We start from the raw sequence: 247,377 nt of genomic DNA on the forward strand, positions 1-247,377 counted from the left end.
CCAAAGGTGAGCCTTTTCAGTCAATTATAAAGTTCTTCTCTCTGTACTGAATAACTGTAAGTAGTCAATGTGAAAACTCTATAAAAACTGTATGCACCTGTATGCAAATAACCCTTCTGTCAGTTTGTTTGACTGTGTGTTCTTACAACAGTGTCCACTGTATTCTATATAGCATTTCTGTCTAAGCTTAGAGGTATCCTTTGAATTATTGTTCTATTCTAACTAGCTAAGGCTTTTCTTGGGTAAATAGCAAAGCACTTTGTAAGTCGCTCTGGATAAGAGCTAAATGCTGTAAATGTAAATGTCAGTCACGAATATTGACTTTGCTCTGGCTTCCTATCTTTTCTTTTGTTTGTAGCATCTCGTCAGCAGATTGATTGGCAAGCAAGGGAAGTATTTGAGTTTCCTGAAGCAGCGCTCTGGTGCAGAGATCTACATTATAACCCTGCCTTACACTGAAGAGGTTGAGATCTGCCATATAAAAGGTGAGTGAGCTATGAAAGCCATTAGGTTAAGCTGGACTGATGAGGAGTTTGATTTGTGTGTTAAAGCTTGTTTTTCTTTCTTTTCCCATCCCCTGCTCTCAGGCACTCAGCAGCAGGTAGAAAAAGCGCTGGCCTTAATTGGCAAGAAGTTCCGAAACTTGGACCTGACCAACATAAGTGAGCCCTTGCCACTGCTATCGCTACCCACAATGAACCAGGTAAAACCCTTGGCAGAAAAAGACTTCTCAATTCTTACAGTGACTGACCAACTATACAACTCTCTTCAACTGTGTATTCATTTGCAGATCTAAGCATTCTGTCTGTGAATAGAGATAGTGGAAAAATGCTCCATATTCCACTGTTTATTTATTTAAGCTGTATTGATTGCTTCCAGCAGAGTGGCAGCCAAGCCAGCCTATCACAGAGCTCTGAACTGATTGAGTTGGATTTTGAGGTGCCAAAGGTGAGCTTTCTCAATACTGACTATAACTCTTAAACAGAAGTCAGTAATGAAGTTCTCCTGTCTGTACTGAACTACTGTATTGAAGCCGAGTGAAAGCACTGTATAATACATCTGTATGTAAAAAGTGTCTCATATATGACTTTGCTCTGACGCCCTATCTTTCCTTTTGTTTGTAGCATCTTGTCAGCAGATTAATTGGCAAGCAAGGGAAGTATATGAACTTTCTGAAGCAGAGCTCTGGTGCAGAGGTCTACATTATAACCCTGCCTTCCACTGAAGAGTCTGAGATCTGCCATGTAGAAGGTGAGTGAGCTGTGAAAGCCATTAGGTTCTGCTAAGCTGGATTGATGATAAGTTTGAATTGTGTGTTAAAGCTTGCTTTTCTATCCTTCCCTTCCCCTGCTCTCAGGCACTCAGCAGCAGGTAGATGAAGTGCTGGCCTTGATTGGCAAGAAGTTCAGAAGCTTTGACCTGACCAACCTACATGTACTCATACCACTGCCATCGCTACCCACGTTGGACCAGGTAATACTGATAATACTGATAATAAGTTTACATAATATATGCAAGTGTTTTACAGTGGTCTTTATAGACTTTATAGAGGGGTGGATTCACAGACCTAGACCTCAACCTAGACCTTCTAACAAGGCTCTTTAGTGGTCTAATATATGCCCAGGAAACCCTCTTGATCAACTTTAAATGGTTAAAATGCCCTGAATGAAATTTTAGAACAGTGTTTTCGCCCAAATCTCAGAACTATCCACACTGTTTTATCTGTGTGGCATAGCAGATTCCACATTTGCCTCTAGGTGGGGCAAGAGATCTTTTCCAAAAGATTGCAGCTTTCATCCCAGTGAATGTTTAATACATGTAATAAATGGCACTCCGTTATATTCAAAACTGTGTAAATGTCTTCATAATTGTGTCTGTGCAGAACTCCAGCATTGCCCAAAGAGTCACTCACTCTACTGCTGAGGAGAGGAGGCTGACCGACAGCTCAACCAATTCAGCTCTGTTCCCAGAAGAACTCCCTTATCCCCCGGGAACATTTTGGTAGTTTTGCTGTTTGTGTTGCTGTTTTCTCAACATCAGCTTTTGATTTAGGTTGCTGTTGCACACCCGGGATACTAGTGTTTCTAGTTTGTCTCGAAACAGTGTGTGGAGAGAGTAATAAAGAATGCTCAGTAATATGCACATCCTTGAATAGTCCTTTCATTTGCATAATCCACACCTAACCTTGAGTAATGGTATACACTCACCAGTCTCTAAAAAGAATAGGAGTGTTTCAATGTCCTGATTAAAATCAGTGGTTTTGTCAGATTTAAGAGTATTTTTGTGACCATTGTGGGTTTTTCTTTCATTAACCGAGGGGTACGAACAATTTTGTCCATGTGTGTATAACCACTTTCTTTTGGATATTTTGGGTGGTGAACACTTTACTAGAACCCTAAAGGTCCACCTTATTGATATCTGTAGCTCATCCATTGACAGACCTTCATCAATGGTCAATTTCCGATTCAACCTAGCCATCACATTGATGTGTGTCAAAAATCCCAGCTAGACCATAGTGACTGATGCACCAGGACCACATATTATTTGCTGTGCTGAGAAAAGTCTAGCACCCATATAATATCTGGTCAACAGCAGTCTATCAGTCTTTGTGGTCAGAACCTGGCTAGTGGTAAAAGGAGATGGAGGTAGGTTGACAAATTGAGCAGCAACAGGTTGGCTATAGTCTGTCACTGATCAGCTGTAATATTAGCACCACTGAAATCTGAGGATCTTTCACAAGGGCCAAATTTGTGATGTCTAGACGACTGGGTCAGAGCATCTCAGCAAAACCGGTACCTACCAAAGGTGATCCAAAGAAGGACACTGAGTGAACCAGAGACAGGGTCATGGGCACCTAACGCTGATTGATGCGACCCATTGTAGCCCCACTTCACAACATCCTCAAAAGATCTGCTGGTAACGTCTTGGTGTCAGATACAGGTCTTGTGAAGTCCATGCCTTAATGGGTTCAAGCAGTTTTGGCAGCATGAGGGGAGCCTACACAATATTAGGCAGAGGGTTTTAATGTCATGACTGATTGTTGTATATTCATTAAGTGTCCAGTAAGTGTTTCACACAAAGTACACACTGTGACCCAATACACCTTCCCTTCTCATCCACAGTTAGGGATTCCAAGTTTGTCAAGTCAGGTCAAATTTATTTGTATAGCGCTTTTTACAACTGTTGTCGTCACAAAGCAGCTTTACATAATTAGTAATTAGTAAAAGACAGAAAAGAAAAAGAAATAATATAAGAAGACATTAAGAATGAAGACCCCCAGTGAGCAAGCCAACGGCGACAGTGGCAAGGAAAAACTCCCTCAGAGATGGAGGAAGAAAACTTGGGAGAAACCAAGACTCACAACGGGGACCCGACCCGTCCTCCTCTGATCAGAACTATTTAAACATTATTGATAAAAGTTATCAAACCATCTATACTGTTGAACTGCTCTGATCATAATCTATTAACTATCTATTAATCATGGTGCAGATAGCTAATAGTGGTAATATTAATAGTGGTAGATAGTTAAAAGTCCATTTAGGTTTTAACATGGTCATTAATCAGGTAGCAGTGGAAGGAGGGTGTGCCGCTGGTCTGGTATGGCTGGTGGTGGGTTGGGGGTCTGATGGTCAGATTGATAGGTGGCAGCTGGTCTGGTGCAGGTAGAGTGGATCTCAGCGGGCAATCTTCCAGCAGGTCGGGCTGGGTGGCCTGAAGGAGGCGCGTCAGTAAGGTGAGGAACCTCTGCTGTGCCTCTAAGACACGCGTCTTCATGTTTAAGTTTGGTGTAGCGCAAAACTCCCAAACTTCCTAACCTCTCAGGAACACTCCTGTGGTGCTGTATGCTGTGCTCTCTTCATGTGCGAATGGGCTGTTTAGAAGCTGTGGGACCTGGCTTAGTATGGTCTACATAGTGAAAAACCAGCCATTGGGAATACACACACCCGTGTCCGTGTTTGTGCCCGTGTGCCATGTGTGCTAACTTTATAATGGGTTGGTTCAAACAAGAGGTGCCAAGTTGTTTATCACTTCTAGACGCAAATGTCAGGGAATAAAAGTTAAAGATTCAGATCTATCATTTCATTCATCTTCTGGTCTTAAAAACAAACAGAACTGGCCTTTCCCCTCACACAACACCTGTGTCAGGTCTGCAGGTAAATGTATCCCTGCTAACAATATAGAAAACATAGAAGATAGTCAATGTTGTGTTTTGAGAAGTGGTTTGATGGTCAGTCAGCATCTCACCAGCACAAGACCAGCATAAAACATGAATTGTATTTTGAGCACTGGTTTGCTGGTTAACCGGGTTAACCATTTGTTGTGTTTCGAGCACTGGTTTGTTGTTCAACCAGCATAAGACCAGTATAAATCATTTGTTGTGGATTAAGCACTGGTTTGCTGGTCAACCGGGTTAACCATATATTGTGTTTTGAGCACCGGTTTGCTCGTCAACCAGCACAATACCAGTATAAACCATTTGTTGTGTTTTGAGCACCGGTTTGCTGCTCAGCCAGCACAATACCAGTGTAAACTATTTGTTGTGGCTTAAGCACTGGTTTGCTGGTCAACCAGCACAATACCAGTGTAAACCATTTGTAGTGGCTTAAGCACTGGTTTGCTGGTCAACCGGGGTAAACCATTTGTTGTGTTTTGAGCACCGGTTTGCTGGTCAACCAGCACATTACCAGTATAAACCATTTGTTGTGTTTTGAGCACTGGTTTGCTGGTCAACCAGCACAATACCAGTGTAAACTATTTGTTGTGGCTTAAGCACTGGTTTGCTGGTCAACCAGAACAATACCAGTGTAAACCATTTGTTGTGGCTTAAGCACTGGTTTGCTGGTCAACCGGGGTAAACCATTTGTTGTGTTTTGAGCCCTGGTTTGTTGTTCAACCAGCATAAGACCAGTATAAATCATTTGTTGTGGCTTAAGCACTGCTTTGCTGGTCATCCAGGGTTAACCATTTATAATGTTATGAGCACTGGTTTGCTTGTCAACCAGCACAATACCAGCGTAAACCATTTGTTGTGGCTTAAGCACTGGTTTGCTGGTCAACCGGGCTAAACCATTCAAACCAAGACCAGTATAAATCATTTGTTGTGGTTTGAACACTGGTCTAATTTAAAGCTCATAAAACATTGGCTTGTCCTCACATGTTGGTTATGCTGAAGAATGCTTAGATAGTCCGCCTTCATTATTCCATCCACAGCAAGTTGCAACCACCATCATACTCATTTTGACCCTCTTGGGGTCGATTGCCTTTGCCTGACCTAAGACTGGCGTCTGACAGTACATCAATGTTAACTGCAGTTTAGCAGTCCAACAGGTATCCTGGTGCTTGTTTTGACAATGTAATTAATGTCTGTTTAGGCTTAATGCTTTAAATGGCTAAATATAGCGACAGTTAAGAACAGTAGCCCCATTTAGCTGATCAAGTTTATTTTTATTAACCTGGTTAAGCATAGCAGCACCTTAAGTTTCACATGAATGTCTCACAGCTTAAAAATAAAAATAATAATAACCCAATATAAAACAAACGAACGAGACACTGGATATTCCCAATACGTATTTAAAAACCAAGACCAAAAGGTGTGTATTATTTCTTGCCTATATGCTGAGGTAAAGGTAAGCTCATACATAGTGACAGGAGGTTAAGATACTAGTAGAAATGGTAGAAACTGTGTGCATTCCTCTTTGTTCTGAAAACGTTGGACGTTGTCGGACTGCTTCTGACTTTTGCCACTACGTCTCAGTGCGGGGCGCAAGCTGTACCTCCGACGAGATGTGCATGAGGATGCAGAACTGTGTGACGACTGGGGAAGACTACGACGAGGCCTCTTCCCTGCAGGGGTGGACAGATCCTCCAGCATTCGCATGTCTTAAGAAGACATGAAGGATCAAAGACCCCCATTGAGCAGCCAACGGCGACAGTGGCAAGGAAAAACTCCCTCAGAGCTGGAAGAAGAAACCTTGAGAGGAACCAAGACTCACAAGGGGGACCCGACCCATCCTCCTCTGATCAGAACTATTTAAACATTATTGATAAAAGTTACCAAACCATCTATACTGTTGAACTGCTCTGATCATAATCATACTATATTAATCATGGTGTAGATAGTTAATAGTGGTGATATTAATAATGGTAGATAGTTAAAAGTCCATTTAGGTTTTAACATGGTCATTAGACAGGTAGCAGACCAGAAATAATAGAAGCATCAGCCAGGTCTAACATTAAGTCAGATAGTTTATTTCTAGTGTCTTTTGGACCTAAAAGAAGAACCTTGTTTTTGTTACTGTTAGGAAGAAGGACATTATGTGACATCCAGAGTTTAATATCCTTTACACAGTCCTCCAATTTCTGTATTCTAAATTTATCGTCAGGTTTGGCTGATATATAGAGCTGTGTGTCATCTGCATAGCAATGGAAATAATATTATGTCTGCTTATAACTATGCTTTACAAACTGATAGCATTCAGTTAGATTTGATAGGTCTGTCCCTGTGATTCCAGCCATGTTCTCTAATCTTTCTAGTAATATAGTATGATCTATTGTATCAAAGGCTGCACTAAGGTCTAGTAGGGATAATAACGATACTTAGCCTTGTGATTGGGTCTGAATCCAGATTGGAATTTCTTATACATGTCATTTTTACTCAGGTATCAATCAGGTAAGAGTCTTTAAGGCCACAGCTTTTTCTAAAATTTTGGATATAAATGTTAAGTTGGAGATGGGTCTGTAATTAGACAGTACATTAGAATCAAGATTTGGTTTCTTGATTAAAGGTTTCTTGACTGCTAATTTAAGGGTTTGGATACATGCCCTAAGCTAAGGGATGAATTTACTGTACAGCTGTCCTTGGGGTTATTTCGTCAGTTCTTCATGGATGCTGTCCATGCAGAAACACACCAGGAGATTAGCCTTGAATGAGCTCCTCTACTTCTTGAGGAGCACCTTTGCTGCATAGTAACTTTATGTCTGATCTCTGTGTCAAATAGAGGCGGTGTATAGCCTTATAAAGCTCAGACAGGCCTAATGAGTGCACTCGACCACATATGGTGTTCATTCAGATGCCTTAGGAAAAAAACTCGCATTCATTTTTCCTCCTCATAAGATCAATTTTGTTGCTGTCCATGCAATAACACACCAGTTCAGGAGATTGGTCTTGAATGAGCTCATCAATACTTCTTGAGGAGCACTGCAGGAACTTTGGACTTTTTTTTTATTAATTGAAAGGGGGTGATTCAGGTGGGTAGGAGTTTTAGGTGGGGTAGCAAGTTTATAGTTCAGTTAGAGTTGCAGTCATGGATATCTATATAAATACTGTCAGCTCATTTCCTTGGTTCAGGTAGTTTCTCATCATTCTTTATTCTATTCGAGACAAATGGAGTATCGTAATAACCTCCACCCCACTGTTCTCCAGTCTCATGATGCTTCATCACACTGTATTTCTTGATTTGTCCAGGTCTGTGTAAATAAGATTTCACTGTACTTTTGTATAACACTGGGGAGAGTGTAGGAAACAAAGGGGACATAATATCCCCCCCCCCCTCCCCTCCCGCCCCTTTCTAAAATCTACTCCTCGTTCTCTGTTGGTAGGACTGGTTTGAAGTGTTTTACCTAGCTAGTTTATTAATCATTTTTGATTCATGTGAGTGTAAGCAATCCTGCCCAGAGCGTAGACATGTTCAGGTCAGTTTTTGCTAGACTCATGAAAAAGGTTTGATTCTTGGTTGTACAGATCTATTAAAAAAAGAGAATAAAGTTATTAAAACTTGCTCGTATCTGTTTTGTGTTTCACATATTATTGATGAAATGAAGAGTAAAGCTTTCCACTGCTCATAAGTCAGACTAACAGATAAATATATATCCATTTATTTATTTATTTTTATAATTAGTTGAAATTACCCATATGCCCACTCATCAGGTGGTCTTGGTCCTCTTACACAGCTGAATGAATTTTCGTCTGGTCATGTTAGTATATCTTAATATTATTAACTTAAAAAAAAATAGGTTTTGTTCAGGGATGTATAGCATTGTGTGTCAATAGTAAGCTAGCATACCTGCATGTCCAGAAGATATGCTGCAAATTATCTGATGGCTTTACGTCTGGTTTCAGCTGTTTTTAGGATTGGACACCCTTCAAGGGTTCTTTACTAAAGGCTGTGGCTCTACATGGAACAAGATAACTCAAAGGACCAAGAACAACTAGAACGTTGCCTGGTTAAAGGGTATTATATCTTTTAATGGTTCCATATAGCACCAACAAGTGATCATCTTGTTGGTGGTGGAAGAGGATCAAGAACCGAGCCTTGTGGAACGCCAGTGGAGAGACTACAAGGAGCAGATGTGTCCCCCTGCCATGTTACCTGGTATGAGCATCCCTGCAGGTACGATGCAAACCATCGCCATGCAGAGCCGGTAATTCCAAGGCCGGAAAGGATAGACAGGAGGATCTTGTGGTCCACTGTGTCAAAAGCTGTTGGAGGACAGTTTGGCAGCTTTAGCTGCATGGAGCTTCTCTGTAACTGCAATGAGAGCAGTTTCAGTAGAGTGTGCTGCTTTGAAGCCAGACTGGTTAGGGTCCTGTAGATTGTTTAGAGTGAGAAAGAGAGACAGTTGATTGTAGACGGTTAGTTCAAGAAGCTTTAAGAGGAAGGAGAGAAGAGAAATGTAGTTGCTGTAGTTGCTGATGTCCAAGCTGTCCAGAGTTGGTTCCTTTAGTATAAGAACAACTCTGGCAGAGAATAGAATAAAGTTATTAAAACTTGCTCATATCTGTATTGTGTTTCACATATTATTGATTAAATGAAGAGTAGAACTTTCCAATGCTCATAAGTCAGATAAACATATATCATTTTATTTATTTATTTTTATTTATAACTAGTTGAACTTACCCATTACAAGCTGGAGGTTTTGCTATGGACCTCACACTCCCCTCCCCAACTGTGCCAGTCCTCCTGATGGTCAGTCCATCGCTGGTGGCGTCGCTGGCACAAGGACAAGAGCTGTGCCAATACAGCAACAGAGAAACTAGTAACTTCAAGCTCTATGAACTTACAACACTGAGGTGAGGCAGCCAGCCATTGCTGAAAATATGAATGTATGTATAAGAGAAGGTAGCCTGGGGAAAACAAAACCACCCTGACCATGAGTTAGTGGGAGGACATGCCCAATATCCATATAGTTGGTGCCAGGAGCCAATGAGAAACAAAATACAACCTCAGTAAAACACATATTTCTCATTGACTTCTGGCACCATCTATTTGCAGTTATTGACACTCTCTCCTGGGTGTCTTGTCATTTTTCTGTGTTGCTGAGTGTGACTCCACCAGCTGTGTGCCAGTGTTCACTCTAAAATTATAATGTTTCTCTGTAGAAATGTAAAATTATACTGTTTCTCTATAAAAAAGAAATGTAAATGTATCGTTTTTCCGACTAATATCGAATTAGGACATCTGATCAGTTTTTGTTTGGCATTTCAGGGCACCATAATGTTTTGGAATGAGCTAAATCAACTGTGTGGAATATCATAAAGAAACTCTGGCAATTGAAAAGAGACTGGTAAGCTGATGGCAGAGAAATCTTCATAATCTTAAGAAAAATCCTCAGTTGTCTGGAGGGAGGTGTGTATTTGCAGAACACTTCATAAACAGAAATACAGAGGCTACAATGCAAGATGCAAACCACCAAACAGAATGGCCAGATTACATTTTGCAAAAATATACTTAAATAAACCTGTAAAATTCTGGGGCTATATATATAATATTAGAAATCTGGAATCAGGCTTTGTTCCTCTTCATACTAGCTTACACGATGTTATATATATATATATATATATATATATATATATATATATATATATATGTTGGAGTGACAGGAGATAGGCCTGTATGTGTTAAATCACAAGGACTGACACAGACTGAATGTGCTGAAAGAATAATAATACTCCATTATTTGTTTGTCTCCTCTGACAGTGCAGCATTGTTAAAAGTAAAATAAACACTTGAAATATATCAGTCTTTGTGTAATGAATAAATATAATATACAAGTTTCACTTTTTGAATGGAATTACTGAAATAAATCAACTTTTTCATTAATTTCTCATTTTATGACCATTACCTCTATATGTATATATATTTATATATATATATAGAAATCTGGAATCAGGCTTTTTTTCTCTTCATACTAGCTCACAAGATGTCAAGTACTTTCTTCAAAATAAGTTATTAACTTTTGAAGAGTAATTTCTTTTTACTTCTTGCTGTGTTTATGTACTTGAAGCCGTTTTCTAGAAGGCAAAAAAGTGTAGTGACAATGAAAAGAATAAACATAAGAGTAAGTGAAGTGAAGAGTGTGCTGATCAATTGGAAATACAGTTATATGGCGTCTCCTCTGACAGTGCAGCATTGTACACAACTTTAATTAATTCCACGTCTTCTACCTTTAATGGTCTTTCTCTTATGAAGGGACTCAGATTCAAGCTTGAATGGGAATTGGTTGGGTTGGCCTAGATTGTGTAAAGACATGGCATTACTGAAGTAGACTACATTACAGTAGACTGTATGTATGTCTTCCAGTCTAAACTGCATACAGTTTCATAAAGGCCGTGATGTCAGTGGTGCTCATTGTTAGGTCATCAAAATTGGAATTCTCACGAGTTCTTCAGTAGTTGGTGAACCAGTCGAGAGTCAGGCAGCACTGAAAGAGTGAAGGGATTATTTGGACGACGTTTCACCAAAGATGTAGGAAATATCAGTTATGCAGGTAATTTTTTATGCTTTTATGCGGAACTGTAAAATGTGCTGTTTTGCTGGTATGTGGGATTTGTTTGTTTATTGTTTTTCTACTCTGAAATGACTAGCTAAACATAAACGAGTTGCCAGGGGCGTTGCCAGGGATTTTGGGTCCCACAACTCTAACAACTCTGCCAAAATATGCTATTACTATATATTTTTTAGGGCCACTGTCAGTCAGAGACCCTTAAAATCATCTAATGTTTACACCTACAAGAACATGACTGAGAAGGCAGAGATTTTAGGTGTTCTAGGTGACATTAGCTAGATTCAGAAACTGAACTTGCTGTAGGTTTCACTGACAAAACTAATGTTGGCACATTGCCCACTGAGTAGAAAAGTCTGTAGCTGTAGCATTAGCTCATTAGCTCCTCTGATGAGGTACTTGTGAACTCTTGGAGATTCCTAAATATTACATTAGTCAGAAATCCCATCTCTAATGGAAACATGCAGATTCTGATGCAGTTTGAATCCTTGGCCACTGTTCATGTACTAAATCGGCTCTAAATGTTTCTGTGAATGTCTGATAGTTTCTTTTTCTTGCTAAAGTATTTTCAAATGGAAACTGCTGAATTTCTACTTTATACATTTCCACTTTTTGAACTGCTCTCAACAGTAGTAGCTAGGGATAACAGAAGATGGCGCTGAGGTACATAGTTCCTGGTGTGCTAGCGCTTGTGGGCTGCTGGTGGTGGTACACCTCTCGCAAAAAAGTACAAATCACCAGTGAGGACAATGAAGAGACACACGACATGTTGTCTTTACCAAGTGAGGGCAGCGTTACACATGGCAGTAAGGAAATAGCGCCTACTGTATCCTCGGGTGTGGAGCTAGCCAAAGCAGAGTGCCCAGAGCCTGAGACAGAGGTAGCTGGCGACACATTGGCTGTCCCTTTTGCTGAGAATGTCCAAGTGGACCTGGTGGAAGACAGCCCTTCCTCCACCAAAGATGAGTGTGCTCAGTCTGTGCTTAGGCACTCTGTTGGCCCAGAGAGCCCTATGGAATCTGCTTCAGTTCCCCTCTCTGCCAGCACACCCCTCTCAGATGCTTCTGTAGGACCCCAGCACCATGTGAATGGGGACTTTAGCCAGCCTGCTGAGACCAGTGACATTAATGAGGAACTTCAGCACTTGGCCGCCAGTCTCATCACTGAGGTCATTTCAGCGGCCCTAAAGGAGGTCATGGAAGTAAGGAGCTACGAAATCTCTGAGGCAGCTAGCAGCTGTGCACCTGACAAAGAGCCCACGACAGTAGAACCAGTTTGCCAGAATGAGTCAAGCCACCTTTCTACAGGAGATGAGCAGGACTTGGCTATGCAGCCTCAGGATAAAAACACTGAGGAACAGGAAACTGACACGAAGGAAGACGCATTGACTGTGTCCTCAGGTGTGGACCTGCCTAAAGCAGAGTGCCCAGAGCCTGAGGCAGAGGTAACTGACGACATATTGGCTGTGCCTTTTGCTGAAAATGTCCAAGTGGTCTTGGTGAAAGACAGCCCTTCCTCCACCAGAGATGAATTGTCCACCACTGCACCCAAAGCTGTGGTTGAATGTGCCCAGACTGCACTTGGGCACTCTTTTGGCCCAGAGAGCCCTATGGTATCTGCTTCATTTCCCCTCTCTGCCAGCATACTTGTCTCAGAAGCTTCTGTAGGACCCCAGCACCATGTGAACGGGGACTTTAGCCAGCCTGCTGAGACCAGTGACATTAATGAGGAACTTCAGCACTTGGCCGCCAGTCTCATCACTGAGGTCATTTCAGCGGCCCTACAGGAGGTCATGGAAGTAAGCAGCTACGAAATCTCTGAGGCAGCTAGCAGCTGTGCACCTGACAAAGAGCCAATGACAGTAGAACCACTTTGCCAGAATGAGTCAAGCCACCTCTCTACAGGAGATGAGCAGGACTTGGCTATGCAGCCTCAGGATAAAAACACTGAGGAACAGGAAACTGACACGAAGGAAGACGCACCGACTGTGTCCTCAGGTGTGGACCTGCCTAAAGCAGAGTGCCCAGAGCCTGAGGCAGAGGTAACTGACGACATATTGGCTGTGCCTTTTGCTGAAAATGTCCAAGTGGTCTTGGAGAAAGACAGCCCTTCCTCCACCAGAGATGACTTGTCCTCCACTGCACCCAAAGCTGTGGTTGAATGTGGTCAGTCTGCACTTGGGCACTCTTTTGGCCCAGAGAGCCCTATGGTATCTGCTTCAGTTCCCCTCTCTGCCAGCATACTTGTCTCAGAAGCTTCTGTAGGACCCCAGCACCATGTGAACGGGGACTTTAGCCAGCCTGCTGAGACCAGGGACATTAATGAGGAACTTCAGCACTTGGCCGCCAGTCTCATCACTGAGGTCATTTCAGCGGCCCTACAAGAGGTCATGGCAGTGAGCAGCTGTGCACCTTCTTTTAACGACAAGGAGCCCACGAAGGATGAGGACCTCCACACATCTCATGTGGGATCTTCTTCTCAAAGTCACACAGATGACATACAGGAGCAGGCAGCACAGATCGTGAAGGAGGTCATCAATAGCTGCCTTACTTCTTTCGTATGGGAGAAGGCCGAGGATAAGCAGGAGTGTTTGGTGTCCTCTCAGGGACAGTTGGCATCGACCCCGGTACTTCCCAAGCTTCAGGCTGAAGAGATCATAACTGCAATGGAGGACTCTGGATGTAGCACGTCCCAGTCAGAGGACGGCATCAGCGACATGGACCTTCTTCTTGGCCCAGGTTTATTCTCAGCTGTGCCTGAGAGTATAGAGGAACCTATTCAGAATTCAGGGTTCTCAACAGAACCAGTTTGCCCACCAGTCACAGTGATAGCACATGGACAGCAAGGCACTCCCTCTTGCACCGGTGCAACTACCGATTTCCAACAGGACATCCCTGGGACTACCGGGAGGAGCTCCCCAGTCCCATCCTCAACCCTATCAAATTTGGTAGAGAAATGTTCTCATAACAGACCAGACGCAGCTGCTGTAAGCACCGAGTCAAGCCACCTCTCTACAGGAGATGAGCAGGACTTGGCTATGCAGCCTCAGGATGAAAACACTGACGAACAAGAACCTGACACAAAGGAAGACGCACCGACTGTGTCCTCAGGTGTGGATCCGCCTAAAGCAGAGTGCCCAGAGCCTGAGGGAGAGGTAGCTGATGACATATTGGCTGTGCCTTTTGCTGAAAATGTCCAAGTGGACTTGGTGAAAGACAGCCCTTCCTCCACCAGAGATGAATTGTCCACCACTGCACCCAAAGCTGTGGGTGAATGTGTTCAGTCTGCACCTGGGCACTCTTTTGGCCCAGAGAGCCCTATGGTATCTGCTTCATTTCCCCTCCCAGCCAGCACACCCCTCTCAGATGCTTCTGTAGGTTCCCAGCACCATGTGAACGGGGACTTTAGCCGGCCTGCTGAGACCAGTGACAACACTGAGAATCTTCAGCATATGGCCGCCAGTCTCATCACTGAGGTAAATTCAGTGGGCCAACAAGAGGTCATGGCAGTGAGCAGCTGTGCACCTTCTTTTAATGATGAGCCTACGAAGGATGAGGACCTCTACACATCTCATGTGGGATCCTCTTCTCAAAGTCACACAGATGACATACAGGAGCAGGCAGCACAGATCGTGAAGAAGGTCATCAATGGCTGCCTCACTCCTTCCATATGGGAGAAGGCCGAAGATAAGCAGGAGTGTTTGGTGTCCTCTCAGGGACAGTTGGCATTGACCCCGGTACTTCCCAAGCTTCAGGCTACGGAGGCCATACCTGCAACTAAGGACTCTGGATGTAGCACGTCCCAGTCAGAGGACGGCATCAGCGACAAGGACCTTCTCCTCGACACAGGTTTAATCTCAGCTGTGTCTGAGAATAAAGAGGAACCTATTCAGAATTCAGGGTTCTCGACAGCAAAACCAGTTTGCCCACCAGTCACAGTGATGGCACATGGACAGTTGGGCACTCCCTCTTCCAGCAGTGCAACTGCAGACTCCGAAGAGAGCAGCCCTATAATGATCAAGCAAAATCCCCAAGCCCCAACTTCAACCCTATCAAATGCAGTTGAGAAAGCAGCTGCTGTAAGCACTGAGTCAAGCCATTTGCCTACAGGAGATGAGCAGGACTCAGCAATGCAACCTCAGAATCAAACAACTGATAAACAGGAAACTGACACTAGCACGTGCCAGCCGGAGAATGGCACCAGCAGCAAGGACCTTCTCCTCAGCACAGCTGTGCCTGAGAGCAAAGATGACCTTAATGAGATGTCAGGGATCTCCAGAGGTTCTGAAAAAAAGGAAGATGGACTGCAGGAGAGTTCCGATTTTTCGCCAGTGCTGACTAGAGACCATGTGGCTGCTGTGTGTGAGGCAGCACTGCTCAACGGGCCAGGCCTCCAGAATGGAACCACTAAGGCAGAGGAAGGTCAGTCAGAAGGTGAGTACCATGATTTTGTAGAAAATTACATTCATTGTTTCATGAGGTGTCTGAGCATTTAGAAATGTGCTTATATTTCACTGTGATAATAGTAATTAGGGATGTTCTAATTAATTACACCTATAGGACACCAGAGGGTGCTTTAATAGAGCGGTAAAACAAAGAATTTGAACTGGATCGGCTTAAAACACCTTATCCCTAATCAATTACAGTATGCATGGATTGGCCTTGATCCACTGAATTGTGTCAAGACATCCCTAATAGTAAGATTTGGCCTGAATCCACAGTATGAATGTAAAACGTGTCATATTTAAGGTCACTAAATGCATATGAACTGTTCAGATGCAAATAGCATGGGATCAACTGACAGCTGCTTCACCTTGCGGACGGGAGGCCAGCAGAGTGGCAGCCAAGCCCGCCCATCCCAGAGTTCTGAGCTGATTGAGTGGGAGATTGAGGTGCCAAAGGTGAGCCTTTTCAGTCAATTATAAAGTTCTTCTCTCTGTACTGAATAACTGTAAGTAGTCACTGTGAAAACTCTACAAAAACTGTATGCACCTGTATGCAAATAACCCTTCTGTCAGTTTGTTTGACTGTGTGTTCTTACAACAGTGTCCACTGTATTCTATATAGCATTTCTGTCTAAGCTTAGAGGTATCCTTTGAATTATTGTTCTATTCTAACTAGCTAAGGCTTTTCTTTTCTTTTGTTTGTAGCATCTCGTCAGCAGATTGATTGGCAAGCAAGGGAAGTATTTGAGTTTCCTGAAGCAGCGCTCTGGTGCAGAGATCTACATTATAACCCTGCCTTACACTGAAGAGGTTGAGATCTGCCATATAAAAGGTGAGTGAGCTATGAAAGCCATTAGGTTAAGCTGGACTGATGAGGAGTTTGATTTGTATGTTAAAGCTTGTTTTTCTTTCTTTTCCCATCCCCTGCTCTCAGGCACTCAGCAGCAGGTAGATAAAGGGCTGGCCTTAATTGGCAAGAAGTTCCGAAACTTGGACCTGACCAACATAAGTGAGCCCTTGCCACTGCTATCGCTACCCACAATGAACCAGGTAAAACCCTCGGCAGAAAAAGACCCTCGGCCAGTCTTCTCAATTCTTACAGTGACTGACCAACTATACAACTCTCTTCAACTGTGTATTCATTTGCAGATCTAAGCATTCTGTCTGTGAATAGAGATAGTGGAAAAATGCTCCATATTCCACTGTTTATTTATTTAAGCTGTATTGATTGCTTCCAGCAGAGTGGCAGCCAAGCCAGCCTATCACAGAGCTCTGAACTGATTAAAGTGGATTTTGAAGTGCCAAAGGTGAGCTTTCTCAGTACTGACTCTAACTCTTAAACAGAAATCAGTAATGAAGTTCTCCTGTCTGTACTGAACTACTGTATTAAAGCCGAGTGAAAGCACTGTATAATACATCTGTATGTAAAAAGTGTCTCATATATGACTTTGCTCTGATGCCCTATCTTTCCTTTTGTTTGTAGCATCTTGTCAGCAGATTAATTGGGAAGCAAGGGAAGTATATGAACTATCTGAAGCATAGCTCTGGTGCAGAGGTCTACATTATAACCCTGCCTTCCACTGAAGAGTCTGAGATCTGCCATGTAGAAGGTGAGTGAGCTGTGAAAGCCATTAGGTTCTGCTAAGCTGGATTGATGATAAGTTTGAATTGTGTGTTAAAGCTTGCTTTTCTATCCTTCCCTTCCCCTGCTCTCAGGCACTCAGCAGCAGGTAGATGAAGTGCTGGCCTTGATTGGCAAGAAGTTCAGAAGCTTTGACCTGACCAACCTACATGTACTCATACCACTGCCATCGCTACCCACGTTGGACCAGGTAATACTGATAATACTGATAATAAGTTTACATAATATATGCAAGTGTTTTACAGTGGTCTTTATAGACTTTATAGAGGGGTGGATTCACAGACCTAGACCTCAACCTAGACCTTCTAACAAGGCTCTTTAGTGGTCTAATATATGCCCAGGAAACCCTCTTGATCAACTTTAAATGGTTAAAATGCCCTGAATGAAATTTTAGAGCAGTGTTTTCACCCAAATCTCAGAACTGTGCACACTATTTTAGCTGTGTATGCATACGCAGATGCAGTCTTTCTGTGTATCTGTGTGGCATTGCAGATTCCACATTTGCCTCTAGGTGGGGCAAGAGATCTTTTCCAAAAGATTGCAGCTTTCATCCCAGTGAATGTTTAATACATGTAATAAATGGCACTCAGGGGTTATATTCAAAACTGTATAAATGTCTTCATAATTGTGTCTGTGCAGAACTCCAGCATTGCCCAAAGAGTCACTCACTCTACTGCTGAGGAGAGGAGGCTGACCGACAGCTCAACCAATTCAGCTCTGTTCCCAGAAGAACTCCCTTATCCCCCGGGAACATTTTGGTAGTTTTGCTGTTTGTGTTGCTGTTTTCTCCACATCAGCTTTTGATTTAGGTTGCTTTTGCACACCCGGGATACTAGTGTTTCTAGTTTGTCTCGAAACAGTGTGTTGAGAGAGTAATAAAGAATGCTCAGTAATATGCACATCCTTGAATAGTCCTTTCATTTACATAATCCACACCTAACCTTGAGTAATGGTATACGCTCACTAGTCTCTGAAAAGAATAGGAGAGTTTCAATGTCCTGATTAAAATCAGTGGTTTTGACAGATTTAAGTATTTTTGTGACCAATGTGGGTTTTTCTTTCATTAACCGAGGGTTGCCAACAATTTTGTCCATGTGTGTATAACCACATTCTTTTGGATATTTTGGGTGGTGAACACCATACTAGAACCCTGAATGTCCACCTTATTGATATCTGTAGCTCATCCATTGACAGACCTTCATCAATGGTCAATTTCCGATTCTCAACCTAGCCATCACATTGATGTGTGTCAAAAATCCCAGCTAGACCATAGTGACTGATGCACCAGGACCACATATTATTTGCTGTGCTGAGAAAAGTCTAGCACCCATATAATATCTGGTCAACAGCAGTCTATCAGACTTTGTGGTCAGAACCTGGCTAGTGGTAAAAGGAGATGGAGGTAGGTTGACAAATTGAGCAGCAACAGGTTGGCTATAGTTTGTCACTGATCAGCTGTAATATTAGCACCACTGAAATCTAAGGATCTTTCACAAGGGCCAAATTTGTGATGTCTAGACGACTGGGTCAGAGCATCTCAGCAAAACCGGTACCTACCAAAGGTGATCCAAAGAAGGACACTGAGTGAACCAGAGACAGGGTCATGGGCACCTAACGCTGATTGATTCGACCCATTGTAGCCCCACTTCACAACATCCTCAAAAGATCTGCTGGTAACGTCTTGGTGTCAGATACAGGTCTTGTGAAGTCCATGCCTTAATGGGTTCAAGCAGTTTTGGCAGCATGAGGGGAGCCTACACAATATTAGGCAGAGGGTTTTAATGTCATGACTGATTGTTGTATATTCATTAAGTGTCCAGTAAGTGTTTCACACAAAGTACACACTGTGACCCAATACACCTTCCCTTCTCATCCACAGTTAGGGATTCCAAGTTTGTCAAGTCAAGTCAAATTTATTTGTATAGCGCTTTTTACAACTGTTGTTGTCACAAAGCAGCTTTACATAATTAGTAATTACTAAAAGACAGAAAAGAAAAAGAAATAATATAAGAAGACATGAAGAATGAAGACCCCCAGTGAGCAAGCCAACGGCGACAGTGGCAAGGAAAAACTCCCTCAGAGCTGAAGGAAGAAAACTTGGGAGAAACCAAGACTCACAAGGGGGACCCGACCCATGGTCAGTCAGCATCTCACCAGCACAAGACCAGTATAAAACATGAATTGTATTTTGAGCACTGGTTTGCTGGTTAAACGGGTTAACCATTTGTTGTGTTTTGAGCACCGGTTTGCTGGTCAACCAGCACAATACCAGTATAAACCATTTGTTGTGTTTTGAGCACTGGTTTGCTGGTCAACCAGCACAATACCAGTGTAAACCATTTGTTGTGGCTTAAGCACTGGTTTGCTGGTCAACCGGGGTAAACCATTTGTTGTGTTTTGAGCCCTGGTTTGTTGTTCAACCAGCATAAGACCAGTATAAATCATTTGTTGTGGCTTAAGCACTGGTTTGCTGGTCAACCGGGGTTAACCATTTATTATGTTTTGAGCACCGGTTTGCTTGTCAACCAGCACAATACCAGCGTAAACCATTTGTTGTGGCTTAAGCACTGGTTTGCTGGTCAACCGGGCTAAACCATTAAAACCAAGACCAGTAAAAATCATTTGTTGTGGTTTGAACACTGGTCTAATTTAAAGCTCATTGGCTTGTCCTCACATGTTGGTTATGCTGAAGAATGCTTAGATAGTCCGCCTTCATTATTCCATCCACAGCAAGTTGCTACCACCATCATACTCATTTTGACCCTCTTGTGGTCGATTGCCTTTGCCTGACCTAAGACTGGCTTCTGACAGTACATCAATGTTAACTGCAGTTTAGCAGTCCAACAGGTATCCTGGTGCTTGTTTTGACAATGTAATTAATGTCTGTTTAGGCTTAACGCTTTAAATGGCTAAATATAGCGACAGTTAAGAACAGTAGCCCCATTTAGCTAATCAAGTTTGTTTTTATTAACCTGGTTAAGCATAGCAGCACCTTAAGTTTCACATGAATGTCTCACAGCTTAAAAATAAAAATAATAATAACCCAATATAAAACAAACGAACGAGACACTGGATATTCCCAATACGTATTTGAAAACCAAGACCAATAGGTGTGTATTATTTCTTGCTTATATGCTGAGGTAAAGGTAAGCTCATACATAGTGACAGGAGGTTAAGATACTAGTAGAAATGGTAGAAACTATGTGCATTCCTCTTTGTTCTGAAAAACAAAGCACATAAAAATACACAGACCACTAAAGTGCTCAAAGTAACTTCGTTCTTCAAAAAACGTTCTTTGGAATATGTACATGTCAGTTGCTAGAAGCAATATCTTCTCAGAAGATATGCATTCTTCGGTTGAATTTTTCTCACAATCCTTCCACCAAGGTGAATGGAAGACAGCAGGAATTCAACGTAAAGTGTACGAGCCCCAAGTTAGTACAAGGCCCATACTGTGTACTTGATTGGACTGAGTCATTACAAGATTAAAAAATACAAAGCCATTATAGATAAGGTGACAAGTGACAAAAAGAATGTTGGAGCATGTAACAGACCCCCCCACCCCATTACTTCACATAACAGAGGAACACAATGGGTGTGTCACAAAATGCCAGATGGAAAGTAGTACACTTTTGCATCATAACAGCTTTACTCTTAAAATTAAACCACGTTTAATATTTTGACCTGGTGGCTTTAGAGCCCGTTTTTTCCCCCCCAGTAGCTTATGTGAAGTGTATAAATCTGAGTTTGACTGTGACCGCCCAACGCAAATTTTACGAGTGTGTGAGAGCACTTGGAATGTTAGCAATCGCACACAGTGGCATTTCCACGCTCCTGGAGCAGACCTTGGACGTTGTCGGACTGCTTCTGACTTTTGCCACTGCGTCTCAGCGCGGGGCGCTCGCTGTACCTCCAACGAGATGTGCATGAGGATGCAGAACTGTGTGACGAATGGGGAAGACTACGACGAGGCCTCTTCCCTGCAGGGGTGGACAGATCCTCCAGCATTCGCATGTCTTAAGAAGACATGAAGGATCAAAGACCCCCAGTGAGCAGCCAACGTCGACAGTGGCAAGGAAAAACTCCCTCAGAGCTGGAAGAAGAAACCTTGAGAGGAACCAAGACTCACAAGGGGGACCCGACCCATCCTCCTCTGATCAGAACTATTTAAACATTATTGATAAAAGTTACCAAACTATCTATACTGTTGAACTGCTCTGATCATAATCATACTATATTAATCATGGTGTAGATAGTTAATAGTGGTGATATTAATAATGGTAGAGAGTTAAGAGTCCATTTAGGTTTTAACATGGTCATTAATCAGGTAGCAGTGGAAGGAGGGTGTGCCGCTGGTCTGGTATGGCTGGTGGTGGGATGGGGGTCTGATGGTCAGATTGATAGGTGGCAGCTGGTCTGGCGCAGGTAGAGTGGATCTCAGCGGGCAATCTTCCAGCAGGTCGGGCTGGGTGGCCTGAAGGAGACGCGTCAGTAAAGTGAGGAACCTTTGCTGTGCCTCTAAGACACAGCGCGTCTTCATGTTTAAGTGCGGTGTGGCGCGAAACTCCCAAACTTCCTAACCTCTCAGTAACACTCCTGTGGTGCTGTATGCTGTGCTCTCTTCATGTGCGAATGGGCTGTTTAGAAGCTGTGGGACCTGGCTTAGTATGGTCTACATAGTGAAAAACCAGCCATTGGGAATACACACACCCGTGTCCGTGTTTGTGCCCGTGTGCCATGTGTGCTAACTTTATAATGGTTTGGTTCAAACAAGAGGTGCCAAGTTGTTTATCACTTCTAGACGCAATAAATAAAATAAAATAAATAAAAATAAATAAAAGTCAGGGAATAAAAGTTAAAGATTCAGATCTATCATTTCATTCATCTTCTGGTCTTAAAAACAAACAGAACTGGCCTTCCCCCTCACACAACGCCTGTGTCAGGTCTGCAGGTAAATGTATCCCTGCTAACAATATAGAAAACATAAAAGATAGTCAATGTTGTGTTTTGAGCAGTGGTTTCATGGTCAGTCAGCATCTCACCAGCACAAGACCAGTATAAAACATGAATTGTATTTTGTGCACTGGTTTGCTGGTTAACCGGGTTAACCATTTGTTGTGTTTTGAGCACCGGTTTGCTGGTCAACCAGCACAATACCAGTATAAACCATTTGTTGTGGCTTAAGCACTGGTTTGCTGGTCAACCGGGGTAAACCATTTGTTGTGTTTTGAGCCCTGGTTTGTTGTTCAACCAGCATAAGACCAGTATAAATCATTTGTTGTGGCTTAAGCACTGGTTTGCTGGTCAACCGGGGTTAACCATTTATTATGTTTTGAGCACCGGTTTGCTTGTCAACCAGCACAATACCAGCGTAAACCATTTGTTGTGGCTTAAGCACTGGTTTGCTGGTCAACCGGGCTAAACCATTCAAACCAAGACCAGTATAAATCATTTGTTGTGGTTTGAACACTGGTCTAATTTAAAGCTCATAAAACATTGGCTTGTCCTCACATGTTGGTTATGCTGAAGAATGCTTAGATAGTCCGCCTTCATTATTCCATCCACAGCTACCACCATCATACTCATTTTGACCCTCTTGTGGTCGATTGCCTTTGCCTGACCTAAGACTGGCTTCTGACAGTACATCAATGTTAACTGCAGTTTAGCAGTCCAACAGGTATCCTGGTGCTTGTTTTGACAATGTAATTAATGTCTGTTTAGGCTTAACGCTTTAAATGGCTAAATATAGCGACAGTTAAGAACAGTAGCCCCATTTAGCTGATCAAGTTTGTTTTTATTAACCTGGTTAAGCATAGCAGCACCTTAAGTTTCACATGAATGTCTCACAGCTTAAAAATAAAAATAATAATAACCCAATATAAAAAAAACGATTGAGACACTGGATATTCCCAATACGTATTTAAAAACCAAGACCAAAAGGTGTGTATTATTTCTTGCTTATATGCTGAGGTAAAGGTAAGCTCATACATAGTGACAGGAGGTTAAGATACTAGTAGAAATGGTAGAAACTGTGTGCATTCCTCTTTGTTCTGAAAAACAAAGCATATAAAAATACATAGACCACTGAATTGCTCAAAGTAACTTCGTTCTTCAAAAAACGTTCTTTGGAATATGTACATGTCAGTTGCTAGGAGCAATATCTTCTCAGAAGATATGCATTCTTCGGTTGAATTTTTCTCACGATCCTTCCACCAAGGTGAATGGAAGACAGCAGGAATTCAACGTAAAGTGTACGAGCCCCAAGTTAGTACAAGGCCCATACTGTGTACTTGATTGGACTGAGTCATTACAAGATTAAAAAATACAAAGCCATTATAGATAAGGTGACAAGTGACAAAAAGAATGTTGGAGCATGTAACAGACCCCCCCACCCCATTACTTCACATAACAGAGGAACACAATGGGTGTGTCACAAAATGCCAGATGGAAAGTAGTACACTTTTGCATCATAACAGCTTTACTCTTAAAATTAAACCACGTTTAATATTTTGACCTGGTGGCTTTAGAGCCCGTTTTTTCCCCCCCAGTAGCTTATGTGAAGTGTATAAATCTGAGTTTGACTGTGACCGCCCAACGCAAATTTTACGAGTGTGTGAGAGCACTTGGAATGTTAGCAATCGCACACAGTGGCTTTTCCACGCTCCTGGAGCAGACCTTGGACGTTGTCGGACTGTTTCTGACTTTTGCCACTGCGTCTCAGCGCGGGGCGCTCGCTGTACCTCCGACGAGATGTGCATGAGGATGCAGAACTGTGTGACGAATGGGGAAGACTACGACGAGGCCTCTTCCCTGCAGGGGTGGACAGATCCTCCAGCATTCGCATGTCTTAAGAAGACATGAAGGATCAAAGACCCCCAGTGAGCAGCCAACGGCGACAGTGGCAAGGAAAAACTCCCTCAGAGCTGGAAGAAGAAACCTTGAGAGGAACCAAGACTCACAAGGGGGACCCGACCCATCCTCCTCTGATCAGAACTATTTAAACATTATTGATAAAAGTTACCAAACCATCTATACTGTTGAACTGCTCTGATCATAATCATACTATATTAATCATGGTGTAGATAGTTAATAGTGGTGATATTAATAATGGTAGATAGTTAAGAGTCCATTTAGGTTTTAACATGGTCATTAGACAGGTAGCAGACCAGAAATAATAGAAGCATCAGCCAAGTCTAACATTAAGTCAGATAGTTTATTTCTAGTGTCTTTTGGATCTAAAAGAAGAACCTTGTTTTTGTTACTGTTAGGAAGAAGGACATTATGTGACATCCAGAGTTTAATATCCTTTACACAGTCCTCCAATTTCTGTAATCTTAATTTATCGTCAGGTTTGGCTGATATATAGAGCTGTGTGTCATCTGCATAGCAATGGAAATAATATCATGTCTGCTTATAACTATGCTTTACAAACTGATAGCATTCAGTTAGATTTGATAGGTCTGTCCCTGTGATTCCAGCCATGTTCTCTAATCTTTCTAGTAATATAGTATGATCTATTGTATCAAAGGCTGCACTAAGGTCTAGTAGGGATAATAACGATACTTAGCCTTGTGATTGGGTCTGAATCCAGATTGGAATTTCTTATACATGTCATTTTTACTCAGGTATCAATCAGTCTTTAAGGCCACAGCTTTTTCTAAAATTTTGGATATAAATGTTAAGTTGGAGATGGGTCTGTAATTAGACAATACATTAGAATCAAGATTTGGTTTCTTGATTAAAGGTTTCTTGACTGCTAATTTAAGGGTTTGGGTACATGCCCTAAGCTAAGGGATGAATTTACTGTACAGCTGTCCTTGGGGTTATTTCGTCAGTTCTTCATGGATGCTGTCCATGCAGAAACACACCAGGAGATTAGCCTTGAATGAGCTCCTCTACTTCTTGAGGAGCACCTTTGCTGCATAGTAACTTTATGCCTGTCTGATCTCTGTGTCAAATAGAGGAGGTGTATAGCCTTATAAAGCTCAGACAGGCCTAATGAGTGCACTCGACCACATATGGTGTTCATTCAGATGCCTTAGGAAAAAAACTCGCATTCATTTTTCCTCCTCATAAGATCAATTTTGTTGCTGTCCATGCAATAACACACCAGTTCAGGAGATTGGTCTTGAATGAGCTCATCAATACTTCTTGAGGAGCACTGCAGGAACTTTGGACTTTTTTTATTAATTGAAAGGGGGTGGTTCAGGTGGGTAGGAGTTTTAGGTGGGGTAGCAAGTTTATAGTTCAGTTAGAGTTGCACCCATGGATATCTATATAAATACTGTCAGCTCATTTCCTTGGTTCAGGTAGTTTCTCATCATTCTTTATTCTATTCGAGACAAATGGAGTATCGTAATAACCTCCACCCCACTGTTCTCCAGTCTCATGATGCTTCATCACACTGTATTTCTTGATTTGTCCAGGTCTGTGTAAATAAGATTTCATTGTACTTTTGTATAACACTGGGGAGAGTGTAGGAAACAAAGGGGACATAATATCCCCCCCCCCACTCCCCTCCCGCCCCTTTCTAAAATCTACTCCTCGTTCTCTGTCGGTAGGACTGGTTTGAAGTGTTTTACCTAGCTAGTTTATTAATCATTTTTGATTCATGTGAGTGTAAGCAATCCTGCCCAGAGCATAGACATGTTCAGGTCAGTTTTTGCTAGACTCATGAAAAAGGTTTGATTCTTGGTTGTACAGATCTATTAAAAAAAGAGAATAAAGTTATTAAAACTTGCTCGTATCTGTTTTGTGTTTCACATATTATTGATGAAATGAAGAGTAAAGCTTTCCACTGCTCATAAGTCAGACTAACAGATAAATATATATCCATTTATTTATTTATTTTTATAATTAGTTGAAATTACCCATATGCCCACTCATCAGGTGGTCTTGGTCCTCTTACACAGCTGAATGAATTTTCGTCTGGTCATGTTAGTATATCTTAATATTATTAACTTAAAAAAAAATAGGTTTTGTTCAGGGATGTATAGCATTGTGGGTCAATAGTAAGCTAGCATACCTGCATGTCCAGAAGATATGCTGCAAATTATCTGATGGCTTTACGTCTGGTTTCATGTGTTTTTAGGATTGGACACCCTTCAAGGGTTCTTTACTAAAGGCTGTGGCTCTACATGGAACAAGATAACTCAAAGGACCAAGAACAACTAGAACTTTGCCTGGTTAAAGGGTATTATATCTTTTAATGGTTCCATATAGCACCAACAAGTGATCATCTTGTTGGTGGTGGAAGAGGATCAAGAACCGAGCCTTGTGGAACGCCAGTGGAGAGACCACAAGGAGCAGATGTGTCCCCCTGCCATGTTACCTGGTATGAGCATCCCTGCAGGTACGATGCAAACCATCGCCATGCAGAGCCGGTAATTCCAAGGCCGGAAAGGATAGACAGGAAGATCTTGTGGTCCACTGTGTCAAAAGCTGTTGGAGGACAGTTTGGAAACTTTAGCTGCATGGAGCTTCTCTGTAACTGCAATGAGAGCAGTTTCAGTAGAGTGTGCTGCTTTGAAGCCAGACTGGTTAGGGTCCTGTAGATTGTTTAGAGTGAGAAAGAGAGACAGTTGATTGTAGACGGTTAGTTCAAGAAGCTTTAAGAGGAAGGAGAGAAGAGAAATGTAGTTGCTGTAGTTGCTGATGTCCAAGCTGTCCAGAGTTGGTTCCTTTAGTATAAGAACAACTCTGGCAGAGAATAGAATAAAGTTATTAAAACTTGCTCATATCTGTATTGTGTTTCACATATTATTGATTAAATGAAGAGTAGAACTTTCCAATGCTCATAAGTCAGATAAACATATATCATTTTATTTATTTATTTTTATTTATAACTAGTTGAACTTACCCATTACAAGCTGGAGGTTTTGCTATGGACCTCACACTCCCCTCCCCAACTGTGCCAGTCCTCCTGATGGTCAGTCCATCGCTGGTGGCGTCGCTGGCACAAGGACAAGAGCTGTGCCAATACAGCAACAGAGAAACTAGTAACTTCAAGCTCTATGAACTTACAACACTGAGGTGAGGCAGCCAGCCATTGCTGAAAATATGAATGTATGTATAAGAGAAGGTAGCCTGGGGAAAACAAAACCACCCTGACCATGAGTTAGTGGGAGGACATGCCCAATATCCATATAGTTGGTGCCAGGAGCCAATGAGAAACAAAATACAACCTCAGTAAAACACATATTTCTCATTGACTTCTGGCACCATCTATTTGCAGTTATTGACACTCTCTCCTGGGTGTCTTGTCATTTTTCTGTGTTGCTGAGTGTGACTCCACCAGCTGTGTGCCAGTGTTCACTCTAAAATTATAATGTTTCTCTGTAGAAATGTAAAATTATACTGTTTCTCTGTAAAAAAAAAATGTAAATGTATAGTTTTTCCGACTAATATCGAATTAGGACATCTGATCAGTTTTTGTTTGGCATTTCAGGGCACCATAATGTTTTGGAATGAGCTAAATCAACTGTGTGGAATATCATAAAGAAACTCTGGCAATTGAAAAGAGACTGGTAAGCTGATGGCAGAGAAATCTTTATAATCTTAAGAAAAATCCTCAGTTGTCTGGAGGGAGGTGTGTATTTGCAGAACACTTCATAAACAGAAATACAGAGGCTACAATGCAAGATGCAAACCACCAAACAGAATGGCCAGATTACATTTTTCAAAAATATACTTAAATAAACCTGTAGAATTCTGGGGCTATATATATAATATTAGAAATCTGGAATCAGGCTTTGTTCCTCTTCATACTAGCTTACACGATGTTATATATATATATGTTGGAGTGACAGGAGATAGGCCTGTATGTGTTAAATCACAAGGACTGACACAGACTGAATGTGCTGAAAGAATAATAATATTTCATTATTTGTTTGTCTCCTCTGACAGTGCAGCATTGTTAAAAGTAAAATAAACACTTGAAATATATCAGTCTTTGTGTAATGAATAAATATAATATACAAGTTTCACTTTTTGAATGGAATTACTGAAATAAATCAACTTTTTCATTAATTTCTCATTTTATGACCATTACCTCTATATGTATATATATTTATATATATATATATAGAAATCTGGAATCAGGCTTTTTTTCTCTTCATACTAGCTCACAAGATCTCAAGTACTTTCTTCAAAATAAGTTATTAACTTTTGAAGAGTAATTTCTTTTTACTTCTTGCTGTGTTTATGTACTTGAAGCCGTTTTCTAGAAGGCAAAAAAGTGTAGTGACAATCTGAAAAGAATAAACATAAGAGTAAGTGAAGTGAAGAGTGTGCTGATCAATTGGAAATACAGTTATATGGCGTCTCCTCTGACAGTGCAGCATTGTACACAACTTTAATTAATTCCACGTCTTCTACCTTTAATGGTCTTTCTCTTATGAAGGGACTCAGATTCAAGCTTGAATGGGAATTGGTTGGGTTGGTCTAGATTGTGTAAAGACATGGCATTACTGAAGTAGACTACATTACAGTAGACTGTATGTATGTCTTCCAGTCTAAACTGCATACAGTTTCATAAAGGCCGTGATGTCAGTGGTGCTCATTGTTAGGTCATCAAAATTGGAATTCTCACGAGTTCTTCAGTAGTTGGTGAACCAGTCGAGAGTCAGGCAGCACTGAAAGAGTGAAGGGATTATTTGGACGACGTTTCACCAAAGATGTAGGAAATATCAGTTATGCAGGTAATTTTTTATGCTTTTATGCGGAACTGTAAAATGTGCTGTTTTGCTGGTATGTGGGATTTGTTTGTTTATTGTTTTTCTACTCTGAAATGACTAGCTAAACATAAACGAGTTGCCAGGGGCGTTGCCAGGGATTTTGGGTCCCACAACTCTAACAACTCTGCCAAAATATGCTATTACTATATATTTTTTAGGGCCACTGTCAGTCAGAGACCCTTAAAATCATCTAATGTTTACACCTACAAGAACATGACTGAGAAGGCAGAGATTTTAGGTGTTCTAGGTGACATTAGCTAGATTCAGAAACTGAACTTGCTGTAGGTTTCACTGACAAAACTAATGTTGGCACATTGCCCACTGAGTAGAAAAGTCTGTAGCTGTAGCATTAGCTCATTAGCTCCTCTGATGAGGTACTTGTGAACTCTTGGAGATTCCTAAATATTACATTAGTCAGAAATCCCATCTCTAATGGAAACATGCAGATTCTGATGCAGTTTGAATCCTTGGCCACTGTTCATGTACTAAATCGGCTCTAAATGTTTCTGTGAATGTCTGATAGTTTCTTTTTCTTGCTAAAGTATTTTCAAATGGAAACTGCTGAATTTCTACTTTATACATTTCCACTTTTTGAACTGCTCTCAACAGTAGTAGCTAGGGATAACAGAAGATGGCGCTGAGGTACATAGTTCCTGGTGTGCTAGCGCTTGTGGGCTGCTGGTGGTGGTACACCTCTCGCAAAAAAGTACAAATCACCAGTGAGGACAATGAAGAGACACACGACATGTTGTCTTTACCAAGTGAGGGCAGCGTTACACATGGCAGTAAGGAAATAGCGCCTACTGTATCCTCGGGTGTGGAGCTAGCCAAAGCAGAGTGCCCAGAGCCTGAGACAGAGGTAGCTGGCGACACATTGGCTGTCCCTTTTGCTGAGAATGTCCAAGTGGACCTGGTGGAAGACAGCCCTTCCTCCACCAAAGATGAGTGTGCTCAGTCTGTGCTTAGGCACTCTGTTGGCCCAGAGAGCCCTATGGAATCTGCTTCAGTTCCCCTCTCTGCCAGCACACCCCTCTCAGATGCTTCTGTAGGACCCCAGCACCATGTGAATGGGGACTTTAGCCAGCCTGCTGAGACCAGTGACATTAATGAGGAACTTCAGCACTTGGCCGCCAGTCTCATCACTGAGGTCATTTCAGCGGCCCTAAAGGAGGTCATGGAAGTAAGGAGCTACGAAATCTCTGAGGCAGCTAGCAGCTGTGCACCTGACAAAGAGCCCACGACAGTAGAACCAGTTTGCCAGAATGAGTCAAGCCACCTTTCTACAGGAGATGAGCAGGACTTGGCTATGCAGCCTCAGGATAAAAACACTGAGGAACAGGAAACTGACACGAAGGAAGACGCATTGACTGTGTCCTCAGGTGTGGACCTGCCTAAAGCAGAGTGCCCAGAGCCTGAGGCAGAGGTAACTGACGACATATTGGCTGTGCCTTTTGCTGAAAATGTCCAAGTGGTCTTGGTGAAAGACAGCCCTTCCTCCACCAGAGATGAATTGTCCACCACTGCACCCAAAGCTGTGGTTGAATGTGCCCAGACTGCACTTGGGCACTCTTTTGGCCCAGAGAGCCCTATGGTATCTGCTTCATTTCCCCTCTCTGCCAGCATACTTGTCTCAGAAGCTTCTGTAGGACCCCAGCACCATGTGAACGGGGACTTTAGCCAGCCTGCTGAGACCAGTGACATTAATGAGGAACTTCAGCACTTGGCCGCCAGTCTCATCACTGAGGTCATTTCAGCGGCCCTACAGGAGGTCATGGAAGTAAGCAGCTACGAAATCTCTGAGGCAGCTAGCAGCTGTGCACCTGACAAAGAGCCAATGACAGTAGAACCACTTTGCCAGAATGAGTCAAGCCACCTTTCTACAGGAGATGAGCAGGACTTGGCTATGCAGCCTCAGGATAAAAACACTGAGGAACAGGAAACTGACACGAAGGAAGACGCACCGACTGTGTCCTCAGGTGTGGACCTGCCTAAAGCAGAGTGCCCAGAGCCTGAGGCAGAGGTAACTGACGACATATTGGCTGTGCCTTTTGCTGAAAATGTCCAAGTGGTCTTGGAGAAAGACAGCCCTTCCTCCACCAGAGATGACTTGTCCTCCACTGCACCCAAAGCTGTGGTTGAATGTGGTCAGTCTGCACTTGGGCACTCTTTTGGCCCAGAGAGCCCTATGGTATCTGCTTCAGTTCCCCTCTCTGCCAGCATACTTGTCTCAGAAGCTTCTGTAGGACCCCAGCACCATGTGAACGGGGACTTTAGCCAGCCTGCTGAGACCAGGGACATTAATGAGGAACTTCAGCACTTGGCCGCCAGTCTCATCACTGAGGTCATTTCAGCGGCCCTACAAGAGGTCATGGCAGTGAGCAGCTGTGCACCTTCTTTTAACGACAAGGAGCCCACGAAGGATGAGGACCTCCACACATCTCATGTGGGATCTTCTTCTCAAAGTCACACAGATGACATACAGGAGCAGGCAGCACAGATCGTGAAGGAGGTCATCAATAGCTGCCTTACTTCTTTCGTATGGGAGAAGGCCGAGGATAAGCAGGAGTGTTTGGTGTCCTCTCAGGGACAGTTGGCATCGACCCCGGTACTTCCCAAGCTTCAGGCTGAAGAGATCATAACTGCAATGGAGGACTCTGGATGTAGCACGTCCCAGTCAGAGGACGGCATCAGCGACATGGACCTTCTTCTTGGCCCAGGTTTATTCTCAGCTGTGCCTGAGAGTATAGAGGAACCTATTCAGAATTCAGGGTTCTCAACAGAACCAGTTTGCCCACCAGTCACAGTGATAGCACATGGACAGCAAGGCACTCCCTCTTGCACCGGTGCAACTACCGATTTCCAACAGGACATCCCTGGGACTACCGGGAGGAGCTCCCCAGTCCCATCCTCAACCCTATCAAATTTGGTAGAGAAATGTTCTCATAACAGACCAGACGCAGCTGCTGTAAGCACCGAGTCAAGCCACCTCTCTACAGGAGATGAGCAGGACTTGGCTATGCAGCCTCAGGATGAAAACACTGACGAACAAGAACCTGACACAAAGGAAGACGCACCGACTGTGTCCTCAGGTGTGGATCCGCCTAAAGCAGAGTGCCCAGAGCCTGAGGGAGAGGTAGCTGATGACATATTGGCTGTGCCTTTTGCTGAAAATGTCCAAGTGGACTTGGTGAAAGACAGCCCTTCCTCCACCAGAGATGACTTGTCCACCACTGCACCCAAAGCTGTGGGTGAATGTGTTCAGTCTGCACCTGGGCACTCTTTTGGCCCAGAGAGCCCTATGGTATCTGCTTCATTTCCCCTCCCAGCCAGCACACCCCTCTCAGATGCTTCTGTAGGTTCCCAGCACCATGTGAACGGGGACTTTAGCCGGCCTGCTGAGACCAGTGACAACACTGAGAATCTTCAGCATATGGCCGCCAGTCTCATCACTGAGGTAAATTCAGTGGGCCAACAAGAGGTCATGGCAGTGAGCAGCTGTGCACCTTCTTTTAATGATGAGCCTACGAAGGATGAGGACCTCTACACATCTCATGTGGGATCCTCTTCTCAAAGTCACACAGATGACATACAGGAGCAGGCAGCACAGATCGTGAAGAAGGTCATCAATGGCTGCCTCACTCCTTCCATATGGGAGAAGGCCGAAGATAAGCAGGAGTGTTTGGTGTCCTCTCAGGGACAGTTGGCATTGACCCCGGTACTTCCCAAGCTTCAGGCTACGGAGGCCATACCTGCAACTAAGGACTCTGGATGTAGCACGTCCCAGTCAGAGGACGGCATCAGCGACAAGGACCTTCTCCTCGACACAGGTTTAATCTCAGCTGTGTCTGAGAATAAAGAGGAACCTATTCAGAATTCAGGGTTCTCGACAGCAAAACCAGTTTGCCCACCAGTCACAGTGATGGCACATGGACAGTTGGGCACTCCCTCTTCCAGCAGTGCAACTGCAGACTCCGAAGAGAGCAGCCCTATAATGATCAAGCAAAATCCCCAAGCCCCAACTTCAACCCTATCAAATGCAGTTGAGAAAGCAGCTGCTGTAAGCACTGAGTCAAGCCACCTGCCTACAGGAGATGAGCAGGACTCAGCAATGCAACCTCAGAATCAAACAACTGATAAACAGGAAACTGACACTAGCACGTGCCAGCCGGAGAATGGCACCAGCAGCAAGGACCTTCTCCTCAGCACAGCTGTGCCTGAGAGCAAAGATGACCTTAATGAGATGTCAGGGATCTCCAGAGGTTCTGAAAAAAAGGAAGATGGACTGCAGGAGAGTTCCGATTTTTCGCCAGTGCTGACTAGAGACCATGTGGCTGCTGTGTGTGAGGCAGCACTGCTCAACGGGCCAGGCCTCCAGAATGGAACCACTAAGGCAGAGGAAGGTCAGTCAGAAGGTGAGTACCATGATTTTGTAGAAAATTACATTCATTGTTTCATGAGGTGTCTGAGCATTTAGAAATGTGCTTATATTTCACTGTGATAATAGTAATTAGGGATGTTCTAATTAATTACACCTATAGGACACCAGAGGGTGCTTTAATAGAGCGGTAAAACAAAGAATTTGAACTGGATCGGCTTAAAACACCTTATCCCTAATCAATTACAGTATGCATGGATTGGCCTTGATCCACTGAATTGTGTCAAGACATCCCTAATAGTAAGATTTGGCCTGAATCAACAGTATGAATGTAAAACGTGTCATATTTAAGGTCACTAAATGCATATGAACTGTTCAGATGTAAATAGCATGGGATCAACTGACAGCTGCTTCACCTTGCGGACGGGAGGCCAGCAGAGTGGCAGCCAAGCCCGCCCATCCCAGAGTTCTGAGCTGATTGAGTGGGAGATTGAGGTGCCAAAGGTGAGCCTTTTCAGTCAATTATAAAGTTCTTCTCTCTAAGCTTAGAGGTATTCTAACTAGCTAAGGCTTTTCTTGGGTAAATAGCAAAGCACTTTGTAAGTCGCTCTGGATAAGAGCTAAATGCTGTAAATGTAAATGTCAGTCACGAATATTGACTTTGCTCTGGCTTCCTATCTTTTCTTTTGTTTGTAGCATCTCGTCAGCAGATTGATTGGCAAGCAAGGGAAGTATTTGAGTTTCCTGAAGCAGCGCTCTGGTGCAGAGATCTACATTATAACCCTGCCTTACACTGAAGAGGTTGAGATCTGCCATATAAAAGGTGAGTGAGCTATGAAAGCCATTAGGTTAAGCTGGACTGATGAGGAGTTTGATTTGTGTGTTAAAGCTTGTTTTTCTTTCTTTTCCCATCCCCTGCTCTCAGGCACTCAGCAGCAGGTAGATAAAGCGCTGGCCTTAATTGGCAAGAAGTTCCGAAACTTGGACCTGACCAACATAAGTGAGCCCTTGCCACTGCTATCGCTACCCACAATGAACCAGGTAAAACCCTCGGCAGAAAAAGACTTCTCAATTCTTACAGTGACTGACCAACTATACAACTCTCTTCAACTGTGTATTCATTTGCAGATCTAAGCATTCTGTCTGTGAATAGAGATAGTGGAAAAATGCTCCATATTCCACTGTTTATTTATTTAAGCTGTATTGATTGCTTCCAGCAGAGTGGCAGCCAAGCAAGCCTATCACAGAGCTCTGAACTGATTGAGTTGGATTTTGAGGTGCCAAAGGTGAGCTTTCTCAGTACTGACTCTAACTCTTAAACAGAAATCAGTAATGAAGTTCTCCTGTCTGTACTGAACTACTGTATTAAAGCCGAGTGAAAGCACTGTATAATACATCTGTATGTAAAAAGTGTCTCATATATGACTTTGCTCTGACGCCCTATCTTTCCTTTTGTTTGTAGCATCTTGTCAGCAGATTAATTGGCAAGCAAGGGAAGTATATGAACTATCTGAAGCAGAGCTCTGGTGCAGAGGTCTACATTATAACCCTGCCTTCCACTGAAGAGTCTGAGATCTGCCATGTAGAAGGTGAGTGAGCTGTGAAAGCCATTAAGTTCTTCTAAGCTGGATTGATGATAAGTTTGAATTGTGTGTTAAAGCTTGCTTTTCTATCCTTCCCTTCCCCTGCTCTCAGGCACTCAGCAGCAAGTAGATGAAGTGCTGGCCTTGATTGGCAAGAAGTTCAGAAGCTTTGACCTGACCAACCTACATGTACTCATACCACTGACATCGCTACCCACGTTGGACCAGGTAATACTGATAATACGGATAATAAGTTTACATAATATATGCAAGTGTTTTACAGTGGTCTTTATAGACTTTATAGAGGGTTGGATTCACAGACCTAGACCTCAACCTAGACCTTCTAACAAGGCTCTTTAGTGGTCTAATATATGCCCAGGAAACCCTCTTGATCAACTTTAAATGGTTAAAATGCCCTGAATGAAATTTTAGAACAGTGTTTTCGCCCAAATCTCAGAACTATCCACACTGTTTTATCTGTGTGGCATAGCAGATTCCACATTTGCCTCTAGGTGGGGCAAGAGATCTTTTCCAAAAGATTGCAGCTTTCATCCCAGTGAATGTTTAATACATGTAATAAATGGCACTCAGGGGTTATATTCAAAACTGTGTAAATGTCTTCATAATTGTGTCTGTGCAGAACTCCAGCATTGCCCAAAGAGTCACTCACTCTACTGCTGAGGAGAGGAGGCTGACCGACAGCTCAACCAATTCAGCTCTGTTCCCAGAAGAACTCCCTTATCCCCCGGGAACATTTTGGTAGTTTTGCTGTTTGTGTTGCTGTTTTCTCCACATCAGCTTTTGATTTAGGTTGCTGTTGCACACCCGGGATACTAGTGTTTCTAGTTTGTCTCGAAACAGTGTGTGGAGAGAGTAATAAAGAATGCTCAGTAATATGCACATCCTTGAATAGTCCTTTCATTTGCATAATCCACACCTAACCTTGAGTAATGGTATACACTCACCAGTCTCTAAAAAGAATAGGAGTGTTTCAATGTCCTGATTAAAATCAGTGGTTTTGTCAGATTTACAGGGTACGAACAATTTTGTCCATGTGTGTATAACCACTTTCTTTTGGATATTTTGGGTGGTAAACACCATACTAGAACCCTGAATGTCCATCTTATTGATATCTGTAGCTCATCCATTGACAGACCTTCATCAATGGTCAATTTCCGATTCTCAACCTAGCCATCACATTGATGTGTGTCAAAAATCCCAGCTAGACCATAGTGACTGATGCACCAGGACCACATATTATTTGCTGTGCTGAGAAAAGTCTAGCACCCATATAATATCTGGTCAACAGCAGTCTATCAATCTTTGTGGTCAGAACCTGGCTAGTGGTAAAAGGAGATGGAGGTAGGTTGACAAATTGAGCAGCAACAGGTTGGCTATAGTTTGTCACTGATCAGCTGTAATATTAGCACCACTGAAAACTGAGGATCTTTCACAAGGGCCAAATTTGTGATGTCTAGACGACTGGGTCAGAGCATCTCAGCAAAACCGGTACCTACCAAAGGTGATCCAAAGAAGGACACTGAGTGAACCAGAGACAGGGTCATGGGCACCTAACGCTGATTGATGCGACCCATTGTGGCCCCACTTCACAACATCCTCAAAAGATCTGCTGGTAACGTCTTGGTGTCAGATACAGGTCTTGTGAAGTCCATGCCTTAATGGGTTCAAGCAGTTTTGGCAGCATTTCTCATCCACAGTTAGGGATTCCAAGTTTGTCAAGTCAGGTCAAATTTATTTGTATAGCGCTTTTTACAACTGTTGTCGTCACAAAGCAGCTTTACATAATTAGTAATTAGTAAAAGACAGAAAAGAAAAAGAAATAATATAAGAAGACATTAAGAATGAAGACCCCCAGTGAGCAAGCCAACGGCGACAGTGGCAAGGAAAAACTCCCTCAGAGATGGAGGAAGAAAACTTGGGAGAAACCAAGACTCACAAGGGGGACCCGACCCGTCCTCCTCTGATCAGAACTATTTAAACATTATTGATAAAAGTTACCAAACCATCTATACTGTTGAACTGCTCTGATCATGATCTATAAACTATCTATTATTCATGGTGTAGATAGTTAATAGTGGTAATATTAATAGTGGTAGATAGTTAAAAGTCCATTTAGGTTTTAACATGGTCATTAATCAGGTAGCAGTGGAAGGAGGGTGTGCCGCTGGTCTGGTTTGGCTGGTGGTGGGTTGGGGGTCTGATGGTCAGATTGATAGGTGGCAGCTGGTCTGGTGCAGGTAGAGTGGATCTTAGCGGGCAATCTTCCAGCAGGTCGGGCTGGGTGGCCTGAAGGAGGCGTGTCAGTAAGGTGAGGAACCTCTGCTGTGCCTCTAAGACACGCGTCTTCATGTTCAAGTTTGGTGTGGCGCAAAACTCCCAAACTTCCTAACCTCTCAGGAACACTCCTGTGGTGCTGTATGCTGTGCTCTCTTCATGTGCGAATGGGCTGTTTAGAAGCTGTGGGACCTGGCTTAGTATGGTCTACATAGTGAAAAACCAGCCATTGGGAATACACACACCCGTGTCCGTGTTTGTGTCCGTGTGCCATGTGTGCTAACTTTATAATGGTTTGGTTCAAACAAGAGGTGCCAAGTTGTTTATCACTTCTAGACGCAAATGTCAGGGAATAAAAGTTAAAGATTCAGATCTATCATTTCATTCATCTTCTGGTCTTAAAAACAAACAGAACTGGCCTTTCCCCTCACACAACACCTGTGTCAGGTCTGCAGGTAAATGTATCCCTGCTAACAATATAGAAAACATAGAAGATAGTCAATGTTGTGTTTTGAGCAGTGGTTTGATGGTCAGTCAGCATCTCACCAGCACAAGACCAGTATAAAACATGAATTGTATTTTGAGCACTGGTTTGCTGGTTAACCGGGTTAACCATTTGTTGTGTTTTGAGCACCGGTTTGCTGGTCAACCAGCACAATACCAGTGTAAACTATTTGTTGTGTTTTGAGCACCGGTTTGCTGGTCAACCAGCACAATACCAGCGTAAACCATTTGTTGTGTTTTGAGCACAGGTTTGCTGGTCAACCAGCACAATACCAGTGTAAACTATTGGTTGTGGCTTAAGCACTGGTTTGCTGGTCAACCAGCACAATACCAGTGTAAACCATTTGTTGTGGCTTAAGCACTGGTTTGCTGGTCAACCAGCACAATACCAGTGTAAACCATTTGTTGTGGCTTAAGCACTGGTTTGCTGGTCAACCGGGGTAAACCATTTGTTGTGTTTTGAGCCCTGGTTTGTTGTTCAACCAGCATAAGACCAGTATAAATCATTTGTTGTGGCTTAAGCACTGGTTTGCTGGTCAACCGGGCTAAACCATTCAAACCAAGACCAGTATAAATTATTTGTTGTGGTTTGAACACTGGTCTAATTTAAAGCTCATAAAACATTGGCTTGTCCTCACATGTTGGTTATGCTGAAGAATTTTTAGATAGTCCGCCTTCATTATTCCATCCACAGCAAGTTGCTACCACCATCATACTCATTTTGACCCTCTTGGGGTCGATTGCCTTTGCCTGACCTAAGACTGGCTTCTGACAGTACATCAATGTTAACTGCAGTTTAGCAGTCCAACAGGTATCCTGGTGCTTGTTTTGACAATGTAATTAATGTCTGTTTAGGCTTAACGCTTTAAATGGCTAAATATAGCGACAGTTAAGAACAGTAGCCGCATTTAGCTGATCAAGTTTGTTTTTATTAACCTGGTTAAGCATAGCAGCACCTTAAGTTTCACATGAATGTCTCACAGTTAGAAAACAACTTAAAAATAATAATAACCCAATATAAAACAAACGAACGAGACACTGGATATTCCCAATACGTATTTAAAAACCAAGACCAAAAGGTGTGTATTATTTCTTGCTTATATGCTGAGGTAAAGGTAAGCTCATACATAGTGACAGGAGGTTAAGATACTAGTAGAAATGGTAGAAACTGTGTGCATTCCTCTTTGTTCTGAAAAACAAAGCACATAAAAATACATAGACCACTGAATTGCTCAAAGTAATTTCGTTCTTCAAAAAACGTTCTTTGGAATATGTACATGTCAGTTGCTAGGAGCAATATCTTCTCAGAAGATATGCATTCTTCGGTTGAATTTTTCTCACGATCCTTCCACCAAGGTGAATGGAAGACAGCAGGAATTCAACGTAAAGTGTACGAGCCCCAAGTTAGTACAAGGCCCATACTGTGTACCTGATTGGACTGAGTCATTACAAGATTAAAAAATACAAAGCCATTATAGATAAGGTGACAAGTGACAAAAAGAATGTTGGAGCATGTAACAGCCCCCCCCACCCCATTACTTCACATAACAGAGGAACACAATGGGTGTGTCACAAAATGCCAGATGGAAAGTAGTACACTTTTGCATCATAACAGCTTTACTCTTAAAATTAAACCACGTTTAATATTTTGACCTGGTGGCTTTAGAGCCCATTTTTTCCCCCCCAGTAGCTTATGTGAAGTGTATAAATCTGAGTTTGACTGTGACCGCCCAACGCAAATTTTACGAGTGTGTGAGAGCACTTGGAATGTTAGCAATCGCACACAGTGGCATTTCCACGCTCCTGGAGCAGACCTTGGACGTTGTCGGACGGCTTCTGACTTTTGCCACTGCGTCTCAGCGCGGGGCGCTCGCTGTACCTCCGACGAGATGTGCATGAGGATGCAGAACTGTGTGACGACTGGGGAAGACTACGACGAGGCCTCTTCCCTGCAGGGGTGGACAGATCCTCCAGCATTCGCATGTCTTAAGAAGACATGAAGGATCAAAGACCCCCAGTGAGCAGCCAACGGCGACAGTGGCAAGGAAAAACTCCCTCAGAGCTGGAAGAAGAAACCTTGAGAGGAACCAAGACTCACAAGGGGGACCCGACCCATCCTCCTCTGATCAGAACTATTTAAACATTATTGATAAAAGTTACCAAACCATCTATACTGTTGAACTGCTCTGATCATAATCATACTATATTAATCATGGTGTAGATAGTTAATAGTGGTGATATTAATAATGGTAGATAGTTAAGAGTCCATTTAGGTTTTAACATGGTCATTAGACAGGTAGCAGACCAGAAATAATAGAAGCATCAGCCAAGTCTAACATTAAGTCAGATCTTTTGGACCTAAAAGAAGAACCTTGTTTTTGTTACTGTTAGGAAGAAGGACATTATGTGACATCCAGAGTTTAATATCCTTTACACAGTCCTCCAATTTCTGTAATCTTAATTTATCGTCAGGTTTGGCTGATATATAGAGCTGTGTGTCATCTGCATAGCAATGGAAATAATATCATGTCTGCTTATAACTATGCTTTACAAACTGATAGCATTCAGTTAGATTTGATAGGTCTGTCCCTGTGATTCCAGCCATGTTCTCTAATCTTTCTAGTAATATAGTATGATCTATTGTATCAAAGGCTGCACTAAGGTCTAGTAGGGATAATAACGATACTTAGCCTTGTGATTGGGTCTGAATCCAGATTGGAATTTCTTATACATGTCATTTTTACTCAGGTATCAATCAGGTAAGAGTCTTTAAGGCCACAGCTTTTTCTAAAATTTTGGATATAAATGTTAAGTTGGAGATGGGTCTGTAATTAGACAATACATTAGGATCAAGATTTGGTTTCTTGATTAAAGGTTTCTTGACTGCTAATTTAAGGGTTTGGGTACATGCCCTAAGCTAAGGGATGAATTTACTGTACAGCTGTCCTTGGGGTTATTTCGTCAGTTCTTCATGGATGCTGTCCATGCAGAAACACACCAGGAGATTAGCCTTGAATGAGCTCCTCTACTTCTTGAGGAGCACCTTTGCTGCATAGTAACGTTATGCCTGTCTGATCTCTGTGTCAAATAGAGGAGGTGTATAGCCTTATAAAGCTAATACAGGCCTAATGAGTGCACTCGACCACATATGGTGTTCATTCAGATGCCTTAGGAAAAAAACTCGCAAGATAAGATCAATTTTGTTGCTGTCCATGCAATAACACACCAGTTCAGGAGATTGGTCTTGAATGAGCTCATCAATACTTCTTTAGGGGCACTGCAGAACCTTTGGACTTTTTTTTATTAATTGAAAGGGGGTGGTTCAGGTGGGTAGGAGTTTTAGGTGGGGTAGCAAGTTTATAGTTCAGTTAGAGTTGCAGTCATGGATATCTATATAAATACTGTCAGCTCATTTCCTTGGTTCAGGTAGTTTCTCATCATTCTTTATTCTATTCGAGACAAATGTAGTATCGTAATAACCTCCACCCCACTGTTCTCCAGTCTCATGATGCTTCATCACACTGTATTTCTTGATTTGTCCAGGTCTGTGTAAATAAGATTTCACTGTACTTTTGTATAACACTGGGGAGAGTGTAGGAAACAAAGGGGACATAATTTAGAGTGAGAAAGAGAGACAGTTGATTGTAGACGGTTAGTTCAAGAAGCTTTAAGAGGAAGGAGAGAAGAGAAATGTAGTTGCTGTAGTTGCTGATGTCCAAGCTGTCCAGAGTTGGTTCCTTTAGTATAAGAACAACTCTGGCAGAGAATAGAATAAAGTTATTTAAACTTGCTCATATCTGTATTGTGTTTCACATATTATTGATTAAATGAAGAGTAGAACTTTCCAATGCTCATAAGTCAGATAAACATATATCATTTTATTTATTTAATTTTATTTATAACTAGTTGAACTTACCCATTACAAGCTGGAGGTTTTGCTATGGACCTCACACTCCCCTCCCCAACTGTGCCAGTCCTCCTGATGGTCAGTCCATCGCTGGTGGCGTCGCTGGCACAAGGACAAGAGCTGTGCCAATACAGCAACAGAGAAACTAGTAACTTCAAGCTCTAAGAACTTACAACACTGAGGTGAGGCAGCCAGCCATTGCTGAAAATATGAATGTATGTATAAGAGAAGGTAGCCTGACCATGAGTTAGTGGAAGGACATGCCCAATATCCATATAGTTGGTGCCAGGAGCCAATGAGAAACAAAATACAACCTCAGTAAAACACATCTTTCTCATTGACTTCTGGCACCATCTATTTGCAGTTATTGACACTCTCTCCTGGGTGTCTTGTCATTTTTCTGTGTTGCTGAGTGTGACTCCACCAGCTGTGTGCCAGTGTTCACTCTAAAATTATAATGTTTCTCTGTAGAAATGTAAAATTATACTGTTTCTCTGTAAAAAAAAAATGTAAATGTATAGTTTTTCCGACTAATATCGAATTAGGACATCTGATCAGTTTTTGTTTGGCATTTCAGGGCACCATAATGTTTTGGAATGAGCTAAATCAACTGTGTGGAATATCATAAAGAAACTCTGGCAATTGAAAAGAGACTGGTAAGCTGATGGCAGAGAAATCTTCATAATCTTAAGAAAAATCCTCAGTTGTCTGGAGGGAGGTGTGTATTTGCAGAACACTTCATAAACAGAAATACAGAGGCTACAATGCAAGATGCAAACCACCAAACAGAATGGCCAGATTATATTTTGCAAAAATATACTTAAATAAACCTGTAGAATTCTGGGGCTATATATATAATATTAGAAATCTGGAATCAGGCTTTGTTCCTCTTCATACTAGCTTACACGATGTTATATATATATATATATATGTTGGAGAGATAGGAGGCCTGTATGTGTTAAATCACAAGGACTGACACAGACTGAATGTGCTGAAAGAATAATAATACTCCATTATTTGTTTGTCTCCTCTGACAGTGCAGCATTGTTAAAAGTAAAATAAACACTTGAAATATATCAGTCTTTGTGTAATGAATAAATATAATATACAAGTTTCACTTTTTGAATGGAATTACTGAAATAAATCAACTTTTTCATTAATTTCTCATTTTATGACCATTACCTCTATATGTATATATATTTATATATATATATATATATATAGAAATCTGGAATCAGGCTTTTTTTCTCTTCATACTAGCTCACAAGATCTCAAGTACTTTCTTCAAAATAAGTTATTAACTTTTGAAGAGTAATTTCTTTTTACTTCTTGCTGTGTTTATGTACTTGAAGCCGTTTTCTAGAAGGCAAAAAAGTGTAGTGACAATGAAAAGAATAAACATAAGAGTAAGTGAAGTGAAGAGTGTGCTGATCAATTGGAAATACAGTTATATGGCGTCTCTTCTGACAGTGCAGCATTGTACACAACTTTAATTAATTCCACGTCTTCTACCTTTAATGGTCTTTCTCTTATAAAGGGACTCAGATTCAAGCTTGAATGGGAATTGGTTGGGTTGGCCTAGATTGTGTAAAGACATGGCATTACTGAAGTAGACTACATTACAGTAGACTGTATGTATGTCTTCCAGTCTAAACTGCATACAGTTTCATAAAGGCCGTGATGTCAGTGGTGCTCATTGTTAGGTCATCAAAATTGGAATTCTCACGAGTTCTTCAGTAGTTGGTGAACCAGTCGAGAGTCAGGCAGCACTGAAAGAGTGAAGGGATTATTTGGACGACGTTTCACCAAAGATGTAGGAAATATCAGTTATGCAGGTAATTTTTTATGCTTTTATGCGGAACTGTAAAATGTGCTGTTTTGCTAGTATGTGGGATTTGTTTGTTTATTGTTTTTCTACTCTGAAATGACTAGCTAAACATAAACGAGTTGCCAGGGGCGCTGCCAGGGATTTTGGGTCCCACAACTCTAACAACTCTGCCAAAATATGCTATTACTATATATTTTTTAGGGCCACTGTCAGTCAGAGACCCTTAAAATCATCTAATGTTTACACCTACAAGAACATGACTGAGAAGGCAGAGATTTTAGGTGTTCTAGGTGACATTAGCTAGGTTCAGAAACTGAACTTGCTGTAGGTTTCACTGACAAAACTAATGTTGGCACATTGCCCACTAAGTAGTAAAGACTGTAGCTGTAGCATTAGCTCATTAGCTCCTCTGATGAGGTACTTGTGAACTCTTGGGGATTCCTAAATATTACATTAGTCAGAAATCCCATCTCTAATGGAAACATGCAGATTCTGATGCGGTTTGAATCCTTGGCCACTGTTCATGTACTAAATCGGCTCTAAATGTTTCTGTGAATGTCTGATAGTTTCTTTTTCTTGCTAAAGTATTTTCAAATGGAAACTGCTGAATTTCTACTTTATACATTTCCACTTGAACTGCTCTCAACAGTAGTAGCTAGGGATAACAGAAGATGGCGCTGAGGTACATAGTTCCTGGTGTGCTAGCGCTTGTGGGCTGCTGGTGGTGGTACACCTCTCGCAAAAAAGTACAAATCACCAGTGAGGACAATGAAGAGACACAGGACATGTTGTCTTTACCAACTGAGGGCAGCGTTACACATGGCAGTAAGGAAATAGCGCCTACTGTATCCTCGGGTGTGGAGCTAGCCAAAGCAGAGTGCCCAGAGCCTGAGACAGAGGTAGCTGGCGACACATTGGCTGTCCCTTTTGCTGAGAATGTCCAAGTGGACCTGGTGGAAGACAGCCCTTCCTCCACCAAAGATGAATGTGCTCAGTCTGTGCTTAGGCACTCTGTTGGCCCAGAGAGCCCTATGGAATCTGCTTCAGTTCCCCTCTCTGCCAGCACACCCCTCTCAGATGCTTCTGTAGGACCCCAGCACCATGTGAACGGGGACTTTAGCCGGCCTGCTGAGACCAGTGACATTAATGAGGAACTTCAGCACTTGGCCGCCAGTCTCATCACTGAGGTCATTTCAGCGGCCCTACAGGAGGTCATGGAAGTAAGCAGCTACGAAATCTCTGAGGCAGCTAGCAGCTGTGCACCTGACAAAGAGCCCACGACAGTAGAACCAGTTTGCCAGAATGAGTCAAGCCACCTTTCTACAGGAGATGAGCAGGACTTGGCTATGCAGCCTCAGGATAAAAACACTGAGGAACAGGAAACTGACACGAAGAAAGACGCACCGACTGTGTCCTCAGGTGTGGACCTGCCTAAAGCAGAGTGCCCAGAGCCTGAGGCAGAGGTAACTGACGACATATTGGCTGTGCCTTTTGCTGAAAATGTCCAAGTGGTCTTGGTGAAAGACAGCCCTTCCTCCACCAGAGATGACTTGTCCTCCACTGCACCCAAAGCTGTGGTTGAATGTGCTCAGTCTGCACTTGGGCACTCTTTTGGCGAAGAGAGCCCTATGGTATCTGCTTCATTTCCCCTCTCTGCCAGCATACTTGTCTCAGAAGCTTCTGTAGGACCCCAGCACCATGTGAACGGGGACTTTAGCCAGCCTGCTGAGACCAGGGACATTAATGAGGAACTTCAGCACTTGGCCGCCAGTCTCATCACTGAGGTCATTTCAGTGGCCCTACAAGAGGTCATGGCAGTGAGCAGCTGTGCACCTTCTTTTAACGACAAGGAGCCCACGAAGGATGAGGACCTCCACACATCTCATGTGGGATCTTCTTCTCAAAGTCACACAGATGACATACAGGAGCAGGCAGCACAGATCGTGAAGGAGGTCATCAATAGCTGCCTTACTTCTTTCGTATGGGAGAAGGCCGAGGATAAGCAGGAGTGTTTGGTGTCCTCTCAGGGACAGTTGGCATCGACCCCGGTACTTTCCAAGCTTCAGGCTGAAGAGATCATAACTGCAACGGAGGACTCTGGATGTAGCACGTCCCAGTCAGAGGACGGCATCAGCGACATGGACCTTCTTCTTGGCCCAGGTTTATTCTCAGCTGTGCCTGAGAGTATAGAGGAACCTATTCAGAATTCAGTGTTCTCAACAGAACCAGTTTGCCCACCAGTCACAGTGATAGCACATGGACAGCAAGACACTCCCTCTTGCACCGGTGCAACTACCGATTTCCAACAGGACATCCCTGGGACTACCGGGAGGAGCCCCCCAGTCCCATCCTCAACCCTATCAAATTTGGTAGAGAAATGTTCTCATAACAGACCAGACGCAGCTGCTGTAAGCACCGAGTCAAGCCACCTCTCTACAGGAGATGAGCAGGACTTGGCTATGCAGCCTCAGGATGAAAACACTGACGAACAAGAACCTGACACAAAGGAAGACGCACCGACTGTGTCCTCAGGTGTGGATCTGCCTAAAGCAGAGTGCCCAGAGCCTGAGGGAGAGGTAACTGATGACATATTGGCTGTGCCTTTTGCTGAAAATGTCCAAGTGGACTTGGTGAAAGACAGCCCTTCCTCCACCAGAGATGACTTGTCCACCACTGCACCCAAAGCTGTGGGTGAATGTGTTCAGTCTGCACCTGGGCACTCTTTTGGCCCAGAGAGCCCTATGGTATCTGCTTCATTTCCCCTCCCAGCCAGCACACCCCTCTCAGATGCTTCTGTAGGTTCCCAGCACCATGTGAACGGGGACTTTAGCCGGCCTGCTGAGACCAGTGACAACACTGAGAATCTTCAGCATATGGCCGCCAGTCTCATCACTGAGGTAAATTCAGTGGGCCAACAAGAGGTCATGGCAGTGAGCAGCTGTGCACCTTCTTTTAATGATGAGCCTACGAAGGATGAGGACCTCCGCACATCTCATGTGGGATCCTCTTCTCAAAGTCACACAGATGACATACAGGAGCAGGCAGCACAGATCATGAAGGAGGTCATCAATGGCTGCCTCACTCCTTCCATATGGGAGAAGGCCGAAGATAAGCAGGAGTGTTTGGTGTCCTCTCAGGGACAGTTGGCATTGACCCCGGTACTTCCCAAGCTTCAGGCTACGGAGGCCATACCTGCAACTAAGGACTCTGGATGTAGCACGTCCCAGTCAGAGGACGGCATCAGCGACAAGGACCTTCTCCTCGACACAGGTTTATTCTCAGCTGTGTCTGAGAATAAAGAGGAACCTATTCAGAATTCAGGGTTCTCGACAGCAAAACCAGTTTGCCCACCAGTCACAGTGATGGCACATGGACAGTTGGGCACCCCCTCTTCCAGCAGTGCAACTGCAGACTCCGAAGAGAGCAGCCCTATAATGATCAAGCAAAATCCCCAAGCCCCAACTTCAACCCTATCAAATGCAGTTGAGAAAGCAGCTGCTGTAAGCACTGAGTCAAGCCACCTGCCTACAGGAGATGAGCAGGACTCAGCAACGCAACCTCAGTATCAAACAACTGATAAACAGGAAACTGACACTAGCACGTGCCAGCCGGAGAATGGCACCAGCAGCAAGGACCTTCTCCTCAGCACAGCTGTGCCTGAGAGCAAAGATGACCTTAATGAGATGTCAGGGATCTCCAGAGGTTCTGAAAAAAAGGAAGATGGACTGCAGGAGAGTTCCGATTTTTCGCCAGTGCTGACTAGAGACCATGTGGCTGCTGTGTGTGAGGCAGCACTGCTCAACGGGCCAGGCCTCCAGAATGGAACCACTAAGGCAGAGGAAGGTCAGTCAGAAGGTGAGTACCATGATTTTGTAGAAAATTACATTCATTGTTTCATGAGGTGTCTGAGCATTTAGAAATGTGCTTATATTTCACTGTGATAATAGAAATTAGGGATGTTCTAATTAATTACACCTATAGGACACCAGAGGGTGCTTTAATAGAGCGGTAAAACAAAGAATTTGAACTGGATCGGCTTAAAACACCTTATCCCTAATCAATTACAGTATGCATGGATTGGCCTTGATCCACTGAATTGTGTCAAGACATCCCTAATAGTAAGATTTGGCCTGAATCCACAGTATGAATGTAAAACGTGTCATATTTAAGGTCACTAAATGCATATGAACTGTTCAGATGCAAATAGCATGGGATCAACTGACAGCTGCTTCACCTTGCGGACGGGAGGCCAGCAGAGTGGCAGCCAAGCCCGCCCATCCCAGAGTTCTGAGCTGATTGAGTGGGAGATTGAGGTGCCAAAGGTGAGCCTTTTCAGTCAATTATAAAGTTCTTCTCTCTGTACTGAATAACTGTAAGTAGTCACTGTGAAAACTCTACAAAAACTGTATGCACCTGTATGCAAATAACCCTTCTGTCAGTTTGTTTGACTGTGTGTTCTTACAACAGTGTCCACTGTATTCTATATAGCATTTCTGTCTAAGCTTAGAGGTATCCTTTGAATTATTGTTCTATTCTAACTAGCTAAGGCTTTTCTTGGGTAAATAGCAAAGCACTTTGTAAGTCGCTCTGGATAAGAGCTAAATGCTGTAAATGTAAATGTCAGTTACGAATATTGACTTTGCTTCTGGCTTTGCATCTTTTCTTTTGTTTGTAGCATCTCGTCAGCAGATTGATTGGCAAGCAAGGGAAGTATTTGAGTTTCCTGAAGCAGCGCTCTGGTGCAGAGATCTACATTATAACCCTGCCTTACACTGAAGAGGTTGAGATCTGCCATATAAAAGGTGAGTGAGCTATGAAAGCCATTAGGTTAAGCTGGACTGATGAGGAGTTTGATTTGTATGTTAAAGCTTGTATTTCTTTCTTTTCCCATCCCCTGCTCTCAGGCACTCAGCAGCAGGTAGATAAAGCGCTGGCCTTAATTGGCAAGAAGTTCCGAAACTTGGACCTGACCAACATAAGTGAGCCCTTGCCACTGCTATCGCTACCCACAATGAACCAGGTAAAACCCTCGGCAGAAAAAGACCCTCGGCCAGTCTTCTCAATTCTTACAGTGACTGACCAACTATACAACTCTCTTCAACTGTGTATTCATTTGCAGATCTAAGCATTCTGTCTGTGAATAGAGATAGTGGAAAAATGCTCCATATTCCAGTGTTTATTTATTTAAGCTGTATTGATTGCTTCCAGCAGAGTGGCAGCCAAGCCAGCCTATCACAGAGCTCTGAACTGATTAAAGTGGATTTTGAGGTGCCAAAGGTGAGCTTTCTCAGTACTGACTCTAACTCTTAAACAGAAATCAGTAATGAAGTTCTCCTGTCTGTACTGAACTACTGTATTAAAGCCGAGTGAAAGCACTGTATAATACATCTGTAAGTAAAAAGTGTCTCATATATGACTTTGCTCTGACGCCCTATCTTTCCTTTTGTTTGTAGCATCTTGTCAGCAGATTAATTGGGAAGCAAGGGAAGTATATGAACTATCTGAAGCAGAGCTCTGGTGCAGAGGTCTACATTATAACCCTGCCTTCCACTGAAGAGTTTGAGATCTGCCATGTAGAAGGTGAGTGAGCTGTGAAAGCCATTAGGTTCTGCTAAGCTGGATTGATGATAAGTTTGAATTGTGTGTTACAGCTTGCTTTTCTATCCTTCCCTTCCCCTGCTCTCAGGCACTCAGCAGCAGGTAGATGAAGTGCTGGCCTTGATTGGCAAGAAGTTCAGAAGCTTTGACCTGACCAACGTACATGTACTCATACCACTGCCATCGCTACCCACGTTGGACCAGGTAATACTGATAATACTGATAATAAGTTTACATAATATATGCAAGTGTTTTACAGTGGTCTTTATAGACTTTATAGAGGGTTGGATTCACAGACCTAGACCTCAACCTAGACCTTCTAACAAGGCTCTTTAGTGATCTAATATATGCCCAGGAAACCCTCTTGATCAACTTTAAATGGTTAAAATGCCCTGAATGAAATTTTAGAGCAGTGTTTTCGCCCAAATCTCAGAACTGTGCACACTATTTTAGCTGTGTATGCATAAGCAGATGCAGTCTTTCTGTGTATCTGTGTGGCATAGCAGATTCCACATTTGCCTCTAGGTGGGGCAAGAGATCTTTTCCAAAAGATTGCAGCTTTCATCCCAGTGAATGTTTAATACATGTAATAAATGGCACTCAGGGGTTATATTCAAAACTGTATAAATGTCTTCATAATTGTGTCTGTGCAGAACTCCAGCATTGCCCAAAGAGTCACTCACTCTACTGCTGAGGAGAGGAGGCTGACCGACAGCTCAACCAATTCAGCTCTGTTCCCAGAAGAACCCCCTTATCCCCCGGGAACAGTTTGGTAGTTTTGCTGTTTGTGTTGCTGTTTTCTCCACATCAGCTTTTGATTTAGGTTGCTTTTGCACACCCGGGATACTAGTGTTTCTAGTTTGTCTCGAAACAGTGTGTTGAGAGAGTAATAAAGAATGCTCAGTAATATGCACATCCTTGAATAGTCCTTTCATTTGCATAATCCACACCTAACCTTGAGTAATGGTATACGCTCACTAGTCTCTGAAAAGAATAGGAGAGTTTCAATGTCCTGATTAAAATCAGTGGTTTTGACAGATTTAAGAGTATTTTTGTGACCATTGTGGGTTTTTCTTTTATTAACCGAGGGGTGCCAACAATTTTGTCCATGTGTGTATAACCACATTCTTTTGGATATTTTGGGTGGTGAACACCATACTAGAACCCTGAAGGTCCACCTTATTGATATCTGTAGCTCATCCATTGACAGACCTTCATCAATGGTCAATTTCCGATTCTCAACCTAGCCATCACAGTGTCAAAAATCCCAGCTAGACCATAGTGACTGATGCACCAGGACCACATATTATTTGCTGTGCTGAGAAAAGTCTAACACCCATATAATATCTGGTCAACAGCAGTCTATCAATCTTTGTGGTCAGAACCTGGCTAGTGGTAAAAGGAGATGGAGGTAGGTTGACAAATTGAGCAGCAACAGGTTGGCTACAGTCTGTCACTGATCAGCTGTAATATTAGCACCACTGAAATCTGAGCATCTTTCACAAGGGCCAAATTTGTGATGGCTAGACGACTGGGTCAGAGCATCTCAGCAAAACCGGTACCTACCAAAGGTGATCCAAAGAAGGACACTGAGTGAACCAGAGACAGGGTCATGGGCACCTAACGCTGATTGATGCGACCCATTGCAGCCCCACTTCACAACATCCTCAAAAGATCTGCTGGTAACGTCTTGGTGTCAGATACAGGTCTTGTGAAGTCCATGCCTTAATGGGTTCAAGCAGTTTTGGCAGCATGAGGGGAGCCTACACAATATTAGGCAGAGGGTTTTAATGTCATGACTGATTGTTGTATATTCATTAAGTGTCCAGTAAGTGTTTCACACAAAGTACACACTGTGACCCAATACACCTTCCCTTCTCATCCACAGTTAGGGATTCCAAGTTTGTCAAGTCAAGTCAAATTTATTTGTATAGCGCTTTTTACAACTGTTGTTGTCACAAAGCAGCTTTACATAATTAGTAATTACTAAAAGACAGAAAAGAAAAAGAAATAATATAAGAAGACATGAAGAATGAAGACCCCCAGTGAGCAAGCCAACGGCGACAGTGGCAAGGAAAAACTCCCTCAGAGCTGAAGGAAGAAAACTTGGTGGGGAACCTCTGCTGTGCCTCTAAGACACGCGTCTTCATGTTCAAGTTTGGTGTGGCGCATAACTCCCAAACTTCCTAACCTCTCAGTAACACTTTTGTGGTGCTGTATGCTGTGCTCTCTTCATGTGCGAATGGGCTGTTTAGAAGCTGTGGGACCTGGCTTAGTATGGTCTACATAGTGAAAAACCAGCCATTGGGAATACACACACCCGTGCCCGTGTTTGTGCCCGTGTGCCATGTGTGCTAACTTTATAATGGGTTGGTTCAAACAAGAGGTGCCAAGTTGTTTATCACTTCTAGACGCAAATGTCAGGGAATAAAAGTTAAAGATTCAGATCTATCATTTCATTCATCTTCTGGTCTTAAAAACCAACAGAACTGGCCTTTCCCCTCACACAACACCTGTGTCAGGTCTGCAGGTAAATGTATCCCTGCTAACAATATAGAAAACATAGAAGATAGTCAATGTTGTGTTTTGAGCAGTGGTTTGATGGTCAGTCAGCATCTCACCAGCACAAGACCAGTATAAAACATGAATTGTATTTTGAGCACTGGTTTGCTGGTTAACCAGGGGAAACCATTTGTTGTGTTTCGAGCACTGGTTTGTTGTTCAACCAGCATAAGACCAGTATAAATCATTTGTTGTGGCTTAAGCACTGGTTTGCTGGTCAACCGGGTTAACCATTTATTATGTTTTGAGCACCGGTTTGCTGGTCAACCAGCACAATACCAGTATAAACCATTTGTTGTGTTTTGAGCACAGGTTTGCTGGTCAACCAGCACAATACCAGTGTAAACTATTTGTTGTGGCTTAAGCACTGGTTTGCTGGTCAACCGGGGTAAACCATTTGTTGTGTTTTGAGCACAGGTTTGCTGGTCAACCAGCACAATACCAGTGTAAACTATTTGTTGTGGCTTAAGCACTGGTTTGCTGGTCAACCAGCACAATACCAGTGTAAACCATTTGTTGTGGCTTAAGCACTGGTTTGCTGGTCAACCGGGGTAAACCATTTGTTGTGGTTTGAGCCCTGGTTTGTTGTTCAACCAGCATAAGACCAGTATAAATCATTTGTTGTGGCTTAAGCACTGGTTTGCTGGTCAACCGGGGTTAACTATTTATTATGTTTTGAGCACCGGTTTGCTTGTCAACCAGCACAATACCAGCGTAAACCATTTGTTGTGGCTTAAGCACTGGTTTGCTGGTCAACCGGGCTAAACCATTCAAACCAAGACCAGTATAAATCATTTGTTGTGGTTTGAACACTGGTCTAATTTAAAGCTCATTGGCTTGTCCTCACATGTTGGTTATGCTGAAGAATGCTTAGATAGTCCGCCTTCATTATTCCATCCACAGCAAGTTGCTACCACCATCATACTCATTTTGACCCTCTTGTGGTCGATTGCCTTTGCCTGACCTAAGACTGGCTTCTGACAGTACATCAATGTTAACTGCAGTTTAGCAGTCCAACAGGTATCCTGGTGCTTGTTTTGACAATGTAATTAATGTCTGTTTAGGCTTAACGCTTTAAATGGCTAAATATAGCGACAGTTAAGAACAGTAGCCCCATTTAGCTGATCAAGTTTGTTTTTATTAACCTGGTTAAGCATAGCAGCACCTTAAGTTTCACATGAATGTCTCACAGTTAGAAAACAACTTAAAAATAATAATAACCCAATATAAAACAAACGAACGAGACACTGGATATTCCCAATACGTATTTAAAAACCAAGACCAAAAGGTGTGTATTATTTCTTGCTTATATGCTGAGGTAAAGGTAAGCTCATACATAGTGACAGGAGGTTAAGATACTAGTAGAAATGGTAGAAACTGTGTGCATTCCTCTTTGTTCTGAAAAACAAAGCATATAAAAATACATAGACCACTGAATTGCTCAAAGTAACTTCGTTCTTCAAAAAACGTTCTTTGGAATATGTACATGTCAGTTGCTAGGAGCAATATCTTCTCAGAAGATATGCATTCTTCGGTTGAATTTTTCTCACGATCCTTCCACCAAGGTGAATGGAAGACAGCAGGAATTCAACGTAAAGTGTACGAGCCCCAAGTTAGTACAAGGCCCATACTGTGTACTTGATTGGACTGAGTCATTACAAGATTAAAAAATACAAAGCCATTATAGATAAGGTGACAAGTGACAAAAAGAATGTTGGAGCATGTAACAGACCCCCCCACCCCATTACTTCACATAACAGAGGAACACAATGGGTGTGTCACAAAATGCCAGATGGAAAGTAGTACACTTTTGCATCATAACAGCTTTACTCTTAAAATTAAACCACGTTTAATATTTTGACCTGGTGGCTTTAGAGCCCGTTTTTTCCCCCCCAGTAGCTTATGTGAAGTGTATAAATCTGAGTTTGACTGTGACCGCCCAACGCAAATTTTACGAGTGTGTGAGAGCACTTGGAATGTTAGCAAACGCACACAGTGGCATTTCCACGCTCCTGGAGCAGACCTTGGACGTTATCGGACTGCTTCTGACTTTTGCCACTGCGTCTCAGCGCGGGGCGCTCGCTGTACCTCCGACGAGATGTGCATGAGGATGCAGAACTGTGTGACGACTGGGGAAGACTACGACGAGGCCTCTTCCCTGCAGGGGTGGACAGATCCTCCAGCATTCGCTTGCCTGTGGACACGGCGTTATTATGATTGCCATCACTCAAGCTCTTATCAGTGAGAGAGTTAGAGTTTGTAACAGGAGATTCCAACGATTCACAACTGCTCGTCCCACCATCACCATTTTGCTGACCAAAGGTTGATTCTGGTTCACAGGCAGGAGATGACGCATTTGCCTCATTGACCTTCAACAAGATAGTCAAGCATGGTGTGGTCATCATTTAAGCTGACAGAACATGCATTTTAAACAGAACACACTGAAAGCATTACTGCCTCAGTGCTTTGCATTTATGTGACAGGACCGTGTATTACCATGTAATGCTAGAGACACTTACCTGGTTGGGTGGAGAGTTGGAGGAGGATCCAGTAGCAGAGCAACACTTGGCTCCCTCTAGGTTATACACAACCTCGTATGGGGACAAGGGCTCAGAAAATGTCCCTACTGGCTCCAAGCAAATGACTATAGCGCTAGTGTTGTCAGCACGAAGCATGCGTTGACTCCATCGCTGAAGGGCATGGTTCACCAGTTCGTGTGCACTACAGACATCTTCTTTTGTCTTCTGGCAGTTAGCCTGTTGAATACACAAGATGTCTTAGAGATAACTCCTTAAGGCTGATTTATGCTCCTGTGTTGAGTCAATGCTGAGTCTACAGCCTAGCCTGTGCAAGTGGGCTGTGCCGTTGTGAGCATTTATACTTGTGCATCGATGCATCTCCATTCCTCTGCAGCCAAAACATCAGTCTGACAAGGGGGTAGGGGGGGTCTTAATGCCATGCTGTTGACTCTCTTGGCATATTACAAACAACGGTGACTGATTAGAAACTGACTGGACTATGTTTTACTAATATTTTGGCAACGAAATAGAGAGAAGACATCAATAGATGATCCAGGTTTGCCCAACTGAATTTAAAAGTGGTGACCAAGACAGAAATATGATTCTCCCAATAGGGTCATGATGCCTAGTTACATTTCTGGGGAGGTGAGGGTCATTAAACGGAATAGGCCATGGTGTAGTTTCAACACAGGAGCATAAAATGGCCTTTAGTCAACAAGTGCATTTAAACAGAGTGGTAACATACTATGCCCATAAAACACCTCCTAAGAACCATTCTCACCTTGGCTTTATCAGTTTCCTGACACATGGATACTGCCTCCTGTGGTGAAACCATGTTCCATAGGCCATCGCTACCCAGAATGATGTAACGGTGCTTCTTTAGATCCAACTTGATGACTGCAGTATCAGGCTCTGGTGAAACTACAAACTCTCCACTGTAGAAGTCATAGCTCCATAAATCACCTGGAAGAATATGAAATTAATAAAGCCTGACAACTGCACAGTGTTTGTTTGCTTAATAGTATATCCACATCAGATGTGCACATGTTTTTACATTCTATGATCAGATGGAATTCCATTCTCCTTGAAATCAAACTCAACACTTGGCCAAAGCTCTATGTTTCTACTATGCTGGAAGTTAGCATTTTTACTCCGTGTGGCTCACCTAGAGCTCGTGCTACAGCAAGGAAAGGAATCTGGTCGATGACTGTGCTCCTTCTGACAGGTCCATTGTGTGTAAGTCGTGGTCTCTTCCACACCACTCGATTAACTCCAGACTTCTTTATTACACTAGAAAATTAAAGAGAATTGTCAACAAAAAAAAATACATTAGTAACAATGCCACATTTGCATATTAACGAGATTTCTGGGGGAGGAAAAAAAGCCCACCTTGTATCATAATTCTAATTTTAGGTTGTGGTCACACTGATCCTAAAGCTGACTTGCTAACATGAACTGTTCCCTCCAAAACTACACATCAATCATATAAAAATGCAAATATGATTTAGATGGATTTCTGTGCACAATCATCAGAGATGCATGTGCAACCAGGTGCCAGGAAGTGACAGAAAGCAGAACTCTTCACACTGGAGAACAAAAATGATAAGGATTTGTTGTGTGCAGCAACCTGCACCAACCAGAGAGAAGGTGGAAGAAAAATGTTAATATAGGTAAATTTTCTGAGGGGATCACATACCTTTTGTTTGTAAAAAGGAAACCCATCTATATAGAAGGGCACACTCTGGTCACTAAACTAACATAAATAAAGTAACTGCGTGTCAGGTGTGTGTTTTGTTACCCACCTGCCACCAAGTCCCTCGATCCTTTTCCTCTCTTTGGGCAGTTCAGGCTTATGATCCTGTGTGATTTCCTCTGCTCGTATACTATCCTCATCAGGGTCATCCTGTACCCCTAAAACCACAGCTGAATCCCCAACGTGAGCCACATAAATGCGGTCACGTCGAATTACAACAACACTTGCGGTTGTTCCGGACGTACTTGGAAGGCCAGTGGCTGTCCTTGGCCATTCGGCTGCAGGAAACAAGAGACAAACTGATTTCAGCATCACTGGTGATTAAACAGCTGCATTAGAACTGGTATTTAGACTGTCATGGGACTTACCCCAAAATACTGCTGATAAGTTCTGAAAGCAGGTTAGCTTAAGGGTCTAACAGTTTCAACACAGTATCAAAATTCATGACGACACTCTATGCTACAGTTCTAAAGATACTGAACTGATGTAATCCCGGATCAATAATGCACTAATCCTACAGCTCCCTGTGCGGTTTCAGTCTGAGGGGGGCTTGCCTTCACTCTTTAGACAGAACTGCTGAATTCTTATCTCTAGTGAATCAATAGTTTAGCTCCAAACTCTGGTAAAGGCCTGCATCTTCTGTCAAGTTAACAAACATCTTCTTAATTCGGTAAATAAGCCGACATGCACTGTTGGAAAACGTGCATGAAGCGAAGCCAGTCTTTATTAGACAATGAAAGATAAAAAGTTTCTGGCTGAAATCCAGAACCTAAAGTCTGGCGAAACACACTATTACACCATTGAGAAAGAATGTGTTCCACACGTTTCTCACCAGACATTAAAAAAAAAAAAAAATAATAATAATAATAATAAATTACATTTTACCTTACTGACTGAACTATCAGCACTTCAGGAGAACACCTGGGCTGGGGTAGGGCATCTGATGTAGCATTTCTAGATATGCTACCTATGCATCAGCTGTTGGAAAGTGTGCTCGCTTGATGACATTACAAAATGCTTGTTTCAGCTCAGCAAAACTACCTAAAATATACTGAAGCAATTTTATTATTATATTTATTTATATTATAACAGATTCCAGCATTTTCCTGTTGTACTGCACATTCTTTGTGCAGCTGTCTGTCCTTTTTTACATTGTTAATAATTGTATTCACTGGTTTAAGGCTGCTTTATCATACCAACTATAATAATGTAAACGTCACTGTAAAGAAATACAAAAAATAAAACAAATACAGCCTACACCAGCCATTACTGTGGGCAGTACTGCACTGGAAAGCCAGTCGTAACTGTTGTTGCAAGTGTAAATAGATGCTCTAGGAGCTTGCATGCACTGACCCATCTCCCTTGTTTTGACTGTGAAGGTGATGGGTTCATGTAAAAGTGTTTACAGACCATTTCTGTTGAGCATGAAGGTGATGAATGATGATGGATGGAAATGTTCATGAATAGTTATGGGACCTATCAGTTTAATAATGGACCAAGGAAATCGGATTTACTCACTGTTCTGTGAAAAATGCTTTGACAGTAGAGACAAGTTTTATATCAGTGTGAAATAGTCTTGGTCTCTTTCTGTCCTTCTTCATGGAAACCACTGCTGACCAAAACTAGGCATCAGGGCCCCTTTTACCTCGTAAAGTTGTGGGGTGGGCTTGTCCCACACACACACACCTTACTCAAATAAGTGGAGTTTTTTCTGTGTTTATAAAAGTGTTTATTTTGTTAGATATCTACAAATGATAGCTAGCTAGCTATAATTAGAGCATTGTGAAATAATCATAATAATAATAATAAAAGATTGAACCCCATACAGCATCGAGGCTACTGAAAACGCACAGGGGGGGGGGGGGTGTATAAGGGGGAGGGGGGGTCCTACAATAACAGTTAGAAGTCCTGAATGTCTGAACTTAGCAAAGAGTTGTTTTCGCCAACATGGGATAACGTTAACTTACGTAATTTCTTCCACATGGCGTGGTGGCAGGCAATGAAGCCTTTCCTTATAGCCGCGCACACCTCCTCGTCGTCGTTTGACCAAAAGCCCCTTTGTTTTTTGATAAGATCCCATAGATGTTCCTGAGCGTAGCTCGCCGCATCCGGGCCGCCATGGCCGTCGAAAACCGCGTAAAAAGCCACGGCCCATGAGCGGCCACTCGAAGCGTCCTGCCGGGCAGAGCTGCTCTCACCCTCACCCTCACCTCCGCAGTCTGGTGTAGCTGGCCGGGTTTCCTCTCCTGTGGTTGTAGCTGGAGTTCGTTCCCCGGGTCCATTTTCAAGTTTGTCAAGATTTCCATTTTCCACCGCTTCCGTCTCGCCATGTTCCGCCGCGTTCAGCTCGTCCTCGCTCGGCTCGTCGTCCTGTTTAATCTGCACGAAATCCTCCATGTATTTCCGCCCTCCCTGGTCCAAATAAACGCTGGCCCGACACGAGAACACGTTCTCCATCGTCGACATGATGCAGTTGGCGGGGGCAGCGTAAGTTTGGAGTTAAAAGCGAAAGGCTTCAGAGCTCCTCTCTCAGTCTTTGTTTATTTTCGACCTTTGTAGGCATGCTCCGAAAGCGGTGACGTCATTCGGCGGGGTGGGCTCAGAAAAGGCAAAAGCGGGCGTGCATGAAAAGCCTCGAGGAGGAGGAGGAGGAGGAGGAGGAGGAGTAGGAGTGTGACGGGCCTTCCGCACCACGCGAGGGGGCTTGAGGAACGATGTGCATGCCTGTTATATTGCAAATTGTATATGTAATTTAAGCATCCTAAAAAATGAGTTTCCAAAATGTTGAAGATCTTCCAAGACATGTTTGGGGTCTTAAATCTTTAAATCTTTAGTTCTTTAAATAACTCTGGGCATGTGCTACTTCACTAGCATTTTGTATTGTAATAACATTTACAATAGCATTTATTTTTGTAATAAAATGTGTTATTTTTCACATTTTTTAATAATTTGCTTATATTTCTTGTTTATACTTATATATAATATAATATAATATAATATATTTTTTATTTATTGTATGTGTAAGCACAGTTGGATTGCTCCTTAATTGTGTTGTACACTGTGCAATGATAATTATCTTATTTTATTTTATCTTAGTTTTTATCCGGCCGTAGAAATCTACTATTACTAACAAATATTAGGAGTCTGTGCCGACATAAACATGTCTTGCCCAATCGACTACATTTAAAGTAACGTGAAATGATGTAAGGAAATTACAGGCTCTCTGACATCCTAATAATTATATAAATTTAACAAGTACATATTTATTACAAACGTACAAACAATGCCTGGATAACTTAGACGTTATGAAGACATGGAATGTTTTATTGCTTTATTGCTATGCGTGCATGTCCATTTGGGCTGGTTGGGCCTCCCCCTTGTTTTTGCTCTCAGTATGTTTGATGTTTTATAGGTAGATAGATAGATAGATCACTTTATTTATCCCACGGGGAAAGACAGTTTTTACAGCAGCAAAATCAAACGAGGGCAGCATAATAAAGGCACTTAAAATAGTAGTAAGTATTACTGTCATTGGCAATAATGTTGCTTAAAGATGTCTGGATTTTAGAATACATTTTAAGTTAATATGGTTAAGCTTCATTTGCTTTACATAATATCTGAATGCAGACCACCAGAGCAGCTGACCCTGCTGAAAAAGAAACCATGTAAAACCTGAACTAACGGTTAACATTAGAGGCCACTTCCATGGAGAAATCCATTAAATGCCAGGAAAACACAAAATGCCATTATAAGCCATTGTGCACAGCTTTACCATTATTAATTCTAGTAATGAAAATAAAATTGATATGTACAATCTTTGGTAAAATAATAAATTATACTAGCACCAGTTATGTTTGATCATTGAATTCAGTGCAGGCCTTTTCCCGTTTAATGTCAACAAGATAAACATTTTTTTTTTACTATTATTACCTTTTAAACATGTGATAAATGCATTTTCATAGAAAAATAAATAATTACCATTTGAAATTCACAAACCTTTTTGTTCTTCTTTATCTTACTAATGTTTAAACACAGTAAAAATAATAATACGAAATAATACGAAAAAAGAAAAATCAATATTTGTTCAAACTAAAATAAAATGTGAAAATTACACAACTCTTGCTTTAATATAATTCTTATTTTTTCCCAAATCAAATGTAATTTGTTTACTATTATTTATAAGCTGCAAAGGCCTTCCGCGGGATGGTCAGGGTGGTCGGCGCTGATAAGCCACCGACGCCAGTCGGCTTTTATTTTGAAATTGGCCGGTATGGAGACTCGGCTGCTTTGGAAGTAGAAGCCGTGGCTGGAGGAAGCAGATGCGGGGGAAGTGTTTGTCCGCCTCTGTGGTCACTGAAGCACATTCCAGCACCAGACACGTTTTTCGGGGCAGTTGGTTTTCTAGAGGTGAAGCAAAGCGATGCAGTTGATCGCTATGTTTTGGTGTTTGTTCCGATTGTATGTGAACCCGATCACTTGCTGCTGGGTTCCTAGTTTTCTGCCGTAGCCGCTCTGCTAGCTCGCCTGCTGGTTGGTGTGGTCCAGCTCTCTCCTCGGTGTCCACTGCTGCTCAGTTGTAGTTTAGCAGACATTGCTGTGTAAGACTACAAAGTGAAATTGATCAGCTCTGTCACTTTAAAAAGCACGGGACGACATAGGCCCCAGTACGAGATCGTATCTGACTGCACTAGAGTGCGGCATATAGCAGCTAACCCAGCTAGCCAGTTAGTAATACGCTTAGGAGGGGTATAAGTAGGCAGTGGATGACGCTCCAGTGCCCGGGACGGGGTTGAATAGCGCGATCATCCCTCGTTATTAGATGATGAGCCGAGGTTATCTCTCTCTAACCTTCCTCCTAGTCACATAGTGAATTAAGGGCCGTGGACGTGTGCGCATTTCTGCCTGCAGGCCTGCAGAGGCTGGTACAGGCAGTCATTCGTTAAATATTTTTATTAGAGTTTTATTAATTTTTGCCTCCCTCTTTATTAACTTGCTTTTCTGACTAGTCCTTATAAAATGTCCATGCAAATAATACAAATTTGCAGTAAAGCCACTTCTGTGTTTTTCTCACGGTCATGTGCATAATGTTCTTGTTTAGGTTGGTTTGAGCTCTCCTCGGTCTGAGAGGTTGTGAGAACCCCACTGGTGTTTGAAGACAGGCTTTCAGCCATGGTGAGTTTCCACCAATACGTTTGTCTATGGTCCGTGATGTCTACATCGTAATGTATCACGCATGTGTTGTGTATCTGTTCTGTTAAAGTTATGGTTAAACATAACATACATTTTTATTAGTATTTTATTCTGCATAGACTTGCCCTGTGCGTTTGCTTGAAGACATAGGGCAGCGTTTCCCAAAAGCATTAAAGAGTTGAGCGAGCATCACACTAGACACCCCCTATACCATTTACCATGATCTTAACAATATGTTGCTTTTGGGAAACTACTCCTAGATCAGCTTGAAGGAATTCCACGTAAATGATTAAATTAGTTTTTAATAAGTTTTATTGTATGTGAAATCTGACCACATGCATTAGAGCAATAATGTCATGTTAAGTGTACGAAATTAGCAGAAGTCCTTATTTATGAGCATGAGTAATCTGAGCTTGTGAGCCTCTTTGCCCTCTTTGTGCCAGTCTGCTGTGGTGGATCTGAAGACGAAGGAGGAGAAGGATGCTGAGCTGGACAGACGGATTGAGGCTCTGCGGAAAAAGAATGAGGCTTTAGTCAGAAGATACCAGGTCAGTGAGTATGCTGAAAGTTGCACGACAAGCTCCTCTTTCACTGTTTATTTTATGTCTCTTCCCTGCCAGCCACGTTCTTTTGCCGCTTAACACACTTGCATGAGGTTCGCTCTTGGATAGCCACTCTAGGAGCTTTTTTTTGTTTTTTTGCTTTTACATTGACATATTGTACATGGGCTTATATGTACCAATGCATATGGCAAATATCCAGGAACAACAAATGAACAAAACTAATTAAATAAATCTACACATAAAGTCAGATAAAAGCCTTTAAATTAATATATATATAATATAATATATATATATATATATATATATATATATATATATATATATTTAGCATAAAATCATATTGATTTAGTTATTATAAATGTTAAATATAATTGCCTTAATCACCATAATCCTGTGTTTTCTATTAGGCAATTGTACTGCACATCCACCCCCCCACCCCCCTTGTTCCTTGTCTCCTATAGTCTGTACACTTGTTAATCTCACTCCACTCAGGAAATTGAAGAGGACAAGAAAAAGGCTGAACAGGAGGGCATTGCTGTGACAACATCCCGCAAACCCCGTCCTCATGAGTCTGATTCAGAACGACGGAAAATTGAGAAAGAGAACTTTACTGTGACTGTTGACCTGTCTAGACCCAGTGGGGTAAGACCAACAATATCATATTTATATTTCTATAATGTATAATATGTTATATATGAACACATTTAAAGCAGTGTTTTCCAAACCTGGTCCTGGAGTTTCCCTGCCTTGCTCCTAACACACCTGATCTAGGTAATCAGTAAATTAACAACATCCTCCTGCATGTAAGTGGATGTGTTGTAGTAGGAAGAGCTCTAGGCAGGGAATACTGCAGGGACAGAGTCAGGAACCTGTGCATTAAAGAATTTGCCCTTATGCGTGCGTAATTTTGAAATGCCAGGCGGCTGATGAAGCGTTTTGCTTGAGTACTTTTTAGCATTCTATTCAAATGCATTATTTGTTGAAGTCTTGATGTCTCAATGTTTTATTTTAATCAAATAATTTATTTACAATATTCTCAATGAATAAAAATGTAAGTAATTAAAAAAAATGAATGTATTTCTTTCTGATTTCATATTAAAGAATCATAAGGCTGCTCCTGCTATAACTGTAAGATTGCCTGTGGTTTTAGAGTGCTTCTAGAACTTGAACCATATTCGCCACTCTGCTTCTTCACAGCTCTTACGTTTTTAATTTCCCACCTGGGGTTTGCTAAGACAGAGTGTAGTGCATTTTAATCAATACCTGTAGAGTTACTCTGGGACACAGATGGCCTGTGCAGTGGTGATTAGACCACCTCTTGTGGTCTATGAAGGTCAAGCGTCTTGCTGAATGGACAGTGACATATGATGGCCCTTCCTAGAAAGTAGCTGAGCTAGTAGACAGGCAAATTTGTCATTTTTTCCATTTACTTAATCCAGCCATATAGGCTCTGTATCATTTTTGGTTTAATTGCCAGAAGTAAGTGAAACTGAGAGACAGAATTGTAATAATTATCCATGTGGAAACATTGTAAATGTAGGTATACACAAGTTATTTTTAGAAGGTTTAGTGCTTGAATACACAATTTAGAGTCAAAGTATTTGATCCTCTTTTGAAACATGAGACATTCTTGGTTGTATTATAACTTATATAAATGTTTTAAAGTCAGTGTAAATGTATACAGCTCAGTTAATAATTCTGCACACTTTGTTTTTCCACCTTTTTTGTAATCATTGTTAACATTTTATCTGGAACCAAGGTGGAATGTGTGTGTCAGTTTTTTTTATTTATTATTATTTCTTTATTTTCTCATTTGTCAACATTCTGAATTACTTTTGGTTGTGTACATTTAATGTATTACCTTTTTTGGTATGTCCTTCACTTCAGTTTTCCTTAATACCGCTCATAATGAATTGTAGTAGAAATAAGTAGACTTACTTGAAGGTTCATGAAAGACGAAGAATAGTAATTGTATTCAGGGCACTATAAAAAGCAGTTTGTCTGCTCAGCCTAAAAAAATACTTAATGTGGCAATGAGCACATTACCTCAGATTCTTTAAATCAAATACTGGTTCATTTAAAGTATTTTAGCTAAATAAACACAGATCAGAACTGAACTACATTTCACAGAAATTCAACAATACGCTACTCATACATTCAAACTTGCTGCCTTTCTGCAAAATTGGCAGTTACTGGGGTCCAAGCACCCCACAAATGATGGGCAATATTACTAAAATGGCCTTTAGTTTTAACAGATGTGACCATGGTTTAAGATTTCTGAGCTCACTGAACTAAATAATTCCATAGCAAATACTCCTGTATCGTGGTCTTCAGGGGCAACAGAAATAATGTTAATATTACTAGTTTTCATGAAATTATGCTGCCAGCGTCACATCATGTCATCTTCACTGAAAGGAGAAAATCATACTTATCTGGGCCTACCTAAATATTTATCATGAGGTATTCCTGTTTACATAGAGGTAACCTTTAGAGGTTCGGATAGGATTACCATCAGGAAGGCTATAGAAGAAGGCGTCCTGTTGAGTTTAGCTGAGGGAAAGTTTTTGTCCGCCCCTGAATGAAACTGCTTTGCTCATTAGAGCAGGCAAGGTTATGTGGAATATTTAACAGTAATTCTTGACCTTCCCTTGCATTTGCAGGAGAAGCGAGTGGTGAATGACCGGAAACCAGCGCCTCATCGTGGGGATCATGGTCCAGAAGAGGGAGAAGGAGGACAGCCTAATGTTGAGAGCCCCCCTCGTAAGACTGGGTCTGGCCGCCTTAACAGAGGCGGCCAGCGCGGTGGAGGTCAGCGCTATGAGAGGAGAGAACCACGGTCAGATAAAGGGGACGTGAGAACTGACAGACCCCCGCGAGAAGGGGAAGGGGTAGAGGGCCGCTCACGGGGAGGACGAAGAGGAGGAAGAGGTGGAGGAGGGCCAGGAGGAGGAGGAGGAGGAGGAGGAGGGCCAGGAGGAGGAGGGCCAGGAGGAGGAGGGCCAGGAGGAGGAGGAGGAGGAGGAGGAGGAGGAGGGCCAGGAGGGCCAGGAGGGCCACAACAGGGCGGCTCTGGATCTGACAGAAAGTCCAAGGTGCGATTTATTTGTTACCAATAGGAGGCCTTTCCTCTCTCTCTTTGATTATTGTAAAGTAAATTTGTGAAAGGCGCTATTTTAATTGAATGACTGAATTTGCCATGCTCAGGAATGGGAGGAGAAGAGGAGGCAGAACATTGAAAAGATGAATGAAGAGATGGAGAAGATTGCTGAATATGAGAGAGGTCAAAGGGTGTGTGGATCAAGTGCTCCAAGTTCTACTACCCTGTACATTTGGGTGAATTATTATTTTTTATTTATTTATTTTCATATATATAAATGTGTTCTTCCAGGCCGATGGAGAAAAGAACCCAATCCGGAACTTTTTGGATGATCCACGGCGTAGCGGGCCCATCCCAGAATCTGATCGCAAGGAGGGAAGCCGCAGACACGTGCGCAACTGGGGTGGACTAGACTTTGATAATGTCAAGACTGGGGCCGAGATGGAGAAAGAATGGACGGTCAGGAATTCCTCCAGTTTTTACACAAACTGATTGACTTTGTTTTCTGCGTCTTCCAACAACAGTTTAATCCCTGCAGGCTCAGTGTTTAGTTTCTAATTTACAACACTTCGCAGACAGACATAATCAAGTTGCTCAGGACAGGCCTACCCAGCTAACATGTACATTGAACCAGTGCGCTTTGTCCTCGGGTTCCACATTGGCCCCACATATGGATGCCCACTAGGTCAGTGATGGGACCAAGATGGGTTAAACATGGGCCCTATCTTGGTTGTACACTGCATATGGAGCCTTGATGGGACCCATGTGAGATTAAGGTGGGCTGTAATGATGAGGCCTGTTTGGGAAGCCCAGCTGGGTCCAAGTGAAATTGGATGTACAAACTCGCTCGCAGCCCATGCCCTCCAGGAACCCACTAGCCTCACATGAACGTGCTGGCTGGGTATTTTCTGCAGCTTCATTTATAAAGCTTCTCAGAACAAAAGTACTGATCCAATATGAGCTCTCATTAGCTGCTAATTAAATTCACTGTTGTGCCAAAGGCATTAACTGATACCATATCAGCATTCTTACTCTTACCTCTTTCAGTTGCTAGATATAAACGGGATGCACAAATGCCATTAAGGCAGCTTATCAGTGAGATTAATACTTGTATTTCTTTCACACTTTCTCCCTGAAATCCTAGAACCGGAGGCCTGGAGGGAAAGGCTCGGTGGATATGACTCTGTCTATGACTGGCCGAGAGCGGGCGGAGTATCTGCGCTGGAAAAAGGAGCGTGAGCAAATAGACGAGGAGAGGCTGGCTCGCCACCGCAATGCTACTGGCCAGTGGAGACGAGAGTGGGACGCCCAGAAAACAGACACGATGTGAGAGTCCTGAACACCAGGCTAATCTTCCCTCCCACACTGTGTGTTCCTTTGAGAGGGAAGGAGAGAGATGGATGTGTTGAGAGAGTGTGCGAGTAGGAGTTTGTCAGAGAGGGTAGATGTCTGAGTGAAGAAGTAATGCATGTTGACAGGGAGAGAATAGGAAGATGACTGACCCTGTGGTGTGTTCACAGGTTCAGCGAGGAACCAGCTGCGGCTGGAGAGGGCACATTAGAGCCAAGCAGCAGGAGAGGCAAGTCTTTCTCACCCCCCTTTCTCTCTCACACACACGGTCACACTTCATGGAAGTGAAAAGTCAGTTTGCTCCCAATTTTAGCCATTCGCTGCAATATTTCCATGCAAATCTGTAAAACACTTTTTATGTTTAACATTTCGCTTCTGTGCAATGTGCCAGAAAGTCATAGGCTGCATCCTAAAGCACACACTATTATATTAGGCATCCGGATAAATGTGCTGCTAATGGTTGTGCATTTTGGTGTAGTATTACATGCTGTGGTATATGTATGGTAGTGTGCGGTATTGGACAAACGCATATCTAAGATAAGCAGCCCAAACTATCGCCATTTCCATTCTGATTGCGTATCTGCATATCAGTATGAACGCAAATCCACGCCTGTCAGACAGCAAATGTGCTGAAGCTTGGAGCAAACTGAGCTAAGCGTTTTTGAAAGAGGTTTCGTAGTGCTGTTTGAAAATGCTGGTGTCACCTAATGGTCAAGTTGTTGTATGCATTGCAAAACTCAAAATTTTCACTATTGTTATTTTTATTGTAACCAGTTTTAAAACAGTGGTGTAATATTGTTTTTGTCTTGAGCCTCTCGCTTTGCATGTATATTATTATTTAGAGGTGCACTTGCAGACGTATTTTGGTGAACTATCAAAAAGGCATTACTGCTTACCCCAGATGCAGTCGATGAGCTAAGACTAGATCTTTTTGAAGAATGTATATGAAAATAAATAAAAGATTTTGGCTTGTACTTACAGAGATGAGGTTGGTGACAGTTCAAATACAGTATTTGTTAGCAATATTAGCTTGGCATCTCCTGTCCTAAACAAAAAAAACATCACATCGGATGCCAAACATGTCTTGGCTGATCGACTGCGTATGAAAAGCGATGAATCATGATATCTTGCCAAACTATTCCTTTAACTTACAAGTTACCTTACAAGTTGTTTTTAACTGGAGCTCGCTAAGCTACAAAAAAGACAATCCAATTTGAAAAACTACACATATTGCTGTAAATATAGTCATAAATATTGAGAAATGACGCCTTAAAATAAAGCATTTTAATCTGCATCAGTCACAGAAACTGCCATGAGGAACATAAGTAGCAGCCCTCTGAAAGTAACTGAGTTTTAATTTTGGGGCTAAACAGCTTCTTTAAAGAAATCCCCATCCCCTCACTGTTGGAGCTGATGTTCTGTGATGTGTTCTTTCAGCAGCTAAGGGGCGTAATGCCCGTGCACAGCAGCGCAGTGGGGCTTCAGGTTAGCCTGCGGCATGGGACGGTCTGCGTGTGGCGTGTGTTTCTTTTCTCCCCACTCCACATTGACCCTGCCAAAGGACAGCCTTCATACTAACAGTGTCCTCACAAATGTGTGCCCTGTGGCCACACTGTCTTAATTAATTTAGTTGTGTTTGTGCTAATTGCAAATTGTTTACTCTCTTAAGTACACCAGACTTCAAAGTGTTTGGGGAATATTTTTGTTTTTGAGGATTTGCATCTTTTGGCATACTGCACCTGTTTGGTAATTGCTTGGCTTTTCTGTGTGCCTCATTACCTTTTAAGTCAAGGCTATTGGCCTCATTTCAGTGGAGGTTTTACCACTTACCCCAGATGCAGTCCATCAGCTAAGATACACTTTTTGGACAAAAGTATTGGGACACCTGGTCATTCATAGTATCTTCTGAAATCAAGAGAGTATATCCTGCTTTTGTTGGAGTAACTGTCTCTACTGTTCAACTTCTCTGCATAGCTAAAGTATGGGACTGCCAGTTTAAGTAGTGTAAAGGTCCACCTTTAGATTAAATGTCTAAATAAGGTTTATCCAGGCCATTTTGGTAAATCATTTTTTGTTTATATAACGTTTTTGTACCATTTTGAAGCAAATTAATTTTGTCATGTCTTTACTGAGATATGATTGGTGATGGTATAAGCTAATTTTTGTTAACAACATAACCTGGTGTCTCCAGTTTTAAACTAAAGAAGCGTGCGTCAGATACGTCTTTGCTGATTGACTACATCTGAGGTCTGCGATAGATCATGTTTTATTTGATTTATTTTTTTTATTATCATTATTGGCCAAACTACTCCTTTAAATCTAGGTGGCATTTGCATGGTTTCCTCATCTTTTCCCCCTTCTCCCCCTCACTGATGTGTGTGGATAGCAATCCATCATGATGATTACAGCCCCATCTGTTACTGTGAGCCTGAGTTCTGTGTTCTCCTCTGCAAGTCTGTTATGTATGTAATTACTACCCAAGGTCTTGCAGTACCCGATCAAATCCCTGCAAGATGACTTATCTCTTCTTTCTTGCAGAGGATGGCAAGAGGCCCCCCAAGGCGCCAACGTTCGGAGACTTTTTGGGGCAAGGCAAGCCCAAAAGAGAAGAAAGAAGCCACGGAGGCCGTGGAAGAGGGAGAGGTCGGGGTCAGGGCAAAAGCTACAGGTTGTACATTCAGTTAAAAATCAATCAGTCACTCCAACCAGCTGCTCTTCGGCCTTCAGTTGATTTACAGGCTTAGTGGTTTCTATGATTAGGGAAACCCGCATCACCATGTGCTGCATCTCCCTGGGCTCGGAAATATAGAATGTATTGTGTGAAATGTAGTGTGCTTCCCCCCCACCCCCGATTGTACTGAATATTTATGATATCGTTCTCTTCTCAAGCATGCATGATAACCGATGGGAAGGAGAGAAGGAGGAGGAAAAAGGCAAAAAGGAGGAGCAGGAGCAGGAGACAGAAAAGAAGGAAGAGGACAAGCCTAAAGCTCCTTTGGGGAAGGTGAGGTGGTTCTACCTCCAATGCTAGAATGCCTGTAAATTTTATCTTTTTAAATGTGACTTGAAGCAGTATGCTGTAGCATGTTTACCTTCAAAATCACTGTGTCCCCAGTCTCCACTGACTTCTAATATGGAGAATGGTGTCTGTCATTTGCACTCCAGGCTAGGCACTATGTAATTTTGGTAAATCTTGCACAAGACCTCTTGCAAGAACTGTGTTACTCTGTGTGTCCTGAGTCATATTTCTGTAAAATTCTGTAAGATTACTGTATCATGATGGTCCGCATGCTTCTTTCACCTGCAGTGCCGGTTCTGTGTCTCTTGAAAGCTTGAGAAGTGCATGTGTATCATGAGGAGGGGCTCAAACCGTTATTTGTATTGGTTTAAAAGGGAATTACACTTTCACCTGTAGGGGAAGCCCAGAAGCAAAAAAAAAAAAGTATTGCACAATGTTGCTTAAAGGCCATTTCACACGAGAAGCGGCAAAGAAAGCTTCCGTGTACCACACAAACAGTTTCCCTTGGTCTTACAAGGGGAAAACAAGCTACAAGTTTATGTATTTCTAAAATACATGGAGTATAGCTTTTTAAATGAGCTGTTAACAGACCTTATTGCTAACTGCATGTTTTGATTTTGTTTGCTAGTCAGCTGTTTAGTTTAAGTGGCAGATAGCTTGCTGTTTTGAAATATATTGGCCTAGATTATACATTTAGAAAGAATACTGCAAATATAATACTGCATTTTGTACTGTTTCTGCCTCGAGTCTGCTGCATGTAGGCTAAATTAAGTAGTGAAGTATTGTTTTCCTTGCGACGTGGTGCATCAGCTGAAACGTTTGCTGCATCGGGTGTGAAATGGGCTTTTGTGATCTTTTATGATATATTATTGATATTTTGTAATTGTTTTATTACTTTGTATTGTGTTTATAGTGTGTGTGTGTGTGTGTGAGAGAATTGTTAATTTTTCTACGTTTTGTAATGGGGTGTCTTGCTATCCCTTTGCTGATGTGACACTGAATTTCCACACTGCACTAATAAAGAATTATCTGATCTTATTCCTGGCACAGAAGCAGCCTGCGGGTGCAGCAGAGAAAACAGCCAGCGGAGGTGCAGCTGAGGAAGATGACGATGAGTGGGAGGATGCCAGTGACGGAGAGGATGGTGATGTGGGGGAGGAGGAGGTGGGAGAGGAAAAGTGTGAAGATAAAGAGAAAGGTGCCCAGAAAGACTCTAGACCCACTGAGAAGACCTCTGGCTCCCCTGCCCACTCCACCCCTAGTCCTAGGGGACAGCGGACACCAAGGCCCAAAGTACGTATTCCCTCCCCTCAGGAGACCCTCACCACCCCGGAGTCCACAAAGCCCCTCAGCCCCTTCACTCCTCTGGATGGCCACCAGCCTGTATCAGACTGGGGAGAGGAGATGGAGATGTTGTCTCCTAAAAGCAGTCTGGGAGAGAGCCCCCTGAGGCCAAGCAGTAATGACAGCAGCCCAGCCCAAAACAAGAGTCGGGAAGAGGAGCGTGTCAGCGATGCCACGAGCCAACCTGCGGAGTCAGACAAACAGGATGACGCACAGCCTGGTAGGAACACATCAATGTCGATATATATGAAGTGTCACTGATCTAGAGACATTTATATCTACAAATCTGAAATCTGCTTTAACATTAAACAAATAATGTAACTGTATTTATCTCAACATTATTGAGACATATCGTTCACATTTTTTTAAAAGGTGCTTGTATTTTTAAATGTTTAAAAAAACAAAATTATAAAGAGAGACGAGAGTTTTTTTTCTTGTGAGATCAATGTAAGCCACAAGCTACAAGACTGTATTACTTTAGTGGTTAAAAAATAGGGCCCATCTGAATCATTTATTTTTCATTAAAGCTTTTTTGTATAAGTGTTATTCAGTGTATAGAGAAAGAAAACCAAGAACAACAGCAGCATTGTTTGCTGCCAGGGCTGCACTTTACTAGGTGTGTGTCAAATTTACTGGTATCAAGCAGTAAATTTGTTTTCTTTTAGTGGTAGAGTCAGCTGCTCCTGTGGTTCAGGAAGAACCAGTCACATCTGAGCCTGCTGCACAAGCTGCTGACTCTACCTCCAGCAGCAACGCCGGGGAAGAGCCCAGTGTGCTACCTGCCCAGGACTCAGCCACACAGAAGGGTAAACACATAGTTGTTCTAGGCTGTGTACACTGTCCTGAGTTCTGTATTCATGAACAGTATTCATTTTTTTAGGGTGTGTTGTTGTTTTTTTTTTTGTTTGTTTGTTTTTTTTTTTTGTTTTTTTTTAGATTGATTGATGTATGAGATGCATATAATACCAGGGATGCTGTTGTCTGTCCAGTTCCCTTTAGTGGTAATTATAGGAGAGGAAAGCAGAAAACAGATCAAATCAAAATACCTGATGATTCAAGTCAGCTTTGTAAGACATTATTTTAGCAAAGCACTGAGTAGCAGTACTCAAAGGAAGCATAGGTTCATTATCTTAGTAATACAAACATTTATAAATATTACCATAAACAATGATATAATATAATATATTAATATTGAATTGTATGAACATATACTTATTTATTCTTAAGGGGAATTAGGGGAATTTCAGTGATCACATTTTCTGCATGTTTTAGAAATTCTTGTTGTTTTGTTACAGCGGAGGTGATATGAACCAGGGGATGTGATGTCCACAGTGATTTTTATTTACTACTAATCTGAAATCACCAGTGATCCTACATACACTATATGTCTAAAAAATTGTGGACACCTAGTGTAATGGATGCATTCAGCTACTTTAAGTTGCACCTATTGCTGACCTATATGTGCAAAATTCACAAACGCAGCTTGTCTAGTCCCCGTAGAGAAGTACTGACAATAGAATTGCACACACTGGAGCAAATACAGATGAACTTAGCACCATGGCACCATGCCTAATGTCAGGCATGGCCTAGCTGAGTTGGGGTGGTGATAATTCAACATCCTGTCCTCAATAACAATCTTGTCGCTGAGTGCTATCAGATCCTCACAGCAATGCTCCAAAATAGAGAACCTTCCCTGGACAGTAGAGAGGGTTACTCCAACAAAAGCAGGATAAACTTTTTTTTTTACATAAATATCCTTGTTTTCAGGAGAAGCAGTGAATCAGCATGTGTCCCAATACTTTTGTCCATATACTCTATATACTGAGTTTTGCTTAACAGTGTTCCTATCTGCATTGCATTAATTTAGATTTTATTTCTTTTCTCTTAATTCAGAGGAGAGTACAGCCCCGACTATAGAGCTGGAACAGAAGCAGTCTGACAGTGAGGCTGCCGTAGATGCTGTAGAGGAGTCCCTGGATCAGCCATGCTCAGGTGCTGTTCTTATTACCGACTTTGAAACTGTGGCTTTCCGCAAGAACTCCCTTACCGTGGCTGACTTCTGAGCACTAACTGATGTCCTGCCCTCTTTCATCTTCTCGTGTGTTTTTTTTTTTTTTTTTTTTTTTTTTTTTTTTTTTTTTCTCCTCTCCCCTCTCTCTTTCTCTCTTGTGTCCCCACAAACATCCCAAGCTGTCCCCTTTGCTCACCTCTCTGTCTGCCCCTTTGTCTGATCATGAGATGGCATATTGTGCTAGGCTTGTGTCTTTTATGACAAATGGATCTGTCGTCCTTCTGCTGCCGTGGCGGTGACGGTCCCTTCCTGCTCTGGGCCTCGGTCTCCTCTGTGAACTTCTCTTGGCTTCTCATGGACATGACTATAATCTCCCCACTCCCTGTTTCAAGGAACCTTTTTCTGTCCATTGCTTTTGGTGTTCCTCCCAGTTGACATATTTGGACATTAGGGGTGTTGCGATACACATTATTATTGGGAGACAAGACAGTACATATGAATTTGAATCCGGTACAGTTAGATATTCCTAAAAACAACCACCAACAAAAAATTGGACTTTGGCCAAAAAAAAGGCATGAGCAATGTTTTTTTTTTTTATCTCTGAATCAAAAACATTTTATGTCATGGTGCAAAATATGCACTATACATATCGTATCATACATTTTCTATATCGTAACACCCCTATTGCATATTTATGCATGTTACTAACTGCTTGAGTAAATCAGATTTTTTGTTTTGTTTATTTTTAATTACATGTAATCATGTATGCTTAAGCATGAGTGGTATGGTGTTGAATGGATTCAGGATGGGCATTCAGTGCTCCTGTAATTCCCATCCTACTCCACCTCTTTCGATTGCTGCATGGTGTCATTAACGTAGGAGGGGGTAAATTATGCCTAAATAGGCTATTATGCCAGAGCTGCTTGGCCGTTAGGCAGAATGTATGGTAGACAATTGAATTATGCTGCAAGCATCCACCAACCCTTCGTTCTTTAAACAATAGCACTGAATATATTTTCAGACATTTTAATCTTGCAGTCCAGATGTTCCACCGGGACACACACAAATAAACATTTTGTAGAACCAGGGGATAATGTAATTTCAACCCCTGCAATATCAATAAATACATTTCAAGACCATGAGCTTTAATTTAGCTAAATTGAGTTTTTATACCATCTCCATTTCCCCTTCAGCCTGTATCAGGTGAGGTTAAATTTCTAGGGTTGTTTTGTACATGTTCTTAATGTAATACAGTTTTGAATTTGTAGCTGTGTGTAGAAATGATGCATTTTGCGAAATGCTGGAATGCATAATAAATGTTGTGCTGCTTGTCGTCGTGCTTGTATCCGTCTTCCTCTCCCTGTGAACTGATTTTACACTGAGTGTTTGCCCTTATAAATTATGCATGTCATTAAGTGCCCCAAGTCATACCCTATTGGTCTTGTGGTTGTTGATTGTGAGCATGGCATTAGATGAGTGTCTTACCAAATTGATCTGCTTTTCTTCATCAACTTCATATGAGCTCAAATGAAGAATTGCTGTCTGATTTATATTTTATCATGGTCTTTTTAGAGTAATATATTTAAATCAGGACACACTGAAACTATAGCTTTATCTTCTAAAAATCAGCATAGAAGCAAATGGCTTTGTTTCATTGCACTGCCCACTGTAATCAATTCTTATATTTCCCTAAATCTGATTACTGACACACATTAAGACTGTTTAACAGGGGAGGAAATTGCAAAAAAAGCTTAAATTATTGCCAAAAAGCTTTTATGTGGAAACTGTGCTGTGGTCAGTCCTGCCGATGGGTGGTAATGGAAACCTTGAGGAGATTGAATAACTCGTTTATTGTCTTTGATGGGATTGTACATGATGTACCCTCTTAATGTCTAGTCATGGTGTTGTTTGGGGCGGGGGGTGGGTTGGTTCCCTAAATGACCTTTCAGTGAATAGTTCTTAAAAGATGTGTGAAGAATTTATGGCAAAGATTTTAAAGAACATCTTTCAAATAAAATAACACCGCCCGATATCCTGAAGACCACACATTGTGCATATTTCCCTCTCTAAGTGCATTTTCACACCTGCACTTTTTTGTCCAGTTAAAACAAGACTCTGGTTCGTTTTCACCATTGATTTGTTTGGGCAGGTACAGTTCGGGAATCACACTTTAATGTGGACCCCAAAAAAACACCCTGAGAAGATGCAGTCTTGGTCTGGTCCAAGAAGCACTCTGGAGCAGTTCTTTTGACCTCATCTGACCTCGATCCAACCCAACGATCAGGTGTACTCCACAGGTTTGAGCTGAACAGCTCCCATAGTCATGTGCTAACCTGTTATACTGCCTAGATAATTACTATAGCTATTAATGAATGCCATCTCTGCCTTTGCTCCATGTTAAGCTGCACAGAAATATGCATTAGTTCGGAATACAGGGCCTTTTTCCTGTATTGACTTTCTTGCTTCCACCTCAGACAGGTCTGACCATAATGTGAAGAGAATATTCTCACCTGGTTTGGTACACTTGGATTTTTTCCCTGTAAGAAAACAAACCAAACCAGGAAAATGCAGGAAAGTCTTTAACTGATTTGGACCAGAGCAAACAAACTACAGGTGTGAAAATGCCCTTACACACCTGACCCAGCACATGAGAAGCTCCTTAATTAGTAAATGAGTTAAATCAGGTGTCTTAGATGAGAGAAAGCACAAAATTGCACAGTGTGGGCCCCCAGGACTGGGAATGGGATCTTTTAGGTCACTATTAGGAATGTGGGTGGGTGGACTTGTACCGTAATTGTTCATTTCTTTCACCAGGTAAGTCTCTAGAAGCTAGCAGTTGTTTAACAGAGCCTAATTTAATAATCAAATTACCCAGGGTACTAACAGTGGTCACATCCATCAATATTTCTTCAATACTAAAATGGTTGTGCGTCCCCTTGTCTTAAATACAGCAATGTTTTTTTTGTTTTGTTTCAATGTTCTCTTTCAGGTAAGAATTACACCAGTCGCTTAAACTTTAAGCTTTTCAGGGAGGGAGGGGGAGGGGTTGTATGTGCCTGGGTCAACAGACTAATAAAATTACCAGACCTCAACCCCAGTTTTTGGAACAACTAGCGCGGACTAAAATGGACCGGAACCTCAAGAGACTGGTGTAATCCTGACCTGACTATATTGATGCTGTCTGTCATTAAGTATAGGGGATGCATAATCAAGTACTACAGATGGAACAATGTATGTTGGCTTGTATACATACATTCTTAAAAATGATGGTGCTTTAAAAGGGGTTCTATAAGTGATGCAGTAGAAGAACAGCTTTGGTTCCATGGAAAACCATTTTTGTGAGAGAGATGTGTGTGAAGAACCTTTTAACTGTTACAGAGGTGATCATAAAGGTTCTTTACCAGTTCAGAGGTTATTCAGGGAACCTTTACAGATGTTCCCTTATCAAACCTTCTCTTAAACGGTTCAAAGAGCCTTTGGTAGCACCTTGATTTTTAAGAGTAAATCTCATCGGAAGGAATGTCTGAAACAGACAAAAACATTAGAACTAAATAGCCCAAACTAAATTAATGTTGTTGAGAACCTGACATGGCTGTTGGACATTAATTTGTATGATCCTAAACCACAGAGGACTTATTAAGCCATCTGAAGCACCACTATGACTCCCTTGCTTTGCTCTTATGTTTTCTTTCTCCAGGCTAAGGAGTAATTGCAGTAGCTGAAATATTCAATGCTAGTGGTCGGAGAGAGAGAAACGGGGTAAGCAGTGGTGAGGCGATAGAGGCCTAATGGATAAAACAAGGAGGATGGATGGATGAGGGGAGCTCGGCCGATCTCCTTTCCCGACAGCCCACTGTATGGCTTTATGGTTTTGTGTTCTCTCTGTCAGCACTCAGCTTTCAAGAAGCTATGCTACATCTTTCTACCGTTTCAAAGTCTCAGACTGGATTATTTTTTTTTTAAATACATATTGGACTTGGTTTTGACACCATGAATTGACACTTTTTTTTTTTTTGTTTGTTTTTTGTTTTTTTAAGATGATCAGTTGTGTTGGAAATAGAATTAATGGAATACATCTTGACCCAGTCTACCTTAAATACCATTAAAGACACAGGGCAGACGAGTACAGAAGCTGTCATAGTAAGGAAGAGAGAATATAAGACATAGTTTGGAGGAATGGCTCCAGCTGCTTTGACGTTATGCTTCTTTCGTCCTCAAGGGAGTCTGTTCAGTCATGCTAGCATGCTTCAGTTCATGTACAATTCCTATGCAATCAAAGGGGACAAGGGCATTAGGACTGTCAAAGCTACTTGTACAAAAAAATTGCATTTCTTAAATAGGTGGCTTGTTTCAGATTTAATTGCATGGAAAACCAGGTGCTAGATATCCTCGCATTTACCACACATTTACACATGAAGGCCCAGACTGTACATATATATTCTGACCAAAGAATATAGTGTTTCCTAAATGGCTCTAGTAAGTAATGTAGAATGCTCTAGTAAAAATATTTGAGGCAGCAAAGAATGTGTACCTCAATGCTTTCTTTTATTTCAGTGTAATACAATCTCTGTTTTGGTCTGGGATTTTTTTGTTTGTTTTTTTTTCATGAAAAAGTGAAATCAGGGTGTTTTGGTTTAGTAGTGGAGATTTCCACCCTTTAGCGAATTTAGCAGAAGTGCAAGGATTGCAATACGATAAAGTTGAAAAGTGACTTACATTCCAGTGCTTTGTGTGACTGACTGACTACCTTTCTCTTCACTGCTTGCTTTGGGAACCCTCATCTTTTTCCCAATAATTGAGTAATTGAAATCCTGACATTTGTGATTGTAATGTATCTATAGCATCTACCTGCAGAGGTAGAGGTCTCATCTCTATAATTACATCAAGCTTTGCCTCTCATGAAAGGTGGACTTGGCTCTTCAGCATTGCTCATACAGTAGAATGATAATGCAGTGTTTGTAAAGTTTATCCATTGGTGTTCCTGTGAAGCACTTTTACATCTAGATTAGTCATTTAGAAGTGTATGAAAAACAACATTTTTGGATGCGTTTGCCCTTCACTTTTTTATTGTAAAAGATGTAGTGCATCGTTTCTTTACTTTGTTATTTACTTTACACTGTCATATCAAATAAATGTAAATCCTTGCCTTATGTGTATAGACACTTTTTTGGGGGGGAGGGGGGGGGGTACTCAAGATTAACCGGTCATCTATGATGTGTAGAATCATGCATGTAATGGGCTGATGTATCATGTATGTCTTGCTGCTATAGAGCTATGGATTCATGCATGTAATGGGCTGATGGGTAAAGTGGGTGGTTTCTTCGACCAAATGTAAACCAATGAAATGCTTCAGTCATGAATACATTGACACTCTCTAATGCTTTATTTACACATTTCAGATGTTTTGTGTGTCAAGGGTCTTCATCAGTTCGAATGAGTGGTGGGGTCATTGTATATTCACCTTTTATTTATTTACTTTTAGTTAATAGCAAGTCTCCATTTTCAGTAGTAATGACCTCAATAAAATCTGCTAGTAGAGCATTTTCTATCCAAAAAAAAAAAAAAAAAAAAAAAATATATATATATATATATGTGTGTGTGTGTGTGTGTGTGTGTGTATATTAGTGTGTGTGTACATGTGTTATAAATGTTATAAACCCAACTTCTTATATGCTTGTTTTAGCATACTTATTGTGGAAAATAGTTTTTTTTTTTGTGTGTGTGTGTGTGTATTTGCCAAGTGTAGACTTTTTGCCAGTAGTCTAACAAGAAAAGTGAATTTAAAAAGGTGGTAAACAGTGGTAAAAAGGTAACAAAACTTGGTAACAGTTTTTGTTACCTGCATGGTTTGATGGATTTGGGAAATTCTATCTCTCTCTCTCTCTCTCTCTCTCTCTATATATGTATATATATATATATATATATATATATATATATATATATATATATATATATATAAGCAGCTTAGCTCTTGAGCAGCACTGGGTGTGTTTTTGAGTTTGATGACTTGGGTGGTCTGCCAGCATGGCCAAAATGGTTCACCCAACAACCATGTTGGTTCCCAAGTATGACTATGAGCTACCCTATCAAACTCAAAAGATAATATACTATGCTTGTAGAGTGCTAGCTAGCTTATTAGCATAGGGTATGTCTTCGGCTGGGTGACCAGCTTCACCCACCTACACCATCTGACACCAGCTACCTTCTAAAAGCTGCTCTTTCAGCAGGATTGTCCGCAGGAGAAATAGGGGTTGATTCGTCATGGTCTTTAGTGCTAATTCTGACCAATGGCCGAGCGGCGTTAGGCCCCGCCCCAAATCTGCAGTAAATAAATACCATCAGGCGCGTTTCCCCCCCTCGCGAGTTTGAAAGAGACCCTGAAGCATCCGGCGCTGAGTGAGGAGGTTTCAGCCTATCCCGTGTTTGGACGCTGAATCAGATGCTGTGATGTCTTGCACTGCCTGAGGAGATTTCCGCACGTCGTATCACCACCAAGACCCCGTCTGCACTCCCATTAAACTTCCTGAGAGCAGCCGTCCCGTTGAAGAAGGGGCTTTTCTCTGTCGTCCCAGAATGAAAGCGGCGGCTGGAAAGGTCGCGACTGGCCGGATAAACGGGGGTCCGGACAGAAGACCGAGTTACCCGGGGGAGCAGTGGATAAAGCAGGCCAACTCGGCCACCAAGATCTGGGTGAAAGTGGTCATGGGCATCGCTTACTTCCTCTGCGTTTCCATCGCTGCCCTCGTCTTGGCCATCTACTATGCCCACTTCTGGAGACCGGACGGGAACAACGGGACCGCCAGCACGTCAGTGCAGAATGACCCCTGTCCCAAAGGCTAGAGGACAGGACAGCACAGCTGTGGAGACTGAAACACTTAAAATGCAGGGACTCTTCTTTGGTCGATCAGGGGCTTGTGGAGTTCTTTTTGCTTGTGGTTTCACCTCTTTTGGCCTACAGTGCCAGTGGGACCTTGTGGGTAATATATTATTAGTAAAACACAATAAATGTGTAGATTATAATGCTTCAGCCAGCACTTTCTCATTCAGTTCAACTTAGCAATAACAGTAGCCAGTAACCATCTATGCATTTGGTTTCAATTCAGCTTTGATGTAATTAGGTATATTTATATTTGTAGGCTAGCTTACTTATTTAATATTCCCACTATGCATATTTCTGCTAATTATTTTGCACATTTATTAGCCATATGTACATGGTGATTTCAGTGCAATGTAATATGTCCAACAATATTGTGTGTGTGTGTGTGGTGTGTGAGGTGTTACATAGCACTGTGTAGCGGATTCTGTGTAAGTTTATGTAATGTATTTTCTCCATTACAGTCAGTAAATTAAACGGCCTTTGAGTCACTTTAAATGCTTTGATTTCTCATTGGACAAGTATGGTCAGTTATGTCTGTCTTCTATGTGTAAAATGTCACATTAAAAAAAAAACGTTACCTTCATTACATTCAGTTGAGATCAGTAAAACAGAAAAAACTAAATACAGTCATGTCTGAATATTATGGTGGGAATAACCAACCCTGGCTTGGATGACTCTAGCAAGACGTAGCATGGACTGTATTTGGTGGCCGAATGTGTTCATAATACAGGTTACTGGTCCACTGTGGTCGATTGTAAATCACTTGCCAGAGTCGTTCTTCCCCTTTGGTATCAATGGCCTGTTATGCCATTGGGAGGTACTTAATGTGCGAGAAGTCTGTTCTCGGGACATCTTCACTACAGTGTCTGTAGAAGATCAGGGTTTCCGAGATACCTAGTATCTTATTGCCATGCCTTTCTGGACATCAGTCAAAACCCATCATGATAATTTTGCACATTTTTGCTTATTTCTACATGCAGCAAACCCTGTCACATGGCATCTGAGATGTCCCAGAGTGCAGAGTTCATTCCTAACTAGGGGTGGTCATAATATTCTGATAAGTGATGGGTGGTAGCATCTTGGAAACCGCTATCTCTGTGGTATGTTGTATGGCCGCTGTAAAGAAGGTGTAGTGAAAATGGACTCCATGCACATGTGCCAGATATTATGTCAAAACAGCACAAATGCAGATATTGTCTAGTTTTGGTTAAGTTTATAATATATATAAACTATATAAATAACTAATGTGCCCCAATGACGTCCTGTAGGCAGCAGTAGGCCTGTCCTGAAGATGTTGTTTACATGGCTGTAAATGACAGCTGTGAGGGCTGGATGATTGAACTGTATTCAATTTTGGTCCAGGTTGGGAAACGCTTCCACATCTGCTCAGCCTGGCTTTGGGTTAAACTCAATTCCACACTGCTGTTGTCTTGTTACATGGACACTGCCCATAGGTCATCTCCTCCTGTAATAGATGATTGCTGACAGCTTTTCCCCCCTCTTTTGTCACACAACCTCTTATTTTCAGTGTGTCTGTCACTCCTCATTTTAAGGTCTGTGTGGGACCGCCTGGCCCAGAGGAAGGAGGGTGAATCTGCGGAGGCACTGTGCCTCTTCACTCACTTAATAATTAAATTGTGCTGAAAGTTGTCAGGACACATTTGTTCTCTCCCGCTGTCTGTTTCCAGCTGTCGTGTTGTGAGGTCTATCCCCTGTGAAAGTAGGTGCTGAGAATGTACAGCAGTTGTGAGCCATAAACACCATCATATCATATTATTTGCTTATAATAGTGGACAATATGCACTGAAAATGACATTTTAAACACATGTTTGGGTTTTAGAGGAAGACTGTTAAGCATATTGCATTAAACTAATATTAAAGAGTCATTTGAAATCACATTTATGAATCATTTTCTTGTATTTTTTTAAAGTAGCATTATGTGAGTTTTGGCATTTCTTGTTCTTGTGCTCCCCCTACAGGCAGGGAGTGTAATTTATGATTTGCGCCAACCTGAAAGGACATGCTTTGGACATCTGGTTACGCAAATGCTATCCTACCTCCTTCACCGAAATTACATACTGCAGTTTGCAGCATACAGAGTCATTATCTTATTACAAGTCAGTAAAGCATCCCAGTGATTTTGAGGTAGAAATTCTACATAATGCTGCTTTAAGTGATGCTATTTGAGTCAGGAGTGGGGAACTAAGTGTCCAGTAAAGTTTGCCGTTTTCCCTGCTCTGACATTCCTACTATACCTTGCAATTAGCTGCTTGTTCGGTCAGGTGGGTTTGAGCACAAATATCACCAAACTGTGTAGGAATCCAGCCCTTCAGTTCTGTCATTCCCCATCCCTGATTTAGGTACCATGGAAAGGTGCATTAAGTCATACTGGGCTGCAAAATTATGGGACAATACAGGACACACTATAATTAGGTAGCATGAGACATTAGGTATACAAGGCACAACACCACAATGGGGGTCATGCGCACAGAATCACTGAGTATTCATTTTCTTTTAATAAATGCTAACAAGTGAGAAAATCATTACAGAGCAATGTTGACTTTGTAGAGAAGCAGTAATTGATTCCAATTCTGGATGGCTGATGTCTAGCACCTCTTCCCTGCTTAAACACACCTGAGTCATCTGCTAATTTTGCCAGGTTTAGGAGATGTTTGCGCAGGGAAATCATCAAACAGTGCTGGACACTGCCAGTCCAAGGCTGAAATTGATGACCCCGGCTCTGCTCTGCAGAGTGAACACTGCTCTACAGTGCTGGACCAGCCCAGAATTGAAGACTTCTGTTCTAGAGATTTTTTATGGCCTAAATTTACTAAAGCTTTCAGGATGATAATAGATGGGTTTCCTGTTTACAAGCATTACGGGGTGTGTGTGTGTGGGTGCAGCCAAGGAGCAAAAGCACTTTGGAAACATAGCCGGTCACCAGACTGTAACATTAGCCAACTACTGTAATCGAGGTAGATTTCACACTTTTTAGAAATTCATGCTGTTTCAGAGTTTGTTTCATTTGTCATCTTCTACAATCCCTTTTTGGCAAAGGGATGTGATCCCCTTGGAGTATTAAACATTTATCATCCATCTTCTCTGCGATTAGTGCTGTTTACTGCACAATCATTCCTTGTCATTTTTGCTCTATAGCGTGGAGTGCTGTTTTTCACACAGGGAGCAGGGAAGTTTAAGGGCCTTGCTCAATGGCCCAACAGTGGCAGCTTGCCAAACCCGGGTATCCAACCCACAGCCTTGTTGCACAGTTGTTGGTCTTCAGGTAAAATCTGATGCACAAGTAATATGAACATACCAGAGACTTTCAGAAATTTGTCACTATGTAAAGTGGGCCAAATCCGATCTTTTGGCTGCTCACAATATCTTGCTATCTTGGATTGACGTAAAAATAGCATGAAATCCGATCTGGCTGTTCAGACTGAGTTGCATTGCTGCGTATTGGATATGTATCAGATTTCAGGTTCAGTGTGGATTTGTGCCGCTTATACCTGATGTATAAACATAATGTAGCTACAACAGCCAACAAATAAAGATGCTAGTGAGACAACATCATTTTTGATCACTAATTTTTGCTTTATTAATATACAGTGTTTAATACACAGAGACCTGGGTCATTTTCTCTAACAGAGGTTCATCTTTTGTTCAGGTGACCTTCATTATAAAACAGTAGAACACAATTAAAAATAGCTCAGTGCAAAAAACATACTACACATACAAGAAGTATCCATCGGGTCCCATTTGTAATCAGTTTTGTGTGCAGTAAAATAAACTGCTTATGTACAGGATGGTCACACATCCAGTAGTGTGGTAATTACTCACTTTTCACTCTTAGCAAAAAGGGTTTTTTGACTTGTAACAGTAGTGGAGACATGTTTATACTATACAGAAACAGACACAAGGGACATTGCCTAGTTAGACTTTCATTCCAGCAACTCACTGGAGTTAGTATGCTCCTCTCTCACCAGCATCTTCTGTTCTGGATCTAACTGTCCCATGTGGAGAAATCTCAGCTCCGGATATGCACGACTCCGGAGTGCCTTGAACACATTACAGCCAGATCTGGTGAGAGCACTGTTCTGCTCAGACTGAGAGAAGACATTAACAGCATTACGTATGCTAGAAAGATACTTATCTCTAGGCAGTTTGCTCCATTTAATGGGGCTGTGAAGGAGCTTTTCTGTACAGCTGCACTTTTCAAAATCCTTCTTAGGAAATCCCTCTGTGGACTCCATCCACTGGGTGCTCTTTTCCAGGGAACAGTGGTTTTGCAGTACAGTATCTGTGAGGATGTTTTGTAATTTCCTTACTAATATGTCCTGGGAGATCTTGCTTGAAGAAGAATCCATGACCTCACCTTCTGAGGTTAGAAGATTGATCTGGGACTCTCGCAGCGAGCTGGTGGAGCTCAGGGCCATTTTGGAGGCCATTCGTTTTGAGAAGCTGCCAGAAGGTTTGCTGATGCCGCTTTCTGCGGACAGGCTCTTTAATGGGCATGCTGAGCTTTTCTTCATCCAGGCTGGAAGAAAGCCACTTTTGGAGTTTACCTTTGAACTCATTTGATGCAGTTTAGAAAATTGCTCTGTTGTGCAAGATGATGCTTCCTCCTCAGGGTTGCAGAGGACTGGGTTTTCAACGATCTCATCAAAGAGTGGTGCTAGGGGATGCAGTGGTGGAACAGTGTCGCTTGGGTTGCTGGGTTTTTTGTAATCATGCTGACTAAGGAATTTCTCCTCTTCCTTGCCAAGCGCATAGGGGTTACAAATGACCTGTTCAACGATGAGCGGATCGCTTACTGTTCTCTGACATTGTGGATGACTCAAGCTACTAACAAAAGTCTCAATCACCTGCTGTCCACCAACTACTCTTGCTTGCATGTCCACTTTCCCAGTTCCACCTTGCCCCTTTGACTCCTTTAACAGAAACCTGGCCACATCATCATGGTGACCTTCAAGAGCATACTCTAGTGGAGATCTTCTCTCATTGTCTAGAGTGTCTACGCGAGCTCCATGGAGCACTAGGAGGCGGACAGCATCCAGAAAGCCGTGTTCACTGGCCAGGCTCAAGGCAGTCCGACCCGCCCCGTCCTGTCTCTGCACATCTGCCCCACGACCCAGCAGCAGCTGCATGAAGCAGGCGCGCTCATTGACGCATGGTAACACTGAAGCGCACATCAGAAGAGTCCGGCCAGCTGCTACCTTGCTGTCTAGCGATGCGTTCGCTGCTGCCTCCCCCAGGGCCACCAGGACGAAATGTGCCAGCTGGACTTTTCCCTCTTTCATAGCCTGCAGAAAGATGGTAGCACCAGTATGCTGGGCAAGGTGGTATTCCTGCCCTTCTGTATGCATCAACATCATCATCATCTGAGCATGCAGCACAAATAACCAAAAGCAAGCAGAAAAGGAAACAACGATCCTCCGAAGTGCACTGATGAGAGTCAGGTGAAGTCTGTCTGGGCTGGGACACTGTCCTCGTGCCTAATAACGAATTGATTTATGGCACAGGCCCTGAGGCACATTGCTTTCCATCTCCCTGTCTGACTTCCTCTCTCCATCAGCAGCTCAATAATGTCCACTGTCCTCTTGTCTGCTCTCATTGTTCGTCCTTTCCACTTGTCCCACATTCCATGTGCTCCACATTCCCTCCTTTACTCCATACAGAACGGGCCTGTCCTTCTTTAGCACTGCTTCACTGAAGTTATCTGTTCTGGCACGTACTGGTGACGTACTACTACCTGACAGAAATTATAGTGGTGTGTCTTACTCATCTCATGTGACGGATAGAGAAGAGTAGCTTGATGTACTGGAGGGTGAAATGCCTAATCTCCTTCGCCACACACTCATCACTCATCCGCAGAGCAATAACATTTACTGAGGGCTCTTATCACATTACAGAATAGAGTTGACCTCTTCGTTTCCTGGACATGCACTTAAATAAATTACTCTGTCAAAAACTAAACAACTTACAAAAGACATAGTTTATGTCAAGACAAATGGATCTACATCCTAAATTAGAACTGTTACCATCTGATTAGTTTATCAAAGATCATTTAAAAAAACAACACCAGTCTCATTTAATGAAATATTTTAACCCAGTAACCCAGTCCAGTGTTATCTTAGATTATCTGCTCTATTTATAATATCTATAATTACATTTAATACAGTGATAAAACCAGCTTACTCCATAATTAAATGAGACAGGTGTGTTGTTTTCAATGATCCTTGTAGTTTGTTCATTACTGATTACACTTGTCAGCTTAGTATATATTCACACACACAATGGTCAGCCATAAAGTTGCGCAGGTCAGCCTATGTGCCACCAAAGCAGCTCTGACCAAAACATTGCCTGATGTTTTGGAGATGCTCTGACCCAGTTATCTAGCCATCACAAGCTGGCTTGGATCCTTGCACTTGTCTATTTCTCCTGCTTCCAACACCTCAATATAAGCATTTGGTATTAATAAAAAACTAATATTAAAATTAAAATTAATGATTTAAATTATTATTTTATATAAATTAATTCAATTTATTAATAAAATGTAATTAAGAAAATGTTTTAATAAAAAGGTTATTATAGCTATATCTGTAAATGTGTTGATTTAACTATTTCTAAACCTCAGTAGTCCTGTATTACTTATCATGCAATGCTTGGTTTGGTTAAATGAACCAGCTGCTGATGAATTTGAACAGATTCAGGTGATCACTGTGACCAGTGAGGAGAAATGTGGAACCAAACCTCTGTACTTCGAACTAACTCAAATAATATCATTTTTTTTTACTGTATATCTGTTTATTTGTATGCATTCTACTGTTATGAAGTGTTTAATATGCAAAATGACAGCTCGTCTCTCTTATCCAGGTTCCTACTTACGCCACAGCTAGCTAGCTATCCACTACATAATGTTTCTGCAACTCCCTTCAGTGAACGGTAGGTGGCGGCGCCGGACCTAAACCACACTGTCGTAGGCAGAGAAGAAGAGCCGTGTTGTCATGGCGGTGTTTTAAACTGTTGCAGCTTTCTTCTTCAACTGAAGCCGATTTGTAGCGAAATAGTCGCCGCTGTATAAAGATTTGGATAGTAGGAGAGGGCTGTACGATACCTCTTTTATTTATTTTCCTTTCACCTCGCCTGGCTGAGATGTAGGCGTTAGCCAGCTGACTGATTAGCCGACTGATTAGCTTAGCAGAAGAAGACTGTAGGTAGGCTGCCTAGATAACTAGCTAGATACCTAACTCGTCTGAAAGGCACCAGTCTCTCGGACTGATATAACTGTAGCTACATCTAAGAAACTATCTTAAGGAAGAATGTGTGCATGACCACAGATCGTCAGAAGAGCTCTCCAATGTCAGCTGCTGAACTGCAGAGACAGGACAGCAGAGAGTGGGTCACCAAACACAGGGGGACCCGAAGCCCTGGAGCTCAAACTCAGGTGAGGCTGATGTGACCAAGAACACCCACCTGAAGCTCTGTATTATTTATTAATTACTGTATTTATGTTTAACAATATGTATATGTATTTTCTTTGACATATCCACAGCACTTGTGTGGTATATATATATTTTTTCTTTTGTTTTATTGCTCACTCATTCATGTCCAATGGATATTATTTGCTTGAGTGTCTTGAAAGTTTCAAGTTTCAGGTTTATTTGTCATTTGCACAACATGTCAGGACATATCATGCATTGAAATGCTTGTGGTGAGGCTCAGGACAAAACTATATACATACTAAACATATTAAAATAAAGTTATATTAAAATTGTATTAAATAAATAATAAAATAATATAAATATATAATAATAAAATACACACAAAATATACACAAAATGCAGAATATACAAAGACAGGAGGGAAAGTGTACATTACAAATCAAATTTGATTACAACTTCTGTACTATTTATAATTATTTATCAGAAAATATATTCATATATTGACAAATTCAGAGCTGACAGAAGTACAAATCCTTTACGTAAGAAAAAAGTTAAAATACTTTTGCTAAATTATTATTTTTTTTACTTAAGTAAAATAAGTAGCTAAATGTTCAAAGATGTACTTGAAGAAGTAAGCGTGAGTTTATATTTCAATAAAAGTGATCTTATAACTGAATTTTTCAAACTAGTTTTTTTTTTTAATCAGTTAAGTATTTACACAACCATGAATGTGCATTGAATGTAAATCATGTTTTATGCTAGAACTACAGCATCGCCTGTGATTTTTCTTTTTTGATTGGTGTCAACAATTTCAACCTTTCAGTCACTGTTCAAAACTACCAGAACCTTGGCCAGACTAACACTCTTTCACAGGCAGTGGTGTGTGTGGCACTTCTTCAGACGAAACTGGTCCCAAGCATTGGTTATGTTGGTGGTTAATCTGACATGGTAGGCTTTTGAATCTGAATCTTTTGAACAGTGATTCAAATATTTTGAGAAGAGATTTAAATCTTATTAGTGGTTGATTGATTATGTTGTTGGTTAATTTGACAGACCAGTCTTTCAACTCATAAAGTCCCAAACATCCTGATTTTGAACAGTAATTTTAAAGTTATGCATGGCATTCTTAACCAGTTGACGTCAGGGGTCTATGTGGTATATTGTTATTGTTTAGAATGCTGCTGACAGTTATGTAATGTAAGCTCTCTCTCTCTCTCTCTCTTTTCTCTTTTCTCTCTTCTACTCCTTGTCTTATTCCTACAGCTGTTGTTTAATCTGGCCATGCCAACCAGTGTATTCAACAGAGCAACCAGAGTGGGGCCTCCAGCTCCTATTGTGATTGAGAAGCTTGTGCCTCCTAGACAAAGGCAGGATGATGGGGAGAGCTGTAGCAGCTCCTTGCGTCTTTCAGTCCTCTCTGAGGATCGACTGCAGGCTGCAGTGAGACTAGCCAAAAGAGACTTGCGCAGAAAACGGCAACAGGTCATAACAGGTCATTCTCCATCACATGTGTCCAGGGAGACATCTCCAAGTCCACATAACCAGAAAACAGCAGGCAGTCAGCAGGTATTCACGAGTCAAAACATGCAGAGAGCAGTGCTGTCATTACAGAAATGTTCATCTTTTTTATTTATGTTTATCTTTTTTTATTTCTTTATTTATTTTATGATCCAAATGTAGAATGGACCTTCCCTTAAAGAAACACAGAAGACAAGAAGTCAGAAGAGGCAGACAAAGTCCTGCTCACAGGTGCTTGTATATACTCCTCAAAAGCTTTCTGTGACACCAGTGCCTGACCATGGTCAGTCTCCTCCTACCAGGGACCCTGGCCTGAGAGCCAACAGCAGTGAACCACAGCTCAGCAGAGAAATACGCAAGCTGCAAAAAGAGCTGGCCACGTACATCCAACGGATAGAGCAACTGGCGAATAAGGGTATGAGACATCAGAAGCAATTGTTCTATATTCTGTACAGGTGGTATAGTTAAAATAGAGGCTCTGACTGCATGAGTGTGCTTCTCTTCTGCAGAGCAAATAGTGGAGTCTGTAGAGCCAGATGAGAAGCGCAGGATGGAAATCCGACGACAGGAGCAGGCTGCCCGCTCTGCACGGATCATTTATGGGTTGCAGCAGCAGGTCTTTATATGGAATCTTGCCTCTCATTGCCTCAAGTCAAATTAAATGTCTGTTTGGAGATGGGCAATATGTTACCAGCATCATTAGTATGCTGTTATTTTTTCTTCTATGTTACATTAGTATGTCATGAATATTGGTATTTTTAGACAACTGAACAGTTGCATCTATCATTAAAAGACTCAACAACAAATTGTTATGGAGAGACTGTAAACAACTTCTAGTGCATAGTAACCACTGGCATAATAATCATAGTACCAAATAGCTTATTGAGTGTCATAATAAGTCTATACTATTGCCTTATTATATTTCATTTCTTTTTAACAATGCTTTGAGGGTTTTTCTGAAAAACAAACAAACAAACAAACAAAAAATATATAAAATAATAAAATAAAAACTATTAAATAACCCATCGCTATAAACAGCTAGCCTGCAGCCCTGAAGCCTAGTCTAATCTTAGCTTTGGCCTTTAGCTTTTGTTGATGTATTTTTTTTATTTCCTCAGTTGTCTTGCTTGAATATAATTCCTTTGTTTTTGTTTACTTTCCCAGTTATTGTGTTGAATTTGTGTAGGTAAACCCTACACTAGTGTCTGATAAAGTCTTATCATTCTTATTTCGAAAGAGCTGTTTAGTGTAGCAGTACAGTAACACTTTTAATCATTATTTATTGTTGGTGAAATGTCAATCAGCATTATTAAACATAAGATTTTATGTTTATATCGTGCAGCTCTACTTTCTACTCTGTTCCTAAATAATACATTATTTTAACAGTGAAATTATAATAAATATAATGGGAGAGCCCTGAGTCACATTTAATGTACATTTAATCCATTTCATAAAGAAAAGTGTATTGGATTGTAATAGGACTGTAAAGTAATGGCTTTAGCATCAGCATGCACAGTATGCAAAAGCTACATTTGCACTGTACTCATCTGCCCAATATCATTCATTTCACTCCAGTCTTGGATACTGCATTATTAATATTATTTCATATTGGACCATTGACTTCTGGTGACAAAGTATCAACATAAACTATTGTGTTGTATATTGTGAATCTCGTCCACCTTTAATTCAGTTGTTTGTGAATTGTTTGTTTTAGTGCTTGAAGGTAATTTACACGACTGCTTGGTTGGTAAACAACATTACCTAGGCTTTACATGTTAATAATATGAATGCTGTTTCTTTTCATCCATATACAGGTGAAAGAAATTCAGGAGGATATAGACAAGCTGCGCTCTCAGAGTGCGCGACCCACCAAGAAGGTTAGTGTGAGGTCTAGTATTTAAGACATTCTAGGGTAGTTGTACAGTTGTGTGCAAATGTTTTGATACCCCTGACCTAAAATGTAATATTATTATATTATATTATTTAAATAAAAAATATATGTATTTTTATTTTTCCTAGTTAATGACTACATTAACTACATTAACATTTGCGTCATAGACAAAGACGTTATTGAACATTTTGTTGTCTTAAGCATAACGTAAGGCTTTTGTGCTACACCATCCAGCATTCCTTAAGAGATCTAAAAGATAAAATAGATTTTTTTTTAAAAATTCTGTTTATTTGATGGCTATACAATTTAGACTTTGTGTTTACCCAACCTAGAATGTGTTTGGATTCCAATAATCTAATTCATTAGAAATTGGCCAAGAAAATTAGACCTGGCTTGTGTATGCACCCTGCTGTGTGCTTCTGCGGGAAAGTCTGCACCTGTGTAATGGGCAGCATTAAGAAGAGTGGGTTCTTTAACCGTGGAAGTGCAACAGAAGTGGTGTTAGAGAAAATCACATACAAATGTGGATTGCCTGGCTTCATTTGTGTCCTCTCAGTCAAGGGCAGTGGAACGATTAGCTGCGGCACATCGAGGGGCTGTCCGAGCCATGCAAGTGTTCATCAACCAGCTGTCAGACCCTGCGGAGAGCAGGGTTCTCGCCCAGTGCAAAGAGCTGGGCCAGCTCATCCGCCAGCTCTCTCTCTGCTCTGCCAAGGTGGATGTGGGCCAAAGCTCAAATGTGCCAGAAACCACCTTGGACATACTGCAGAAGTTAGAGGTAATTGAAGATCTTAATGTGCTTAATGTGTCTTTTTTTTCCTCCTTCAAAATCTTTTGGGAGTCCTGGGAGCTTTTGTGTAACTCTACAGTTTACAGTTCACAGAGGACTCCACAGACGAGCAAACAAGTCCAGGGTGAACATAAGATTTTTCTTCTCTTACTTTTTCTATTTAGACTCTGGACTCGGCTCTGAGTAAGCAGGCGGGTTCCCTGGAGGGAAAGTCACGAATGCAGAGTGCATCCCCTGCCAGAGAGAGGTCAACAAAAGCCAGAGCTCAGAGCATGTCCCCTCCTCGTGCTCCTCGGGCCTTGACTGCAAAAGCTCCTCAAGGTTTGAGGAAATCTGCGCTTCCAAAGAAGACCTTGGATGGTGAGCTGTGATGTCTTTATACATTTTTTTTGTCCCACAGCCTTTTAACTAATAGTAGAAAAGAGTCCTGTGTCATATGTCAGCCTTCACATAGTTTTTTTTCTTCCTATGAGGATTTCAGTTTTATTTTAGTGGAAGGGACTGATTTATTTATTTTTGGCCTGTACGGCTAGGCAGAAGAATGGTGAGACAGCCCCAGCGAGCAGCACGGTTCTTGGAGCAGGAACGCAGTAAAGTTTTGAAGGCTGGGATCCAGAGCATGGTACACCAGATGGAACAAAGAGAGAAGGTAGGAAGGTCAGAGCTCCATACCCTCAGTCCAGCCACCAGAGCTGTCTACCAAGACAAGAGCAAGGTAAACCTGCAGCTAAACATCTCAAAGGTCTGCTTTTCTGACAACATACCGGTAGAGAGCAGGAGCAAGACTGTTTTAGTCATGAAAACAACTTATTAGAAAATAATAAAACTGTCCTGATTGAGCTTAGGACAATTTAGAAATAAACATTGAATTAAATGAAAAATGGACTTAAAGCAGAAGCTGATCTCTGCAGGGTTATCATGCTCGAGATGTTGGTTTCCAGCAACCCACCGTTTCATCCCGCCTAAGAGAGAGTCAGTTACCGCAGAAAGAAACTTCTGTGCCCTGGATTCCCACATCTCCTCATTCCCCTACTAAACAACGGTCAGTGCCTAAACACATACACTTACATTTGTCTTCATTAATTATTTTGTCTGGAAATGTGCTTTTGAAATTATTTTAATTTAAATATGAGTCTCATTCTCTTACATTCTGAAGAGTTCAAGGGTTCTTTTACTAAAGGGTTCTAATATGCTTTGCCCATTGGTTAGAAGACTCAGAAGATTATGATTTGATGAAGCAGTCTGGGTGTGACTGGCGGACATTAAAGTCACCAATTAAGATAAAAGCTAAAGGGAATCTGTTGAAAAATAAACACACAATCTTTAATTAATAAAAATGAGTAGAAGTAGAAATATTCTCAGATGACTTCAAATGACTCATGCATGCACAGCTTATTCAAAACCCCACCTTTGAGTATGAATCTGTAATGAACAGAATTTTGATAAACCGTGGGGGAAGAAGAAAAAGACATCATGTTATCATAATACATCGTTTGCATGTCTTTTAGAGCATGAGTGTTTTCAAGCATTGGCAATGTACATGTTTGCATAGATAGCTTTGGTGCTGCATGTATTTCTAAGCAATTTTAATTTGTGAGTGAGTTCTCACTGGCTATGTGATGCATAGATTCTCTATCTTACTGCCTATAGTAAACTAATTTATCTGCATGTTTGTCTGTGTTTAGCAGGGCTGTGTCCAGCAGGCCAGAGCCCCGGTGTCTCTTCTCCCCAGGAAAGAGCTCCTCGCAACCCACAGATGTGCAGCCCCAAGGCCAGGGACGAGAAAAGATCAGTACTCAACAGGGGTTAGCACCAGAAAACATACAACAAGCCCACAATGAGGCCCTCAGGTCAGATACACAGATACTTGGCTTTTACAAAGTAAAACAGAGCTATTTTTAATATCTTAAGGGTTGTGCTATCATCACAATGGCTGAGCATAAGCTTTAATATTGAACCCCTTTTTTGTGCGTTTGCAGTTAAATATGTTGGACAAATACACCTGTTAATATCTAGGGCCTCAATTATATATTGTTTGAATATTAATGAATATTAATGAATATTTTAGTACTTAGTAAGAAATTGCTGATTACACAAAGATAAATATTGGCTTTTAACCATTAGAGTTTTACAAGAATGCTGGCAACCCCCATTGCACTGGTTTATTTGAATAATTGCCAAAAGTCGAGCATTTGTCACAGAGAGGTTTGGTAAAATTCTTTAGACTTCTGAAAAGATGAATATGGAATGGTTTCTTTGCACCAACTGAAACAAAGTAATGAAATCTTGAGTCATGTACTACTACTTCTACTACTACTACTACTCAAGTAGCTCTGTTATTACAGTAATGGTATTACTGTATGTACCATTACTTATCATGTCTGTGTAGTGTATATCACTAGACATAATCTACTGGCAATAAAATAGCTTTCATTATTCTGCTATTATCTAAACACTGTTTGGTGATGATTTATAAGTTATTTTGCTGTGGAGACTGATTGATTAATTAATAATGGGGAAAAATACATTTAATTGCATTTAATTTACATTGAATTTAAATTAATTTCCTTTGTGTGTTTGACAATCTCTAGATGAAGGGTGCTGCTGGCTATGTTCTTTTTTTTGATTTGAAATTAGTACTGCAGTAAAGTACTTCTAAAATGTGCACATTAATTTAGTCTTACACCATATGCTTGTGCTAAATTTCTATAATTGTAATATATCTTATAATATAACCCTATATATATTAAGGATTGTTATAGGTTTTTGAAACACTTTTGAACCATTAAGCTACATGAGTACATATGCTCTAGTATGTTTTAAAGGTACAGTACATCAGAATTTAAGAATAATAATAGAATTTCCTTTTTTTATTAAAATAATTAACATTGGTGATTTGTGGAGGTTTTGAATATAGGCTTGGATTCATTTTTGCCCCAGCTCTAAGCCACATACACCTTAAGTGACCAACATGTGGTAGGATTTATCCAGTATAGACTTTAATGCCTTCATCCAGTATAGACTTGAATGCCATCAAATGAAACCTTGCATTGTGTAGTCCGTCCTCATGGGACCCACCCCCCCCCACCCCCCCCACCCCCCCACACACACACACACACCCCAACCCTGTGCTTAAGTACAGCACTTTATATCATTAGCCTGTAATTGTAATTAGGTATTACATAGCAGGCTGTTAATGAAATGACTCCTAATGTGTTGAAGAGTAATTGTGCAGTATGTAATGATGTTGGCCTGAAGCATGAACATGAAGTCTGTGTTCTGTATGTGTGTGTGTGCTTGTGCAAAGCAGGCAAGCCTGGCTGGAAAGGATAACAGAAGAGCGTCTGAGGGAACTGAATCAGCTCAGTAAGGAGGAAACGGAGCGTATTAACAGGCTCAGGTACAGAAGCATGAGCACTTAATGTCAGGTTTGTCATTAGTGAATGGATTGTTTGCATGTTCCTTGTTCCTGGTTAATGCATGTGTGGTTGCTTATGAGACAGGACTGAGGTGGAATCTCCAACGCAGTGGGCTGAGCGAGCGGAGCTGGCAGCTAGAGAAAGACTTCAGCCTCTGCTGGACGATGTGCAGGTAAGTTGCACTGTCTGTAGACATTCCAGTAAGCTCTGTTTTGTAGAGGTGAAATTAAAGTAATATCAGTTTGGTTTCTGATTTAGTTTGAGCATCTTTGGACATGTTAGGGCTGTCAGTTTTTAAAGCTTAATGACAGTGTATGCTGACCGATGCCAGCCCACACAGTCAGTATGCAGTGTGTGTATATACCGATCTACCAAAATGGTATTGTTATCATTAGGGCTGTAATGATGAAATTTGTAATGACAAATTTACCTAATGTATTTTCTTAATACAATAAAAAAAATAGTGTTATGTTAATATTTCTATGTTAGCATTTCTAGTGTGCTAATGCATTCAGCATTATAAAAGTACACTATATGAAACAAAACTTATTTATGATATTCTGATCTGAAGCTCTAGCCACAGGCCAGTGAATTAGACCTATGCTAACACACTAGGCACAACATCACAAAACTATGCAATATGTTATTTAGATGCAGTACAATGCAATCCTGTCAAATACACAAATACATTTGTTTCTTATAACCTTTTAGCTTGATTTATAATATTGTCATGATTTTGTATTAAGGGAAAAAAGATACACCCACCAGCCATAACATTAGTATTGATAAAGTGAAGAACATTGATAATCTTCACTTAATATTAGGCAGGTTAAAGCTGATCGGTATACATTAATTGTTCTGAATATTTTATTGAATTCAATATCAGTAAATTGTTTTAAATTTTTGGGAAAATAATTCTCCTCCTTGTGTGTCATCATAGTCTTGATTCATTTCTGAAATCATGTTTATTTTTACAATCTTAATGGACATCATGTCTTATGTCCTCATGTCTCCCCCACATTTATTTTTAGACCAGGGAGTACTTCATTAGTACTAGTGGGGGTGTGATATGGTGTGGAATGGAATGGGCAAAAACAGTGCACTGCACTAAATCCAGTTAACCAGGACTAATTGTGGTCTTTGTACTGAAGCATACAATTGATCAGTGTTCTGATACCCACATTATATTCAGAAAAGCTTATTGTGACATATTGCAATTTTATAATACTGTAGATCAAGATAATACTGAATAGAACCCTTTCTCAGTCTGTGTTTTCTCAGGGATTGCGATGTTAAAAAATTACCATGAACAGTTAAGGTGCTGAGATAATAAACTTAACTAGGCTAAAACAGCTTTACAAACATCAGGTAAAGCATGGGATCATGAACAGCATTGTGGGAGCTTTTCAGACAAAAAAAACAAAACAGCAGTGACTCAAAATGCCCATGAGATCAGTAAAGTATATGCTGAAAGTCACTGTGTACCTTATAATTACCTTCCTGCCCGTTCGTTGTTTCTTCTGAAATCAATGGTATTATGAAAGAGTTTATCCTGCTTTTGTTAGAGAAACTGTCCAGGGACGACTTTCAACTAGATTGTAGAGCGTAGTGCCAGTCGGTTCATGTTTATCTGCTTTAGAGACTCCTATTCTATTGGTAGTACTTCTCTACAGGGACTAGACAAGGGTCTCTGTCAGCAGTTGTTGCTTAAAGTAGCTGAATGCATTAATTAGAAGGAGTGTCCACAAACATTTGGACATATCATGTGTCTAAGATACCAAAATGAACACATGGATTGTTCATCAATGTCTTACTTCTGCAGTCACTCCTTCTATAAGACAAAATGAATGCTCCTGAGTTTTTGTGTGTTTTTTCATTATTTTTTATTTTTATTATTATTTTTTTTAATTTTTTTTTATTTTGTGGAGCATTTGTGGCTACTTTGTCCCCCCCAAACCCCCCCCACTCTCTCTTTCTCTGACTCTCTCTCTCTCTCTCTGACTCTGTCTAGGAGAAGGGTGAGGTATGGAACAAAAAGAGTTTGTCTCATAAACAGCGACTGTCAAATAAAGCTGCTGATAAGGTATGGACACCCTCCAACTTCACATTCTCTCTTACATGCTGTCACTTACATTTCAGAAGAAGAGGTTTTAAAGAAATGACAATGCAATTGAAGAACAATCTCTTACCTGGTAATTTAAGCTGTTAGTCACTTGTGGTCCCCTAAAGAACCATATAAATGTTTGTGTGTAAAGAACCTTTTAAAAGACCCAAAAACTTGCTCTTGATGCAAATATTCTTTATCAATGTAAAGGTCTCATCTCTATTACAAAAATGGTTCTTTATAAAACCTGAAGTGGTTCTTCTATGGCATCGCTGAAATAACCTTTTGTAGCACTTGTATTTTATTTATTTAATTATTATTATTATTTTTTAAAGCGTATAGGTGAAAACCTCTGTGCTACTGTCATGCCGTGTGTATGTTTGTGTCTGCGTCCTCAGGCTGCAGTGGATGCAAACGTCCTGAGTGAGGCTATTTTGGAGGATCTCCTGGAGGATGCAGCTGCAGCAGTGCGGGCTGTGGAGAGGGAGCGGAGTGATGACAATCAGGCCCAAAGACTGCTACAGGTGCCCACGCTGGAGAGCATGCTGCTACGCATGGAGGAGATGGAGGTCAGCTCGTGTTTTTACCTCCCTCCCTGCCACAATCACACATTCCTGACAGCTCCAGATAGTTATCCTCATAGATACACACATGGACAAAATTGTTGGTACCCCTCGGTTAATGAAAGGAAAACACGCAATGGTCACAGAAATAACTTAAATCTGACTAAAGTAATAATAAATAAGGATTCTATGAAAATGAACAAATGAAAATCCGACATTGATTTTGAACCATGCTTCAACAGAATAATTTTAAAAAGTAAACTCTAAGCAGGCCTGGTCAAAAATGATGGTACCCCTGAAAATAATGTGACCAAAGGGACATGTAAAATAAAGGGACGTGTAAAATAAAAACAATATTTCATGCCAAGTGCTTGATTCTATCAATACCCATGTTCTCGGCTACACAGTTGGTCTATTTGTACGTGGTTCTCCAGAGAACATTTGGTGAAACTGCTTGAGTGAGTACTGCAGCCTGAAAAGGCTTGAACCAAGTGGATCAAACATTCTAAAAAGCAAAAGTTACAAATCAATAATCAAATCAATGTCTCACATGCAATTCCAGACTGTTGAACACACCAGGAGGACTGAAACATGTGAAACAGCAGATGTTTAAATGGCAACAAACTTTATTTTTGGCATGTGCATTTTTCTTAGTATTTGTTTTTTATTGTCATAAAATAATAAATGTTATTAATGTTATGTAAAGGGTGGTGAAAGTACCCTTTAAATGATTTTACCCTTTAAGTGATTTTAAGTCAGTCTCATTTCAATCCCATTTTAGTAGATTGTTTAGCCATATAGGCAATTAAGGTTATTTAGGTTTATTAGTCTCGGCAAATGAGTAAATGTATATGTATTAAAGTTCATTAAAATAGTTGCATGGCTTTAGAGGTGTTTTACTCCCTCCCACCCTCATGCATACATATTGCCATGGTCCTACAATTCAGGCCTACTTGAAGTGCCCTGGCCACAACATCCTAGCTGTGGCTGATGCCCATATTTCTTTTTCTTTTTTATATAAACCAAAATATGGCCACCCTACAAGTAGCGATCGAGTCAACACCGTGGAGTAAAACAAAAATTGGGATAAAATCATGTAGTGATTTATTTTTAAATCACAGGGAGCTGCTTCTATCTGTATATTGCACATAACACAGTGATGCAAGTATCAATAAAGTGTAGCTGAGCTGAGTTACATTATTCCTCTTGTAACCTTTTGTTTGCATCCACCTGTTTGATTCGATCGCACATGTTCAGTTTTAATGGAGCAGTGACCTTTGAGCAATTATAGCAGCCATTTAACTCCCACACACAGCCTGAAGAGCTTGTACTGTTCTCGTCTACTGTTAATTAAAGCGAGCTGCTGAAAGGACGATATTGCAGTAGAGAGAACAGTACTGTGTGTGTGTGTGTGTGTGTGTGTGTGTGTGTGTGTGTGTGTGTGTGTGTGTTGACTGCTGTCCTTTCCTCTGTTTTAGAAAGACCAAGAGGAAGTGAGGCGGCGTTTTGCCATGATCTCTTATTCTGACCTTCTGCTCTTGGAAAAAGACAATAGTAAGTACAGAACATGTGCTTGAAAAGCACACATCTGCAAGTACTGAAAAGCACAAATCTGCATGAAGGAGTACCTTGTCTAATTTTACCTTTGTACAGATTACAGCCTTGATTATGTGAAAAGCAGTCTTTTATAATTATAATAATAATACAATTATATAGCATTGTTCACATGCCCAAGTTTGTTTTACAGTATTACAGTTTTGTGCACAAACAACAGTGCCCTATTTGTAAGGAGGATATCAACAGGACTGGAAATGTGGGAATAAAAATATTGGGGAAAAATAGAAGTTAGTTTTGAAGTTGGTCTTGTTTTGTTTTTTCACTCTGTGGTGGTTGGTGTTGTCCAGAAGGTGGCAGCATTGCTGAAACATCTACTTTTGCCAATGTCGTTGTATTAGAAACCCAGAGGAAGAGTGATGGCTTCAGGCCAGGGTCTCCACAACCCATCAGACTGACCAAACCCTTTCAGAGACCCTCTGCTACTGGGGACATCCTCCTGCAGAGGCCAGTGGAGACTGGGTGAGTGATTTGCAATTCACTTACTACCTTTGTCTGCCCTAATAGCTAATGTGCTTTCTTCTAACACAGTGTCAGTTTAGTTTCTGGCCGCTGATACAAAGGGTTCACGTTCAGAACTGATTTGATGTAACTGATGGCAATGAGAGATAATTTGCTGACCAGCAAAATGATCAAGGCTGTCCCGCAATCTGAGTTTATGACCGAAAGAAATGGCATAATGCATCATTAAACTTTTCGGCTGCCTGCAAACAAGATAACCCTATCTAAAGAATTCTAACAACTACCCAGCATAAAGTATCATAAAGCTATTAAAAAAGAAACGAGCAACATCATTGACAGTAATTAGTCTCCAGTTGACTTGCAGTAAGGAAGCCGTGTCTCGGAGGGAGCAATTTTTTTTTGCCTTGTAATGTTTGTTGGTGGGAATAAAGAACAGCAACGGGAAAGTCAAGTAAGACCCAAAATATCTTATGCTATTTGCCCAGGCTTCCTCCTGTAGCTCTGCCAAGAGAGAGAGAGCTAGTGAGTGAGAGAGGCAGAAAGCCTGAGACTGACTTGTGCCTTTGCCCAGAGCTCTGGCAGCAGCAGCAGCTGCTGCGGCTGCTTCAGTTAATGAGGATGCTGGAGGAATGCAGAGAGCGCGAGAGAGCGAGAGTCAAAGTGAGCAGGCATGTCAGCAAGATTTAGTGGACCAGATTCAACAGTTACATTAGGAGATTAAAGTGCCCCTGCCTGCTGTAGAGCCTCGCTCAAAAGCCCCCAGGCTGATGAAAAGTTTTGTGTAAACACTGAGCTTCTTTTATGTCTGATCTCCAGAGATGCTCATCTTCACAGTTTAAACCAGCCTGCTCTGAGTTACGCAGGGTGCCGTGTGCGTCAGCAGGCTTCTCAAGCACAAGATTGGATTGTGAAAAGCTAAGATACACAGAGAGCAGATTTTCAGATTACAGATGCTCACGGTGCAAACTTCCAGAAAACAGCAGAGCTGTAGAAATCCATGTGCAGGCAAGCACCAGTGTGACTTCTATATAAGAATACATTGATTTTGTTTGCAGCACATAAAAAGCATATCTGTTTTTATCTTTTCCAATTCCCTTAATGCAGTGGTTCCCAAATGTATTTTAACCCTCCAATGCGAAGGCATCTTATGGTCCTGTTAGTGGTCTTTATTTACTACAGGATAACACACAGTACAGCGGGAAAGTCCAAAAAGCTCAGTGCAGATCTGAGAAGGATCATTGTAGACTTACTGGAATATCTCTTGTAGGCAGGAATATCTTAACAAATGCCAAGACCATCAGTTCAAACTATTGCATGTAAGTTAAGTACAAGTTATTGGGAGGTGTAGCCACTTTCGTGTGATTTGTAAGAAGACTCAAAGTGTCACCTTCATTTGAGAGAACATTGGTTTGAATAGTAGAAACAATCCAAGACCATGATAGTTTAAGCTCAACTAAAGTTGCAGCCAATCTCATGGACAAAGCAAAAAAACGTTTTATGGTCAGATGAAACAAAGATGGTGTTGTTTGACCATGCTTCCAGGTACAGTATGTGTACAAGAATAAAAGTGAGACATTAAACCCCAGGAGCACTGAAGCAACTGTGAAGCATGTTGGCGGTAGCATCATGCTCTGGGGTTGGTACATTGCCAAAAGTGGATGGAAAAATGAAGAAGGACTGCCGGTTAGGAAAAGCATTTGACTGCATAACTCTGACTAGTATCTAGATTTCTAAGTTTTCCATTTTATAGTTCTCCAGCAATTAATATTGACTGGTAACCATTTTTGTAACTCTAAAAGAAAATGATACTGCTAAAAAAAGCAAAGTTTATATAATATAATTTAAGATAATTATGATATAATTTAATATAATCAAAACATTATACACAGGCAGTGATATTAGTTCAACTCTGCGTAAAACTCTTTTTAGCTCAGAAAAAAGCCACTTTTTCTGCAAAGCAGGAGGAAAATTAAACACCTGCTTAGAAATCTGTCTAGACAGAAGTGATTTATGCACTAAAATGATTTTTTAAAGCCTTTGTAAGACAGATGTTCTTTTGTGTTTAAAAAAAAAAAAATCAATGCATTCATATTCACGGTTGTGTTTGCCTGCATATTGATCTCTCTAGCAGGTACTCCATTGTTCATTGTGGGCTGGAAATGCTTTTAGCAGTTTAGTTAAACAGGCCCTTACTTACTGATATGGTTCATCATCTGCAAATGGACATATAAAAATAAATAAATAAATACATTTTCTTAGAAGGCTTATTAGTTGCTATGAAGAAACCTTATTTTTCAATGATTCTCTGCCATTTTTGTGTCAATATGTTCTAAAGCTGGAGATTAGCTCTGTGTTGGTGCTTTGTACATAGTTTTCAGTACTGTATATTAATATAACATATGTGAGACACAAGCTGGTCATTGTCAGGTTGTTGGTCTTTCTGAAGAGTGGTGTAAGTCCTCCAGATAGTTACACTTTAAAGACAAAAATATTGGGACACATAGACATTTCATTCATTGTTCCTCTCAAATCAAGGGGATTAAAGAGTTCATTATGTTGGAGTAACTGTCTCTACTGTCCAGGGAAGGCTTTCTACTAGATTTTGAAGCATTGCTGTGAAAAATTGATTGCCGTCAGCGACAGTAGATTATCTCTATGCCCCCAACCCATCCCAAAAGTATTGGCTGGAGCACCACCATTTCAGAAAACACAGTGCCACTGCTCCACAGCTCAGTGCTGGGGGCTTTTTACCCCTCTAGCCCACTTCTGGCCAATAGGTTAATGTTCATCTGTTCCAGAAAGCCCTATTCTATTGGGAGTATGGGAGTACTTGATGCAATTCATTGTGTATTAGATACTGCAGTATGTGATTGCTGCGGTTGTGTGTTGAGCTGTGAGAACATGCAGTAGTCTGCACTTTTCAGTGCCAGTACACTTCCGAAGAGTGGTGGCCTTTTTCCATTGGCCCCGTCACAAAGAGGAAATTGTCTGAGCCGACTGCATCGTCTTCATTCCCTGACACTTTACTGATAAAAGGACAAGGAGAGTGTCCTAATCCTCTTATGGTTATGTTTGATTTACTACATCAGTTGTTCTGTTCGCGAACATCTGCAGTCTGCAGAGCCAGTGTGACAGGCAGCCAACTGAGAAATAAGGCACATTCCTAACATAGAAACAATTTGAAACGGCTCCTTTCCTCGTGTTTATAGGAGAAATGGGCCAGATATACAGCAGACGTAATCTTGTTTATGTACTGTAGGATAACATTTTTCACTTGAAAAGGAAAAATACCCAGGCTGTCAGATCATTAGAACCGCTTTGTTTGGTTAGTGGCTTACAGCAGCAGAGCAGCTATCGACTGTACAGTATTATCCCACTGTGTGAGGATTCCTTATTCCTTTGTACCTTAGCTGTGTTGTAAAACAAGCAGTGGCGTCTGTGGCGTGAACAATTAGGCTGCCTGCAGAGCAATTGCTTGGCCAGGGTGTCTGACTGCAGTTCTGCGCTAAAGAAAGAGCAGCTCTCCTGGCAGGCATTCCTCCAGTTCAAGCACAGAACACAAGAGATTCTTCTGCTAGCCTGAGGTGATGTGGAGGCATGTAAGCAAAGTCACCAGTGTTGAGCTAGGTGCTCATAGCAGTAATCCACTAGAAGCTTATTCGCTGAAATTGGTCATGGGATTACTTTCTGGGAAAAATAATCTCCCTTCTCATTACTTTTCATTACCCTCTAAAAACCCATACATATCTGTAACAACTGGAAAGTGAAATGGAAAACCCAATAATCCTTCTGGTACTTTATTTAGAAGGATAGAGCCAGTCTCTGTAAACATCATTTAAAAGGTACATCACCATCTCTGCGTTTTCTGTGAGCAAGACATAGCCGATTATGTTGATTAAAACTATGAAGGGATTCTATTTGAAAACCTAGGCACTACTTGGAAGATGCAGTTCTAAAACAGTGGCTTTGAAATGTTTTTTGTTTGTTTGTTTTTTGATAAAATATGAAGCTTACATGGCATATTTTGCATAGCATATTTTGTACATGCACCATATGTTCAAATATTTGTGGTCACCTCTTTTAATGAATGCATTCAGCTACCTTACATTCAGACAAATGTGCAAATGTGCACAGACCCTAAATAGGACTCTCTGGAGCAAATAAACATGAACCTGTAGAGCAGTGCAACTGTGTTCTGTGGAATGATGGTGCTCCATCCAGTGCTTTTGGGATTAGTTGGGGAGTTGGGAATGAGGTGCTGTGCTCTTGTGACTAAATGCAAGTAAATCCTCACAGCTATGCTCTTCTAAAATCTCATAGGAAGGATTCCCTGGACAGTAGAAACAGTTACTCCAACAAAAGCAGGATCAACTCTTTTTATAATGCCTTGGTTTGGGGGGGGAAATATGAAAGAGCAGGTGTCCCAGTACTTTTGTCCATATACGTGTTTTTCATGCTCAAAGTTCTTTACATTAAGAGATAATAAAGGTAAAGGTGCACGTATTTGTCACTGTACACTGTACAGCGAAATGTGTCCTCCGCATTTAACCCATCTGTGGTAGTGAACACACACACACACACACTAGTGAACTAGGGGCAGTGAGTACACACACCCAGAGCGGTGGGCAGCCAACTCCAGCGCCCACAGAGCAGAGAGGGTAAAGGGCCTTGCTCAAGGGCCCAACAGTGGCAGCTTGCCGAGCCCGGGAATGGAACCCACAACCTTGTTATCAATAGCCCGGCGCTCTAACGGCTGAGCCACCACTGCCCAATAATACAAAGATGTAAAAATAAAATTATAAAAACAAGAAGGGCCAACATAGAAAATAAAACTGAATAAAACAATAGCTTTAGAAGAGAATATATTAAGCTAAATGTGTGAAAATAAAGTGCAGTTACAGGATGAAAATGCAGTGGATCTAAACGAACAGTGTTTAAAACTGAGCTGAAAACTAAAACAAACATTTTCAGCACATGTTTAAAGTGGGGTTGGTTTAGGGTTGGGCCTTTTTCTAATGCTGTCTGTCAACTGGTTCCATTGAACCATTAGGCCATGCCTGCCCCAGCGCTGTAGGAGTAAATAAGCTTTCTCTGTTTGAGTTCATCTTTCTTGCAAATGGAAAGTTCTTTTGATTTGCCAAGTTCTCATTAAATGTGCTGATCTGATTATTGGGCCATTTCAAATATTTACCCATAGTTGATGTCATCTTTGCGTCATTAACATTCAGGCATTAGGAAGTAACATTGTGGCAGCCCTCATCATTCTTTTGGGTGATCAGCAATGTTTATTTTGGATGTTCAAGAATGTAACCGCTACCATCAAGTCTCAAAAGTAAGAAAATCAAGGTCTCTAAGTGGTGGCTCTAAAGCCCACTTGAGACCCATTGAAAGAAACAGATGGGGACTGGGGACAGAGCAGTACAATGTTATGATTAGCAACACCTTTGTGTTTTGAGATATCGTTATGATGTATGCAATATATAACAAATACAAAGTTTTTGTGCAGACCTAGCTCAGGTTGAACCTAGCTCATGGTCGAACATTTTATTCAGGGCCTTTCTCTCGGTTTCTATCAGATTCCTTTCTTCTTTATTACAAAGTGAATTGCCATCTAAGCCACACATCACTGCAGATTAATGCCAGCTGGATTAAAGACAGTCTGCTAAATTTAGGCTGATAAGGAGGAGAGTAATTGCTTTTGAAGTTAATGAAAGCAATATACCCTCAAGGCCCTTAGCTTTGCGTTTAGTCCCTGAGCTGAGGCGCTAACTGTCAGGTTTGCTTCATGTTGCCACATCGTGACTTTGAGTATCACTGGCAGTAAAAGCTTTTTTGGTTATTTACATACACTCTGTCTAAAGGAGGCATTTAGAGCTAATCAGTATTTATTTGGTCTGCTGTAGCCTCCTCATTTACGACGCCATCCTGAATGGATATTACACATTTGAGTCAATAATGTGCAGCCTCTATGGGCATTTACCAGCTAGTTATTAGATGTGCTTTTTGTGTTGCCATTCATTTTCTTGCCCTTCCTGTTGGTATTTCTCACAGGCAGATGAGAATTTATGTAGCCTTTAATGGCTCCATTAAAGCTGTAGTATGTAAGCCCCATCTTAATTCAGTGTCAGATTTATATTAAACAGATGGCTATTGGGGGCATATGGTATACAGAGATGAAACTCATGGAAAATAAATTATTCAGAGGCTTAGTAATAAAATCTGCTTGTACCGCGTTCTGCAAAGGCCATGGCCTGCCAGGGAATTTATAGTGTGAAATCCTGTAAAATTCATTACAACATTTGAGTTTTAGGGGTGCCACTAGAGGGGGCAGTGGCTGAGGGTTGTGTGTTTGTGTGTGAAAGAGAGGAGGTGTTGATCATGCTGTAGGGATGTGCAGGAAGCAGGGAGAGAGGTGATTACTGGAGTAAATATGGAGGAGCGGATATTGGGCCCAGCTGCTGATTAGTTCTCCCAGCTCATTAGCTGTTGTCTAATCTCCGATTCGCTGTGTTTACAACACACACTGTTAAACCCAGGAACACCCACAGCTTTTAAACAACCCAAACACTAGCACACGCACAGTCAGTCTCAAGGCAGGTTTTCACACATTGTGTCAACACATGGCACCTGCATGCTCACAGTTAACCTGCCACTGGCAAGCAGTGACAGTGCAGCTGCCATTGGCCTTTTTTTTTTCTTTTTTTTTCTTCACCGTCATTCCATTACTGTGGTCATCTGAGCCTGACATGATGACCACAACCGGGTTTCTTTTTTTACCCCCAATTTTTTTTAGTACACTCTTTCAGTGAACTCCTGATCATCACTGCATTCTTTCAGTCTAGTATTGGAGTGGACTTACCAGTTGCATTTTAAAGCCTGCATTATAAACATTGACAAACATTGCAGGCACTACTGATACAGTTGCACTCAAAATTATTTATTTATTAAATTATGTATTATTATTATCTCCATTGCTAATATTTCCTTTATTGCCAGAGGAAGCAAAGCAACCAGAGAGCATCACCCAGCCACCGGCAGGGTGTTCTTTTCAGCGTATGCTTCTTTCTTCCTCCTCCAGACATATCGCTAAACCAAACCTACCTGAAAAGTTCCACTGGAACTTTCCAGGTTTATTTGGATATGCTGGAACTTTCTGGGACTTTGGATCAGTAGTATGTCTGGAGGAGGAAGAATGAAGCATATGCTGAAGAGGCAGGCTCTGTCATGCTCTGGGGCTGCCTTCTCTGCTATGTGTGGTAGGCAAGATGGCTTCAGTCAGTTATCAAGAGATCCTAGGAGAAAATGTCATGCCTTCTGTGAGAAAGCTGAAGCTTGAGCAGCTTGACCTTCCAACAGCATATTAATCCCAAGCGTACCTCATAGTCCACCGAGGTGTGGAAAATTCCAAGAATATTAGTGAATTGGAGGCTGTTGCCCATGAGGAATAAGCCGGTCATAATAGCAAAATGGTGCTCTACTAAATACTAAAGACGCTTGTCATAAAGGGGTTGAATAATTCGGAGACTTCAGTCGTCATTACAAGTAGCATTTTGTGTTGAATTTGGAGAAAGCACTTATTATGTTGTGTTTAGCTATTTCAATTGTTTGATTGGTTTAATTTAAACAGCTACAAGTTGGTACATTTTACTAATAAACCTAGTTGAATCATTCATCATGTTGAATCATCATGAGTGCAACTGTATACCAGTTTAAAAGTGGAGTATTTAAATATCCCAGTGTCGGTTCTTTACGGTTCTTGCTGACACAGGTGCACACACACAGTTTCTATAATCGTCATTGTCAAAAACTTGCTAATGAAACAGGCCAAGAGATTACCAGTGCCTTTAATGTTTTGTTAGATATATTGCAATAAACAATGTAGTCTATGGGACACTGTGCCCAGTGTTTATTTATTGAGCCTAGTGGATTAGGACAGCCATTAATAATTCCAACATAAGAAAGAGACTGGGTGAAAATAACATCCGTGAAGGAGTTGCAAAACTAAAATAATTGCACACCAAGAGGAACGTAATGAACATAACATTCCACTTTAAAAACGTCATACAAACAGACAAACATGGTGGTGGTACTGTAATGGTGTGTAAATTCTTTGCTGCATCAAGGCCTGGGTAACTTGTCATAATTAATGGAACTGTGACTTCTGTTCTGTACTAGAAAGTCTTGTTAGAGATTATCTTACCCTCTGGCCTAAAGCTGAGTAACAAAGCAAAAGGACCCAAAGCGCAAGAGTGTGTGTGTGCCTTTGAAAATGTGAAGTTTGGATTGGCATAGCCTAAAAGTTCTGACTTGAACCCCATTTAGATCCTGAAGCTGATTCAAAGCACTGTGGGTCGAAATTCTTCCACAGTGATATGAAAGACTGATCTTCAGTTATATGAAGTGTTTTGTTACAGATGTTGCCGTTCAAAGTGGCACAGTCAGTTGTTAAATTCATGGGGGCCCTACTTTTCACATAAGGGATATATGAAAGAGGTGTTGCACTTGGCGAGACAAATATGCAAAAATTGAGAATATCAGGAGAAGGGCCCTACTACTTTTTTTGGCACTGTAAGACTCCCCAGCCTTGGGCTGTGTAGCAGTGGAACTGTGTTTCGTTGGCTGATGGAGAAGTATTCATTATTTTTGGGATGAGTTGGACAGTGATACAAAACTAATAATGTACCTGCAAGCAGTACCTGCTTTCACTAATGCTTTTCTGACTGCAAATAAACCCCACAACCATGTACAAACATCTAATGTGAAATCCTCCCAAAAGATGTCTGAAGAAACGGACCAGCAGGTGTCTACACACTTTTAGTCAATAGAGAATCGAGAGTGAATGTCGTTGCTATGCTGAATTAGCGGTGTGGTGACAGCAGTGGGTATAGCAGTCAGGAAAGGGGGTGCAATTGTCTTGAGAGGCAGAGGGTGGACAGCGCATGTCAGAAAATGACTGATCTCCACTGAGTTTGGCTCATACGGAGTGCCAGAGGCTCACACAAAGTGCCAGAGGCTCACTCAGTAGATCAGTGTGAAGCTCACAGTGCTGCTTTGTCTTTGTGCTAGATTTCTAGACTGCTCTTTTGCCCATTTTTCTTTCTTCTGAGCATCTCTCTCGCTCTCTTTCTCTCGCTCTCCCTGCTCTAGAGTCAGTTTCTTACACACTCTTTGCTCTGTTATATGTAGGTTATAATCAACTGACCATCATGGCCAGTTGAAGTTTCTTTTGCCATTTTCACTGTTTTCCCATCATACTTTCACTCCACCAGCAGTCTGTAAAACTTAAAGGATGCTTAGCACATATATATAATATAATAATATATATGTATAATCTCATCTTCATGAGTTCATTCAGTAGGGTGCTTTCTTGTTTGCATCAGTCCCTGTGTCGTGGCATTCCTTAGCTCCAGGGGAAGATGGATTCAAACAAGTATCAGGAAATCCTAAGAGAAATCATCAGGTCTCCTCCGAGAAAGCTGAACCTTGGGCATCATTGGAACTTCCAATAGCAATAACACCAATAACATTGATCCTATGTGTACCACACACTCCACCAAGGTTTGGTTTTAGACGTCTTGCTGGAAGATTCTGGAGTGGCCATCACAGTGGACTTAAAACCCGTTGAAAATCTTTGGTGGGATTTGAAGAAGGTTGTTTCAGCACGCAACTGGAGGCCATTGCCTATGAGGAATAGACTATGATTCCTCAGGAATGCTCCCAGAAGCTGGTATCTGGCTGTGCTTCAAGTTTGTAGCAGGTCATAACACCGAATTCCGTGCTGATATAAATGTTGTTGTTCTATCATCTATAAAATGTGGAAACTACTCCTGATTTATTTGTATAGGGTTATGAATGCAGTTAAATGAATACAATGCAGACATTTGGCACAGAAGCTCAGTGTGACCTAAACATTCTACTCTTTCGATTTGAAATGTTGGTCAGATGTAAACATTTGTCCCCAATTCATTGTATTAACTGGACATCTGAACCTAAGGTCATCCAAACACATCTGAAAGTGTTAAAAGACATTAGTCCTCAGCTTGACATCTCTCACTTTGAAACCTGACAAAAGGGAAAACGGCCTGCTTAAGGGTCCAAAGTAACTACAGCTGCATTGCTATTCAAAGCACTTTTCTTCAACTCCTTATGAAATGGAACTCCTGCCCGTTAAAAGAGCAGAATTAATCTTCTCATTGTGTGAAATTTGCAGCTACTTGAATATTTAGGCGTTCTTTTCAACTGCAGTCAGTGCTGCTTCCCTTAAGTGTCGCAGCATGCCTGAATGGCTTCCGGGGGCTATTAGTTGGGGACCTTAGTTAAGTTGGTGGACAAAAGAGGGCACCTTGCAGCAGCGACTAGGGGGAAATGATTGCACAATGGCACCAATGGTGCTGATAATTTTCCATTAGGGAGTAAAAGGTCTTCCTGTGCAGAATGCAGGATTGAAGGCCTGATTTAGTCAGGGCAAGGTCTCTAGGGGGCAGCCTGCTCTTGACATAATGAGGAGCCCTTGACTGCTGGAACTGCCTCTGCTGCCCCGGCACAGGTTCTAAATCTGACTGTGGAGAGTGCTCTCGCTTCTGTATGACTGATTTAGGCGCAGAGGGAGCTGTAACCCAGCATGTCCCAGCTGAGCCCCAGCATTACTTCTCCAGTGTGACAGTCAGGGCATGTGCTTTCCCACAGTGTTCCATGCTTGTTGCAGCTCTAAAAGAAAATTATGATAACCAGTTGGCATCACCCATAGTTTTGGTTGTATTTGTGTCAGCAAGTTGATGAGCTCATTTACAGCACTTAGTGGTAGTACCACCATAGATATAATACCCTGATTAGGAAGGGATGTGGTGATTTTCCAAAGACTAATAAGTGACTCTTCTAAGCATGAATATAAAGGTGGATGATTGCTCGGACGATATTACGACTGCACGATATGGACATAATGACAGCACTGAAGCTAATGCATGATGTGACTGTTGTTTTTAGGCAGTAGTGTGTGACCTGGTTAGAGACTGGCTTGTGTCATTTAAACATATATACATGCACTTTTGTTGGATGACAAATTTACTGATTCATCAAAATAGCAATGGAAAAATTCAGTCTCTCATTTATTAACTGTGCAGTTTTTATTGCATAGAATTTGATTTATATCGTTATTTCTATAATCATGAGAATATGTGTACATTTAGAGCTGCTCCTTATTATGTGTTTAAAATGTGATTTGTGGGTGGTTATTAAACACCACTTATCAACCACTGCAGGATAATGGACTGGATGAGTGCTGCCTATAGTGCTCATATGGATGAGGTGACTCTGATGACAATACAGGGTGGGGATGAAATGGAATAGAAGTACTGGGAATATAATTTCAGAATACAGTTAATGAATTCTTTTTATTAATTTATTTTTTATTCACTATAAAATAGTTGATGCACCAGAACTGACAATCAGTTCAGGATTTGTGATGATAGATTTTAAGAAACTCTACAAATGTCTTTTTACAGTCACTGAAGTTCAGTTATTTATCTCTGCTAAAGCCTGAGTAGACTGATAATTCACTGTGCTAGTCATCTATTTCTTTTATGTCTATCTCCAGCATGGTATCAGAAAGCTCTATACTGGATGAGGAGCCATCTGAACCTATTCCCAGCCATCCATTTCCAGGCTATGTCAAAAAGAAAGGCGGGATTTCACTGAACGTGCCCTCTAACATGCAGAAGAACATTCAGCAGTACAGAGAGGCCCATGATTCGTACCTGCACCTGGTGTCCCATGAGGTAGTGGGCAGCTTCAATCCCTGGGCTGTTGCTGAAAGGTGAGATCCTAAAATCTTGTGTCTGCAGCACACGTGCCAAACTCAGTTGTTGGAGGGCCACAGCTCTGCGGGTGTTAAAGGTTTTTCTCTTCTCACAACCTGAATTCAACTGACAAAAGTCTAACTAATGAACTGATGGCAGGGTGGGAGTAGGACCAGTTTCATTCAATAGGGGGACAGCTGCAAGCAGCCCCCATCACACAAACGCTTTCCCCATTATCCTGAATGTAGCAGATCAATCAAGACATATCTGGTGTCCAATTCCTATGTTTGGCCCAAATAAAGAAAAAAGTATGATGTACACAAACTTAAAAATGAAGGTTCTTTAAGCAATGCCTTAGAAGAACCACATTTAGTTCTATAAACCGTCATTTTTGTAATAAAGATGTGTGACTGTGAGGAAGGTTTAAATTGGTAAATAATCTTTACATCAAGAAAAATGTCATTAGACCTTTAAAAGGTTATTTATGCTTGTACCTTAATCATCAGCCATAATGTTAACACCACTGATTGGTGAAAAAAACATGGATTATCTTCATCTACACCTGCATCTGTCGAGTGGTAGGTTATATTAGGCGACAAGAACAATCAGTTCTTGACAGTTTGTGTTAAAAGCAGGAAAAATGGTCTTATGTGGTGTTCCTGGTATGCAGTTATCAGTACCTACTAAAAATGGTCCAAGAACGGACAACCTGTGAACCAGCGTCGTGGGCACCAAAGGCTCGTTGATATGATCCATGGAGGTCCCACCTCATAACTTGCTGGAATTAGTGGATCTGCAGCTATGTTGGTGCCAGATACCACAGGACACCTGTGGTATCTAGTGTGGAGTCCATGCCTTAAATGATCAGATATGCTGTGGTGGCACAGGGCAGACCAACTCTGTATTAGGCAGGTGATGCTACTGTTATGGCTGTTTGGTGTTATAAACATGGTTCTTTATAGTTCTTTATAGTTCTTCTATAGTATCCATAGTCTCACTCAAATATTCATTTGAAGCACCTCACTGTTAAGAGTGTAGCTTCAAAACGGTGGTAGTAACTTTAAGTCCTTTGCTTTGTCTGCACTTTTGTTCATTTTTATACATAACGCTATGCCTTGTGGGTCAGAAACTACCTAAGCATGTCTATTTGAAATTACTTGGCCAAACCTGTAGCACTTTAAGGCAAGTGTGTGATGATTTATGCATGCAGTTTGTGCTGTGCTAATAAGTGTCATTAACAGCTTCCATCACTTGTTAACTACATTAGTCTTGTTAACTACATTTCTAAACTGTCTCTGACTGCATAAACTTTTGAATGGCTTGAAGCTCAAGTCACATTTCTGGGGAAAAACAGCTCCTAAGTGGCAGTGGTTGTTTATGCAGCCAAAGCCAGAGCTGCAGCTTACTCATAGCTTCAACTATTATTCCCACAGTGACACAACCAGTAGGAGTTTACACTGTTTACAGCCCGGAGGCTGTAATGCATCTCAAACATTGTGCCATTTTACATGTAAATATTAGCTCCAGTGTTTTCGCCAGTCATGTGTCGTGTGGAGCGTGCTCAGTGTGCATGAAAGTCTCTGTTCCGCGCACACTCCAGCACACCCACCACATCATTTGCATGGTTAACAGAATTTTTAAGTTGGTGCAATGCGCAAGATCATTGTCTTAGGAGCCATCCGAGAACCCTTGAGCTGCGTTTTAAATTTAATGCACTTTCCCCCCCAAAAAAACACTGAGGGCGTTCCCAGAGGAGAGCGGAGGACTTTGTCCTCTCTCCTTATAGACTGTGTGCGTGTGCGGGAAGAGGACAGTAGAAATCATTTGCAAATCAATACAGAGGGAAGAAAAAATTAGTCCTGAAGTCTCTTAGTCTTCAAGTGAAAGAAGCTTTGGTTGAAAGATGTGGAAAGAACTCAATTGAGACTCATTATACTGCGCATATCAAAAGCCCTTTCACAGATTAGAAATTATTTTTAGCAGTTAAATGATAAAGGATTATTCTAAAGGAAGAAAAAAGATGATGTGAAATGTGTGAGTTTGTGCTGGTGCTGAGTCAGAGACCAGGCGCTAGTCAGTCTGCCTGTGTGCGTGTGTGTAATGGAACTCAGAAAGGGCACTGTGGCAGTTCTCTCTTGCCTCATTGCCCCTCATTGCCTCTGTGTGCTTCTCTACAGACAGTGGACTAAGAAAAGAACTGTGAGAAGATGGTTTTATTTTTTGGATTTTTTTTATCTATCTATTTATTTATTTATTTATTTATTTTGTTAAAGGGGTGTCCGGGCATTTCCAGCAAGCATTTTCCTTCTGCTGAACCTGTTCCATGAGTTGCAACAGATTATCAATGTGTTGCAAGAAATTGATAGAAAAAGCCTGAAAGCCTATTGGTTAAAAATCACTTATACTAGAATCCAATGGACAGTTTCCAAGTATTAACATTTCTAATAAAGAAACATTTGATAGTACAGTTTAACGATCAAGACCTTGATCATTTAGTTTTTTAGTTTTACAGTCACTGTCACTTTGTGATGTGTGTGTAAAATGCCATTTTTGATACCAACCCATCTCTTTTAACAGAAAATGGTTCTTTATAGAACCAAAAATAGTTCTTCTATAGCATTGCTCAAAGAACCTTTTGCAGAACCTAGCTTTTGACCTCTTCTCCCACCCGACTGCATTGGTAATATCTTTACCACAAATCTGTCCAAATCTTTTATTGTCATTCCATCTGAGAACAAGTGCACAGTGGAGCAAAATTACGTTTCTCCAGGACTATTGGTGTAACATGGTGTAACAGAAATAATACAGTACAGATACACAAAGTGCAAGGCAGGTATATTTGTACAGCACCTTTCAGACACAGAGCCAATTCACAGACACAAGGTAAGAACGTTCGTGCCTTCTTTTCTTTAGATATATGTTTTTCACTGGACAACCTCTGTTATTTGTGTCCACTTGGGGCAGTGATTGTTTTTGTTTGTTTATGATTTTGAGAAATTGGTTTATGAGACTGTTCATATAAAAAAAGCAAACAGTATAACAAATCAGTCTGATCATCCCATCAGCCATTCACAGCTCACTTGTACCCAAATGTCAAATAACACCCGATAAAGCTAAAATTTAGCCAGACTTAAAATGGGCTAAAATGTTCATATAGTGTATGCCTGGCTGTAGCTTAAACATACTGCAGTGACTTGGTAGCTCCCAACCCTGGCCCTGGAGTGAGTACCCCCTGTTCCCTGCTTCCATCGCACCTGTCCCTGAACTTATTAGCTAATTAACAAGCACTTCCTGGGTTGATGTGGGTATATCATAGCAGGAAACTGCAATAAATATACAGGGTGAGGGTGCACCAGGACCAGGGCTGGGAATGTCTGCTTTAATGAATCATTGTTGGCTGGTAGCCAAAAATACATCATGCTTAAATGGGGTCCAGGAGGGACAAAGCGTCCCAAGACAGTGCAGTCTAATGTAAACAGCAGAAGCGCTCTAGTGTTGATTTTTTTATTTTTTTATTTCTCTTCTCTCTCAGTCTGTCTGAGGAGCTGATGGCGGAGGCATTGGCTGACGTGGCAGCAGAGTTCCAGCATGTTTGTGAGGAGTACGCCGAGGCCGTCTTCACTTCTGAGTTTCTCCAGCCAGTGCAGTCTCCTTCTCTGTCTGTGTCATAGCAGTGTGACCAATCATGGGTGCCATGGGTGCTCTCCATCATGGGTGCTATATATATTTTTTTGGCTTCCTTAGTGCAAACTAAGTTAACCATTGTAAAATATTAGTGTATTTGTGTATGCTTTTATCTGTATGTGGGTTTTTGTGACTGAGATCATGTTCTTTAGAGGAAAAGATCATTGTTTACCTTACTCAGGGGGCTACTCAGGTTTTCATGGGGCACTTGAGCTCTGGAACACACACACATTCTTTTATAGCTTGGAGGCAATGAAAGTCAAACCTGCAAACTACCTTCCATGGACCATCCCTGATGACCCATTCATGCTCACTCCAAATGTTCTGCTCTTATGTTGTTGTTGTTGTTGTTGTTGTTGTTTTTTTGTAGGAACATTTGCATGGTTGGCAAGAATTAAGAGACAAATAGTCAAAATACATTAATTTACAGTGCTTACAGAATTTTGCAATGTGTAATGGTTCATATAAAACGTCTCACTGTTGGGATAGATCAGTTTAAGCTCAATGCTAGAATGGGGATTTTGTTTTGCGACTGTACTGTGAAGCTAATCTAACCTAGCAACAGTTGCTACAAAAGAATACATTTGTGCACAGAGTCTGGACGGGTCAGTTCCTACCACTGTGTGTTCTGTATCTGGTATCTGTATTAATATTTCTTGCTGGACTGATTTGTTTCTTTGTAATGCAAATGTTGAGTTATAATTCATTTGTTGAATTTGAAACCTGGAGAAAGCTGCTAAGCGAAAAAAAGACTTTTTTGTGTGTTTGGGACCCCAGGGACAAATACAGCTAAGACTGTTAGTCTTTAATTAAAATAATTACATTAATACACCAGAAGGTAGATATGTTTTTTTTTTTTGTTTGTTTGTTTGTTTGTTTGTTTTTTCCCCCCTTTTGTTCATTAATTGCACCTAGTTTGGAAGCTTCTTTTGGTTTGGCTTTTGTCACCAATTACATAATTAATGCATTAATTAAGTAAAATATGACCTGATTTCCAAAAGGCATAAAGTTGAACCATTTAAGCAAGATTATTATTATTATTATTATTATTATTATTATTATTATTATTATTTTATTATTATTTTTTTAAAGTTTCCATCAGTTTCTAAATAACAAATTATGTGGAGCAAAAGATTGGACACAACATGGTCAGTCCTTAGTAACACCACTTTTAAGTTTTTGAGTCTGTACGTTTTTTCCCCCTCTCTAAACAAACCTTTGTTTATCGCAACCACAAAGTAGTACAGTTAGAACTTAATCAGAACACAAAAATGTCCAAAATACATCAAGCTTGTTTAGATGTTTCTTTGATAACGGATGCTGATGTTTGTGCTGAGGACACAGGAATGTTTTTTTGTATTTGTGCAGGTGTCGCAGTAACCAGTAGAACAGTGTTCCACCACTCCAGAGTCTGCTTTTGCACTCAAACAGGGGTTTTAACTTATCTTTCTAGCACTTCTATGCACCATTCTCTCAGCAGTCCTGAAACTTGACTTCCACTGTTCTAACTGTAAACCGCCAATTATTAATAAACGCCTTGAGGACGCAGCTACCTGAAAACACTTTGCTATCTTCTTATTACCTTCTTCAGATTTCTAGGCAGCTGCTTGGAGGACTATTTGACTGCTGAACACTGAACAAGCTTTAATATATACTTTACCAGGTAGTTCCTTACAATGATTATGAACAAGCCACAGCTCTAGCAAGCTAATTAAGCTCTGAGACCCTGGTAAAACTCTCTTGGGGTTTCCAAATGTTTCATTGTGCTCCTTTACTCTAAAACGCTACAAAACAAATATAACACACTAGTATTGCTTACTTTATCTCTAATGTTGTGCCTTTGGAGATTAGTTCTTCTACCTTCTACTTACTTATCTATTCTCATTAACAGACATTTTTATTAGGGGTCCCTAAACATGCCACTGTATAACTCTGACCAGACCATTAAATGGTTATTCTAACATGAGTCAGTGACTGCACTCAAGGACTCCGGGTCTGTGTGTGTGTGTTCGTTACTGTTGTCGCAGACCCAAATACACCGGGGAAGGTGGGAAACAAATCACTGTTTCTCATTTCCCCTGGATGCGAGTAGTGGCCACTAGTGGGGTGTGATTGAGGTGCAGTAATTAAGTGGCGAGTGGTGATAATAGCGGTGTGAGGAGGCCAGAGTGCTTAATTAATTCATGTGTTGTGTCCTGAAGGGAGAAGACAAAGAAAGGAGTGGATGAGTTCAGATGTTGGACTGCCCTGCAGGGAATAGGCTTGTGACAGAGACGCACAGTGGCTGAGTAAATCGGCTGGTGCTTACGTCAGGTGTGTCTGCGTATACACACGCTTGCATTTCCTATCTACCAAATATGGCAAAGGGTTATACAAAGGTTGCTCTGCTGGTGCCATATGGGCATCACTGTTATTCTGAAAGACTGCTTCAAAACACTGCTGACCATCTGCATTCAACCAGTTATTACCATATATTTGCAGCATTAACTTTGCCCAGGGTGGAAGATGCATTCTTTGCATTTCACTATACTGAAAGTGTGCTTGTGTGTGTTTGTGTGTTTTATTATGTGCTTAAATATAATGATAATAATATGATCTAAAAACATCACAATTGATTTGAGTGTTTTCTTGTGATCTGTTTTCTTAAAGGGACATTTCACTTTTTTTAATGTACAGTAATTAAATGGTTACAATGCAAGCAAATTTACTCAGTGGTATGATGCGAAATGTGTAGTTCTAGAGCTGTTGTCATACTAAGTCTGAATTGTTTACAGTACTGGTGATTGGAACCAGATGACTGAAGAGTTTAATGCCTCTGAAACCTACATCACAGAAAGCTGTTGAAATATGAAATATTAGCAAATGCATGGCTTGCGTGTTATAAATAGTTTTCTTTTTTCTTTCTTTCTTTATTTATTTATTTATTTATTTATTTCACCATCAGCAACATTACATGTAACTCTGACGACCCATGCTGCTTTGCCATCAGCAGCCAGAGTCTGCAATTGGTGGCATTTTGAAGAAGCGGTGGCTGGCTTCATATTCATTGGAGAAGACGTGTAAAGTCCTTACCCTTTTAGTGTCTGAAGCATTGTAGTGCTAGGAGGGGCTACAAACGGGTAGGTGTATTGGCATCACCTAATCAGGAGGAAAAGGGGCAGAATTGGATATTGTTTTTCATTTTTTGCTTTTAAACTTATGACATCTGATAGGACCATGTGTCGATTTTTAGCTTCATAGACGGGCGATTAAACTGAACTTGAAACTTTGACTATCCATCGTTCCCCAGCTGTGACACAACACAGCCCTCAATGCCAAGGATAAGGTTGCTTCTAAAGGAGGAAAAAAAGTTTAAATTAATTGAATTAGCTTCTTTCCCTTGCAAGACGGCAGTGTAATCAATGTTATCTATCTTGCTGTCTTGCCTGGCCCTGGGGGGTGTTTCTCTGTAGCTGCTCTTACAAGAATCTTAGCGCAGCGCCTGCCACGAGAAGTGTTTTGTCATTGGACTTCCTGACTGCTACAAATAGGCTCAGTCCCTCAAGGAGTGTGGTAATGTAGCGTGGCCAGCTCACTGAGATTGCAGGAGAGCTGGCCCTCAGGTCTTGGCTCCTATCAATATTCATTTAGTGGTACTTGTGTACAGAATGAATTTGGATTGCTAATGGGCCACATGCAGTCTTACATTTGGTGTCCTTGAGCTCTTGCTGATGTTTGAACAATAAAGTATGAAAAGACACTGCAGCGGCATGGCTGTACAGACTGGTACGGTGCGTTTATAATGAATTACATGAAATGAAATGTATTTTAGGCCTGTGTATTATTTTTTTTTGTCTGCCTCAGAATTTTGCAGTACGGCAGCCCTCTTAGCACTGTGGTATGAAGGTGTTCTAATGAAAGCTTTTTTTTTTTTAAGTAATAATTGTTCCTTAGAAAGTCTTAGAAATTATTATGTACAGTGATTTATGAAAAATCCAATTTCTTTTGTCAGAGAAAGACTACAGTTACTGCTGTATAAGAGCCCTGAGAATGACTTATTCAGTCTGACGTATATAACACACAGCGCCTATTCCACTTCTTGTTGAAATCAATTACATGCATTGCTATTTCACAGGCACACCACTCAAAGGGTATCGTTGCAGTATGATTTATGACCGGGTCAGTGAACACTGATTACAGTGGAGCCACAATTGCCACCATTTAAATGCAAGTGGTTGCATCCCGATTTTTCAGCTCTGCCTATCCCCTCAGGCTTTGTTAAAGACAGAAAGCAATTAGCAGTAGCTGTTGATTTGAAATGTTAATATTCAGAGTCGGTTATTCACCAATGTTGTTTGCTTGCTGTTGTTTTTTTACATTTTTTGCATTGATATTAAATTATTCAAAATGGCATCATTCAGTTTTACATTTATGGCATTAACGGCACTCTTTTCCAGAGCAACTTGTGCTGCAGTCATGGTCGAGTGGGAACTGGAATGTTTCCAGCGTCCAAGTAGGAAAACTCGAGAACCCAGGTTTTTTTTTTTTTTCAACACCACCTTCTCAGAGTTGCAAATCTGTGATGTCACTTTAACATTGCTGTACCCTTAAAACAAGAACTAATGCTTTGATCTTTTTGCGCAAATGTGCTTGAGTGTGATATTAATAAATCCAGGGGAATTCTTGGATAATTAGGGATAAATCCGTCTGTGCAAGGCATTTAGTTAGGCTGTGTGCTGCCATGTTGTTTTTTCATTATATTTACAGTGAATGCCACAGCCTAGCACAGAATTCATCTACTTTTTTCAATAAATTTTCTAAAACAACTAGGACAGCAACCGGAATCCACCAATCCAGCTCATCACTTTCGTCATTGGACTGTCTGAGAGAAGGAGGAAGAAACTGCTGCTAAATCATTCTTCCACACACAGGAGCTGGAAGCATTAGCATCTGATCCACTCAAGCGTGTCAACATTTTGTCTCCCGCTCCCCTTCACCCATTTCCCTTTCCCTGGAAGATTGTATCACCTTCTTTGAGAAGAAGGTCAACAAGATTCTCCACTCCCTCCATCAGACACCATCCTCCCCCAAACTACATCTCTGACTTGTTTTCCACAAATAATGTCTTACAGCCTCACTCTGGAGTTCTGTCTGATTGAGCCCATCTCATCCACACTGTTCAAGAAGATTGCTTAGGACCTCCTTCCTTTCATCACTTTCCTTCTAAACAGCTCCTTGCGATCAGGTCATGTACAACCCCCGCCAAGATGGAGCCCCATCCTTAAAAAGCTAACCAAAGAGAGCTCAGACATCAGCGACTACAGACCAGTGCATTTCCTTGCTTTCTTGAATGTTCTATCAACAATCAGCTTTCTACACAAACTGCCCTCTATGCAGTTACCCATAGCTTCGTGCTGGAGGATCTTCCAAACTGTCATCAGTCCTGATTTTTCTAGATCTCTCTGCAACATTTGGTACAGTCGACCACAAGGCCCTCCTGTCCATCCTTGGAGCCTTGGAATCTAGCCTTGGAGTCTTGCATTGAATCTGGAGGGGGGGCTCTTTAGGTAATATGTAAAGGGTCCACGTCTGCTACATGCTGACTCTCTGCAGGTGTTCCACAAGGCTCAGTGCATGGCCTTCTTTTGTTTTTACTATACAATCTCTCTCTTGCTGCTGTATACTGTATATTCATGTTATATTACCAATTCTATGCCAATGACACATCAACTTATCCTTTCTTTCCCCTTTTCTGACCTAGGACCTGGGTTTGTACTTGTATCTCATCATATCTTGGATGGCTGCTAATCACCTAAAGCTTAACCGTAGCATGTCTGAGCTGCTATACATTCCTGGAACTACAGGTCCTTTTGGCGATCTTCATATCTTCGATCTTTAGATAGAGAACTCCCTGGTCACTCCAGCAGCAGAAGTATGACTCCTGGGCGGTAGTTGTGGATGACTAGTTAGTATTCTTGATGTTGCAAACCTGGCTCGGCCGTGCAGATTTCTCCTCTGTAATGTCCTGAGGATTTGATTTTGAGCCGTTCTCACTAAGGAGGCTACCCAGGTGCTTGTACAATTCCTTGTCGTCTCAACGATTGACTACTGCAACTCTGCCACCAGGCCCTTGCAAATGATCCAGGATGCAGTGGTACGGCTAGTCTTTAATCTTCCAGAATTAAGCCATGTCACTCTTTTGCTATGTCACTGGCTTCTTGTAGCTGTCTGCATCAGATTTAAGACTCTGACCTACAAGAATGCACAAGTGCCTATCTACCTGATGGCAATGGTCAAATCCTGATCTGTGCCAAGAACCATTTGAGCTTTAAGTACGGCTTGGCTTGACCCACTTTCCTCCGAGATACATGGAAGCCAGTCATCTAGACATTTCTCTGCTCTGCTGCCAAAGTAGAATGAACTTCCCCTTGGTGCAAGAACAGCTGAGACTCTTGCTGCCTTCAAACGCCAACTAAAAACCATCACTTTCAAGAGCACCTAACTGAGCAGTTTGTCTCTGGAAGTTTGTCGCAAGCCTTTTATATGTCTTTATTTCTTTCATTTCTTTGAACAGTTATATTATCAGGAATTATGCATAGCACACTGTATCCAGCTGTTAGGTAAGTCAGTCTGAATAAGAGAATCTGCTTAATGCCATAAATGTAAATATATGTAATAATATGGTGATGCGATTGATAAAACTTAATTAGGTTGATTAATGTAGAGTTTTAGACTTAGTTTATTGTCTCAATACTTTGCACTGCTGAAAGATCCTCTTGTGCTTCTGCCACTGTATATTTTCAGGCATATTTACTACAATTTTATACCCCTCAGCCATAACATTAGTACCACTGACACATAAAGGAAAAAGCAGCAGGTGAACAAGCATAAGGATCTGAGTCACTCTGAGAAGGACCAAATTGTGATGTCTAGTAGACAACTGGATCAGAGCATCTCCAAAACATTAGGCAGGCTTTGTGTGGTGTTCCTGGTATGCAGTGCTCAGTACCTACCAAAAGTGAACCAAAAAGGGGTTTAGAAAAAATCCTACTGACATCCTGTATCCCCTTCTGACCAGCAATCATATTTTGTTCTGTATGCAAGAATGAAAAAAACAAATGAATGCAGCATCAGAAAAGGAAAAATACAATTCTAAACAGTGCTAGGCAATCATGGGACCATCCAACACACTGAATCCTAGGTTTACTATTGTTACTAGTCCTGTTGCAGAAGCCATTATGAATTATTGTGATATCCATATAGTTCAATGTGTTTTGTGGAGTCCCACAGGGCTTTGCTTTAGGGTTTGTAAAACTGATGCTGATTGTAGCAGTGAAGTAGTTATGAGAGTGTAGAACCAGCATATGGGCCTACGCACAGTTGTTTTATGGGGTTAAAGTTTTATGTGGAACAGTTTTATGGAGCTTAAGCCTAACCCTCAGATTCCATAGAGCTGGTCGTTTGGTTGGGTAAAGGTGTTTTCAATCTTGGGCTGTCCGAACATGGGAAGTGAGATCTGCACAGCAGTCCTGTTTTGCATAATGAACTTATTACTGGGTGTGAAGGCTGGATCTGCATGAGGCCCATTTTGTATTTTCTGTAGTCCCACAGGGTTCTGTTTTAGGGTCTGTCAAACCCTTGCAGTAATATACAGTAGTATAGAACCAGTGTATGGGTCTGTGCATTGGATCAATAGGGTTAAAGCCTAACCCTCAGATTCCACAGAGCTGTTCATTAGTTTGGCTAAAGGTGTCTTAATCCAGTCTTCAGTCTTGGGCTGTCCAACTATGAGGCGTGGGATCTTGCACTGCAGTCTTGTTTTGCACTATGAACTGCATCAGACCACACTGTTGACGGTATGATCGCGCGTGGAGGGGGCTGGATCTCCACGAGGCCCAATTTGCATTTTCTGCGCGCGTCACAATGTCAAAAGCAGCGGAGCTCGCGCCAGCCAGTTGCACTGAAGCCGCTGGAGGCAGTCGAACATCAGCGCTAGACATGCCGCTCCAGCGACGCGGCAGCCTCACAGCCAAAGTCTGCTCACACACACACACACACACACACACCCCAAAGCTCACAGAGAGCGCTGCAGTTCACCCAAAGCGTTCGTGTCTTCGTGGATCACCATTACGCGCGGACCGCTGTCTGTAGAGCATGCAGGAGCATGAAGCCCAGCGCGCGAGGTTGAGGTCGTCTGCGTCTCCACCACTGCACTGACACGGACAGGAGGAGGGCGGATAGAGCGCGTGCGTGCTGTCCAAACTCAACTGCCCAAACACGCACCAGGGCGCTTTGCTGGACTGCGTTGAAAGAGGCGAGCAACGGAATGGCTAAAGAGGCGCGAGGTAAAGGTAAGTGGACAATGGCAGCGTCCAGTAAAGCTCATCGGTGTAAACAGCTCGAGAGAGCAGAGTGGGGGTGTCCTCTTTCCAGCCAGGCGCACGCGACTTCTCTTCGCCAATCTGTTGGAATGCATGCTGTTACAAAGTGTGTGTGTGTGTGTGTGTGTGTGTGTGTGTGTGGATGTGTGTGCGGGGGACTAGCACGCCCACCCTCACCGCTGATGTGTTTATTGCAGCGCGCAGCAATGTTAAATGAACGTGTCCTGCTTACAAAGTGATATGAAATGTGCTTTAAACGTCCACACAGGAATGCATGAGTGTGTGTGTGTGTGTGTGTGTGTGTGTGTGTGTGTGTGTTACTTTTCGTTATAGAAGGAAAGTGTCCTGTTAGGTTGAACTGTTTCTAACACCTGTGCGTGTAATTAAACGAGTAAGCACTGTCCAGTCATAACCAGTCAGTCTTAGATTTGCAGTGGTCATCAGGCTTGTGTATTGAGTCTAGCCATAGTGAATGACCCTTCACAAAGCACAATATAGCTCACCCCAATTAAAAGCTCGTTCACATGAGAGATATTCAGTGTTTCATCATTTACATTAACATTTATAGAATTTAGCAGACGCTCTTATCCAGAGTGACATAGGTGGCTTCATATGGTTTAATGAAGCCTTTAAGATGTCCCAGTTTTTATATAATGAAGCATTTTGAAAGCTTTCAGATGGTTCATAAGGTTTTGACTGTGGAAGGTCTACGCTTTTTATTTGTTCAGTTAAAAAACCATCAAAAAAATGAATCACTTCCTTCATTTTCTACTCTAATCAATACTGACTGCTCTAACTAAGTTTGGAGGTGTGTCACGACACATCTTTTCTGAGGTTCCAGACGATTTCCCATTCTGTCGTTCAGATTCAGTCTGATTTTTGATATTTTATGGACTGATTCTGCAGAGAACCAATTAAAAACTGTATGGATTCGTTTGGTCCAAATCTAAACAAAACATACCAACAAAAACTGTTTCTTCCAAAATCAGGGTCATTAAATAAGAGTGATTCCTCCTGCTTTTGTTGGAGTAACTGTCTCTGCAATACGTCTTATGGTTCTCCTGTAATTGTCGGCTTTCCCAGTATTCTAGACGTCTATAGACCAGACGCTAATTTTAGAGGTTGATAAAATGCTAGAGCTTGTGTTCAGTGTTTTTGCTTGGTATCATTTGTGTTCTACTGGGTGGTGTGTGCAGTTATTCTCTGGATGCAGCACCGCTTGGGTGTTGCCTGTCGGACGCATCTGCTGAGATGCTCACACAGCCAGTGTAAATGATCTAACCTGGTCTGCAAAATAAACACTTCATATCTGCATATTTGTAGAAACAAATAAGATGCAATAATGAGAATCAATGAGGAGGGAATGTGTGAGCCCCCCAAGCAGTGGTTTCTACACCCATTTGCACCTACAGCCAGATTTGCAGCGGTTTTCACAAACCATGGCAAATAAAGGACCCCACACAAGAGTGTATTGACACTACTGTGTTAAATTAACTGTGGTAGAGACACAGTTTTGGTATCACTATTTACAATTTGACCTTAAATACTCACAATTATACACCTTACTCTAAAACAGGGCTCCTCAATGTTGGTCCTGGAGATCTGCCAACCTGCAGACTTCACTCCAACACTTACTCCAACACTCTTCATCCAGGAATGGAAGGTCTTCAGAGCCATCTAAATATTAGAGCCAGGTGAGTTAGATCTGAGCTCTCCAGGGTGGTAGATCTCCAGGATCAGGATTGAACATACCTGTTCTAAAAATGTTTGATTTTTTTTTTAGGTTCCTAAATGGTTCTTGGCTAGGATGTACTGTTCTAAACCTTTTATCGTAGAACCTTTACATTATATGGAGGAAAAAACACTTTATTTTTACAAATGTGAAAAGGATCAGTGCATTGAAAGTTGTGTGGAGCTGAATCCTCCAGGGTAGTAGATCTCCAGGACAAGGACTGAGCATAATTGTATCTAAATGGGTCTTGGCTAGGATGTTCTAGACCTTACTCAATAATCTCATTTACAAAAAAGAAAGTTTTGCACAAGGAGTTCTTTAGGAAACCTAAAGTGGTTCTTCTTTGGCATTGCTCCAAAGACATCCTTTTGACCAGGGGGTTTGTTTAGTAGCAATTTTAGGGATCCTTCTATCCTCAGTTGTCTACTTACAGGTGAGTTGCAAAATTATGGCAGCACTACTGTCAAGTAAAATTGAATAGCACGAAGATATGAAGTTAAATGTGCTATGTTTAAGCAGTTCAACGCTACAGTAAAGTACCTGTATCATTGCTTTTACTACAGTGTAACTTGTATGTGGTTGGTCTGGGCAGACACAAAATAGCCAGAACTAGACATCTGAAAACAAGGAGTGTAATACTTTCTCACACCCCTGTGTTATTTCATTATCAGAGCACTCCTCAGTTCTCTCACTCTCCTCACACGGACAGCATGGCAGTATTGATGCTTTTAACAGGGGGATGTGGTATCTCCGAAATTCTAGTACACATAGACAGAGAATAGGGGGGGGAAGGGGCCTTTGTTTTTTAATTTACCAGGTTAGTAATGAGATCCTCAATCACTGATTCAGAGCCCTTGTTTCTGTGCCAATTATGCTTTATTGTTTCTGTCATAATGTGGTCAAGTACGTCATATCACCCACACATCAAAGAACATGGCACGGATTGGAAACCCGAGTGAGCGCTCACAGTTAATGCTTAGAAATGATTAGAAATGATGCTTCCGTCACGTTTTAAACTTGAATTTAGTATTGATGGAGCTTATCTTGTATTGGTGTGTATACAGATTTCTGCGATCCTTATTGCAGTGTAAAAGGTATGCTAATGTTGCACCACCTGTTGGAAACACATTATCCGAGTATAAGAACTATCAGACTGGTAAATGCCTTTACACTGAAAGGGTTAATAGCCTTGGGCTCATGAAAACAACTGTAGCTGCAAGCGCAATAAGGAGTCTGGCTTAAGGCCTTTGATGAGAGCTACGCTCTACGTCTAACAGTGTCTAGACAGCCCTTTTAGGTAGGGAATTTTTGCTACACCCATTACAGATGCAAATGTTCAGCTTGTATAATCTCCATAGAAAAGCATTGCCAAATGAATGGGATGCTCTAGAGTAGATGAGCCTTAGGTCATGAGCCTTAGGTCACCATTCTTAATGTTGTGTGCCAGCATGTAAATGTAACCCCCCCCCCAGCATTAAGCATTGTAGCAGTGAATTTATGTTGTCTGGAGTAGTTGATCACCTTCCAATACCTTAAATACCTACCTTTTGTGACAGAGTGGCTACATTTAATCGGATTCTCACAAAATGTTTAGCCGTACAGGAGAGGGACAGCAAGAACAGGGGGTACTTTAGCTAAAGGGAGGCAATAACATGATATTTCATTGTTGTCATTATAAATTATGTCACAATATTCTTTTCAGAGCATAGTCCCGCAGTGGGGAAATCTTTTAGAAAAACCATGCAAGCCTAGCTTTGCCGGACCGTCATTGGCTGCATAGAATCGGCAATGTCATTTCAACCATGGGGAGTTTGGGACCAAAATATCTGCTCTTCATTTGAAAAAGTGATGTGGCATAAAAGGACATCTATTATGTTTCATGTACCATTTCATGTGACCCTGCCCTCAGAGTCAGCACACCACATATGTACTAGTTTTTAGATGTGAAGGGCCTAGGATCTCATGAACATGGCTTGTGACGAATGCCTTGGTAGCAATGCTGATTCTGCGGTAGCGAGGCTAACTCTACGGGAGCAATGCTAGCACTGCAGTAGTGATGCTGGTTGAGACCAGCAAGCTGTTGCGGTAGCGAGGCTTAGTCTACATGCTATTGCTACAGACTTAGCACAGCACAGATATCTGTTAGCTTTGTGGACGTTTAAGTCCTCAGTCCATCAGTACAATATATATTTATATATGCTGTGAAATTCTTGTCAGAGAGTAAATTCTGAACTCTACTCTGCAGAAAGATAATTGATAATGAGCACAGAATGAGTGCTGTAGTGAATTACTTATACGCGTGCATTGTGCCACTGTCAAAATATGGAATGCAAATAGCATGGCATCAGTTATCACTGATATGCAATTACATAGTGAATGCATGGAAAACGGCATGCCAACAAATTAGCTAGAGTTCCTCTAGTGAACTGAAGGTACCTTTAAGCTTAAAAGTTAAACATACATTAATAGTGTTTCACTCTCTTTAAGAAATAAAGGTGCTACAATCAGTTCTTAGAGCGATGCCATGGAAGTGAAGATACAAAGAGGTTGATGCTAAGGTTCTTCACACTCACATCTCTTTTTTTACAAAAACGGTTCTTGATTGATCATCTATGGAAACCTTTGTGGCACCTTTATCTGAGTAGTTTAGCTTAGTGTAGTTTAAGAAAGCCAGTGGAGTATGTTGCATTAGCACTTTCCAGTGTAAACTGATTGAATGGCCCTCTCTCAAATGATATTTTAGCACCTGCACTTCATCCCTTATCTTCTCGGTCTAGGTCTCAAAAGGAGGAATTATTCATATCTTATCTGGCATCCTGAATGGCCTCAAACTGAACAACGGGCGTGTGGATTTTCAGTTCTCTCCAAAATGTTTGTGCTCTGCCTAATTTGCACAACGCTTTGGATAGAACGCCGAGCTAAAAATAGACTAGTATGAGAGGCAATGACAGACAGCAGGTCTGCGCTCACTGCTACTCTGCAGTCCTCTGAGAGCGCGAGCGAGAGGGAGAGACGAAGGGAGAGCAAGAAAGAGAGCAGGCGAGCGAGCAGTCGCACAGCCTTTCATGACTGCTTGGAGCACTGCAGCTTGGCCCATATCCATGAGAACATAAAATCAGTTTGTATGGGCTCAAACGGCAGTGGAGTTAGACAGGTTCAAGCGCGGGATCCGCTTTGTGTACCTGGAACAGCCACCCAAGACTCAGGCCTTCTGGAACACCGTGAAAGGAAAAGCTTGTCGGAACTGCAAATCCTTTGTGTCCATCCGAGCGTCATGGAAATGAGCACAAGCAAGACCACACATACCTGCAACATGTGTTATCGAACAAGCAACAGCAACTGTGTGGTGCCTCCCCTAGCAGAAGAATCGTCATTATTATTGAGGCTTGTCTTTGCATTCTGCCAGTTGCTGAGCTCCTTTCAGACAGAGAAGAGAAACGAGAGAAGAGCGCTTCGCCTTTGAGAACTAATGGAACAGTGGGATGTATGACCTGAATGCTGCCTGAACTTGGTCTAGGAAAGGACATAGCAGAACTGTATGTAAGGAGAAATGCCACATCTCAAAAAAATAACGAATAAGCAGGCTCTACACAAAAGCTTATATAAAAATGATCAGTGCTCTGCACCAACTGACCTGTCCGTGCTCTGCCCACAAGTGTGCCCGCTCACAGCAACTGTTGCAATTTTGACAGGCTTTATAGAACTGTATTCTGCACAGTACCAACATTTAGAGTGCACCCATACCTTCACATAAATAGTACATAGTGACAGTCTTGTACCATTCCTTTATCCAGCCTTCCTAGTTTTGGTTAGGCCTATCAAAATAGTCCAGCTCTTGTCATTAGGTTGAGTTGGATTTTTACCAGGAATCTGTTTTGTAATTGTATGTAAATTAGTTTTTGATTTTCTAGCAGTACTGGCTTTTTCAAGTAAAAAAATGTAAAGTACATTGAACCTTGAGTTGGATTTGGCTGTGTAAAGCTGCAGTGGGCACAGGCTCACCGAAACTGGACAGTTGTAGGCTGGAAAACCATAGCCTGGTCTAAGGAATCTTGAATTCTGCTGAGACACATAGAAGGTTGGATCAGAGTATGGCGCATACCATGTATTCCTCCTGCCTTTTGTCAACAGTCCAGGCTGGTGGAGTTGGTGTTATGGCATGGGGATTCTTGTCTTGGCACACTTTGGCCCATTTAAGACAAGCCAATCATCACTACATGCTACAACCTGACCATGAGTTCAGTGTTCCTCCATGGCTTTCCCAGTCACCTTTGGGATGTGGTAGAACTGGGGATTCTCAGCAGGAACACACTCCTGAACAATCTGAAGGACTTGCAGGAATTGATGCAGTCAAAAGACTGGTCCACCATGTAGGGGAATCTATGCCATGAAGAATTGAGGCTTTTTTGAGAGCAAAAGGAGACCATGTCCAATATTAGTATAGTATTAAGCCTAGTGAAGTGCTGATAGAGCATTTATTAATTTAACACAAAACATTAACGTTAATCATTTAAGTGCTTAACTGACCCATACAAATAATGTCACATTAAATGACATGGTGAAGAGGGGGTGAAATTATTTAGTCTTCATGTGAGCTGAGATTAAAAGCTGGTAAGTTGGCTCTCATTAATCACTGTCCATCTGCTGTTAGCTCTGCTGACCTGGTCTACCTACTCTAATGAGGGGAGAACATAGTCTAATTACAAAGAATGGAGAATACAGACCAGATAAAGTTTGTCCAAGGGAACTGCACACATTCTTCACTTGGTGGTATTTAATAGATGTGTGAGAAGAGACAAATTTCACTCAAGAGCATGAAGTTGGACCTAATTGTAGAGTTTGCAGCCTAATGTAGATGCAGTACATGCATTAGGAGTTAATGCAAGGGTACTTTGGTAAGCAAAGTAATGTAAGTAAAAACCTTTTACATCAAGGGAAGTACTTTAAAAGGTTCCTCACACACATCTGTTTTGCAGATATGGACCTTTATGTAACCAAAAGTGGTCCTTTGCTGCACCTTTATTTTTAAGAGTGCCCCATCTCCCCTTTGGGGGATCAAAGGGATTCTGATAAGCTCTTTCTGTGAACCCTTAGGTTCAACTTCAGTTGATGCAGACTCAGTGAAAGCAGGACTGGTTGTGAAATTCAGTGCAACTTGGGGCTAGTGTCACTAGGCATGGGCGATAATGTAAATGAAGACAAATGATACTAGTCTTTAGCGGTCTTTTAATTGCAGACGCTGACCACCTGTTCTGCAGAGTCTCAGTGGTAAAATTATGGTTAATTTAAAAAAAATCTGTGATATGTAACTACTATTACCTACCATTATAAATTACTAGGGATACCAGCGTCTGCTAAAAACATAAAGACTCTGTATACAGCCATATGTGTGTATGTGGTATGCAATCCATCCTTGTGAAAGATAAACATCATTAAAAACAACTACTGCTGCCGCTGCTTCGGTACTAACTGGGCAAATGGTGTGGACTTCAGAAAAAGAAGGTTGCATATGAACAGAAGACCAGATGTGGCATTTGAAATGAACATAGCAGGAACTATCTATGAGACTACCATGGTAGTTTCAAATGTTTTTTTTTGTTTTTGTTGTGTACTCAAGATGCTGTTTGTCAGAAATTGCTGAGGTAAATCAATAAGTTTGGTGTTAGATGCATTTCTACATTGGATGCTAATAAGGAATACACAGCTACTGCACAAGATGTTTTCTCCTCAGTGAACAACGTGACAAAATATGATTGCACTGAAGTGACTCAGGTATTGCTGAAGAATCATTAAACTGCAACACTGAGCAGTAAATTCTAATGTCCAAGTTCACAGAGTTACGGGTTAAATGATGCAGCGAAACACAGTTACAATCATGCAGCTCCACTACAGTTACATAGTGCAGGAACAGCACTCCTGTCTGGACAGAGGTGCTGTCCTCCTGTCACTGTCCCATGACATGGAAATGATTTTTTTCCAAATAATCATGGAAAAGCTGTCATTTTTATGGTATAGTTGCTACATAATTTTATTTTTACAACTTGGTGTCCAATCATACCAGTAAAATACTCCTTTCCTTTAGCCACTATATGCTTTATACAGGGGCAGTGGTGGCTCAGCGGTTAGAGCTCCGGGCTATTGATGACAGGGTTGTGGGTTTGATACCCGGACTCGGCAAGCTGCCACTGTTGGGCCCTTGAGCAAGGCCTTTTACCCTCTCTGCTCCCTGGGCACTGGAGTTGGCTGCCCATCACTCTCTGTGTGTGTGTGTAAGCTTACTGCCCCTAGTTTATGTGTGTGTTCACTACCACAGATGGGTCAAATGCGTGCACCATTACCTTTACTTTACCTTTATACATCCCAATCCATTGCATGTGTATTGGCTTCCATTGGCATATTTTTGATGCAGTCTGGTTTCTGTCCTAATCCTGTTTGCACAACTGCTGATTTTATGCTAATCAGTACACAAAACGTTGTAGATTACATTTGAACAGCATGTGCAGTTGTTTATCAGCACTTGTAACAGAGCATGCATTTATTCTACAGATTTCCTTTGTTGACCTTTTTTTTTCTGTGCCCTAAACTAATAGTGCTGAGGGTTTGTGGTGAGCCAATGTCAAACTTGTTGCTAAACACAGAACTGGTTTAATATCCAGTGTGAAGATGCATTTTATGAGCAGTAATTTGTGATCGCATGTTACAGTCATGTGTGAACTGTGTAAGCGGCATGGAATAGCTCTTGCTTGTGGTCACATCATGACCGAATCTTCTTCATGAATGAACTGAACAAATTGTGTGAGAAAAGAAAGCAGACTTCAGCCTGTGACCTCTGCAAGAGCTGTATGTGGGGCATGATTTAAGGAACAGTTCCACTCTGTTGCAGGGATCTGGCCAAAGTGCCTCAAATGACCGTTCCTGAGTAGAAGTGGGCTGCTGTGAATTTGTCGTTATATAAGTGTACATTGTCGTTATACAGTGTTCATGGTTGTGTTGCGTTCATGCGTTTTGAACATTTGCTCCTGAGTCAAGACTCAGACAAAAGTGGTGTGACAGCTCCTGAGGTTTTCTGTCAAGTGCCTGTGCCCCTGTGAAGCAGCTCTGTTTGAATTCCTTCAGCACTTTGACCTTGTTTTCGACCTGGCCTTGGTAGTGCTGGATTTTAATTATATTTTCCCTTGTAAGCTTTATCTCCGGCACATTGTGTGTTGGTGTGAATAGCTTGGCCTAGTTCCTAGGCCTGCCTTCGCAGAAAAAAGTCTGGTGCTCAACTGCAGAGTGCTTAGCAGCAGTGTTTTGGTGTTTCTAATGGAAATGTGGTAGAACTCTTGTATTAATGCAAAGTTATTTATCACATCAGTGTTTTCAGTGTAACAGGGGCATATGTGCTGTTTCACAGCGGAGAGTCCCGCTCCAAGCGGAGAGCTGCCAAACGGAGGTGTTTACCAGCCGCACTGCACATATGCTGTGGGAACACACACTCACCATGGTGACACGTTCTGAGGGGTGTGCAAGTATTCCGTGGAGGGCCTGGCAGTTTAGCAGAATAGCTGATTGAGGGAAGGATCTCTTTTGGAAGCTCGGGACTCCCGGGTGGTTCACTGTTACTGTGCTGTTGCGTTGGGATTTAGCTGGATCAGTGAATTTCAGTGTGTGTACATCCAATTCCTAAATCAGTTTTTCCCACAGACTTAAAAAATACTTTGATCTCAGTGAAGCTTGGGGTGACTTAGAGGACAACAGCTCTAAAATAAACTTAAATTTATAGCACAATTCATATTAATCACTGCATAAATGTGTCATTTATTGCACTGTTACAAAAATACAGTATTCAGTCAGTCACAGACTAATATAATTATTATTTATACGACACAAGCTCAAGATTCAAGCCCTTACTCACCAAACCTGCCTGCTCGTGTGCACTTGTGGCTTCATCTGGATAGTCAGTCAGACACATTTTTTTCTTATTTGCTTTCCTTGATTGTGGCTGATCTGTAGCTTGTGGCTGAGCCGACTAGCTTATGGATCTACATGGGTACCAGGTCAGGAACATCTAGGAAAGGATGTTTCAGTATCAGTTTCCTGTACTGTGAGTACAGGAAAACAGAATGAAATTACTCTTTGTGGTAATCAATTATATACTCCATTGGTCGACCACATGTCCTCTTTTACCCAGTGTTGGGAATGTAAGGGGTTAATGCTTTGGAAACGCATTGCAGTGTGGGTATTGTAGTGCATGGGCAGTAGCCGCCGGGTGTTGCAGCTGAGAGCAGCACGTAAAGTTTCCTCTCTCGCCCCTCCGCTCCTTTTTCTTTTGTTCAACACGGCCACTCAGATTTTATTTGTGTTATGCCCAAGCTGGCTGCAATAAACGCCCAGTACTTTGAGGTAATCCTGTCTTTGACCCGTCTTTGCGGTGGAAGTAAACTAAAGTTTGGGTATTACCCCAGAACGGGTGGAGAAGCTAACGCCGTACTGGCCCAGGAGCTAGCAGGTGAAGCAGCTCTCCTGAGCCTCACGACCACGGTCGAGAGGCAGAAATCAGGGAAAGGTAACACCAGGCATGTCCTCTTATGGGAATCTAAACAATGTGTCCAGTCAGAAAAGTTTGCTTTTATTTTACATCAGTTGAATCACATCTGGTGTATGTATTTTTATAGCTTTAAACACTTATATATGACCTTCTCTTTAAATCCCACCTGCTCTTCACAATAACCGCTCTACACAAACATTTAGTCAGAAGGGGAGAGATAGCAGGTGTCTGACTGCAGCCTGTCATGTCACAGTATAAGGGACAACTGCCAGATTCAAATAATGTAAACAATGGCAACAACAACAACAACAACAAAAGTTTTTTGGGACAGCAGTGACATTCACAAATCAGTCATAAGACCAATTGTCAGAATCAGACAATGTCACACAGTCACACAGGTATAGCCTGTCGCAGAGATTTTTTAATATTTGTATTTTTTTTTATTGTCATGAAAATAAAAACTGAAAGAAGATGATTTTGCCATATGGGTTAATAAGGCTAATTTATTGGTCTTGGTGTTTAAGTCAGTATTTAAGTTAGTAAGTATTTAAGTGCCCCCCACCCTTATACATCCTACCACTGCAGATGTGGTAGACCGATCAGACAGCAGAAACACATGAGTATTACTGTTATGTACTGTTAGCATCAAGGCCAGGTTTATAGGATAGCTCCATCAGATCACCTCAGTTTGCTACCATTGTTCTAAATTGACAGAGAAACAGTTCAAACAACTTTCTGCTGGCTGGTGTTTGATTATGAACTGTTAGAAACACTTGCAAATAAGAGGAAAGTGATAGAGCTGCACATTGTGCAAGCAACAAATCAGGCCATCCAATCAGCAAAACCTGCAGAGAAGAAGAGTAGAGTATGGCCTCTTTGCCCTACCCCTCTTGGGCTACTGCACCTAACATGTCCCCAAATCCTTGTCCAACACACACACACACACACACAGTTTCTGTTCACATTTCCTTCCCTAACTGTCCAAGCTATTAGCAAGCAAGCGTTGGCCTTCCTGAGCTGCCTCCACTCAGGGTGCCGTAATGCTCTTTAACTCAGCACTGCTCTCCACAGGGGGATTTAACATATGGCTGATGTGCAGATGAGAGACGTGGTTCTGCAGCCACCTGCACTTCTTGGATAACCAGCAGCCTGAAACGGAAGGAGAGAAGAAAGCGAGCGAGAGTGGGAGTGAGAAAGGGTGAGAGATGGGGAATAAAACATAGGAAGAAGGAAGGGGGGCAAAGAAGCGAGCGTCAGATAGCGTGAGCAAGACGATTGCTAAAGGAAAGCATCTCCTGTCTGGAGGAGATTATGTTTTTGATTAAGCGGCAACCTGTCAGAGTGCTCCAGAGAAGATGCTGACACTCGTGCTGCATCTCTGGAAGAGAGTATTTCACACCTCAGTCAAGACCTTGAGCAAGACCCCAATACAGTGCTTCAAGTCCAGTTTAGTGTTCATGTGCAGATACTGCGGTTGATGAACATTCAGTTTGACAGCATGCACAGCAATCAAAGTGTATTGTTTGGATTCACATTAATTGCAATGGAAAAGACATAGCAAAGACGTGCAAGTGGAGTGCAGACATTGCCTTCCTTTTAGACTACATTTTGCTTTTCAGTATCCTTCAGTCCTGGTGACATTCCATTCCACTGGACACGCGATGCTTACAAATGAAGACGTCTGTCTATTTTGTATTCACCGAATACTATTAGTTTCCCTCAAGTAGACAAAGATAAAGCAGTTGCATTAAAATGAAGCACACACATAACTCTGCCAAGGCATTCTTCACCAAAACATAAAAGCTCAAAAGTACACATGCCTTTAGCATAAACACATCATTCATGACACTGCTAATTTCATGGTTGAGGGCAGCCCTCCTTCTGGGAAAGCTATAGCTCTATTGCTGTTATATGGCAAATACATCACTTTCTGACTCAATGCCTTAAAGTAAATGAAGGCTATCATATTTTATACATCTTCCACTTAGATGGGACGGGAAAATATTGCTCAGTAACCCCATTGGCGTATTAGTCAGTAACGACTATAAAATATTCAGTAACTATTAATTTAACTACCATATAAAGTATGTTCTTATGAAAATGAGGAATCAAAGACTGCCATCAGATCTTTAATTGATCAACAGGTACTCTATAGATGAAAAATCAGCAATCATCAGCATTCACATGTGCCCTTATTCATAAATTCGTGTTTATGAGCACCTTCCAATGTACCTAAGGACACAATAAAACATTAATAGATCACTACGGCCCGTAGGTCATGAGTTTTGCCTTTAGCAATAGGCCGTGCTCTTTCTGGGTGGGTAGCTCTTTCCCCTCATCACACTAAAAGCGATGTTTGCTGAGATGGGTGTCTATTAGCTGGTCTAGGGGTGCTGGGGACCCGGTGCTTTCCTCCGAGTGTGTCGGCTGGCCAAGGATGTGGCAGCTTCTGTGGCAGTTTGCGAAGCCAGACACTGCCTCTTCTCATGCCTTGGAGGAGACCTTACGCTTCTATTGTTTGAAGCATTGCTAGTACTGGGGGGAGTTTTAAAAAGGGTGGGTTGATTGGAAGTATTAAACTGCTAGAAAAAGGTAAAAAAAAAAAAGAGATTAAAAAGGTTAAATCTGATTAAATTAAAGTAGCAAGTATGTATAGCACAGAGATCAGGGCAAGGCTACAAATGCATCCCTGTGTTATTTTATCAGATATTTAGAGATAAAGAGAAAGGGCAATCTTAAAGAGGATTTTGATGTTTTGAATGAACAGAGGGGAGTATTAGCAAGGAGAAAGTGTGTAACTGAGAGGGTGAAACAGAAAGCAGGTGGGTATTAGAGGACCAGAGAGAGCGTGGAGGTGAATACCTGTGAAGAAGATCAGAAAGCTAAAAAGCTACCAGGCTGTGCAGGGACTTAAAACCCAAAATAAGTATTTTTTGAGAAATATTCCTCAAAGGTTCCTAAGGTCTGCTGCGTGTGAGAATTCGAGCAGCAGTGTTCTGGACATTCTGCAGCTTCTTCAGTCCACAGGTCATAATTTGTGCAACTGATTTGTGCAAGATGATGTGGAATGCTTGCACAACAAGGCCAGAGTCTTAATCACTGGATAGAATAGAAGGATATAAATCTTTATTAGCTCTTGGTATAGCAGTTTTGACAGCCCTCTGTCAACTGTTCATACAGCAGCACTGGCCAGTTTGGAGATGCCAGACAGAGTAGGGCAGTGGCCTATTTAATGAAGGCTGAAGTTGCTATCACTGTCGCCCCTGTGAATGCCACCCTGTGGTGTTGCCAGGTCTGGGGGCAAAAATCTCCAGCCCAACATTTATTTCACACACACCCACCAGAATGTGAAACTAGGCCACGCAATTGTTTCCAAACATAAATGTTCTTCTTTATCTCCAACTTATCCAGTGAGTGACTTATGAGTGTTTATATTTGTGTATATATCAAATTAGTAATTATCTTTTTTCCTGCATGAAATATATGAAATGCCAGCAGTCATTGTTAAAATGTGACACTTATCACAATCAGTGTTGAGAAGATGCAGAAATGATGGTAGCTGTAAGAGTTGGTATAATGTATTTAGAAAGTCAGTGGGAGATTATTTCACACTGTAAACAATGAGCCAAATGTAAAAACAACAACAACAAAAACTTTTGGTGCCAATTGGTTGTGCCCATATTTTGATTTGGTGATTTATTTATCTGAATTCCTGATTACCTTGGGAATTAAACAAACACCTTGAGTTCTGCTCTGCTGTGGGGAGAATGCCTGGATAAAGTTGATACTGCTAAATGTAGCTAGTTACCTGCTGGGACTAATAAACTAATAAAGGATTATCTTATCTTATCTTAAAATTAGCTTTAACAATTGTGTCATATGATCTGTACTACACTTGATAGTGGTAATTTTCCTATATTTATTAGTGTAAAGAAACCATGTAGCTGTGATGTAACCAAGTACAGATATAGCTATTTTTCCAGCTAATTAAATAGATAGCTAACAAGCTAATGCTAGCAAGCTAGACCCAGGTTGGCGGTAGATAACCTGTAAAGGCACAGAGGTTTATTGCTGGTAATATGAGTATATGGCCCGATATAAGTAGCCAACCAGATTAATATCATAGCATTTCTGCCAATGTCAGCCTGGTACCAGCAAGCTAAATATGTAGGCTAATTAGCTAGCTAGCTGGCTACCAAACCTAAATGCTTAGCTTAGTGCTCCACTGTCAAAAACCTCCCAGTATGAAAAGATTATATAAATAATAAATAAAAAGTAAACAAATGACTAAACTACTGTTAACCCAAACTGTGCTATGTTATCAGTTACTTTATCATTTAAAATCAGACTTTTAAGTTTAATAATGATAGTATGTTTTCTCCTTTTTTTTTTAGACGTCTCCTTTTTTTAGACGTCTCCTAACACTAAATGACTGCAGGAACAACTGAAGTGATCGTGTGTGTGTTAAAGCTTAATCTAGTCAAATAGAAAATGAGGCTGTAGTATCTACCATCTTTAATTTGGCCACAAAAGAGTTATTAACATAGTAATCATGTGCAGAATTGTAAATGCCATGGTCTCCATAGCTGTTTTGCGTAGCCTGTTTGTGCAAGAGCTGAAACATGACTGTTTTGTGTGATACTTGATTCTCTGTTCTGAGATGATCCTAAAATATTCCCCATACCATAGACAGCTTTTAGAGGCATGCCTGCAGCACTGAGCGTGGACAACCATTGCAGTTGAACAACCAATTTTCAGCCTTGCGGTGGTTCCCAGCAGAAAATGAGGTTTTAGGTCACTAGGGGCAGTTACCACGGTAACTTAATTAACTGTCACCAGCCAGAAGCTTACTAAAGACTAACGAATTGCATTGCTAACTGATAATGAGCTTAAGATTCAAGTGGTCAGTATAGTTGCCAATAGACCTTTGTCTGGATTCTGTTTATTATTATAGTATTACAGATCTTACACATCATTGTGGATGATGTGTATAACCTCAGGCTTGTACCGCTGCTATGCCATAGACTAATATTGCAGAAACAAACACAGCTCAGCATCAGACAGGGCTGTTCTTCTTTATTGACTTCTCTTTGGTCAGACTGGTTCCTGCTGCTGCTTTGGTGTCCATAGCCTGTGTTTTGCTATATGGTCGTGATTAAGGTTTGTGGAGAGTATATGCTGCCATGGTTGCAGCTGTCAAGCACATTGTGATTTTATTGGAAAACTGTAAAAGGTTGAGGCAAGCAGCCATCTCAGCAGGGGAGCATTAATGGAGGAGATGTTTGACCTGTTGTGGTGCAGAGGGAAAGATGAAAAGCTCATTAAAAGTCGTGTAGTGATGTGGATCAGAGTGACGCGGGAGCATGGGGTGCGATAATGGAAGGTGCGACCTCATTGTTTCAGAAAACCGCATGCTGCTGCGTACTGGTCTGCTTTGGGATTAGAAAGAGAGAGAGGTGAGAGCATAGATCACACACATCGCATCTGGTGTTGTGGCAACTGTTGCAAATGCCAGGAAGACTGGCAGGATATGCAACACCTGGAACTAGGTGGTTTAGCTGTATTACATGGACTGGGCCCAGAATTCAGGATGGAGTTACAGAAACAGTTTGGTGAAAAGTCCCATTTGCATAGTTTTCTGCTCTAATACTCTAATCACATTGCGGTTTAAGGGGAGTGTGTGTTGATTTCAGAATACAGTTTGTTCAATGCTAACCAGTGCCTATAAGCTTTCATTGCTTGTTAAGTACAGTAGCAGTCAAAAAGAACAGCTATTTCTAGCTTCAGCATTGGATGTGTTTTGCTTTGCTTACTTCTATTAAGGCTTCTGTGCCTACTGTTCGGTTAGGAACCACAAAAATAAATCTCGCACAACATGCTGTCATTGGAGGAGTGTCGGCCTGTTAGTGGGGGAAGCTCCCCTCTATGTGGAGATCGACACAAGTGCAGTAGACAGAACCTGACGAAAAATCTATTTTTTGTGCATTATTGAGGCGAATTCTACAAACTATTCATGAGGTTTTTGACAGATTTCATCAGTGATTTAAAACATGTTTTTTAGATGGTAATCTGACCTTCAGTTTCCAGTAGATTGGAGCCTGGTTTTACTGCATGGCTGCGTTGCAAAAGATGTAAAGATGCAAAGATGGCTGCAGAGTAAACAGACTTTCTAATATGGAGTGTAGTTAAGCTTAGTGTCAGCAGAGTGATACAGTTTTAGTGTGAAAAGGCTTTGCTGTTGAGTTTGGTGTTGAGTTATAAAGTCAAATTTTATTAAAGTCAAAGCGTTTTTTAACAGATGAAGGTTTACAAATACACACTAATATTACATTATTACATTTACATTATGATTTAGAATTATAAATAATGGGAATCATAAATATGCAGTGGGGCCAGAGGAGAGTCAGAGGGGGTGGTAAGTTAGGTTGGCAATAACAATGTTTCAGAAAAGGTCTTAGAGAAGGCCTGCTTCTTTAATTCTCCAATTATCAGGGCAGATTTAATGCAGGCAGTTCGTTTTTTCACAGGCTAATTCAAAATATATGTTCGGTATATCTCTGCTGGGCCCATCATAACACAGGAAAGCATGACCACACCTCTGCCTTGTGATTTCTATAAGCCAGGCAAATCTTTCATTTTGGGCCTATTACCTGTTTGCTGTGCAGGAAAAAGAGACAAGACCAAAAATAGCCTTTTCAGTTTAAATGTTTCAGGACTTTCAGAAGTGTTTAGTTTGATTATTTGTTTATTTACATTGAGGATTTATTTAGATTTATTGAAAGGTACATTCACATAATAAACCTGTAGAAGACAAGAAATTATTATTTCTTTGAGGGTCGATGCTGCAAATATCTGTCAGACCTACTATTTTTCTTTTAATCATAAAATAATAATGAAATAATTCAAATCATGACTGATTTCTTGTTTTTTTTTTTTTACTCACTTAAAATTAAATACCTTATTTTAACCATAAATACATGAGTGCTGTCTGTCTCAATATTCCACAATGGCAGCCCAACATTATATAGTCTGCAATCTTAATCATACACAGTGTCTCTTTTCAAAAACAAACTATGAACGAAACGTCGAATCTTCATATTGAACAGTCAAATCCAACTGACAACATTCTGAGTCAGGTACAGCCCTAAATTTGAGTGATTCTTTTAAACCTCTTGTGTACATCATACCTCAAAGTTTCACTGGAAAACTGAAGACTTAAATTTCAGTCTAGTCTGTTGTAATAAGATTGTGCTCTAAGCCAGACTAGCCCATATTTGATGCTAAATGTTTTAAAAGTCAGCAGCTTCTCAACCACACGGCTCACTTCCATACATTCTGTCAAAAAAGACGTAATGCTGTTGAAATGGTTTGAATTGTGGCAAAAAGCAGTATGGTTTTAAATGTGGGTAAGCTATGGGCTATCAGAAACTAATTCCCGCTCTTTATATAGACATCCTCAATGACTCAGATCTATAATTACGACATTATGAATTAAATTATAGGATAGAGAGAAGATGATTGTGATGTGACTTATCGTCATTTTTTAATTAACATTATTGCCGCTATCTGTCTTTAGATTATAAAGCTATTAACATTGATTTGAGTGGGTTAGAACACCAGGGATCTTTGATGCGTTATTGTTCAGAGAGCTCTAACCCTGGTGTGAAGCTCAAGGCTGGGCTGGTACTTGAGGAATGTGCATTGGCTGAAATTAATTTGGTGTCCTATTGACTTTGTGCTTAGTGAGAATTCATATAGTGTTCCGTGTCTACCTCCTAACAATACAGCAGTTTTTGGCTGGGAAGTATGGTTCTACAGAAAAAATACTAATAAAAATACTGTAATGTGTTTTTCACCCTTTTAATTACCAAAAATGTTTATATTAGAGAGCCATTGGCCAAAACGTTATTTAGGGCAGTGGTTCTCAAACTTGTCTTGTCTTGTCTTCGGGGGTTGTTCCAGATGGTTGACACCCTTACCCCCCTTTTTATTCCCTGAAAAAACTTCACAGGAAACATTTTTCAATAAGTAGACGCTAGTCAGATCCATGTCATTAGGGGTGTGTGTATATTAATAGACTGGATAATGTTGTCATCATGCCATATCTAATCAATTAGTCATACAGTGCTGATTAATTGAATGGGCACTTGTGATCTGAAGCCTGATAATTTTTCTCTGTCTTCTCTCATGTAGTGACGTTATGCAAGCGCAGCGCTTCTCACTGGCGCATGCAGAACATCGCCCAAGAATCCGTGGACAGCTCCGATGATGAGTTTTTTGATGCCCGAGGTTAGTGTCACTTTTTTTTCTTTGTAGTAACCTGCTGTCCTGAGTTCACCTCTGCAGTGTCTGTATCTGTCATCTCTCTTCCCCTCTCTCTCTCTCTCTCGTTCTCTCTGTCTCCTCTTCTTTTGTCTTCTATTTTATTAGGTGGCACTCAATAACCCTGACACATCAGAGTCAATCTAGTGCACACGAACACTGCTGTAACTTCACACGGAAATAACTTCTCTGCCTTTCTGGGGGATGAAAGAGCGAATCGAATTGTAGAACTTGTCTTTTATCTTTTCTAAAGGTGTTGTTTTGTTGAGTGCTGTGATAGTTATGATTGAATGTAATTGATATAGGATAGTAGGGGCAAATTCCTGAAGTTCTGGGTTAGTAAAGTATTAAAGTTAGTTAAAGAAATGTTATTTTAGGCTGATCAAAAGGCAATGCACACCAATCAACTATAATATTAGCACAGCCTGCCTAATATTGAGTAGGTCCCCATTGTGCTGCCACAACAGATCTGATCATTTGAGACATGGACTTCACAAGACTTCTGAAGGCATCCTGTAGTATCATTAGCAGCAGATACAGATCACAACTGTAAGTTGTGAGGTAGGGCCTCCATGAATCGCATCAATGAGCCTTAGTTGCCCATTACCCTGTTGACAGTTCACTGGTTGTCCTTTCTTGGAGCATTTCTGGTAGATACTGACCACTGTATACTAGAAAAACCCCACAAGACCTGCCTAATGTTTTGGAGATGTTCTGACCCAGTCGTTTCTTTTTTTCACAATATGGCCCATGTCAACGTGGCTCATATTCTTCATATTTATTCATATGCTTATGCAGAGAACATTATAGAGAATTACAAAAAAACAAGGTGTTCAGTGGTATCTGGCACCAAGACATTAGCGGCAGATCCTGTAAGTCCTATAAGTTGTGAGGAAGGCTTCCATGGATTGCATCAGTAAGCCTTAGGTGCCCATGACAACGGTGCCGGTTCACAGAAGGTTCCTTTCTTGGACCACTTTTGGTAGGTACTGACCACTGCATATCAGGAACACCCACAAGACCTGCCTAAAGTATTGGAGATGTTCTGACCCAGTCATCTAGTAATCACAATTTGATTCTTGTCAGAGTGGCTCAGATTCTTACACTTTTTCATACACTATTCCCTGCTTTTAATAAATCACGTTCTTCATTGGTGCTTGTGTTCTGGCTGATCAGTGTATAATGCAGTTGGTATAGCTTTCATTTAGCTTAATTAGCTTAATTTCTTAGCTTATAAACCAGCAAAACAATTATGCTACAGTTGTATTTATGCTACAGATACTACACATAATTAGTCTCACCAAGACTAAAGTCAGAGTGTTCAGTGGATTGGCTTGCCCAACATAGCCATCAGGAACTGTCTACTTAGACAGGAAGGGACCTTTTGACTAGAGGCCAACCATTGCATTGTCTAGATGGTGCTACTGGGAAAACACAGACTGACTGAACTAAGCAGGATTCTCATTGACAATCACAGCTAGCATCTGGAACATGCAACATGAATAAGCAACTAATGTGCTAATGTAGCATAATTAAAGCAGCTAACCTCATCTGAACAAAACTACAGTGAAATTTGTCATTTATTATTTGAAAAAAAACATGTGTACCTTTTGGAAGTGAGGGTAAAGCAGAAAAGAGCTAAAAGTAGCACTAAAAGGCAATATTGAGAACCAGGCTGTGACAAAATCCCTGCATGACGTACAAACACAGCAAACCGCCTCAGAGCTTTCAGTGACTTGGAAGCGTGAAGTGGTGCGTGAATACAGATATCTGAATATCACAAGCATGATGATACTGGTGCAGATGTTCATAGAGATGAGAATGTCAACAAGATTGTGTGAGTCTTTTATGCATGAAGTTATTGGCAGCATATTCTGTATATAAGTACTGCGTTTCTGAGCTGTAATACATCTCACTAACAGTGCATAGTTTTGTAGTTAATATAGAAGTAAACATCAAATGTAGCTGTAAGCAGCAAACTGTTGGTTCAAGCACAATGAGGCCTTGTGCAGTTTGAGCCAACTATGCCTATAAAGGCCTCAAGCAGAGAGAGAAGATGATGAGTGCAATTAAGTCCGATTTTATCAGAAGGCCTTCATTTGTCGTAATTCTTGAGCAGTGGTCTTTAAAGATGACCTGAGTCCAAATCCTTCCATAACAGGCCTTTTTGGAACACAGGAGATCCAGTCAACGTGAGTTGGAGTTTGTCAAAAGGTGTCTATATGTTATGATTAGCCTCATGATCTTTCAATACATGTTCACTTGGACCCTTGTGGGATACAGCATAAGAAATACTCTACCTACCAATTGTACTGTTTCTGCTTTAACACTGCAGCCTCGGTGTTAAAACCTTTTACTTGCTGCTGTCTGTGAGAGTATGGTCTGAAATACAGGGTTTAACAGATGACTTTGATGGAAGCTGTGCTCAGCGGGTCATAGAAAAGGCCATACTGATTTCTCAGGATTTTAGACAGAAACATTATAATGCAGAATGCTTCAACCCATGTTCATTCGGCTGCACTCACTGATGCAAGTGGCCAGCCTTATAAAATATGCAGGGACTTCCTGAAACGGCCAATTTACTCTGGAAATTCCTTGAAGTCAGATGAAGCATCTGGTCTGAAGGGTTGTTGATTAAAGGAAGACATTCGTATTACAGAAGCATGTGCTATTACGGATGCGTGTGCTGGATGTAATTCATTTGAAAAGTACTGAGGGCTGGTTTCATGATTTGGTGAACTGAATTAGAAGCTTCCATGTAGTACTACAAGCATTGGCACAATTTCAAATTGCAGTATGCAGCATTGATTGTGATATGCTTCATGGTGTATTACAAACATATTTTTGTACATTTGATGTGAACTGGTTAAGGACTGGATGAATTTTACATTGAAAATGTAATGATTTACAATGTTAGCTGTATTGCTGCATTTTTCATCATATGATCATTATAACAATATCAGTATTGCAGAGGCTGGTATTTCAATAATGATACAATTTTTGGTCCTAATATGTTGATGATTTCAAAAAGACATAATTACTGAAGTTTCAACAGCAAATACCTGGTTAAACCTCAGGAACCCCTCAAATGCTAGACCTTGCAAAATTATACAACCCCCTTAAAAGTTACCATCTGGTTACAAATGGCATATATTGTTCCAGACTTAAGTATTGTTTTATAAACCAACATGCTCTTCAAGTAAATTCATCTTTTTCAAATAAAACCAAGAAATGCCTTTTTTCAGTATTTAGTCCTTGGTAGGACCATCTTTTGCTGGAAGAATAGCTATTTTTGAGCTTGAACTATTCAATCAGCATATGATAATTTAGTGTCTCAGACACTTGAGTCAATAGCTCCTTAAAGGTGATAGCCTCTTTGTGGCTTCCCTCACAATTCCTTCTTGTTCTAATGTTGAATTTTCTGCTACGATCTTGTCTAGGCAGCACCGGGGTAGTATGATGCAGCTGTCATAAAATAAGACAGCACAAAATATCAAGGACCACATTGTGATAGCTACTAGACAACTGGGCCAGGGCATCTCCAAAACATTAGGCAGGACTTGGGTTCTTTCTGGTATGCAGTGGACTGTACCTACCAAAAGTGGCCCAAGAAAGGACAACCGGTGAAGATGTTAATGGAAACCCTACCTCACAACTAACAGGACTTCAAGGATCTGCTGCCATCATCTTGTATAGTGACAGATACCACAGGACAGATCTGGTCAGATCTAGTCCAATCTGTTGTGGTTGCACAAGGGGGACCTACTCAACTATTGGCACTATTTGGCATATTAGAGACTGATGTAATGGCTGATTGTTGTATATAAAAATACAGGATGAATTAAAGTCAAGAATCTCTCACAGTGCTGACATCATTTAACCATTTGACATTGACATTTGACTCACCCCCATATATATATATATATATATATATATATATATATATATATATATATATATATATATATATATATATGGCTGAATATGCAGTAGATGTTGCTTGGTCATACAGTAAATGCAGTGTACAGATTTAGACTCTCTTGTGAAGCTCAGTGGGAGTTCCAGAGAAATGCCGTCCACTTGGCTAGTGAATAGAGGTGTAATTAAAATGGGTAATTCTCCATTAGAGGTGAGAACAGCTCTGCAGCCTCTCTTGAGGTTTCCAGGGCAATCAGCAAGTCACATATTTTAGTACATGCATGGACACTCTTTTAATTATGGACTTGATGAAGCAATTTTTTTTCTAAACGTAAGCTGGGACTGTATTAGTGTTTTATTAATGCTCTGTGCTTTATGTTTTGGTGCTCTATTCAGTAATCATCTTAGTATAAATATCCTTTATGGCTCAATGACCCTGAATATAATACATGCCATAATATATTCAGGGTCAATTTTTGTGGAATTCTTCTCTTAGGCTGATTGAATCGACATAAAGTTACAGTGGGCTCAGTCACTACTGACAGGAATGTCTTATAGGCTCAGTAGCACATTTCCACATTCATGCTTAATGGGATGCATTTTTTATTCATCCTTCAAGAGACTCCCTTGCTCTGTCACATAGCACAGCTGCTCAATTAAAGTCCAGATGTTATCTGCAGATAAGAATGATGAATGCATGTCATTCAAATCTTTTCTAGTGAAGATTTTCATTGTTTTTCAGTCGGCCTCTTTGAAGAGCTTTCACATGAGTTGTCAGAAACACACACTAAGGCAGTGTGCTAATGTGTTGTCTTATAACACGTCAGACCTACATGCAAACATGCTTCTAAAATATGACAATGAGCTTCTAACCAATATGAAAATTCTGACCAATGCTTTTAGTGACCAATCCCAGATATTCCTTGAGTGTTTGGGTGAATCAAAGCATTTACATACACAAATATCAATCATTTAGGTGAAAATTGCAGTCTCTCTTTACCATGTTACATCAAGTCTTTAGTGATTTATTTTTGATAAATAGAAATGTATTTTGTTAAAGCAATATGTAACAGTGTGAATGCAGGATGATGTTTTATTCATATCATACATGTAACATGTAGCCCTACGGAGATGCATAAAATGTAGCTCCTCGAAATACAGCCCTCCCCTTGCTAGAATTAGAATAAACTCCATTTGACAAGGAGCACTTTGCTTCAGAGTGGTGCAGCTGTCTAAATGTTGGCCTTGTCTTTTGGAGATCACAAGTTTGATTACCCATATAGACTCCTAGAGAATGCAACTGGCCATCTCCCTCCACCCATCACTCTTTGTGATGCAAGTCAGTGCTGACATCTGTTAACTGAGGACTAAATTGTAGTCTTTAGCCTCTTTGCGCTGGTAGCATTGTGTATAATGGGGAGTCATAGCAGTTGGGAACTGGAAATTGCTTAACTGGGGAGAAAATTACTTATATTGAATATTGATATTGAAACCTTGAGTATTACACAATACGACACTGATCTGATGTTTCTGTAAAAAAAAAAGAGCTGTTTTGAACAGAAGTTCACTTATGATAACAATCTAAGATCACATTTACACCTGGTCACTTCATATAACTAGTATCTGAATTGTATCCTGATCATATTTTAGCCACATGCATTTATGCTTGGTAGTGAATGAAACATGCCAATATGTTATGACTGGATTATGGAATATGTTATGGCTGTACTGGGAGGGGTTTTGGTTGTGGAATACATCTTGGAGAGGCGTATGCGTTTACACTGCTAAACATCTGTGCTATAACACTGCTATAACATTCAGCCCACCTACTTAATTTGATTTGTCTCTGTTTTTGCACAATTTACACTTGCATTTTTATGTGGCTTGGCCTTTTTCAAATATACGCATGAAGTTACCAGGTGTAAACGGCGTCCAAATGTAGGCTATTATGCTGAAACCGCTCACTTGGAAAATTTCCCCCTTTAATATGTGATCCAGCCTTTTAAGCTAATAGTGGTCCAATACCAGTACCCATCCATACTGACATACCATTACTAATTGCAATGTAACTATCACATGTTATCGTCCAACCCTGTTTAAATACATGCTTTGACTGGCTTGGTTTTGTGGAAAGTTCAGGACGAGAACCAGAAACACATTTGAGATTTGTCAGAAGCAGAAGAAGGCAGAGGAAGAGAGAGCAAGAGAGAGCAAGAGACTTAGTCAGACAGTGTGTAGGTATTATTTCTCCGGGCCTATGACAATGAACCTCCAGGACATTTATTTATTTCTCTATGATTAATGCCATCCCCCATGCTATAACGCAACCGGAGGAATAAAGCCGTAAGAAATGTATTACGCTGTCACAAAACATTACCAGGGAAATGCTAAAGACATAAGCTGCACTAGCTACAATAGAGGCACAGAGGACATTGCTCTGTTGGACACAGAAGAAGTAAATTTACCCTGCTCTCCTTTTTGCCTGCTCTCATAACTAAGAAAAATGGAGAGGCTGAAATGTTCAGAAGGCTCTGTTAATGCTGTACTGCTAATAATAAAGGTGTCAGCGAGGGTTATTGGCAGTGATACTATAGGAGAACTTTTTATTGTTTGTTTCTCTGAAGAACATTTTAATGGATGAATTCTTTAAAGCATTGCTGTAAACAAGATGTGAGGGTGAAAAAGGTTTAGAGGGGGTTTAAAGGTACTATAGCACTATATGTATATACACTGATCAGCCATAATATTAACAGCACCTCCTTGCTTCTACACTCATTATACATTATATCATATATCATTAGTTCTATAGTTACAGACTGTAGTCCATCTGATTCTTTGCTTACCTTGTTAGCCTCTTTTCACCCTGTTCTTCAATAGTCAGGACGCTACAGAACCACCACAGATATTATTTGGATGGTGGATCATTCTTAGCACTGTAGTGAAACTGACATTGTGGTGGTGTGTTAGCAGTGTGTGTTGCGCTGGTACGAGTGGATCATATACAGAAGTGCTGCTGGAGTTTTTAAACAGCTCAGCGTCAGTGATGAACTAAGAACAGTTCACCCACCAGAAATGTCCAGCCACCAGCGTCCTGTGGACAATCACAATCCAATATTCTCACAATATTATACATTTGAGTGATGATCAATAATGACTGTGTCAATGTTGTTGCATAATCTAGAAATGAGACTAGAGCTGGGAGACAGGAGGAATGTAGTGCATGACAGTAATGTGCTGGAGTGGGTTGTTGGTTGATGCTGGTCGTGTTTTGCAGTCTTTAGGGTTCACACTGCAATTTCATTAGATATCGTTAGCTATTACATTGTGAAATTGCAGTTTCAATCCATTGTGGCAGTCCTAGCAAGTTTCCTTACTGGGAAACATCATCAGTACAGTGCAAGATTAATTTTCTGTGTTATTTAAAGAGAGGAAAATGGAAAAGAAAACACAATCATTTGCTTATCATTTGTAATATATTCCTTAAGAATGCAGCTCCAGGACTCAGGGTGCATAAGTCTACTGTTTTAAATACCCTGAAGCATAAATAAATATTGGAAAATATTATGATATTGAAGTCAGTTCTGTCCAGCACTGGACTAGTTCTGAATCCTAATCAATAAATGATTTGACCGTTCAGTTCTAGATTTGACCGGTTCTAAACAGGTAGGTGAATGGATGCTGTTTGTGTGTAATTGGCTGACGACATATCTAGAGCGCAGGTAGTATGGCTGCAGCCGCTGCCTGCAGAGCGTGGCCTTTTCACTCAGGCTGTTTATAACAGGTTTTGAACCTTGGGAGACTGATGACGTGCGAAACAGTTTAACCACATTATGTTGTTTTTCTACTGCCTGTCCATGTTTTCTGGACGTGAGCTTTGGTCGGTTCTATGTATGTGTGTGTGTGTGTGTGTGTGTGTGTGTGTGTGTGTGTGTGTGTGTGTGCGTGCGTGTCAGTGTATGTGTGGAGGTTTTCTTTCCACAAGTCATAGATGTCTTACTGTGGATGATGCTGCTGGTGAGTGTGTGTGTGTGTGTGTGTGTGTGTGTGTGTGGAGGGCTTTCAGCAAGTCTTACATGTGTGTCAGTGAAAGAGGTACACTACATGTCCAAATGTTTTTGGACACCCCTTCTAATGAATGCATTCAGCTACTTTAGGTTACACCCATAGCTAAGACAAATGTCTGGATGCATACTCACAGTTTGTCTAGTCCCTGTAGAGATATGCTGTCAATAGAATTGGACTATCAGGAGTATATATATAAGACAAGAAGAACCCTGTTGGCCTCATGCCTAATGCCAGGCGTGGTCTAGAGGGGTATAAAGCCTGCCAGCATTGAGCTCAGGAGCAGTGGAACTTTGTGTGAAACTCTAAATGCAATCTACTTTTCATAGCAATGCTCCAGAATCTAGTAGAAATCTTTCCCTGAACAGTGGAGACAGTTACTGTGACAAAAGAAGGATAAACTCTTTCTTATTACCCTTGGTTTCAGAAGAAACAGTGAAGGAAGAGGTGTCCCAATACTTATGCCCATATAGTGTGCGTGTGTGTTTATGAGGAGGGCTTTTAGCAAGATATATGTCTGTGGATGATGCTGTTATAATATATATATTGCTGGTTTGAATCCGGGGGCCATGCTGCCTGCCATCAGCAGCCAGACCCTGAAGGGGCACAGGTGCTCTCTCTGGACATCTGCTGCTAGCCGATGTATATCGGATATATTCTAATCTTGTCTGATTCCGATTGTGCATTCCTTATGTGTTTGTGTTCTCTGTGGGTGGTCTCTGTTGGCTCCCCTCTGCTGCTCTATGTGTGTGCCCTCTGAGGCTCAGTGTGCAGTAGTCATGATCAAATTGCCACAGAGAGGAAGAAAGAGAGAGAGATGACGAGACTGGTCACAATCACAGCTCACTGCCAACACTGCCTTCACCTCTCTGACATCCTTGACACCTCCACTCAGCCACGCATGGCTTCATTCTCTCTCGCTGTGAGTACGGCTCATACACACACTCTCCACCGCCTCAGCGCTGACACTGCAGAGGAGCTGAATGGAGAATAATGTGAACAGGGCTTCGTGTGGATGTCATTAGACATGCTTTCCAATGTGGAGTTTTGGACACAGGAGTGAGATTCCTGCCAACCTGCAGCTTCCGTGCTTCCAGTATGAGTAGCATTCGGAGGCCTAGCTAGCGAGCATGATAAGTTAGCTAAAGGTTGTGAAAGCCAAAGATGGAGGGTGGGTGGGGGGTTGTTAGTGATATGGGGAAGCCTAGATAGTAAGGCTGCACAATATATCGTATCAGCATCACCAATGTGCACATGTGCAATAGTCACTCTGCAGGGTGTGCAGTGTCACGTAAGGCAAATTAAACCATACAACTACCTTGATTCTGAAAGAAAATTCCCACTTTCTACCAGAGGCAGATTATATCTGCCCAATGCCACTTATTTTACTCCAACCTTGGATAGACAGGGTTCATTATTTATATAATAAGGCATTGGATCATTGAGTATCGCAGAACAGTATAAGTATCGCAGAACAACAAACTATCAGTCAATTTTCATTCAGTAGCTGTCAGTTTTTTTCCTACTAGCTACTCATGGAAATTGGCAATGACAAAATTGGGGCAATAATTACAAAAATTCTAAAACTAGGTGGTTACTATGGTGTTCCAGGTGTTTGCTAGGATGTTTCTAGATGGTTGCTGTGGAATCTCAGGGTGTAGCTAGGTTGTTGTTATGGTGTTCTGGGGGTTTGCTACAATGTTGCTTGGTTGCTGCTTTGGACTCTTCTGTGCTGTACAGTTGGTTGTTCTATAATATAATAAATAAGTCTAATTCATCTGCTTTTAAGCAATTAACCACCAATACCAATATGCATCTGACATTCCGGTCACCCTTGATCTATATTTCCTCTTCAGTCACAGCAATCATACAAACTCTCAATCACACCAAAATAATCAAATCAAATCAAATCGTAGTAAAAAAAAAATTTCTCAAATCAAGCAGTCCTACACGTCACTCTGATGTGGAAAGACCTTGTATAATGCAGTTAGGTAAAAATGAAACATATCAGAAGGTCATACCGTCCCTCATGTCTGAACACCCTGAGAACTTTGAAAACACAGTGTCCCTGTCAATTTCCTGTAGGCAGCTGCTAACATAGTAGACCTGTCTCCTTATATTAATGCACTATATCTCTCACCCAGCATCACAGCAGCAGTCTCTAATCCACTTAGGTTGTGAAGCAAGTGGATTGTTTTCTTTTTCACAGCAGTATAAAAATACTAGAGTAGCCACTGTGTTTAAACACACTGCCTTGGCCTGCACTCACGGGCCAAACTAATACTTAGATAAACCACATTTTAGTCCTTCTTCCCTGACGTCACAGCACCATCAATCTCTAATCCATTTAAGCCTGTGAAGCCAACTGCATGACTGCAGCCGTTTTCACAGCCATGAAAAGAGGACTGCTGTAATAGACTTCTGATAGAATACTGCAGTAGCCCGTGTGTCCTATTCCTTTTGGCTCGCAGCGGGAATGTAAGTACAGATAATCGGTATGAAAGTGGGAATTGTGGGTAATAGGTACTTTATCGAATGCTTGATTAAAAGTAAGTAAATAAAGTATATTTACTTTAATGAAAGTCAGATTCAAATAGTGCTGGGTGATATAATCTCAATTAAAAAAAATGTTTACCTTGATTATGATCAATAAAAGATTAAATATGCTGCTGAAGTTGCTCAGTTTTCCTCCATAATATGTTTTTAAGGGGACAGTACATGAACACACTCATTAAATGGTGTAATAAAAAAGAAATGAAATGAAATGTAATGGAAGTCTACTTTTATAGTCATTTGAAAACAGTATACCACTTTGATTTCTTTGGTTTTATGTATCACTTCATAAAATGAGGTGAATCCAACCTTAGATTAACAACAGGTACATCCCATGAATCAATAGCAAGTAATGGTTTTCTGTATGTCTTTATCAGTCTCTCACATCTTTTTCGGGGACTTTTAGCCCACTCTTCTTTACAACGTTGCCTCGGTTCATTGAGATTTGTGGGCATTTGTTTATGCACAGCTCTCTTAAGGTCCTACCATAGCATTTCAGTTATGTTAAGGTCTGAACTGGGCCATTGCAGCACCTTTATTCCTGCTTGTGTTTGGGATCATTGTCCTGGTGCATGGCCAAATTCCATCCAAACTAAGGGAGTTCATGGTTGATTCTGACCTTGGGGTGAACTTGCTGGAACGTCCACTCTTGAATGTTTTGTGAACACTAATGTGCGATCTTTTTCACTTATGAATGATGGACTTCAAATTGTTTGGAAATGGCCTTATACCTCTTCTCAGATTGATGGGAGCAACAGTTGCATTGCTGATGTCTTTTCTCCTTGGCATTGTGTTAACACACGTCTAATTGCTCCAGACCAGCAAACTGCCTAAACCTTTGCTTTTATAGAGGTGGTCAGTCTTGCTGATGATCAATTAATCAATCATCATTTAATTAGCAGCACCTGGCTTCTACTTACCCTTTTAATTCTTATGGAAGCAATAAGGTTGTACATACCTTTTTCATACACAGCTTTTGCAGTTTGTCCTAGTTTTTGTAAAAGAAAAATGTAATTAATTCATTAAATGTAATTAATTTGACAACTTTCTAAGGATCAGGTGTTTTTATATTTTGTGTTTTATATCCTAATGCATAAAACCATAGAACAGTTTTTACATGACTATAGACTCTGAAAATCTAAATGAAAATGTAAGTACTTTTGTTTATACAATGCAAATGCAAGCAGTGATTGCTCTATGCATTTTCTTGTGGCACTATGTACCGTGGTGTTCCAGGTGGGTGCTAGTTTCTTGATATGCTATGATATTGCAGCTGATATATTTCAGTTGCTATGGTGCTATGGTGTCCCAGGTGGTTGTGAAGAAATGTCTAGATGGAAGCCGTGGTATTCCAGGGTATTGCTAGATATTTGCCAAGGGGTTAATACAATGTTGCAAGGTGGTTGTTGTAGGATTTCTAGTGCTTTGCAATATACAGTCAATAATAATATTTAACAAATGATACTGTTATTAATAGTGTAAATATTAACCCAAATTATTTAGTGATGAAGTGCAGTCACTCAGGTATTTTCAACCCTAGGACTACACTCATGGTTCAAACTAATATACTGTTGAACCACGTACTAATTTACTGATAAACTGGGAACTGGAAATGCTGGAAAGCTTTCAGTGCTCAAACAAAGTCAAGGCTTCTCTGCTCTCACTGCCTTTATTGACACGTTGAAAAATCTCCATGGTGGCTAATCCAAATCTGTTATTGGCGCATGCCTGCTTGAGTAATGAGAAGGATTTGTCGTGGTGTGTCTAACCGCACCATATTTACAGTGGGATATCAGCTTGGGCCTCTGATTTAAAGCAGTCGTAAATTGCTACCGGAGGCAGAGTGCTTTCGCCATTTATTATGTCGCTACAGCCGTTCGTTGTGCTGCCATTACTAATTCATTAGCATGACACTATGCTACATGGCAGCGCTGAAATTCGTCTAAGCACCCCCCAATTGATTATTCAGAGGCTACAGCAGCTCGCTGGCTGTCCGAGTGGTAGGCTCACTCGCTGTCTCAGCCCCTGCTATAAACCTATGTTAATTACTTTAATTAAAATCTACTTAGAAAGGCATTTGCAAGTTCTGTAAGACTGAAGGGCAGTGTGTAATGTTCTGACCCATCGTTTATAACGGCAGTGACTTTGTGGTCCCGTGTGACCTGGCGTGTGGGGCCTTTCTTCTCAGCCTCAGGTGTATTTTGTTTGGTTTGGATCGTGGAGCGTATGATCATGATTACAGTCAGATGACAGCTGCTCCCCTGGCACACAGATTCTCTGTGCAAACAGGCGAACTAATCACACCTCAGAGAAAATCTCTGAATGTGTACCGGGGAAGGAGTGTGAACACTGTGATTAGATTGCATGATTGTCAGTTATAAAAAAAAAAAAGACAGCACATTTGTCAGATTGTGTGTTTTACTAGAACGAGTATAGGATATATTAGATTGGTTGTTAAAGGGCCAGTATCATGGAAAACTGTTTTTCAAAAGCATTTTATTTTATATTATATATAAAAATAAGATAATTATATATAAAAATATAATAAGATATTTGATTTTACTGTAGTATACAGTGCCCTCCATAATTATTGGCACCCCTGGTTAAGATGTGCTCTTTAGCTTCTAATAAATTGAGTTTTTTTCTAAATAATATAGGACCACGATGGAAAAAAGAGTAAAATCCAACCTTTAACTCAAGTGAATTTATTCAGTAGGAAAAAAATCCCACATTAGGAAATAATTGTTTAACATCAAATCATGTGTGCCACAATTATTGGCACCCCTGATGTTAATACTTTGTACAACCCCCTTTTGCCAACAAAACAGCACCTAATCTTCTCTTATAATGTTTCACAAGATGGGAGAATACAGATAGGGGGATCTTTGCCATTCCTCTTTGCACAATCTCTCTAAATCATCCAGCGACCTGGGTCCTCTCCTCTGCACTCTCCTCTTCAGCTCACCCCACAGGTTTTCAATGGGGTTGAGGTCTGGGGACTGAGATGGCCATGGGAGGAGCTTGATTCTGTGTGTGGTGAACCATTTCTGTGTAGATTTGGCCATATGTTTTGGGTCATTATCTTGCTGAAAGACCCAGTGACGACCCATCTTCAGCTTTTGGGCAGAAGCCACCAGATTTTGTTTTAAAATGTCCTGGTATTTCAAAGCATTCATGATGCCATGCACCCTAACAAGGTTCCCAGGGCCTTTGGAAGAGAAACAGGCCCACAGCATCACTGATCCTGCCCCATATTTCACAGTGGGCATGAGGTGCTTTTCTGAATACTCAGCTCTTGTTACGCCAGACCCACTTAGAGCATTTGTTGCCAAAAAGCTCTATCTTGGTTTCATCTGACCAAAGCACACGGTCCCAGTTGAAGTTCCAGTACTGCTTAGCAAGCTCCAAACGTTTGCGTTTATGATTGTGAGTGAGAAAAGTTTTTTTTTCCGTGCATGCCTCCCAAACAGCTTGTTGGCATGCAGATAGCGCCTGATGGTTGTTTTGGAGACTTTGTGACCCCAAGAAGCTACCATTTTCAATTCTGTAACAGTGAGCTTTGGAGACCTTTTTATTTCTCTTATCATCCTCCTCACTGTGCGTGGTGGCAAAATAAACTTGCGTCCTCGTCCAGGCTTGTTTACCACTGTTCCAGTTGTTTTAAACTTCTTAATAATTCCTCTGACAGTAGATATGGACAGGTGTAGGTGAGTGGCTATTTTCTTGTAGCCATTGCCTGACTTGTGGAGGTCAACACACATCTGCCTTACTTGAATGGTATGTTCCTTTGTCTTTCCCATGTTGAAGAGAAATGGCCTCTGTGTCACGTCATATTTATACCCCAGGGAAATAGGAGGTTGTGAATTACTAATTAAATGTTCCTACATACTCTGATCAACTTCGTAAACTACTGTAGAATTGACAGAAATACTTTAATTACATTTATTTCCTAAGAAATGTTAGGGGTGCCAATAATTGTGGAACAGGTGATTTTATGAAAAATAATTATTTCTTAGTCAGGGATTTTTTTTTTCCCCTTAAAATTCACTCGAGTTAAAGGTTGGATTTTACTCTTTTTTTCCATCGTGGTCCTATATTATTTAGAAAAAACCTCAATTTATTAGAAGCTAAAGAACACATCTTAACCAGAAGTGCCAATAATTATGGAGGGCACTGTAGCTTTGTACACATAGTTTCAAACACTTCTCGTCCATACACTCCGTCCGTTTATTTTGCACTCATGCACTTTATTAGTTTATTTCTCTCTCTCTCTCTCTCTCTCTCTCTCTCTCTCTCTCTCTCTCTCTCTGTGTGTGTCTGTGTCTGTCTCTCTCTCTCTCTAGGTCTGTGTGTGTGTATGTGTGTGTCGCGAGTCTGTGCTGTTCGTGCTTACTTGCTGATAGATGATGGAACACACCTGGTATTATTACAGAATGCACCCTTAGCTGTTTAAATAGTCCTTTGCATTTACTGATAGATGTGTGAGAATCGTTGGTTACAGACAGTAAAATGGAAATGATGTGTGTGTTAATGTGTGGTCACAAAGAGCACACACACAGCTTTTTTTAGTCCCTGTGGAGAAGTATTGCCAATAGAATAGGACTCTTAATAAGGAGCAGATAAACATGAACCTATTGGCACCATACTTAATGCCAGACGTAGGCTTCGAGGGGAGCTATGGAGCAGTGGACCTGTGTTCTCTGAAATGATGGTGCTCCATCCAATACTTTTGGGATGAGATGGGGAGTTGGAGATAAGGTATATAAGGTATGGTGGTGATCATCTAACATCCTGACCTCACTAACGCTCTCATCACTGAATACTATCAAATCCTTACAGTGTTGCTCTAAAAATGTAGTAGAAAGCTTTCTTTCCTGGACAGTAGAAGCGGTTACTCCAACACAAGCAGGATAAACTCTTTTTTAATAGTGTATATCTAGATACTATTCGGATACTATATGAAACACATGTTAATGGCAGCTGTAAACAAGCTCCTATATTGTATTGAACAGTCTTGATGGCACGGTAACCACAACATAAATTTTTAAGGGATAAAGAGAGGTTGGAAAATGGTAATTCAGAGTCATTTTGGCTTTTTTGGTGCATAAACCCTTACCAATTATCATAAGTGGACCTCTGAGTAAAATGTAGACGACATGGCTCCTTGAGCGCTATTTAGTGTGCATACAGTACAAGCACATAATGCCTGTCATCTGCAGGAGAAACGCAGTTTCTGCAATTTTCTGGAGATCTCATTTTCTGAGTGATGTGACACTATAATATGTTTTGATGCACTGGGCACACTCCTGAAACGTATGCATAGTGTTGCTACAAAACTCTCCAATTTCAGATTACAGCAGCCTACGCTGTGCTAGAAATAAATGCAATAAATTCTAATATTGTTCTGCCCTACCCACCAGTGATTGCAAGAAGTTTCGTTGCTGTCTGCGAATATTTAAAGCATTGCGTGTGGGTGTTATTTTATCTTGTTCGGCTTTGTTTACTAGTAATTCATTTATACATGCATGTCCGTCCTGATTTTGCCACCGTATACCTTGCAAATCCTGTTAATGCCCAGGATGAGACATCGACAGCTTGTGCAAATGAGGCCCCACTATTGTTATTTTTTTGGGACTGCTATTGCTGATAGCAGTATGACATCATGACTAATGATGTACAGCTCTGTTCCCCGCCATGTTTCCTTATTAGGATTCAGCTCATCTTACATTTGTTTTGGTGATTGTCTTGATCCGTCTCACAGATTTTTTTTGGGGGGTTAGTTTTTACAAGGACACTCTTTAAGAAAGATAGTATTTGAAGAAAGAAGAGGTGTGTTCAGAAGTGTGTGGTGACAGGCTAGGTTTTAAAGCATTAGCTATTCATGTATTCATGGCTGTTCCGATGTATCATCTGTTGCAATCTAAAAGTGCAGCAAAAAAACAGAAAAAACACTAAAATAAAAGAAAGCACCAGCAGCATGCTATAATTTTCCCATCTCGACCCAGCACTTCTTCTGTTCCGCACCAGAGGAAGGACGCTTGACGTTTTTCTCCTGCTATATTTTTTACGCTCTCGTTGTTTAAAAAGGAATGATTGAATAAAAAATGGGTAATCGGGACATTCGCCTCCATGAGCTTATTAATTCCATGCCTTTTCAGGCATTCAACAGAGTGCTGAGGGGTGATAATGCGGATTTGTTGTACATTAATTGCTTTCATTCTGGGTGTTTCTTTGCGTTCCTCTGTTGCTGCTTTGTTTGTGTAGCTCAATACTTTAAATCCAGGGAGAACAGCCTCTACATCTGTAGATTTTCAGTATTTCCTTCTGAGAATTCATTCACCATGCTCTTGTTCCTCAAAGAGGCACTTGAAGAGCACAGGGAGAATTTCCATTATTGTAAAGCACACTATCATCTGCAAATCAAAAGTGTTGAAGGTGATGGTGATTGCTTGAAGGTTCTTCAGTCTGTAATTGAAGTCATGAGGATTCAGGCAACTGCTAATCACTGAGATCCTTTTGCTGTGTTCATTGTTCAGTATTAACTGTCTCTCTTCTCAGAGGAGAATCATGTGCAACCCCCCCTGCCCCTTAAAAGCCAACATTTCCGCATTTCTCAAACTAACCACTGGCAGTTGAAGTGAAGAACTTGGATTATTTGGTTAGAATGGCAACCATCAAGGGGTCTTGAAGTTGACATGTGGAAAGCTAAGCATAATAATCTGAGGTGACATGGACCAAATTGAATGGGGATCTACACTTGGGGGCTGATCATCAGTCGGTAGGTTTCTGGCCTTGTACAGGGAATTGTACTATTAGTACTATCTGTGGTAATCCACTGTATGCAGACTTCCAATTCCCTAATTCTCCTCCTTGTTCTTGCTGTGCTTTTGATTTGGGAAGGTCTGCAGCTAGCTAGCTTGGTAGGGGCACTGAAAAGCTGTCTCACCAGGCTTACCTTTATGTGTGGACAGCACCTGTTCTTTATTTATCCTCCTAGTTGCTTTTCTTTCCTTCAGGCACTAAGAACTCAGACAGCTCCTAGTTTTCCTCCTTTGTATTAAACGCATTTCACACCTCAGAAAAAACTGGATCTCTCTCTCTCTCTCTCTCTCCTCTTTCTTATTCTCCCTCTCTCATTTACTCTGACTTCTTTTCTCACCCATCCCCTCACATCTTGCACTTCCAGTTTTCCTCCCTTTCTCTCTCTCAGACACACTCTCTTCAGCTCTCACTTTTGCTCTCGCTCTCGCTCTTGCTCTCTCTCTCTCACACACCTTGCTGTAGGCCTCATTTTCTTGCTCTTTTACTCTATTTTATCTCATTAACTCTGCTTTTCTACTCTCACTCCCTCCCTATCACGCTCACTCTTTATTCCTTGATCTCTCATCCTTTCTCGCTCTTTCCCCTCTTGCTCTCTCACACTTTCATTCTCTCTCTCTCTCTCATTTTTCAGACACTCTCTTTCTTCAGCTCTTGCTTTCTCCTTTTCCCTCTCTCTCTCTCTCTCTCTCTCTCTCTCTCTCTCTCTCTCTCTCTCTCTCTCTCTCCTCTGGCTCATTCTCACTTTTATTCAGTATTTTTTCTCATACCCTTCTTTCTCTCTCTCGCTCTCGTTTTCCGCTCTCTCATCTTGCTCTAGATTCCCCCTCACTACATCTCCCACACTCTCGCTGTCTCTCACATATCTCTCACACACACACTCTCTCTCATCTTCCTCAAGCTCTTATTGTCTTGCTTTTTTTTTTAACTTTTTTTTCCTCTGGCCCATCTTGCGTCCTCTCTCACCCTTCTCTCCCTCTGTCTCCCCTGATCTCTCTCAAAGCTATACTAATCAGGTCCATTCTCTGCTAGATGACTCAATAGTTCACAGTATTTGAGTTATATCTGAAAAGCCTTCCTCTCTTAGCACACACTCATTGCAGCTCCCTGGAGGTGGCTCTGCCCGTGTTTCTTAGAGCATGTGCGCTTGTCCACCCGTGTCTGTACAAGCTCCAGATAGCGTGGAAGTGACAGGCTGGCGGACAGCATGAGGCAGAGGGTGGCCAAATGAGTGGAGAGTTTGATTGAGACGAGCAGGCCTGACGGAGGCCTGTCACACACACTTTTCCACCCTGGCGTCCAACAGACCAGGCAGTGACCATGCAGGACACTGTTACACACACATACACACTTGGGGGAAAGAAAAAAAAAACGACCCGGCAGTCATATCCATCCAATTCTCCAAGGCCATCTCCCAAGCGTCTGCAGAGCTCCTGACAATTCCAGTCATGCTCATCATTAGCTCATCACTGTGAAAGAGAATTCACTGAACATTAATGGCCTTTAATGCACTGCCTAATTCTGCGCTTGACTCTCGGAGCCGAGGCGAGTGCAGCACAAAAAAGGCTGGAGAGTGCTGTGATGCAGGAATGGATCAGTCAGAATGAACTCAGATGACATTTGCCTGATGATCCTGAAGATGAAGCGACTGGTCCTCTTTTGTCATTCATCCTGCTTTATTGCTGCCTCCCCTCACTGTGTGTTTTGGTGTGTGTGTGTGTTTTTCTTGCAGAGGTTCTGGAGGGAAAGACTGCTATGCTGCTGGGGATGAGTCAGTGGAACTCCAATGACCTGGTGGAGCAGATCGAAACCTTGGGCCAGATTGGTCAGACACAAGGTAAGAGCTAACAGAGATGAAATATTAGCTGGGTTTGTAATCAGAGATCAACAATCAAAAAACAACTTGAGTAGAAGTAGCAAAGAACTGCACTCTCAAGAACTGTACTCTCACACTCCACTGAAGTGGAACGTGGTACAGTGTCCAGCATCTGCCAGTATAGAAACGGAAGTGGCTCTTAGGCTCTTAGGCTCTTAGGCTCTGTTTCGTCACCTTTTCTGTGAACTTTTTGTATAAAATAAAATGCAACCTCTGTCGGAGGTGTGACCAATCACAAAGCAGCACAGATGATGTCATCAGTGTAACATAATGAAATGAAATATAATCTGGTAACCAAGGCTGTACTCTATTTAAGCTTTCTGTACCGTGCCTGAGCATGCTTGACCTCCAAAGCCCAGTTTGTTTGACTAGAGTGATTGCTCTTTGCCCACTTGATGAGATGGGATCGGACATAGTTGGACTTGGACACAGAACTCAAACATAATGTCAATATTAAGACTAATATTTGGGTTAATAACAGGTCTGACTGTCACCTAGTAGATGGTGAATAAAGCTGCAGATCCCCCCTCAACATCATCTACCTTTGTTAACATCTTCTACTGATTAACTGAAAATCTTTGCGTTGCGTAATCAATGAATCTATAAGGCATGTGACTGTGACGTGTGCCACTCAAAGGCCATCAGAAGAGGGGAGACAATCAAGCGCTGATGCGGTACAAGGCAATCTGACCTAGTGTGAGTATGCCCTAAAGGCCGGAGCTCACTGACCAAACAATTTAGGACAAACTCAGACTGTGATCATTTTAGACCCGTCTGGATGATTGGCTTCTGCTGCACACCGAATTTTGTCTCTGAGCGCACGTATCAGAGCGTGCGCTCAGATGCTAAAAACGTTCCTAATCGGAAAACAAAAACTGGAAAATTAAGACAAACCTGGTTTTATCTTCTTTACACGGTTTGCAGCACCACCAGCTTTTGAAAAAGCTTAGCTTCACCTCATCTAAGACGTCAAAACACCAGTCATGAGACTGTATCCCCCCAGGGATCCCCCCAATTCATGAAAATTTGTATTTTTATTTAATGTACTGTATCAGTATAGTTACTTTACCGCTACTCTAACCATACTTGCTTAGTATTTTGTTTAATAAAGGTTATTTGCAAACTTACTTTGCAAAATAAGTGATTAATAAAACAAACAAACAAACAAATAACAAAACATAAAACTCAAACTTAACTGTGACATTAAAGTCCTTAAATTACAGCACACTACACTATATTTATTGGAGGAAACCAGTAGTATAGGTTTCAGTGGGGGTGAGGGCGGTCAGACTGTAGCCTATATTCACAGCCTATTTTGTGACAAAACTGGCCCAAGCACCTTGTTTTATAACATGACTGCTATTACTGCTAAACTTCAGACACACAGAGCTGTCTGTGTGAATGTGTGCTCTCTTTGTGCTGATCCGATTTGTTCTTATAATGGCTCTCGTAAAGTTATGAGTCACAAGCTAAAGTGAGTACAGTGTGTCTGCTGGCTGACCTGCAGCTGGAAGCTATTTTAGTCCACTTTGTGTTGCTTTTGTGTATTAGAAAGATGATTTACATAATGTGTCCATTTTATTCGTTTGTTATCATAATTAATGTTTGACTTCAAAGGGCTCAGTGTGGATGCTAGGATTTGATTGTGCTTGAGAATATTTTTTCTTTTGTGTCTGCTCCTTGTGGCATCTCCTTGTGGACTCTCTGTGTTTCCTTGACAAAAGCATTATTAGAGAACTCTTTTTGATGTAGTGGAATGAGCTGACAGAGACCACATTCCTCTGAGGGAGTGTAAACAGCCTTTGCCCTGCTCTGATTAGTGAATGTAATAATGACTGATACAGGCTGACAAGGCCTTGGAACAAGAGACAACAAAACTGAGTAAAATGCAGAACATTAAAAAGGTTAAAAAGAAGTGCAAAGCCTGAGTGGTCCAGAGCAATTTAGTAAATTGAATTTTGATGGTCATCATACACCCACAGACTGCAGCGTTGTTAGCTTAAAGGTGTTAAATGCTGCTCTGGGATTCATCTCATAAGCAATACTTGATCATTTTTCAGTTCATAATTGTAGCTGAGTGGCTATGAAATTGTTGCCAGACCAGATTATGGATTTTTTTGAAAGGCCTGTTTAGTTAACTTTAAATAACAACAAGATTAGGTTGGGTTTGTTTCCTGAACAGGCATTTAACTTCGTTGGCGAATCTCCAAACTCCAAGTTATGTGTAGCTCTTCCCTGTACAGACTAGTGGGGTAATAATTAAGGCCTGCTGAAATGAGCATTTTATGGCTGAGACGGTCAGTTGATAAAAGATGCCTTCAGACCCTTTAGACTATCTATACATGTTCATATAGTTAACAAACTATCTGTTGATTCTTACCAGTGTTAGAGTTCGGATTAGGACCAGGGATTGGTTTATTCTTAGGGTTAGATTTACATTTTGGATTATGTAGGTTAATGTTAGAGTTAGCTGTAGGTTCAGGATTTGAGGAAATGAAAGTGAATGTAATCTTAAACTAAAAGAAAGCTAAGTATTTACGGAGCAGGTACAGTGTTACCGAAAATATTGGTCACCCTGATCTATAGGCACCAGAGCCACTCAGCCTGTTCAACCTCTCAGCTGTTCAACTGACCTTTTCTTGCTTTTTTGTTGATGTGCTGTGTGTGAGGATGTTTCAGCACTGGGCTGGGTGTGAGGTGCTGCAGTTCAGGCAGCCTTAAGCACAAGTGACAGAGAGTAACCAAGTCATCACAGAGCCATGGGTCAAGCTGCTCCCTCAGGACTGTCTCCTAACACCACAGATTGTAAACACATTCCCAATCCGGAAAAAACCCATGAGAACAGAACAGGGTTGTCACTACTCATTACAGTAGGTACAGTAGAGTACTCTGTCAGTTAATTTGATGGTTAATTGGGCATTGAAAACCTGTCCACAAAATATGGTGCCAGGGAATACATTTATTGAGTATTATAAGTTGTACAAAAATGTACAAAACAGTAGGTATGTGACAGAAAAGGCAGTTTTCTTTTTGCCTCGGAATGAAACATTGATTTTCCATGAAAAAAACATAATTAACTCTGCTTTAATTCACTGGACATTGTCACTGCGACAGCTCACAGGAACCACATAGCATAGCACTGTAACATGAACTGGGTACTGGATAGTGTTTGTGTCTGCTTGGCATGGTGTGTGATTAGCTAGCTGAAGAGATTATTGCCAGTAGCTGGGTTAGCTTTTTGCCTGGCATCCCCTCGTTTCACTGCCTCTACCTGCTTTGCATAGAACTCCCTTGGCTTCTCTGCTCAGGTATTGTCAATTCTTCCCATTGGCCCATCTCTGGTTCAGTGTTTGAGGTTCACTGAATGTCACTTCCATATACCATGGTAAATACAGTTTTTCATCATAGGGCACCTTCATCTAAGCAATAACAAACTATGTATAGGCTTTCAAAGATAGCAATATATATATAGTTCTGTAATATTTATTATATCATTCTAGTGTAGTTATAATAATATGATAACTCTGTTATATAATATAGGATGAAATGATTGCATAACTGCATCATATTGTCTGGAAAAAGCAGTGGGAGAGTTTAAAATATGCTTGATCATGTAAAATTACCAGCTAATCATTGTTGATTTTTTAAGCAAGGTAAATTTTAATTGAGTCATTTTAATTGAGTAATCGTGTCAGCACTGGAAAGGAATTACTGTTTGTGTACAGATGGTCTGATACAGTTCCTGCATGTGTCTGGGCTCATCATGGCTGCAAATGCAAGTCTGGGTAATATAATGATGAAAGGAAGCCTTTTGTCTCACACCACATGCCTTTTATAGGACTTGTTCAAACATGGTATTAACATTCACCTCCAGTGATCTGATTGATCTGAGTTGACAGAGAGTCTCTGCGTGTCTCTGATATGCCTTCAGTGTCTCGTGAACGAATTCCATGACAGGAGGAAAGGTATTCTGCACATTCGCTACATCTCTTGCTGCATTTGTAAAAATGCAGGTGTGAATAAAGGTGTGGATAAAGTACACCGGGAGTCTCCAGCCTTTCATTTCAGTTATTGTAGTTATTACAGTAAGTAGGATATAATATAGATTTTTATTAAGACAAGTACACATTGGCAAACTAAATTGGCAATCTTGGTTGTTGTAAAAACATACACAGTCCTATGGGAAAGAATCCTTTCATCAATCCATCTTCTTATCTGATTCTTTCTGGTCAGGGTTGCGGTGGGTCCGGAGCCTACCCAGAATTTATAGGCGCAAGGCAGGAATACCCCCTGGACAGGCTGCTGGTCCAGCACAACTTCTCTCAAACCAATGATATGACATTGTCAGTATAGGCTAAAACAGAGAGAGAGTGTATGCATCACTACATTGTATGTGTATAGCTTGCATAATTGGTTTACTTAAAGTACAATACATGCAAGGAAGTAGTCATGTTCCTTTGTTCAGAATTAAGGAAAGAGTCTTCTGTCTTGGCATGTTGGTGCAACTGGCATAAAATGTTTCTCTGAAAGATGCGCTTTGTCCTTACCCTCCTAGTTAGAAGCACTGCTAGTGTTAGGGAGCTACGAATGGGTGGGTTAATTGGCAAATTGTGAGAAAAGGGGAAAAACAGAAACTAGAACAGTTTGCCCTCCGGAAACTGTGAAAAAAGTGAACCAAAAAATATATATATAGAAAAGGAGGTCTTTACTGTCACCAAGTGATTCATCATTATACAGTTCATTGTGACTGTGTGTGAAGGAGATGGAAAAGGGTGGTAGATTTATTTGCCACAAGCATTTATTCACATTTTCACAATATTAATATTCAGTATACTGCTTAAAGAATGCCTTTAATATTGATATTTTCATGTGAGGACTGATTCTCACAGAATGTCAACATCAGAAGTATCAGTTTTTTAGTATCGATCCAACCATTCCTACACCCTTTCCATCCGTGTTCTTATTCAGTGCATCCCGGTTTCCACTGTGATTATTTATTCTGAATGCATTTCCTCACTTGCCTGTAGCATCAGAAACGGTTGACAGGCAGGACTGAGCACTAAAGACAGATTAAAGACTGTAGGTGTGCAGAGGTGCCAGATTAATTAGTCTGTCAAAGGTAGGGATCCTTACCTGGTGTGCTAAGGCAGACACTAATTAGGAAACGTTGGTGAAATGGCTCTAAAATGCCACTGGTGGGTGTTCCAATGATAGCAGCAAGAAGAGCTCAGATATGCAAAGCTGTGCTCGAGGGGCTGACGTTCAGTGCTTTGAAGCCTGCTCTTCTACACAATGCTGAAATCCATTGTATCTGCACCTGTTATATGTTCTTATAAGTTCAGGTTCTTTTCTTCCATTCACCTTTATGTAACAACAGCAGCTACAGTCATGTGAAAAAGTAGGACAATCTTTTTAAACATATGAACATTGGATCTTTATCAGGGCAACACTCGAGATTCATAGGTCCAAAACACATTATTCTTGGTTCCTGGTCTTTGTCTAGGTGTTCTCTGGCAAACTTAAAGTCTTGCCCTGATGTTTTGTTTTTTTTACAGCAGGAGCTCACCTCCCATTAAACTTGTCACTAGTCATCTGATGGTAGATGTTATATTTGCTATAACAGCTATGGCAAGAGCAGGATTGTTGGAGATGTCTTCACACATTTTTTGGGTCTTCTCTTGGACTGGACTTGAACTGGCAACTGGATGTGCAGACTGGAGCAACTGATTTCTAAGTGTTCTGTGATATTTTTAAACCTCTTCCCAGACTCATCTACATTTACAACCTTATTTCGCAGGTCTCAGAGAGTCTTTTGGCTCTCACCAAGGTGATGTCACTCACTTTACCAATCAAGCATAAACCAGATGAAATATCTGAGGTTAAATAAGACAGGCTCCTTCAAAATCACCTCTAAAGATATTCAAATCATCTGTACCTCATGTGCTGCATAAATTTGCTTGTGTCCTAATACTTTTGTCCATATACTGTATGTTAAAAAAGACAGGTTTTAGATTTGCAGGGGGTGTCCAACTTTCTCCTACATTATATTGGAGAATTGCTGCATTTTTGTGATTAGCTGGTGCTTCTACACATCTCAGGTAAAATCTATGAAGCCACTTACTCAGAATGAGAACCCGAGCTAACAGGAATGCTTATTTGGTGCCATATTGTTTGTTGTGGGAATTGCACCATATTACTAACAGGCAAAGCAACAGCAGATAGTGGAGGTGTTTCAGCTCTGTCATGGCTCACTCCCCTTCGTCTCTAAATGTGCAGCCTCCAGGGGCTCCACCGCAGACGTTTTATGATGCTGCTCTATGGCACATGTTTGAGGTGCTGTGTTCACTTGTTTACTCACTTTGTTAATTACTTTCCAATTAGCGCCGTCTCCTAATCGTCTTGATTACGCGTGGATTAGCATGGCGAATATGTACGCCCATGCGCTATTTTGATGAGCCATGACTGGATGTGTGTATTGTCAATAGGAGCACAATGGGAGCTTCCGGGTGGAATTGACAGAGCTATGTGTGAGAGAAGGAGCCTGGGTTCAGTTCCTCTGTAGGCCCTTTTCTCCACAGCTTGACTGTACTGATCTGGTGCCCACTGGCAAGAGCTTGTATATTCTGACTGCTGCTGGGCTGGCAACGCTAGTGCTGTAGAAGCTTGAAGAGGACCTAATAGAAGCCAGCCTCTCAATTTCTCTCTTCTTTCCCTATGTGTTGTTTTCTTTCTTTCTATTCTCTTTCTCTCTTTTTTTCTGTTGCTCCATTTTAAACGATTCATTCTCTTTTCTCTCTTTCTTTTATCTTTCCCTCACTGTTTATTTTCTTTTTCTTTGTTTTTTGCTTGATAGCTCTCTCGTCCTCTCCTCTTGTATCTCCATTTTTGCCATTTTAAGCTTTTTAACATAATGGGAATCTGGCAATGACTTTGAATAAAATCTATTTACATTGACTTTCATTGAAATTACAGAGGTCTGTAATTTTTATAATAGGTACACTTCAACTATGAGAGACAAAATGAGAAAAAAAAATCCAATTTTGAAAGAATTTATTTGTAAATTATGGTGGAAAATAAGTATTTGGTCAATAACAAAGGTTCAACTCAGTACTTTGTAACATAACCTTTGTTGGCAATTACACCTGGTCTTCACCAGGTTTGCACACACTGTAGCTGTTATTTTGGCCCATTCCTCCATGCAGATCTCCTCTAGAGCAGTTATGTTTTGGAAAAACAGCCCCATAGCATGATGTTTCCACCCCCATACTCCACAGAAGGTAGGGTGTTCTTGGGATGCTACTCAGCATTCTTCTTTGACGAGTTGAGTTTTTACCAAAAAATTTCTATTTTGGTTATATGACCACATGATATTCTTCCAGTCCTCTTCTGGATCATCCATATGCTCTCTGGCAAACTTCAGACGGGCCTGGACATGTACTGGCTTAAGCAGGGGGACATGCCTGGCACTGCAGGATTGGAGTCCCTCTTGGCGTAGTGTGTTACTGATGGTAGCCTTTATTATTTTGGTCCCAGCTCTCTGCAGGTCATTCATCAGGTCCCTCCGCGTGGGTTCTGGGATTTTTGTTCACCATTCTCAAGATCATTTTGACCCCACGGGATGAGATCTTGTGGGGGGCCCCAGATATATATACAGTATATATGGGGGTGGTTGACAATGTAAATTGAGTGTAGGATCATAGTTTTTACTGGGGATTATTAAGTCTCAGAGTAGTTAAGATTTCGTTGTTTAATATTGTGGACTAAACTGGGAGATATTTTCCTCTGCTCTAAACCTTTAACATTTTACTTTGGGTTTCCAAATGTTAATCACCTTGTCTGTGGCCCTATTAAAAATCCAAATTCTTTGTCGCTCTTGAGCAATCCAGGGCCTGATTAGGGCACAGGCTGGGGATGAATAAATTAGAATGGAAAACTAATTAGTCCAGAAGGCTTTTGTAGAAAGTTAAAGTTCCTTCCTCTGGTTGCTGATACTATCACACATTTTATCCGCTCTGCCCATCTAAGGGCTGCGGCTGGCAGGCTTTCAGGCCTGTTGGGCACACACACACACACACACACACACACACACACACACTCCTCATTTGTATTCTCTTGTACATCAGCTCTTGTCAAGTCACTTTTTACATACGCTGCTCAGAGGCACAATCTCCTTCACTTTCTAATTCCAATTTAATTACATTTTTTGTGCCTGTTTTCCCATTTTACACACACAGCGCCCTGAGAAAACCAAGACAAAGCAAGGTAGCACAGAAAAGATCAGTAAAAGGTGGAGGAAAGCAGCCATAATTAGTAAATGATTGATTTTAGTGGTTGAAAAGGCCTCTCCTTCACTGTATTTAATCTTGTATATTCCAGTGTGAGGATGGCGCTTATGGGATTTTTCACTGCGGACCGGACTAGGATGTAATGGAAATTGCAAAGCCACAGATAAGCTCACTGAACATGAACATGAACTCTTTTATGTGTCAGAACGGCAGAAAAAAATGATAAACAGTGTTTGGTAATATGGGCGTTGGTGCTTAAGGGTCATGGCTTCACTGGAAGAGGTATAAAGTATATTTGCTGAATTTAATGCTGTTGAGTGGAAAACTGGCATGTGCATTCGTGTTTATATATGATGAGAGTGTGAGTGTGTGAGGTGTGCACATACACACACACACACAAGCAGTGACAATGACAGGCCGCAGGCAAACGCACCCCAGGCCTGCAGTCAACAGCCCTGTGGGGAAACTGTCAAGACATGTCTGCTTACAAGACACACACTACCTGGGGCATTGAGCATCTGCAGCAATCACACCATTCCCTCTGTCTCTCCCTCTATCTCTGTCTCTCTCCTTTACCCTCTCTTGCGCTCACATATAGCCGAACCATAATTGTGATACTTGAAACGTGTGCTTTAAGGGTGTACCGATACACTCAGACCACATATAGATCGAACTCCTTATACTGGGTTCTCAAATCAATATTCATATGATATTTTGGACAGGATTTGAATATATAAATTGTGTTGCTGCATAGTTCACTAATGAGACTGAGAGGCAGGAGATTTTTAGCCATTTTTTGTTGACTTTAATTCATAAACAAACATAAAAAGAATAAGTGAATGTGAGAAAAATGATTGTTTATTAGGTCACAAAATTGATTTATTGAACTAGGAACCTGGCCGTTGATTTTTCACTTCTTCTCTACTGCCATGTATTCACCTAGTTGCTAACTAGTTATTATTAGATGACCATTTTTCTTCCAATGTGGTACTGCCCGTTCTTAACTATCATCTACAGTGCTTTCTGTCAAGGGGTGGATATATTAGGCACCAAGCAAACAATCCCTTTGTTAAAAGCAAGAAAAATGGACAAGCATAAGAATCGAAGCCACTTTGGTCAAGCTGTGATGACCAGTCGACTGGGTCAGAACATCTCTAAAACACCAGACAGGTCTTATGGAATGTTCCCGACATGCTGTTATCAGTTTCTACCAAAAGTGGTTCAAGGAAGGACCATCTGTGAACCAGCGATAGGGTGGTCTTGGGCACTTAAGCGGCATTGATGCGATCCATGGAGGCCCGACCTCCCAACTAACAGAACTTAAAGGATCTGCTGCTAACATCTTGGTGCCAGATACCACAGGATGCTTTCCCTGTGCTATCTGGCACCAAGATGTTAGCAGCAGATCCTTTAAGTTCTGTAAGTTAGGAGGTATTGTGGAGTCCATGCCTCGAATGCTCAGATCTGCTGTAGCGGCACAAGGGGGACCTACTCAATATTAGGCAGGTGGTGTTAATGTTATGGCTGATCAGTGCATGTACAGTTGTGATGGTGACACCATACCCACTGACACAGTGATTGTTTCAGATCTAGATATTGATTAACATCGAATGATATACCATAATACACCATTTTTGACTATATCGTTGAGCTCTTCTTTAAAATCTTACCACTGTGGTGAGTTTTTATGATTGTTATTCAGTGCATGTCTCTGTGTCAGTCTGACACTGTGCCCATCTGTGGCTATGGTAGCGGAACCTTCTCACCAGGTTTTGTGTGAGTGTGCGTTTCTGTGTTGGGCTGCTCTGCAGTAGTGTCAGTGGCAGGTGTATGAAGGGGAGGGGGGGTTGGAATCAGTTACCTTTAGCATGCAGGTTAAGTCCCAGCAGAGCTGAGTCATGCTATAGTATGGTCATGCCAGGTGTGAGAGCTGCCGAGCAGATGGTGGAAATTGTGAGGGTAGCCCTTTTATTCCAGAGGTCACACTGTGTGCTGATCTGTGGGCTGCATCGACTCCAGACATTACTGACTTACACTTTTTAAACATGCTGCTATCGGGAGCTGTTTATGTGGCTGAAGCTTTTAGCCTTGATGCCCTGGTTATGGGAGGATTGGCTGGATATATAGCCAAGTCAGAATTCTCATTAGAAATGCACCGATATTGCTAATACTGAAACTTCAAAGGTCCAGGTGATATTTTCTAACAAATTCATTGCACACTAAAGTAGGATTTCATAATAAGTAGGTGGAAACCCTTTTCTGGGAATAAAGTAGTTAATTTGAATTCAAATAGAATCAGTATTTTTACAGAAGGTCAAAGGCACCGGAATCTGTATTGACATGGGAAGTTTTCAGTCCGCAAAATGACTGACTGGCGTATTTGGACAGGACTAAAATGATTGAGAAACTCAGAAAATAATTATAATACCCTACCTCGTCATGTAAAACTAATCCCATCAGAATAGGGCTTTATCCTGCAAAACACAAGGTAATATACACAGTAATGTCTGATGTCTAATCAAACATTTTTCACAGGCTCTGAATGTTTGTGTTTCATTTATAACAGCCAACAATTGCACAAGACCATTGCAGTTGCATAATACTCTCCCACAGGGTGGCAAACAGAACTTCATCAGTAATGCCTATTAGACAATACTTGACTTTCAAAATCTCAGAATTCCTGTACTGGTCACACCACACAGTATTTTTATTGCTTGTGACCTGTTGTGGGTGCATGTAACAGTGTTCACACTACCGGTGTGCAAGCGGTTGCAGACAAGGCTTACAATCTAGATGATCTTTCATCTGGAGAGCATCTGTGACAAAGCATTACTGATGACAAAACCCCACTTACAGAAATGGCAGTTGGTATTGATCCATGTAGTGATTTGTCGAGTCAGAAGGTTTTGTCGCTGATTGAAAATTGAGGTTATGTAGTCTGCATCTGGCCTATCTGTAGGCCAGAGATGTGTGTTTGAGTCAGCAACTTAGACTTGAGGCCAGCAAATGTTCAGACTTGAGGCGTGAGTCAGCAGTCAGTCAACAGTCCCATTTGGACTCACAATTAAAGCAGCATTATGCAAGAATTGTTTTTCCTTGCTCATGGGCTCCCTCTGCCTTCAGGAAGTGTAGGGGTGGTGCTTTGACATGCTTTACATGTGATTATCTGGACAAGCTGAAAGATGCAGAACTGTCACTGAAAGTGAAAGAAGCAGGTGGCCTGACTCGGTAGAGTTATATCATTGGATTGTACAAGAATATGACTGATTATCGCAAGTGTTGTGCTGCCTGCATCACCAAGGTTACATGGTGTAGTAGCAGCATGTCAAGCCTAGAGTAGTAACGATATAGACAGTGTGCTTTCTTTTAGGACAGTCGAGCATTACAGTGATTTCAAAGCTGTTATGTTAAAGTAAAAATGCTGTAAATGAATAAAGTAAATGATGCTTTAAATGACTGATATGTCAAATTGGGCCAAAAAGAATTAAAAAAAGAAATTTAAGTATATTATAGGATTTACTAATAATTCACATAATTGATGAACCTTCATACATATTTTGCTTTAAATGCTTCAAATGTCAGTGAATGCACCGACAAGTTGTCAGATGTATTTTTTTAGCTGTGCTTCCAATAATAGACTGTTCGACCAGTTTAACCATTTTATCAGCAAATGATACACCAACTGGTCAGCATGTTTAAGATGCAAGTCATTAATTCTAGCTTAGTGAATAATCCCCTTGCGACATAATGGAGTGGGGTTTATAGCTTAGTCAAGCTTCCAGTACTCACAACCAATCAGACTTGTTCCACTCAGTTGAACCATGAAATTGTATCAGACCCAGACAATCTAACATGGCTGAAATCAAAGTGCTGGACCTCTAGCCAATATTTGACCACCAGAGGCTTGAGCGGGAATCTTTCTGTGATGTTTAACTGGTTCAAGGCAGTTATTAGCTCTGGTCAGGCCAATTGACTCCCTCGTTTAGATCAGTGAGAGCTGTAATTATGGTGGAGAATCAGGTTTATTTAAATTGATTGTGATGTGTGAGCACTGCACGGATGCACCAGTTCTCTGGCCAGCCAGTGATTATATCTCTCGCTTGATGCTTTGCTTCTCAGAGGTCATAAAGCACTCCCACATTTTTCTCACCTAAATGAAACCCCTGATCTTGTTTCCATCTCCTATTACAAATGCACAAACCAACATTGCTCTCCAATTTCTTACATGTATCTTGTTTGACTCTTGGATCGCCACGTGTGAATTAGAAAGATTGTAATCTTGTAAATATTAATTCAGTCTGATTGACACACACTTAATGAATTCTCTCTCTCTGTCTCTGTGGGCTAGTCCGTATTCTCCATCTGTTATTGTGCCATTTTGGAGGCATTTAACCTAGAATTTAGGAGATACAGGAATTTGTTGCGTTTTGTAGATTTTCTAAGTGAAACTGAGTTCACAAATCATCTACAGGGAACAAACCTGAATGTGTATAGAGCTCAATCCCTATTTTCAGTTTTTATATACCAGAGAAAAATAGAACATGACATATGCATTTAAACATTTCTCCATACACACACACACACACACACACTAGGGAAAAGTGAGCACACATGCCCGGAGCAGTGGGCAGCCCTGGCTGGTTCCCAGGGAGCACTTAGGGGTTAGGTGCCTTGCACAAGGGCACTTCAGGCCCCCACAGCTGCCCCAAACTTACCTTATGTTCACTTAGAAAATGATGTAAAAATAATTTTGCTAAAATAATGTTTTTGCAAAAGGGGTTAAAAACTAGCGTGGTAAACAGTTCAGTTCTCCTTTTCAACATAATCATTTTGCAGTGAAGTTCTCTTCTATAACTGTTATCTTTAGCTGTTAAGGTTCATTTACTCTGAGCTGGCAGAGAAGACAAACAATGTTGATCTTTTTCTGTGGAGAGATTTTTCAAATGCTTTTTAACAATATTTTGACATCACCTACCCTGGCTCCATTAGCTCATCTAACATGCTTCCCCCAGCACACAGCACATCCCTAAAACAGCAACACCTGTGTTAATCAGCATAGGTCATACAATGCTGGTCATACTGGCCACTCCCTGTGCTGTTTTGACCTCCTTCCCTCATTATTTGCTACAACAATGTGGAAAAGTTCTGTTTTGTCGACCGTGCATCTGGTAATTTACTGTCTCGTCACATAACCTCAGCATAACATTTCTGCCTTTAAATTCAGAACGTGGTGATTTATGTAGACAACATGTAACATGTTCTTACAGTTCTGAATGAGCTTCAGGTTGCGATTTAGAACGTTTAACTACAATTAAACTGCATGAATAAATCAATATGTATTGAATAGAACATTGGTACGTGCTTATTCTGTGGCATATACTTAGTATTATCATTTCATATTTAAGACCAGTAGACAGGTGCTTTAAATGTTTAAATGTTTTAATTGCTTTATTGCCTCATGAGAAGTCAGATGATGTTCAGATGATGACAAGTGTGCAGGAGTATCATTTTGGTGTGCAGGAGTCTCATATTTGTATTTTAATGCTAACCTTGGTGTCAGACTCAGAAAACCCTTTGTCTGTAAATTCTGATTTCTTCAATGTCAAGGATTTTTATTCTGACTTGCTATGCTATGAGGAAAGTGTGGGCTAAGTATTGCATCATAAAGAAGACCCCAAATGACCTTCATGGTGCAATTCAGAGCTTTACAAATATTGAAAAAATGCCATGGTTAGACCAGTTTCATGAAAACTATTAAAAAATGTATGCTTTTGAGTTCAAGGACAAAGGTTTAAACAGATGAAAAAACATAAAAACTAGTCTATACATGTTTTTTTCATTTTAAATAACTGTATAATATAATATTTATTTATATGCAGCCTAGGTGATAAAATTAATCATTATTTTAAAAAACTGAATTAAAACTATTATAAATGTTGTAAAATGAATAAATGAAAAACTTTGAAAATGCTTTGAAAATAAATGAATTTCAAAGCATCATTTACATAATCATTTTGAAAACCTGATTTGTCAGTAATCCATCAACATCAAAGTCAGTATTCTGGTGCCATAACAAACCTACTGGCCTTAGACAGGTCCTGAGCTAAACACACCCAGGACACAATGCTAATATTAGCTACTGGTGCCAGGCCTTGGCCTTGCATACAAGAAAACCTTGTGAACCCTGGAGGTAATTTTGACAACACATCTGTGTTCTCCGCCTCACATCCTTATCAGCTAAGCCTCTCTCCACAAATGTCTGCTACTCTTTTGCCCGAGTTGCTCTCTCCAGGATGCAGTCAAGGGCTGGTGGTCTGAGAGGGCTGTGGAGGGGAAAGAGTGCATAAGCAAAGGCCAGCAAAGCTGCCTGTTAACTTGTTACCTATCTAAAGGAAAGAGGCTGCACAACTGAAGGTTTTCATTGAATTTACGGACAAGTGGCATTCGAGAGCAGACCGGGAAGGCAGGCAGGATCAATACTTCATCTTTCCTTTAGCTCTGCACCCACACTGTCTTTTCACTGTCCTTTGCTTATGGCATATGGCTTCTCTACATGTCGTTGCCTTCACACCCTGTCCATGCAGCCGGCCTGTTTGTTTCTTTTTTGTTGTATTTGTTTGGTTTCTACAGATTTTTGTTTCTTCAAATTTTTAAACAAGTCCCTCATTTTTGCCACCACTATTGATCTATATGTACCTTTATTAAGTGTATTATGTATTACCAGTCTCTGGTATATACAATCATAGTGTCTAAGCATAGTGTCTAAGCATAGTGTCTAAGCTTAGAGATATTTTTAGCCTATTCAAACTAGCTGAGGTTATTTTTGAGTAAATAGTGAAGCACTCTTGTAAGTCGCTCTGGATAAGAGCATCTGCGAAATGCCGTAAATGTAAATCTACATACAACCACAGGTCAAACTGCTTTCATCCAGAGCTGATTGACCACAGCCTAAACATGCCTAAATGAACACGAATCTGTTATTGAAAAATCCTTTTATCTTGGTGGAACCAAGTGGACCAAATATTCTGAATGGTTTCAATTAATAATTAAGTCAGTCACAAATGCAGTTGTAGCCTATTGGGCACATTAGGAAGACTGACAAATGTCTACTGAAATATTGGAAGTTCCAATTCCAATATTGTAACAGCTAAAATGGTAACTATTTTTTAATGTAGCTTTTATTGTGTAGCTATTATTGTGTATTTATGACAATTAAACAATGTGATATAAAAGGTGGTAATAGTAAAACACTTGGATTTTAATTGAAATGAGAAAGGACATTCTTTGGTGCTACAGGTTATTATGGCTGTTTATTAGTATTGGTAAATCAGTAAAGGTTTACTCAATTCAGATTTTAAATTTTTATTCTATATATTTATTATATTATATTTATTTATATATAAATGAATGTTGTCACAAAGCAGCTTTAGAGATCTCTTTTAAGCATGCCAGGGGTGACAGTGGTAAAGAAAAACTCCTTCAGATCGAGGAAGAAACATTAATTAACATAGTCCATCCTAAAATTTAGGCCTACTTAAAGCCCCTCAACCACATAATTCCAAACACAGTGGATACCCATGTGTCCTCAGTCCACAGTGTCCTCTTTTTTGTAAACCAAAATGTAGTCTCCCTGGTTATTTTAGGAACAGACCCCTAGTCATCATAAAAAAAATCCTTTACCTGTAGGTAAAAAAAAAAAACATTAATTCATAACTGTTTTGTTTTTTCATAATAAAGAAACACCTTGAAGTTTGTTGAAGAAAGTTTCATATTTGACACTGGTATCAGAAATCCTCACCCTCATCCGACCTGGCTGAACGCATTTGCTTAGTGTTGCTCAACGTTTTTAGGAGTTTATGTGTTAATGCTGTACTGCTCATCCTGCACCACAGCTCTGCATTGAACTCCACGGAATACCAAGCACGGATACGTACAGTTAAGCCCAACACCGCCATGATGATTATAAGCATATATTGAAGGGCAAGTAATACTGGCAGCTGGTAACCAGAGGATTGGAGTGAATTGGGAACTCCAAGCCTGAGCATGAGCTCTCGTTCTCTCTTTCACACACACATACACACACACACACACACTCAAGTTCAGTAGACACAGGCAGCTTAGCAGGCAGCAATCTTAAGTGCCTTCTAGCAGCTGATTGACGCCCGCTCATTCTCTGCGGTGTTAAGCGCTGGAGAAAACAGCTCCGTTCCTCGGGTACTTTGCCCCAGCGCGTGCGGCAGTGAATAGGAGTCTGCAGCTGGGCTTCCACAGAGACCCTCCACATCAGGCAGGCAGGGTCGCTTTGAGTTGGAGCTCAGGCTTTCATTCAGCACAATCACTCCTCAGAGAGCCAGCGATTTGAAAATGAAAGCATATGCTATTTAAAGAGCCGCCGCAGCCTGCGCCTGTCTTTCTGATCTGCGCTCAGTTCGGGGTTGTCATGACACCCTCACCGTGGAACACACAGGCTTAGCTGTGGTCTGCAGTGCTTGACTAAGGGAATGAGGCATGGATGGATTAAAGCCAATCTGGTGTTTGATTGCCTAAGAGATTATGTTCGTTTTTTTAAATGTAATTACATTTGGCGACAGTCACTCATCATAAAGAACTGGATTTCTAACTGATGGAGGGACAAATATGTACAGAAACATAAACGCAGGTCACCCACAGGATTGTGTAGATTGTTCTGTGGGTAAAATCTATATTTTATATTCTAAAGATTGTTACACTTCCAAGAAAAAGAGCACCCTCAAGAAGCATTGCACATTATAATGAGTCTAGAAGTCTCTTTCTTTAACCATCTCCAGAAAACAACTTCAGCCTTCATTGCAAAAGGTAAAAAAAAAATATCCAAAAACCAGTGAGGTCAAGCTAAGAAAGACTAAAATACACTAGGAAAACTAGAATAACACAAAACTACTAGAGCAAGAAAAGGACAAGCAACTACTATAGTGCTGCTGAAAGCAAGGAACATACAAACAAGACTTATATAATGCAATAAACAAATGAAGTCATTGACTCGACAACACACACAACAGCAATGGTCAACAGGTCTACGTGCCATGGCAGAGCCAGGGCAAGAAGAGGGGAAGCCAGGGAATAGGTGGAGACAGGATAAAGGTCTATTTATATTTTAGTATAAATGGAGACAGGATAAAACTAAGCCAAAAAAGGAAGAGGTGGTGTTCTGTGGTGAGGTTTTACACCCCCTACCATCTTAATGTACCCCTAGACAGTGTTTACATTAGTTGTTGTTAATGTTTGTGGTTAGTTTGTTATTCAGACACAGTGTTGGAGATGTTGCATTTTATTGTACTGTACTGCTGTACTTGCTGTGAACATGCACATGGGTAAGGCCAAGCTGAGGTGAAATCAGGATGGGGTGGAGATAGGATAAGACTGAGCCAAGACAAGGTGGAGCTAAGAAATAAAAATATCTTACCTGCTTGGCAGGTAAAGCAAGGCCATCTTAACTCTTTTCGGGCCACTTTTTTGCTCACTCAAACTACTCCAGGAGGTCATGTCAAGTCAAATTTATTTGTATAGCGCTTTTTACAACTGTTGTTGTCACAAAGCAGCTTTACACAATCAGTAATTAGTAAAACACAGAAAAAAAGAAATAAGATAAAAAGACATGAAAAATCGAAGACCCCCAGTGAGCAGCTAACGGCAACAGTGGCAAGGAAAAACTTCCTTAAGAGCTAGAGGAAGAAACCTTGGGAGGAACCAAGACTCACAAGGTGGACCCGACCCATCCTCCTCTGATCAGAACTATTTAAACATTTATTGATAAAAATGACCAAACCATATATTCTGTTGAACTGCTCTGATCATAATTATAATATAATAATCATGGTGTAGTATAACTTAATATAGTCATGGCAGTGATGGTAAGAGTAATGAGAGTAATGATGGCTAATAGTGGTAATATTAATAGTGGCAGAAAGAGGCCATTTAGGTTTTAACATGGTCATTAAGCAGGTAGCAGTGGTAGGCTGGCGTCCATCTGCTTCACCATCCACAAACCTGAGTGATTGCGTGCAAGCCATATTTAGATGACGACAAATTGCAAGCCAGTTGCACATAGATAGAAATCTTGGTTCCACCCACAGTTTCTTGCTTTAGCTCTTAAAGGTAGCTTTTCTATCCACTGTCACCTCTGGCAATATAAATAAACCATGATGTGGATTCCATCACACCTCTTTACATGCAGATTTGGCCACATAAAATATCAGTGTACCATTGACAGAAGGTTGCAGGAGCATCTATTCCAAACCAAGAAATGAGACACCATCTTCACTGTGTGCCTTTTGGCACTCTTGCCTGCTGCCTACACTAATTGCTAAGGCTGCAGTAGCAGCTCTGTGCAGCGGTTGCCTGTGCAGTATGTTCTTTGCAACTCTGAGCCTTTTAGCAGCATGAAAGAATTTTGGTACTTTTCTTTTGGAGGCCTTTTTAATTTTGCACTGGCCTCTCCACCTTTGGGACGGACTGGCTTTTGTAGCTTAATGTACTAAATAACCTAAAACATTCCTTTTAGCCACTCTCACGGACAGACACCCCCTCTTCAATCAGCTTTTACTTTGTGATGGGAATGGAGCCCAGGACTGTCTTTGTCTGTGAAGGGTTTAGATCCAGCAGGGCAGTCAGAAGGTCTGTGAAAGTGGACATGAGTGCCATGCTAACACCCTGATTGGGAGACATCCAGGGGAAGAGCCATGGACACCGAACACTGGATGAGTTGGACAGAGTGAGAATGAGCCGAGAGCAGAGAATGAGCAAGTGAGGAAACTACAAATGAACAAATAGAGGGGGAGATGGTGAAGTGTAATGACTTTGGCTGGAGTCATCCCGTCAGTGCAGGCTGGATGGAGAAAGAGCAAGTACTTTCAGTCACTCGTCCTCCAGCTGCGGCTTTGTTGCGGCGAGATTTATTTACAGCTTGGGTCACTTTATTGTGGATGAAACCGCTGATAGGAGAATTAAGCCTTTGGCAGTAACAGTTTCCTACTTTTGTGCACTTTTGAATCAACTTCTTTTGAAATGTCAGAGGATAATAGCACGAGTTTTAATGCTGCATTCCTATTTGGTTTTCCGTCTTAGAAAAGCAAAATATGAAACTTTTTGGACAGTGGATGCAACTGTCTTTTACCAGTATGTCTGCTGGTTGCTGTGAAGTGTTCTTTCTAATGTCTCTCTCTTTTTTCTTCTCCCCTCCCCACCTCCCTCCCTGACATGTTGTCCAGAGAGCTTGTACCGAATTGGCCGGCCCAGGTGTGTCCCCCAGACCAGCATTGACTGCCCAGAAGATACTGAGGTAAAATAATCTCATGACTATTCAGTAATATAAGGAATTATTGTAAAGTATTGTAGCTGATGTTGCTATAAATCTAACCTGGATACAATTCATTTATCTTCTAGCCTTGTAGTCAGCACACAAAACCTTTATGCAACACTTTAGTTGCTCCATCAGCCAAGCTATATTTGGTGAAGTTTGCTTCTTAAGTTTCTGATCTGTAGCTATAAGGCTAATCCAGCTATCAAACAAGGAAAGAGTTTATAGCTGCCAAAGAATATTCCACATCCATTACAATGGGCAGAAACACATAACAATGCTGAACAAACTGTAGTAGTGGTCTTCTCTAATTGAATACAAATATGTTTGTACTTTTATCCAAAATTTGGTTTAAATGAGTAGTTTTTCATTCTATAAGTAAAGTACACTATATTGACAAAAGTACTAGGACACCTGCTCATTCATTGTTCTTTCTGATGTCAAGGGTATTGAGACAGAGTTGACCTTGCTTTTGTTGGAGTAACTGTCTGTTCTGTCAAGGGTAGGCTTTTTACTATATTTTAGAGCATTGCTGTGAGTATTTAATTGCCAGAGAGTCCTATTCCTTTGTCAGAACTTCTCTACAGAGGAGTTACAGACTAGACAAGCTGTGTGTGCATTTTCCACATCTGTCAGCAATGGGTGCAACTCAAAATAGCTGAATGCATTCATTAGAATACATGTACACAAACATTTGGACATATAGCATATCATCATTCTTTTTACTAATCTAATCTCATCCATTTGTCTCCTCTCTCTCAGACGAAGTGTCAGACTCAGGTTCTGGTGCTAGTGGTGCATGGAGGGAACATTCTGGACCCAGCAGGAGGTGACCCGGGGGCAAAGGCTGTGGACGTGAGCACTCTGGCCTCAGTAATGGAGAAGGTGGCGCAGGCACACTTCCAGGCTGCCACCCAACATGTGCTCATCAAACTGGTGCCCTGCCCTGCTGTATGCGCAGAAGCCTTCTCGCTGGTCTCCAAGTGAGTGACCCAAGCGCTATCTGGATAAACATTTTGTGGGGATATGTTTGTGAAGTAATGTAAGGTTACCATAAACCTTCTATAAGATTTATCACAGAGTCAGAGTAAATTCTGTATTGATGGTGCACCATAAAAAGTGAAAATGTAGGTTTGGATCCAAGTAACTTTCTCTTGAGAATTGCAGGCTACATTTCCATAAAAAGTAGGGCTGGGTGTTACTTCTTTTGTATCTCAGTAAATTACACTCTCAGCAGACACTTTTATCCAGGTCAACTAACAGTTATAGGCAAGTTCTGTCACATTGCTAAAACCAAACAAAATGAAACATTTTGCTGAAGGTTGAATACCGAATACTAAACACAGCAGATGCGTTTTTTTTACAGTTTTTTTCACCATTGCATAAATTACATAGCCTAAATGTATTTTGTCTTGCTTTTCAAAGAAAAACTATTATAAAACCACAATTTAGAAACATCTAAACGTTGTTAACATCCCAGCACATACCAACAAAGCACAATGTGACTTAAAATAATAAAAATGAATTTTCCCCCCAGTAAAAAATAAAATATGTCAATGACCTATAATAAATATGCCCCCCAAATAAAAATACAAGGTGAACATATTAATTAACATGAATAAATGATTTTTATTTGCCCTTTGAGTAGCAAAATAGACCTATAAATGTCTGCTGAAAAAATGTTACATAAATGATCTCTGTACCAATAATTAATAATACCAATAAAACAATTCAGCGGAAATGGCATACGGCCATTCTTGGGTCATTGTCTGACACTTTAAAATGTTTCCACGCAGTTGGCATGGTTGCTGCATTTACAAAGAGTGCTTCACTCCATGATGGTTGTGATTTATTTACAAGATCAAAAACATTTTAGTATAGATTGTGCTGTCAATTCACCTTTTCAGCGAATACCCCAAAAGTGCTTTTTTTGGTCCCCCTTTTTTTTGTTGGTTAAAGCAGGCTCGACGAACCAGATGCTCGTGGATGTAAACACTAGTCTTATGTGAAAAAGGGGTTTGTGATTTGGGGTCCAAATCAAAATCAGTGAGGTAATCTGATACATGTGAGAGGCAGGGACTTAGTTGGAGGTCAAAACCATAGGCAAACAGAATCAAAACAACAAAGCAAAAGGGCTAGGCAAAAAGCGAGAAAGCGGTAGACAGAAAAACAGGTAGAATACACCATAAGGCACAAATACAAGAACGCTCGGTATGCTAACACAAGCAATGGCAAAACTTTGCAAAGAAACAAACTTACAGAAAAGTTTAAATACAAAACAGAGAAATAGACACAGGTGAGGGTAGTTAGTATTTAGATGATGCCAGGCCGAGGGCATGTGACTGTTGCAGAAGCCCGGGAGAAACTTAGGACTATGCAGTTGAGCTGAATAATCTTGGTTGCCGAACGATGAATGCATTCCTATTTCTTAGCACCGTTGTGTGTTTCATTATGAGACGGTGGTATTTTCATAATGATATTTAGCACACTCTTGCTTGGAGGACAACTACCATGATATTCAGGAATATTAAGGTGAACATGCAGTATGATTATTATAATATGCAGAGTGTTGTCTGCTTTCACTTTTACTCCACTGCCATCAATACAAATCATGCTTTAAACCCCCTTTATTGACGGCAACAAACATGCATATGTTGACAAGCTGAAGTGAAAGGTTAACCAGCGTTACTCAGTTCTCGCGAGGTCTTGTGCAGCTCCACCAAAGTGCAATAGTTCAGTAGACTGAGTGAGAAGACAGGGATGCTGTTCTCTATATTTAGGATATGAAGGGATATTTACATAGCATATTAAATCATTTTATTGTATTAAAAAATATTGGACAGGACTCAAATTATAGGAATACTCTGGTAATTACATTACCACCAGCTGGAATTAAACCAGTGCTTAAATGCAGCGATTTCTATCCTCATAGACCTCAACTGTGGATTATTTTGCTTGGATACACCACGTAATAGAGAAAATATATGGCGTACCTGTTTGTTCTCTAAGACCATATAGGACAGCTGTTAAAGAAAATGAGAGACTTTAACAACAATGACCATACAAACATTCACAAGCCAGTAGCAGCTTTAAAGTGCTGCTCTTTTTACATGTACTACTCTTGTTAAATGTTCTTGCATTCAGAGCTGAGCCTATTAATTTTCAGAGGGCAGAAGTAAGCCCAGCACTTTCTTTCAATGTCTTATAAATTATAGCGCACAAGCATTTTGTTGCTACCTCTTTGTTGTTCAGAAATCCCTGGCTCTGGCTGTAAGTGGTTCTTCATTTTCAAGTGAGCTCTTTCTGATGAGGTTTTTAAAGCAATGTGTCTTCGAGCAGTTGATACAGAACTTTCATGTGTCTGAATTCAGCCAAATGAAGCCAAAGCCACTGCTGGTTGAATAAGATGGTTGAATAAACAATAAACATTTGAGGTCCCGGACTACATTTTCCTTTTAAGGAAGACCTATAAACCATCGAGGAGAGATTGGCATTGAGGAGAGATCGACAATGCAGATTGAGGGCCCCCCACTGTTATAGCTTGAATTGCTTCACATCTAGTTAATAATCCTTAGGGTGTAATAAAAGTCACAGAGCAAAAGGGGTTACCTTTTCCAGGCAATTGGCCTTATTTAGTGTAGCAGTTCCATTAAAGCTAATTTTAAGTAGATATTGCATAAATTATACGATTATATGAATTATATGATCATCCCTCAGGTTAGGCTAAATTATTGCAGATTGCTGGTAGAATATTTGGGCTGATACTGTAAGATACAACACTTTTAAAACAATATTGAAATCAAACCTCGACAACATGCGACAACACCTCTGATTCCTGGCTGACCAGTCATCTTCTGAAGCATTGCTCTAGTTTAGCTGCTGGTCTTAAGACTGAGATATCTTAATTGGCCTCATTTAGTGTAGCAGCTCCATTAAAGCTAATTTTAAGAAGACTTTGCATAAATTATTTGGAGCTGAGTGGCAGTTACACATCCTGTGCTAATTAGCATTCATCTGATTTTGTATGATCCCATCGAAGCTCACAGAATACTCCATTTATAACATTTAACACCAGCTGCTGCGTCCTGTTAGTTCTTAGTTGTCATGCTGGAATGCCCTGAACACAATGCCACAGTAGACAGAGATTAAAGAGAATTCATGAGTAATGTATTAATCATGCTGCAGGTCGTGGTGTGACTGTTTGGGGGGAGAGAGAGAGAGAGAGAGAGAGCATGCTGACTCTGTGGGACATGCGGATGTGCTTGGTGAACATAATATAATTACAGTTATCATTCCTGTTGGCTGTTTATTGGTTTAGAAGAGCTAGAATAAGTAAACAGAATGAATAAACACTAGAGGAAACAGCTCAGATCAGCCACATAATGTTAATACTCTCAGAGAGAAATTTCTACGATAATAAATAGAGTTTCTCAGAGCCTCGAAAGCGGATCAGTCTCCAGAGCGTTTAAGCCTTTAGATAATCTTTGAAGTAATTTTAGATTCTTGCTCTTTAAAAAAACACTTTTTTCCTATTCTGTCACCTTAACTGAGTAATAAAAGAAAAAGGCGTTGAAGTGTTGAGACTAGAGCTCGGCCATTCAGCACCATCAGAAGACCCACTTTGATCACCTAGTCGCATATGATCATGGTCTTCTCATGTTGTGTATTTCTACAACAGCTCAGTATTGTCACACTTCATGTGGTTAGCCATAAAATGCAAGGAGCATAAGGGATTAACCTCTTCCAGCAAACTTGGTAAAGCATCATCATACGTTTCTTTTATAGTTCCATGCATTGTCTCTCTGTCCTTGCTAGTTCTGCCATGTCCTTATACTTACTGTACTGGGCTCACTTTAATGTGGTGTGAGTGAGGTCCGCCACGGGTGGTCTACATTACTCTATATTAATCTGCCTGTTTGTTATTTCTGTGCCGCATGCCCGCATGGGCTGCAGAATGTGGCTGTTACAGATTGTTTCCCTGAAGAACCTTAAACAAACCAAAAGTGACAAGAAAAAGACACAATGAGAGATATTACCAACTGTGCCGTGCCATACTCCATACTTCCTGACTATCTAAAGTGTGCACAGCTTATATGTCTTAGAAATATACATGCTACTACAGTCAGCGGGGTCATTTCTGAGCAGCCTTTTGGCAGCCCTAATTGACATCCTGCCCACCCCAATCATAATATTTTGTATGCAAGAATGAAATGAAGCCTTGCCAGCTTTGCAGCTTCATAGCTTACTTAACAACGTCATTGAGTTTTTACATTGAACTGCTTACATTAATACAGTTGCTAAATCTTTTCACACAGTATGCATATATGCACATACTCTGTGTACCTACAGTTGCCCTCATTACACACCCTCATTACAAACACAAAATGTACAAACGTTCAGATGTTTGTACTTTCAGATGCTTTATTCGTACAGTGCTATCATACAATTATGGCAAAAAATGGCAAGTAAGCAATCAGATCTGAGCGGTTCCAAAAAAGGCAAAGGAATCACACACTCTGGTAACTATGTGAACAAAGTAATCACACAATAACAGGACAGTTGTCTGGAAGCCAGATGAAGTCATGGTTTGATATAAACTGGGGTTCAGTATAAGTTCTGTACAATAGGGGAAAAGTAGTAGAAACCCCAAATGTGTATGGGGGTTGTACAACATTTCTTTCAGGATCAATACATTTCTATCCGTCCATCCAGATAAATGTAAACATTCATTTTGTATAGCTGTCAAACAACGTCAGTATGCCATCCTTGTTATATCCACCACTATATCCACCACTTGTTCTCCATTACTGTGAATTTTCTTGCTCAGATGATGTAAAAGTTGCAGGTGGGTCTTCTTGCGCCTGTGCGTTATTTGCACTCGCCTAAGCAACTCGAGCTTAAGGTTTCCATGTAAGAAATGGAATTAGAAAATTTGGTTCTGTACAAGACCTGCATGTATTTGGGACAAAAACACGTTCTATGAAAACAAAAGACTATGTCTGTTAAATGATTACATTGAAGGTCATCTAAGGGGACCAGCCAGTCAGGGACAGGAGGCAGACACCTGCAACATAGACAGCACCAAATAACGATTGGGGTTGGAGCACTATGTAACAAAGGGGTTGAGGCAGGCTGCATGTGCAGAATGGCTTTATTAGGACAAATCCAAAACTCAGCACAAGATAGGCAGGGGTCAGAACATTAGAAGACAGGTGCAACACGGACAGATCCATAAATCAGAAAAACAAAAAAAAACAAAACAAAGGTCCAAACACAGGAAGCCTTGCTGGCAAGACACACAATTATAGCTCAGAAACAACATGAGGAAACCCCCAGACTTTCATAAGTACAGAACAAGTACAGGAGCATATATAGCAATGTAACTCATGCCCAAATAGACTGGAGGTTTGACAGGTAAAGAACCAAGACGTAGCTTGGCTAAAACAGTCCATCCCTTGTTAAAAAAGTGCACCTGGAGTCTTCCTTGTGGTTGAGGAGGACACCCTCACCTGTAAGAGAAAGCTCACATTTATGAAACTATGCATTTTTATAAATTTAAGCTTTTTTATCATGTCAACATTTTTACATTTAAAGGGCATACAGCACTGATCCCTGTAACATAAATGTATGCAATCTCTGCTCATATTTAATTCTACCTGTTTATAAGTGCCTTAACCTCCAATACTTCACTGTGTCTGACTCCTGTTATTGATGGCCATTGGTAGCTGCTTGAACTTTAGACAGAGTGAGATCTGGAGAAGCAGAATAAATAAATGTGTGGGATGTGGCCTCAGTTGCTCGATGTCTATCTCCCTGCATCTCTCCAGCATCTGGAGATAAAATATTGAACAGGGCATCCTATGGGGAGGCAGCAGCCCTGACTTATTGTCACATCCTTCACCAGATGCCAAGTCAACAACACAAACAGACACAAGGCAGATAAACAAACCACATGCGGCTCACAGTTCCATTCCCAAGAAAGTCATTGTCCTGCCGACTAATGAAGCTGTGGACAGGTGGGTCTTTTCCACTCGGTCAATCTACATGCCAATATCAGCCAAAACAACACAGCCAGTGCCCTGGGTCATCCCCTGGTTGGGCTAGTTAGCTGCTGGGAGGCTAATTTAATGTCCCGCTGAACTCAATCAAGCTGCTGGAGAATGCCGGTGGGGAGTGAATAGCCACAGCTCTCTGAACACCTGGCAGACAGTCAGTGTTCAAATAAAAGCAGCGTATTGTGTGCCTCAGAGCCCTCTGCCCACTCTGCAGGTTTTCTGCAGGTTTTCAGGTCCTCATTTTTTTGTATGTGCACTTCATTACTGTCAAATCAAAATGTCATTTAGTTTAAATGTTTTTATTCTGTTAACGATGCTTACTATTAGTTTGGGCATTATTATCTCTCTGAAAGGGAATTTTTCAACCAATGATCACAGTAATTCTGTGTTCAAAATCTTTTAGAAATGCATTTATGATGTTTTAAATGGCATATTTCATAATGCTTGACAGAAGCCTGTGTAAATGTCTACATGCATTACACTTTATTAATGCCCCTGGGAACACATTTTGATATGTTGCTTTTTTGTATAATACTAAAATTGGGATTTACATGAAGTGTTCAGCAAAGGTTAAATAGAAAGCACAAAGCAGAAATACACTCATCAGACCTCTCTAAGAACGATCTGGGCGTGGTCCTAATATATATTGGGCATGGTCCATAATATAAATATAACTTGCGTGATAGACAACCCGCTTATCACTGATGAACACAGTCTTAAAACAGAGTAGTTGCATTTTTTAGCTTTTTACTTTGAGTTACGGTTGAGATTTCTCAGATTTTTAGGGTTTACTGAGGTTTTGATAACGTGTTACCAACCTGTAAATAGATCCCTGTAAAGCTCCCGGCCGGCACCCAGACGCTAAATTCTGTGGTGACAAGGCACCACATGTAAGGGACGACAGGGCATGCAGGGCAGCCGCTCCCCCAGTTGCAGCTTAAGCCCTCGCTCACTAGGTTTAGCTTTAGGTTAGCTTTAGATCTGCAAGTTGCTTAGACTTAAAGAAGGCGTTAGCTTTGTGGTTGATCAGGGGTACGCTGATGCAAACTTGACCCATTCCACGTAGGGAGGACAGTACTGGTTCAATACAGCTGACATTCATTAGGCTTTGGGAAGATGTTCATGAGACATACTTTGTACATTTGCATTGGGGGTCCTGAGAAGCCAGATTAACTTAATTAAAAAGCATACTTACTAATATAGAGCACACTGTAATAACACAATACTAATTTTTAATAATTCTTGGCACTATCTTTTCCAAACAATATAATGTTATTATCAGCATTATCCAGCTTTTGCATGACGATTTGAACAATTTATTTATGAAAAAAATATACACATATTTATAATATATTTAACATTCTACAAATTAATTTTCATTAATTATTTTTATATTCTCAGTTTGAAGTCAAGCTGTGAAGGAGCACAGGGCTAAAACAGTTTGGAACTATTTTAAATATTTATCTGCAACCAAAAGGAACTCATTTTATTGAAAACATTAGTCTATATATGTTATTCCTTCCTTGGTTGATACTTCTGTCCTGTGTGCAAATCATGAGCTCTCTTTTTTTGAAGCATCTTTAGATATACTGTATTGCTCTTGATCGTGTGTTCCTGAGTTTGCCTTCTGTGTAATTTGAGAGCCTTCCGCTGTGTCTGAGGGGACATCCTGTCAGACCCTCACAGCATCTAATGAGCTTCTTCTCCAAATAAAGCGGGCTGAAAGCTGCTTTATGGAGCGTCTGTGAGATTGTGTGTATATCTAAGACAGGTATAATGAGGGGCTGGAGAAGGGGCTCACATACATTCACGCTGTGAAGGAGGGCACACAACAGGAAAAGAAAAGAAGGATGCATTTATTCCAGAAGCATGTATTTATTCCAGGAGGTCGATAGCATCCAATTAACTTTTCAGGCAAATAAGCTTCTACATCGATTTTCCTTCACCGATGCACAGCCAGAGACTGAACCCCTATGTGGGGCCTGGAACAGTAATGGGTAATCTCAGGTTTACAACAATTAGGGTTTTGACTTTGCGAGAAGGCGTGCTGTGCGCTTACTTAAGGGCTATTCTTGGTTCTGAGTGTGGTTTGTGGTAGTGTTGTCAATTTTGACATTGATACTGAGCCCAAGTATAGTATCATAGTGCACTTTTGTGGACAATTATTACAAATAAAAATGATTCATTATTCAGTATATTTAAATGTCCCAAAAAATCTAAAAGTTGTGTTTTTCCCATGATACAGTTTGCATAATAAACACCGTTCACATTCTGCAGCTGTTTCATGCAGACTGATTCCTATATTCCTGATTTATATATTGTGTAATAAAAAGGTAAAGGTGCACGTCTTGTCACTGCGAAATGTGTCCTCCGCATTTAACCCATCTGTGGTAGTGAACACACACACCCGTGAACTAGGGGCAGTGAGTACACACACACACACACCCAGAGCGGTGGGCAGCCAACTCCAGCGCCCGGGGAGCAGAGAGGGTAAAGGGCCTTGCTCAAGGGCCCAACAGTGGCAGCTTGCCAAGCCTGGGAATCAAACCCACAACCCTGTTATTGATAGCCCGGCGCTCTAACCGCTGAGCCACCACTGCCCATAATATTATAATATTTTAATATTTTAATATTGTAGGACAAAGCAAACCCTTAAGTACCTTTTTTATACACAAGATAAATTTTTTTTTTTTCCTATGAACTCCTTGAACCTATAGAAAGGAAAAAACTAAATACTGTGATATGCTGTGAAATAATGCCGTCATAATCTAAAAAAAAAAATACCATGATTAACATTTTGGCAATACCGCCCAGCCCAAGGGAAGGTTAGTATTACCACTGTCCGCAGGGCACTGTCTCCAGGTCACCCTTCTCCTTGTTATCCTGAGCAGGAGCCTTCAGCCTCCTCTCATCTCCCCAGGAAAAATGTTTGCACTGTGAGGCAGGCCATTACAACTAGAATGGCACAATTAAGCAGGAATATGATAGACTGGCTGTTTGCTGCTTCTCGCTGAGCTGGACTCTGTGGTTAGAGGAGCACAGATATTGCCAGATATTGACTACATTTCAAGGTTATGCTTTGTTGTGTGCGGCTGAGTGGGATGAGGATGGAGCCTTATCAGGTTCATCTGTTTTATTGACTCCTGGCAGCCCTAATGGAGGGAGGAGGCCTCGTTAATGGAAAAATAATGCCAAAAATAAAAAATACAAGAAGCAAATAAATAAATAAATAAATAAACAAACAAACACCACCACCACCGTTAGACCTCTATATTTGGCCATTTGACCAGTGTTCTAGGATTTGGGCCTGTTGTTGCTTCTGCTTAGTTTGTCCAAAGGATTTTTTGACCATCTAAAGGTGTGTTATTGATTGAATGTCTTTTCGCTTGAGCCCCCCCACCACCCCATTTGCACACAGCTGGAGTATGGCTATTTTGAGACCCAGCAGCCGTCACCTGTGGAGCAGGCAGGCTGGGAGGACAGGGTGCTGCATTTCTAAAGCCGGGCTTTGAAGGGTTTTTGTCTTTGAAAAGCACAGGGGCCACTGGATCCATATCTACAGGCATGAGTCATGTGAGCATAGTGCTAATGAGGGCAGGGGAATGGGGAAGGGTCAGCCCTGTGGCTGTTTGTGGTCTCATTTAAGTGTGTGTGTGTGTGAGGTGGACAGCAAAAGTCAATTAAGCCCAATAGGGTGGCTTCCTCATTAGTTGATGTGTTCAAACTTTCCTCCGCCAGGGTTCTTTCACTCCACTCCAGTCCAGCAGTCATGTGTGGGCTGCGGAGCTGTAGTCATAGGATAATGATGTCCTTCCAGAAAAAAAAAACACACTGCTGAAAGTCATTAGAGCTGCTATGTGGAAAAACAGCTCATTGTGCTGGTGTCATTATGCTGCCATGTTCCAGCACGTATTTATTCCACTGAGTTGATAGGAGCTCTCATTGTGTGTTCCTTGTCTGACATAATAGAAGTTGTTGTATTTAAGATTTTTTCAGCTTACTTTACACAGTTTTTAACACTGGGGCACTGTCGCAAATGACCCTTCCTGGTTCTCCACTGCTGTTTCCGCAGCCTTTGAGCTTAATTGTATGCTTTCCTTTGTAGTTTGTTGATTCTGCTAGCACTGCTTATTTGCCTCATTCTAAACATCAAGTAAAGGTGCATGTATTTATCACTATACTATGTACAGCAAAATGTGTCCCCCCATCGAACACACACAAGTGAACACACACAAGCCCAGAAAGCAGAGAGGGTGAACAGTGGCCCAACAGTGGCAGCTTGTCAAGCCCGGGTAGCAAACCCACAACCCTGTCATCAGTAGACTGGTTGTCTATTGGTTGGAGGAGAGGTGGTTTCATTAAGACTTTTAAATATACCAATGATTCCTGCACTGCCAAGGCAGTACCTCCATCTGTATTTACACCAGTGTCCTCAGTTTAGTTTTTTCACCTTTTGCTTGGTTCACCTCTTCTTTTGTGAGTTGTTGCTATAATTCTAGCATCTTTGTATCCAATGTAAAGTTACATTACTCCACCGCCCCCATGTAAAAATAATCCTATCCAAATAGAACTTCAGTAAGAGATCATTGTTCAAGTTTACGGTTTACGGGCTTCTATAAGAAGCGAAAGTGCAGGCAGACCCCATCTCACCCTCAGGAAATGTTTTGATAGCAGATTAAAAATCACTGGAAACTTTCACAAAACAGGCATTTGGTGACCATACAAGCACAGCACATATGAATTCAATAGAATAGCAGACTATTAATCTGAGCATTGTTCTTTTAAAGGTTAAAATACGATACAAATACTGGTGCCCAGAGCCACATTGTGGGAAGTGTGATAGTGTCATAATCCGGGCAACAGACACAGCAGTCTATTTTGGGAATGAACTAATAAATCCTGCATTTCTTTCTTTTACTATCAGTTAATCATATGCAACATTTACATAACTGATTATAAACATGGTACAGTGCATTGTTTTGTACAAGCTAATTCTAATTCACTGTTAATCAGTGTTTTGAACTCAAACAGCAGGGGGCTGACCCACCTTCCTTCTTTCTGAGTGGCACCTAGCACCTGTCGACAATGTGAAACCATTAAAATCTTGCAGAATGTTGCAGAGTGTTTGTCCATGGCCATTTACACAATCTTGTCAGAATATAACGACCACCCCTGGTTTGGAAGGAATTCACACTTTATCGTAATGCATTTACCAGTATCCATCAATGAATGTAATTTTATAATAAAAATAATAATAAGAAGAAATGTATTAATGAATGTCACTAAAATAAATATGGCATTAGGAATGAGCTAGTTGTTAGGTAACTAAAAGCTTTGGAAGAGTTTGGAAGAACTTAAGATCATAAGTTTGCTTTTAACAGGTCTATTATTGACTGATATCATGGGTTGACCAGTATGTTGAAAAGATGCCTAATTAAAAAGTTGTTGTCCACATTTGCTGCTCTCCAAAGTTTTGAAGGGCAGGAGTTTTCAAGGTGATAGGAGCAGCTCAGAATATGGAACACACACACACATTTTCGTGAAATGAATAGGTGTCGCTCAGGCTCTCTCTTCACCTTAATGAAATGGAGCTGAATTCATCCCCATTGCCAATTCCCCTGCCAATCTTATCATTTCATCTCGTCAAGCGAAGTAAAACAGTGCCACCGCACCGGCACTACCAGCTGTTTGCGTAAGCCACAAATTAATTATACAACTCAGCAAATAAATAATGAATCCTGGGGGGGCTGAGTGACTGGGAGTTACTCTTTGGAACCGGTGCAGACTGATTGTAATTCGGACAGCTCCTGCTTTCCCGGCCTTGTTATGGTAATGGCCACAGCCTGATCCAGAGCAGCTCATGTAAACACGACAGGAGCAAGTGTCCACAACGGGTCACTTCGCTCAGGTCGTGCCCTCTCCATGGCCAGCTAGCCAGAACTACCTGCTTAGAGCATAGACAGGGGCTCAGGACACCATCTGTGTGGTTGTGAAGAGCAAGAAAACAGAAAGAGAGATACAGAGAGAGTGAGCGGAGCATTAGAGAACCCTTTTCACTCAGATAATCCAGGCAAAAAATTATTATTGATCTCATGAACCGCATTCATCCCACTTTCATTAATGTTTTTACTTCTCGTTGTACGCTTACCCAAAAATGAGGCACCAGCTGTGGCTGCATTATCAAAATTCCTTCTGTGAATTCAGCATTTCAAAAGTGGTCAATACAGAAGTAGACAAAGAGCTGAACTGCTATTGACAAAGACTCTGTTTGATCGTCACAGATATCACCAAGCTGTAAACATGTAGCGAAGTGGATAGGAGTGTTGTTAAAATGCTTACTGTGTTAGCAGGTTGCAGGAGTCCCATCAGAATACACACCTAAACGTGACGTCAAAGTGCAAGGCTTTTCGTTCATGCATGAGGCGCCAAGTTCTCTCATAGCAGAGGCCAGAGAGTTGTGTCTAGATTAAATTATCCAACCGAAAATATATATCCCAGTCTTTACAGAGCATTTTATTGTCATTTTAAGACTAGGGCCACTGATAGGATGATAATATAATATCATAATAATAAAAACACATACACACTCTAAAAGAGCAATCGAGTTTTAAATAATAATAGTTTGGGATGCTTTTTATGGCAATTCGAATTAAAACAATGCATCTTCACCTGTCGACTTCCGCTCTCTATGTGTATGGAGATGTTGTTATTGATGCACTGGTCATTGCACGACTGGCTAAAAGATGGTGCCATTCATTTTTATGTAAACAACCACACAAGGAAACACAGTGTGTGATATGAAGTTATTTGAGATATTTGTAGCAAAAATGTCCAAAAAACTGTTCTTGATTTTCTGACTGCAGATGGCGCAATACCACTTTTTCTCTTCCAAATCTAATATATAATCCTTTATAGGCCGATACAGATGCATTTCACTTATGATGATTATCCAAAATAGGCTATTGAGGATGGATTTTTCAGAGAATCGAATCAGATTTATTTCTGGTACATGGTATCAGATCAGTACCATCTCAGAGTTTGACACAGCAAGTTAAATAATGTCTCAAATAAATGGATCAGCATGAACCAATCAGCCAGAACACTGGCACCACTGAGATATATGTAAAAGTTGGAAAAAATAGGTAACCCTAAGGATCTAAGCCACTTTGACAAGGGTCGAATTGTGATGTCTAGACAACTGAATTGGAGCATCTCCAAAACATCAGGCAGGTCTTGTAGGGTTTTTCTGGTATGCAGTGGTCAGGACCTACCCAAAATGGTCTAAGAAAGGACAACCATTGTATCAGGTAAAGAATCTGCTGCTAACATCTTGGTATCAGATACCACAGGACACCTTCAGAGGTTTTGTGGAGTCCATCCCTCGAATGTTGAGGTGGCACAAGGGGGTCTACTCAATAATGTTATAGCTAATCTGTGTAATTGTTCTTTTTCTTTTTGGCCTTATTGTTCTTTGAAAAAGCATAATTTAAGTTGTCATTTGGGGGAAACAAGACATTAGTCATTAGTCAATTAGTCAAAAGATCATTATAAATTAATAAAAAACATTCATAATGTAGAGAGGTCAGAAATAGGCCAAAATATGAAACACGTCTGACAGAATTGAAACACAGCTTTTCTAACTGGTGGAAACAGGCTTCTGTTTTGCTGGATTTTTCTCTCTGAGGAACAACCATGCTAACATCCAAAACCATAGTGAATTACGACAGTTGCAACTTTTTAAACACCAAAATAGTTCATAGAAACATGCGATCTACCTGTACATCTAACCTGGGTTTTGTTAGACCTGCTAAAGAAGGAACAGGTTTGGTACCATGCTGCGAAGGCTGTAAATAAAAGTGATTGTTTGGTGTAGCACATCACTGTGTGACTGTGAGTGAAGGCTGATTAAGATTGGCCTCAGCTCTCTCATTTTAATCAGACAGATGACTCTCCTCACACATGGCTTACTACAAGTTTTCTCAAAGTAGCATCCAGCATTTCTACCCAGTATGTATCTGTATGAGAACTTCCTTTTTCATTCATTCATCCTAAAAAGAGCAGCCACTTCAGCCGGCATATAACAGAGCAGCACCTGGCATGCTTCAGATCTTAGTCCTGTATGTCCCAGACTACAGCTATTCTAAAAAGAACACCATGTTTCTGTATCAGCATAGAAGTGCATTGTGTTTTTAGCCATATACTGCATGTTGTGGACCTGTTGTGTTTTTTCCACCCCAGTTTTTTGTTGCCCCAGGACAATACCAAGCCAAATATTGTTTGTGAAAAGTGGGATACTTCAGATAATATTATCCATTATAATAGCGGATAAAGAGTTTAAAGGAGGGAGCATGGTTATAAATCTTCACCTTCTATAGCAAATGCATGCATGTCAGAGGAGGCAATCGACAGTCCTCACCTTCCCAGTGTGGGGAGCATTATATGTGATGGGGAGAGTGCTAATGAGTGGGTTGGGTTAACTGGCTATCGAAAATTGGGGAAAGAATGCTTAAATGGTTTCTAACCTGGATAAATTGTTCTTCATATACGAGGAAAACCTCTCGTACATGGTTATTTGCTGATGGGTATATTGAACTCTTTTTGCTTATAATGTAATACAATATTATAATAATAGTGGAACTCTTTCTGGTTCTGTATAGAATCATAGATTCTTTAACCATATACTGCAGATAGGAACCATTTACCTAGGCAAAAAATACATACAAGAACTCTTGAACCCTTCAAGGATATATCCCTTATGAGTTGGGCACACGAACAGGCAGAATTTGGGTCCACAGTGGGTCCACTGAGCGTCCACATATGGTGGGGGTGCTCAAGCCCAATATGTAGTGTTACATTAGGACAGTGCTTTGCAGTACAGGCTGAGCTTCTTGCCTTACAAAGAATGCAAGGCTTAAAAAAAAGAGAAGGAGACAGCTTTCAGTAGAGCCTGATGGGCTTCCTTTCAGCTATGTCTCCTGGAACTTGAGCAGAACTCCTTTTGTGCAGTATTCTGGCTCCGACGCTGCCACTAACTCTGTATCGGACAGCCGCTGTATTTCTAATCTCTGCCGCTGATCGATGGCTTCAGGGTTGGCACAGCTGTTCAAGGAGACAGCACAGAGGCAAGGCAATCCTTCAATTTTCTTCCACCCTCAACTGATACACTCATCGGCTTTCTTACTCATACACGCAGTGTGTCTGACAGAAGGTCGTGGTCTCTCTGAGACGTTGTCACCTTTCTGCATCTTTCTCGTCTCTCTGACCTGAGTCATGCCGGTATTCATAACCATATGTTTCTCTGCTGATGAGAGCGCCTCCCACCCCATCCACCCCACACATACATACATACCTTAGTCTTAAAGAGCCAGCCTAATGTGTGAAACATAGGGGAGTGTCATCAGTGGAGTGGAAAATTAGGAATTTCAGTCAGAGACACTTTCAGCCTATCCCAGGCCCTGCAAAACTGCCTCTTCAATGCTGATCGGGGGAAATAACTGAGAGACTGCAAAAATACTGCCACTGATGAAGTGTTTAGTTTACTTGCTCATATTATCGAGTCAAAATACAAGATGAAACTTGCAAACTGATAATAGCATCTCATGGTGTTTCAATTACTGTTGTTTTTAAACACAAATAAACAAAAGAAAATCCCAACAAACTATTGTAGCACAAGCGTAGAGCTGTCCTATGGTTTGGGTCATTGGTTTGTTAATAGTTTCCAGAGCATATTGAAAGTTCCCACCAACTAGCTGAATGGAGACTAGCATGATGCTTTCTAAACAGCACAACATCATTTTACAGTTCAGTGTGCTTGGACCAGAACGCAAGTTGCCAATTCTATCAGATAACAAATGTGCAATTTGGCCAGCATTGCATTAAGTGATGGGGGAGAGGGAGGTCCATCCTATGCACAGACAAGCCAATTATGCTGTCTTGGACTTCTGGTCACGAATGGCTGTGGTTTCACTGATTGCTATCTTCTGATTATATAAACAGTTGTGTGACTTTCTGTTCTCAGTCTGTCGGATAGTTTTCATTACAATTACAATGTTTTGGTGTTTTTACCATAATAGTGCTTAAATTTGACCAGTTCAGCATAGATTGCTATAATACATACATAATGCAATATTAGTAAGGTGGAATTCATGTTATGACTGATTGGTGTAATGGCTCTCTTTCTTTTTGACCTAGTATTGTGAGTTATTTTTCTTTGAGAAAGCAGGGAGTTTCATGTTTGCCCCCCAACTGTCTAATGTTTTTACCTATCCTAGGATTTAATGGGTTAAGACGTGGACCAGTTTGCTTTGTTGTGATTATGCAGTGTTCCTGTCCTGAACTGGCCTCTTTGTCTCTTTTGTCACAGCCTGAACCCCTACAGTTATGATGAGAGCTGTGTGTCCAGCAGCGTGGACCACCTGCCCCTGGCAGCCCTTCCTCTACTTGCTATTGTTGCACCGCATTACCAAGATGCCGTGGCAACCGTCATTACACGAGCCAACCAGATCTACCACACTTTCCTGCAGTCTCCTGAAGGACAAGGTTTCACTGGACAGGTTGGTCCTTACTACTGACCCAGTGTTTTGTCTGAATTATGTTGTATCCCAAAGTCTAGTCTTATTAAGATCTAACAGCCCTAATTAACACAGTTATTGTCAACCTTATGTAAACTTGTAATAAATGTGACTCATGGGTGTAATTTATTAGATGTGATGTTCACATTTGAGTAAATTGAGTGCATTACCTGCTTCAGTGCTGTTAAACTACCCTAAAGTTATTGAGCCTAGGCCTACCTGGGTTCATTACTGGTGCTGCGATTGGCCCCATGGGGGATGCTAACATGAGCCGCTGTCTTTTGCTTTTCGTCTTATAATAACTCAATAGATTTGTGATTGGTAAACTGGTTGGGAGAGGTCTGAGTCATTAGTGATGAGTCATTTCAAACAGAGGGAGAGAGGTCTCTCTCTTTGCACTCCTCCTGCTCTCTAATCTCACATGATTAATCCAATAATACACTCGTCAATTTACCACGCACAACTGATTTTCAGAGGAAGTGAGCACTGTTTGTTATCCGTGTGCAGCACGTCAGCTCCTGAGGGTACCATGCGGGTACCTCATGAGTAACACATTAACCCTCTGATCCTGGAAAAATCATGCACGTCAGCGATAAGGCTTTGAGATGTTAATTTGGGCCTGGAACGCCAAAATGATTGTCACAGGCTTTCCAGCATTTCTGGTTTTAGGAGATAGCGGAAAGAAGGTGTTGGGCTTTTGAAAACTGCATTTTCAACATCCAAACACAGCTAGAGCTCATTGTCAGACATTCATCCACTCCAAATAAGTAATTAAGAAGCTGCAGCAGCGGCATTTCAGATGTGCTGCTTCCCTGCTCTAATTAAGAGCGTTATTGACAGTCGGATTGAGCGGTGGATTTAGCCACCACCAAGCCCTCCTGCTGTTGAGCTTTGGCTGTCAGCACTGACTACTTTCAGAAGAGTGTCGCTGACTTTTTTGTATATATATGTGTGTGTGTGTGTGTGTGTGTGTGTGTGTGTGTGTGTGTGTGTGTGTGTGTGCCTGTGTTTCTGCATATGCTGTCGGCCAGGTGTGTCTGTTGGGCGACTGTGTAGGCGGCGTGCTGTGTTTTGATGCTCTGTGTTTCAGCAACAGCCCTCAGCATAGCAGCCCCAGCCACAGAAGCCGACACAACAGTACGGAGAGCTTAAAGGTATGTATTTAAAGCCTGAACCACTTACGCTAGCTTGCCCCCGTGCCCTAGCTGCACCTGACTTGGGTTGTTTCCAGACCCATTTCCGAAATCCAGTCCTCTCACTATCTATTGTCTCGGGTTGTTGGTTGTTTTTTTCCCTTCCACTCCCAGTATGGGTTTCCTTTCAGTCCATGCTAGCCTTGTACAAACGCAGCACTCTGTCCTGATATTTCAGACTCCATTAGTCATTGCACTTCAGCGCTCTCCAGATACCTCCTTTGTAACTACCACTGTGTAAAAGCATTTTTTTTTTTTGCATGTTTATATAATGGTGACTCTCTTGACCCAACCGTGTCCCACGCTCCAATCCCACGCAGGATAACCGGGGGCTTTTGGGAGAGGCCAGCACAGGCCTGAGCTCCAGCAAGCGCCTCAGCAAGAGCAACATTGACATCTCGGCCCCCAGTGAAAACCGCACGAGAAGGGCCCCCCTCAGCCGCAAACAGAGTGACTCATGTGATGCTGATTCATCCAACAGCCAGCATCATCCCTTTATCAGCAGGTACACCTCAGTCACACAATACTCATGGACCACCAGGGTGGGGGAACACCTTAAGGCATTCTCAGAATGGCTTTCAAAGTTTTATCACTTAGATTTACAGCACTTATATGTAGAGGGTTACGTCCCTAGAATAAAGTGCCACTTTTTTGCCCAATTTGGAAGACCCATTCCCTGTTCTCCCTACCAAGCCTCCAACATCTGATGTCTTCACGACAAGATATTATAATTAAGGTTTACTGGACAAAACTGTAATAAAAAAGGGAATTTTCTTCCCTTAAGCTTAGATCATACTTTTGAACATCTAAATCCTACATTTATTGTACTCAGCACATTATACAATTAAAATTTGAATCTTATCTTAATCTTAAATTTGATCTTAATCTTAAAAATGATGGACCAAAAATGTTCTCTCTGGATGTCATAACTGAAGCATTGTTTGAAACATATAGTAGACATTACCAGGATGTTTTGCACATAATGTTTATTAGGCCAGTCATTATTAAACCTGTCCTCAGGCAGTCCTGATTTGTGCCATCAGTGGATCTCTTAAGGAGTACAAATTTCCCACGCTCCTACCATAAGGCTCCCCGAACTCCAGCCTAAAGACTTTAGACTTTCTCTCCAAGTAACAGCGTTCCAGGTTGTGGTCCGTACTATCGAATGTCTTTATGAGAATCAAACAGTATTGCAAAACATGATATAGTGATACTTTAATACATCAATATTTTGATCCCTACCGGATAGCACAGCAAAAACACACATCAGCAACCCTGGTTACAAAAAAGAAATTGGATAGAAAAGCAGAATAATTATCAGATAAAGTGAAATACTGAAGATCTATGACTAATGTGATACTGTTAATAATGGTATCTCTTTACTTGGATTGTCCACTAAAGAAGCCTCATAGATGCTCACTTGACATTCAACTGAATGTCTTAAATGCAACTGAACTCTAAGTTGAATGTAAAGGATTGTATACTGAATGTCACCCTACAACTAACCCTAACCTTAACCTTACCTATTTAGGGTTAGATTTAGCATTAGATTTAAGGTTGGGGTTAAGGTTGGGGTTAGGATTTAGGGTTGATTCAAGGGTAAGGTTAAGGTTAGGTTTAGATTTAAGGTTTAGGTTACAGTTAGGGTTAGGATTTAGAGTTGATTCAATGGTAGGGTTTAGATTAGAGTTAGGTTTAAGGTTAGATTTAAGGTTTGATTTGATTCAAGGGTAAAGTTAGGGTTAGGATTAATGATTAGGGTTAGATTTAAGCTTTAGGTTGAGGTTAGGGTAATGATTTAGGATTTATGGTTGATTCAAGTGTAAGGTTATGGTTAGGTTTAGAGTTAGATTTAAGGTTTAGGTTAATGTTAGGATTTAGGGTTAGATTTAGGTTAAGATTAGGTTTAGAGTTTGATTTAATGTTTAGGTTTAGGTTAGGGTTAGGGTTATGATTTAGGGTTGATTCAAGGGTAAAGCTAGGGTTAGAATTAAGGATTAGGGTTAGATTTAAGGTTTAGGTTAGGGTTATGATTTAGGGTTGATTCAAGAGTAAGGTTAAGGTTATGTTTAATATTAGATTTAAGGTTTAGGTTAAGGTTAGGATTTAGGGTTAGATTTAGGTTAAAGTTAGATTTAAAGTTAGATTTAAGGTTTAGGGTTGTGATTTAGGGTTAGGATTTAGGGTTAATTCAAAGATAAGGGTAAAGTTAAGGTTATGTGTTCAATAGGCATTCAACTTAAAGTTCAGTTGCATTTAATAGGCATTCAGTTGAATGTTATTTGAATAACAGGTGAGCATCTATGATGGACATCTATAGTGGATCATCCAAGTAAAATTATACTTTAATAATGTATTTATACCTTTTCCGATAATGTGTAACTTTTCCGATGAATTTCCCACATCAGTGTAACTGCACATGTATGTACCTGGCCCTTGGCCACACTATCAGTGAATGTGTCAGTCTTCTTCACCATGCCATTTATCAATATTTTCTGCATGACGGTGTGGCCTGTCTGCCTCCTGCAGTCTGCTATAAATAGTCTGTGCCAATATGCATGTGCAGGAGCAGAGGGAGGAAATTTCCCCACCTTACGTTTCTCCCTCAGCCCTGGAGCTGAGCTTTTTTCATCATCCTTCAATGTGCTGATAAAATCAAATCAGAATAATGGCTTGTGGTGGTTATACAACCTTCTCCTTTGGTGGCCAGCTTGGGTTAAATATCATGTTAAAATCTCTGATTAACATGCGCTATCTTTTCAGTGTGGTTTGACAGCCTTACCTGTCTGCATGAACTTCAGTTCATTTTTCTTTGTACCAAGTCCACCTACTGGAGCGAGGACTGAGCTCTGTCGTATCTGTCTACAGAACTTTTATGTGCAATATTCCTACTCATACTGTCTGAGGCAGAACTGTAATGGCTAATTTCTGTTTCTTTTACGTCCGAAAATTAAGACATCTGTTTCAAACGACGTATCCGTTAATGCCCGCATACGTCTGTTCGTCCTTTACATTGGCATGGCATGTTAAGAAATGCATTCACTAGAGGGCAGTTCTGCGTCAACCTTATCTGACAGCAACAAAGATGGCTGATGGAGGAGGTTGTATGAATGTACTTAATACATAAAAGTGAATGAGGCAGCGATGTAAACAGTGGAAAAATGGTATAGAGCTTTCTTGCAGAGTTTCTTCTTCCCCTATGTTTTCTAGTGCTGCTGCTCCGTTCTCCGAAATATCTTTATTTAACATTAGGCATAAACATTAGACTGAGCTGTTGTTTCTGTTTCTGTTAGCTAGCCATGCTGACTTCCTCCATGACTTTCCAAAACAAATATACTCCTTAAATTAAAGGCGCCAGAAACTTTCTTTGGGAGGATACCACTGAAGAGCCACCTTAGGTTTCCTAACCTTTGAAATGGATCGCTCCGTGAGATGTATAAGGGTGGAGAACAGTTCTAAAGTTGTAATAACCACCACATAATGTATAAAGACTCTATACCCATTAGACATGTTTGTCCTAGAACCATACATTCTAGCCAAGAACTGTTTGGGAATCTTGTAGTGTTTTAAGCAATATGGAGATAAGATTCGGTTGAGTATGGGTCAACATGTAGAGGCCTTGTCTGATTCAGTAGAGGTTCAGTCATATGTTTAAGATAAAAGTATGAGACATACTCATATGCTGGAACAGATGGAACAATGCTCTTTAGTGGAAAGCGCTCATTGCCGTGGCAACATGGCTTGAGCTAACAGCTGCTCTTTGTCTAAATCCCTGCCTCTTGAGAGGCTTGACACCAGCAGAGAGGCTTCTTTGCTCAGCAGTGTGTACCAGCAGTCAGTAGACTAAACCACTCAGCAAAGCACCCCAAACAGTCTCTGGGTAAAGACGCCACTTTGCAGTCCTTGCTGGAAGACTTTCCCGTAGCCCTGGCCTCTCCTTGGCTTCTCCTTTGCCCCACAGGGGTCTTCTATGTGGACATTTCTGTGTTAAAGTGCTGATTCACTGTTGACATGGCTGATAGTGTTTGTCCTGAGGGAAACACCTCTCTGTGACCGTAGCTCAGATTTCTCATCTCGTCTACATCTCGCTTCCATTCAACCGTCTCCAGGGCCTTGTAGCACCGCTAACCTTTTTGTGCACCCTCTGAGAGCAGTGCCAGTAGGAACCATTAGCAGGCCTTTAGATGACAGGAACTTTTCTGTCTGTGTCACATCGTCTGTGCTTACGTGATGTGACCCTTTACAGGGCTAGTTGACACATGCATTCGCTCACAGGGGGCAAAACACTGGACTGTGCCCTATAGAAGCAGTTGTGCCACTTGATAGTGTCAGGTTATTGGCCTGATAATGCCAAGGCCATGGATTCAGCGATCCCTCGATTTATGGAAGGGCCTTTCTGGGGTCAATACACCTGATCTGCCCTCAAGGTTTTTAGGGGAGGCCTAATGGAAAGTGTAATGGAGCAATCCCTTACAGTGACTGTACCAGGGTTCAAATTATGTGTAATATTCGTGACCTCATACAATACAAATTCTACCAATTCAGCTAATAAGCAAATATGATTTCATAACTACAATTTGAATAGTCTGTAATAGCTATAGATGTATTCAGTTATATCCAGTAGTGTTGGGTGTGGGTGTGGGATAACCTCTTGGTAGGAGAGATATGCCAGCCACCAGAATCCCAAGACTGACTGTTTATTCCTGGTTGTCCCTTAGAATAAGGCGTTTCACAGCGCTCACCACTCATTGCTGTACTGCTTCCAGACTGTGCATAGTTCTTTTGTTGGTTTGTATAATAATTTCTTACTTTTCATTTTTTATATGTTATGACTCAGTCTAGGATGATGTAATAGATATTGAAACTGGGCTCTGTCTCCAGACCCTCTGCCAGACCAAACACCAGGCACTGCATAGAAGTATGCACCAGTATGAATTTATTGTCAATCAATGGAGGACATATGACTTCAGAGGTGAGCATACGCCAAAACAACATACCAAACGACTACAGCAAACACAACTAACTAACCAAAAAAAACTAAATACACAAAACTACCCTAGGCCCCGTCACCAAAACAGGAGTAAAGATAGCTAAATGAAAGATTTCCCCCAAAGATGTGAGGTTTAAAAAAATGCAATGGAGCTGGGGAATGGAAATTGGAAGTGCCAGGTCAGTCTGAGCGTGATGCTCTTTCATGTTGTCAAAGGGGAGGACCCCTAAACACCTCAGGGTCAAGCTTCTTCTGGCTCTTTTATACAGAGCTCCCCTGATGGCCATTCATGGACCTGCACCTACAGAAAAAGACAAAAAAAAAATAAAAAATACACAGCACATGCAGGCACACTAAAGGAATGTTACAAGCGGAAGTCATTAGATATATCATAACATCTTCCTCATGCTAAAGCTTTAGTGTTGGGAGATTTACACTTCACTGGGGACATTTCCGCCATATCTGCAGAGCCCCAGTGTCCAGCTGATATTAACCAGCTAATATATGGTTGTTCCCTAGACTGTATTGCTCAAGTCCAAGATAAGATTGTATGCACTAGCTTCGTATGCAGTAGGCTGATGTCACTCAGTCGAGAGAAGTTTAAGCATGAGATTCTGTTGCTGTTTACACCAAGGACAAGACAGTAGACTTATAGAGTGTTGAAAAGGAGTAAAGAAAGAGAAAGAGTTGGGAAGGAAAGAATGGGCAGATAACTGTGCAACTCAATTGATTCTATCTGTAATCCTTTGGACCAGGGCAGAATTTTTGAGGAGCCTAGAGAAGTAGGTGAAGGGATGAGAGAGCTATTGTTCAAACAAGGGAAAGCTCTATTTGTCACAGAGCAGAGACAGAGAGAGTGAGAATAGCTGGTAAGTCTGAGCCCTGCAGCCTTACCGATTTAAAAGGACTCACCTAAATCTGTCTATACCTTTTGTCTACCATATGCATTGTAGCACATGGCTCTGTTTGTCTCCATTTACTGTTACTACAAAATACCCTGTAATGTCTTCATTTTGAGGTAATAACATAAAGGGGTGAATCCAGACCGGGAAAACTGTGATTACATGAACCTTATAGGGCAATTATTGGTATTTAAGCTTCATCTTTATGCTAAACAGTATAAATGCTGACTCTCAATTATAGACTGCTGCCATCAGCCACAACATTAACACCATTGAGTAGGTTCCCCCTCGTGCCACCACAACAGATCCGACCATTTTGAGGCATGGGCCGTCTGGCACCAAGACGTTACCAGCAGATCCTGTAAGTGATCGAGCCTCCGTGCGCATCAGTGTGACTTGGGCACCCTGCCTGATGTTGTGAAGATGTTCTGATCCCGTTGGCTAGCCGTCACCATTTGGTTCTTGTCAGAATGGCTCAGATTCTTAAGCTTGCCCATTTAACACATCACCTTGAAGAACTCAAGGTATGTGGTAACAAAGCACACCCCTTGACAGATGCCACTATAGATTTTAGACTTTATCTGTTAGTGGTGCTAATGTTATGGCTTATCTGTGTATGTGTTAACCTTAACATATCAATAACTTTACTGACAATCGCAACATTTTTACTTTTCATTGTATTATGTTATTTACTTTTGCAGAGTACTATGTATAGTTGGATCCATATTTGAGATATACACACTAAGTTGGCTCGGATGTTAAGTTCTTCTACAGCACCACAGCACTAGAAAAGGGGGTTTCCTAATAAAATTAAGCCCACCATTCAGATTGTTTGAGCTCTCCATTCCCATAGGTAATTTATTTTTGGCTCTGCCGCTGCCCGTAAGACAACAAGGAAGACATATAAACTCTGCCAGCTGCTTTTATGAAATGTAGACCCTTCGATTAGACTTGGCATTTAATGCAGACAAATAATTCAATTTAGCAACTCGTCTGTTTACTGTAATGCATTCGCTTACTGTAATTTCCTGTCTGATTATGACTTTTTAACATAAGTTTGGTTAAAGGAAGCGCTTATTCCTCACCAGCACTGTGTTTGGAGAGAAGAACTTCAAAGATGCCATTTCCACATATTTGTTTGCTGTGAATGATGAATGGGGATGTTCTCTATTAAGGATGACTAGATGATACAAAGTAGGAATGAAGGATTTGATGGCTACCACAAATAAAGGTTAATGGCTCTGCGATAAATGGGCCTGTCCAGTGTAGGCGAGCTTCATGGACCTTTGGTCATACCTTTGCGTTTGAAGGCTGATGCGTATGTTTGTCCCTGATGTTCAAGTAAGCTGCCTTTCTCAAATACCCATCCTATATTATACACACTGCAGGCTTTAGCTTTACGGAACAATTTGTATGTTTGAGGTGCTAGTTTGTTTACTATCTATCTAACTTCAGTTCTAGTCCTGATCTTCCTTCTGTGAACACAAAACTAGCTAAGCTGTAGCTAGTTAAGCTGTATGTATACAGCTTTACAATTTTGTTTATTTTATGATTATTTTCAAAATGTTAAAATATTTGGAGAGTGTTGTCGAGGCATTGTTTTTCAGCTCTAGATAAAAAAAAAAAATCACAATATTGACCAACTACTGCATTTAAGACTGTGTTTATGAACCTCTTAAAAGTCTTTGATTTTTCAAAAACCTTAAATGGTTAGGTTTGAATTTGACAACTGGACCAACATGCATTTTATATCTGGATAATATCTGGATTTGATTATATCTGGATTACTTTGATTATATTTGAAGTCTGAGACTTGGCTTCACATGTATCGGAGGAGTCACTGCCCTCCTAGTGTGGGGAGAATTGCTAGTCATAAGGGAATTATGAGTGGGTGGGTTAAGTGGCTGTTCCAAATTGGGAGAAAAAAGGGAAAATCCCACAAACAAATTATTCAAAGAAATATGTGAGATACCAAATGAGATCCAGTTTTACTGTGTTTTTACTGCTCACCAACGCAAACATCATTTCCATTTTACTTCCTGTAAACAACCATTTCTCATCATAATTGCTTTGCTCTTGGAGATTATAGAAATTATCTTAACAGTTTAGAAAAACGGTGGTGGTTCTACAATGGGGTGGAAAAATAGATGGCTCTCGTATTCCCATAATGACTCAGAAAATAAGACAGACTATTTGAACCACTGCTCTCATCTACCGGTAAGCATGAGCACACACAAGCACACACATGAGAGAGAAAATGAGGGAGACAGGGCAAGAGGGAGAGAGAAGCCATGATCCACAATAATTATGATGAATATGAATAATTTTATTAACTCATTTTCCAACAGACGTGTTTCTGCCTGCCTGATGAAAACACATTCTGCTTACACTTGTATTAAATGTGGAAGAGATCCATCTCTGACCACCTCTGAATGTGGTTTGTGTTACAATCACAATGCGTCTTGGTGGTGTTTACACCTGGCTTTTCATGCAGACAAGTGAAATCTAAACGTGATCCGATCAAAAAAACACGTTAGTGCCAGATGTAAACAGGCTTAAAATTTCTTCCATGCAGTTCTATGAAATGATTTTTTTTTTACCAGCCGTGTTCCTCACACTTGTCTGTCTGTGTGTTTGTGTGTTTAGTCTGATGCAGGATGATGCCGAGCTGAGGCCAACAAGCAGCAGTCCAATGTTGAATCTGGGCCGTTTTGATTTTGAGGTGTCTGAATGTTTTCTGCTAGGCTGTCCACTTGGACTGGTGTTAGCCATGAGACGGACTGTCCTTCCTTCCGTGCAGGGTGAGAGTCCCACACCAAAGTGCACGCACACACACACACACACTTCGTGAGCGCGAGCACATTCCCCAGCACATTACTCCTGACACATTGTCCTCTGGATGCACTGTTAGTTTCCGCCTGGCAAGCAGTCCAATTATTTTCAAATTTCCTGCCTTGCTCACAGTGCAGCAGAGTCAACTGCAGTGCCGCCACCACAGTAGCACCTCTCTGGCTCGAATCTTCAGTCTCTGTCATCTATAGAAAACAACCTGTTTATTATAAAACCTGTATTCTGTGCATGTATTCTGACTCATCTTCTCTTCTTGGTGCAGTGACTCAGCTGCGGCCTGCTTGTTCTCAGATATTCAACCTATTCTACCCTTCGGACCCCTCGGCCTCAAGATTGGAGCCCCTCCTTCACCAATGCTTCCACCGGCTGCCCCCATTCCCCGTGCCCCGTTATCAGCGCTACCCACTGGGCGATGGCCGCTCCACTCTCATCGGTGAGCATGAAATTTTATAGGAAAATCCACCCTACTGTCTGGTTAATTTTGGTTAAACTATGGATTTATTGAACTGTTCCGTGTTTTATATATATATATATATATATATATATATATATATATATATATATATATATATAAACTGTTGAACTGTTCCGTGTTTTGATCATAGACACAATTCATCCTATTATTTAAACAACAAAATACTTCGTTACTTGTTTATCTTTTATCAAAAAGTAATTTCCTTATTGTAAAACCACTTCAGATAAAGAAGTGGCAAAGAAAAACAAATAATAACCAATATTTCATGTCTCATTCCCTATTGCACCATCCCTATTGATATTATTGTGCAAAAACACACAACTTTTGGTCACTTACTAACAGGGAGTTATGGGATTTTACATTTACATTTATGGCATTTAGCTGACACTCTTATTCAGAGCGACTTACAAGGTTACTCATATTACAGAGGTGAGCCAATGCAGTGTTAGGAGTCTTGCCCAAGGACTCTTATTAGTGTAGCACAGCACAGTCACTCAGACTGTGAATCGAACCCTGGTCTCCCACATGGTGTAATAGCTCACTGGCAGGTAGTGGTGTTATCTGTTGTGCCACACCAACACAGATTGAACACAGCGCTCCAAAAACACAGCACTCCATCTGTACTCAGACACCAGACAAAAGTACCTGGCTAAGAGCTCTTAAATTCACTTACAGCCACACATACACCTGGAAATGTTGCTAGTTAGGTCAGTAGGTAGGTAGGTACGTATGTAGGGTACATTGGCTGACCTGAGAAGTCTCTGTCTCAAACCACACAATCAGAGGGAGCCTCAGGCCTGTGACTACAGTACAACATTACGTCTTGTGTGTTATTGCTTAGTTATTGTATTTTAGTTAAGTATTTTCTACGTACAAGTACGTGTGAAGTTAATTACAGAATATGTGGTGTATAGCAATGAAACCAGGCTGTCATGTCATACTCCAGGATTTTTCTAATTTGATCCTGGAGAGCCAGTGCCCAGCACAGATTGGCCAGTTTACTGCCTAAACACACAGTTGACAGACGAGTTGAGTCATCAAAGTTTGGGTGCCACCAAACTGTGGACCAGAAGTGAAAAACCCTGTTGTACACCAACAGCAGCACAGCAGTCAACAATGCAATCAACAGTTCTGTAGAGAAAAATTACGAGCTCACTTAAACTTTTATTTATCTGCTTTTATTTTAGTTTTTTACTCACTTACTTTTTTCTGAGTCGGCCAATAACTTTAGACTGCACTGCAATCACCTCCAAACATTCAATAGCCAAACATCGTTAGGTCAAGAGAATTCTGCATGAATTAAATTTTTAAATTGTTATAAATTTAGTGTAACATAATAAATAATATGATAAAGTAAGTAATTAAGTATTATGATCTCAACCATGCCACCTCACTTCCCTGCTTTGGACATGTCTTAAAACAGTCACTGATCAGTAATTTCAGCCCATTTCGTCTGTGCTATAACTATTTAAACAATTATTAAACAATTAGCTTAAAGTGGTCAAGTAGCTTACTGGACAGTGTACAGTTTATTTATTTATTACATTATTTGTGTTATACGTATCATTATTATTATAAGCTTTTATTATGGCATCCTAACCCCTTGTTGCTGTGGACGTTACTGTGACACAAATTACCTTCAGAGACTACGGAGTTTTGTGCTGGTAGGGCCTGCCACTAAGGTTTGCACAGCATCCCATCATGTATAAGTGCATAACCCTTCCACAGCCCAGGCCTTTTCCATATAAACAGTTCTAAAGAAAAGAGCCATTTCTCAAAAGCCTTCATTTTGCATGTAATTACAGGTCAGTCTCTCCTTTCTTTTTCTGTGTCCCCTGTTATCCCTCAGGATCACAGCTAACCTGAGTGTCTGCACACCTTGCACTCTCTCTGCATCTCAGTCTAGCCACAGTAATCCCCAGAGCACCAGGCTGCCTTTCTCCATAATGAGACACTGGTTTATTTAGAGAACATTATAGCCTAGTTTTGGGACACATATTTAACCAACTTGTCTGCCACTTCTGCATTGCCCTAGCTTTAGAAACTAGGCTCCCAGCAAGGAACAAATGAAAACTAGGGCAAGTGTTTCTGAGATTTTGGTTTATTGAACACATTATTATTATTATTATTATTATTTTAAAGATAAAGGGAACAACCCATTTAACCAATGCTTAGGCAGGTCAGGAAGAATTCTGTTATATAGCCTATATACAGTATTGGGAACAATGGGAACAAAGCCTTGACAATCTCTGAAATGGCTACTTTACAGAAGAAAAATGATTCTAACCTGTATATTTGGGACAGTTTATTTTGGTCTGTTGGTCTTTTGAATATATATACACAATTGAATATATGGATATGGATATTGAATATATTGACACAATGTAAAGGGCAGCTGGCAGTTTGAAATTATGTAAGATGATTTTGCTGCCTCAGTGACATGCTGAATGCTGTATTGGTATTGGTCTTGCACAACAGTAGATAATTGTAGTTTTGGCAATGATTCCATTGTATTTAATACCAGTAGTTATGTCGCTGTTAGCACAAATGGGGTAAAATAGTGTGTAAGGGTAATTTGGCCAGTTATACCAGTTATACTGCTACTATTATATATTTGAAAAGATGTACATACAATTGAAAGCTTAATTGTTCCACTCTTTAAGCACATTTCATATTTTAATATGATTCTATATTTTAATCTATCTATCTATCTATCTATCTATCTATCTACGTACCTACCTACCTACCTACTAGTGGCAGATAATTATGAGTTTATGTAAATTTGAACATAGCCATTAAGAAAGTTGTGGGCAGCTGGTCTGACACAGGTGGCAGAGGAGCATGGTGGTCAGTCTGGTGGGTGGGCAGCTGGTCTGTTGCTGTTGCAGGGGAGCCTAGCAGTTAGTCTTTGTTTAAGGTCAGACAAGTAAAAGATAAGTGGTCATTAACGTTATAACATTACTGTCCATAACATTATTGTCCAGAAAACTGATCCTTAAATGTTTAGACTACAATGAATTGTAGTCTAAAAATTAAAAACACTGAATGAACAATGTTAACATGACAACCTTTATAGTGATTTTATCAATATCAGCCAACACGTTCTGTATAGTCGTTTATGTGCAGGAAACTCAGTATTATTATAACTACGTGCAGTGCAGTTTAGCCGAAGCACTATTTTTTAATTAGGGGATTTCACTCCACTGACCAAAAATTGTCAGTATCAAAATATTTGTTATATCGAGAAATATGAGCAAACACAACATCAGAAACGCACACAATCTCACACACACACACACATACTATGGCTCACACACACATACACACGTCTACAGGCTGGTTTAATGTAGTAATTAATTACAGCAGCCACAAGGAGTGGCTCTGGTGCGGCCTCCCATGTGTAAGGTAGTTCCATCATTACAGTCATCACAGATCCGCTCTGCAGGCTTTTTAATGTGATTAATGTCTCTAATATCCAGGAATAGCCCGGCTGTTTGCTTGTTTATGGTTTTTCTGGGCACTCGCATTGACTTCATTTGTGGGCTGATTGAAAATCTCAGCCATTCATTCCAAGCACCTGAATTATAGCACGAGGCTGGAAACTATGGATGTCATAGATTGTCACTGTGGAGTTATTTTTCTCATTACTCTCAGGAGCGTGTAGCGGACCCCTATGTTTATATTCTTTTGTTTTTTTATCGTCCCTCTGGCCCTGAGCTCATATTCTCTTTTGCCTACCTGTCAGAAACGTCTCCGCTTCCTTTCTGTGGAGCTCTATCTGCCCTGTCTGGCCTACATATCTTCTCCTCAAACCAATCTTTTCAAGGTCTCCTGGAACTCCTCTAGCTAGACAACGCCTGGCTAGACCATGCCTGTATTGGATATTGTACACGACCCATCCGTTTTTCTGATTACCTCCCAGGGGTACTTCTTCTGAGTGGGTTATTTCATACAGAGAAACGAGCTGCTTTTTGGTCTCTAGGCTCTTTCTCCAGTGTTCAAAGAGCGGCCCGTCTTCCTTTTGGCTGACTGGCTGTCTTCCTGCCAGCATCTGTCTCTGTCTGTCTTTATCTCTCTCGCTCCTGTCCACTCTCGCCTCTCCCCTTTCCCGCTGTCTCTTGCTGTCTCTGATTGTTACACAGACAGTCAGAAGGCCAGAAAGGGGTGTGTTTTGTACAAATGTGTGTGGACTACTGCATCAGTGACTTTGCTTATGTGTATTTGCCTGCATGTTGATCAATTAGTGTTTGTTCGGTGTTCGTGCCAGGTTATAGAGGAATGAATTTACCTGATGAGTGTATCTGTCAACAATGACAAATGTTACCGATCATACCAGTGGTAGCACTTTTATTACTTATTGTCTTTATGACCTCACTAATGAAATGTGATGATGAATGAATTAATGTAATGAATGCACAATTCAGGACTAACATGTGAAAGCAAGTAGCAAGAATTAAAACAAATATACCACATTTTATAATATTGTTTTATATATTTTTATATGTTTTATATATTTTATTTTATAAATAGAAAAAGTTTTTTTGTTGATGCTCTTTTACTTTATGGCCAGCATTTATTTGTTGACAAGCTCCTAATTTAACACACTTCAATCAGCTCATTAAGCATTGAGAAGAAGAATCAGGTGGATCTGATTAGAACTGCAATAAAACTCTGCAGGAGAATGACCAAAAACAAAACAAAAACAGTAGGGTTCCAGCACCTGCAGTGCTTGGACCCCTAATCAGGAATCAATTGCGCTCTACTGCTGCAAACATTTAGTTCAAGCCTTTAGTTTGAGGGTAGTAAACAAACTGCCCATTATCTATTCTGCTTTTATTTTCATGTGTATTCATGTGTATATGCAAAGTCAGTTTTTGAGTTTTACAAAGCAGAAATCAAATTGAATTCATTATGTAATAAAATTGTTTCCTGCAACTAAAACAATAAATAATAATAACCATGTAAACCATGCTTAAACAATAAATATGTCAAATAATATTCAAGTAATTACTTTTTGAAACAAAACTACTGATGACACTGATAAAATATATTAGATAGAATCAGAATCAGACTTTACTGGCCAAGTATGCTTACACATACAAGGAATTTGTTTTTGGTTACAATAGCTCACAATGCACGATAACTGAAATTACAGAAGTAACAAACACACACACACACACACACACACACAGTGACATACACGCACAGACACACCTGTAAACATAACATGTGCAGAGTTGTATATTTAAAGTGCTAAGTGCAGCAGTAAAGAACTGGATTAAATAGATATAAATATGGAGAACAGAGAAGTCACTGGTTGAGACGGTAGTACAGTGTTTTGAGAGCAGTACAGAGAAAGAAGAGTGAGAGAACATCTGGATAGGATGTATGTATGTAATAGACTGTTCATATATATATATATATATATATATATATATATATATATATATATATATATATATATATATATATATATATATATAAATATATATATATATTTCGTTTTAATTCAGGCACAGTGTAGTATATATGCTTGGCTGTTGAATATTATTATTATCTTTTCCATCTAGGTATCAGTACTGACTTTTGTATTTGACAATATCAAAGCTTGAAGGTATCTTTGGTCTCTAATCTATTTAAGAGTGGCTAGGGGATATTCTCTGACTGAGAAGCACCTTTGTAAGTCATTCTGGCTAAGGAGTGTCTGCTAAATGCCATCAATGTAAATGTAAACACATTTTAATAAAAAGATAAATTCTTAAATTGACACTTAACCTGCTTCTGACTGTATATATTCAACAGTCACACAATGTTGCTTCTAGGCAACATGCATTTAAGCATTTTTTTAATGCCTTATCAAAATTATGTCTATGATATTGAATGTTAAAAGCACAATCCAAGCTTTTTGGATGGGTGAAGATGTGTGATCCTCTACACCATGCCAGAAAGAGGTTTAAAAATGCTAGGGACCACTAGGACAAGCTGTAATAGATTTATTCAAATTCTTTGTTTTTATCCCTTTTATTATTATGTGACTTTAATGTAAATATATTATTCTGAAGCAACTCTCTGCAAGTTAAGAGAGTTCATAATAATTAGCTTCAGTAGCTTTTCTGTATTTACTCTTACTAAAGAGCAGAATAAACACCTTAATTGCTCATAGTCTTCATAAGCCTAGTACCCGATGTACAGATGAAAGGCGGCGATCACTCCCTTAGGACATGCCTCATGTCTGTATAAAGAGCCGTGTGCTTTCCTGTGTTCTCTCAGTCCTTGTTAGATATTAGTCCTTGGAGATTCCTGATCACGCACCTGAAGAGTGTTGCTCTGCATTTGTATTCGACTACTGCCTCCAGGCTCTTTAGTGACAGAGGAAATTAGGAGGAGCTGCGATGCCTCCCACGCCTGGCATAAAAGTCTGTAGAAAAGGTCAGGTTCTGAGAGCGGGGAGGTTAATCCGGCAAACCTGTATGCGGTGCGCAAAACAGCCCAGCGACCGCCCGCCATAGGGTTTTGCAGGTTCTGACCACAGTGTGACGTAGGCATTAGAGTGTAGCAGCATTCTGTGCACGCTCTGTTCCTGCTGTTCAGAGATAGCAGTGGGGCTGGAAAAAGCAATACAAATTCAGGGCCTGTGTCTGATGAGCCGCTCTGATACGGCTACTCATGTTTAGAATTTGTGTGCGCAGCCACTGTCTTTCATTTCGCATCTCCTCCATCCATCCTGCTCTCGGAGCCTCGACTCTCTAAATAAAATGGGCAATGTAGCAAATACTTGTCCAGTTCACAGTTCACAGAGAAAATGCAGCAGAACAACAGTTCTGGTGCAGAACACAGAACACAGTGCCAGGTTTAAGAAACTGAGTACAGTATTGCTTTTTATTAAAGTAAATAAATCAAAATAAATCAATAAGAAGATAAATTCCACTGATCTTTCAAAATGTCTATAATTCAGTCTTTGAGATGTGAACAAAGTTATTTAGGGGGGTCTGATGTGTAGAAAAGTTTACCAACAATAGCAGGGGCATTAATGTCTACAGTAAAAATGTTGTACAAGACCAAAATTTAGGTTCTTCTATGGAATTGCGCCAATGAAATCCTTTTAGCTGAGTGTTCAGCTGGTTGTTGTTGTTTACATGCTCATTTTAATTGGTGTAAATATGTTGTTTTATGCAGTTGTCCTTGAAGTGCTAATGATAAGAGTCTTTAACCCCTTAAAACGCCTATGGCCCAGGTGTTATTACCAAAGAATAGCCCCACCAGTTTGCACAGAAGTCCCTGTAGTTACTGAATAAATTCTCAGATAACCAGTAAACGGTGTCTGAATTTTATTCACAATAGCAAATTAGAATCCTACCTACACCTACCTCTACTGTCACTCCCAGTATCCCCATAACAGAAATGCCCCTATTCCATTTATTTCATGGCCTGCTCCCACCAGCTCTTATCATGATCACAAGCTGGCTTGCCACTCACAAGTCCATTGGGCTGGCAAATGAGAGGAGCCAATTGTTGAAAAGACATCAGACCAGAAAGGTGCATCTCTGCCACCTGTAGCGGCTGTGATTAGACACTAGAATAGGTCAGCACACACACACACACACACTTACACAAACACATACAACCGTGTGTAGCGGGCTGTGGCCGAAGCTGTTATGCAGCCTTCTCTAATGGGATGTTTTCCACACAGTCGGCCAGTGTAATAAAAGCACATTGGATTTGGCTCTATCAGAAATAGCAGGCTGTGTGGAAGACGCATAGCTATAAAGGTAGACATTAGCCATGGTTAATGCTCAGGGAATTTACAAGAGTGCTTGACTTACAGTAGGAAACATTTAGCTCTTTTCCACAGACACAAAGAGGTTGAGGCTTCAGACATGTTTGGGATAAGTAGAATAAAGCTTTGGTTTTAGTGTCTTCAGTAAGAGACACTTAAACTATTTTGTCTTGGGTCATGGAGCAAATGCATTCTCCTCCTGACTCAGCTTGAGTGAAGGGTTCCATAACACTACACTCCCTTTATACAAGCGCACACACACAGACACAGAGGTATCTAGAAGAGCAGGTGGATTCCTAGAAAAGAAGGTCAATTGAATAATGTAATTTTGTCTATTTATAGCTGAATAAGTGGTTGACTGTTCACTCCAATTTTCACTTCACTATAAAAGCCCCTCTTTAATGCAGTTAGTCATCACTATGCCCACATTCAAATATACATGCAAATATACAAATACTGCAACAAACAGACAACTGTAGAGTGAACAGTACAATAATTCACTCTGTTCTGTCAATATGTTTGACCCCATTTACACCTTCACTTCATGCGTCTTGAGTATCAGGATTATATCTGGATTAGGCCAAGCCCCATAAAAATGCAAGTGTAAGCACACCCAAGCCACATTTATACCAGATACAAATCCCATCACTCAAACCACTTCAAGAGGTGGTTTGAGACACATTAGAGTCACATGTTGAAGCAGTGTAAATGCATTTGTGTCTCCAAGAGGCATTCGACAACCAAAACCCTGCATTTCACTATACAGTGTAAACACATGTGGTTAAAATCTCATTAGGATACAATCCAGATGCTAGTCACATGAAGTGACCAGGTGTAACCTGGGTCTTATTGGTTGTATTGGTATTGGTAAGCTGACACTAGAAAATGCTGGATCTGTTCTGTTTTATTCACAGAAGTAGTCTGGCAGGGGGGGTAGCTTAGGTGTTAGAGCACTGGGCACTTGATAACAGGGTTGTGGGTTAGACACTTGGCAGAGGCAAGGTGCCGCTGTTGGGCCCTTAAGCAAGGTCCTTAACCCTCCCTGCTTTATGGCTGCCCACCGCTCCGGGCATATGTGCTTACTGTCACTGTGTGTGTTTGATCGCTAGTGTGTGATTGCCATTGTGTGTCCATTGCACAGATTCTTTAACATTCTTTAGCTTTATGAGAGAGGATGAAGGTGTTTCATCCTATAGGTTCTTTCCACTGTGAGAAAGCGGTGGGTATGAATGGATGTGGAACTGATCAAGAATTCCTTATTGAGGAAAAAGAATAACTAAAGAGTTAAAAAGAAAGAAGATCAAACAAAGAAGCTGATGGTGATTACAGAACAATGCACTGACCACCCCTAGACCTCAAAGTCTAGACCTCAGCATCACTGAAGGCATTTGGGATTACTTGGACAGTAAGAAGCAACTTGAACAACTGAAGGAGTGGAAAAATGTCTATATATAAAAAGATATCTGCCGAAAAAATGAAAGCGAGTCTATTGAAGAAGCTGTAATGTGGGTAAAGGGTGGACTCTGAACACTGAACGCATCTTCTGCTTTTTTTTCTTAACACTGAAAAATAAATAACTTGGTGCATAGTGGATGTTTCGACTGGAAATTAAACAAATAAAGAGAGGTAATAAAGAGACTTTTATACTGTAGTTTTTTTTAGGTTGATGTAGTCTTAAAAAAATGTACAAGTCAGTATTCCACTAGAACTACAGTTCATTGTTTCAAATAGTGTAAATTGGCCCTTGCATGCATGTCCATTTTCACTGAAAGAGTTTAACTGATTGAAATAAAGGCCACAGTTTTGTATAAGTGATAATAATGACTGTTTATTTCTTCCTGAAGGTCGGTAGAGTGTTTCAGATGCCCATTTCACATGAAGTGCTTGATAACAAAACAGCTCATTTTAAGGCTGAGTAGTTTTTAAGCCAATTCCTCGGAAAAGAGAAAGTGGTATCCCAACATGCGCTAAGTGCTGTGTGCTGCTGTAATGTGGACAAGCAACAAATAAACAAAAAGGATCTGAAGGGCACTGGTTCATTTTAACCTGATGCATCATCTGTCTTATGTCTTCTTGCAGCTCATGATATCCACAGTCACCCTGATGTGTTCCTGGACGGAGGTACGGCTCCAGGGGCAGCTCCACCGCCCGCCTCCCCAAAGGCGGATGAGGCAGAGAGGGTAGTGAAGCAGGTCGGCGGTGGGGGTCGCAGGGCCAGTCTGACCAGCATGGACAGCCAGTCATCTGGCTGCTGGGAGAGCAAGCTCAGCTGCACCATCGGCAACAGTGAGTGGGCCATAAGAGTAGGCACATGCTCCGATCAGCAAGCTGAACTCACCCACACCAGCTCAGCAGCGCTCTGTTCTGTCTATTAATCGTGTTCTTTCATCTGTGGAGTCAAGCTCATTATGCATCATCATTCTGCTCGAAATGAAGAGTCCTGCAGCTGTCTATACTCTGCCTGAACTGCACGTAAAGCCAGTAATACACATCTGTGGCAGTCTTTATTGCCTTGAAAGCTTAAATGTGCTATCCATTAGGCCTAAGCAGAACAGCTTTAATGACACATTTGTTTGTGTCTGACAAGTGCTGCTTGTGCATAACTGTACTTTGCCAGTGACTCTTTGCTGTAAGGCAAAAGGCTTGTGCTGGAGATTATTATGTGAGTGTTTATAGGTCTATTACAAAAGTGTACGTGTCTGTGTGTGCTTTGCAGTCTCCAGTAGCTGGTGGGGCTCCAAACGGCTGGACTATGCACTGTATTGTCCTGATGTCCTCACTGCATTCCCCACGGTGGCTCTGCCTCACCTGTTCCATGCTTCTTACTGGGAGTCTACTGATGTAGTGGCCTTCTTGCTCAGACAGGTAATGCATAACACTAAAGCTGGGTTCAGAACTGTGCCCTGTTCACTCTCGCCTACATGCCAAAATCCAGAGCACTATGTAGAGCACTATTATAGGAAACAGAATTCAGCAGGTAGTGAACAATTTTGGACACGTCATTGTATGTCTGATCTGGCATCACATAAACATCTGACAGGTGTCGTCCTCAGAGAATCTGCGCTTGAACACAATGAATTATGGGTTTTCCAAATCTATTTAGTGTACATTGTTTGTGTGCTATATATTACGGTGCACTGTGTGTGAGGCCAGAAACATATTAATGTGTGCATTCTTACGCTACTGTGGCGGTTAAATCACTCAGTACTCAAATCCAATCAAAATCAAATCCATCATGACAAGTTGACAGGAAAAGCACGTCCCTCTTGCAATAGTGTAAAAGCAATGCTCACAGTGCAGCTGGCCCTTGCATTGCTTTCTGAAATGCGTCATGAAACATTTTTGAATGTTTGTTTTTTTGACTTCTGTATTTTTTTACCTGTAACAGAGCACCATTTCAGGTTTTATGGGTTAAGGCACAGGACTGAGCATATCATCAGTCAGCATTACACAGACTACAAATTAACACCCGTAAACCTGAACAGCTAAAGGAAATGTGATCTAGGTTGTGACATAAACTGTTTTAGCTTTGGCTGTGCAAAAGGAAATGTGTTATCCTGTTCAGACCTTTCCTCTGAATCAGACACTGAGAGATGAATTCCTACCCTGCTGGGAGAGTGTAGTCACAAGTTGCCCATGCATGTGTGTGCTCTGCGTGATTGACAGGTAATGCGTTGCGACTGTGTGAAGACTCAGGAGGCAGACAGCTCAGACTCCACCTCCTTCTCCCCTTCCAGTCCCAGAGAGAAGTGGCTACGGAGGCGCACACATGTCAAGCTAAGGGTGAGCCCAATATGCAGATATACACAGATGAGCCAGAAAATGAAGACCACTCAAAAGATTTAACAAATTAGCCAATTACAATGGTGCATGTCAAGGGTGAGATGTATGTTAGGCCTAAAGTCACTTCACGCCTGACCATTTCTCTTGCATGCAACATGTCTGCTACGCGAAAAAAAAAAAACTTTTCAGTTCTTGTCTGAGTGACTTTGACAAGGGACAAATATTTATGGACAGATGCCTGGGTCGGACCATCTCCAAAATAGCAAGACTTGTTGGGTGTTCCTGATCAGCTAGGTGGAACCAACTTAAGGGCAACTGTGTCACAAATCTCTGAAATCTAAAGTGATAGTTACGAGAGGAATACCTCACAACCCACAGTGCATCACATCCTGCTTTGTAGTGCCCATGCTAACCTCTGTCCATAACCAAGAGACCCTTCAATGGATATATTAATGTCTGGACTGGAACCTGGAGGAAAGTTACCTGGTCTTGTTTTCTTTTACCTTACATTTTTTTTTACATTATTTTACAAGAAAATGGAGGTTGTATCATGAGAAAATAGTAGCAGCAGCCATTTTTATTCCTGATTTTTATGTGTTGTTTGTCACATTTTTATGTTAAAAACCAAGTCTATTTGAGATTACTTGCAGCTTAAGGCAAGTGTGTGATGATTAAAGCATGTAGGATTTAAGCATGATGCTAATTACTGGGGTATAAGCTTTCAGTACTTTATGTAGCAAGTCTATCTAAGATTATTAACTCATCACTGCTGCAACTTGCTTCTGCTGGGCTTTCTTTGTGGGCAACAAGGCCCTTGAAACTTGATCCTTCATCCAGAATGCAGCAGCATGACTTGCCTTCAGTATTCTTAAGCTTACCCTTGTCACTCCACTGCTGTATTCCCTCTGCTGGCCTCCTGTAGCTGCCTGTTTTAGATTTAAAATCTTGATGGTAACCTACAAAGCCAAAAATGCACCATGAGCTCTTAAACTCCTCAAGACCCAAGGAATACAAGCATCAACTCTTCTCTGTACTGGCATTCAGGTGGTAGAATGAATATCCCCTAACTGTCCCAAAATCTAAGCCCCTACTGTCCTGAAACCCAAAAACTAAGACCCAAAGGTCTTCTTAAAAAACATTTTCTTTTATTTATTTATTTTCCAGAGGTCCCCTTAAGATCTATGCCATGTTTAGGTTTATGTACCAAAACGAGTCAGTTCCAGTTCCCAGTGACCATATGATCTTCTCCAGAAAAACTAATTTTTTTCTGTTTGGTTCTAATGGCTTGTTCAAGATTTCTCTGTCCACTTACTTTTTTACCTTCAGCTCTTCTGAATATAATTATATTTTCCAGTAAATTGGTTTACTTCTTACAATATGTTAAAATAAGCTTCAGTTTCAGCTGTGAGTGAGAAGTGAGGCTTGATTTGATCAAGGTTCCACTTATTAGTTTTCTTTGCCAATGAACATGCTAGGAAAAAGTCATCAGTGAGTTCAAAGGCATCATCATATTGTGGAGACACAGAATTGCATGAACCACTCTGTATAACTTCACTGTAAAAGAGTGGGCAGCAGAGATATGGAGGCAGATACACTATATCACCCATCCAAATAATTGAATTCAGGTGTTCCAATCAATCCCATGGCCACATGAGCGTAAAACCAAGCACCTAGAAATTCAGACTGCTTCTACAAACATTTCTGAAAGAATGGGTCACTCTCAGGAGCTCAGTGAATTCCAGCATGGTGCCGTGATAGGATGCCACCTGTGCAGTGGTAGGTCACATAAAAAGACAGAGCAGGGTCAGCACATGCTGAGGTGCATTGTGCGCAGAGGTCATCAACTTTCGGCAGAGCCAATCACTGCAGACTTCCAAACATCATGTGGCCTTCAGATTAACTCATAAACAGTATGTAGAGAACTCCATGGAATGGGTTTCCATTGCTGAGCAGCTGCATCCAAGCCTTACGTCACCAAGCGCAATGCATAGTGCCAGATGCAGTGGCGTAAAGCAAGCCAGAGCAGTGGAGACGTGTTCACTGGAGTGATGAATCAAGCTTCTCTGTCTGGCAAACTGATGGACGAGTCTGGGTTTGGCAGTTGCCAGAAGAACGGTACTTGGCATTGTGCCAAGTGTAAAGTTTGATGGGGGAAAGTGTAGAGGGAAACGCATTAGTTTTTGTGACATTATAAAAGTGAATTTTTAAACTAGATGTTTTTGCAACTTCATTCCATGTGGACTGCAGAAACTGGGGAGTGAAGTGTTTTAACAGCCTACATCAAACTCTTTTATTCATAAGTGAGGAGAAATCAGTTTTCTGTGAAAGTGGTGCTTGTTTTAGTGTGGGGAGCATCAAACATGCTGTTCTCTATAAAATGTTACTTATTTAATTTCCCTACAAATTGTTTACTCAGCATGTTATAATTAAACTGGACAAATAAAAATTTGTTAAAGTATATAAAGTAAGTATATTAGTAAGTTTATTATAGTAAATAATAAAAGAGGTTTACAATGTTAAACAGTGTACACAAAGGTCAAGTCATGAATCAACCAGAACCTTACTGATAAAGATGGGTTTTAGGATTCATTTTAACAGACAATAATATAAGGACACTTCAATAAGGACGCTTTCAGTGCTTTGCACTAGTGGTGTGTCCAGACCCTACCCGGAATAATTGGATGCAAGACAGGAATACCCTTTGGACAAGGCACACAACCACTTATTCACACACTCGACCGGAGTGCCCAGAGGACACACCGAACTCCTCACAAACCGAAGCAGGGATTGAACTCACAACCTGAGGCCTCTAGAGCTGTACACCGTGCCACCCAGGTTGTCAGTCAGAGAATACAAATAGTAAATGTAAAGTAAATGAGAGTAAACTACACATGTACCAGACCATAAAGAGAATGAAAAAGCAGTGTATTTTATTGTATTAGGGCTGATGTGATCCCATGGTCAAGCATGGGGAAGAATACTTGCTTATACTTATACTTACTTATATATATGATTATCTGTTTAATATAAATCGAGGAAAATCAGGAATATATAAAGGGAAGTAACTATTTATTAATAGTAGCTGGAGAAACAATATACATATCCTAAGACTTCTTGTTATTTAACCTCCATAACTTATCTGTTCAATTAAATCAGTGAAATGGGGAGGGGTATCTGTGTTAAGGGTCTGTATAGATGTAAATGTAAGTATCGGAGTGGCAAGGAAACCGCAAGCCATGATACCTGATAACATCCCCAAGTGGTAGCAAGTACATAATAAAAAGCAAAAGATCAGCAACTGAGCCTTGGGTGACACCATGGTACAGAGAAGATGAGTCCGACTCAAATCCCCCAATGAAGATAAACTGCTGTCTGTTAGTAAGATATGATCTCAGCCAGTAGGGTACAGAACCAGTAAAGCAAAACAGATTTTAAGCCAAGACAAAAACACACTGTGTTAAAAGCAGTGATGTGGTCTAATAAAATAAGTATGATTTAAAAACCCAGAGCAGCATAGCATTGACCACCCTGACAAAACACCTCAAACAGACCATGGGATGCAATGTGTGCCATCAGCTAGACAGCCACCATACACTCTAATACTTTATAAATGAAGGTTGGCGATAGATCTGTACAAAACAAACAAGCCTGAGCTAAGTAACGCATACATCATTTTAGTTAGCAGGGAATAAATAGAAGGCTTTAGAACATGCTTTACATGCTTTACCAGAGATGTAGGCATAGGGTCAAGCTGACAAGCAATAATTCAGAACTTATGGTGACATTGGAGGTCAATAAAGCAGTACAATCAACAGTGGTCTAGCGCCATTAATCTGTAACTCAGGACATTCAGAGAATGATATATGGAGAATCGACAGGTTTAACTATATTGGAATGATAAATGACAGGAGGTCATCCTCCATCACCTGACAGTTTGGTATCCTTATTTATAGTTATCAGTTATTGTTTGATTTAATACAAAATAATCATTTGTTGGATTTTATCAGATAGAGAAAATTATGTACCACAATTGCACTGGCAGTGAACAACACCTTATTATTAATTAAGTTATTATGAAACATTCATTTCGGAGCTTTTCCCATGCAACGCAGTGTTGTTGGAACGTAGTGTCAGTACCAAACACTGATTTATACCAATTTGGTTGTGCCAATTAACTCCCTAGCACACTAGGAGGGTAGAGACTTAACACATGTGTAATACAGTACATGCAAAGCCAGCCCCCACCTTTTCTTATGCAGCATTGCCGGGCAGCCAACACGCTTAGATGAAGGCACCAGGTCCCCAGCTCCACCTCACCAGCTAACAGATGCCTGTTAGATGCCAACATCATGTTTAGAGTGATAAAGGGAGAGAGAGCGCCATCTACCCACCAGGAGAGAACATATCCAGTTGTGCTCTCTCTGACTCCGACCGCTGATGGCAAAGCGGCATGGCTCGGGATTCGATTTCCCGATCCCCAGGCCACAGTGGCAGCGCAGTGACCACTGAGCCACACAGAGCCCAAACACTAAGTTGGCCAGGTAATCCTAAGCATCGGATTAAAAGCCACATAGAGATGCAGAGCCCTGAGTTGATAACCAGACATCTGTCTTCTTAAATATCTAACTGGAAAGTCTCACACCCATCCAAAAACACTTCTCTCTCTCCTATTCTTATAAACCTGTGCTCCATTGGGTTGCAGTGTTTTCTCTAGCATCATGTGACACTGACAGTGGAGGCCTGCTCGTATAATTAAGCTTCATGTTCTCACCTCAGTCTGGCGATGTGTTGAGAAGGTTTGTCTCAATCCCCTTCAAACAACGTGCTTGATAAACTCCCAGTGTAATTAATTGTAACACTCTGAGGCCGATGTGCTGAGTAATGTTCTCATTTACTTCTCAGTGTGAGGCAGGAAAGACTGGCTCAGTGTTAAACTGCCTAGACACACACACACACACACACACACACACATCACTCAAATGATGGCGAGCAGGCAGCAGCATAGCGCTGACATTGTGGAAGAAGGACTAAAAATATCCTCTGTAGTGCCAAGGCATTATGCTCCTCAAACACTCCACAATAACACTGCAAATGGGTGTATTTGTGTGTGTGTGGGTGTGTGTGCGTTTATGTGGGCGGAAATGTGCCGCTCACAAAAATAAGCCTAGCGTCTCACCTTGAGTCTGAGCACAGAATTCAACAGCACAATTACCCAGCACGACGCCACTGAAGCCTGCCTAAGTCAGGTCGTTCTGCTATATCAGCTCGCTCTTTCAGTAAGAAAATAAATAAATAAAGCACCACCATACAGCTCTCGCGCTTTCTGCCCTTTTATTTGGGTAAAATATAGCAGGCTGGAACATTTCATCGCCCTCAACGCGTCTTTTCAGAAGGGGGAGAGTGTTTTGATCAGAAGGACCTTGATGTGAAATTTCAGCCCTTTTCTCTGCAGTCTACTCCGAAGCGCTGATTTTTACTCGAGACACTTGAAAAGGGGGTTTGATCAGAGGGTTTTGCCGAGGCTTCTTTTTATTCAGGCTGCCCTTTCTTTCCCTGAATACTTTATGCTTTATGTACTTTTGGCCCCCTGCTGCATTGCTTAAAGCCTAGCCTGTGTGTGTATGTGTGTGGTTGTGACTGGTCATGTGTATGCATGCTCTCCAGTGCACACACCCAGCACAGGCTGCTGCATATATATTCCACAGCCTTACGTATGTAACATGGTTATGGCCCCTGCTGAGGAATGCAGCTGTAAATGTCTGTGTTACAAGCATCTAACAAGGGTCAGGTTTATTCACAGTTTACAAGCCAGTTTGGTGTTAAAAGTGAATGTCACAATCTGCTAAATGTCCTTCAGTGCCCTTAAAAATATCAAGGGGCCGTCACTATATGCTACACCATATGGAAAAAGTATTGGGACACCTGCTTGTTCATTGTTTCTACTGAAAATTAAGAGCATTAAAAAAGAGTTTATAAAGTCTGCTTTTGCTGGAGTAACTGGGCCTTCTGTGCAGAGAAGAAGGCTTTCCACTAGATCTTGGAGCATTGCGGTGATGATTTGATTGCATTCAGCAACAAAAACATTAGTGAGGTCGAGGTAAGCAAGCCTTTGCTGAGCTAGCTCAGCTACAGATCCACTGAGTATCAGACAGCCCCATGCAAATATGACTCGTTCTGCTGTGTTTGGACTCGTAGTCGGCTATCTTGCTTTGCTTAACACTACAGCACAGACCGTATTCCAGCGAACTGAGGCTTAAAATACACACATTTAGAGGATAAAGCCTCTTATCCGAGAGCACAAAGTCAAGTGAATGGTCTTAGGAGTGTTTTTGACATTTAACAGACTGGTTCATCCAGGTTTGCTTCTACTGCCTTTCTGTCAAGCTCAGCATGTCACTAAACACTCAACTATGGTGGGCTTGTTTTTACCCCACCTGTTTTCAGAGCGTGACATCACTAATCAGTGAGCTCCCACAGTCCCACCCTGTGGCTCTCTTAAAAGTGCATGGGGGAATGAGCTTATTTTAACATGTCAAGATTTTTTAATACTTCAGCATATGGTCATTAACGTTATACCGCCCAACCCTCATTCATGCAGTTGCTCAGTGTTCCTGAAGAAGTAGGGATACACATGGTATACTCAGGAAAGCGTAATGTGGCACAGTTGATCATGGTAATGATAACTCTAACGTATCATATTACTCACTCCATCCTCTCGGGCTGCTATAGTAATATATCTATGCTATGTCAGATGCAATATATACACAAGTGTGTGTATCTGTGTACGTTTGGCTGTGCAAGCCTATCATATGGCGTGTTAGCACAAGCTCTGCTAGGAGTGAATCACTGACCAGCTTCATTAATATGCAAATCCCCTGAAAGCCTGGAAATGTTTAACTGCTTCATTAAAAGACAAATCTGCTCAATCAGGCTCATTAGCTCATGTGGGCTAACGACTGATGGAGCAGCACGCTAGGTTCATAGCTGAAATCCACACAGCACCATCATGTTAACATTAATCCCCCAAGATGATTGGAAGGTTTATGTCGGCTGTGTGACTGAAATTTAAACATCTTTATTGGAGCTCTGTGTGTGTTTTTCACAACAGGCACGCTGAGGTTTCTTTCATTTTTCCATAGCTGTCATATCTGAAGCTTTGTATAATGCGCTGCAGTAACAACACAAATAGATTGGAATATATGGAAAGCAATAGCACATCCTGACACAGTGATTTTCTGCTTCTGTCAGACAGGATGGGAAATCTGCATATATATTTCTATTTCAAAGGCAGTCAGCTATATTTCTAGCCTGAAGGGCTACTGTAACCAGCCGTCCTCAGAATCTGCATGTGTCAGTGCTCTGGCTGCTTTAATTTAGCAGTCTGGCTACCTCAGCAAAGGTGGTGGAATTTATCTCCAGTACACTTGCAGTGGTTCAGGCTAGCTGAAAAGAGATTTATTAGGGGAGGGCAGGATAAGTGTGGACAGCTCTGCAGAGCACTGTAAGAACAAATGATGATACCTTTCTGAAATCATCTTATGTGGAATATATCTACTGTTCCTCTTATTGCTGTATGAGAGTGTGGTAAGACTATTCAAAGATCAACATAAAGTTGTTGGGATATATGAAGTGAGGTAAAATGCAAAGGCCTGTATATTGCTGGTTCAAATCCTGGGTCATGCTGCCTGCCATCAGAAGCTGGAGTCTGAGAGAGCACAAATGTCATTGCTCTCTCCGGATGGCTAAATTACTCTCTCTCTCCACATCACTTCAGCATTATGCTGGCTGGCATGGGCATATTTGAAAGGTGTCTGGTTGTGCATGTGTCGGAGGAGGCATGTGTCAGTCATCACCCTCCAAAATGATGGTGGTGGGGGGGGGGGGGGGGGGTAAGTACTAACAAGTGGGTTGAGTAGTTGGCTAAAATTTGGGAGAACAATTATGTGACAATGAATAAATAAAGAAATAAAAAATCTTCATTTAAGCATCTCCGAACAAATGTTTGAATGTATATATTGTTGCTGTAGTGCAGAAACCTAATATCTCCAAAACGGAATGGAAGTCAATGTAAAAGATTCAAGTCATTCTGGAGCATGGTCTGTTTATCTTAAAATTATGACACAATATAAAGTACACCCCAAATAAAAATTGTATTGCTAAAATGTTGATCTTTGATGTTTCATTTGGAAATTAACTTTCTCACAGATAATTCTTTTAAAACCTCTTAGGAGGAACAGCATTAAACAAAAAATAGAAATGAGATCTCTCTCTTGTCTTGATTTGATCTCTTTCAATTCTCCATATTTTTCTTTTAGTTTTATGTCTTTTGAATGAGAAGGAATGCTTTACTTAGTAAAGCAATGAAAAAGCTGCAGAATAATTCAGAAATGCATGACTAAAGCTCTGTAACCCTAACAAAACACGTTCAGTTCAGTGAACACAAACAACTTCAGGTTTATTAAAAGCTCATTCATGATTCCTCGGTTTATATCCTTTCATCTTGTTGCTGGTCATTCTCTTGCTCTTTTACCTTCAACTGTGTAGTGAACTGGTTCTTCCCATAATATGTTCAAAATCAGAGATCTTTCAGTGAGAGATGCTGATTTATTTGATCATGGAATGAAGGATATTTTGTTGAATTGTTGGTGTATTCAAATAAAACATGAATCAATGTATTTGTTATTCGGGTTAATACAATTGCACAAATAACACAGTCATTAGTAACACAGCATTGAAACTCAAATGGCTTCCAGTCCTGAATGAGAAATGTGGCAAATCTGAGCACAATGTGAGACATTACTGAGATTTGTACTAAAACTCAAGAGGAGATGCTTGTGAGATTACTGAGGGCAGGGTGTCTTTCTCCACATGACTTCTTGTTTTATTCCACTGCACTTCTGTGGCAGATTGGTGTTGAGAAAAGTCAAAAACAGAGCAAAACCTCTGCTTCTGTTTCTCTCCCTGCAGAACGTCACCGCCAACCACAGAGTGCACGACGTTATTGCGACCGAGGATGGGCCACAGACGCTGGTTGGTCGCTTCATGTACGGCCCTCTGGACATGGTCACTCTCACAGGCGAAAAGGTAAGAGAGCACAATGCATGATGTGAGTGTATCCAGAACAGCTGCTTGGCTGGGGTTTTTACATACACCTCAGTAGCTTTGTTTCCATCCAAAAGATTTTTAAAGGGAAAATATTTTAACACTTCAAAAAGTTTGCCGAAGTTACTTAAAGGCAAAGAGTGTTGCTTTAAGAAGAAACATTGAACAAGCAGGTCCCTAGAAAAAATGTTAGATATACTGATATTTTGATTTGAGATGTAAGAAAACATTAATTTTTTAATCAAACCATCACGACTGTATGTTTTGCAGTACTGTATCAATTCTTAAAACACAGTATAACATTTTTATTAATAGTTTACATGCAAAACTGGTTGACCTCAAGATAGTAGTGTTGTATTCTGTTTTCAGACCCCACTATTCTAAGTGCATTAAAGCTTCTACTCAAACTTTTACTCAAATCTTATGCATATGATGGTGTGCTATACTATGACAAATGAAAAATTTATATAACACCTTAATACAGCACAAAATATTAAATTGTGTTGCACCGCCAGGTCCTTGCCAATACACAGCTCTATAATTTTATATACATGTATACATATACATATACAAGTTTTTGACCAATAAGCATTTTTGTTTCTCTCTTTTAGGTGGATGTGTATCTAATGACTCAGCCCCAGTCAGGTCGCTGGGTGCACTTTGACACTGAGGTGACCAACAGCAGTGGAAGAGTGTCGTATACTATACCAGACAGCAAAAAATTGCCTGTGGGGGTTTATCCTATTAAAATGGTCGTCAAGTAAGTCCATACCAAATGTCTGTCTTTCCAAGGACGCCTGCGGATTATTTATGATGTGTCTGTTTCCATGATTTATAGTTAATTACTGTTTTATTCACTCTTGCATTGTATGTCAAATTGCCTTTGCCTTCAAAGGCTGTCCCTTTAGGGCTCAGTGTGAATGGTTGAGTGAATTGTTAATCCTCTCACCTCCGGGCTGGGACACAATTGCTTTCTAGCAGGTGCTAGAATTGATTCCAAGGCTTCCAGTACAGTCTATGTTAAAGACTACCCCCTTTCCTGTATCTCTCCCCTTCTCTTTTTGTCTCGACTCATCTCTCTCTTCTCTGGCCTTAAGGGGAGACCAGACAAGTGCGGAGGCCTTCCTGACTGTGCTGCCGCGGGGCATGGAGTGTGTGGTGTTTAGCATCGATGGCTCTTTTGCTGCTAGTGTCTCCATCATGGGCAGTGACCCTAAAGTTCGCCCTGGAGCAGTGGATGTGGTCAGGTGAGCAATATATGTGTAAGAGAGCGAGAGACATATATGCTCCCCGGACAAAAAATTAGTCACCTTGTGTGTTTAAGGTTGTAGTAACTGTAGGCTCCTGCAGATGGTGTTGCATGAGGATAAAGGGGCTATAAATACCTGCAGGGTGTGAGATGAGATTCATAGATTGGGAAGAGGTGTAACATTGCAGTGGATGTGCTCATTCGATGTGTAATAAATGGGTTGCAAATGCAGATGTTAATTAATGATTAGCAAAAAGGAGACTGGGATTTTTGCCACTGTTGGTAGACCTTTATGACCATATGCTTACATACACCTGCAAATTCAGCTGCTTCTTTCACATTATGGACTTTGGCACGCCCATATGCAATTACTCCTTTTGCCAATCATTAACATCTGCTTTTCGATCCATTTTCCACACATCCAACAAGACATTCACTGCACTGTACCACTTCTTCTCATTTTATAAATCCTCTCACACATCACACAGGTATTTATAGTCTGATGATCCTTGTGTGTGGACGACTAGTCCAGATTGCAGTGCACTTTGTATGAAGAGTGCAAACTGCTGTTGTATTTTGGGTCCAGACACTGGCAGGACCTTGGCTATCTCATCATCTACATCACTGGACGTCCAGACATGCAGAAGCAGAGAGTGGTGTCATGGCTTTCACAGCACAACTTCCCCCAGGGCATGATCTTCTTCTCAGAGGGGCTGGTACATGACCCCCTGCGCCAGAAAACCATCTTCCTCAAGAACCTGATGCAGGAGGTAGGACACACCTGTAGGGTTGCACTGCCCGTTAGCATACACACAATGTATTTTTTTCCATGTCTTCCACCTCTCACTCTTTCTATTCTCCAGCACCTCTCACACCTGTCAGTCTCTTTCTTTGATGTTCTCACCTATCCTCCCACAAACACACATTATACTTGCAGTGAATTCTCTCAACCTGAGGCTGGCTGTGAGAAAGTCACAGTGCCTCTTTTTTGTTGTTAGTGTCACATTAAGATCAACTCAGCCTACGGCTCCATGAAGGACATCTCCGTCTACAGCATGCTGGGTCTCAGCCCAAGTCAGATATATATAGTGGGCAGACCATCTAAGAAGTACCAAAATCAGTGTCAGGTGAGTCAGATTTGCTCCTGTTTTCATTTGGTTGTTTTTTCATATTTTGTTTACTTGTGCAACTCTGAAGCTACGAAGCTTTTTATTTCACTACACCTTCTGTGCAGTTCCTGAGCGAGGGCTATGCGGTGCACCTGTCCTCTCTGCAGTTTGGTCACCGGGCTCGGCCGAAGAAGAGCTCCTCTGTGCGCATGGTGCTGCGGAAGGGCTCGTTTGGCCTCTCAGCGAAGCCAGACTTCCTGTGCAAGCGCACACATTTACGACGTACAATGTCTGTACAGCAACCTGAACCACCCATGACTTCCAACCCCAAACCAGAGCGAGCCCAAAGCCAGCCTGAGTCCGACAAGGACCACGGGGGCGGAGGGGGAGGAGTCCACAGCGTGTGGGTGCGGGGGGCCATGCACCGTGGTGACACCACTCCCTGACCACAGAATAAGAATGAGAGAAAGGGAAGAGAGGAGAGGAAGAAGGGTTTGTAGAGGAACAAAGCCCAGGTAAGTCTCTCCAGTAATGTCCTAGTGCTTGGCCATTTACATCCTTACATCACAATTATGTTAACATTTACATAACATTTATGTAGAATTTACATTAAAGAAATAATCAACATGGGTAAGATTACATTGATTAGATTTATTTGCCAACCCTACTCTTACTCTTAACTATACCATAAATAGATGAAAGAGTTTGACTGGTTTGGAATATAAGAATATATTAATATAAAAATATAAAAATTGAACACTTAGATATAATATATAATATCCTAATGAGGCTTAATAAGAGTCAGTTGCATCAGTAGTCGTAGTTTTACATTTAAATATGATATAACAAGATATAAACTAATCAGGTATGCTCTCTTTAGCTACTGGCATTGTTAAGATTCCAGCTTGCAATGTTCTATCAACAGAGCCAAATCTTTAGATCTTTAGTTTTAGACATGTACACTTTTAATGTGTTGTCAATGTTTTTAGGTACTGATGCCCAGAGAAACTGATTGTGATGTATGTAATGATATCATATATTGTATCCCCTCACCTCTTACACTCTTAAAAATAAAGATGCTTCAAATAGCTCTTTGATCGACGCCATAGAAGAACCCCCTTTTGAACCATGATTGTAGTAGAGGGTGTGTTTATACTTGTCGTTTGGTTCTCTTGGTCCTGACCCAGCAAAAAAACAATACATCGTTAGATTTTAGTCCTGGTTTGCTTTGCATTCATACTGACATATTTGCAATTCAACTAAAATTGGGGAAAATTTTGAGACGTGTAACACAGGCATGACAGAAGGCTCCAAATAGAGATCTGCACAAAGCAGGTATGTCCGCACATCCTACATGATCCGTGCAATAACTAAGGAATCATCTTGTTAAATCATGACTGACAAGTATAAACACACCCAGAGATGTGTGAGTGTGAAGAATATTTACATCTACTGTTTCTTTAGACCTTTACAGGGTTCTTTACACACACATCTCTGTTTCAGTCATGGTCCTTTATGGAACCAAAGGTGGTTACTTCTATGGCCCTGTTAAAAAACCCATTGAGGTACATTTTTTTAAAGAGTGTTCTGTCTTATTCTGCACAGTATACCTCTGCTTTAGTACGGTGCTGCCTGAGTGTGCTGTCTTTGAATCTGTGAATCATTTAAGTGATCATTTACAAATTTACATGCCGCAGAACTATAAACATAAAGCATTGCATCTGCTGCCTTTCCCTGTTCTCCTGGGCGGTGATTTACAGGCGGATCATTAGAGAGTATATGGAAAGAGTCAACATCCTCCTGATTTCCGCAGCTGAGCTGGGCTTTCCTCTCTCCAGCAGAGCCTTATTTATATTCACAACCAAACCCAAGGTGGTGCTATTATTAGGAGCTGCTCTTTTATTGTCTGAGCCCACCGCTCCTCCTACTCTCTCATTTTTCTTGCTGCCGCTGATAGACGAATGCAAATGTCCGGTCCGGAGCTGCTCTGATAGCTCTGATGAGAGTAAATTCAGCAGTTACCTAATGGCAAATTATGTGGGGGTTATGAGGTGGATTGTGTTCCTCTATAAATAGCCATTCGGATGATCTTCTGAATGAAAGCAGGCGGGTGTTTATTTTGAGCATTAAATGCTTTTTTGTCCCCCTGCAGCTCCTTCACCTCCTCTCAACCCTTGGCTGATGTTGCTAGGACAAATCCCGCCTCTGCTGCGAACTCCACTGTACAGAGCTTGCTCTGTTGGATTTGACATGACATCATGTACAACCCCCTCCCCCCCAGATGCGTTCTTGTTTGAGCCACAGGAACAAAAGAGAGGTTCCGCCCTCTTATGATGAAGTTTCAAAACCCAGTTGTGTACATGACAACATGGCATTTCTAAGTTGACCTTTATGTTCTGGTGAGGCCACGATGCGGAGCCGCAGTGATGCGGCTATTTCCTTGCTCAGCTTTGAGTGGATTTGCCCAGCGATCCACATGGCCTTTTCTTCCGAGAGGTGGAACACAAGTGGGCCACGTTCTGAAGTTCGAGCCGAGGGGGCATCAGATAAGATTGTACCTGAAACGTGAGATGTTAAGTGGACAGCTCATGACCTGCTGCTTGGACAGGTCTTGGTGCTGGCTCCTGCAATAACCCTGTGTGAATATCGCAGATAACTCCCTGCTCTATGGGCAGCTGTCTCCGGGTCATCTGCGAAGGCGATGGCTAGCCTAACATATGCTGGACTGAACTGAACCCTGAAGCGCATCACCCCCTAGTCCCCCCACCCACTTGGGTCACCACTCACCTCACATCTCTCCTATAGCTCTCCTCATAGCAGCAGCTACGGGAGTGACTGCAAGATGGGATGTTTAACCATCAGTGGATTCTTTTGTGCCTGACGTTCTTCTACTCGTGTTGCAATTGTAAGTGGCTCACAAATCAAACCGAGTATGTTACTATGGGTGTAGTTACTTGTGGCAATAGCTGAATACACCAATGTTTACCATAGATCAGATGATAACTTTGTAATTGTATTGCAGTGTTTACTGTAGTTGTTCACAAGGTTGTTCGCAACTGTACTGCCACATTATTCAAACGATAATAACGTAATGACTTAATCGGATATTGGTATTGTTTACAAATCAATAAACCTTGTACATACACCTTGTATATTTATGTATAAATCTATAGAAACAGTATCTAAATGGAGATCATTAATACCCATTTTGAGAGATGTTGATTGTCTCCTCATGTAATGTGACTTTTGTAGTAATGGAAACCAATTTTTTCATTGTGAGGAGAAAAGAAGTGCACCACACTTAATACTATAAAGTTGCCTAACCAAAGTATGTTAAAGGTTCTTGTATATTTAGGTGTGGAGTGCCCGTTGTATAGGCTGTGTAGTGTGAAGGTGAGTGAGGGTGCAAGTGGATGTGTTTGTGTGTATGTGTACACACTCGTATGTCCGTTTTTTGTATTTGTTGTACATATTTAAAATAAAGAAAAGTCAAGTTGGGTTTTTTTTGGTCGTCTGGAAAAATAACATCTTAAACCAAGCCTGCAACTTGAGCCGAGACAATGGGACAGTTGTTTCAAAGACACTGTGTTGGTATGATCTTTTGTGTGTGATGAATCAAATTGTGATCATTGTTACTGATATAATATTGAGTCATTATATACAGTATATGAATGTATTTTCAGCCTTATACACGTGTGTAGTCGTACATTTATCCGTCTGACAAAGATATAGACCTGGCTATATATTCCAATAATGTTATAAGAGAATATATTTGTATTTTCCTTAAGTTATTTGTTGAGGAGGAGATATGTTATTTATGACTGGATTATTATATGATGGTATTACACACAACTGTGCTAGCTGCAGCCAATAAATGTTTTTTTGGCACTAAACTCTGGTATACCTTACCTCTTTAAGGTCTGTTAGATTACCACGTGAGGAAATTATGCCTTAATAGAGAATTTACTGATTGTGAACACTGTGTGTTACTGCTCAGTCATTTCCATTATTTTACATTATGGGGCCATAAATGCCACCCTTAAGAACTATTCACCTTATGGGCCTCATTCACTAATATTGTTCTAAGAATTTTCTTACATTTGCTCTCAAGAAAAGTGCAATTTCATGATTAATGACATGTTTTAATGCACATAACTGTTTACAGCTTTGCTCTTATGGTGATATATGGCAGTGGCCTTGTAAATTGAGTGAATCCCAAACAAGAAAACACTGGAGAATGACAAAATCTTTTGCCCCTGGTCTGAAAAACTTGCCCTAAAGGCCTTACTTTAGAGATTCTTTCCTCTTATATCCAAATGCACTGCTCTCTTCACATCTCTCTGCACATCTTACTCTGGGCACAGAAAGCCGCAGATCCACCTTGGGTAAAAAGCTAAGAAGAACCGAAGTATAAGGCCAACTTACTGCACAGATAAAACCTGCCAGATTTGGACTGTGCACACACAGAACTTCACACAGAATGAGAGTGGCCAATCCTAAAATATTAAACTAAAAGAGACCCTGTCGATACCCGATCTACAGCACCTGGACATCTCTGAAAGTATATTCTGAACGATCAAGAAGAGTTTATTACAAAAATGAGTGAAGTTGCCATAAATGAACACACGTGCAGTCCAGATCACGCAGGTTGTATTTACTTAGTGGTTCATTTACTTAGTGCTGATACACATGACTTATAGATTTAATTGTGCTGCATGTATAAGAATATTTGTTTGGGGGGGACATAGTCGGACATAGTACACATTGCCTACTTAAAGGTAATGTCCAACAAAGCTCATGACAAAAAATGTCTCTACGTCCAGTAGACAGACTGAGGCAGTAGCGAACGTATTTGGTGACCGGCAATTCGGAACTCTCTGGAAGTCTAAATGATAAAATACTGTTTCTTCCCCACTGCTTCTATTAGCCATTATGTGAAGTCTCTCTAGAGAAACAGAGCAGATGATGTGCAGAGATGTGGTTTGGTCAAGGTTAATTGTGGTACAGCCTCCAGGAATCCTCTGCAGTCCGGATATTAGAGGCCTTGGCCCTTCCCCTGGCCTCGCTCTGAGGTGAGCACTTCATTGTCTATTCTCTTCCACTCCCACTTAAGCAATCAGGCACAGGAGCTCAATTTTATTCAAATTTTATTCTAATTACGCTGTCAGGTCTGTAATCACACTGCACTAGATGGACTTTTCTTTAATATGGATGAAACGTCAGTGAACAGTTTATGCCGTGCTGCACTAGATGACTGCTTGTATAAATGATGCCTCCATTCGGAATGCACTTCACACAGTTAATGCTGGCTCAGGACCCTGAACCTTAGTTCTGCTTGTCTCTACATTAGAATTCTATAATCCAATCCTCAGAACACGGGTGCGATTGTGTGTGTTTGAGGTGTGAGTGCGCTGACCAAACTGCCTGCCACATTGCAACGATTTTATTTGTTGTTTTTGTACCATTTTGCATTAATGTGTTCAGAGCACGGCTCTGAAATTTCCCACTGGAGAGACTACAATGCAGCTTGGATATTTTTGTGGCCCAGTGCCGGAGTGACTCTACATTGCGTCTGGGACCTTTCCAGGGGTGGCAATGTCTTCTACATCACAGCTTGGTTTCCCTTCCATGCTGGCCAAATAAGGGATTGTACTTCACAGCTCTGAGGCCCTTATTTGGGCTAAGCGGGACTGTGTCTAGGCCAGCTAAGGGAATATAAGCCCTGATCTGGGGATTTTTTTATCCTGCCTACCGGAGAACTGTGTGTCTGTGTTATTATGTCTTATATATAGAATAAAGATGTTTGATATATATATATATTTATATATATATATATATATATATATATATATATATATATATATATATATATATATATATATATATATAAATCAGCCATAACTTTAACACCACCGACAGGAAGTCGGTGAAGTGAAAAACATTGATTATCCTCATCTACAGTGGCATCTTGAAATTTGTTAAAAGCATAAGGATGGGGGCAACTCTGACAAGGGCCAAATTATGATGGCAAGACATCTAGTTAACCATCAAATGAACCACCAACGTAATTAGGAATTGGGTCCAATGGGTGGGACCGGTTTTGTCTTAAAAACAATCACTCAAGAAGATGTCTGTCACTGAGTGTTAAGATTTTTAATTTGCATGTTTTAAATGTCTGTGTTTAAGCTAGAACAGCCAGGAGGACGTCTGTCACAAATTAGCATTATCATAGGTGTTTTTTGTCTTGTTTTTGAAGAGTTTTGACACTTGTGATATGAACTGAAGGCCTGGGTCTAATTGTCACAGTTTGCCATGATTTAAATTATGTTTCAACTCCCAACTTATCATTAAAAAAAAGCTCTGCCAGCTCAGAACCCTCCCTGATACCATGTTTCACCATGTTCCACCATGTTCAAATACTTCACAGTACAAAATGCCTTATGATTTCTGCTTCTAGCCAGTTAGTGATTGTTAATTACCATTCTCAGCTAATTTATGGCTAAATTAAGGCTGACCATACTAGCTATATAGTATCCTATTCATCCTACTGTAATGTGGCTGCTAGGCTGCTCATTGTTTCTTCTCTCTTTAGCCAGCTGTACTGCTAAACACTGTTTAGAGGAAGCTTATCTACCATTTATTCTCTTTTCTTTACCCCAGCATCATTTGAGCCTCTCCCATCCTGGAGGGGTTGGGCTTGAGGCCTGTTTAATCAAAGCATTGACACAATCCCGACCATGACCTTAAACTCTATTAAGTGGATTCTTCCTTCCTATCCAGAGCAACATTTCACCTATCATAAAGCTATGGAAATATGTTCTTTCAAGTCTTCATAATTAAGTCATTCTCAATTTCAGCTCTTTTATAGGTGGCAATCAAAGGCTTGGCAGCATAAAAATGTAATTTCACTGATGACGGTTCTTAAAGTTAGTGCCAGCACTAAGGTGAGGTCACTGCCCTTAAGGGCTTTGTGCAGGCCTTTGGAAGAACACTATGCTAAATATTTTCTGGCTTATTACAGCTCAGTTCAACTTTGAAACGTGTTAGTCTGATTGCACAACTGATAGCACAACTTCGGTCCAGGATTTGCAGATCAGATTCCCAACAAATTCAACCAGTCTTCAGGATATTTGTGAGAGCTTGCAGTTTTGTTTAATGATCACATTATTTGTGCTTTACATGTGTAAGTTGTTTTAGTGCTTTAACAATGTTTGTAAGTGTGACATAATGCTATTGCAGAATCACACAGTGCTACTGGATTTTCTACAAAAATAAGTTTCTTTCTTGAATAATGTAGAAATATGTAATATATAGAGGTAGGATCACTTTTATTTCAATATAAAAGTATTTTTAAATCTCAGTTCTGTGTGTCTGTCAGTATGCTCTCGTTTTTCATACGTTTCATAGTACTTTTCAAATAACTTCTCCCTTGTTTTTAAGAAACACCAGGCTTACAATTAGATCCAATTTTACAATTTTATTGCAAACCTTCCCAAAAACAACCCCTAAGAGCAAAATCAAGCATTTTACAATCACAGAAAAAGGCTGCTAGTTTCTGGTGGGACTGACTGTTGTAGCGGTTAAGGAAGACTCTCCACTCATAAAAACAGAACCCTGTTTCATTTCTAGTCTGTGGTGTCAATGGGCTTGGGATAATCTGAGAGAAGATACAAGATAAGCAGCACTGTAAGGGTCTGGAGAGGGAAAATTCAGGCTTCACTCTCCCTCAGCCACACATATACATACACATCATTTTACATAAGAAGTGTTCTGTCCAAATACATATTCCCCACCACTGCACACATTCATCAGCCACAGGGTCAACCCAGCAGGCCCAGGGGGATTAAATTCCCACTGACGTCTTATAGTAGGGGGACGTTTTGCTCTGCTTTTACCATTACACTGTTTGTAAGTAATTTAAGAGATCTGTTTAATGTTTCAAATGTTTGCCCCCCCCCCCCCATCTCTTTGAAGTTAACATGCTTACTGAAATAATTTAACAAAAAGAAATATTTCATGGAAGCTTTGGCTTACCCTTGCATTGACCTTATAAGTGAGCTTATTGTGAATGTGCTGAGCTATTTATTTGAAAAAGGAACTAAGGTTTAAGAATAGCAAGTATACATAAAGAGACGATATCTGTTCATCTAAAGGGTTGTAGGTGTGTTATGTGTTGGAAATCATACAGAATGCAAAGCCATATGGTTTCTACACCTCATTCCAATATCACATATTTAATTTATTTTTGGTGAACAGGCTGTTCTATTCAGTGACCCCACTCAACAGCGATGAAGTCTGCCTTTGACCCCAAGCATCAATATTTAACTTTGCATAATGGCTTTATTCCCTTGCTAAAGTAATAGATGGAGAGTTGGCCCACCCTTTGCATAGTAATAATATGTTACTTATTCTTTTTAGATTGTAAAAAATTGAGGATCAATGAGTCATGTTTTTCTCCTGGATGGAACTGAGATCTCTTAGACCCCGTTGATCCGATCTGTAACACTTTCAACACTTGCTGTGCTACGCTGTACTAAAATCCAATTTTCTATATGTTTAAAAAAGAAATTTCCACATTATCAGTCAGTTGTTGTGTTTTCTCAGGTTGTGAGAAATGTATGCCTCCTCTGGTGACCTTGAGGCTCTTTACTTCCAGCACTGTAAAGGAGTATAAGAACAACTGAAATGAGTATTCACACTACTAGGTTATAGAACCTCAGAGTTACTGCTGCTATAAATGGTAAATACCTTTGAAATTTGGCTCCATCTGGACAAAACTGCGAGGAGAGCAGTGCACAGGACCACCACACAGCCAGCAATCACAGGGCCAAGAGGGAAAGACATTTGCTTGTCTAAATGAGATAAGAAGTAGAAAGGAGAGGTGATGACTTCAAAGTGCAGTGTTTGTAGTGAGTGCCAGAAAAGCAGCCAGGATATGTTTTTTACTATTTTTAATCATATTCAATTGCTACCCAGTATGTTGGACTCCCCCGATCATACAACGCTACCTGTGCTGGGGGTGGTGAAAGCTAGTATGGGCAACATCTGAATGTACTTGAAGGAGAGTGCTAACTTCTAGCTACACCTGCTACATCAGGAGGGGAAGAGGGAAGGCCATCCAACCCAAAGAAAGCGAGGCCAATTGTGCTCTCTTAGATTCCTGACCACGGAAGGCTGTGGTCCAGAGATTGAACCATACTTATTTTTTTAAATGAAAGATACCTTATATTTATTACAGTTTAAGTTTTTTAGAACTGCAGTGAATTATTCAGAATCTACAATGGAACTAACATCAGGACAACACAGAACCTTCCAGCTGAAGAAACAGCTGAACTGTTTCTGATGTGTACAAAATAACAAAGCTTACATCCCCTTACCCCTTACTGTGACGTGGATTAGTTTGGTCATCTGTCCGAACACGGCAGAGTTTGTGATGCAGGTGTAGGTCCCTTGGTGCTTGTTTCGGTAAGGCTTTGTAATGATAAGCTTGGCCTCTCGGCTGTCCTGGTAAAGCGTGTAGCCCTCCTTCAACAGGTCCACAGCAGCACCGTCGCGTAGCCAGGAGACCACTACCTGGGGGTTGGCCCACACTGAGCAAGAGAGCGAAGCCTCAGTGGTCTCTTCCACTGTTACATTCTCCTCTCCAGAGAGAACAGGTGGGACTGACGAGAGACAATACATAGTCAACTGACTTATAGTTCTTTTGCAGCTAATTACTCATTATATAAGTGTGGATAAATGACTTTTAAACTACACATTTCAGTCCCTCAGACAGTAGTGTAAATTCCTGTTGTCACAACAATGTCATTGATGATTTATGAAATGCACAATTTGATTAAAATTTCTTTAGAGTAGGCTGAATTTACAAATGTAACTGGAGGATGTATTTATCTAGTAGTAAAAACTAAAATATGCTTTTTATTTTTACCTTAACAATAGCCTAAATATTAGCCTAAAACATTATTATAATAAAAATAATAATAATTATTATTATTAGATAATCACTTCTAACATTTCAATATCAGTGCAGTTGGTTTTCCCCCCTTTTCAATATCAGTGCAGTTTTCCACCACTAGTAGTACTTACTAGGACTAAAATTAGTTTAATATAGAATATAGAAGTTCCTGAATAAAAGCCTTAAGATTAAAAACTACACTATTTAGTGTATTTATTTGATAAAAACGTTGTGGATTGTTGTGTTGTGTTATATTTTATCCTCACTCACAGAGTACACTCATTTTCACATCGGCAGATACACTGGTATTCCTCCTCAGCTGGCAGGTGAACTTGACCTGGTGGTCATCACGGGTCAGGTTCTGCACACACAGGTGGCTATGGCTCAGGCGGTTCCCCTCCTGCAGGTTGATCAGAGCGTTGTTTCGGCTCCACTGGAGTTCCTCCTCATTGGCTGAGTCCTGCACCTGGCAGCTCAGAGTGACTGTGCTCCCAAGATGGGCAACAGCCTCCTCCTGCGGGCTCACCAGTACTTTCACACCTGAGAGGTGGTCAGTACAGAAAGAGCAGTGCTAAAGGCACAGATTCCAGTACACTTATTCACTCAAGCTGTTTATGTAACTTTGCTTTGCTCCCCTATAATTCTGAGTTATCATAAATATTATATTATAAATTGGTCACTGGTCTACCATCCATCTTTTAGGACAAAACTTACTGGAGGTGAACCCCTTTATATAAAATATATATAGAGCATTTCCTTCCGCCAAATTATAGTTCCTTAACAAGCAGCTTTTTGCTCTGTCACAGTAACAAACTCCATTCGTTTCTTCCACAGCTTCGTACCAATTAAACTTAGTTTCCCACACAGTATTTTTTTTTGTCCATTTGTTGTTTGTTATTGTTTACTCTTGTCTTAATCCTTTCAGTAAATTCTCATTTTCTTTTGCTCACTGCATTTACTGCATATAAATTATAGCCGGATCTTTAGCAGAGTGATACAAACAAAACCATGCAGTTACAACGCTTCTTAATCAGCTTGTGTGGCCGGAGCTGTATATATACACTCTTGTATGTTATATATGACATAATCACAGTACATTTTAGATTATATATTTTTCTGTAATTCTCATTTCTAGTTTTAAGCCTTTGTGTCTCTATTGTATTTTTATCCTAAATATGTTGGATATTTATTTGTTTATTTTTTTCCCATTTTATAAAATGGTCTAAAAGACAGCAAAAGGTTGTAAATGTTTTCTCAAATATTTCAGAGATTGAGTTATTATAGAGTGTAAATTATATTATATATGTCAATTATGTATGTACAATATCTTTCTCAGGATTTCTGACTTGAGATTCACTCACCATTTTTTAGGATAAGAGGTGTTCTGGATATTCATTTTATTACATCATATGAGTATCATATTCAGAGTACTCTCTGTCCACTCTCTGTTATTTAAAAGCTATATGAAATATAACTTGAAATGACTATATAATATACTAAATATAGTATATTTACCTGCAATCAGACTGGTTGTACAGTAGTACACATTACATTATTAGTTAATACAAAACAGTAAACAGTGTATATTAAGCGTTACACACACACACTATGCAATTATAGTGTATAGTGTATATGCAATTAGATTGTATAAATCTGATGGTGAGGACTATTTCTACAATTTGTTTTCTTTAAAATGTTACGTACCAATGCACCCACCAATTCCACCTTATGGCAGTTTTCCAGGTCTGATAAATCACTATAAGTAATGTTATTCAAAACTGGTCTCAATATATGCAACTGGTCCATAATTTTACTGTAACAATACATACTACTGTTTATCTAGAATCAAATGATTTTCTAATACAAATGCAATTTTGAAAACTGCTCCAGGTCACTGTGCTGTAATTTCAAAGACGACAGCTCTCATTCTACATGTGTTTTCTCATTTTTAAGCCACAGTTTACTATTTAATTCACAAGCACAGAAAAATAAATCTGTGCGAAGTGTGATAAAACAAGAACAAAAATGAGGCTGTAGAGTTAAAATTTAAAATATGCACCCGCCTAATTTAGGCGCTGTGTGTTCGTATTAAGACAGCGCTATTGTTTTCTTACCTGCCGTCAGCTGGCACAGACAGCACAGAAGGATTAGGTGAGAGGCTCTCTTCAGCTGGGATGTTGTCATTGTGAAAATCTAAAAAATTAAACCACAGAGAAATTGAATAGAGCGTGTAAAACCAAATACACAGAGCAGTGCATTACACCTGATTGAGGTAGTAAACAGTAGGTTCTCAAAGAGGGCATCTAAATCCACAGTTGTTACCAACATCAGCTGGGGCAACTGCAGCTGAGGACAGAGTGTGGTACTAATTAAGGGCAGATCTGCTCACTGAAGAAGTGACAAATGTAAGACACTCAAAACAAAACTGGTGGAATGGTTGGAATCTCTCTAAGCTGCAATGAAGCTACACTCTGTCACTTTGTGTTATCCTTTCCTCTTCTCCAGAGCAGTCAGCTCAAATTGTTCAGGGATTTTGTGAGTGCCTCTGTATGGGATGTACTGAAAAGCTCTGTTCCCAAAAAAGAAAAGAGCCTGAATGGCCTTGTTGAAATACCAATAACAGCACACCTCACCAAAGATGAACATGAGCCTGTAATGGTGTCTTATTACCTGCCATGGTTTTGTCCTGGTACATAGCATTAGAGCTTTAAGGAGGTTTAAATGTAAACCAATGCCTTATGCCAAGAGACAATTCACAACCTAAATCAAATGTTTTCAATATCCAGTGAACCACAGTAATCCACCAGTTTCCATGGAGACTCTTCTTAATCTCCAACAAACACTATACATGCTTTTTAATTAACATGACACTACATATTGACTTTGAATCTGCTCTTAAAAATTCAGTTTCAATTAATTATAGTTGTGTAAATAATCTTACCAGCAATTATCTTTAATGGGGGAAAAATCTTCTACAAACCTTCTTTTGTTGACAGCTAAGACAGGCTCCTTGTGGATGATGCCAAACTGTGAGTGAGACGCTCTGTTCATGGCTGATTTCATCTGCCTTTTATGGAATCCTCCTGTGCTGGATACAAAGGTTTATTGCTTTAAATAAGCAAACGTGGTAAACAATAGTTTGGGGCCCAAGGTCAGTCATAAGAGTAAATCTGATGACGTTCTTTATACGGTAACCAGAGCTTTATCTTCCGCAGTTTCCTTCTTTCTTTAAAACCTTAAAAGTATTAAACGTATAAGTTCCTTGAGGAACCTTAAGAGGTTCTTCAATCTGAAGCTGTGGAAAAACCTCTTAAATTGCTTTAAAGACCTTCAAGAAACCATTTTCTTCTAAAAAAAAATCTTTTCTTGAAGGTTCATAAAGCACCTTAAGAGGTTCCTGCACAGTTTCAAATTAAAGAACCTCCAAAAGTTCCTCAAGGCCTGATATATGATATGGTCACTACCTATACCTACCTGTGGAAATAATACTTCATAAACGTATTACAAATAGACTTTATGTAAATAAAAAAAGAGATTCTAGTACTAGTAAGAGATTCTGTAAACACAGGTAGTTTACAGGTACTTCATAACACCTGTATAAGTACATAATATAATACATAATACATTAATAACAGATTATACCAGTACTTCAGGATGACTCAAGATGTTTGATTAAATTAATTATATTGTATTTACATAAAGGTCCAACATTTAGGGGCCAAGTACATTTCCATAAACTGAAACCTCGGCCCCCAAGTAATTATTTACATATATCTATAAGCCAAAACATTATGCCACTTACAATATGCTGTAAATCCTACTTGTGCCACCAAAACAGTTCCAACCCCCCCAGGACACAAACTCTACAAGATCTTTGAGGGTGCCCTGTGGAGCAACCACCAATCTAAAGATTGATTCAGCACATTCCAGAGGCGCTTGATATGATTAAAATCTGGAGAATTAAACTCTTAAACTCTTCCTCAAACCATTCCTACATAATGTGTGCAGAGTGGCAGGATGCTGAAAGAGGTCACTGAAATACAATAGCCATCAAGGGGGGCTCCTGGTCTGCATATTTCCCAGCAGAACACTGGCCAGAGCAAAACAGACCCTTTCACTGGCTTGTCTTCTTCCTACAGTACATCCACAGTACATCCTGGTGCCTTTGATGTATATGGTCTTGGTGTAGATCATCTTGTGATTGTTAAACTGTTTAGTAATGTTCACATCCTAATTTAAGTTAATAATTTACTACACCTCACTATATATTTTTAAACTGACTTTGCAACAGCAAAAATAACATCAAGATCATCATCAGCAGAACATCCAGAGAGAATAGAACTTGTGTATTATCACTGCATACAGATTCCTTTAAGGCAGAGTTCTGCATCTAACACAGCTCTGCTGCCCCCTCTTGAATAAAGTGCAGCCTAATGCCACTGCATTCAAAAAACATGGCACATAAATTTTGTAACAAGTATATATCCATTTGGTAACTAATTTTATGATTTAAAAATGGAAAATAAACAACATTACACTTAGGTCCCAGCCCCTGTAACCTTGTCCAAAATATATGCTCCACATTGTTACACAATGGTAATGTGCTTCTGGACACATGTAATGTGATGCACTATGTGTCCATAAATGTCCAGATATGCCTTCTACTTCCACTAGGATGCACCCATTTGTAAGGCTGCACCCACAGCTTGTATAATCTTCAAACAAAAAAAGTGCCAATAGAACAGGACGTTCTGTAGCAGCCACACATGAATGAGCCCAAGCTAATCAAGCCCAAAAAATATCCCAAGAGGGCTATATAAATCCCCCAGAGTACTCGGCTCTGGAGCAGTAGAACAAAGTTCTCTAGGGTGACAGAGCTCCATCCAATGCTTTTGGGGTGAGTTAGAGTGGCATTTGTGATCCTCACTAATGTTCGTATGGTTGAACACAATCAAATCCTCACAGCAGTGTTCCAAACATTCAGTGTAGAGGTCGCTACTGCAGAACAGGGGAACAAACTCTGCCTTCAAACAGCTACATGCTAATTGCCAACAGAATTGGACTCTCAGGAGCAGATAACCATGAACCCAACGGCACCATGGGTGTTAAGAACTGTGTTCTCTAGAATGATGGGCCAATACTTTTTGGGATGAGTTGGGGATGAGGTGGTGTGGTCCATCATCCAACATTCTGACGCTCCAGTACTGAATGCAATCAAATCTTCACAGCAGCTCTACAAAATCTAGTGAAAGCCTCTGGACAGTAGCGACAGTTACTCCAACAAAAGTAACTATAAAATATTTTTAATACCCTTGAAACCCTTGGTGTCCCAATACTTGTGTAGTACTACTGTATACTAGTGTACATCGCTGCTGTCCAATGAAAAACATTTCTCTCCATTTTTGTTAGTTTTGTTTTCTCTGTTGTTTGAACCCTGTAACGGCTCTATACGCTCTGTAAAGACTAAACTCTTACTTTACATTGACTTCCATTCAAAGTTAAGGACATTTTAGCTCTCCTGGAAAAATCACTATTTTGGAGACACATGTTTTTCATTGGACAATGGCGATATGCTCTTTTCATATTCCACAAAGGTGTCAAAAGTATTCAGATTCATTTCTCCAGTAGAAGTGTAGATACTAGGGTTTAAAATGACTTCTATAGAGCTTTTTACTCAAGGAAAAGTGTAAAAGTACTGGTTTAAAAACTACTTCAAGCAGAAAAGTAAAAGTAACATAAGGAAAGGCAAAAACAAAGGCCAAAAGCTTAGGCTGTGCCCCAGGGGCCTATAGTGCACTACCCCACCTCCCCCAAAAATATTTTTCTAATGACTGTTATATTTATATTATTTTTGACTGATTACAAACTGAAATAAAATAGTAACAAGGCTATTTGATGGAGTAACAAGGCTATTTGTAAAATGTACGGAGTAGGAGGTACAGATAATTGCATGAAAATGTAAGAAGTAGAAGTAAAAAGCCAGCTGAAAAAGAATTACTCCAGTAAAGTATAGATAACCAACATTTCTACTCAAGTAAGGTAACAAAGTATTTGTAGTTCGTTACTTGACACCTCCCTGATATTCCATGTGGTGTAATCTAGTCAAGTAAACAGAATTTAATGGGAATTTAAGACAGGATGCATACCTTATCTTCTCAATATTAAGAGAGGTTAGCACCTCCTTGATCCTCTAAAGGGGGCCTTTTGAATTAACTATAGAGCAAAATGCACTGAGCCAGAAGGGATGCAAATGCAAAAATAACTTATAATAATTTTCACCATGATGTACTGCTTGTAATATGTTATGGGAT

The 247,377-nt window shown here is 40.9% G+C and overlaps 5 protein-coding genes across 9 annotated transcripts; 3 read left to right on the forward strand and 2 right to left on the reverse strand.

Annotated features, from left to right (window-relative positions):
- Positions 1 to 52,349: 52,349 nt before the first annotated feature.
- On the reverse strand, positions 52,350 to 58,111 carry ppm1da (protein phosphatase, Mg2+/Mn2+ dependent, 1Da). The gene is made up of 6 exons (XM_072691110.1): positions 57,495 to 58,111; positions 55,577 to 55,805; positions 54,940 to 55,064; positions 54,556 to 54,737; positions 53,775 to 54,011; positions 52,350 to 53,624 (listed from the first exon to the last, which is right to left on the reverse strand). Exons 1-6 carry the CDS (start codon positions 57,991 to 57,993, stop codon positions 53,235 to 53,237), a joined length of 1,662 nt encoding a protein of 553 aa, XP_072547211.1. The 5' UTR covers positions 57,994 to 58,111; the 3' UTR covers positions 52,350 to 53,234.
- A 1,703-nt stretch (positions 58,112 to 59,814) lies between these two features.
- Positions 59,815 to 77,669, forward strand: ccdc9 (coiled-coil domain containing 9). 3 transcript variants are annotated; one of them, XM_072691954.1, is made up of 16 exons: positions 59,815 to 59,934; positions 60,626 to 60,699; positions 61,161 to 61,265; positions 61,773 to 61,922; positions 63,941 to 64,372; positions 64,485 to 64,568; positions 64,669 to 64,836; positions 65,522 to 65,703; positions 65,898 to 65,956; positions 67,168 to 67,212; positions 68,266 to 68,395; positions 68,617 to 68,731; positions 69,797 to 70,310; positions 70,756 to 70,896; positions 71,984 to 72,082; positions 75,799 to 77,669. In XM_072691954.1, exons 2-16 carry the CDS (start codon positions 60,697 to 60,699, stop codon positions 75,801 to 75,803), a joined length of 2,232 nt encoding a protein of 743 aa, XP_072548055.1. In that variant the 5' UTR covers positions 59,815 to 59,934; positions 60,626 to 60,696; the 3' UTR covers positions 75,804 to 77,669. The 3 variants fall into 3 exon arrangements, with proteins under 3 accessions (XP_072548055.1, XP_072548057.1, XP_072548056.1); XM_072691955.1 differs by lacking the exon at positions 59,815 to 59,934 and adding an exon at positions 60,157 to 60,449; XM_072691956.1 differs by lacking the exon at positions 67,168 to 67,212.
- An 8,309-nt stretch (positions 77,670 to 85,978) lies between these two features.
- On the forward strand, positions 85,979 to 117,969 carry kiaa0753 (KIAA0753 ortholog). 3 transcript variants are annotated; one of them, XM_072691960.1, is made up of 19 exons: positions 86,343 to 86,425; positions 87,297 to 87,371; positions 87,687 to 87,989; positions 88,104 to 88,356; positions 88,451 to 88,557; positions 89,756 to 89,818; positions 90,389 to 90,610; positions 90,787 to 90,982; positions 91,156 to 91,337; positions 91,534 to 91,664; positions 92,308 to 92,472; positions 93,933 to 94,022; positions 94,126 to 94,213; positions 96,053 to 96,124; positions 96,544 to 96,714; positions 98,187 to 98,262; positions 98,664 to 98,784; positions 110,378 to 110,596; positions 114,112 to 117,969. In XM_072691960.1, exons 2-19 carry the CDS (start codon positions 87,369 to 87,371, stop codon positions 114,248 to 114,250), a joined length of 2,601 nt encoding a protein of 866 aa, XP_072548061.1. In that variant the 5' UTR covers positions 86,343 to 86,425; positions 87,297 to 87,368; the 3' UTR covers positions 114,251 to 117,969. The 3 variants fall into 3 exon arrangements, with proteins under 3 accessions (XP_072548058.1, XP_072548059.1, XP_072548061.1); XM_072691957.1 differs by lacking the exon at positions 87,297 to 87,371 and having other exon boundaries at positions 85,979 to 86,425; XM_072691958.1 differs by lacking the exon at positions 87,297 to 87,371 and having other exon boundaries at positions 85,979 to 86,425; positions 92,311 to 92,472.
- A 4,237-nt stretch (positions 117,970 to 122,206) lies between these two features.
- Positions 122,207 to 235,004, forward strand: pitpnm3 (PITPNM family member 3). Its single transcript, XM_072691961.1, has 20 exons — positions 122,207 to 122,593; positions 141,079 to 141,174; positions 160,292 to 160,396; positions 179,967 to 180,037; positions 180,818 to 181,038; positions 197,474 to 197,663; positions 198,713 to 198,835; positions 199,195 to 199,379; positions 207,413 to 207,567; positions 207,879 to 208,049; positions 217,948 to 218,154; positions 218,585 to 218,733; positions 219,535 to 219,651; positions 228,619 to 228,735; positions 229,365 to 229,513; positions 229,851 to 230,000; positions 230,589 to 230,772; positions 231,001 to 231,129; positions 231,237 to 231,626; positions 233,264 to 235,004. The coding sequence occupies exons 1-19, from the start codon at positions 122,569 to 122,571 to the stop codon at positions 231,555 to 231,557; spliced, it is 2,865 nt and encodes a 954-aa protein (XP_072548062.1). The 5' UTR covers positions 122,207 to 122,568; the 3' UTR covers positions 231,558 to 231,626; positions 233,264 to 235,004.
- A 4,652-nt stretch (positions 235,005 to 239,656) lies between these two features.
- LOC140565823 (transmembrane and immunoglobulin domain-containing protein 1-like) lies at positions 239,657 to 243,253 on the reverse strand. Its single transcript, XM_072691969.1, has 5 exons — positions 243,181 to 243,253; positions 241,337 to 241,606; positions 240,489 to 240,773; positions 239,860 to 239,963; positions 239,657 to 239,769 (listed from the first exon to the last, which is right to left on the reverse strand). Exons 1-5 carry the CDS (start codon positions 243,248 to 243,250, stop codon positions 239,758 to 239,760), a joined length of 741 nt encoding a protein of 246 aa, XP_072548070.1. The 5' UTR covers positions 243,251 to 243,253; the 3' UTR covers positions 239,657 to 239,757.
- Between the last annotated feature and the right edge of the window lie 4,124 nt (positions 243,254 to 247,377).

This window comes from Salminus brasiliensis, chromosome 11, assembly GCF_030463535.1.
Source record: "Salminus brasiliensis chromosome 11, fSalBra1.hap2, whole genome shotgun sequence".
Taxonomy (NCBI): Eukaryota; Metazoa; Chordata; class Actinopteri; order Characiformes; family Bryconidae; genus Salminus; species Salminus brasiliensis.

Excerpts from the sequence above, each read along its gene's own strand:
- ppm1da (XM_072691110.1), bottom strand. The coding sequence starts at position 57,993 with ATGTCGACGATGGAGAACGTGTTCTCGTGTCGGGCCAGCGTTTATTTG. Across the intron at positions 54,012-54,555 it reads AGGAAACTGATAAAGCCAAG|GCTAACTGCCAGAAGACAAA; the intron begins GTGAGAATGGTT and ends TGTATTCAACAG. Across the intron at positions 53,625-53,774 it reads CCAACTCTCCACCCAACCAG|GTCAATGAGGCAAATGCGTC; the intron begins GTAAGTGTCTCT and ends ATCTTGTTGAAG.
- ccdc9 (XM_072691954.1), top strand. Across the intron at positions 65,704-65,897 it reads GCCCAGAAAACAGACACGAT|GTTCAGCGAGGAACCAGCTG; the intron begins GTGAGAGTCCTG and ends GTGTGTTCACAG. Across the intron at positions 67,213-68,265 it reads GCAGCGCAGTGGGGCTTCAG|AGGATGGCAAGAGGCCCCCC; the intron begins GTTAGCCTGCGG and ends TCTTTCTTGCAG.
- kiaa0753 (XM_072691957.1), top strand. The coding sequence starts at position 86,309 with ATGACCACAGATCGTCAGAAGAGCTCTCCAATGTCAGCTGCTGAACTG. Across the intron at positions 88,357-88,450 it reads AGAGCAACTGGCGAATAAGG|AGCAAATAGTGGAGTCTGTA; the intron begins GTATGAGACATC and ends TCTCTTCTGCAG. Across the intron at positions 89,819-90,388 it reads GTGCGCGACCCACCAAGAAG|TCAAGGGCAGTGGAACGATT; the intron begins GTTAGTGTGAGG and ends GTGTCCTCTCAG.
- pitpnm3 (XM_072691961.1), top strand. The coding sequence starts at position 122,569 with ATGGCTAAAGAGGCGCGAGGTAAAG. Across the intron at positions 122,594-141,078 it reads TAAAGAGGCGCGAGGTAAAG|TGACGTTATGCAAGCGCAGC; the intron begins GTAAGTGGACAA and ends TCTCTCATGTAG. Across the intron at positions 208,050-217,947 it reads TGGCCGCTCCACTCTCATCG|CTCATGATATCCACAGTCAC; the intron begins GTGAGCATGAAA and ends GTCTTCTTGCAG.
- LOC140565823 (XM_072691969.1), bottom strand. The coding sequence starts at position 243,250 with ATGACAACATCCCAGCTGAAGAGAGCCTCTCACCTAATCCTTCTGTGC. Across the intron at positions 240,774-241,336 it reads TGTGAAAATGAGTGTACTCT|TCCCACCTGTTCTCTCTGGA; the intron begins GTGAGTGAGGAT and ends GTCTCTCGTCAG. Across the intron at positions 239,964-240,488 it reads AATCCACGTCACAGTAAGGG|ACAAGCAAATGTCTTTCCCT; the intron begins GTAAGGGGATGT and ends TATCTCATTTAG.